The sequence below is a fragment of the Mercenaria mercenaria genome, chromosome 3, assembly GCF_021730395.1.
Source record: "Mercenaria mercenaria strain notata chromosome 3, MADL_Memer_1, whole genome shotgun sequence".
Taxonomy (NCBI): domain Eukaryota; kingdom Metazoa; phylum Mollusca; class Bivalvia; order Venerida; family Veneridae; genus Mercenaria; species Mercenaria mercenaria.
In genome coordinates this window covers 30,845,042-31,109,496 of record NC_069363.1, presented here as the reverse complement: position 1 = coordinate 31,109,496, position 264,455 = coordinate 30,845,042, and the positions used below count along the sequence as shown (strand labels likewise).

Sequence of the window (264,455 nt, the reverse complement as noted above, 5' to 3'; positions counted from 1 at the left end):
TTGCCTGGTTACCTCGCCACTACCTTGTTAAATGGTAATCCAAACAGACAGCATGTCCAAAGTACAACAGTTTGCATTATCGCTATGATTTCCTGCCGTAGTCCTATAGTACCCGTCCTAGAGAAGCTCCATTAGATATCATGTAGATACAGGCTACAATACACTTATGAAATAGAGAAAAGTGGAAACTTCACAGGTCGCTCAACACGACAAAAACGAAAATGTTGCAGGCTCGGTTTGATTGAGCCTGTTCATGGACGGTACTGGAAATGCATGCATTTAGAGACATCAGCAGATGTATTCAAACGGCGGTGAACATGGAACCTTCAACGATACACGTGTGAAGCTCCACATAATATGTGTGATACGTCCCAGCCTATATCAAAGATATTATTGAAGTGAACAGCCAGAAACGTAATATCACAAGGTACACTGTCATAAGTTATGCCAAAGACTAGAGCCGTGATGTATGGCCGTCACGTCTTCTTATTTACTGCACCTAAGCCTCGGAACTCTCTTCTCACAAAGGATGCTAAAGCTGGTATATTGGGTGCTTTAAAATGTATGCTACCAATCCATTTCTGTCTACAAAATACTGCAAACTAACCGATACGTCAACTTATGTTAAGGCATAAAACAGTATTTTGTCCTAAAAGTCATTTATTGTTTGCATTTATGTTTGTTTTGTCTGGGTGTGTGCCTATATTCATGTATAATTTATCTGAAAAGCAGTTTGTTTGTGTGTGTTTTTATTTGTATTCGTAATAGCCTTACTTTTGGAATACATTCTGTAAAGCACGCTTGAATGTGCAAATATGCATGAAAGGCTGTATGTAGTTTGATAATGAAAATCAATAATAATAATAATAATAATAATAATAATAATGCATTGTATGTAAGAAAGCCAATAGAAATGGAACAGAGTATCTTGGCAGTGCATCCAAAATCCTCCAATAAGCAAAGCGTTTACGCAGAACGTTTTTATAACCTCTAACGTCAAGTAATATGCTTACCGCGAGCTTCATGTTTACTAACATCATGTTGTTTACCACTAACATTATGTTTACTAACTTCGTGTTGTTTACCGCGAACTTCAAGTCTATTAACATCATATATTTGACCGCTTAAGTCATGTTTCCTAACGTTATATTGTTTAACGTTAACTTCACGTTTACTTACACCATATTGTTTGCTGCTAAAATCTCGTTTACTAATATGTTGGTTACCGCCAACTTCTGGTTTACCAACACCGTGCTGCTTGCCACTAACACCACATTTTCTTACTTCATGTTGTTTACCGCTTACATCACGAGTAACGTCATATTTATTAACGTTATATAGTTTACCGTTCACTTCACGTTTACTAACAATATGGTAAAACAATTACATTTGTATAGGATGTAACTGATTTACGTAGGAACTTAAAAATCTCCAAAAATGTAATAACGTTAAAAGCATAATACTGGAGTATAGACTAAATATTCTTGCCTACCCAACGGGAAAAGATAAAGTAATTTGGGTAAGACATCACATTATCTTTAGGAAAAAGACAAGCTACACATAGACGTATTGACTTAATAATTTGACGTCATAATGCATTGGCGATTTTTAATTTAACATATCTGTGAAATTGCAATAATATTTAATGATCTAACATGTCTGTCTAAATAAGGCAGGTGTTTACAAAACCCAGTCTTACACTGGCCTCTTATAAGATCCTTACAGAGATATGACATTAAAGGCCAGTAATTTACATGTGTTTCTCAAATAAGTTTGACAAACAGTTATAGTAATTGGAGAGCATGTGACATCAACTGCCATTACACAGACCTATATTATATTACTATGGCAATTTATTAGTAACCTAATAAATTGAAATCAATAATGTTATGATTTTTTTTTCATAAAGATACAATTTAATTTTATACAGTTTACATAATAGTAGCTATTGGATATTTTATAACTTACAGACCATTAAAACATACTATTATGTTTCAAATCCAATGTCTTCTAATTTCTAAATTTCTAATTCTAATTTAGCTGTGTGATTGAACATTAGGTTTGATCGTTCGTCCGTCCGTCCGTCCGGAAAAGTGAATCTTATGACAACATCAGAAATACTCGAAATATCTTCACAAGACTTTGCATGCAGCTAAGGAGATAAGAAAGTCATTATATTTCGTTCAGAAGAAAAACAAGAGGACCAAATGGGCCTAGGTAGCTCACCTTAGAACAGTTAAAACAAGGTACTTCTTTGATTAGACCGGTTGACCTATTTTTTGACCCAAGATGACCCATATTGAACTTGACCTATATTTCATCAAAACAATCGGCAGAATTAAAGTTCATGAATATCCAGTCTTAAGTGCAGCCCCTAACGTTTACACAAGGTACTTCTTTGATTTGACCAGGTGACCTAGTTTTTGATCCAAATGACCCATGTTTCAATCTGACATAGATTTCGCCCAGACAAATAGCCTGACCAAATTTAATGAATATCCAGTCTCAAATACAGCCTCTAATGCATATACACGGTATTTCTTTGATTTGATCGGATGACCTAGTTTGTGATCCAAGATGACCCATATTTGAAACCGCCCTAGATTGCATCAAAAGAAACATTTTGATCAAATTAAATGAATATCCTGCTTAAAATGCGACCCCTTTTGCATAGGCAAGGTATATATTTGATTTGACCAGGTGACCTAGTTTTTGACCCAATATGACCCATATTTAAACACGGCATAGCTTTCATCAAAGCAAGCATTCTTCATTGAACAACGCAGCCCCTATTGCATACACAAGTTTATTCTTTGAATTGACCAGGTGACTTAGTTTTTTACCCATATCTGAACTTGACCTAAATTTCACCAAAGCAAACGTTTACACCAAACTTCATGAACATCCTGCCTAAAATGTAGCCCACATTGCATTCACAAAGTGTTTATTTGATTTTACTGGGTGACCTAGTTCTTGACATAAAGATGAAATAAACACTTTGTGAATGCAATGTAGGCTACATTTTAGGCAGGATATTTGAACTCGACCTAGATTTCGTCAAGACAAACATTCTGATCAAATTTATGAAGATCCAGTGAAAAATGCAGCCCCTATTGCATACACAAAGCTATTTTATAATTGACCAGGTGACCTAGTTTTTGATCCAACATGACCCCTTTTTGAACTTGACTTAGATTTCATCAAAACAAACATTTTGATCAAATTTCATGAACATCCTGTCTAAAATGTAGCCCATATTGCATTCACAAAGTATTTCTTTGATTTTACTGGGTGACCTAGTTTTTAACCCCAGATAAACCCTATTTAAACTCGACCTAGATTTCAACAAGACAAATATTTTGTTCAAATATCGTGAATATCCGGTGTAAAATGCAGTCCCCATTGTATACACAATGTTTTGTTTTATTTGACCAAGCGACCTATTTTTTCCTCCAGATTATCCATATTCGAACTTGACCTAGATTTTATCAAGGCAACTATTCTGACTAAATTTTATGAATATCCAGTGTAAAATGCAGTCCCTATTGCATACACAAGGTATTTCTTTGATTTAACCGGGTGGCCTAGTTTTAAATTCCAGATGGTCCATATTTGGACTTGATCTGAACTTCATCAGGGCAAACATTCTGACCAAATTTTATGAAAATCCGGTGTAAAATGCTTTCCATATTGCATACACAAGGCTTTTCTTTGATTTGATCTAGTGACCTAGTTTTTATTCCCACATGACCCACATTCAAACTTAACCTAGATTTCATCAAGGCAATTATTCTGACTAAATTTCATGAAGATCAATTGAAAAATACAGCCAATGTTGACAGACGGCAGACAAACGACAGACGACGGACATCGAGCGATCACAATAATGCTCAGGTGAGCTTAAATGTATATGCTATATGACAAAGGACAAACCAAAAATGCTACGCTACGATACTTCACTAATAAAAACATCCCGGGGATACCTTAACGAAACCATACGTGTGAGGCAGAGGGCAATAAAGATTTCAATTTATCATATTTCAGCTACGGATGCTTCAAGCTGGGCAATGACAACCCCGTCCCCATTTTCACCCTCGTAAAAGGCAAATAAAGATTGAACAATTCATGGTTGCTGGAGTAACGGCTTTGATCTAACTGTTCTATGCAGTTTTTACTGAGTGGTGTGCGATAGAGCAAATATTTCAGCGCTAGATGCTGTCACCATATGGGTCTAGGTTCAAATTCTAGCTGATACACAAACATATTTCTCTAGTCCCGATTGGTTCATAACGTTGATTATTAGGTAGACGAAAGGTTAGAAGATGGTACTGACAAGTTCTTATGTTGTTTCGAACGGGAAACAAAGATATCCCATTCAAATAAAACAAATATAGGGAATCCTTTTTTTTCAATATATCTTCATGGGTACATTTGAATCATGTGTAATAAATGTATACGATAATAGCTACTTCTTCATTTTTGTTCAGAAAATTAATTTGTTTAATTATACCTTAGATTTACCTTAATGTTGTTTTACTTTATTAATTTGTTATTTTTGCGCTAATGTTAGAGCTTTCTCAGTGGGGATTTTATATACACTGTGTTGTCTAACTTGTTGAAAATAGGGTAAGTTTGGCCTGCCCTAAACGCGTTTAAACCCCCAAGTTTCCTTTATATCAGTTACTGACCGTTCCAAGGCGGTGCCCTATTTTCAACTGGTTTTCTGTCTCTCTTGTATTGTCTGTTGCATATGTTTTTTGTTTGTTGTATGCGTTTTTCCCCTCTTCCTTACTCCCCCTATTGCCCCCCACCTCCTTTCCCCTTGCATTTGCACTACTTTTTGCATCCCCCCTTTACTTTGAGTTAGTTTTCGCGTCTCCCCTTTATTAAGGCTGACGGAATCCTAAGGAGGTACACAATTGTTTTTCTCTTGCTTACATGGGTGCGTTTGTGTGATTGTGAGTCTAAGACGGTGCCCTACTGTTTTCTGTGTTATTTAGTTGGGTATGGTTGTGTGTTTGATTGTGGTACACGAGTGTCTGCGCTTACGCTGTAGTGTGACTGTTATGAAGGAACGTAGCATTCCCTTTGTATTTTCATCCTTGTTCTTCTTTCCTCTTCAGATTCCTCCCCCTCCACCCCACCATTTTACCACTTCCTCACCCTCTATCTATATTTCACATCAAGTAATATGTACTTGTTAAATGTTAGAAGCAACCCGTCTGTAATATTTTTCCATTACAGCTTCTTTTTGTTGTGGGCCTACTTTGCTGATGCGTGGCTCTGAGGCTGTGTTTTAGGTGCTCTGTGCTTCCGAGAAATCTACCCTTACCTATTATCTTTCGGTTCAGCACAATTTTTCAGCAGTATTTTAGACCATTAGCTGCATTTATTTCCTTAACTTCATAAAGAGTAATATTAGCATATTCAAAACTGGTCGAGAGTCTTTCATATAGTTTTATTGAAACATTTTAACATTTCAGGGTTTTATTGTATTTAATACGTATTTAAAACAAATGGGTGGGTGGGATGGAAATTAAGTTTGCTGTACTAGAGGGTGAGTGTCAGAACTTGAAAAATATATGTCGTTTTGAAGCATAAAGTGAAATACACACGGGGGTTCGAGCTTATATACTGCTATTCTCAAAGGAACTGTTACCCGGCTAAATCTACATTGGAATCGGGATGATTTACGATCAATTCCAAAAGTAACTAGCTTAGAATGGCTATAGCAATGGCAATAGTTACGATGTTTACAGCGTTGCTGAACAATTTTTTCTTGAAAAATAAAGAAAATTAGTTTAAGTTCAAAACAATTCCTATTAATTTAATAGGGGACCATACGCCCTTGTTTATGGAACTGCACACTGTGTATTATCGAAGGTTCCATGTACACCGCCATATGAATACATCTTTGCATATCTCACATATTGACTAAAGCGTTACTCAGGTGTGATCACGTTTAAACATATAATTTCAAAACAAATATAACTCCACTGATAGGCCTTTTGTTTCGTTCTTTTTCTTTTCATTTTAGACAGTAACACAGCTTTTAAAGTATCGCAATTGTAAAATAGGTAAATTTGTCGAATGAAACAATAATTTTCCATTTACATTTAGTCAAAAGTCTTCAAAAGTTCCGAAAACCTTCACCCTGTCATATACAATGTCAAAGTAGCATACCATGTCATCAACATCAGCTGAGAAAATGTTGAAATCGACAAATTATCAAAGTATTAGAGTAGTAAAATTATTTTATAAAATATTGTTTTTCTTGAAACAGTTTTGTAGAACTACAAGAGAAACACTATTAATGACCCGATGAAAGACAAATCTTATGGCCAATTCAAAGTTAAGACCACCATGCTATAAAAACAAATTGTTCGAAAACGGAATTCTTTCAGTCGGTCACTAAGCCTCTTAAAAAGACGAGTCCGTAACAAAGAAGCTGCCGTTATGATAGCTAATAAAAGATTAATTTGTACCATCGATACCTTTCTAACGCATCATATAAGCACAGATAGTGCTTGACTCCCTTTTTTGGCGACGCCGTCTAAATTCGTTTTCGTTACCTATGCCACGTGACTTCAGTTTGCAAATCAAACTACTTGATAATGCATTATAGATAATTTATCAAAATGGAAGATTCATGCAACACTCTGCCTGATTGGACGAGAGTGTCAATTTCTTTCACTCTGTTGATTGTGCTACGCTGAGTGAAATGTAGACAAAGCGTTTATCCTAAACGACGCTGTTCAATAATAAATATGATAAAAACCTGTTCAAATACCAACATATATCAAATTAAAGAAATAGCTGAATACGGTCTGCGTATCACATGAATAAGGGTGTGATAAGAGTCTTTTATGTAGAGAAGTGCTCAAAAGATTTTCCTTGTTACAATTGTCGTCTGTATATGAAAAGGTTTCTTGCATTTGTGACTTATTCAGATTGCATATTAAAATGAATACCTGTTTGCTTTGATATATTTGTTATAAATTATTTAACTGATTTATTATATATGAATATTTTTCTTTAGTATGGTATGCAAATATTGAACTCAGTTGAAATCTGTTTTATTATATATATGCTATATAATGACTGAATCTCATTACACTGAAATGAAGGTACGCTGCATACAGTTTATCTATGTGATATGACTACGGTATGAAACAGAAATATGAAATAATTACAGTTGTATGTTTTGCTTGACCTTCCCTTTTTGATAGGTGTGACGTCATTGTCCAAAGATTCATGAATAGCATGAATAGCGAATATGCATTTGTTAAAGCGGGATCAGTTGGCCTATTTTAGAAATAAATAAAAATAATAAATAAAAAATACTTAAATTGATTTGTTTCTCATGTATCCTTATCAAACTTGATTTGAAGCATCTTTATTAGGCCGGCCCGCAGCCAACTTTGTTCAGCTGGGACATTTAACCCCTTTTAGGGGCTGCTAGAGCTAAAACTAGAAATGCCTTTATACAGCGTCTCATGAACAGCTCGGTGGATCTTTGTCATACTCGGTCTGGAGCATCATTATAAGGTCCTCTTCCAAATTAATTTATATAGGAACTTGGGCCCTATTAGGGACCACTATAGCTAAAAAAGATATGCATTTCTTCGCATTAACCACCAAAATGTAATGGATTTTTATCAAACTCGATGTGTAACAATATTGTAAGGTCTCCTGCTATTTTGTTACAAATGGGGATAGGGACCAATTTAGCTAAACATATAAACACGTTTAATGACCTCTTTTCATGAACCGTTTCATGAATCTTCATCAAACTACTGCTGTAATTATTCATTTAAGGATAAACGAAACAAAATTGCAACCCTACGAAACCTTTGCGAAAAATTAAAAGAGAATCATTTAAATTGTTGAAGTGCGGTGTTTAGTTTTGCAATTTGAAAAATGTTAGATGAAAGATGAATGTTAGATGAAAAATTCTTAAACTTCTTTCCTTATTACAATTCGCCGACTATCATTTTTAAAGATATTTCTTGTTTATGATACAATTGCTTTAATTATATATGAATTGCTGTAAATAGTAGGATTTGGGTCATTTATGGACGATTTGGGTGAATTAGTGATAGCTGGATCCCAGCATCACACATTATTTTATAAACAAAGGGACCTAACTATTTGTTTAAGCAAGTACCCTTGTAAAATACTATGTACTAATTTGGACCAATCAGAAACAAGTTCTATATAGCACCAATCAAAGCTCAGGTATAAATAGGTAGATGGAAAACAGAGACTTTATTCTTTATCAAGCAATCGACGTAGAGACATCGAGGATACAACTAATAATTTATCCCAGTCCCTTGATGAGAAAGTTATTGAATACGCTGTCAGGGCGGATGAATTATGTAAAAGAAGACGTTTGACGTTCATAGAATAAAGAAGAGTTTCAGAATGTAACAACGTTTTGAGCAATAGTACCAGCGCATAGGAGTTTTACCTTAAAGGTAGTTGAATGCTATAGACGATAGCAAATATAGGCTGAGCATCGGAAAGCTGACACAGGGACACAGACTTTGGTAATCTACTGAGACAGTAGGAGAGTTCCCAGCTTATAGACGAGGTTCAGTGTTATAGGCGAAGTACAGCTAAAACATTGGACTTATACCTATGTGATAGTTGAATGCTAGATGTGATATCATACAGGCGCTGAGGGCAAACATATTGAGTTGCAGCTTCAATTAAGAGGACATAGGCCGAGCATCTATGCGATATGACTCATATATACATTATGTTGTTGATTCAAAGACATTGTCTGACGGAACTTCAACAAAAAGACCAGTAAGGTATAGTATCTCCAGTCTATAGGGGTTTGAGCTAATTATCATTAGTTGAAGATTGTTAGTTTGAAACATTAAGAAATTTGCCTGATCCCTGAAATTATCTAGCTCATGATCGAACTCATTTACGAATCACTGGTACACGAATCATTTAGGCAAAGTAGCCGGAGAAAATATTTATATGTGAGATATATGGTCTCACCAGCAGTACGTTTTAACAAAAGGCATTCTACACCGTTTGTCAGCTAGTCTAAGACATAGTCACCTTAGCTATTGGACCAATTGCATTGTTCAAGATACTAAAGGCGTAGGCACTTCCCTGGGTCATATAAGTCGCATCCTGACAATAGTTGCGGACTGAGCGTAACTGGATAATACATTTAATCTGTTATGGCCGCCTTTTTTCAGTCCAAAATAACCTTAAAAATCCACTAATAAAACCACTTCCTGTCTATTTCACACCTTAAACGCCTATCAAGTCTGGAGAAAATGACAGGGTGTAACCATGATTTATTACACACGAGAGAAATACGAAATGTTCTGGAAGTGGCAAATACTGTGACTTTTACAGATACGAAACCATTTGTCCAGAGAGTTGCCAAGCTAGTAAAATACTAGAGAAATTGCTGTAATGAAAATAAAGAACTGTCTTGTTTATTTTGATAAAATTATTAAGCATTTATAGAATAGTTGTTTCTCAAATTCAATTCTTGAACAAAAATATTCGGGTACCTTTTAAAAGAAATAAATCTATTTCACTGAAACAAAGCACGTATTGCCCCACCCGTCCGTGTTCACGTGCAAAAGAGCATATTAACTGACTCAACCAAGAAGCATACAGCCACTCGGATATTGTGATATTTGTTAATTATTCATGTTCTTCATAATGTGATGCATAATTGTAATATGTATTTGAAAAACATAGTTTCAGGAGTTTCCCATTAGTATAAAGTCGAGTAATTGGCTTAACCAAATAAGAATTCTGAACATTCTTTATAAAATTAGCAGTCATCGTCTCAGTTAATTAATTAGTAATTAGTTTTAGTCAGAAATAAATGTTCTGTGGGGGAATGAGAAACAGATGAACTTGATCTTTTTCTCTACATAGCAAATTATATAACTGAAAAAGGCTTCTATAAGTAAGAGGACCCTTTTTTAAATTCAGCATATTTGATTTCTCTGATTTAATTATTAATGTCCCACATTATCCATAAATTGTCCCCTTTCCATTTTTTATATTATGTAACGGATAATGACATTTACATAAATGAAGACATATATTTTTTGAAAGATAGAACAAGTTAAAGGAGGAAAAGAAGAGAGAAAGAGGGAATAAATGGGAATTTCAGGGCTGGTAAAAATGTCTTACTTTCGGATATATATGCCTGTACATGAATAAATATAGTCATGCTATCCTGATTAGAGAGGTCTGGGTTTCCAAACAGAACAGTATCCAAGTCAATTATGAAATTCCGCAGATTATTAAGAAGATCGTTTCGACAACGATTAAAAATTATGCATTCAAATAAGAAGTCGAATATAATTTCAATCTGTCCACACTGGCACAATGGTGTGGGAGAAATATGTTTTAGGTAAATATGTTGACTCAGTGCACTGCATTTTGTACATAGTTGTGTATGTAGCACCTGGATTTTTTTCTGTTTCCGGTGTAATAATAGGCTAGGGTACGCTGCTTTTTTGTTTAGATTACTTTTTAAATGATGAAAGTGTTTCAAAGTTACAGATGTCTGGTCTCAATGAATTCCAATCACCTACGACGGAAGGCAAAAACTAACTGAAATATAACGATGTTCTTGCAAGTACACCGTGGATATTTTCCGAGTTTCTTAGGTTGTTGCGGATATCACCCGAGTCCGGAAGTAGAATGGATAGATATGCTGGAATCAAATTAGATTTCATTCTGAAGATTCTGAGAAGTCGATGTTTGTAACGTATGTTGGAAAGTGTTTCCCAGGGTACTTCTTTCTTAAGGTATACCAAGGTAACAAGTTTGGTAGCCGCCCTGGAGACAATTCGTTTAGACTTTTGTCGAGTTGATCCATTCATACTTGGTACAGTTGCCCCTCACTACGTCTGCGTATTGGAGTATTGGCCCTATGACAGAAATGTATAAGGTTTCAAGTGAGCGACGGTCAAGTGAGAATTTCAATTTACGCATTATGTTTACCCTCTTTCATGCATTTTCTACACTGTAGTTGATATGAGAATGCCAGCAACAATCATTTGACAGGAATACACCAAGATGTTTATGTTCGAGTATCTCAGGAATATTCTGGTTAAACATTCAAAGAGGATGATGTAGTTGAGAATGTCTTTTTCTTAGAACTAATTGAGCTTCTGATTTGGAGGGATTAAATGCAACTAGCCATTTTTCTGCCCAAGATGAAATCGTTTGGATATTACATTGGAGACGATCTGCTACAATTTCCGGTAGCTGAACTACTATAGTGAGAATTGTATCATCAGCAAACAGTTTGATGCATGATCTGATTTCATCAACGATGTCATTTATAAAGATAATGAAAAGAAGAGGCCCGAACCCTAAGGAACTCCAGCTTTGACAAATGACCAGTTAGATTGTCTCCTTGCAGTAGAACACGTTGTTGTCTATGTGAGAGATAATCTTGAAACCATATGTGAAGAGAACCTGTAATTCCTGCGTATTTTAATTTTACAAAGAAAACCTTTGTGCCAGACTTTGTCAAAGGCCTTGCTTATCTCGACGAAGACCGCACGAACTTTTAGACCGTTATCGAGAGCTATAGAGAGAGTATCGTAAATGAAAACCAGTTGATTAACTGGAGTCACCCAGAATTTAACCAGACTGTAAGCAGATGGACCCTATTTTGTTTTTAAATTTCGTGTAGGATTAAATTATTTCACCAGGCTTTCGTTTATGTGTTAATCCCTTTCAGATAACAGAAATATTGAAAAGAGCTAAGAAATGGCTTAACGTAAAATATGTGCGTTACAAGACAGGGTTAACTTTTGATTGAGCACCTGACAAAAATGTTTGCTTTATCATTATAATTGCAAATTTTCCCACCTATTTTTCAATTGTCAATTTTCAATACCAGACAGTACAAAAATAAATCTTCTCATCAAATTTGAATTGAAACTACGACCACAGGACAGGAAATAGTCTTGCTAAGGAAATAAATGAACACACGCACATGTTTCGTACTGAAAACATAAAGGGTTCATTGCCAATCTTTCGAATTTTACTGCTTTCTAGCTCAAACACGACGAACAATTAAGAACGCGCAGGGGGTTCATCATGGGATGAAACCAATCAGATCGCTTCAATTCAAATCAATAAGTTGCTAAAGTTATTATGATTGCTTTAGTATATTTGTACAATAGAAGTTAGACTTGACTTTTGTAAGTACGATCTCTACATTACAAACGTTATAAGAAAATAGTTGTTTTGTTAGTTGAAGGATTTAGCCATAATTTATTTCACACATGAGAACTGCGGAATTCTATGGAAATGGCAAATATCGTGACTGTGACAGAGAAAGTAAAGAAAGAATAAAAACAGTTATCAAGGGAGTTGACAAATTGATATAATATTGAAGAAATAATAAGGAAATATTGGACTGCATGATTTTTCTTCGAACTTGTCTAATAATAATAGAGTATTGGAATGCACACAAGTTCTGCTGTTGAACAAAAGTGTTTGACGACTTTACCAGGAATAAATATGTTTAATTTAATCAAAACTAAAACCATGCTGCTCCCGCTGCACCACCGATACACACAAGAACACATATTAATAGACAAGAAACTTTGAAACACTTGAGAATTTATTTACCACCCACATTTTCCCTTTTCTCATTAATATCAGGTCGCGTTATTAGATTGAATAAACATTCTGAGAACTCTTTATCAATTGAACATTACCTGACTAGCTTTGTTACTTAGTAATTTAGTTTTAAATAATATTGAATGTTTTGTAGGGAATAGGAATTTAAGCTGTTTCATTGCTCCATATAAGAAATTGCATCCATAATATTTGAATGTGTTCGTGCCCTACCGGAAGCAAATGTGAGAATTTACGACATTTGCAACAAACTAAATGTGTTTGTGGACAATTGCATTAAACCCTTTCCGGATATTTACTAAATGGTTTAATAATGCCGAAAGAATGAATAAATTACCAAAGGGATGCAACAAAATATTATCGCGTGAAAATGACGCCACAGACGTCAGGACGCTTGTCAGCAATTGCGGGAAAATCAATAGCTTACATCATGAAAGTGCTTGATGTTGAGCGTTTTTAATTTCAACTAACTTTAAACAGTTATTCTTTGCCAAAATATACTTCTTGAGTCTTTCGTTTCGAACAAAGATATTTTGCAGCTCTTAGGTACTTGTATTGAAATGTTTTGCGGAATATTAGAAAATGGTAATCTGGAACAACGGCGGTAGCAGGGCCAATTTTACGGCCATTTTCAAATAAATTGGGCAATTTGATTTATAACACCTGTTTTGCCCTATTTATTGATAATTTGGTATTAATATACTTGTAACTTTGCTTGGAGTGTCTATATTTCAGTAAAATAGAAAAAAAATACGAAAACAAACGGAATACAAAATATCTTAGCATCCCTGTTGTCATGGTTACTTATATTTTTAATATCGATAGGGTATCATGTTCAGTGTATATTATTCTGTTCATAAATGGATCCTTATATTCAATTTAGGTCGTACAAAAAAACGGCACTGAAGCCAGTCTTCAGAAAACTCGTCGTTTAAAAATGAGATAAAATGCGTTATCATAGAACATGACATATACCGTATACCTTTATAGTAGAGCATTATTGCATACACTTATAAATTATCAACTACGAAAGCTTATGCAAAAAAGAGCAGGATTGGAATAAGCTGAACATATATACAAAATAACATCATTGGTCACGTACTTCAACCTTGGATAAAAGTTTAACCTCAATGGATAGAGATACAAACAAAAGTTAGTTTACATATCTACTTAGGGGATAAGGTATACTGCATCCTTAAAACTGAAAAAAAACGTTGAAAGGTAATCAAGCGTTTCTTCAAATCAGAAATTAAAAGCACATATTATTTCCCTACTTTATTTATCATTGCACCACATAATCTTATAAAGAACAAACTAATTGATCAATTAAAATCATTTGCCTGAATAAGCCCTAAAGCTCTGATGTGTTATTTAAACAAAGTTATTTTAGATATGAGCATTGTAGTACATTATATCACGAGTTTGTTTATCCCAATTCTTTATTGAGCGAAGTTTTATGTCAAATCAGATAGAAACTTTTTTGCACTATATGTCGTTAATTTGATTTGAAATAATTATTTTATATTGAGTTTTTTCCAGATACGCGGCCAGGTGTTATTATTGTCCTTTACGTTGTTTTTGATGGCATTAACAGTATTGATAATCTGTTTTATGTCCCTTTATCCCGGAACATCCATTTTAAAGGTGGTACTAAGAATTCAAAAATTGACGTTTGTCAAAATGCTCATCTGATTCAATTTGTCAATACGTTTCTTAACAGTCTTTTATAGATATCGAAGTAAATGTGATGTTAAATGTTACTAAAATTCTTCTTACGGTATATATGTGCAAGTGAAAATAATATTTGAAGATATTTTCATTGTCGATAATGATGTTGAATGTTATGGATGTTTTCGTGTTTAAAGCATCGTAAATGCTTTGTACATACGGATTTCTATGACATTTAGAATCGAAAATGCGTCTGTGTTTATTTCATGGTCATAAAAATATTCCAGAATGCACCTATATATATTTCATGGACACAAGGATATTTTGTGATGCGTATATATGTTTCATGGACACAAGTATATTCTATAATGCGACTATATAAATTTCATGTACACAACTGCAAGCATATTGTATATGCGTATATAGATATACTTCATAGACTAAAGAATATTCTGCAGTACGTCTTTAAAAATTCGTGTACACAATGATATTCTACGACGCGTATGTATATATTTCATGGACACAAGACTATTCTATAATGCATTTTCTTGATATTTATAGGCAGAAAATAATAGCCTTTGTTACTTGAATGTACACTTCTGAATGAACAAACTATAAACTTCAGTACCACGTACAACACTTGTGATTAAAAACCGTGGCTTCAGATTTGTTATATTTTCTGGTCCTTCGGGATTATGAAGTCCATTCAATACATATGTAATAGAGTTCCGCTTAAGCCGGTACTAGTGGGCGTGAGAGGTGTTGCACATTTCATTACCTCTCATGAACAGACTCAATTCCGAGTAGTGACGTTTGCCACTGAATGCCATAGTGCAGTGCTTAAACATTTACTACTGTTGTCCTTGATGTCTCAATATATATTTTGTATACTGCCAAATATGTTAGCTATCTAAACTCTGATGTAGGACTCGTTTTAAGGGTGCTACATTCTCAGAGAAAGGCTATTCCTTTTTACTTGATTTTGCATAAATGACCATTGATACACTGTCTTTCTACACGAATTGTTGCAAAGATGCAGTACCTTTTGTACCTGACTCTTCCAAAGCAGTTTGCAAAGACTATTATACAGATATACATATCCACCAAGAACCACTCACTTATTTCTTCAGATTATTGTTCTGATATCTGATACTTATACAAGACAAGTTATTATGTGAAACCCCGATATGGTATTTTTCCATGACGAACCTATCAATTTCCTTTGCTCTTTTGATTAAATTCATTTATTCTTTATAATGTAAAAAATGGATTTTTGTACGATATAAGACAGATAAGGTTCATTTTATAAAGCGTCAGTTGAATAATGCAATAATACTTACAGTTTTGGCTTAACCCCTTAAAGACAAATACTTTATCTAAAAGAAGGTAACTGCATATTGTGGAGGATATTTGAAGAATATTTAAATGACCAACTCTACTTCTTAAACATTTTCGTACGTGTTGCATTTATTCAGACTAAACTAAGATATTCCGATGGGCAATATTGGAATTTCGTTTGCCCATTACAGATATTCCGCATAGCGGTTTTAAGAGCCTGGTCATGTGAGTTAAATTAATAAGTGACCCGCGGCTGTTGGATAACAAGTGTAATATGATGCTGAAGTTTGTAGTTGTAGTGGCATTCATGAAGTGTGCATTCAAATAACAAACTGTATTAGATACAAGTACAAAAGTTGCTGCAAGATGCAGCAAAAGGAAACTCCGCGCCAAACAAAGCAGTGTATGTAGTACTGATAGAACAGGAGATAATATAACTATACTTGTGCCTTGTTGCAGACCAGACAAACAGACATTCTGATTGGGTTTCATGAATGTTGGAGAAAAAACATTGTCTGTATAGTGTGAGCAGGATTTTTATTGTTGTATTTAGTGACCCTAATATTGACTATAATCATGACTCATATGCGAAATTGACTTCTAATCTTTTGTATATGGAATCAGAAAGGTCTAATACGTATCAATTGTTCCAGATGGAATGAAATGTATTGTATACACAAGGTTGTGCTTTATTATAATAAATTCAGACTTACGTAGTTGTTCATCCGGAGTGACTGAGTTTCAAATTTCTCTCAGATGTTATCAAGACCATTATTCTGATAAATGTCTAATCAGGAATGTGGGCTCTATATGATACTTTGAAGTTAAAACATTAGGAAAGACTAAGATGTACAATGAATGAAACACAACAAACATCATTTTATTCCGCCTATGGGCGTGAAACTCAGAGTTTGATAGGACCAAAAATTATAACACAAGTGTTATATGTTGACGATTACGTTGTTGTATTTTCTTTTATGGTATTGTTGTTGTTGTTGTTTTCTTCACCTCCTCCTTTGGAGAACAGCTTCTGGATACGCAGCAATGAATATTTACTAAACAGTTCGCTACTATAAACACCTTTACCACTTTATACAGTCATTTACTGATCAACTAGTATGTTTGGAAAGACAAACGGTCAATGTTGTGCAATCAGACACCTCTCAAGAAAGACCATTGTTCTAATATTGCTAAAGAACCTACATTGAGATAATAGAGCAAGGATACTTTAAAATGCAAGTCACCTTGGTTCAAAGGCCAGTTTTTGCCTTATTGTTGGATGACATTTGTAAAAGGTTTGATTATTATTACGCATATCAAACATCAAACACATAAATGCTAAATTAAAAAAAAATCAAAGTAAATCTATAAAACTAAAATTCTAATATGCTTTTCTCTGTTAAAGGTGGTCAGTCACATTTAAACAACATTTAATGACATTTTTTACTTTTTGTATATTCTGGTAGAGAATTATTTAAGGAACAAAAAGACCGATTACATAGAGTTAGATTCCTATTTGAAATGTATATTTTATTATTTTTATAAAATTTTGTAATTACTCCCCTTTAATATGAAAGTATATAAAAAGCTAGGTATTGCTTTTTATTTCGATACAATGTCTAGTTTTACATTTGCATGTGATAGACATATCAACTATTGAACAATCTGAACCAAAATGCAAGTTTAAAAGCTGTGTGTAGCTTCTGAATTCATTTATTTCCAATCTTCTTGGTTGCGCAACCAAGATAGGCAAAGGGAGGTAATAATTATTTTTCAAACTTGCGTTTCTAATGAATTCCATCTAAATACATAATTTTTAATGCAAATATTTTACAAATATATTACAATATGTCTAATATTTATACATTTCCTTAGGCAAAGTATGTTTATCAAATTTATACTTATGATAAAATAACTCTATCTTGGTTGGGCAACCAGGATAGGAAAATGAAATTTTAAAAATACCTCCAGTGAAAATCTAATTTGTATTAAGTGTTAAGTGAACATAAATGAGTGTAAATGATCAGATGCTAAAGTTTCGAACAAATCCGTTACATGGCCAAAATCTGATTATCCACCTTTAAAACACACTTACGCTACAATGACGTCACGTTAACGTGCGGTAACGTCAGTGTTTTTGTTGCGACCAAGAAAGAACGCGTCTATATTTTATCTACTGTTTTAGATTAAGGGCATATTAGAATCGAAATAATTTATGGCAAAATCGTGTTTTAGCACTAATTATACACCCGGGCGGTAATACGTCGTACAAATAATTTCACGAGGGCGCAGTCCGCATAACCGCCCATCGTGCATAGATACTGTTAAAACACTCTTTTGCTATATAAATTATTTCTTAGAAATAAGACACTGTTTATGGATGTTTGTGTTCCAAACGTACGTACTGTGTAATAAGGTTGTTGTTGATTACCGAAAGAGTAAATGTAGTATGTTTAAACAAAATAATATCCCTATGAGTAATATGTGCATTTTCCAATCAGATTTCAAATATGATGTGTTAATTAAATGCTGATGATATTAGTAATAACTATATGGTTAAAAATTCTAGTTGATAATAACACACAGTATAAGTTCGATCGCGTGTTTTGAGCCGTGACTAATTTATGCAGGACAGTTAATTCGCCAAAAAGGGTAAGAACATAATTAATGTAATACATTGTAAAGCGGTACAAGTTATCGATGAACGAAATCGAATGCATGGTCCAAAAGGATATTGCGATAGCTTAACAAACTTGCAATCCGAGGTTCGAGCCTTAGGGCTATATTCATAGTCGTCACTCAAACTCACACTTGACTCAAACTTGGGTAAGTATCACTCAAGTGGACCTCGAATAGACCTTGCGGGAGTGTGAGTGAAGTTCGAAAGTCATATTCATAAACTCCACTCAGTCTTAACTTTCGGAAGGACAGCTCGAGTAATGGTTTCAATGTGCACAATGGATTTAGAGGATTATAACGGTTTATATGACAATAACATCAAAGATATGCAAAAGTGCTGATCATTACTTTTGTAGTTGGAACTTGTCATCTTATTGCTAGTCTGTATGTTTATCCGTCCGTTCGTTCGTCTATTTGTTTTATAATACGTCATTCCGTCCGTTCGGCCGTCCATCAGCCAATCCACTAATCTGTATTAGTAGAATTTAATTAATACTTAGAAATATAGCGTTTAACTTTCTCTGAAATTGAATTTTTTTAAATAACTGAATTACTAACTCTGACATTAATTGTTGGTGTTTCCCGAATGCCAGTCCTCGTATTTTTAAGACAATTTCTAAAACTATGAGCGACATGCCAAATAGTTTTTACCAACTGATCCATGATCACCTGCGCGATCCGTCTCATGATCCTCTGTTCGTATAGTCTCTCTAATGCAATTGCGTTACGGACAGCATGGACCTCAGTACAGACGCTATGTTGGTTTTTTATGTCGCGGTATATCTTTTGATAATAATGTCGTGTCATAAACATGATTAATATATATCTTCATGAATTATTGACGGATGTAATCGTTCGATAAAATTACGGATATCTAGGTGTCAAAAACATATATACTACGTCGTATTCATGACTAAGAAAACCCTTGGTAGGTTTCGTAGGTGTATATTTAATTAATCTTATTAATTTTTAGGTCTTTGCGATTAGCATGTTCAAAAATGTCATTAAGTCAAAAACATATTCATTTGTCCAAATCACAAAAAACTTCGCTTGACATGAGCGTATTTATTCAATTAATTTATGAATATTGTCAGAAATAACATTATTAAATCTAGAACCATCAAAGGGTCCCGGTCCAAACAGTCATCATCTTAGTTGATCGAATCACACTTAGAATACAAATAAACCTTTCTGATATGCGTTAGGCAATTTTTTAGATTGTACTCATGATGTGTTGGAGTAATGTACCTATGAAATACTTAGCGAGTTCAAATGGACATCTCTCAAAAATAGCATGTTTCAATAACATCACGAAAATTGTGCGTATCGATGAAGTTGTAATTTTCTATTGAATCTTCTGTAATTTAGTCTTGTAATGGTTCACTATTTAAAATTAGGCCGATTAAAAAATAGAACAAAGGAAAAAAGGTCAACAGTCATATAAAATAAAAATTGTTTCGATAGAGGGTTTTCAATGATTCTTAGTAATAAAATGTTGTTACAGAAATATTACTTGCAGTAAATGTTAGACCAAGTTCGAAATGGTTATCTGGAGTCAAAAACTAGTCACTAGGTCAAATCAAAGAAAAACCTTGTGTATGCAGTAGAGGCTGTATTTTTCAACTGATCTTCATGAAATTTAGCCAGAATGATAACCTTGATAAAATCTAGGCCGTGTTCGAAAATGGGTCATCTCGGATCAAAAACTAGGTCACTAGGTCAAATCGAAGAAAAACATTGTGTATGCAATAGAGGATGTATTTTTCAATTGATCTGTATGAAATTTGGTCAGAATGATCGTCTTGATGAAATCTAGGTCGATTTTGAATATGGGTTATCTGAGGTCAAAAACTAGGTCACTAGGTCAAATTAAAGAAAAATCTTGTGTATGCGATAGAGACTGTTTTTTTCAATTGATTTTTATGAAATTTGGTCAGGTTGATTGCCTTAATGAAATCTAGGTCGAATTTGAATATGGGTCATCTGAGGTCAAAAACTAGGTCACTTGGTCAAATCAAAGAAAAAACTTCTGTATGTGATAGAGGCTGTATTTTTCAGTTGATCTTCATGAATTTTGGTCAGAATGATTGCCTTGATAAAATCTAGGTCGAGTTTGAACATGGGTCATTTTGGGTCAAAAACTAGGTCATATCTAAGAAAATGCTTGTTTTATCGCAAGAGACCAATTTTTTGGTCCAATCTTAATGAAAATTGGTCAGAATATTTGTTTCCTTGAAATCACTAGGTCAAACATGTTTTACACTGTTATGGAGTGTTTCTTAGGTGAGCGACCTAGGGCCATCTTGGCCCTCTTGTTTAAAGTACAATTACTAAAAACATAATTGAGCCGCACCATGAGAAAACCAAAATAGTGCGTTTGCGACCAACATGAATCCAGATCAACCTGCGGCGCACTCTGCTCATGATCCATACTGTTCGCTAATAGTCTCTCTAATTGCAATTGGCGTTGAAAGCGGACAGCATGGATCCTGACCAGACTACAGACGCACTATGTTGGTTTTCTTATGTCGCGGCTCATATCTTTTTGTATAAGTAAATGTTTCCGTTGTCATTTAAACAATGAGATTTAATAATGATAGGTTCTTCATGACATTTAATTTGACGGATTGTATATAGTTCAGTATAAATTAACGGATATCTAGGCTTGTGAAATGTAAATATATATTACTACGTCGTGTATTTCTGGGAGTGACTAATGAGCCCCGTTAGGCTAGGTTTCGTAGGTGTATATTTAAATTAAACAGTCTTTTAATTTGTTAGGCCTCTTTGCGTTTTCATTGTTCTCAACAACATGTATTAAGAAAAGAACATAATATATTTTTCCAAAATACCTTGCACAAATATGAACTTCCGCTTTGACATGACACCGTTATCTTACGTTCAAATTAATTAGATATTGTAAATTTATCATCTAAACTAACATTATTAGATCTTGAGGAACACTCAAGGGTCCCCAGGACCTCCCTCAACAGTCACTCACTCTTGGGAGTTGACTCGACTATCACTCACCTTTATGAATACAAATGAAATCTTTCCTGAGTAAAGACGTGACCGTTAGGCAATTTATTTGAGTGTACTCAATGAGTGGTGTTGGAGTACTGTCTATGAATATAGCCCTTAGGAAGTTCATACTTTTAAAAAAAAATTGTTTCAATAAACATTGCACGAGAAAGTTGTGCAGTTCATTGAATCGATTAGTTAATTATGTGCTAGCTTGTCAAAAATACTTGCCTGTTAATCTTAGTTACCTTGTAATGGCTTCAACACATTACAAATATAGTGATGATTAAAAATATAGAAACAATGGAAAAAAGGTCAAACATTATTATTAAAATATTTAAAATGGTTTTCAAAAAGAGTCTTCAAAGATTCTTGAGTAAAATAAAATAAAAGTAATGTATACTAGAGAAAAACTACGGCAGTAATATGGGCTTGAACTCGCACCTCACGGTTTGTAATCATTGTAAACGCTGTACCAACTGCGCCAGCGATATAATCAAGTCCATTAAAACGAAACATATATATCACACTAATGGGAATTGATTGAAACTTAATACAGTTGTTCATTGTCATGAACTGATATGCATTGTACAGGTTCCGTAGCCCTGTTTTGCAATTTTACAAAATTATGCTCCTTTTTTGACTTTTATATTCATTCATTTGACAAGGCTGTCGAATAGTCGAGCACTGCTGTCCTCCGCCAGCTCTGGTTAACTTTATTTGGTCACAGATAGATTCAAAATTTCCATACAGCATCTTATATTCAAAATTTCCCTACAGCATCTATCTGCAGCTAGTCACAGATGGATTCGCAGTTTCCTCATGCTTTTTAATTTTATGTAAGTAGCCTTTTTAAGTTATGCCAACATGTAAGGATTTTAATAGTTTTATGTCGGTGACTTAGTCATCCTACTAAATATTAGGTTTTAGAATAAGTTAATGTGTCTCTTATATTTCTGTATAGAAAGGCATACGTATTTTTGAAATATTGCAATATTGTAATGTTTTATTATGCGATACGTATGAAGAGACATAAATAAACTATTTGACTTGACTTGACTTGACTATCAACTTACTCTGTAGAGATTTTTCAGTCACGTATGGACTGAATACCAATTTAACCCAATTGAAAAAGTGTGTCATTCCGTCACGGTTCAAAACACGCGATGGAACTATACATTACTAACATTCAATTGTTGTTCAATTCAATTCAATTCGTTTATTTCTCTAAATTCATGATAACATGACATTATGAGGTACAATACAATCTTTGAAATATGTAATTATAACGAGATATTTGCATTGTCAAAACAGCAGGTTGTTAAATAGCGCATTTTAATGTTACAAAATATTAACCCCTTTTCGTTTTACGTTTGTTAAGTTTAATAACGGTCCATCCGCCCAAGCATAGAAATACCATGTAGACTATCTTACCGACTACGGCGAGAGTAGTGGGTTTTATACCAGTAAATCAATACAAAAACACACAGGTCTCCTTGATCTTATTTCTTCCTGTTAATTTTCATTTTCTAACTATAATAATTATATATAACGAAGACCCAAGACTAACATAAATAATAGATACAGCTTTTCAAATAAATAATTCAGATATTTCATTGCTTAATTACCTCTTTTTTTTCCTTTTTTTTTAATAAGAGTTTTCTTGTGGAAATCTACAACTTTCTATAAATAGTGCAGTAGTGCATGTTTTTTTAAAAACTGCCCCAGTCCTGCCTTTTAACCTTAAATTGTCACTGAAAAAGCATGAAAATCCTGAATAAACAGTGACGCCTGTCAAAATAGAGTCTATTTTATATAAAATTCTATGTAAAATACATGTGGTTTTGCGTGCTAAAATGCGGCGCGTGTTACCTATTGTAATCATGGGTCGCATACACACAATAGAATTTAAATAGCCGCGGAGCAGGACTTTAAGTAGAAAGTATGTGCCACAATTATGACGAGTCTACGTCGATTGTATTGCTTAATTAAAAGTCACTTCCGTGATTCCATATAACGTTACTTATGTATTTGTTAGCCCGAATAATTGCTAAATATGCAATGTAAGAATTGTGTATGTGACTTGATAAAGGCCATGGGTCGAAGCGTTGTCGCTATTAGTGATAATGAAAATGAAAATATATATTTCCCAAAGATTTTTATAAACTAGTTTACTTATATACAGTACCAATAAAGATAAGACAATAAAAAAGTTAAAAAATAGCATAAATTAACTTTAAAAAGCAGTAATCCGGACTTTCTTTAGAATAAAAGCTCTATATCTCGTATCATAGATACTTAATGTGGCAAAAACAATATCAACAATATAATAAATCAATATTTAAAATAAAATTGAAAGTAAAATTATTACACACGAAAAAGGAAACCTTCTTTCTGGCGCATTCATCAAACTGAAAACGAAAGGAATTTCCAAAATGATGTCCGGCACAAATTGCTTTCTTTTCTGCACTTTGATTTCTTTTCTGCTTCTTTATTCTTGTAAAACTTATTTTTCTCGTTTGCGTTGCTAAATCTGATTCCATTTATATTGGCCAGAGCAGACATTTAAATAAAGATTTGAAATTTGCAAATCGAAAGGAAAAACTCTTCATTTACGACATACACTGCCACTGCACTTAAATAAAGCCATCACAAATACTCCGCGCCTGTGGGCGCGGAGAATCGAGGAAAGATATTATAAAATGTGCTGTTATTAACATCTAAAGGATCTACTGTTTTGCAGTGCTTACAGAATACAAAATAACTTATCACCTCAACCGGATATCCATGTCAGTGTCATCAATACAGAAAACATATTTACAACACAAATAAAAGTAATACAAAATGCACCAATATTGCCGCTCATAAGTGTTATAAGAGCATTAACACAATAAGCAATTTACATCATAATGTAAGCAAATTTTTGACTGATTTATTTGCTTCAATTGCAGTGCCATTACAAGACATATCAAGACTGCACTTTGACTTCAGTTTGCGTTTCGAACCAAAGACAATGGACCCGGTCAAAACCTGTTCAACATTAGAAAAACATTTACGTGATACTAAAATAGCAGAATCAACAGCATAAAGTAACACTTTGTTTTGGTATATGGCAAAATAAAAACGGTTCGATGTTTGCATGCTACGTAAAATTGTGTTTTCTGAACATCTTTAAGACTTCTTGATTCCCATTCTTTACCATTTCTAGCAAAATTATAATTGCTCCAAATAAAGACCTTTTTATTCAGTCAATCATTAGACATTTTGAACAACCTTTATTCTAAATGTACTACAGATTTCTTAGTTTTACATATCATCAGCTGCCAACCAATATCAACATTTACGACAGCATTCGATGTATATTCACCAACATTAAGAAGAAATAAGCTCCTCTATGCTGAATAGCATTAAAATGTGTCTAAATACTTGCACCATATGTAATAACAAGAACAATAGTTGATTCATACAATGGTATGGAAATCCACCCTCCGGCCGTGCCTTGGCAACAAGTAAACCAGGGACACCTTCGCAACAAATTTAGCCGTTACTGCGTAATCCAAATTGGGCAAAATGAGCTCAAGGTACTTATACAGAGATGCATATTCAGTGAGAAGATTTCCACATATAAACACAAACTGATTTGTATTAACAGACGGATTTCTAAAATATACACAGTGTTTGACCTTATGCTCATTTTGTTTACTATACACCTGGAATCATGTTCATTTAAAAGACACTGTTATTTAACAAATGTGTCTTTTTTAAGACATGTTATTTCAACGTATCCCATAGTTCTATTCTTGATGTTACATCAAATATGGCTTTTCTAACATCTGAAAATATATCAAAAATCCTTTGATATACTGGCGTGCATATTTTTGAATTCTCAGTAGATGAACATAAAATCAGAAGTAAACAGTCTATCATTATCACTGTTTAATAAGATTAAAAATGTGTTTTTCATTTTTCAAGAAGTTTAACTGGATCAGAAATTATATTCCATGTTTCATTTTCTAGTTCACGGGACAGCACTTTGCCTGTTATTTCTTACTCCAAATCTGCCTATGTTTTCCAGAAATCAGGCTTATTATTTTCTACATCAAACATAAGGTCGTAAGTACTGACATTTACATCGCTGTATCATCAACGTAAGATCATTTTAACAAAGTAATTACAGGGTGGACCTTTGTCGTACTATATTGCAACAATAGCTTCTACTAGCATCTTAGTTTACTGCAGACATTGCGCCGCACTAATTAATCCGATATTGCCTTGAGCTGCACTGTATAACTTCTAGACTGTATCGCCTAAAATTATTTACAGGAAGACGTTACGCATATATATGAAATATCAAATTGTCAAATGAAAAATATTTTTTTTATATAAAAAAGGAAGGAAGAAATGTCCAAAGTGATACTTTCTATAATATTAATGTTTTGTTAATACTAAAACAAGTAAAACAGGAGGCAAAGATAATTCGCTGCATGTGTTTATTAGTTAAAGTGTAGCAATAACGATGTAGACGGACACTCGGACACATCCAAATCATTGAACACCGCCTTGTCTACAATAAATGATAAACTGCACTTAAAAATAAAACAGAAGTTTTCTGTAGTTTCTTTCAATATTTTTTTAATTTGTAAACATATAGTGTCTGAAAGATTTTAGTATCCTTGATGATATCACGCTAGCTTCAATATTTTTATCAGACTGGTAACAACTTTATTAACAAATTGAATTCTACGATAACTAGAGCTGCTTTTGAGAAAAGCGCATGTCTCCCACAACTGCCGAATTTTCTAAATAGTAAGTCAGTCTTTATATACTGTTTACTCACTACAAATATACCTTTGAAGATTTAAAAGGTTGATTTTGGGTAATTCAAAGGCCATAATTCTAAATTGCCTGAGGAGATTTAGCTAGTTAATGAACTTAGCCGAGGAGTTATGGTCAAAAACATTTGGTTCAAGTTTGGTAAAGATCGGATGAGAACTGTTCAACTTAGAGCGCGGACAAGAGTGAAAAGGCCGATATTCAGTATTTCAAGGGCCATTATTCTGAAGTGCCTCAGGCGATTTGGCTAGTAATCGAACTTGGTCGAGGACTTATTGGCAAACACATTTTGTTCAAGTTTGGTGAAGATCAAATGAAAACTGTCTGGCTTAGAGAGCGGACAAGAGTAAAAAGGCCGATTTTCGTTAATTCAAGGGTCATAATTCCGAAGTGCCTAAGTCGATTTGACTAGTTATCGCACCTGGCCGTGGATATATAGTCAAACACATTTTGTTCAAGTTTGGTGAAGATCGGATAAGAAATGTTTGACTTAGAGCACGGAAAAGAGTAAAATGGCCCATTTTCGGTATTTCAAAGGCCATAATTCCGAAGTGCCTGAGCCGATTTGGCTAGTTGTCGAAGCTGGCCGAAGACTTATGATCACATTTTGTTTAAGTTTGGTGAAGATCAAATGAGAAATGTTTGACTTAGAGCGCGGACAAAATTTGCGACAGACAGCCACAACATTGACACACACAGACACGGACACACCACACACAGACAGGAGTAAATCAATATGTCTCCAACACCACTGTGTGGTGGGAGATATAATTATAATAACATATTAGACCGAATATATTGACAATACAATGGCGCTTGTATTTGATTAAATAAAATTGAAATACGACGCTCAGTATGGTTCTTTTATATAACCAGATCAGTTTTGTATCGTTTTCTGACAGTTAGGGAGCACATTATTAATTTAATAAATATCAGTTAAATGCCATTGACTGCCTACCTCTGCAGCTGGATCTTGTGAACTGAGAAATCAGACATGAACATGACAGTGTATGCCTAAGTGAAGAATAGTTAAAAGCATTGCTATTTGTACAATGATGAGAACATCGTTTTATATAAAGCATCAATACGTATCAACACAAAGAAAACTTATCAGACTACCTGGCTGTGAGTAAATCGTAAAAAGTAAATTATTTCATTAGTTCGGGTAGATTTATAAAATCTACATTGTTTTCTAATAAAACAACTAAAAAGCTAACAGTTTTTATACGTCCGTTAACAAAAACGGACGTATTATGTGATGGCGCGTGCGTCCATCCGTCTGTCCATCATATTTCAGATCCGAAGCATAACTGAATAAATACTCAAGGTTTTGAGTTTTTAACTTGGGATATAGATAGGTGGCGATGAGACTAAGGGCAGAGCATAAATCAGGTCGGTTGTGATCAAAGGTCAAGGTCATAAATAAAAGGCCAATTCTGTCCCTCATATTACTAGTCAGGAACATTACATAATAACTATTCAAGGTTTGATTGTAAACTTTGCATGTAGGTAGGTTGCGATGAGACAATGTGCAGAGCACATAAACCAGGTAGGTACGTCAAAGTTCAAGGACGCAAATGGTGCTCAAAGATCAAATCCGACCTTCATATTTTGTGTCCGGAGCATAACTTAATAACCAATTAAGGTACTGACTTCAATCTTTGCATGTAAATAGGTGGCGTTGAGACAATGTGCAAATTCAATTAACTAGGTCAGTAGATCAAAGGTCAAGGTCACAGCAAGGAAAAATATGTCCGGCATATCTTGTGTCCAGAGCATGACTTGATAACCATTAAGGTATTGACTTCAAATTTGGCATGTAAAGGTAGCAAACATACGATGTGAGGAGTGCAACAGTACATATTACTCAACCCCCGCCCCCATACCCCAATAAAAATCAATTTTAGTTTCTTGTGCCTTAGTATGCTATAAGCGACGCTGCCCAACCCCCTTCTCTTCCCTATCTCCCCCCCCCCCCTACCCCCACCCCCTCCCCGACACACTCTAAAACAATTTCTTAAAGATTTGCTTCCACCTACTCTGATCTAGAATTTCGTGTGTATTATGGTCGATCTGTTGTTTTAAAACCTCCACCTTTTTATAAAATGCATTAAACATCCTGAGGGAAGGTAAAAATTACGTATTGTACAATTAAGGTAACAGCAACCTATTCAGTATACCTTGTCACCTGGGTAGATTAAAAATAATTGAACTGTAGCAATTCATTATACTTCGTATAATTTAATATTTCAGCTACTAAAAGCCCATATTTGTTTTTCTCTCTTTCCATTCAAGTTTAACTTAAAGTTTAAAGTGCATGACCCTCTCAAGGTATTTTGTATTGAAAGAAGAAGGAACATATGTTCAGCTTACTCCGGTTCGTTCTTATCCGTAGAAGCATGCGTAGTTGATGATTTTATAAGTATATGCAATAACGTTTTACTATTAAGTTAAAAGGTATATGTTGTGTTTCCATGATAACGCAATTTCTCTCATTTTAAAACAAAGAGTTTTCGAAAGGCTGGTTTCAGCACCATTTTCTGTACGACCTAAATTGACTATAAGGGTTAATTTGTTAGCAGAATATTATACACTGAACATGGTACTCTATCGTATCTTAAAATTATAAGTAACATGACAACAGGGATGTTCAAAATATCTCGTATCTCGTCTTTCTTAAAACAATATCAAAAAAGTTTATCTTTTCCGTTTTAGGTTGCCTCAAAACATTTTTTATTCAAAGTAAGTAATGCAATTGTTTTTAACGAATATAAAAGCTAAAAATACCTACATCAGCTTTATATGGAAAAGATCATGTATGCTCTCACAGACAATTTAAAGAGCACTGTGTTCCTTAAATAGGTTAGCGTCGAAACCTTTGAATTCAAAAGTTAGATATATAGGTTAGGTCATACATGTTTACATTAATTTAGTTCATGACATCACTATTTTCTACTGAAATATAGACACTTTAAGCAAAGTTATAAATAAATATAATATCAAATTATCAATTAAAAGGGCAAAACAATTGTTATAAATCAAACTGCCTGATTTATTTGGAAGTGGTCATAGAATTGACCTTGCTACCGCATATCTCCCATCTTCCTAATTATCACTTTCTTACGTTCCGCGTGACATTTCAAAACAACTACCTAAAAACTACAAAACATTGATCTTTGTTCAAAACGATAACCCCAAAAAGAGTATTTTGGCAAAAGATAACTGTTTAAAGTAATTTAAAATATAAAAGCCCAACATCATGTACTTTCAAGATGTAAGCTACTGATTTTTGCGCCGTTACTGACACGTAGCGTCATGACGTCTTAGGCGTTATTTTAACGTTTAATGTTTTGTTACGTTTCTGTGGTAATTCATTCGTTCTTTCCGAATTATTAAACCATTTAGCATCAAATCGGACACTGTGTAATGTAACTGACAATCAGAATGACTGTACAACCATGTACAGTTGTAAATTCTAACATTTGCTTTCAATAGGACATGAGCACATTTAAATGTTATGGTATACCACGTCCTTATGCTATTTCACATGTGGAACAAAAAGACAGCTTAAATTATTCTTGTTCCCTACAAAGCACTCAATGTTATTTAAAACTAAATTACTAATTAACAAAAAAAGTCAGGTAATGTTCATTTGATAAAGAGTTCTCTGAATGTTTATTTAAACCAATTACTCAGCTTGATATTAGTGAGAAAGGGAAATATGTGGGTGGTAAATAAATTGTCAAGTGTTTCAATATTTCGTGTTTGTGTTCGTTAACATGTATTCTAGTGTGTTTCGGTGGCGCGGGGGGACAGTACGTTTGTTCTTGCGTTCAAACAGATCTTTTCTTGTTAAGGTCGTCAGAATACTTTTTTCAAGCAACAGGACTTGTTTGTATTTCAATACTCTATTATCATTAGACAATTTTGTCGAAGATAAGTCATGCAGTCTAATAATCATTTTTCTAATATTTTATCAGTTTGCCAACTCCCTTGATAACTGTTTTCTTTTGTGTATCTGTCAAATTCATGATATTAGCCATTTCCATAAAATTTCGTAGATCTCATGTGTATAATAAAACATGGCTAAATCCTTCAATTAACAAAACAGACGAATGTTTTCCTATAATGCTGTGTAATGTAGAGATCGTACTTACATAAAGTTTGCAACCAAGTTTGGCTTAGAATGAATTTGGCACTGAAAATGATAATGCGGGTGAAAATAAAAGTAAGATATTGGTAAACAAACAAGAAGAATTAATTTTTTGCCATTATTTCAAAAGCCTTTACTACCTTCTGCACAATATTTTTGGCTATGTAAAAGAATATCTCGCAAAAATATGATGTTATAACTTTGTACCACTAGTCACTTACAGAGTACTCACTTCTTAAGGTTTTTTGAGAAAACATATTTTTCGCCTAAAATGTGTTGGTAAGTCCATTTTAAGTCAAATAAAGAGGTCTATATATGGTTTGTTTTCATACGCATATTTAGTGTCCATCATGTTCGAGTTAAAAAGTAGTAAAAGTAGTAAAATTCGAAAAATTGGCAGTTATTGTTTTTGGAACGAATCACTTACGTATGTCCATTTATTTTCTTCGCAAGACTATTTCTTTTCCAATGGTCGTAGTTATCTTTCAAATTTGATGAGAAGTTTTCACTTGCAAAGACTATTAGGGTATGTCACCATGCTCGTTTTTTTAATTAAAGACTGAATGACCGAATAAGAAATTGGCATTCAAATAAGTGAACCAGGAACAGAAGCAAAATATGAATTTAATTGCATGAAATTAAGTAAATTTACTGACAAATGTTTACTTTGGTACATATGATATTACAAAAATTGATACAAATACTGTAACAGATTCCAAAATTTACATGAAATGGCTTTTTAAATCCTTTATTTTCGAGAAAATTTCTCATGTAATATACTTAAAACGTAACAAAAAGTGCACATTTCTATCTGTTTTTCTCTGTGGACAACTTGTTTTTCTTTTTTATTGTATAAAGTGGCTTACCTCATACACAATAGAACGTAATCATAAAGAGCATGGATATTCATGCTTTTTTATCTGAATTACGTAGAAAATAACAAATTTCTGGATAAAATATTTCAACAAACATATATTATTTTGCTTATTTCTGATAGGCTAGTATATTGTTAAATACTAAACATACTAACAGACTTGTTAAATATACCAACCGACATATATATTGAATGCTTTGTCATTTCACTCAGCGCTGCGCAAGTGTAAAAAGTGAAAACTTCCATTCAGTTAGCAAAACTGTTGCATAAATATGTTGTATAGCTGAAATACCTATGATATTTTATCAAGCACTTTAGTCGCATGGCATAGACCATCTAAATCATGAAAACGAGCGGGAGTTGTTGCTGCGCAACGCTGTTACTTACTGATTCTCCTTTTGAGTCATACATGAAGTGGATTAGTTGCGGACGTTATTGGACAAGTCCACTTAATTGAATGAAAATGTTTCAGAAGTTTTTAACATTGAAAAAAAAAACAGTTTATATTTAATGGAAGAAAAAAGCGATTTTTTTAAGTCTGCTTACAAGTAAGAAGACGGAAAAGCAATGCAAATGCAGTATGCCAGTTGTTATTGTTTATTTTTGCAAGATCTATGCATGTTATAATTACACTATATCTATATTTTAAAATCAATATAGTAAGTATGTCTAATAACTACAATGAAATCCCGTTAAAAATGTAATACAGTGAATACACTGCCTGAACCATACTTTTCCGGCGTATCCGTATTAAGCTTGCATTTCTAGGAAGTCGACAAGCTCTCGACAGATAATAAGAACGTTGTTAGAATGACGAGTAAATTGTCAGACTGGGAAACTAACTTTATAAAACATCTTTTGATTATATGATATCGCATGAAAAAGGCTAAAGAAATACTGATATGCTTCAAACTTTCATGAAAAGTGCAATTTACATAAACAGCCTGTCAACACCAACACAATTACATATGCTTGAAAACTGACGTCATCGGTGTATAGAGCAACAAGAGCTCCACCAAGCGGGACAATATACGCCCGAAGGGCTACATCAGAGGATGGGAGCAAAATTTAAAGAACTTGACTGTTGTATCCCAAAGGACTGGAACAACAAAAGAAACACTTCAAAAAACAAAAGTCCACAAAAAATATTCAAAGTCCACGAAAAAATCCTTATCAGGTACAGGTATATACAAATACACCTAAAAATTGGAGGTACCATCCATGTTGTACCACAGAAAAGTGGTCTCGGTTTTTCCCTACGGCCAATAATAAAAAAAGTTTAAAAGTAAGCTATTTATAGTAAATAAAAGGGAAGTAATTCAAAATAAAAAAATACTGTAAGTGAACAAAAAAGAGATCTGCCGTATAAAAACAAGAGCACTGCAATGCAGAGCAATATACACAAAGCAAACTCATATATGACCTTTGACCCTTAAGTGTGACATTGACCTTGAAGCGAGTCATCCGGAACATGCGCTCTGCACGTTGTCTCTATGTGGTGGTGTCAAGTTTCTTTGAAATCCTTCAAGAGGTTCAAGAGTTACAGAGCGGACACGAAACAAATTGATATGACCTTTGACTCCTAAGTGTGACCTTGACATTGAAGCGAGACATCCAAAACATGCGCTCTGCACGTCGTCTTGGTGTGGTGAACATTTGTGTCAAGTTACCTTGAAATCCTTCAAGGGGTTCAAGAGTTACAGAGCGGACACGAAATTGCTAACGGACAGACGGACGGACGGACACCAGCGTCATAACATAATACGTCCCTTCGGGCGTATAATTACGTTTCTTTCTTTCCATGAAACACCGTTACTTTTCTAGTAACATTGCAGAACATTCATGCATTCGTTGGAATGTTGCTTTCTTCATATTCAAAATAAAATGAAACAAATAAATAAAAATAATGAACATATTTTTAAAAAGTAAAGTTTATTATATATTGAAATAGATTCCGCAATTAAAAACTAGTTTGTTTCTTTGGAACTGTTTTAATATCAGATATTGTTTGATTAGTTTAAGCTCCACATAAAATACCATACACCTCGAGAAGTACAATCAGAGGTTAATATACATCAAGTTTTGAAAACGTGTTTATTGATTAACGTAACAGATATTCAAGCTAAAGGGTCGCTATCTCGAATGTACCTTAATTCTTATGGTGTTCGTAAAGCGTACGTAAGGTATTCGTAGCGGCTTTTTCTTACATCTCGAAAGCCTCGTTATTTACGACATTTCTTAAATGTCGCCAACTAGTCCACTCCTCACTGTTCTCTTTGCGTATAAAAGCTTATGTATTTCTACCTATCTGAAAGTGAATCTTTTGTTTCTTATTGTATCATGCTAAAACTATTGAAGTTGTTATTCCGTTCGTTTGTATCAGTTTAGTGTTTAGTTTATTGTTTCCTCTGTTTTTATTAATAAAAACGCACAGCATTTTATTTGTTTCACAGCGAATTGAATTGTTATGACTATGCCTGTGCTTTTGCTAAAACTACGCCGTCGGAATCAATCTATAATGATAATTGATAGTTGGCACCGAGGGTATTTCAATAAGAACTTTAAGATTACAATTAAAGACTTGCTTTTACAATAGTTACTACTGATCTTAATACATGTCTATATTTGCTAGCAGATACTATATATATATATACCAAATAAAAACATGGATGAATATCCAGCAGGAAAAGCCACGTTCTAAAAACGCTGCCTCCCCAAACGTAAACCCAACACGCGATAGTGTAATACCACTATAATAACCAAATCAAGATCGTTACCTTTATTTCTCACGGACATGTAATCTACATTTTTCGTCCAGAATATCTTATCTCACACGGTCTGTACGAGCTGTTCCTGTAGAATGTAGATAATACTTTAAATACTTCTTGTAAGCAGACACCTCTATCGACTAAAAAGCAACGATTTCATTCTGATTTCAGGCAGACGTAAAATCTGCCTATAAAAGTAACAACAATGATATACTAAGGATAGAAATACAGGGGATATCGTTGTAGAAGTAGATCAGCCGAGGCCAGACTGAGCAAAAATGCGTTCGTTATCGTCATCATCTGCTCGTAACGACTAACAGTTAAAATAACCAACACGTGTCCAGCAAGACCAAATAATAATGTCGACCCATATGCTAGAGATACTCTATCGTAGGGCTGTTGTCTATTTCATAATCATAGACTCAGGTTGTCTGCTGTAACTTTTACCGCTACGGTTCTGTAGTCAAGTTTGTCTTAGCCATGAAACTGTTTCCAGGATGCATCTAAATTATGTATCCATTGTATATAGCACATGTTTAAATCATGTTTGATTTCATTGTGATAGGTTGTCTTTAGTCGGATCTACAGATGCTTCTGAACCGTATGTTTACCTGAAAAAATATACAATCGCAAATATGAAACATTAGACTATCATGGCAAATACACAGAAGCTATGAGGTCATTAGACATTCTTGGACATATGAATTTGAGTCCAATATACTATCCAGTTCTTCTGCGTGGTACAACAGAACGACTGCAAATTCCAACAGACCTTCTGCGTCATACAACAGAACGACTGCGAATTCCAACAGACCTTCTGCGTGGTACAACAGAACGACTGCGAATTCCAACAGACCTTCTGCGTGATACAACAGAACGACTGCGAATTCCAGCAGACCTTCTGCGTGATACAACAGAACGACTGCGAATTCCAGCAGACCTTCTGCGTGATACAACAGAACGACTGCGAATTCCAGCAGACCTTCTGCGTGATACAACAGAACGACTGCGAATTCCAGCAGACCTTCTGCGTGATACAACAGAACGACTGCGAATTCCAGCAGACCTTCTGCGTGATACAACAGAAGCTGAATTCCCGCAGACTTCTCGTGTACAACAGAACGATGCGAATTCTAGCAGTCTTCTGCGTGATACAACAGAACGACTGCGAATTCCAACAGACCTTCTGCGTGATACAACAGAACGACTGCGAATTCCAGCAGACCTTCTGCGTGATACAACAGAACGACTGCGAATTCCAACAGACCTTCTGCGTGGATACAACAGAACGACTGCGAATTCCAACAGACCTTCTGCGACTCTGGATACAACAGAACGACTGCGAATTCCAACAGACCTTCTGCGTGATACAACAGAACGACTGCGAATTCCAAACAGACCTTCTGCGTGATACAACAGAACGACTGCGAATTCCACAGACCTTCTGCGTGATACAACAGAACGACTGCGAATTCCAACAGACCTTCTGCGTGATACAACAGAACGACTGCGAATTCCAACAGACCTTCTGCGTGATACAACAGAACGACTGCGAATTCCAACAGACCTTCTGCGTGATACAACAGAACGACTGCGAATTCCAACAGACCTTCTGCGTGATACAACAGAACGACTGCGAATTCCAGCAGACCTTCTGCGTGATACAACAGAACGACTGCGAATTCCAACAGACCTTCTGCGTAATACAACAGAACTAATGCGTAATACAACAGAACTAATGCGTAATACAACAGAAATAAAGGTCAACAGACGCGTCTTACAAATGTTCTGCGTGTTTTTCTCTATTCAGAAAGCACAGTTTTTTTGCATTTTCTTCCCGTGTTTTATTGGAACTCTTAATATCAAACAATGAAAGGACTAATCGTCCTAATTGTACAGAGATCGTTTTGTCATTGATATATCTTATACCGTAATTATATCCATTTTCAATTATGAAGAATAAAGTAGTTTGCTCCTGAGGGAAAGATATGAGAGTATCATCAAGGCAAGATACAATAATTTAATAGTCATTTATATCAGTATCTCTCTTGAATGTGTATCCGATAAAAATTTAATAAGGTGGATACGAAAAATAAAAGAAAATATATTTATCTATCATAACATTGAAGATAAATTTGTTGTTTTCTACATGAATTAGACGGTAAGAAATTAATTTTGAATTTTGACATTGAAATCATATAGTAACAATTTACGTGTCTGCTTACTGCTTTGCTAATAGACACTAACTACAGAAAATGGTGAGATTTTGTAGTAGATATTTTCAGATGTGTACAATTAACGTCGTTATTCGTACAGAATCCACTTTTGATCAAGATATTCGTGCTAGCCTTTACGTGTATTATAAGTAGTCAAAACGATGATAATGCTGGTCTTTTATCAGGTGTTTAATGATAATACACAGCTAAGTGAGATGATTATTATAGCCATTTTGGTAATACATATTGAGAATTGAATCAGTTTATACTGAAATGTATTGAGAAGAAACCATATCAATAGCTAAAACTAATTAAATACCTCCACATATGAAAACGTTCTTTTTTCATTCACCAATAAATCAAGGCATTTGAGTGGTTTGTCGCCTGTATTGTCATAGTTCAGAGTTCAGATGTGCGGAAATTGTACTACAAGGCCGTTTTCTCCAAGTGGTTAATCATCTAAGCATGTAATTGATGAACTGAGGTAAATTAGACGATAATAAAATCTGTAAAAAGATCCCTAGGAAGCATAGAATGCAATCAAAACAGAATCGGTTTGATTGTGTCTGTTCCTGAGTGGTAATAAAATGTGCAACACCTCTCACGCCCCTTAGCACCGGCTTAGGCGGAACTCTATTACACATCTATTGAATGGATTCCATGATCCCAAACGACCAGAAAATATAAATAAACCACATGAAAGCCTTAATTGTTTTCATTGCATGCTCATTGAAATATTTTCATAACAATTATACTGGACTTACTTCACCTGAGTAGTAATGATCCGGACGTCATGCGGCAATATGACGTCATATTTGATGCCATATTGCTCTCCAACTCGTAATCCCATAAACCCTTTCTATATCGCAGAATATTCATAGCTTCATATTCTTCTTTGTTTTACTGGCAGTCAAATCGAGCCATGTTAGAAATAATGTTTTATGTGATAAAATCGGCTATTTGTGGACTACGCCTATGTGTCGTGTCTTCACATGCAAGCAGTGAATAAATAATAGAAATAGCTGGCTTGATAGCCAATGAAAACGTCCTCAAATGGAAGTAGATCATACATAATAGAAATATCTGGCTTGATACGGAACCAAGATATCCTAACATGGCAGCAGTGCAATGATAATAGAAGTGACTGACTTAATAGAGAACCAAGACCTACTCACATGGCAGCTATGCATTTATGATATAATGAGATGACTTCATAGAGAATCAGGACGCTAATACTAATTTAACTGAACGACATATGCCACTTAAGGTAGTGGACCCGTAATAGTAATGTTTACAAAATTGCATTAAAATGTTTACATTGTTTCGCACTGTGTTGCAATTTCTTAAGAACTTTTACCGTGTCGTTTTGTTTTTTAATGTGGAGTAATTTATGATATTTCCTCAAGCTCAAAATAGCTTCGTCTAGCCACGGATAGAAACGTAGTAATCCGTACCTGAGCCGTACATCAAAGTAGTAATCCGTATCAATCCGTACCAACACCTGGTCAAAACGTATTTGAGACTTACCCCAAACTTGCAGGTTTCTCCAACATTTGAACATGCACAAAAGTTTGAGCGATCCGTAGCTATTTGAGCCTGACTTTAGTCCAACTTGGTTGAAACTTATTCATCTGTAGTTAAACATACTAAAACGTAGTTATCTGTACTTATCTGTACTGAAAAGTACCTTGCCATCTTGATCCGTAGCTGAACGTAGTTATCCGAGGCTGTCCATACTTAAGCTTAGTTCAACGTAGCTCACCGCAGACCCGTCCAAGCGCTGGGCAAGTTGCCAGGCGCAATAAAACGTAGTACCTATTCGCGTCCTGTATTTTTTTTTCTTCCCCGTACTAAGACGTACTGCTCCGTACATATCCGTGTCCGCAAACCAAAGACCAATCCCATCCACACAGTACCCCAACGCACGGACATATCCGTATGTGTGACTGTAGCTTAAGACTTACTATTTGCCTAGTCATTCGCCATATTCACTACATTCTATAGCACTCTCCCATGTGCATTAAATCTAACCTAAATCTTTCCATTTACAAACGAGACTATATTTTATCACATTTTTGAAGTTTTTCTTGATATTTATCTTGCCTTGTGTACATAATGGGCCGCAATCTATTTGAGAAGCCAATGCATAAGTGACATTAGGAAACTTATTTCTTCGTTGACAAATTTAAATGCGTGATAAAAAGGACAGAATATAGAAACTATACAAATATCAACAATAAGTATTAAATACTTTTAGTCAGAAATTACCAATTCAAAAAAGTACAGGAAACTTACTGGGAATAAGGTAATCGTTTATCTGAAAATAAGGTAATGTTCATACGTCATGAATTGTCAACAATATAATCAAACCCAACAATTGACTTTTTTCAAAATTGAAACTTTTCACTGCATTTACAGAATTTTATTATACATTTTGACAATATTTTCTACACTTTATGTGTATTGAAAAAAGTTTCAGTAAACGTTCTCCCGCTATGCAAACGATGTAAATAGAAGCTCATATCATTCACTCGGAACCTTAGAATATTAGGTAACTGTCTAATAGATTTAATTTATTAGTCAAGTCATTTTGTTTGTTTTGTGGTTTAAATGTCGTTTTTTCAACAGTAATTTAGTTATGTAACCGCGGGAAGTTAACCAAACCAGTGTTCCTAGAGTCTGCACCAGTACAAACCTGTTCTTCGCAAGTAACTGCCAAATTCATTGTGTGAATTATAACGGTAAGATAATATTTCCCTTGAGGAAATAGCAGCAGATTGCATTCTTACTTTAAGGTAGTTCTGCACGTTTGATATACTGGAAGTCATGATGCAACGACATTTGTCCGTAACAATATAGCCTGGATCATTCGCACGGAAAATAAAACAAACATGTCATGCCTGTTCTATTTATAAAAACGACATCATTACTTTCTATCTAAAGATATAAAAGGATAACAAACATGTTGCCACATTAAATAATTCCAAATAATGCCTTCAGATCTGCTCGAAATTTGTGGATTTCTTTAATTATGGACAATCATCTCACAAATGCGAACACGGTTTACTTTATCATATGATAGACGAGATGTTGATGTACAGTTCTGAAGAGTTTAATTAAAATCTACATTAATTGTAGTGTACTAGATAACTTCCTGTTCACAAAACTATTATTTTTCCCATAGCCTCCTAATACGAAGAAAATTTACATGAGGTTAATCATTTTTGAGGTTAGTACAGCACAAAATTTATCACACGACTCTATCAGATTATCATAGTTCAAGATGAAGCACTAAACGACGTTTATGTCAGACGGAAAATATTTTCATAGAAACTATTTCAATAATATTAAAGTCGCATAGCATATGTTTAAATGTCTACTGTTTGATATACCAATACAGAAATGTTTTCTTTCTTGATTTATCTTTAAATGTAAGGCAATACCTTTGATATAATATATCATTATATGGAATTTCAAGGGTGTTCACAAGCACGTCTAATTTTCAAATGGATAATGAAAGGAAGGAAGAAATGTCTGAAGTGATACTTTCTACAATATTAATATTTTTTGTTTATCGTACAGAATGATTCGCTGCGTGTGTTTATTTAGTAAAATGTAGCACAAACGGTGTAGATAGACACTCGGACACATCCTAAACATTGAACACCGCCTGACCGACAAGAAATGATAAATTACACTTAAATACAAAACAGAAGTTTTCTCCAGTTTCTTCAAATATCTCCTTAATTTGCAAAATTATAGTGTCTGAAAGATTCTAGTATCACGCCGACTTCAATATTTTTATCAGACTGTTAACAACTTTATTAACAAATTGAATCCTATGAGCATTTTGACAATTTTTAGACTGAGTATATTGCCACTTAAATGGCGTTTATATTTAACTAGGGAAATGAATTAGAAGGCAGATAAAATTGAAATGTGGCGCTCAGCATTGTGAGATTTAGAGATTATATATTAACAGGAACCGTTTGTTTCCCGTTGTAGGATAGTTAACGTATAAAACATGTCTGTGCCATTGACTTCCTACTTCTGCAGCTGGATCTAATTAACTAGGAAATTAAATATGAACGTCAGTGTCCGCCCAAAAGATAGAATACTTAAAAGCGTTGCTTTTTATACAAAGTTAAGAAAAATCTTTTTACATTAAGCACACAGTGACAGAAAAAACTAACCAGACTACCTGACTGTCAAGTTACGTTATCTCCTCAGCCGAAAATGATTGCAAAATGAAGTTGATAAACATGCACTTCATTGCGTCACATCGATAAAGATGATGAAACCGCCCTCCATAGCATCACACTGATAATTGATAAACATGCACTTCATTGCGTCACATCGATAAAGATGATGAAACCGCCCTCCATAGCATCACACTGATAATTGATAAACATGCACTTCATTGCGTCACATCGATAAAGATGATGAAACCGCCCTCCATAGCATCACACTGATAATTGATAAACATGCACTTCATTGCGTCACATCGATAAAGATGATGAAACCGCCCTCCATAGCATCACACTGATAGTTGAAAAACATGCTTTTCATTACGTCACATTGATTACAATGTTAAGACAAAACATGGGTCGCAGAGAACAAAACATGTTCGGCAAGACAATCTCTAAAATCCATTGACTATAATTGTAATTTTGCTTCCAATGGATGAAAGAAATCATTTAAAATATCATATATGTCTTACAGTATCGCAACATATAAATGTCGAAGATATAATTTATTTATAGCAATAAATCTGACAATGTCATTTGTACCTACTTAATAACCAGCTCTCACAAAAAAAAAAAAAAAAAACGTTTCTTTTCAACAGCTGAAATCTACGACCTACATGACAATGAGCCACTTAATACGTCACGACTAATGAGATTATTTTTGTAACGTTTTTTCTGTATAATGATGTATTGCATTTCATTAAATTAGTTGCATTATGGTATTTTTTTAATTCTTCGTCTTACAAACACTCTTGCAAAAACGACTTAAAACGAATGTGTTTATGCATTGGAATTGACATTCTGTGTCCAGTCCATTAAATAAAGAAATTGGAAAAGCTGTTGCTTCCTTTAGAGTGTACTGTAAAGAAGAAGATGGAGGTGTAGGATTTACAAGTTGCTTTTTCGGTTTATTCTGTCTCATCACGTTTAGACAGAAAAAAACTTATATGCCCCACATGTACTCTTAAGACCTTTGTTTCTTCAGTACGCTTTTACATGTCATTATTCACTGAAAGCACAAGGAATTTTATTATTGTTATGTCATATGTTAAAAAAGTGTCCTTTTATCAGTCAGTTGCCTGCTACAGAAATTCATGACTAAAAGGTGGTGGCCTAAATCTAGCTTTGACTTCTTACCAATTAATCGTTTCAAGACTTTGAAAATGTTTTCGAAAATTCCACAGTTGGCACCGGCATACATTATGCATAGTAAAATAAAGTATGGTATGATATGTGACCAGACTGAGTCAATCCGAAAAAAGAACACAGATCGTCATAATTTCGAGTAGATAGATAAAATTTACATTGATTTCTAGCGTAAAAAAGTAAAAGTTTACCCGTTTTGAAATCACGGACGTATTATGCGATGTCGCATGCGTCCGTTCGTTTTTCTGTTTGTCTGTTCGTCAAAGTTCTGATCCGGAGCATAACTGGTCACAAATGAGGCTCAATCGTATTTCGTATCCAGTGCATAACTAAATAACCAATCAATATATTGACTTCAATCTTGGCATATAGATTGGTGGCAATGAAACAATGTGCCAAGTGTATAAACCAGGTCTGTAGATCAAAGGTCAAGGTCACTGCAAGGGCATATATAACCGCCATATTTTATGTCAAGATCATAAAGTAATAACCATTCAAACTTGAAATATACAGAGGTTGCAATCAGACAACTTTAGGAGTGCAACACTCTACATTACTCAACCCCACTCCCCCCAAAAAAACAAAGACAAATATCAAACAGGGAATGCCACGTACCAAAATCGCAGCCTCCCCAAAACGAAACCTACAGCACGCAGACGTGCACACCACAAACACACACACACATACACGCGCACACACACAAAGTCAACACACAAGGACAAAACGAACAAACAAAGGAACACAGTGGGGCACCGCCTTTGAACGGTCAGTGGCAAAAACACCACTGGGGAGCTTAAACCGGTTTATGGTGCGCACCCAACCTCACTCTTACCCCCACCATGTTCCAAAGACACGGGACAGTGTAAATAAAAGTAATCCCCTCCAGGTGAATCTCTAAAACACTTAATGGAAACAAAAAGGCATGGCATGTAAAACACAAAAATGCTCGTGTATAAATATATAAAAAGCAAACCTTAAGAACCAAAACGTATGTACTCAATGCCTTTTCAGAAGACAGAGCAACAAGAGAAACACCCTTAAGGGCCCGACGAAACAGGCCAGAAGACAGATATCTAAACAGTTCAGTCCTGGTAGGATTTTAAAACTGCTTATCACAGAGTCATCCCCCTCTTCCGTCAGACACAATCAAAGAGGGAAGCGTAGTGTCCAACTGTGAACGGATTGAACACTAAACATGCGGTATGTCTCAAAACAGTTGGGCCGTAACCTCTTTTAATAAAACGTTTTATAATTTTACCAAGACACACCCAAAAAATATCTTTAAGTTTCTTTGCCTGATTATTCCATAACCGCCGCAGCACAGCCCCATTCTGCCCCTCTCCGACACGCACACACCCTAAAACAATTTCTTTAAATTTTGCTTCCTCTTCCTCTGATGTATATTGCCCCGCTTTGTGGATTTCTTGTTATAAAACCTCACACGTCCCCCCCCTCCCCCGCCGCTTTGTATAAAATCCTTTAAAAATCATGAAACAAGGTACATATTACTTATTGTACAATTACGGCGACAGCAACTGAACGGGTTCCAAAAATGTTCACGTTTTACAGACATTCAACGCATGCAATAATGTCTGTGATTTAATAGTGATACACTTTTAACAGAACTTAAACAACGCTTTTCTTTTAAAACATAAAAGGGCATGGGGATGCAAAATGAATACATTGTTAATTCAGAACAAGATAGGTTTACTGGAATCAATAGCTTTACCGGTATTGCAATCCTGATGGCTAGTGTAGTTTCGGATATTGTTTCAACACCAGCTCGCATGAAATCTCCAATAAATATATATCCGAATGACATTTCACGCAAGATGCTTGACAGAGACGTCTTGGATTGAAGAAGGAAGCATAAACATCGTTTAAAATCATAATTCTAAAATAACACAATAGTAATAGCATATGTTTTTGTGAAATTACGATACGAAATGATGATAAAAAACAAATAGAAAAGTCATGCTGATCTGATCAGATACAATGATTATGTGGAATTATAGAGCTAACTATTATGAGTTACATCAGATTTTATAAAAAGTGAAATAAAACCTTAGTGTTGGAAAACGAACTTATCGAAATTTCATATATACTTATGAGAAAAGCATATTTGGTTTCAACAGCAGAGGAATATATCCTTACTTTTTCGAAAGGCAAGTGGTATTTATGGTAAGGTGAATAAAACGCTTTTGAAATTATAATCATATTGCTCATGTTCGTGTACTTAGCGGTGTACCTTTACCTTTGTGTATAAAAGCCATACAAACTTTTATTTGCACAATTGTTTTTAGAATAATAAAACAAATAACCATATAAAATAGTATCTTATATAATGTTTCTCGTTTAATCGTTTGAGTATTTACTTGCAAAACTTGGGCCTTCAGAGTAGACAATTGGTTACATTTTAGAGCACTTAAGCCTTTCGTGGCCTACACAATTCGGAGATTTTTATCATTACTGAAAAATTTATACATTGTGTGCTACATAAATGTTTGTCTTCTATATCGAATTTAGTATTTTTTTCAAATAGAACTTTTATCTGTTTTTCAAAACATGTAGCTGAATATTGCTGAAACTACATTTTTAAAGAAAATATTTATATTTGTCAGTTTTATGTAATAACAATAAAATAATAGTAGGAATCACAAATTTAACTTAACCATAGGGTTCAACTTTTCTGAATTTTCGATCGTTTTTATTTTTGTCGTCGAGAGTTGTGTCCATTTTGAAAATTTTAGATTTGTATTAATGCTGGTCAAAATTGAAGGTTTCACAGATACTTGTAGTGTTAACTGTTAAAGATGTTTCCATTTACGTCGGATATTTTCTTCAATGCTTAATAAATTACAAACTGTTGTATGTGCTTTGATAAAACAATGGTTCTTGTTGAAAGGAATCTTCATTTACTTGCGATGTCTTTATCACCTTCAGGCATGCTTATTTTCAAGTCGTCGGTACACGGAAAGATGCAAAAATCAGTTTAAAACAGAAATTTATAAAACAATGAATGCAAGGACAAAATATGTATTGTAATAGATACTATTTAAAATAACTTTACTGGGAAACTAATATCGTGTTACAATTTATAAAACAGAATGATATCTATAAACAGTGCACTGGAATATAAAAACAGAAATTATGCAGCCATGTGTTTGACATTGTACAAAGAAGACGATGACACTTCGTTCAAAATGAATAAGATAAATAAAAAAAGATCGATAATTCGTATAGACTAGTATGTTATGAAATACTTCTCTCGTTCGTTCGCGGCGGAATAGTATGTGGCCCCTAAACGTCTTCGCTGCAAAACTCGTACAAATTTCTCAGTACTATTATTATCAGGTGAGTCATTATAATCAGTTTTTAAATACAAATTTAAAAGGCACCTATCTTATGTAAATAGCTCTGTGGTCAAATCCGGTTTATGTATGAAAATGGAGGCCTACATGCATAAATGAATCATGTTTTTTATACAGTAAACAAATGGTATAGTCATTTTTTACATTTCTTCAACAGCCATTTATACAGCGTTTAAAGACGTATAAAAATTGACAGATTCATGCTTTGAAAATAATGCGCTCAGAATGATTCTTTTCACTCATGACAATTAAGTGGTCATTTAGCCTACAGCAGACCTTTGAAGGAAGTAAATCTACATATCAATTTACTCATGCAAACATCAATTTACACATGCAAACACCAGCTTTCGGTTATTTTGAATACGTGCATTGAAATGAAATTTAACAAGGTGTGTTAATGGAACAGAGCAGTATATCTATCCATGCATGTTCTGTGTTATAAGATTGTTAATTATAATGCTTAAATTAAAACATATATTTTTATGTTTTATTTTGTGATGAATGGTGTTATAGTGTTGTTTTAGATCAGCTGAATTCTAGCAATATTTTCAATACAGATATTGTAGTTTGTATTCACAAAAAAGGTGTCATTTTGAATATAAAGCCATTTCTTATAGCGAGAACGCATTTAGCCTTCGTCCTACAACCTATAACATCTTTGTCAATAATGTAGGGTAAGCCTTGGCTTTTTGTAATCTCACTAGTTTTCAAAATACAGTAGTCCTTTTACAGATAGAAGCGTCTTTTTCAAAGAGCCTTACCTTGTATTTATTTTCGACTAGGCTAATTTATGAGAGAGTCACCTTATACTCTCTGTTTTCGAGAGAACAACATGATCCCCTTTTTACTTCGATGGTATGGTGGGATAGAAACAATGATGAATATCCAATCGTTTCCTGAAACCTTATTTTAATACACATAAAATTTAGAAAATATTTGTCAAAATGTATAATAAAATGCTGTAAACGCAGTAAAAATGTTCAGTTTGAAAAAAAAGAAAAAACTCAGTTCTCGGGTTTGTTTTTACCTTGCTGACCAGTCAGAAGGGAAAAAGATCACTTATTTCCAGGTAGACGATTACCTTATTACGAGTAAGTTTCTTTTACGTTTTTTTTTAATTGGTGGTCTCTTACCAAAAGTATTTAATATTTATTGTTGATATTTATATAATTTCAATATTCCATCTCCTTTTATCACGTATCTAACTTTGTCAACGAAGTAATAAGTTTTATAATGTCACATATTCTTGTTTTCTCAAACATATTGCGACCATTTATGTACACAAGGCATAATAAACATCAAGGAAAACATCAAAAGGTGACAAAATGTAGTCTCGTTTGTTAATGGAAGGATTAAGGTTAGATTTTATGCATATGGGAGAGCGCTATAAACTGTAGGGAAAAAGGCAAATAACAGGGCAAATAATAAGCGCAGTTGTACGGTAGCACACTAGAGCACACGAGAGCAAGTTATACGTTGTTGTTTTTTTTGCAGATGAAGTATGGATGAAATAGTACGTGGCATTACTTTAAGTGGCATACGTCGTTCTGTTATATTATATGGTGGCATATTTCTGCCACGAGATAGCTAGGTAGCTATCTCGATAATTGTTAAACTTTCCAGGAACTGTGTGCATTTTTTCTGAAAACATTTCAGCAATAAATAATATTTTCTAGATATTGTTATTTCCTGAAAACGTTTTAGGGTAAAATTTCGCGTTAATGCTTGCAACTGCCACAAGATGCTCGGTGACTATCACGATACCATTTTAAACTTTCAAGCAATTTTCTCGATCTGCTTTTTATTTCCAGGAAACTTAAAAGCTATTGTGATAAATTTGTCAGAAAAGTTAAAAATATCACGATAATTTCTGAAAGTATCGAGAAAGCTAATCTAGCTAATAAATGGCACAGTTGCGGGCACTTACACAAAAGGTATCGAGAAAATAATGTAAATTATCGCAATAATATTTCCAGGAAACCTTCCACTATTGAGATAATTTTTTTTCAGAAAACTTCGCTTTATCAAAATAATTGTTTGACGTATCGCGATAGCTTTCTAGCTATCTCGTGGCAGAAATACGCCACCATGATATTAGTATTAGCGTCCTGATTCTCTATCAAGTCATCTCATTATATCATAAGTGCATGTGAGTAGGTCTGGGTTCTCCATTACGCCAGTCACTTCTGTTATCATTGCACTTAACTTGGTTCCGTATCAAGTCAGATTTTACTATTATGTATGTTCTGCTGCCATTTGAGGACGTTTTCATTCGCTGTCAAGCCATCAATTCAGACATATAGGCGTAGTCCACAAACAACCGATTTTATTAAAACATAAAATTTAACATGGCTCGATTTGACTGCCAGTTAAACAAAGAAGAAAATGAAGCTATGTATATTCTGCGATAAGGAAGGGTTTATGCGCTTTCCAGTAGGAAAGAAATATGACATAACGTCCGGCTCGGATAAACCAAGTCAAACATAATTATTATGAAAATATTTCAATAAACATGCAAAAAAAAACAACAAAAAACAACTAAGGCTTTCATGTGGTGTATCGTCTAATTTACCACAGATGAACATCGATCATGTGCTTAGATTATTAACCACTCGGACAAAACGGCCTTGTGGTTCAATTCCAGATTATCTGAACTCTAAAATGTGATAATTCAAGCGACAAAGGACTTAAAAGCCTTGATTAATTGATGAATAAAATACATGAAATGACAAAAAGTTTTCAACTGTGAAGGTATTTAATCTGTTATACATATTGACGTGTTCATTTGTATAAACTGATTTAATTCGCAATATGTATTACCAAAATGGCTGTAATAATCATCTCACAGTAGTAAAGTCGTTAGCTGTGCAATATTTTTAAACACCTGATAAAAGACCAGCATTATCATCGTTTTGACTACTTATAATTCACGTAAAGGCTAGTACGAAGACCTTTATTAAAAGGTATGATTGTACGAATAAAAACGTTAGTTTTACACTTTTGAAAATGTCAGAAAACAAAATCTCACCATTTTATGTATAGTTACTGTATATTAGCAATGCAGTAAGCAGACGCGTAAAATTATTACTGTATGGTTTCCATATCAAAATTCAAAATTAATTTTCTTACCGTCTTATTCATGTAGAAAACAACAAATTTATCTTCAATGTGGTTAGGATTTATATTTCGTATCCACCTTATTGAATTGTTATATGATACGCATCCAAGAGAGATACTGATTTATATCACTATTAAATTATTGTATCTTGCCTTAGTGATGCTTTCTTATCTTTTCCTATTCCAGCATCATAATTGAAAATGGATATTATTACCGTATAAGATAAATCAATAAAAAACGATCTCTGTACAATTAGAACGATTAAAATTTTCATTGATTGATTTTACGAGTTCCAATAAATCACCGGAAGAAAGCGTAAAAATTCTGCTATTTGAATAAAAAAAAACACACACAGAATATGTATAACACGCGCTTGCTGACCGTACATTTTCTGTTATATTATGCAGAAGAAGTTTTATACCTACATAAAGGATATGTTTTACCCAATTCGTATAATTACTTCATAGTTTCAATGTACTTGCCAAGACAATCTATTGCTTCATATGAGCATTCGTACTTTTTTCAGGTTTCCATAAAGTTCACAGGCATCTGTAGAGCCGACTAAAGAAACCGAACACATTGAAATCAAACATGATTTAAACATGTTCTATATACAATGGACACATGATTCAAATGCATCCTGGAAACAGTTTCATGACTAAAACAAACATGACTACAGAAATGATAACCGGAGCGGTAAATGTTACAGCAGATAATAATATTACTACTACCCCAGTCTACGATTATGAAATAGACAATAGTCCTCCTATAGAGGAACTTGTACCAGTATCTCTGGCATATGGGTCAACATTATTACTTGGTGTTGCTGGAAATGTGCTGGTTATTTTCTCTGTCAGTCGTTACGAGCAGATGATGACGATAACGAATACGTTCCTGCTCAGTCTGGCCTCAGCTGATCTACTCCTTCTACTCGTCTGTGTTCCCGTCAAGGTAAGTCAAACAATATCCCCAGTATTTTATATCCGTAGTATATCACTGCTGTAACAACATCATTATATATGTATAGGCAGATTTTACGTCTGTCTGAAATTCAAAATAAAGTAGATAGGGGTGTCTGCTTATATAAGAGGTATTGTGAAGTATTAGCTCGTGCAGGTCTTGTGGCATACGATATTCTGAACGAAAATGTTAATTACAGGCTATGTGCGTGATATAAGGGTAGCAGTGTTATAGTGGTATCACAGTTTTATTCCGGATAATTATATATAAATATGCCATGGAAACATTTTCTTGCTTAAACGTCAGTCTTGAGAATTAAACATGTATAGATCTTGTTTTTCAGAACCATACTTTTATTATATTTATCTTTTTCCCGACGAAATACTTATTAGTGTACACCTATTAACATAATCATTCCTTTTCGTCTCTTGTCAAACCGGACGTTGCTGCTTTAATTATGTATAATATGTTAAAAAAATCACTTTTACGAGCGTCTAATGCATTATACAGATAAATCTCCTGTTTGATAACATTTGTGTATAATGTAAGTTCTTCTAGTGTTAAGGCGAAACACTCCTTTAAGGTAGGTCGCTACTTTCCACCCAAATATCGACAACATCTCAGATCTTGTGAAACATGGAACGTGAAGATGCCATTATTACATAATATTTGGCGTCATATGTAACGTCTCAAATTAAACAAGTAGTCTCTCAATCGAATACATTTTTCCGTATCCGATTGGAGTTGAATACAGGGTACAGGGTTTCTATTCTCTTTTGAAATACAGACTATTTCGTAAGTATATAATAAACTCAGTTATCACTTGTTAAGTAATAATGTATTTGAAAACAGTCTATGTCGGTAATGATGATATTTAAAACTTGTCTACATTTCTGTCACATCATTTGATTCCTAAAAAGACGATTATATTGCTCAGTTTATGTCTAATTTTTACGTATCCTCAACTATATATTGCACAGTCAAAAGATGCACTTTTTTACAATTGCCAACCAGAATAAATTTTTATATCAGCAAAAATGCAATCTAGATACTAAAAATAAAACAGATCCCAATTACACATGAAAGGAAGGACACTATACATATATTTAAGAAAAACGGATAAAATACTTCATTGAATATATCTGATAGGATATATATTGAGAGAGAAAATGTATTGATTCCTTCGATTGATATTATGAGATATTTTCCTGTCAATTACTATCCTTGTAATACCATAGAACGCAATCGTCCTAACGTTCATGCGTAATAGTTTTCTTGTTTCTCAGGTTATTTCCATGTTGAGCTTTGGTTTGGCCTCCTCCTCTGAAAAATTGATGGATTAACTGCCACCGTCTATTGTATGACATCTTAAGGTGCATTTGATTAATTCTTTGGTGGCGAAGTAGAATGGTATACCAGTTAATATCTACAAGCAAAATAAACGAGAGAAGCTGATGATAGAAAATAACGCTATGTGATGATGTAAAATACCAGTACTGTCCATAATTGTATCAATCCGCTTTCGCAGGCGGTCAGGTTTAAAGAGGCTAATGTTTTTCAAAAACATTTTAATCTGCTTAAAGATTATTCTTCGTACATGCAGTGAATACTTTTCTATTTGCACCATTGTCCTCATTTCGGAAAGGACGAATCTTCATACGATTGCACAATACAAAAATAAACAAACACCACGTATTTACCCTTTTTAAAAGCAACTGTTACCTGTTTATATTGTTATCTAACAAAATATGAAATATGCGAAATTCAGGCGGACACCATTTTCATGTTGATCGACGTTCGTATAAAACTGATAAGCAATCAGTGATTGCCTCGTATTGTTCGTTAGTTTTCTGGAACGTGCGCAAAAAAAATGTACTTTTATCAGAAAAAATTGCCCTAGGACATTCCAAAACTACATCAAAACTTTAATTATTAAAACATCGGTGTATTGCTAATTTAGCTGAAGTTAAAATCTCGGATTAATCAAGGTTCATATGATTTCATGATAGTTGTTAGGTTCTGATAGCTTGTGGAAATATTGAAATCTCCCTTCAGTGGAAACACGAGTGATTTGATATATCGTTCTGTTAGTTGAATCGCTATGAAGTTGTTGTCTTGAAAGAACAATTTTGACATTTTCTTTTGTATGTGTAACGGAACCTGTATTTTTGTAATTGTGCGATGAAGGAAACGACCAAAGCAAAAAACAGCAACAAAAGAACTCACTGAAGCAATAAACTCATCAAACGTCACGTCTGCCATGTAATACAGTGACGAAGCTATGTTTTCATGTAAGCGATAGTGATACTTAAAATATGTTGTGATTTAAGAAGGATAATAATCGCAAAAGAAAGAAAACACTAGTTCCTTGGCAATAACGTGCCAACAAACATTGAAAACATATATGTATATGGCTTTATTTAAACGTAGTTTCCTGCAGTGAGTACAAATTGTAAAAATTCATAAGCTTTCTCTGTTCCAGTTAATTGATATACTTGCTTGAAGGTACAGTTTTAGTGATTAAAGGTTTCATACCTTCTAACTCATGATAAATGAAATATAATATGTTCACTTGAAATTATACCTAATGCGTAGACTACTGTTAAACGAAATCTGTCTTTTGAAAACGTATAAGTATACTTATTTCAAATGTTAGGAACATCACTGTACAGATATACTAGAGCTAAAGTCGTATTTGAAAATAAAAAAAAAACAACAAAACACTTCTGTTCGTGTGTATAGAAAGTATTGTGCGTTTAGAGCGGTCGCAGTGGTCCAGTGGTGATACTGTTAGACTAGGAAACCAGGGGCCGTGTCCCCACTTCTCAAACTGAAATACTTACTAACATCGGATTAAGAGTCCAGTGTATAAGTGCTTTACATTTAACGGTAAAAAACCCAATGAAACTTCTGGAATAGGAGCGTCTTCTGTATATAGCACTATCCTCCCACTAACATCACGAACCGTTTTCTGGAGGAGCCATCTATATGGGTTACCTCTGGCGACTATGATACGCTTAAATTTTACCATGCTATTTCTAATTTTTCAATCAGGGCAGTATCATTTATTACTAGAAAGGGTATTTACTGAAAATATACTGAATGAATAGCAAACAGTGCAGACCATAATAAGCCTGCACGGACGTGCAGGCTGATCTTGGTCTGCTCTGGTCGCAAAGGCAGAATCACTTGCCAGCTAAATACAAACACATACTGTTTGTTGGACATACAATACAGGTACAGCTAATCACAGTATACTTACAGATTGGTTATAAATGATACTTAAAGGCAAAGAAAATCTCCTATATAAGTGACCCCCCCCCCCACCCCCAAATACCAGACTTTTTAATCCCCAATATACAAGATCCTGTCTGGTCCAGTCTGATAGGGGTCCATAAAACCCCTGTAGACTTGACATGTAGCCTAATTATTGTCAGAGACTCATAAATTATATTGCCTACAGGTAAATTGGTTATTTCCTGTGTTTTGCATTTTATTAATTGAAATGCTGTTGTTTTTTTAGTCTTTTTTCAGCATATTCACAAAATTATTTAAATTAATAAGATACTAATTTTGATTGCTCAGTCATGTTGAGTAATGTCCTGGCCAATTAAATTATAACTCTTATAGCAAAGCATTTCTCACTATAAAATAATTATTCAAAACTTAATAAGAGAAATTACAAGTTTGTTTATTCAATGAGTATGATCTTTTTATCAAAAGTAACAAAATAAAAACGAAAAAAAAAAAAAGATAATTGCTGGATTTTATTAGAAATTAAAGAAGCGTTCAGTTGCATTTTAATAGATAAAGAAGGTATATAGACAAAAGGATGTTATATATTAAAAATGCTTAATTCCTCTTGTGTTGTCTAAATAATGTTAACTTTCTTTTATGTATAATAAAATCCAGCAATAAAGATATATCATTGTTCAAAATACACAATAATTTATTAATTCTAAAGGCTATGTGCCTGAATGCATTTTTTATATTTTTGATAATAAAAAACAGCTATAATGAGATGTAATTGTTAACAAACTTACTTTATTAAAAATATGATAAAACACTGTTGTATCTTATCACTTTGTTTAGTTAGCCCTAGTTCAATCAAGCTTTCTAAACTCGTTATAAAGGTGAGAACTGATTTGCTATAAAGGTGAGAAATATCACCTGCAGTTTATTTACTGCACAGTAGCTATACAGTAGCTTATTATGATAAACAGAAGCAAGTCTACCAATGGTCCTGACTTGTGTATTTACCCTTATCGCCAAAACGCAGACCTTATCATCTCCATAGGCCACATACCAGGCATACCAGAATCAGTGTCTTTAACTGAGAATGCTCCTCAAACATTGTTAGTTTATATATTAAGTCAAGTTGTGCAGAATTTTCTGCATTTAAAGTAAGCAGCTAAATACTTTGTATTAGATATCTTTAAAACTGGATACAAGAATCTGTGGACTGAAAGCTAGATTGAATTGTAACAATAATTGTTTTCTAACTACACTCAGAAGAATATACATGTATTAATATAAAAGATACTTTGATAGCAAAGTATTTTTAGAAATAGAAATTGCAAAAATTTACCAAATGTTTTGATTGCAAAATTTAAAAGGTAAGATTCCATGGAAGCATTGAGAACTGCAACCAAAGTCAGAGTCGCACATCGCAAAGTGTAAAATAAAATAAATAAAAATAAAACGAGAAAATGGGATTATTGTTTTATATTTTTCATGGACACCATAGAAAAATGAAAACAATCTAGTTTACACAGCATTCACACTCACAGTTTTGTATCCTAATACCTCAGCATATTATTGCCTTCTGTCTGTGTAGCTTGTATGCATGATGTCGTTTTAGTTTAATTGAAAAAGTAAAATACACCGACAGGATAACGAATTAAATCTTTACATATGTATTATTGTATCCTGTACATGAATTGTGAAATATTATCAAACATCTAAACTTTTTTTCGGATATTCTGTTTATATATAAACCCTTATGAAAGTTTCCTTTAGTAATTTTACAATGTGGTAAAAGCGAACAAACTATATGTTATATTTGTTACGTCATTCCTCGACCCTTGCCCCGATCAATACTAATCACGTCTGCCAAGATCCGCCTTTCTACATAATGTTGTCTCGTAAGTAACAGTCTTTACATCTCTCATTTTGCCCTGATTTCATTATACCACTAGCTTAAATGATAAAATCAGGGTAAGAATGGCAGGTATTCTAATGATTGAAATAGTACGATTTGATTATTGGTCCGTAAAGAACAGGATAATTACATGCTCGCAATTTCTTAGATTAAATGAATGGTAAAGTGTACTAATTAGTAACTTAGTAACAGCAGTTCTCGACGATATACATTTTTCTATACTGATAGAAGTTGTTAACAGATAGAAAAAAATCACTTAAATCCTACACGGTACATTTCAATTGACGTTTCAGCATTTTTTTTGTTTAATTATTAAAGATGTCAAAAGATGTGTTTATTCCCTAGAAATTGTGACAAGCGAACACGTTAATAAATGTTTCATAATTATGTTTTAACATATTCAAGAACAACAGTCTTACAGTCAGTAGGAAAGCACTTTTTAATTACTCTCCAAGCACAATGTATGGGTTTTCTTTGGCTGGCTAACGTTATTTTTCTTGTTTATAATTTTCTTCATTATTAGTGGAAGTAACTCGTTAAGATGGTTTCTATATTGACATTTTATTGTCATTTGATCGCACTATAAGTGAATGATTCAGTAAACAGTCGAAACCGTGCTATTCCAGATGCTTAAAAGTAGTTACAGACTATTTTAAACATATATTTGATATTACCATTTACTCAGCAAACCAGACTACTAGATCGAGGAAATATTCCCTTAAGTAATGAAACAAGACATTTTGATTGAAGTTCATCTCGAGTCTTGAAAAAGACGTCCTGCAAGCTGTTCAACCAGTGATGCCTTAGAGTTATTGATCGACGATATCGAATAATACAGAAATAATGAAAATTCTTAAGACAAAAATTGGGTACCGGTACCAAGATTTTATTTGAATACTTTTTTATATCATGGCTTGCCTAGGATCAGATTTAATCTAAACTTAAGTACGAATCGACTGACACTTTTCTCATAAAATGCTTCGTTGATATCAAAATGTCCATTAACTAAAGTGATGACATTATTCATGTGGTAAATTCATGTTTTGGGCTCAATGTGATAATTCATAAATATAATCATTTCCTTATTCTATACATTGCATCCTTTTGTTTATATATAACCACTTACTGAGCACTTGGGAAATAATCATTGTTACAGGCATATTTGGTCCTATGCCATTTACAGGTGGCCTTGCCGCTCAACTTGACATAGCATTGTGTGTTCTAGATTAGCAATATGTCGTTGTCAAGTCTTTCATCTTGCAAAAACTAAAATCACTAAGTAAAAAGTGCAACTGAAAACCGTTCAAGTGAAAGTAATGTCGCGAGTGTCAATGCATTATCGTAATCCAAGCTTTTCGCTACAGACATTTAATTAAACCTTTTTATATATAATGTCTTGACATTTTCAGTTATATATGTTCAATTGGTCTTTAAAAGTTAGTATTTAGTCTACATTTGTCGTACCAAGTAACTTTGATAAAATCTTACCTATTACTGGTTAATTGCGCGTAAACACCCACGCATCATGTTCGCCTCTCTTTCAAAGTTACAGGAAAGTGTAAATAAAAGTTATCCCCACCCGGTAAATCACTTTTATACGTATTGGTAATATAAGGCACAATATGTAAAAAAAAAACAAAAATGATCGTGGTAAATAAATAAAACGAAAACCTTAAGAACCATTCATGCATGTATACAATGTCTTTGCAAACAGCAGAATGAATAGAGAATCTAAAAACGTGGTTTAGAAAATACCTATCGTGGAGTCTTCCATCGGTCCCGTCAAACGCAATCGAAGACATTTATTATTATTATTATAAAACAGTAGTGTCCAACGTTTAAATGGCTGAACACAGATAAAACATTGAACTTTGTTGTTTTGTGAGTGTTAAAACATTAATTGAAAAGGAATATATTTAAAGCAATTATTATAACGCTCGCTTCTTTTTCTGTAAAATATCAGACGTCATTGACGAGTCAAAATATTGATAATGTTTAAATGTACTATTCTATACCTATTTTATCTATCCAATCGCGAACGTTCGTTTGCAACACGTGACCGTACAATATATTACGGTATTTGGATGCAAGTGTGTACAAAAATCATGTATTTTCTGTATTTGGACGCACGCGCGTACAAAAAATCCTGTATTTTCTGTATTTGGACGGTTCAACAGTCCCATGTTAAACATACGATAAAGTCCGAAACGAGTGAAAATGTTCCGAATGTAAATCGGATGAAGTAGGCGCTCTATGTACAGAGTTTGATTATGCGTCTTGAAATCTGGATTTAATTTTGTTTACAACACACAAAAACGATTCAAGGGTAACAATGCTATCTGATTTAAATATTAAAACGTTCGTTGATAATCAAAAACTTAAAAATACAGAAAAGTCGTTAAAAGAAGCCGTTCCGAACGAAACCTAGAAATTGGTCTCAGCCCTGACTGTCTGAATAGCTAACTTAGCAGTTTTTATTTAACGGTTAAGAAACAAAATGGAGAAGATTATGAATGGCAGCGGACGGGCGGTCAGCATCCAAAACATGTCTGCTCTATAATTCAGTTTTCGTCGGATCTTCACCAAACTTGCTGACAATGTTTGTGGGCATTACATTTCGGCCAATTTCGATAACCAGCCAAATTGTACCAGGCACTCTTTGATTATAGTCCTTGAATTACTCGAAAAACGGGGAATTTAGCCTTGTCCGCTCATTTAAGTCGAACAGTTTTCATCCGATCTTCACCAAACTTGCTGACAATGTTTGTGGGCATAATATCTCAGCCAAGTATTATTATCACCCAAATCGCCAAATGGCTGTTGTAGGGAGGTTGTACCATATACTTTTTTTAATGACGATACGCAGAAAAAAACAACATTCAATGAATTATGTATATTATGTATGAAGTGAAATAAATATAGAATAAAAAGATTATTTAAGGTCTAACATTGTTTTGTATAATATATATTTGCACTCATACCAAGCTGGGAAAAACTAGAAAAGGCAGGAATACAGTATTCAGTGAAATATTCTTCATATAAACTATTATTATAGTAAGATAAAATAGATATAGAATAAAAAGGTTATTTAACATTGTTCTGTACAATACGAGATATATTTGGACTCGTACCCAGCTGAGAAAACCATATTGAACTCGCCTAGCGGCTCGTCCAATATGGTTTTCTCAGCTGGGTACTCGTCCAAATATATCTCCGTATTTTACAGAACAATGTTGAATACTATTATTATAGTAAGATAAAATAGATATAGAATAAAAAGGTTATTTAACATTGTTCTGTACAATACGAGATATATTTGGACTCGTACCCAGCTGCGAAAACCATATTGAACTCGCCTAGCGGCTCGTCCAATATGGTTTTCTCAGCTTGGTACTCGTCCAAATATATCTCCGTATTTTACAGAACAATGTTAAATAACCTAATAGTAGTACCGTAAATATTCAAAGACAAAAGCTCAGAAATTTATTACCAAGTCCTACAAAGCTAAGGTAGAGGAAAAATTTGACTCAGGTGTGAGCCTATTTTCTGTAACAATTGGTTATAAAACAAATATTACCACTAAGTGTTTAGCAGTGTAGATTGAGTAATTTGTTTTGAACAAAATGTCCCAAATATAAACACTGTCAGGCTTTATAGTACATCACAAGAAGGATTTCGGCAATTTGTATTCTGGAACATTTTGATACAAGATTTTTTAATCTTTAGCCTGCAGCCGGCAAGTGAGTATGCCTTTGCGACCAGTGCAGACCAAAATCAGCCTGCAGATGCTGATCATGGTCTGCACTGTTCGCTGTTCAGTCAGTAAATTTTCAGTGAACACTCCTTTCAATGATAAACGGTACTGCCTAAATTGAATGATAGACCACTCCATTCAAAAACTTGAGCAGGGTAAAGGTTAAGATAGACACTTGCTTTTTGTGCTGGCCTTATGGGTTTATTGAATATTCACGTTGGTATTAAGTGATTATTTGAGAGGTACTTATACAAACTGGAACTTGAGTAGAGTATCTCGAATGGTCTCCAAATGCACGCCGCAATGAATCAATCACATAGAGACATTGAGACCATTACTTATCTGTGGTTTGTTACAGGAGTCTTAAATTGACATCAACTCCGCAAAAAAAATCAAATAATGTTTATTTGTTTCGGTAAGAAATGGACATAAACCAGTGTAAGCTATACACATTTTCATGAAACACTGTAAACGAGTGTTTGAAAGAAGAAGCAAGTTAGATTCAGCTTCAAACAGTTAAAAGTCTAGTATAACTCCTGCCTAAACAAAAACTGCAACATTTCACATAGAACACTGTTATTTCTGTGAACTTATAGGAAGTGCATATATAAAAGTGCATAATTTGTAAAACAGATCGTGAAATCTTTCTTAATGAATAAGTGACTTGATTTTATTGATTGTTTATTTATAACATCTTCCGCTCCTCATTGATTGCTAGATTGAAAGATAGGAAATCTTTTAAGATGTAAATTTGTACAAACAGAACTAGACATAGCTCTGGTTGATGAATTAGAGCAAATCGATGAAATAAAATGGCAGTAAAGTGACAAAGATAATTGTACGATCACAAAATCAGACAAAAGTATACTTTAAATAGCCTAGCGTTATAGCAATACATTGTACATTGAAATACATCGGTTATACTGACGTCTTAACATATGATTAAATGTACTTCGCATTACACATACCTTACGCATAAGATAAAAAGCTTTCTCAAGTATTTATAATACAACTGCGCATCATTTTTATGAAAATGTTAACAGAACGGGCGATGTCCAATGTCAACTTTTGGTCTGGTATACATTTAAGCGCCTGATGAAACAGACCAGAAGACATATATCAAAGCAGAGCTATTTCGTCAGATTCTGAGACATCTTAAGGAGGTAGGTTACCTTGTTACAAGGGTAAATTCAAATTAGTTGAACCGCAGCATTTTTTTGTATTTCCAGTAATATGAAGTTTTAACTGTTACAATCTCAGTTTCGTTTGTCTCTGTCTCTTCAAGTTCAGTTTTTATCAAGGTTTGAAGAACATGACCCTCCAAAGGTATTTCATATTGAAAGAAGAAGGAAAATACGGATATTTGACACTTTTCAGTGTATTTTAGTTTCATTGATATCCGTAAAAGTCCGCATAATTGATAATTTTACTAGTATGCACATTAGCTTTCTAATAAAAGCTTAAAATGTATATGTCGCGGGGCTCGTGTTTCCATGGTAACGCATTTTCTCTCATTTTTCAACAATTATGTATGAAAATGGGTTTTTCGACGGCTTCAGTGCCATTCTGTTATTGACCAACATGGAATATTTGGGTAATATGATTAGCAAAATACCAAGAACTTTACATGGTACTATGTTTTTCTTAAAGTTTAGAGTAACCATGGCAACAGAGATGTTTAAAATAGCTTATATGTTGCTTTTTATCGTAATTTCTTATAAAAAAATATTATATAAAATTATCTTTCTTGTTAATGTAGCTTTAAAACATCTTATTTCTAACGTTAGTAATATTTTCGTATGAATTGCAGTTAATTTAACAAATTTCACAGCTTAAAATACTTACAGCAGTGCCTGTCGTCTGACATTTTTATTGAAAAATCGTTCTGCATGGTGCTATTATTCTCATGGATATTGTTGAAATGAAAATAAAAAGCCGAAGCTGTGTTCCTTAAATAGACCAGTGTCAACGCTTTTGAATTTTACAATTAGACATACAGGTCACGGGCTTCGTTTCCATGGTAACATCAATTTAATTCAAGACACCACAATTTTATACTGAAATTTGAACAATTTTAGAGCTTAGTTTTAGTATTTAAGTAACAAATTATCAACGGAAACCGGGAAATAGGTATAACCAATCAAACTGCCCAATTTTTATTTGTAAATGACTGTAATAAGTTACCTTTCAGCCAACTAAATTCTCAATCACATCAGTTACCATCATCCATTTTCTTACATTCCGCAAAACATTTCAATATAATTACATAAAAGAAGCAAAATATTGATCATTTTTCAGAGCAAAAGACTAATAAAAAGTATTTCAGCAAGTAATAGCTGTTTAAAAATAGTTCAAATAAAGAAAAAGCACAGAATAACGTACTTTCAAAATAAAAGCTATTAATTTTGCGCGGTAACTGACACGTAACGTCATGACGTCAATGACGTCATTTTAAGGCAACAATGTTTTGAAGCGTTTCTGCGGCAATGCATTCATTATTTCTGCATTATTAAACCGTTAAACATAAGATCGGAGGCAGGTTCAAGATTTATTTCCAGAAGAATGGATATACAAACACATTTAGTTTGTCGTAAACATCGTCGTAAATCGTCACGTTAGCTTCCGGTTGGACATGCGCACTTACAAATATCAAGGTAACCTACCTCCTTAATTAACATTTAAAAATAAAAGGTTAGAGTAGATTTCCCGGAAGTACAGAGAGCCCAAAACACAGCCAGATAGCCATGCATTGCAAATTAGGCCCGCAACAAAAAGAAACTGTAGTGGAAAGAATGTAAGTCGAGTCGCTTCAAAAACCGAACAGCAAGTACATTTTAGAATGGATAAGAGCGTAGAGTCCCAGAACTGAGTACATACTTGCCTTTCTATGCCATGTTTTTGATTCAGATGAGTTTTCATATCTATCATATTGTTCATCTTTTTTAGGAAATTGAAAGAATCACGAATAAAAAAAATTAGTAAAACCACTGGATAAAAGCTATTTAGTATCCGAAGTTTGTACTTTTATTAGTACTGAGTGTAACACGTACTTGTGTTTGAAATAACATCACTAAGAGCCGTAACACGTCATTTTCAAAATTACCGGTATATTAGAACTAGTAAAATATATATTTCATTGCCAAGCATATTCACAGCAGATGTTATTGCACTTTTGGTAAATGCTTTATTTTGGTGCGTGTCTGCATACATTTATGAAAAGGTTTGGGCATTTAGTAAATATAAACAAATTTCATTTTTAATATTTTCTTATCTGCAGTATTCATATATCTATCACGTACAGAGCACTTACAAAGTATCTTTTTCTTTTGTTTATTGACAAAAATCCTTGTTTGTTCAGTTTTACAAATTGTGCTATTTGCACGGGGTATATATCGGTAACTGCTTAATTGACAAGCTTAATTTCATGGGTCATGCAAAAGTGATTTCTTTTTGATAAAAACAACCACCCTTCACATTTAGTCAAACTTATTTAGGTACATTGGGTTTGTTAGATGAAAAGAACAACATAAAGAGGCAACACAAAATAAAATATGTTCCTTGAATTAAAAAAAATGTAAACGGGTTTTGTTTAATTAGTCGCGGATAACATCATCTATGGGTACATTTTGTCTTGTTTCTTTCTCATCAGTACTAATTTATAACCTGCCTGTTATCACTTTGTTTTGGCATTCTGAAATGAATGTCGCTTTCAATTTTATATGTTTTTACTGAAATAATCCTACCTCTTTTTATACTTTTAAATATATTCTGAGGAATACTTTACTTTCACGAAATTATATACATTGTTTTGAATCATTTTGTAAATATAGAAAATACATCAGCCTTAAATGTGCTTGCAGGGGAATGCTAGTTCACATTTCGGCATGTTTTGTCAACATCATTGTCATTTTCGTAATTGATGTTGCCGTCTTGTCAATAGGAAATAAGACAGTTCATATAACCCGTTTTGCTTAGGTTTAATTTACCTTGTGGCACTCTAAAGGATTAGTTTTAAATCTTTTGAACACTCTGCTATACCACTCTTCCATATCTCTCATAACCATTGCAAAATGTAACTGTTAAAGAAGCTTTTATAGAAATGAATCTCCAGTTTCCGAGCACAAATACAGCATTGCTAGTGATTTAAACAAAACCAAATTTTGTATGAATGATAACCTCGAGAATGTAGACTCATCTTTCAAATTACTACAAAAATAGAACTTGTACAGGTAAATAGAATCACAATGAAAGTAATAACACGGATATCTAAAATTATCCAAACTTATTCATACAGTCTTTTGATAAAGCCTAAAGATAGTGAGGTCGTTAAAATTGCAGTTGCACCATTGAAATCCCATAATTCAAAGTGTCAAAGGTGCAAATCGTTAATAAAATAAATAATCACTGATATAATTAATCTTTGAAAAGCAAATTATTCCGTTGCAAAAATATTTTTAGGCAGTTTGGCACTTATCAGAACTTCCAGCTGTGTGTTTATATGTGAGAGAACTTTGCCTTCGCGACTGACAAGACGATTCTGTTCTACTGAACAGAAGATATTCGTATCATTTTATCTAAAAATTAGATCGACGAACGATTTGTAAGACAGTCGGCTTAGATAGCATCTTTGCTGCCGGCCAAAAACTATATCACATCTATTAACATCATGCTGCTTTGGAATAATTTGTCTCACGTCGTGTAATTGACACATATTTGAAGAATAATGGATGATTTACGAGGAAGACACAACGTTGCTTTACGCGTCTACGAACAGGACATTTAGCCATAAGTATCGTATCAATGGCTGTAGAAACATGACATTGGTAACGTAAAATTGTATTAATCACATCATTAATACAAGTTTAGACACACTAATACTACAAGCACATTGGTTATGCAGATAAATTTATATTTTACAGTGTTTCGTTTTTGAAATAATTGTATATTATACTTGTGATTTTCACTGTTTTAAATAGATTTTCAAAGTGATAATTACTTTTATGGAACAAAACATGAATGACCGATTTATGCTTGGAGATGACAAAGATGAACGTATATACCAGCATATAACAAACACACATCACATGAAAATGCACAAAAAATATATTCATATTGTCACGGTATAGGACTTGAATATTATAGATTTAAGATTTTCCACCTTACGGATCGAACGTGACGTTGTACGGGAAACATGTACAACTCAGAACGAGGAAAAATATATAAAACGAAAAGAAAATGTTCTTTAAATATTTTTCATTTGTTTAAAAAATAAAGATCTTAAATCATATCATATCTGGCGTTCACTCGGTGGGAAATATTTCAGTCGGACGCTGTTACAAATAACTAAACTCTTTCTTGTTATTGTTATAGGTCATAGTTTATATAGAGGCCTCAATAAGAAAGGGAACTTTGTATATAATCAATAGCATTTGTGTCTCCGATGATGCAACATAATGTCATTTCATACAGCTGTCTCTCAGGCTGTATTTGTTTCACTGCACTCTTGTTGAGTTTGATCATGAGCTAAACTTTTACGTATGTCGCACTAACTAACATTTAGACTAACAATTAGAACAACGTTCATAGATCATGCCATATACCCAAGTTTTATCACATGTCTATAGGATAGATTGTCAATCTCTTTGATACATTGATTTTTCGGCGACGCCGTCTAAATTCGTTTTCGTTACCTATGCCATGTGACTTCAGTTTGCAAATCAAACTACTTGATAACGCATTATAGATAATTTATCAAAATGGAAGAGTTATGCAACGCTCTGCCTGATTGGATGAGAGTGTCAATTTCTTTCACTCTGTTGATTGTGCTACGCTGAGTGAAATGTAGACAAAGCGTTTATCCGAAACGATGCTGTTCACAGTTTTAAAGCTATCTTTGGCTCAGTATATTTAGCAAGAATATTGATATATCTCAAAATGATAAGTAAGTTTAATAAATATGATAAAAACCTGTTCAAATACCAACATATATCAAATTAAAGAAAGAGCTGAATACGGTCTGCGTATCACATGAATAAGGGTGTGATAAGAGTCTTTTTATGTAGAGAAGTGCTTTTTAAAAGATTTTCCTTTTTACAACTGTCGTCTGTATATGAAAAGGTTTCTTGCTTATGTGACTTATTCAGATTGCATATTAAAATAAGTACTTGTTTGCTTTGATATATTTGTTATAAATTATTTAACTGATTTATTATATATGAATATTTTTCTTTAGTATGGTATGCAAATATTGAACTCAGTTGAAATCTGTTTTATTATATATATGCTATATAATGACTGAATCTCGTTACACTGAAATGAAGGTACGCTGCATACAGTTTATCTATGTGATATGACTACGGTCTAACTTTGCTTATGAAACAGAAATATTGAAATAATTACAATTGTATGTTTTGCTTGACCTTCATTTTTTTATAGGTGTGACGTCATTGTCCAATAGCGAATATGCATTTGTTAAAGCGGGATCAATTGGCCTATTTTAGAAATAAATAAAAATAATAAAAAAAATCCTTTATTTGATTTTTTCTCATGTATTCTAATCAAACTTGATTTGTAGCATCTTTATTAGGCCCGCAGCCAACTTTGTTCAGCTGAGATAACCCCTTTTAGGGGCTGCTAGAGCTAAAACTAGAAATGCCTTTATACAGCGTCTCATGAACAGCTTAGTGGATCTTTGTCATACTTGGTCTGGAGCATCATTATAAGGTCCTCTTCCAAATTTATTTATATAGGAACTTGGGCCCTATTAGGGACCACTATAGCTAAAAGTAGATATGCCTTTCTTCGCATTAACCACTAAAATGTAATGGATTTTTATCAAACTCGATGTGCAACAATATCGTAAAGTCTCCTGCTATTTTGTTACAAATGGGGATAGGGACCAATTTAGCTAAAAATATAAACACGTTTAATGACCTCTTCTCATGAACCGCTTCATGAATCTTCATCAAACTACTGTTGTAATTATTCGTCTAAGGATAAACGAAACAAAATTGCAACCCTACGAAACCTTTGCGAAAAATTAAAAGAGAACCATTTAAATTGTTAAAGTGCGGTGTTTAGTTTTGCAATTTGAAAAATGTTGATGAAAGATGAATGTTAGATGAAAAATTCATAAACTTCTTTCCTTATTACAATTCGCCGACCTTCATTTTTAAAGATATTTCTTGTTTATGATGAAATTAAAATAGACTACTTGCCCATTTGTTCTTCGAAAACGATAACGCATTTGAGGATTTACATTGAGACCAAGGCTTTTTTGTCAGTAGTTCTGCATATTTATTTTAATAGTTTTTTCATGTAAATGAGGGATATTTGAATAATTAGTTGGACTTTTAGTTTTGCAAAGTTTTCAATTCTGTCATGTCTTGACGAAGTTTTCCTGCTCACTCCTGAAAAGTGGAGAGTAATTTGAAAGCCTAAATTTGCTATACTCGTCTTATGTTCTCAGAGTTATTTTCACTAACCAAACGCGACTTTCAGAATTTATCTAATATAGTGTGCAACCTACTTTTTTGACCAATCAGAGTGAGTTATTTTTCAAAAAATGTGGCTTCTTATTCCGGAAGACCAATGTGACTGTAAGAATAATTTTCGAAGAACGGCTATACACACTGAAGAGCGTCGACTGAATGTGTCTGATTGGTCAAACGTAGATTTCACACTATGTCAGATAAAGTCCATTAAGAGAATTCTTCGCGAAAAAAAAAGCTTCGGTCGGTCACTCCGCTACGCGCCGTTTCCCTCCCTATCGGGTTTCTTTTTCACGAAGAATTCACTTCATAAACTCTATCTATAACGTAGACTTCGCAAAACAATTTTAACCTGATAAACTAACCTATTTCATATCATTGTCATAGGAAGTTTATCGCAATAACGGCGCCCGGTTCTTACATTGCAAGCGGTTGTTCATCGCAATAACGACGCTGGTTCCCATCATTGTAAGCTATAGTTTATCGCAATAACGGCACCGACACCTATTATCCCCTGTGGTGGTTTATCGCAATAACGGCGCCGGCTCCTATCATCGCCAGTGGTGGTTTATCGGCATGATGACGCTGGTTCCCATCATTGTGAGCGATAGTTTATCGCATTAACGACTTTTGATGTCATTGTCTAAATTGAATTTAAATCAATAAGGATTACAGCAAAATTTCTGTTGTTCATAAAGCCATTTTGTCTAATGTTTGCTTTATGTTTGCTCAATAAAATGTACGAAACTTTAAAATAATTCGTGTTGAGCGACCAGTGAAGTTTCCACTTTTTCTATTTCATTAAAGGGGAATATTCAACATTTGACAGTGCCTGTATTTGGAAAGAATTTAATGAAAAATATATAACCTGCGAAAAAAAATATGAAACTCGGACTACAAACAAAAAAGATATGGCAATTTGAATATTATCAATTTAATGAAATGACAGCCACTTTGGGCACGGTGACGACATTGATGTTTCCTTTTATAGACATTACCAAATATGGTATTTATTGCAAAATTATGTTAAATATAATTAAATATGGAGTTAAATTTAAGGAATACATTTTTTTTCACACAAACCAAGGCTCATATTATATTACGGACCACAAAATATGATTCTCTTAGTTGTTATTTATTGATTTACCATATAAAATATTGCCCATATAAAGAAAGAATGATGATGTCACTGTGCCGAAAATGGCTGCCATTTCGTTACATAGATGGTATTCAAATGACCATATATTTTTTGTTTGTAGTCCCATTTTGATATTTTTTCTCCACTGCTAATGTTTTACCTAGTCCTTTGTAATAAGAAATGTTGCCAAATGTTGCATATTTAAAGTTAAGACCCTTGAGGACTGAAATCGGTGTATTATTTTCTCATGTTTTACTTTTGTTGCTTTGTGAATTAATTGCTTTCACTCTCATCTGTACTTGCATTTTTTGCGTTATTGTATTAAATAAAACTGACTTTAACTCTCCCATGACATATTTATACACATGAATTTTATGCGGGAGAAATGACCTCTTTATGATATACATTTGTATTTATTTCTTTGCATCAGAAGTGTTTCAATTTATTATTATGTAAATGACTGCGTTGCTAGGTGGATTGATCCAGATGAAATTAATTCAACAATAATTGAGAATGATAATTTTGTTTCATCTCTAAGATTAATCTTTGTCATTCCTCGTTATTACATATTTCAATATATTTTACATGATGTGAAGTACAGACAAAAATGTTATTAAACTACAACAATTCATCAGAACATGTTGAAATAGAGCTTTTTCATGTTTATATAAACTCATTTTGATCTGTCATGTATGTTCGTTCTACTCTCCATGTAATATCCAAAGGTTTTGGCGATAACGTAGTTTGATACTTGGAAATTGCATGTTACTTTTAATAACAATGATATTGCAGAACCGGTGTCGTTTCCTTTTGATAATTTTTATTTTACATTCATTAATAAATGACATAGAACTCAACAAATTTGAAAGCATTAATAGGGACATTCAATGCCTTGGAATCAGACATTGCCTACAGAAATAACTTAATAGTGATCTAATGTTTTAATGTTCAGAAAAAACGTTCTAGTCTCCTCAACTATTAAATGTTTATGTCATTTATGCCTTCATATCTTTAGTTCAACCCTTCTCTTTACCTTCCATTTAAGTATGCATTCAATATGCCATTCAGAGCTTTTAAATACAGCTTGAAACTTCTGTAAATATAAGTGTATATACTTCCACGCACTTCTGCAGTCGAGAAATCCATGAGGTGAACGTAGAGTAGAGAAGTATCCCGTTGGTATTTCTTAAGAAACTGAACATACCACTCCCAAGTGCCTTATTCGATAAATATGTACGCTAAGCCAGCACTTTTTTCAGCCTTGGAAAGAGGTAAAAGTCACAAGGACTTAGATCTGGTTAATTAGCGGTATGATTGATTTGTACCACTTTTTCATCTCTCAGACACTTTTGAAAGATAGCTTTTTTGTGATCCGAAGCGTTGTCATGAATCAACTTGGGCCCACGAAGACCAGTCCTTGGACGATTTGTTTTGTATTTTCATTTAAAAGCTTTCAGTACTTTGTCTCGTGACTGACTTTCCTGACGGTGTAGGAATTCGTACAACACTGCCCCATACAAAACCTTTTGACCCTAAGTTCCTGCTGCGATCACCTTTTTGCAGCCACTGTCTATTGTCAACGCGACGCTATGACTCATTAAAGTATATCCAGGTCTCGTCTCCTGTTAGGAACTGTGACATTGTGCGATCATCTCAACTGAGTTCTTTTCAGCGTTTCCTTAGCACATTTGATCCTATTGACCTTTTGCTCCTCGGTTAACAAGTGAGGCACCCCTCGGGCCAAAAAAACTTTCTTGGTGAGAACCTCATGAATTCTCTCCGCTGACATGCCAAGAAAAGAAGCTATCTCGGACACCGTGTACCTGGCGTCTTCATCAATTAGACGTCTTACAGTATCAACGTTCTATGACGCCACTGCTGTTTTGGGCCTGCGTGGACGAACCCCTTCCTTAAGGACTGCCTGTCCTTATTACCCGCCGCCAGGAGGTGGTGGGTTTATTGGTATGCTAAAAAAATTTCGCGTGTGGGACACGGAGCAAGTCACGTGACAGGTTTTCGATCCTGTACAGATTCTTTTTGTTCGTAGATGTGTGATACACTAATACTTTATTTAAATGATAAACATCGAAAAAAAACTTGGGTGACGTGACACGTTTCGACCATCTTCGTAACACACCGTAAGTTACAACCATCTCGGATGACCGTGACCTTATTCACACGATCCCTTTGTTTACACTTTTATTTCTACAATTTTCGCCTTTCATGTGGTACATTTGACTTAGATACAAGAATTTTATAATTTGGTTGTGATGTACGATTACCACGATTATCGGAGATTGTGGAATTATGCTTTTTCTTAGTTTAAACAATATTTATTTATTTAAGCAACATACACATAACATGTACAACAAAATTTTACAGGTCAAATACATGGATTGGAAAACAAGCTGATAGCTTATGTAAATTCCTTTCCAAAATGCTTTTTCTTAATATTAAATTGTAAAAACAGGTTGTGTATGACGCCATCAGTATCCGCGTACATGACATGTAAACAAATAATCAGCTGTTCAGTGAGATGATAACCTTTGATAGAGATGAGTGAATGGAAATGTGTTTACAGTACTTCTGTTAGGATTCTGGTTAGGAAAGTGTGGTTAGTTTGCATAAACTATAGATATCAGATTAGATTTTTTAGGATATAATTTAATATATTTAGATTGCCATGACCTGCAGATGACCCCAATTATTTTTGAGATCATTAAAAGGACATTCATTATTACTGGTCTGAATATACATTTCTGGCGGCGGAAAAAACTTTTGACTTGTTTAGATTTACATACGAAGTTTTCTCTGATACTGCAGACTTCCCATATGAAGAATGCAATTCCCTGGGTATCTTCCTTGCAGGTATATTTGAAGAACAATAGGTACTTTAATGTACGCTCTAATTTCAATTTTTTGTTCGCTTTTCACAGCTACATGTATTTTGCCAACTGTATATGATTCACCTAATACAAAACTAAATATTTCCGAAACGGTACAATAAAGCTTAGAAGGATTATAAAGGAATTATTCATGTATCATCCATGTAAAATACAATTTTCTACGAAAGCGTGCGATTGTCATTACCTTAAAAATGGCCCTCGTATTTAACTGTGATAATACGAATTTTGCATGTTGTGTAAACGATGTCATTGACATCTGTACGATATATTTCTCTGTTAAAATGACACATATTCAATTTAACAATTATATGAACTAAAGAGACTAAAGAACTAATAGATGGTATTCAAATGACCATATATTTTTTGTTTGTAGTCCCATTTTGATATTTTTTCGCCACTGCTAATGTTTTACCTAGTCCTTTGTAATAAGAAATGTTGCCAAATGTTGCATATTTAAAGTTAAGACCCTTGAGGACTGAAATCGGTGTTTTATTTTCTCATGTTTTACTTTTGTTGCTTTGTGAATTAATTGCTTTTACTCTTATCTGTACTTGCATTTTTTGCGTTATTGTCTTAAATAAAACTGACTTTAACTCTCCCGTGACATATTTATACACATGAATTTTATGCGGGAGAAATGACCTCTTTATGATATACATTTGTATTTATTTCTTTGCATCAGAAGTGTTTCAATTTATTATTATGTAAATGACTGCGTTGCTAGGTGGATTGATCCAGATGAAATTAATTCAACAATAATTGTAGAGATAGTACCTAAGTTTTTCAAATCATAGGTTTGAAGTTAAAAAGCTTTGAAATGAAGACAAATGTCCATATATTTCTCAAAAACAGAAATATAGACAATATTTTAACCAGAAGTGCGGAGTTATGAGCATTTAATATTTTCATGATAACGAAAATTTTGTGATCAAGGACATGTAACTCTTCTTGAACATGGAGAGCATAAACATCAAAGGGACATAATATAGTCAATATTTTCTAATTGGGTGCATTTGATTTAACATTCAACTTTGATCTGGATTGCTAAATACTGATCCATGATACTGTGTGCTAAAAATTTAGAACATCTGGAACAGTCTATTAACAGAAAAACTATGCTTTAGCAGAATCTAAATAGTTAAGATCTAACTGGGACTCGAACCCAGGACTTCTCACACCTAAGGCAGACACTCTACCACTTCCCTATAACAGCAGTAGCTAATAGCTATGCAGTTTAATTGCTGGATTACATTGCGTGAACTGGAACAATAATCGGTGAACTCCGGATTATTGGCGTATTCGCTTTGTTACCTAACGGCATTTTTTGTGTAAAGAAAAAACATAATCTAATGCTGCCAACGTCATAATTGGTCAAATCTGCCCAAATTTCTCTGACGTGTTGTTCAGAGTATGACCTTACTAACTGGCAGTACCAGTGAAATATTACTTACACTGAATATTTTATATTTGCCCTTTTTGCAGCTGCCGAACGGCAAAGACGATAAGATTTGTCCAAATATAAGTAATTATTTTACCAGTTTTGAGAGAATTTCAATTAATGGGAAATTACAGTTACAAACTAAATACCTTTCTGCAACACATGGAGTCATTAGCATTCACTGTCAATCAGTATTATGACTAAGATCGACTGTCATTCATTCATTTCAAAGTTTTCATAGACAGAGTCCGTTGTTTACATTTTTATCGTAACCGGTGCACTTGTAAAAATCACTTTAGTTTGAAAAATCAAAGTATGCGAAGAGCTATGGTACGGTCTCTAATAATTGAGAATGATAATTTTGTTTCATCTCTAAGATTAATCTTTGTCATTCCCCGTTATTACATATTTCAATAAATTTTACATGATGTGAAGTACAGACAAAAATGTTATAAAACTACAACAATTCATCAGAACATGTTGAAATAGAGCTTTTTCATGTTTATATAAACTCATTTTGATCTGTCATGTATGTTCGTTCTATGTAATATCCAAAGGTTTTGGCGATAACGTAGTTTGATACTTGGAAATTGCATGTTACTTTTAATAACAATGATATTGCAGAACCGGTGTCGTTTCCTCTTGATAATTTTTATTTTAGATTCATTAATAAATGACATAGAACTCAACAAATTTGAAAGCATTAATAGGGACATTCAATGCCTTGGAATCAGACATTGCCTACAGAAATAACTTAATAGTGATCTAATGTTTTAATGTTCAGAAAAAACGTTCTAGTCTCCTCAACTATTAAATGTTTATGTCATTTATGCCTTCATATCTTTAGTTCAACCCTTCTCTTTACCTTCCATTTAAGTATGCATTCAATATGCCATTCAGAGCTTTTAAATACAGCTTGAAACTTCTGTAAATATAAGTGTATACACTTCCACGCACTTCCGCAGTCGAGAAATCCATGAGGTGAACGTAGAGTAGAGAAGTATCCCGTTGGTATTTCTTAAGAAACTGAACATACCACTCTCAAGTGCCTTATTCGATAAATATGTACGCTAAGCCAGCACTTTTTTCAGCCTTGGAAAGAGGGAAAAGTCACAAGGACTTAAATCTGGTTAATTAGCGGTATGATTGATTTGTACCACTTTTTCATCTCTCAGACACTTTTGAAAGATAGCTTTTTTGTGATCCGAAGCGTTGTCATGAATCAACTTGGGCCCACGAAGACCAGTCCTTGGACGATTTGCTTTGTATTTTCATTTAAAAGCTTTCAGTACTTTGTCTCGTGACTGACTTTCCTGACGGTGTAGGAATTCGTACAACACTGTCCCATACAAAACCTTTTGACCCTAAGTTCCTGCTGCGATCACCTTTTTGCAGCCACTGTCTATTGTCGACGCGACGCTATGACTCATTAAAGTATATCCAGGTCTCGTCTCCTGTTAGGAACTGTGACATTGTGCGATCATCTCAACTGAGTTCTTTTCAGCGTTTCCTTAGCACATTTGATCCTATTGACCTTTTGCTCCTCGGTGAGGCACCCCTCGGGCCAAAAAAACTTTCTTGGTGAGAACCTCATGAATTCTCTCCGCTGACATGCCAAGAAAAGAAGCTATCGCAGACACCGTGTACCTGGCGTCTTCATCAATTAGACGTCTTACAGTATCAACGTTCTATGACGCCACTGCTGTTTTGGGCCTGCGTGGACGAACCCCTTCCTTAAGGACTGCCTGTCCTTATTACCCGCCGCCAGGAGGTGGTGGGTTTATTGGTATGCTAAAAAAATTTCGCGTGTGGGACACGGAGCAAGTCACGTGACAGGTTTTCGATCCTGTACAGATTCTTTTTGTTCGTAGATGTGTGATACACTAATACTTTATTTAAATGATAAACATCGAAAAAAAAACTTGGGTGACGTGACACGTTTCGACCATCTTCGTAACACACCGTAAGTTACAACCATCTCGGATGACCGTGACCTTATTCACACGATCCCTTTGTTTACACTTTTATTTCTACAATTTTCGCCTTTCATGTGGTACATTTGACTTAGATACAAGAATTTTATAATTTGGTGGTGATGTACGATTACCACGATTATCGGAGATTGTGAAATTATGCTTTTTCTTAGTTTAAACAATATTTATTTATTTAAGCAACATACACATAACATGTACAACAAAATTTTACAGGTCAAATACATAGATTGGAAAACAAGCTGATAGCTTATGTAAATTCCTTTCCAAAATGCTTTTTCTTAATATTAAATTGTAAAAACAGGTTGTGTATGACGCCATCAATATCCGCGTACATGACATGTAAACAAATAATCAGCTGTTCAGTGAGCTGATAACCTTTGATAGAGATGAGTAAATGGAAATGTGTTTACAGTACTTCTGTTAGGATTCTGGTTAGGAAAGTGTGGTTAGTTTGCATAAACTATAGATATCAGATTAGATTTTTTAGGATATAATTTAATATATTTAGATTGCCATGACCTGCAGATGACCCCAAATATTTTTGAGATCATTAAAAGGACATTCATTATTACTGGTCTGAATATACATTTCTGGCGGCGGAAAAACTTTTGACTTGTTTAGATTTACATACGAAGTTTTCTCTGATACTGCAGACTTCCCATATGAAGAATGCAATTCCCTGGGTATCTTCCTTGCAGGTATATTTGAAGAACAATAGGTACTTTAATGTACGCTCTAATTTCAATTTTTTGTTCGCTTTTCACAGCTACATGTATTTTGCCAAGTGTATATGATTCACCTAATACAAAACTAAATATTTCCGAAACGGCACTATAAAGCTTAGAAGGATTATAAAGAAATTATTCATGTATCATCCATGTAAAATACAATTTTCTATGAAAGCGTGCGATTGTCATTACCTTAAAAATGGCCCTCGTATTTAACTGTGATAATACGAATTTTGCATGTTCTGTAAACGATGTCATTGACATCTGTACGATATATTTCTCTGTTAAAATGCCACATATTCAATTTAACAATTATATGAACTAAAGAGGACTAACAGACACCTTCAGGAGCTTCGGCGACCGAGTGATTAAGGTCGTTGACTTCAAATCACTTACCCCTCACCGATGTGGGTTTGAGCCTTACTCAAGGCGTTGAAATCTTCATGAGAGTAAGCCATCCAGCTTGCTTACGGAAGGTCGGTGGTTCTACCTACGGTAAAAAAATGCACGGGGGAGGGGTGGGCATCTGGGGCTTTCCTCCACCATCAAAGCTTGAAAGTCGCCACATGGCCTAAAATTGTGTCGGTGCGACGTTAAACCCCAACAAAAAAGACATGTTCAAATAAATAGCATCCTCAAAACAAAACCTTGTAGCAGTGTATGTATAGATGTGTAGACGACAGGAATAAAACAAACAGAAAAAAGATGATACAAACACAAACGGTGGCGTACGAGTTTGGACTAGTCAGTGAAAACATCTACTACAGGGGAGTTTAAACCGGTTACTTACTTTCATTCCACCCCGCGTTCCAAAGTATAACGACATTATGAAAGTTTATCTCCACCCGGTGAAACCCTTGTACGTAATGGTACCAAAGGCACGATGTTGAAAACTCAACGATTCTCATGTAAACACGTATCAACATGAAACCTGAAGAATCATTTAAATCTGTTTTCACTTTTTGCAGAAAATAGATCAGGAACGGAACACTATTCAGAGCTCAAAAACGAAACAGCCAAGAATCAGTTGGCTTAAACAACCCTTGAATTGACTCTTCCACCTGACCTGTACCGGCAGACACAATGGAACGGGAGAGCCTAACGTCCAACTGTATTATGTAACAGCTTAATAGGAAACATGTGATGTTTTTGAGATAGTTGGGTCATATCATTTTTAATAATCAAAAACTTTTAAAATTTCATCACAAAATTGGTTCGAAACTGATCTCTTGTTAGTCACTACTGTTTTAAATATGTTCAAATTATTTAGTTTAAGGTAGACGTAATATTGTTTTTGTTTTCTCTGCTTGTTATTGCATGTAATAACGATTAATCAACTATTCACTGATTAATTCAGAAGTACTTAGAACAAAGGAACGCGTGCGGCGCAAAAAGAGATTTTTTTGCTTATTGATTAGCCTTACGATACGTCAGATAGGGAGGTCAAGATGTATCTGGTGTTTGTTACAGCGTTCTTAAATTGACATCGAATTCCCAAAAGATTAAATTACGCAAAGATTACACATGTACATATTTGGTTAGATCCAAAGAAAGAGTTATATATATATTCATTCCAATGCATTTAAAGATTTGAAATACAAACTCTTTATATATGAAGGCTGTGTTTTTTTTATTTCATTCAGGATATCTGCTATTTTGAAAAATGTTTCTTTGATTTTTCTTTCTAACAAAACTTATGCCGGCAATAAATGCTAAATGCTAAATCATCAAAATATGGCTAATAATGTATCATTTAAAAATTTAAGCGTTTTTGTGAGTCATTAAAGCAGCAACATATTTTTAACATTTTAATAACATAATTCTTTTTGTAGATGTATGTTTTTCCATTAAAAAATGAATGGGGTAATTATGACACCATTTTAAAATGAAAGAGATTTATTAGTGAAATTTATGCTTAAATAATACTGATATCAACATGTATTGATAGTAACCTGTAAGATCTGAAATCCCTATAACATAACGTGGGATATCATATGTTTGATAAAGTATCCCTATTTTTTCAATTTTACTTAATTTCAGAAACGCGTAACCAGTGGGTGAAAACAATGTCCTAAAAAAATAAGAACGAGTGCGGTAACCTGTGCTTTTTTGCTCTTATTTGTCGTAGAAACTTATATTCTTCAAGCTTAAACTTTGATAACTTTATACGGTAAAAGTAAGTAAATATTCTTTTATAGTGACATGTGTAAAAAGATCAACAATCATATCTTAATGATTGATTTAACACGATGTTATAAGTCAGCTAATATACAATATTATATACCCTTCTCAAAAGCGCTCATTTGATTGGTCGAAAGGGGTGCGAGCGCGGGTCCGCGAAAAGTGATACTGACCCGCAAAAGTGATAATGACTCTTGTGATATCACTTTTTCTTACATGTATGGAATATGGGCCAGTCAAATGAGTGCATTTGAGAAGTGCATATAAAATAACAATTATAGACTTATGTTGAGGTCAAATAAATAAATAAATAAATAAATAAATAAATAAATAAATAAATAAATTAAACTCTCGAATGGATATGCAACACATTGATACACCTTGCTGTATACCGTCAAGTAAATTTATGTGAAAAGCGTGCTCACAATTGCGATTACTTCATTTTCAAATTAAAATGGAAGCAATTTGTCACTCTTCAATTTTAAAACAAAAAATACCCAGACAATGTTCAGACAATGGAGAATACTTCACGAGGTTATAAAATAATGTCATTTTGATAGAAAATAGTTTTATAGCCTTTTAAAACCTGACAAATACGATATTTTCCACATTTTTATATAGAAATACATAGAAACCATAGTCATCAACTTCAAACAAAAATGGAAGCAATAAGTTTTTGTACCACATCGATAAAAAATACATTGAAATAAATGGCAAAAAATGAAGATTACTTCACGAGGTTATAAAATTTCCTTAAATAACGATAAAAATACGTTTTTAATGGTTGAAATATATTTTCCTGTACAAATTTATAGTAAAACTGTTTATCGATAATCGTTATCGGGTCCGCGATCCGTGTATATTCAAGGGAAACTACTTTTGCCGAAACTACTGGTCAATGTATTGGAATGTTGGCCATGATGTGTTTTTACGGACCTGTAAAAATGATATTGACGTCGGACTGCTCGGACTGCGTCCTCGGTCAATATCATTTTTACAGGTCACTAATAACACATATTGACCTCAACATAAGTCAATAACTGTATAATATTAACAATATGATATCACATGAAATTAAAACTAAACTATATACAATTTTAATTCTACTCAAAATTGCACATCATTTTGTAAATATAAGTCAAAATAAGCATCCAGACGATTTTAGCTACTTTTCTTTATCTTAACTGATTAGTAGATTATTGTAAAGATAAACTCCATCTTTATCTACTTTTTAAGATGATTTTATAAAGCAGAAATATTATGTAATCAAGGAATGATGTCTACGTTGTGATTCTAACAAAATGAATACTGTTTCTTTTATTAAAACAAGGAAGAATATCCAACAGGGAAAACCACGTTCTAAAAACGCATTAAGACCAGAAAAGAGAAATCAGGACGAAACTTGTATTACAGGTTTGCCTTTGGGAGCAACATCACCTTGGATTAGAGTGTTATTAATCATAAACTCCAAATCAACTTAAGTACACTATCCTCATACTGATATACACGCGTGTACACGGATCGAGCACATGTTTACAGCAAACAGACACAAACAAACATGCAGAAGGAACATGTTATGGTATCGACTTCTAATGGTCAGTGGCAAAACCACCTATGTAGAGTTTAAACTAGTTTACTACTGCCAAACTAGACTCCCTTACATCCCAACCTGTTCCTATCGTGTATATAAATTTACTTCCCGATAAATAATCCCGTACACATGAAACAGTTATCAGAGGAACATATTCCAAAACACAAAAACGCTCATATATAGATATGAAATTCTGAGCAAGTTAAACCGTAAACTTATGTCCTCAGTGACATGACATAAGTCAGAGCACCAATGACTAGCACCATTAAGGGCATGTCGAAGAAAGAAATGGGACAATGGCAAAGCCAGACTGTGGGATTTATGAGTTAACCTAGCTGTCACGGCATAGCACAATCTCATCGTCATTTACCTATATGTAAAGTTTAAAACCATTACCTTGAGAAGTTTCGCGCCGGATACAAACTATGACAGAAGCACAGACAGATACGCCACACATAGTACGTACCATTTTCTCCTGAACTGGCGTGTAAAAGTCATACTATCACCTACTTGTAAAGCTCATATCGGAATAAAATTGTAATTCACGAAAAGTCCTCAGCATGACTACAAGCCCTGAGAGACAGCATTATATCCGAGTACCCGACAATTTATCTCACATACGAAATGGAAATAGAACGCATGGTATGTAAAACACTAACAAATGCTCTTGTAAATTTATATAAAAAGCATGAACATAAATGTATATACGTATAGCCTTTTCATAGGACAAGAGAAACACCATTAAGGACCCGACGAAACAGGCCAGAAGACGTACGATAATCTCCGTTTCCCTTAATGGCATCAGGTGAGAACAAGTACGTATAAAAAAGAGATATCTTTGATATAAACACTGCTTCAGGGTCTGTAAAACACTTTCCATTTAAATAATGTTCATCCAAATGCAGAGAAAATTTTAAAGTAATCGAAAAATGCTTACAATCCCTACAAATGAATCTATTGTTTTGATCATTAGGTATAATGAGAAAAAAACCCATAAGGAAAACCTATCAAGAAAATGAAGGCTGATAGCATTGTCAGTTATATATCGACAGTTTAATTTCTGTTGTATTCCAATATCTCCTTATTGGATAATTCATTATTTTTTCTAAATTAGTCTGTCATTATAAAAACTTTTGAGAAATCTAACGGTTTTCCATTTTGTTAAAACTGTATTTAAGAAAATTACGAGTCATTTGAACGATTACAATCTTTTGGTAAATATACAAAGGATGCTTGTTCGTTTCACTGAAGAAATAAATTGTGTTCGTTCAGTGAATATTTGTATATTAAATTATATAGGCAGTTTACAGTGTGTTGAGACTGAATATCTTCCTCGTACTTTATACAGTTCAATGTATGTTCCCGCGTTCTTTATACAGTTCAATGCATATTCCCGCGTTCTTTATACAGTTCAGTGTATATTCTCTCATTCTTTATACAGTTCAGTGTATATTCCCGCGTTCTTTATACAGTTCAAAGTATATTCTCGCGTTCTTATACAGTTCAGTGTATATTCTCACGCTCTTTATACAGTTTAATGTATATTTCCGCGTTCTGTATATAGTTCAATGTATATTCCCCCGTTCTTTATACAGTTTAATGTATATTTCCGCGTTCTTTATACAGTTCAGTGTATATTATCTCATTCTTTATACAGATCAATGTATATTTCCGCGTTCTTTATGCAGTTCAATGTATATTATCTCTTTCTTTATACAGTTCAATATATATTCACGCGTTCTGTATACAGTTCAATGTATATTCTCTCGTTCTTTATACAGTTCAATGTATATTCACCCGTTCGTAATACAGTTCAGTATATATTCCCGCGTTCTTTATACAGTTCATTGCATATTCTCTCATTTTTTATACAGTTCAGTGTATATTCCCGCGTTCTTCATACAGTTCAATGTATATTCTCCCGCTCTTTACACAGTTTAATGTATATCCCCACGCTCTTTATACAGTTTAATGTATATTCCCGCGTTCTTTATACAGTTCAATGTATATTCTCTCGTTCTTTATACAGTTCAATGTATATTCCCGCGTTCTTTATACAGTTCAGTATATGTTCCCGCGTTCTTTATACAGGTCAATGTATATTCTCTCGTTCTTTATACAGTTCAGTGTATATTCCCGCGTTCTTTATACAGTTCAATGTGTATTCCCGCGTTCTTTATGCAGTTCAATGTATATTATATGCAGATGGTAACTACATATTATACGCAGATGGCAACTACATATTATATGCAGATGGTAACTATATATTATATGCAGATGGTAACTACATGTACATATTATATGCAGATGGTAACTACATATTATTACATACTCATTTAAAAACTGCGTTAGGTTTCAAGGGAACATGAAACGTCAATATTTTTCCATATTGACGTTCAAATTTCATATCGGGTGTGTGACGTTATTTGTGACATCAGTTTCATGTATGCCGTTGCGTTTAAAATTTCTTTAACGACGAAATTTTCAACTTCACTCAGGCTTAAAGGTCCATTACTAAGGGAAAGTGAGTTGGCATTTTTTTTCATAGCCAGTGCATAGACTTCTGCAAGACACTAAATAATGAAGATTGGCAGGTCAAAATTTACAGAAGGTCTTTGGAACTCAAAGAAATGTATGTGTATTATGTTGAAATTTCAATGAATCGACAGAATGACCCCCCAGGTCTTTTTAACTTTCTTCATACTTCATAGAAAAAATATTGTACATATACTGCGATTTATTTCGAATTTCTACATACCAACTTTCATTTTCCAATAAAATGAAATAGTTTCTGTGCTTTTTAAAAGAAATTAAAATGTTCACTTTCCTTAGTATTGGACCTTTAACAGCAAATTTTAATCATTTATATAATAATTTTAAGTGTAGATGTGTATGTAATAAAAATATTATTAGATTTGTATCGAGAAATATGCACTCGTTCTTTCGCGGAATAATAGAAATCTATTGCGCTCCTAAAGTCGCGCAATATTTCCACTGTATAACTTGTGCATATTTCACGATATAAGTCTATTAACCTATAATTATATACAGATGGTAACTACATATTATATGCAGGTGGTAACTACATGTTATATGCAGATGGTAAATACATAACTACATAACTACACTTCTTATATTTACAGTTTTGTTTTGTTCTTCTGTTCACATTAGTTTTTGTTTATGCTATATTTAAGACTGTAAAGAAATACATATCTGAAACAATGAAATATTGGAAACGTCGCATTAAAACGCTTTCTTTTGACAACTTTAGGGAAACATGTTTTTCTCATTGTAAACAATCGTTGTCAGTCAACCGGTGTGGCCTCTGGAATATTTCACTTTTGAAATCATTGTATTCAGTTGTTATTACATATTCATTTACAAACCCCGCTATCTACATTGACGTTCAAATTTCATATCGGGTGCGTGACGTCATTTGTGACGCCAGTTTCATGTAAGTCGTCACGTTTGAAAAATTCTTTTACGACGATGTTTTTAATTTTACTCAGGCTTAAGTACAAATTTATATCATTTATATAACAATTATAAGTGTAGTGCGTGTATGTGATAAAAAGATTACTAGATTTGCATCGAGAGATATGTACTCCTTCTTCGCGGAATAAAGTCGCGCAATATTTCTCGATACAAATCTAATAACCTATAAGTAGACATTTGCGAATTAAGTCTACGTGGACTGTGGACACCTAAGACGATCGATTTTGCAAGGGGACGGTTTCAACATAATTTGATTATATAAATAGTTTATAACGGCACTAGGGTTTGGGTTACTATATCATCACTATGCGGTAGGTGATATAAATTTGGATGTCCCTTTTTTTAGCTTGACTTTTCGAAGAGAAAGTAGAGCTATTGCACTCGCTCCGGCGTCGGTGTCGCCGTCGCCGTCGCCGTTGGTTAAAGTTTTTAAAAAGTCAAATATCTCTGTTACTATTACAGCTATTGACTTGAAACTTAAAATAGTTATTTGCTATAAACGTTAACACCAAGAGAAACAATCCATATAACTCTGATTGAATTTTGACAGAATTATGCCCCTTTTTAACTTAAAATTTTTGGTTAAAGTTCTTGATAAAGTCAAATATCTCTACCAAAGCTATTGACTTGAAACTAAAAATACTTATTTACTATCAAAGTCTACACCGGGATAAACAATCCCATAACTCTGATTTGAATTTTGACAGAACAATGCCCCCTTTTAAATAAGAATTTTTGGTTACAATTTTTGATAAAGTCAAATATCACTGTTACTATCGAAGCTATTGACTTGAAACTTAAATTAGTTATTTACTATTGAAGTCTACACCAGGAAAAACAATCTTCGTAACTAACTCTGATTTGATTTTTGACAGAATTATGTCCCTTTTTAACTTAGAATGCTTGGTTAAAGTTTTTGATAAAGTTAAATATCAGAGGATGGGGGCAAAATTTAAAGAACTTTACTGTTGAAGCCCTATGGAAATGGACAATAAAGGGAAAAAATTCCCCCGAAAAACTCTAAGTCCACTTAAAATCATTACCAGGTACAGATATGTCAAAATACACCTTAACTTTGCAGGTATCATACATGTTGTACCAAAGAAAAGTGGTCCCGGTTTCAACATAAACACAAACTAAAGTCATGTGACCTTGAACCTCTAGGTGTGAGCTTTACCTTGAAGCGAGTCATGTGCTCTGCACGTCGTCTCAATGTGGTGAACAGTTTTTTTCTCTTAAATCCTTAAAGCAGTTCAAGAGTTATACATCGCACTCGAAACAAAGTTATATGGCATTTGACCACTAAGTGTGACATTAATCTTGTAGCCAGCCATCCAAAACATGTGCTCTGGTGGACATTTGTGCAATGTTTCTGTAAAATCCTTCAAACAGATCAAGAGTTACAGAGCGGACACGAAATAAAGTCATATGATCTTGACCCGTAAGTGTAACCTTCACCTGAAGGCGAGCCACCTGATACAGGCGCTCTGCACGTTGTCCTGATCATATGTATCAAGTTTGTTTAAAATCATGCAAGGGGTTCACGAGTTACAGAGCGGAGTAGACACAAATTGTTAACGGACAGACGAACACACAAACAGACAGACGGTCAGATGAACACCTGGGGTATCCTAAAATACATTCCTTCGGGCGTATAATAACAACAAAGGAATGAAGACGCAAGATATTACGTTTTCTACAGTTTTCACAATGTTTTACCTGCTAACCTACATTTTGATCCCAGCTGACCCAGTTTAGGTATTTTTTTTTCATTTCGGACGACGACGACGATGGAACGCGGATACATTGTGATTAAATTAGCTCATCTTTTCAACTTTGTCGCAGATGCGCAACTTATGATATTGAAGAACATTTCAGGAAAGTGTTATGACGCTAGATCAAATACTTTTTGCGATATGCATAAAAACACTTCTCTTGCGAACAGACGGACGGACAGACAAATCCAAATCTTATCCTGTTCGGTGACATGATAAGCCAGACCTTACCATCATTATAGGAATGTTTTCCTACCAAACATAAATTAAAATTATCATGTTGAGACGGTCCCTTTGACAAATCGATCGTCTTAGGTGTTCACAGTCCACGTAGACTTAATTCGTAAAGGTCTAGTATTACTATTACTGTCGCAAACGAGTTCACTTTCATTGGGGGTAGGTGGTCTACGAATGTGCACATCGCAAACTATATATAAAAATGTTTGTGACAGTCTTAAGTTTCCAAAACCAGTTGATGCCAGAATCCAAGTGGTGGGCAAAGTGCTCAAATTCAAGATGGCTGCCAATATGGCCGCCGAAAATTGAAAATTATACTACACACTAACTTGACAGTATGTTTCAATTTTATAAGCATGATCCTAATTCTATACAAGTTTCTGTTGAAAATTAGATTAAAACATGGTATATTTTATCTTCAAGTAAATTGAAAAATATTCTTACAAAATATGGAGGATATTGCATGCAAAATTATAAGAAAAAATACTGTTTCAGATACATTCCTTTAATAATTCTTTCACTTTTAATTGCTTGATAATATTTTACAAATTTTGTTATGTTCAGAAATTTCATAAACTATATCATCAGTATTTTACATGACAGCTTTTAATTGATTTATTATCTATCAATCCAACAATCAAGGACTAAGTAAACAGGTAAGTGGGTGGGGTAAATGTACGTACACTTACATAATAGTGTAATACTTTAAAATCCATGTTAAGTAATGGTGTAGTTCTTTAATGTCCAAACTGTTTCTTTTGGACAAAACAAAAACGTGAAAAAGAATTATTACATGATTAAAATTTGGTATACCGACATTAGTAAAACTAAGTTAAATAATGGCTGTGGTTAATCTGCAAATGATGAAAATATATTATTTTCACATTATGACAAGGTGCGATGTTTAAGTAAACATATGTGTTTAATTACTCTTTCTATAATGTAATTAAAACAGACTGAAATGTTAATTCGAAAATTAAAGCCACATTTTCTAGAAAATTTTGTAGCAATTACATAAGATGCTGATTTAATTACTCAGGTCATTTTCTTGTAAAAAGAGAATGTAAAAATGATTCAAATACAACATTTGTAATAATGTCTTCCACATTTTAAGTTTACTTGTAAGCTTGTGAGATATTATAACATCAGCGAAAGATGGAATACTGCTCTGCAATGACATATTTTTAAAATATGTATAAATAACCTTTAGAATGTTAATTCTAAATTACAAAACAACATACATTGAACAAATGTTGATTGATACAAACTGGCATAATATGATTTTAGTAACCTAAGTCACTAGCATACACGTTGTGTATTTTGTGTACATTTTTACAAATTTCAGTGTCTTATCTCCAGTACATCGGAAAAACCTAAATTTTAATTTTATATATTTGTTATTTAAGGAAACAGGTTTCTACATATTATACTGCTATAATTACCTCATACTACAAAAGTATGGGGTAATTATAGCAGTACAAAATGTAGAAAATCCTTAGGTTGAAAAAGGCCATTGAGAACATATGTAGGAAGCTATCAGGAAACTTTTTAATAGGGTATCTATGTATATGTCAAATACACACAATCAAGCATAATATATATTTGCAATTTAAAGTATACTTGTAAAACAGAAGTTGTTTCTGTAGAAATTAAATACATGTACTGCTCTGCAGTAACTTATATCTATATTAACAAGTTGCAACATGTCCAGAACACGGCGGCTCGCGTCATCACTAAGACGCCCCGTCACAATCATATAACACCGATTCCGAAGGAGTTCAGTTCGTTGCCAGTGAAATACAGGGTACAGTGCAAGGTTCTGACCCACACTTTTAAGGCTTTACACAATCAGTCCCCTGATATGATAGAAGTGTATAAACCAGTCAGAAACCTAAGATCACAAGACACGCTGTCACTGGTTATGCCAACAACTAAAACCATGATGTATGGCAATCGCACCTTTTCATTCGGTGCTCCAAAGCTTTGGAACTCCAATCCAGTCAAGATCAGGACAAATGCTACATCAGTCCTCATTTCCTATGATAGAAAGATGTATTTGATAAAATATGATACTGCCTGAAAACATATAAATGGGGCGATGCTGAAAATCTTTTGATGGAGGATTTGTACAAAATGCATGCCAAGAACACACATAGGCGATATTGTATTAGTCTGTTTACTTGTAAGCCGTTGTTACTTCTGTTTATGTAGAAAACATTTCTGCATATTCAAATCAAAAATGAGAAAAGTTGATTCTTTCAAAGAAGTAACATACACCTGAATGAATGTGAACTGTAACAATCAGGTGTAATATCAGTTAAGTTATCAGTACGAATACCATGGTCTATGCTCCTGTATTGCAATCACAAAAGCTCTGGAGCAGCTACTGGCTGTATTATCAGTTTATGTATTAAGTATCTATTCTCCCCATTGTAATCATAACCGAAGTCTTTTTCTCGTTAGTGTCCCTGTACATATACATTTTTAGATGTGTGTATGTCACCTCTTTTCATTCTGGTGATATGATATGTATCTACACATCTTGACTTTACCAATATATGTTCAAGGAATATATTTGCCATATCCTTGACGACTGTGGGTTACAAAGCTGGTGCCCCAAGCATTTAAAAAACTGCCATACCGCCAATAAAATGCAGTCGGCACTTTCAAGAGACGTAACATGGTTACCTTGTAGAGTTTTCAACTTTACCATACAGTCAGACTTCTTCTTTCTTTCCTCTCTAAGATGAGTATTGAAATCTGTATCAAACATTATACTTGTGATCCAACTTTCTGTGCGATTGCTTCAAAAACAAATAAGACTATGTAAAATAAGGGACCACCCGGGAGTGTCCTATATTGATCCCAGGGTCACGATTTGAACAGTCTTGGTAGAGAACGACTAGAGCATGCCAGATACCAAATATCTAAGCTCTGGGACTTATGGCTTCAAAAAAGATTTTTAAAGGGTTTTCCCTATATAAGTCAAAGTAAAAACAGTTGACTCCGGAGTGTAGTCAATTTTGACCCCAGAGTCATGATTTGAAAAAAACGTGATAGGTAGTAGACAATACCAGACACAAACTGGCTTTATGGTTTTGGACAAGAAGATTTTTTCCATATCAATGAAATACAAGTGACCCCCTGGACGTTGCATATATTGACCCCAGGGTCATGATTTGAACAATCTTGGTAGAGAACCACAAGAGCATGCCACATACTAAATATCTTTGCTCTAGTCCGTATGGTTTAAGACAATATTTTTTTAAAGGTTTTTCTCTATAGAAGTCTTTTTATACCATATGATCCCAGGGCTGGGCCAGTTTTAACCCCAAGTGTATAATTTGAACAATCTTGGTAAAGGACTACTACACAATGCTACATAACTAATACCAAAGCTCTAGGCCATGTGATTTTGTACCAAAAGATTTTCAAAGTTTTCCCTAAACAAGTCTATATAAACCATGTGACACCCAGGGTGGGGCCATAGGAGATAATTTGAACAATAGTGTTAGAAGACCACTAGATGATGCTTTATACAAAATATCAAAGCCCAAGGCCCTGTGGTTTTGTACATGAAGATTTACATAGTTTTACCTAAAAGTCTGTATGAACCATGTGACCCCGGGGACATGTTTGACCCTAGTGATATAATTGAATAATCTTGATAGAAGCCCACTAGATGATACTACATACTAAATATCAAAACCTTATACCCTGCGGTTTTGGACAATACGATTTTCAAAGTTTGTCCTCTATATAAGTCTATATCAACCATGTGACCCCAAGGGTGGGGCCATATTTGATTTTATGGATATAATTTGAACAATCTTGGTAGAGAACCATTAGATAATGCTACGTACCAAATATCAAAGCCCTAGGCCATGTAATTTTGTACCAAAAGATTTTCAAAGTTTCCCCTAAACAAGTCTATATTAACCATGTGACACCCAGGGCGGGGCCATATTTGACCCCTGGAGATGATTTGAACAATATTGTTAGAAGACCACTAGATGATGCTTAATACAAAATATCAAAGCCCAAGGCCCTGTTGTTTTGTACACGAACCTTTACACAGTTTTCTCTCTATAAGGCTATATAAACCATGTGATCCCAAGGGCGGGGCTATATTTGATTCTATGGATATAATTTGAACAATCTTGGTAGAGAACCACCAGGTTACGCTACATATTAAATAACAAAGCCCAGGGCCCTTTGGTTTTGGACAAGAAGATTTTAAAAGTTTTCCCCATATACGTCCAATTGGCCCTAGGGCGGGGCCATATTTGACCATATGGGGTTAATTTGAACAATCTTGGTAGAAGATCACTAGATAATGCTATATACTAGATATCAAAGCTCTAAGACCTGTGGTTTTGGACGAGAAGATCTTTAAAGTTTTTCCTTTCGGTTGCCATGCAAACAAAACTTCTGTATGAAATTTAATTCGTTAAACAATTTTAAAGAATGCTATCCAAGGAACATCCCTATGAAGATTCATCAAAATTGGCACGGTGGTTTAGGAGGAGATGTTGTATATAGGAAAGTGTGGACAGACAGACGCCGCCATGGAGCGATCACAATCACTTTGTGCTCAGTTGAGCTAACATGATAACATGCTACTGTTAATAATTAACTATTCATTAGATATGTATAAAAATATTTACATTTACAACCTATATCTGGTATGCATGTATACACCATTATGTTTTTTCATTTATTTTTATAAATGTCAAAAAATATTACAATTTACTCTGTAAATCACAATGCATTTGAATAATCAACTTATGTACGACTGGTATAACGTAAATGAATCAACAAGCTGAAGCATATTCTTCAAAGTTGTTGCAAGTATATAATATTAGTCAGATCAAAAACATTGTGGCAGCCATCTTAGCGGCCATTTTTTAAAATAAACTGGATAGCTTTACATTTTCGTCTAAATATGTATTTCGTACGTTACATTGTTTTGACAATGATAATATATAGTAGGATGTATACATTACAAAAGATGATTATCAATTTGTTTCTGATTTCACCTATCATTAAATATATTTTTATTGACTTACTCCACCCACTAAAATATATATGTTTTCAATAATTAAGATGTACCCTTTAATAAAATATAAATGCTATTACAATTTATTATCACTTTATCAACTCGGGATTGCATAACCAAAGGTACAACAGTAAATGGAAGTACACAAACAAAGTATATTGAAGAAAATAGTATTTATCACATTTTAGTCCATATAAAATTGGTATAAAATGTGTCAAAAAGTTTTATTTCAAATCGATTTATGCATATAATTTTGTAGATTTATACTTTTAAGAATGTTATGATAATTCCAAATGAATTTACAGCATAAAAATGCTTTTATTTTGCAATTCTATATATTGGATATCATTTTCATGTATCAGCGGCCATCTTGGCGGCCATCTTGAATTTGAGGACTTTGCCCAGTGACTAGAAACTGGCATCATACAGTTCTGAAAGCTACAGATTCTGACGAACATTTTGGTATGCAGAAGTTGTGCACATTCATCGACCACCTACTACCAGTTTTAAGCTACTTATCTGGCCATATTTGCAGTATGATATTGGTATGCATTAGCTATAACTAGATTCATCTAGGGAAATGCATTTGGACTGTAAAATATTTCTAAATTGAAGAAAAAATATAAGATACAAAATGCACAGGAGTGGCACATTTATATTTAAATCACAAATGTAAATCCATCAATTTGAATTAACTTGCCTGGAAACTTAAAAAGCATATAAATGCATTCAATGTTACAATCCTCCTTATTTATAGACAACCACTGATTTACAGTTTTCACACATAACAACAGATTCCTGTTATTTATTGATTAAAGTAAACAAGTGACGATGTGTGAATATCTTCACAAAATTTATGCGTTATATTTTGGAAGGACAATTAAATTATTTGAGTAGATTAAAGTTGTACTATCACCCGAAGACCATTAATTGTGTAAACTGTCTCTTGTAGAAAACAAATTGTTTCTGCATGGATTCTAACTGATATCTGTAATTCATGACAAAGATAAACCAAAACATACATTATTAAATAGACTCTACAATGTTGAGACATGATAACATCGAACATTAATTTCCCTGTTGTGCTTTTCTCATCGGAAATATACGTATAGAACAACCCAAGGTAAAGGGCTGCAGGGACATTTAAATCTATTTTATCAGTTAATACTTTACGACATTACTTTACGAGATTAGTATCAGTCTGGAACGTAAACAGAATATTCCTAAATGACATAGTGCTTCCGACAGTAAAGGAAGTTTTTTATTCGGCTGTTTTTTTTTTGTGATTGCAATTAATAATTTTTGGTTAAGATAAATTGCTTTATCTCTCCGAGTGTTGTATTGAAATTCGTACATATAAAGCTGCACTTTTATATACGTCAAAAATACAGCGCCTCATTTTCCATAAAAAAAGACAAAGACATAAAAAAATAAAATAAAAGCCACTGTGGATGCACGCATATACAGTTATATAGAAATAAAAACACCTGAACAACAAAACATTCTTGATTTTCTTAAAAAAAGGTAAAGATAAAGTTTCTTGTTTAACGTGGGAAGTCAACGAAAGTCACCATCTGGAATGGATGGAACAATTTATTTCCAGCCGAGCCCACGGCAGGTGTCATATTTACCTCCCCAGCATCGAGTCTAAGCCGATACTGCTGGAAACAGTACAAATTTAAGTATATCACCCGGCACTGAACACTAGTCGGGATATCAGCCGCGACAGGGAATCGAACCCGGACCGCTGGCGTTGTAGTCCAACCTGCTAACCACTGCGCCACTGACTCTTCAAACGATATCTTCGAATGTAGGATTTGTGTGTGTATATATATATATATATATATATATATATATATATATATATATACTTGACAATGAAAAGACTCGGCACAAGATAGAAGTCTATAAATCAAATAAATAAAATGACTTCACATGCCTTTCCAACAGTATTTAATTATAAAAATACAAACTAGTTTCGCCTATCGGTTCATCAGTGTACATACAATGTAACGTCATTTTATTTATTTGAGATATATATATATATATATATATATATATATATATATATATATATATATATATATTGTGAATATTAATACAATAATTTAACATGGGAAAACACATTTTGGCAATATATTTGACATAATCAAAGATAAACTTAAAGAATGCTGTATAGTTTATATCTCTTTCAACTTAAAGCTGCAGTTCACGAAATATACAGAAACGGTAAGGTGGATCGAACTGTCCAGGGTCTTCTTATTTAAAATTTGATTAACATTCCAGTACTTTCAAATTTAAAAAATAATGAAGCGAATATTAAATGATGTAAATAAACCCTTATCACCGTTTTATGTGAGATATTTAATTCTGTGATATATTTAAGTCAAGAAAAGAAATTGCCTCTGGTTTCAAACACACCGTTATGTTTGGCTATGATAGCACTGCCAATATTGGGTGCACAAACTTGACATTATGCTCTTAAAGGGGACATACTTATAGTACACTTTAGAAACAATATGATTAAAATATTTTTTCTCGTATCTGCCTGATTAATTTTGGATCAGTCGCCGTATTTATGGTTTAAGAAACCACTTTCTGTACCGAAACTTACTGAATAATTGAAAAGGTTTACATCTTTGATCACAAGTATATAAGGTGTCTTCATTAAAATATCACAGAAAGGTGTAACATGACTTTTAGGAAATACATTATAACGAGTATTACAAGGAAATCACAGTGTTAATGATTTCCTACTAAAACTGTTTGTGATGATCTGTACATTCAAACTTGATTGGCAGGTATAAGATCAGCATCTCTGTCTTAATTCATGCCGGGATACAAAGCATGAGCCGAGCGTATGGCATGACTTGCCGAGCGTATGACATGACTTGCCGAGCATATGGCATGACTTGCCGAGCGTATGGCATGACTTGCCAAGCTAGAATTTCATTTAAAACCATAACAAGAGTGCCAGAATGTCACAATATACGCCCGTCATAGCAAATTTCTTTACTCTAGCACCTGTATTTGCAAATGGAATTTTAATTTTTGTAAGTCATTTGTTTTTCTAATTCCAAAAAAAACTCCTTACCAGGTAGAGATACCTTAAAATACATCTAAAATTTGAAAGTAACATCTATGTTGTACCACAGAAAAGTGGTCTTGTTTTTTCCCTACGGTCAGTTATAAAAAATGTAACAATATAAGTTATTTATAGTAACAACTAAGGGAAGATAATCTTAAAAAAAAAAATCCAAAAAAAATTGTAAGTCCACACAAAAATCTTTACCAGGTAGAGATTCAACAAAATACACCTCATAATTGGATGTAGCATGCATGTTGTACTACAGAAAAGTGGTCTCTATTTTTCCCTCAGACTAGTAATGAAAAAGTTACAATATAAGCTATTTATAGTAACAACAAAGGGAAGTAATTCTAAAGAAGGGAATTGCGCATGACACTTCGTCTCATGATGGTGTATAATTGTGCCAAGTTACATCAAAATCCCTCCATGCATGAAGAAGAAATGCTTTGGACAAAGTCATTATTGTATCTGACCTTTGGCCTCTAAGTGTGACCTTGACCTTTGACCTAGGGACCTGGTTCTTGCGCATGACACTCCGCCTTGTGGTGGTGAACATTTGTGCAAAGTTATATCAAAATCCCTCTATGCATGAAGAAGAAATGCTCCGGACAAGGTTTTCATTCTTGTATCCTTTGACCTCTAAGTGTGACCTTGACCTTAGACCTAGGGACCTGGTTCTTGCGCATGACACTCCGCCTTGTGGTGATGAACATTTGTGCCAAGTTATATCAAAATCCCTCCATGCATGAAGAAGATATGCTCCGGACAAATTCTCTTTCTTGTATCCTTTGACCTCTAAGTGTGACCTTGACCTTAGAGCTAGGGACCTGGTTTTTACGCATGACACTCCGTCTCATGATGATGAACAGTTGTGCCAACTTTTATCAAAATCCCTCCATGCATGAAGAAGATATGCTCCGGACAAAGTCATTCTTGAATTTGACCTTTGACCTCTAAGCGTGACCTTGACCTTAGACCTAGGGACCTGGTTTTTGCGCATGACACTCTGTCTCATGATGGTGAACAACTGTGCCAAGTTTCATCAAAATCCCTTCATGCATGTAGAAGATATGCTCCGGACAAAGTCTGTGGACGCCGCCCGCCCGCCAGGGGCGTTCCCATAATACGTCCCGTTTTTCAAACGGGCGTATAAAAAGGGAAACCGTTTGACTTCTTATCATATGCCATTTATTTAATGATTATAGAATGATGTCTTTGCCAAAATATGAAAGTAAACATCTGCATTTATGAATGTTACAGTTAACAATGCACAAATAGAACATAGAATATAAACAATTGCCGTCTACAGTAGTGAATAACATATTAATGAGAAGCATAAGTTTATGAAGTTGTTCTTAAAAGATAGTTGTATGATTCTACGTATGAACATTGATTTAGAAGTTATTGTTCTTTCGCTCTTACAAATATTCATTTAGTCTTTTTTAATTTCTGTGCCCTGGAATGCTGATTCCATCTATTGAAAAACTTCGACTTTGATTCAAACCGACAAAATTGATAATTCACCATTTCATAATTAATTTCCCAACAAATTCATAACATTATAAAATCCTATTAATCTCCAAGGCGTGCTGTCAATATTATTACAAACATTCTGTATCAGGTGTTCATAGATTTGTGTGGTATTAATAATACACCAAGGTAAATATTAAGAGAAAGAATAACTAGAAATTGTACCCGGCGGGCAGTGAAGGCATTATCAAGAATAATGTTCTCATAAACCGTATTTATGAATAGTCATTAAGACTGATCTGGAATATCATAGCTCCTGTTCTACTGTTTATATATATTTCGTTTTAACCCTTACCCTGTTAAATGTCTATAATAAACGTCATTTTTTTCAATTTGGATAGCACCAGGGGTGCTTTCCAAAAGAGCAACGGTTACTACTATTTTTTGCAACTTTTCAAGCATTCTTTGATACTTAAATTGACATTATGAGTTAAGAAATATTCCACTTATCGTTTCGTATGTGATAATGGTATATTTTGACCTAAGATTTACTAACAAGCAGTATGCTTTATGTTGAGAACCATGACATATGTTCCGGATAGTTTAATAATTACATTTGTCTATACAGAAATGTCATTTCATATCACGATTTGGAGGTCATTCAGCACGGGAAAATAATAAATTCAAATTAAAGAAATGTTGATGATATATCACTATGAACATTAGGTTACAAGTTGTGTCAAAAACATTCACTTTAGGTTTTGTTTATTCGGTTGAAAATTCATTTTTTTTTAAATATTAGATTGCGTGCTTTTGTATTCGTAATTTGAACTTATATTTATACCGTGTATTCAGATTAGCTGACAAAATATTCATTTATTCATTGTTTCATTTTCTGTGACCTAAAATTCTGATTGCAATGGTATCATCCGCCTAATAAAACGTCATGACACTTCAGTATATCTCAGACACACAAAGAATTAGCCAGATGATGTTCTAAGCTTAAAATCAGTTTTATTATACGGAACTTTCAAACGTCGATAGAACTGAGGTATATCTGCATTAATTGTGCAAGATTCTAGGAACTGCGGCTGTAGAGCGATTGAAAGAGTGGCTGGAAGTGTTACAGTTAATAACCGTAGAGCCTTCCTGAAGTTTCCTCAACTGTTTCATAATATAACAGAGGTTATAGAATGTCTTGCGCAATGGCAATGCAGGTTTCCTGTCTCAAGATGGAGTAAATGATTTATACAAGGCGTTTCAAAAAAGTCTATACAACTGTAAAAAAGAAACTAGAAGTAAAAGATTCTATACTCTAATAACTAAGTATCATTATATTACAAATGATGAGAAAATTCACAAATTTGATATTAAAAAAGTTGTGTGGTGATCGTAAATTTTATTGACAATTTTAGATCACTTCTTTTAGGCTTTACCCGAAATATTTTGAGTGATATGAGAAAAGATAACACTTCAGTAAAAGGAAATGCACTTTGAAAACTTCCATTTAATTGTTAGACTTAATACATTGCTTACTGTTTATTATTATTTAAATAAAATTATGCTGTAAAAGTACATTATTAGATTATCTTACAAAGTATTCATTTATTCATGGTTTTCTTTTTCTGTACAGTATAATGCTGACTGGTGTGGCTTATTTCACCTAATATCATGAATATTGACACTTCAATATGTCTTCCCCACACAAACGATTAGTCAGATGCCGGTCTTCTACAAGACTTAATTATAAATATTTGCCATAATTTCTGTGATGAAATGACAATGACACGTACAACAGCATCAATGGGCAACTTTTGTACTAGGGAATATATCTGTACCGTTGTTGGATATATCATTGATATCGATCCACAGTCTTACTTTATTCTGAAACGTGATAGAATACTAGTCATCTTGTCAATTCAACTGTCTCCAATAGAAATATATGTTGTTTCATGCATTTGCATTGGCGGGCATACATAAGTATAATGTTATTTTCATGATTGATAGGCGTACTTCGCGCTTATGAGCATAAGCTGGTTGTGAATATGTTTCAGTCGTATTAAGCGAACTGATCGGTTTCTATCTTACGGTGTTCCGTTTGGACAATCGTGACTTTTTATTTAAAACTTAACCGCGATGCACGATGGTACGATGACGAAAACGCGATGGCGCGATGGCACGATGATGAAACAACGATGGTACGATGGTGAAAACGCGATGGCACGATGATGAAATCGCGATGGTGCGATGGTACGATGGTAAAATGTCGATGTAATATCGCGTTTTCATCATCGTACCATCGCGTTTTCACCATCGCACCATCGTGCCATCGCGTCTTCATTATCGTATCATCGTGCCATCGCGTTTTTATCATCGTACCATCGCGTTTTCACCATCGTGCCATCGCGTTATCACCATCGTACCGTCGCGTTTTCACCATCGTGCCATCGCGTTATCACCATCGTACCATCGCGTTTTCACCATCGTGCCATCGCGTTATCACCATCTTACCTTCGCGGTTTCACCATGGTACCATCGCGTTTTCACCATCGTACCATCGTGCCATCGCGTTTTCATCATCGTACCACCGCGTTTTCACCATCGTACTATCGCGTTTTCACCATCGTGCCATCGCGTTATCACCATCGTACCATCGCGGTTTCACCATCGTACCATCGCGTTTTCACCATCGTACCATCGCGTTTTCACCATCGTACCATCGCCTTCCGGTTAGAAAGGCGTAGTTCCGTGGACTTGAATTTTTGTCAACAATAGATGAATGTATCTCAATGTATTTTGTGAGAAGAAATTTACGATTTAGATTCTGCTGTTTTGTAAAATGTTTTTCCAAATGTTCAGTGCTCAATTCATTAAAACTGTGTAAAATCTTCAAAGCCACGTCCTTTGTATTTATGTATGCATGAAAGTAAATAAAAAGATGGATGTAATAGTTATTCTTGTTAGGATGTAGAAGGTACATCGTGCAATGTGAAAATGAGATTTATTACTGACTCATATACTGTACCACTGCGCATGACCACCTGAAGGCGATGGTACGATGGTGATAATGCGATGGTACGATGGTGAAAACGCGATGGTACGATGGTGAAAACGCGATGGTACGATGGTGATAACGCGATGGCACGATGGTGAAAACGCGATGGTACGATGGTGATAATGCGATGGTACGATGATGAAAACGCGATGGTACGATGGTGAAAACGCGATGGTACGATGATGAAAACGCGATGGTACGATGATACGATGGTGAAAACGCGATGGTACGATGATGAAAACGCGATATTACGTCGACATTTCACCATCGTACCATCGCATCATCGCAATTTCATCATCGTGTCATCGCGTTTTCTCCATCGTACCATCGTTGTTTCATCATCGTGCCTTCGCACCATCGCGTTTTCGTCATCGTACCATCGTACATCGCGGTTTAGGATTCAATAAAATGTCACGAATGTCCAAACGGAACACCGTACTATCTAAAGGAAAGGCAAACAAGATGTCTGTTTACAAGTAAGACAACGGAAAGTAAAGAAAATGTTGCTTTGGGTAGTGTAGCAACAAATAAATACAACTGCAGTCAAATTATTGTTCATGTACAAGCATTTTTCAATGTGATCACTGTTTACAGTATTAGCCCTTATCATGCTGGACCCGATTTATTCTGCCTTTGTGATCAGTGCAGATCATGATCAGCCTGCACATCCGTGCAGCCTGATCATGACATGCACTGGTTGCTATTCCAGTCAGTATCTTTTTGGCAAGACCCCTTTCAACAGTTAATGGTACTCTCCAAATTGAAAGATTATAGAAATTTAGCTGGGTAAGGGTTAGAGTTAGCTTATACCTCCATAATGAATGATCACATGAAAACAACAATCTAAGCCTGTTAGACAATTAGTAAGAATCAGTGCACATTTGCTAGTGAGCTCTTACAGTCTCTCCCAGTATTTGTATGACGTTAATCAATTATTCAGCGACGACAATACAAAATAACATCTTTAAAAACTAAGCTCATCTGGATTATTGTGGAAAAAATTTAAGTATAAAGTTACGAGCAGTTCATGACATAGACATTAGTCAAAAATGACAGATCTTGCTGAATAGTTAATGATAATATTCAGAAAATGTTTTATTTCGTTCAGTGATCGATACAGTAAAATGTACATTTCGTATCAACACGGCATTATTACAGAGAGTCTGCTGCATTCAGTAAATGCAGTCTATAAGTTACTAGGAAAAAGAAAATATTATTGTGTTTTTTTAGTTGATGTAGTTTTCAAGTATATTTTTCCTGTTCTTTAGTGAAACCCTAGTTGCCCCTCCTGGTACTTTTTTTAAGAACGGACCAGCACTTTGGTAGAACAACCAACCTTTCGCCAGCAAGCAGGATGACTTCATCACATAAAATACTTCTACACCACAGACGAGATTTCAGATCCACCGTGGTGATTCGGAGGTAGTGGATTTAACCATTCCGTCCCGCTTTAAAGTATATGTTCCTTTAACTTTTACTTACATTTGCGGAGGTGAAACAGTCGATCTTGGCTAAGACGTAGGCATGTACATTGAATTTTAATTTGAGCATTCATTGTACAATACTTTTTTTACTGTATATTGACAATATCGTGGGCACAGACATCCTCATACTTTCTGTCGCTGACCATCTTTGATCTTGATATTGTTCAGCCACTAGTACAAGCTTGGAATTGATGACAGTCTTATAGAACACATGAAATAATTATCTTATATATTGTTTGAACATGTGTCTCCACTCTGTTTCTAACCCATTTTATATTCTTTCTTATTATTTTGGGTTTTTTCTTTTCTTTCTTTTTCATTTGACGTCAAAGTCCATGTACTGGTGAGAGTTTTGACTAACTGGAAGATAGAGAGACAGATATATTTGATAAAAAGAAACTCATTTAGTTCGAAATCCCGAATCATTTCATGTGCATGCAAATCGATGGTGGTTCTACCCAAGTGCCCGTCCTTGCTTGAATAATACACAAACCGGCACACTGGCGTTCCTAAAAAGTCGTAACTGAACACAGTTATGAAGATGTGAATTTAACAGTACTAACAAACATTTTAAAGAAGACTTCCATTCATATAAAGGTTCAAACTGTCTTGCATTATTTAACTTGCAATTATTTCAACCAATGTTTGATTTATGCAGAAACTAGAATATATTATATGTCTTCACTGAACTATAGAAACATAATCTGGAAACGGAGAAATATGTTAAATAATTTGATTTTCCAATATATGGACCACAAAATTTGTGAAATTTTTGTTTACCCCCATTGAAAAGACAAATATTTGTTTGATCATAATTTCTTTTACTTTTACATTTTCATATTGCATCTGATCTGACACTTTCTTGATATATAAAAGGTTTTGTACCAACCTCAATGGTATATAAAAGGTTTTGTACCAACCTCAATGATATATAAAAGGTTTTGTACCACCCTCAATGATATATAATCCGGTACTTGCACTGCTTATAATTTCAGTGAAAATATTTTTGCTTAGGTTGGCTGATTATAAACAGTTGATGTTAGACAGAATACTGTAATCACCTAATATTATTTTTCTTTACTTCATATTGTAATTAGCTTTAATACCTTTACAAAAAGACATTTATTAGTTGCATTATCTTAGATTATGCAAAAGACATTTCGTGACCAATCATATAAGATTTATTACTTTTCCATTATAGCCATTATAATATTGATTCGTGAGTTGTTTTTAACATCTAAAAGTATGATAATGTCAGAGTCCTCATTTGACTGGTCAATATTGGGAGCTCATTTATATCAGCTGCTTCTTTGCTTCCGGAATTTGGAATCCGGTAACACGTGTAGCATTCAGTTGACTGTGCATGTTTTCAGGTAATCCTTTAAACATTGATGACGACATATTTAAGTAAGGCAAATATATATGAAATGTTATCGCAATTTAGGAGGTAGGTTACCTTAAATTTTGTATGTTTGCATGTCCAACCGGAAGCTAACGTGACGTTTTACGACGACGTTTACGACAAACTAAATGTGTTTGTTCATCCATTCTTCTAAAAATAATCATGAACCTGTCTCCGATCTGATGCTTAATGGTTAAATAATGCAGAAATAATGAATAAATTGCCGCAAAAACGCTTCAAAACATTGTTGCCTTAAGGAGGTAGGTTACCTTCATATTTGTATGTGCGCATGTCCAACCGGAAGCTAACGTGACGATTTACGACGACGTTTACGACAAATTAAATGTGTTTGTATATTCATTCTTCTGAAAACAAATCATGAACCTGCCTCCGATCTGATACTTTATGGTTTAATAATGCAGAAATAATGAATCAATTGCCGCAGAAACGCTTCAAAACAATGTTGCCTTAAAATGACGTCACTGACGTCATGACGTTACGTGTCAGTTACCGCGTAAAATTAATATCTTTTATCTTGAAAGTACGTAATTCTGTGCATTTTCTTTATTTTAACTATCTTCAAATAACAAATATTTGCTGAAAATTTTGTTATGAATCTTTTGCTCTGAATAATCATCAATATTTTGCTTCTTTTATGTAGTTATATTGAAACGTTATGCGGATTGTAGGAAAATGGATGATGGTAACCAATGTTATTTGGAATATAGTTGGATGAAAGGTTACTTGTAACGGCCATTTTCAAATAAAAAATCTAGCAGTTTGATTTGTAATACCTATTTTTCAGGTTCCGTTGATAATTTGTTACTTATATACTAAAACTAAGATCTAAAATTGTTCAAATTTCAGTAGAAAAATGTGGTTCCTTAAATTTAGTTGATGTTACCATGGAAACGAAGCCCGTGACCTATGTATCTAAATGTAAAATTCAAAGGCGTTGACACTGGTCTATTTATGAAACACAGCTTCGGCTTCTTATTTTCATTTCAACAATATCCATGAGAACAATAGCAGCATGCTGAACGATTTTTCCATGAAAAATGCCAGACCAGGGGTACTGCCGTATGTATTCTAAGCTGTGAAATTTGTTTGAATCAATGCAAATAACAAGAAAATATAACTTACGTTAGAAATAATATGTTTTAATGCTACATTAACTAGAAAGATAATCTTATTCAATATTTTTTATAAGAAATTACGACAAAAAGCAAGATATAAGCTATTTTAAACATCTCTGTTGCCATGGTTACTGTAAACTTTAAGAAAAATAGGGTACCATGTAAAGTGCATGGTATTTTGCTTATAATATTTCCCAAATATTCCATGTTAGTCATTAACAGAATGCCACTTAAGCCGTCGAAAACCCCTATTTTTATACATAGTTGTTTAAAAATGAGAGAAAATGCGTTACCATAGAAACACGAGCCCCGCGACATATACATTTAAAGCTTATATTAGAAAGCTAACGTGCATACTAGTAAAATTATCAATTATGCAGACTTTTACGGATATCAATGAAACTAAAATACGCTGAAAGGTGTTAAATATCCGTATTTTCCTTCTTCTTTCAATATAAAATACCTTTGGAGGGTCATGTTCTTCAAACCTGGATAAAAAGTGAATTAGAAGGGACAGAGACGAACGAAATTGAGATTGTAGCAGGTAAAACTTTATATTACACGAAATCCAAACAAATGCTGCGGTTAATCTAACTTGAATTTACCCTTGTAACAAGGTAACCTACCTCCTTAAAATGACGTCATTAACGTCATGATGTTACGTGTCAGTTACTGCGCAAAATTAATAGGTTTTATTTTGAAAGTACGTAATTCTGTGCATTTTCTTTATTTGAACTATTTTAAACAGCCATTATTTGCTGAAATATTTTTATGAGTCTTTCGCTCTGAATAATGATCAATATTTTGCTCCTTTTATGTAGTTATATTTAAATGTAATGCGGAATGTAAGAAAATGGATGATGGTATCTGATGTTATTGGGATTATAACTGGGTGAAAGGTAACTTATTACGGCCATTTTCAAATAAATATTAGGCAGTTTGATTTGTAGTACCTGTTTTCCAGTTTCCGTTCATAATTTGTTGCTTATATACAAAAACTAAGTTCTAAAATTGTTCAAATTTCAGTAGAAAATTATGGTTTCTTGAATTAAATTGATATTACCATGGAAACGAAGCCCGTGACCTATATATCTAAATGTAAAATTCAAAAGCGTTGATACTGGTCTACCTAAGGAACACAGCTTCGTCTTTTTATTTTGCATTTCAACAATATCCATGAGATTAATAGCAGCATGCAGAACGATTTTTCCCATAAAAAAATGTCAGACGAGGGGTACTGCTGTAAGTATTTTAAACTGTGAAATTTGTTTAGATAAATGCAAATAACACACAAAAAAATTACTTACGTTAGAAATAAGATGTTTTAAAGCAACATTAACAAGAAAGATTATTCTGTTCAATAGTTTTTATACGAAAGTACGTTAAAAAGCAAGATATAAGCTATTTTAAACATCTCTGTTGCCATGGTTACTTTAAAGGTTAAGAAAAATAGGGTACCAGGTACAGTGCTTGGTATTTTTTGCTTATTATATTACCCAAATATTCCATGTTGGTCATTAACAGAATGGCACTGAAGCCGTCGAAAAACCTGTTTTCCTCCATAGTTTTTAAAAATGAGAGAAAATGCGTTACCATGGGAACACAAGCCCCGCGACATATACTTTTTAAGTTTATATCAGACAGTTAACGCGCATACTAGTAAAATTACCAATTATGCAGACTTCTACGGATAGCAATGAATCCAGAATACACTGAATTTTCCTTCTTCTTTCAATATAAAATACCTTTGGAGGGTCATGTACTTCAATCCTGGATAAAACTTGTACTTGAACAGACAGAGATAAACGGAATTGAGAGTGTAGCAGTTAAAACATTAAATTACACGAAATACAAAAAAAAAAAATGCTGCGGTGCAACGAATTTACCCTAGTAACAAGGTAACCTACCTCCTTAAGACATGTTTTTCATTTCTAAATCATTCTAAATAAAACATTATAACAATTAAAAGCAATCTAGACAGTAATTTATATTTTCTTTTTTTTGTAAATCTGCTTTTTATTCTAAGAAAAAAAAAGAATTTGTGTATAATATCTATATTTGTCCTGTGTTTTATGATATATTATCTCTAAATGTGAGAAACTGTCTTAGATAAATGCATAAAAGCAATGTTAAGCACGTCTTCCAATATTTTATATGAGATTGTACGTGTTTTAATACATATATTTAATTGCAACAGCTTCTTTTGTTTAGATTTTTATGCTTACGCTCCCCTAAAAGAAAACCTGTGCTTAATTATTTTTTAATCCAATGAGATTTAGCGCAGATACTGCTTATGAAAATTACAAAAAAAAGTCAATGATAAAATCAAAGGAAGGACCAAGTTACTTCTCGGACATAATCATGGGAAGTAACTGACTTATGTTCCAGAGTGCTTCATACAGGATACACATGCTAGAAGAATATTCACTTCAGGTCACAATGTGATATTATATTATAAGTATACCTGGTTATATCATCAGTTCCTTTATTTATTAATATGAATACTTTAGACTCTTACAGGAAACATTTCTTACTTCCCTTTATATTATTGTAATAAAACATTTGTTTTAAATGATGATAGATTGTTTATTTTAGAAATTGTCTCGTTAAATCCATAAGTGCGCCGTGTAATCTTACACTGTTTTATTATGTAATTGGGAAACACTGGTGAGACATCAATAAATAAGGTCTGTCCAATGTGTTGTTCACATAGTATAAATTTGATGTAATTTACAAGGGATCGAAGCGACATGTACATCATATCACATACATAATGTATAAACTAAATATTTATTTATTAATTTCAGTCTCTTCATATACAAAACATATACATATAGACAACAAAGCATTAAAACCGTAAGTAAATGGTCATTCAATTTTAGGATTTTAAGAGACATATAGAACGCTAAAAATAAGAATACATGCAACAAAAAAAAAAACAGATTACTTAAAACACAGACATGAGTAGTGGGTTATTGAAAAGTGTGTGAAGTTCAGGTGGATGTGTGAATAGGGGTGTGTGAATTTTTATACTTAACTGTTGTTACTTTCAACTTAAATTCTTTTGACTAATATGACCATGCCTCTGAAAATCTTGATCGAACATATTTAACGTTGTGGGAGTGAAGACATTACAAGAAGATGCTTGTCAAATTGCTTCTATCTATAATAGGTAAAAGAAACAAAAAGAAGACATTTCGATGTTTCATCTTACAAAATCTAACGTGTGCTAAAATTATATCAACTAGTGAATTTATTACGGGAGTTAAATAAAAAAATATATAATTCTCGGGAGATCCACGCATTTATTCAATCTGTTTAATGATTCAATATGAAAAGACAGTCGGCTAATATCCTGGATAAGCTATTGCTGAGAAAGAAATATATGATTGCTGAAAAATAACTATCTGCATTTGATATATTTCTCGAAGAATAAACTTGTTCTATATATATTATTTTTGTAGATCGAGGACCTACGACGATACAATCATGCAGACCATCCATGTTATATATAGAATCATGAGTGCATTATAACACCAATTATGTACAGGCATCTGCAGTCATTATTTGTTTTTAAAAATCGGTCTTTACATTTTCAGAATATAATGTTTCGTCTTCAGTTTCTTTTTGCCTTTGTTTGAGACATGAGTGTGTCTATTCTGTCAAATATGATTTCGTCATGTCATCATCTTATCAATGGTTTTACATGCTGTTATCTCAAGCAATGTGAATTTACGCTGTAAAATACCATTTTTAGAAGGTCATTCAATTAGAAAAACTGTCTGAGTTTGCATGTTTAAGATATTAACAAAAATTATTCAATTAATTTACATATTTTTTGTCAATCCTTTGTAGGACAACTTGTTGTTTCATTGTTGTGATAGCTTTCACCGTTTAAACACTAGATTTAAATACATTTTGATGATTATGAGTAAAAGGTAATTGTAGTTTCATATTTTATTTTAGTCTCATCAATGAACAATATATATATAGAATAAAACCATGTTATACGTAGAATTTACATATAACTAACGTACATTCATTCATAAATGAATTACAAGAGACTTTTAATAACTACTTATTGACATCTACTAGCTGTGAGCATTGTTATTAAAACATATCCTAAAAACTAGATTGTTATTGCTAATCCAAGGTTTAAAAACTGCAGTATATTGCTTAGAATAAGACACTGAGAATAGAAAACGGGCGCAAATGCGCACTGTCAAAAAGTGGTGTAAAAACTACGTTATATGTTAAACAGAAAATATACTTACCCATATAATATCTTGAGTAATAGTACCAATTTTAGACGTAAAACGTCATGGCGTTAGATTGTTTGTATTGCCATACATGAAATATATAGCTTTCTTTTGTATTTTCATATTAATGGAGCGTATATATAAGCACGTTGTTTTCTAAAGTTATTACATATTTGTCAATAGCAAACGTATTAGAAATATTGTTGACCCTTTCACCTTTTTACGCTTTATACACACTGAAAGAAATAATGAAACAGTGAGATTATACTGTAAAGACCTATTTTAACCTTTTCAACACATAGACCAAGTTACAAAGCATTGAAATGTACGAAAATGTGTATATAATTCTAAAGAACAAATATAATATTTATAATACTTTTAGCACACAGACACATAGTGTTTAGGATTTTATATTTCGGTATGAAAGAAAATATGTCATCAAAGAAAATACAGCTCTGCTTAGACCTCTCCTGCAACATAACATATTGATATGCGTTGTATTTTAGTTTATTTCCTTTGGCATTCAACAGTCTTTCGGACTGCGAAACATTGATCCAATTAAGCTAAACCTAGAAAAATACACAGATTTATCAGTCGTAAATAAGTATGCGAATGTGAACGATTTTGTGACAAGACCATGCTCTGATATCTTGGTGTATTGCCTTAATTACGACAACGGCATTTTTCTGATACAATATTCTTAGATTTTCCAGCATGTTTTCATCGGTCAATTGAACCCACATTTCCTTTAAATGGACTTACTAACTAACACAGTATGTAGCTTTTAATCTATACTTGTGTTAATTCCAAAAATGCAGTTGAACGGCGAGCGTTAACCCAAACATTTAACAATATTTTATTTGATTTCAATCGTTAGACTATAATGAAATAGTTACATACACTATTTACATAAAAAAAGTATGGACCTTGCTTTCATTCGTTCATTTGCACATATATTATACTATTATACGGTCCATTATTAGTGCACGCATGAAACAAGATTAAGTTATATACTAGACTTGGAACTGTCTCTGTTTCATTGTAATCCTAACAAAAAACACCATTATACTGCTAAGACTATTGAAGCCTTACGGGATAGGGATAGACCTTGGACAAATTAATAAATTGAAAATTATCTTTCGTACCAGATGTTATTAATAGTAATGACTTCATACGAAATTATTGTAAACTTGAAGTCTGGAAACAATGTTGGAAAACTCATGAAAACACCGAGATCTACTTGAATCAAATATTATCTGAGAAAGCGTTTTAAATCGTAATTTCAATATTAAAATGATGCATATATTTTACTTCAAGTCAGACAACATAATGCACTTTTTATGCCCCCGAAGGGAGGTATATTAGTTTTCAACTGTCCGTCCGTTCGTTAGTTTGTTAGTTAGCTCGTCACAACGTTAACTTTTTGCATGAAGGCACTTTACTCGCGAACCACTGCACCCAGGACCTTCAAACTTCAAATGCTGATAGTACTTATTGAGTACACTACCCCTACTGACTTTGGGGTCACCAGGTCAAAGGTCAAGGTCACAGGGGCCGACGTTAACTTTTTGCATGAAGGCACTTTACTCGCGCACCACTGCACCCAGGACCTTCAAACTTCACATGCTGATAGTACTTATTGAGTACACTATCCCTACTGACTTTGGGGTCACCAGGTCAAAGGTCAAGGCCAACGTAAACTTTTTGTGTGAAGGCACTTTACTCGCGAACCACTTCACCAAGGACCTTCAATCTTCACACGCTTATAGTACTTATTGAGTACACCACCCCTACTGACTTTGGGGTCACCAGGTCAAAGGTCAAGGTGCTGCGGGGGCATTTGTCACCATTAGTGACAGCTCTTGTTTCAATACTAGACAATTAACATAGTTAATAGTGCCTGTTGTACATCTTTAGCATATTTTTACTACATATAGGTTTATTAAGACGGTATTTCTCCACTGATCTTGCTGTTCCTTGCTTAAAAGAGTGTATGTGCGTACTTAAGTTGAAACCATAACAAAAATAAGAGACAGATATATCCACTTTGTATAATTTAGTCAATTTCCTTTGCAATTTGCAATCTACAAAACAAGATGAAATTTTAGATAACATTTCTTTGTTTTGCTTTGGATCGCAGTCAGCGAAATAAATTTGCTTTTCAGATTCAGATAAAAGTAAGATGAAAACAAAGTAGTTTTCAACTACACACAAGTACTTTTCAACATATGAAGTACAAACATAAAATATAAAAAATATTCCTGTCGGAGAATTGACTAGATTATCTTGATATTGCAAAACACTACATGCAATGTTTGCTTTGCTTGCTTGTTTGTCATTTACATGTATACGATAACGGATCCTTGCAACATATATACTATATAAAGGGTTCTGTTTTAATTGTAGAATTGCATGTATTGCTAGTTAATTCTTGCCTTGCAATAAATAAAAGATTCTCCTCTACATTGCAAACATTATTTAATCTGATCTTATGTGTGCAGCAAAGTGAAATAATCGAACATGGAACAAATACGCTTTTAAGACTGAAATTGAACATTCAGTAGAACTGTGGAAATTAATTTCCGATATATACGTCATGTGTATTGTTATTATAGCACAGTTGTACCATTTTCATTGTATATGTGTTTTGATTAATAGTTTATACAGCTTCAAAGACGGACGTTAATAATTGAAATGCCAGATAGAATCTGTGTAAGCCATAAAATAAATGAGACGATGACAGTCAGTACCTTATATTGAAATGAAACAATCATTTTTTCATGTCTTCAAAAGACAATATGTATTCAAAATTCAAATACAAATTATATATGTCAGCTTCGAAGAGTATAAACAAAGACACCACACATGAAGTGCTCCTGCAAAATTCCAACAGATACATGTTTATGTTTCAGTTATAAGTGGGAAGTCCGATTCTGAATATAATAATGTGCGTCAAATGAAAAAAAAAAAAATATGTTTTCACCACCGGAAAAAAAGTATTTTTGTCATTTAGATACGTTACTTGTTAATGATCTTGTAATCGCAGAATACATTCGCTTATCTGTAAATTGACAAGTAAACTAGAGCTGCTTTTGAGAAAAGCGCATGTCTCCCACAATCGCCTAATCATCTAAATAGTAAGTCACTCTTTATATACTGTTTACTCACTACAAATATACCTTTGAAGAGTAAAAAGGTCGATTTTCGGTAATTCAAGGGCCATTATTATGAAGTGCCTAAACCGATTTGGCTAGTTATCGAACTTGGCCGAGGACTTATAGTCAAACACATTTTGTTCAAGTTTGGTGAAGATCGGACGAGCAATGTTCGATTTAGATCGCGGACAAGAGTAAAAAGGCAGCAATTTTCGGTAATTCAAAATTTACCTCTAAAACGTGTCTTCCAAGGCGGTGTCCCACTGTGTTCCTTTTTGTTTTGTCCTTGTGTGTGCGTGTGTGCGTATGTGTGTGAGCGCGCGCGCGTGTGTGTGTGTGTGTGTTGGGTTTACGTTTGGGGAGGCTGCGCTTTTAGAACGTGGCTTACCCTGTTGGATATTCATCCATGTTTTTTCAGTATTATGTAAAATTCCTAAAATAAGGAACAGTTTTGCTATACTTGTTGATAAGTATAAATATTGTCAATTCTAGTTACAATGACTGTGCCGGAGCATTACTGAGTCTTACTTTGTTATTTCACTCTATTCTCTAATTCACTGCCGTTTAACTTCACTAGATTTCTAAAGAATGTGACTGTCCTACTGAATGAATACACAGTTATATGTGAATAATTTACTACATGCATTACGAACTTGAAACCATTTAAGCAAGAATAGCAAGGGAAATATCTTTCTACTCTGAGACAACCTATTTTCTAACATAGATTTTAATAATAAACTCACAGAATATTACATTTTATAGCTTAGAAATGTAAAAGTTCTATTTTTGACAATGTAATTGGTCATGTGGTACAATTAACAAGGTACCTCAATGGTCAAGTGGATAAGGTTTTGGTATCATATCACTTGACCATTGTCTCTGTGAGTCCAAGCCCTGCTCAGGTCGTCATGTTAGCCTTCTAGCTGGTTTGCGGAAGGTGTTCTACCTGACGGCAATCCATGCCTGAAATAATTCCCGGAGGGGCATCATTAGTATTCCACAACAATCAAAGCTAGACGTTGTCATATGTCCAGAACTGTGTCGATATGAAGTAAAACTTTAAACATTCATGTACAACATAAAATTGTCTTCAAGTAGTGGGCCGCGAGGTTCTTATTTGTAAGGTCAGACCAGCACAAGTTAGATATATTCCAACTTTCCATTTTCTAACGATAAAGGAAGGCCCCATGTAGAGATAGTACCAAAGTTTTTCAAATCATAGATTTGAAGTTAAAAAGCTTTGAAATGAAGACAAATGTCTATATATTTCTCAAAAACAGAAATATAGACAATATTTTAACCAGACGTGCGGAGTTATGAGCATTTAATATTTTCATGTTAACGAAAATTTTGTGATCAAGGAAATGTAACTCTTCTTGAACATGGAGAGCATACACATCAAAGGGACATAATATAGTCAATATTTTCTAATTGGGTGAATTTGATTAAACGTTCAACTTTGGTCTGGATTGCTAAATAATGATCCATGATACTGTGTGCTAAAAATTTAGAACATCTGGAACAGTCTATTAACAGCAAAACTATGCTTTAGCAGAATCTAAATAGTTAAGCTCTAACTGGGACTCGAACCCAGGACCTCTCACATCTAAGGCAGACACTCTACCACTTCCCTATAACAGCAGTAGGTAATAGCTATGCAGTTTAATTGCTGGATTACATTGCGTGAACTGGAACAATAATCAGTGAACTCCGGATTATCGGCGTATTCGCTTTGTTACCTAACGGCAATTTTTGTGTAAAGAAAAAATATAATCTAATGCTGCCAACGTCATAATCGGTCAAATCTGCCCAAATTTCTCTGACGTGTTGTTCAGAGTATGAACTTACTAACTGGTAGTACCAGTGAAATATTACTTACACTGAATCTTTTATATTTACCCTTTTTGCAGCTGTCGAACGGCAAAGACGGCGAGTTTTGTCCAAATATAAGTAATTATTTTACCAGTTTTGAGAGGATTTCCATTGATGGGAAATTACAGTTACAAACAAAATACCTTTCTGCAACACATGGAGTCATTAGCATTCACTGTCAATCAGTATTATGACTAAGATCGACTGTCATTCATTCATTTCAAAGTTTCATAGACAGAGTCCGTTGTTTACATTTTTATCGTAACCGGTGCACTTGCAAAAATCACTTTAGTTTGAAAAATCAAAGTATGCGAAGAGCTGTGGTACGGTCTCTACCCCATGTGCCCCTCCGGGCATTATTTTAGGCATGGACAGGTGCCTGGGTGGAACCAGTAATATTCGGGAAACCAGCTGCAATATTACCTCACACAAAGAATTCTACGTCACTTGAAGGGTTTCAACCCCTCGAATGTGACGTGAAACTGATTCGAAAGTCACTCAGTCATGTAGTGTTCTTAGATTGCCGCCATTGAATAAAAGTATAACATCATAAAATGAACAAAACATTGACAACGTTAACCACTATATAACTATCTTAAATTACGTTCCTGTATTCACTATTTTCATTTTTAAGTTAAAGTGTTAGAATAAAGCATTATGTATAACACATCTGCAGTTGGTTTACGTGGCTCAAAAACGGAGATAAAAGGTACAATGTTAATGTTCATTCAGAAATATCTGGATATGTCTCTCCCTTTTTATCAAATCCAAAAGATTAATACTGTTAACAACTCACAAAGTTTATTTTAATTTATTCTAAATAGTTTTATTTTTGAAATTTGATAGACAAGAAAATGGAAAATAAGATAATCTGAGGTTGCCATTTTGAAATCAAGATATCCGCCATAATAATGACGATATAAATTGTGACCAATGGATTATGGCAGACTAGACGTTCAAACTTTCAAGAAAAAGAAAAAAAAACAAGAGCTGTCTCCATAGAATGACACATGCCCCCGATGGCACTTTAAATGAATAGTTATGGCCGATGTTAGAGTCTAGGACCTTTGACCTACGGAGCAGGGTCTTGCGCGCGACACGTCGTCTTACTGTGTCACACATTTATGCGTAGTTATTTTAAAATCCATGCATGAATGACAAAGATATGGACCGGACACGCCCATCAATGCACTGTCATGAAAAATGACCTTTAACGTCTAAGTGTGACCTTGACCTTTGAGGTACGGACCTGGGTCTTGCGCGCGACACGTTGTCTTACTGTGGTACACATTCATGCCAAGTTATTTGAAAATCCATCCATCGATGACAAAGATATGGACCGGACACGTCCATCAATGCACTATCCCTTAATGTCTAAGTGTGACCTTGACCTTTGAGCTACGGACCTGGGTCTTGCGCGCGACACGTCGCCTTAATGTGGTTCACATTCATGCCAAGTTATTTGAAAATCCATCCATCGATGACAAAGATATGGACCGAACACGCCCATCAATGCACTATCCCTTAATATCTAAGTGTGACCTTGACCTTTGAGCAACGGACCTGGGTCTTGCGCGCGACACGTCGTCTTAATGTGGTACATATTCATGCCAAGTTATTTGAAAATCCATCCATCGATGACAAAGATATGGACCGGACACGCCCATCAATGCACTATTCCTTAATGTCTAAGTGTGACCTTGACCTTTGAGGTACGGATCTGGGTCTTGCGCGCGACACGTCGTCTTACTGTGGTACATATTCATGCCAAGTTATTTGAAAATCCATCCATCGATGACAAAGATATGAACCGGACACGAAAAATGAGGACAGACCGACAGACCGACAGACAGATGGTTCAAAAACTATATGCCTCCCTTCGGGGGCATTAAAAGAAAATATTGCAAAAAAATAACAATTCAAATTTTCGGACAATTAGCCACATACTAAATGTATTTAACAGCAGGCAACCTAAATGTAATTGATTATTCATAATTAGGTCAATTTTCACGGGAAAATACCTATTGCAATAGTATTTTTGCACAAAATTCACGCTTATAGTGAGGATTATGAATGACATTTTCAATAACCCTATTAGGATAAGTGTGTCAATTTTTTTCTTTGGGTATGTCAATAAAATGAAACAAATAATTGATATATTATATGGGAATATGTCAAAAAGAAAAGCGCGTGCTTATTCTTTGAATTTATTATTCTAAATTTCGATTACATGTAGAGGTTATAATAGACGTTTAATTGTTCTTACCTATCTGCGTAGAATAACACGTACAAATAACGTTATTTGTCTTAGGAAAGGTAAGTTTCCCTTTTGAATATCCATCCTTGTTCCACTTCCCCCTTCTACCCTTACCTATTATTTTTTCTACTGACAGCAATTCCTTAATTTTGAAAGTATTCGGTCTTCTCTAATATATGTACGTGGAATATAACGCTTCCTTCGGATGCAAAAATGACCATAAAATAAGATATTGAAACTATTCACGTACTTCATTTAAACATTTACTGGCTTCATGTAGAAGGTATGAGATACGCTGCTGATCTAGGCGTTCGGAATTCCATTCACCTTGCGAAAATGTAGTTACGTACACTACTGTAAGTTTTTACTAATTCACTCAACTGTGATGAAAGCTTCGAGCTTATCTGAACAAGGGTTAGGCATCCAACGCCTTTACGACTAGACTACCGCTCCCCTTGAATATTACTGTTAAACAGTTTTTAGCGTTAGTTAAATGTTGTTGTTATTACCGAAAATGTAGCCTTTGATGCAATATTTACATTTTAACTGTACATGGTATTATTTAGTACTAATTGTGTTGGTATATTTTCAACAATTCCCATGCATTTGATTCATCTCTGTGCTGTGCTAAATATGTATATGGTATATTGGTTCACGTATGAATACTTTAGCAGGTACAAATGGTAGATGGCATTTGATTGTAATGTAGATATAACCACATTACATATTTCAGTCCCTTTTGTAACCACATTTTGTATCCCTAGCTCATATTGCTCTACATTTCAAACTAAAATTTTCAAATCAAATTTGATATTTTTAATTTTACTTGGAGCAATTGTAGCATAATATGATTCTTGAGAAACTATTTTCTCTGTCTCTTACTTAGCTTAAGATCTTCAGCGCTCTCGGTTTATATACTGGATTTGGACGGGAGCGCTGAAGTGTACTCCGTAGGGAAATCATACCAATAATTGTGCCAGAAATCTGACACGCTCGCGTTTGTACATTTTAAACGAAATCGGCAGCAGCACTTTCTGATCAGTTAATATGTAGTAAAATCTACCATTGTGCCAAATTTTACGGATTAAAACCCATAATTGATGACAGAACTACCTGACAATTTCGAACTGGTCTGAAATGTTTACTCTACGCCGCCATCTTGCTCCTTTGAAATACGAGACTGACCTTTCACCCGCGCGAACCGCTAAGAGAGCATTTACATGTGCCGCTTCGCGTTTGAAGTTGCATCAGCATCCCGGTGGCAAAAAAACTTGGGAAAATGGTTATTTTTTATTGAAATTGATTTGAATTATTACTTTCATAGATAAATCCTTAAGAAAACTTGTATGTATAAACCATTTCTTTTGTTTACAAGGTGCTCTACATGTATATTTTTAGCGGCTCGCGGGGTTACATCATGCGAGAATCACGTTGTAGCTATTCAACAATGGCCGCCGAAATGATGCTGATCTAACAGTGACTTGGAAAAATCGCCGATTTTATTGTAAGATTTGCTTGCAGAATTTAATAAATGGTGTTAACTGATGTAGAAGTGATTACTTTATCAAGATACCCATACGTCTTCGTTCAAAATTTCAGTTGGCTACGTTTGCGACGAAAAGTTGGACAACTTTTTATTTTGGTATGGTTTCATAGTAGGCCTGGTCCAAAACTCTAAATCCGCAACTATGAAAAAAAATTATAAAAAAGCGGCATTTAGAGTTTTGGAAGCCAGGACTATCTCTTACTTTACCTTCTTGTTTTATGAGAGGGATAGTTTCAAGTTATAGAGAGGTATTCTCTGTAAATATCGGTAACATTATATGGTAATAACAAGATCGATGGCATCTGTTATATTAATAACAAGTAAAATTAATTACTATAATATCCGTTTACACAGGCAGTAATGTCTCTTATAGGGTTTAAGGGTAACAAACGAAACCTTAATCAAACTAAACCGTAGACAGTAAACAAAATAAATTATAGAATTATTAAATGAAGCTTTTATTTGAAACATTACAAGTAATTATAAATGCAAACAAAAATGCATATTTTAAGCATCGTATTTTGCATTTCGTGTTGTTAAATTCGACAAAGAAAGCAAAGTAAGCGTGTTATTCTGTTCTTAATTGTGGGCGAATGTCAGTATCGTTCAATTCCTATATCATAAAGGAAATACACAATTTTGGGTCATTTAGCATTCTAAGAGCGATAGAAATATACTCTTGATAGCTTGTTACAGCGGGGGAAATGGGAAGTATGCTTGACTTTTGCACAAATGTGCTGTCTTTTTTACATTTTTTTAATACAAACAAAAACATTACAATTCGATATCTGTTCTGCAATATTGTACAGCATGCGAATTCACGACCAGGTGATAGGCTGCCACATATTCAACCAGAAAAGAAATTTAGCATTCAACAGGAAAGTCGAAAATACTTGCATATAAATAATAAATGCATGATAATATACATAGGCTCAAACACATTTTACAGGGGAGGGATTAAACACCGCTTTCCAACAGTATTTCAGTTATAATATAAGGGCGAGCAGTTAACTTAATCAGCGTTCTTAGATTATGTAACTCATGTTTTCCGCAAGAAACGTCCATTTTTATCCACATGAATTGGAGGCGGGGGACGAATGATTTCAGACGTACTGGCTTTTATCAAATCGTCATGGAGAATATTCCCCGCCCCGGGATGGAACTCAAGATCTGCGATCCGTATATCTGCACTCTTCTTATTGAACTAAGCTATTCAAGCACTCCACTAATTGTTAATAACTGCTAATAAGTACATAGACAGCTCGATAACATATTTTGTGTTCACTAAGTGTTATACAAAGCAAACAACTTCATATCGTTGAATTATGTCACTCAGTGCTTTAGATTTGTGTTTTACCAATACTAGTTAACTAACTGGCTAATTTTCCGACCCAACGAATCGACAGGCCGACCGACCAATCAGCTACTAAATCTATCAAAAGAAACAAACTGACTAAACAACAAGCCAAATAACTAACGAGCCAACTTCATAAATGACCTCAGAAAATATTCTGTAATACCTTTAAGTACTCTTTGTCACGTTGAATACCATACAATTTATCCGTAAGAATATATCCGTATAGCCATTGAATACTGTACAATTTACCCGTAAGAATATATCCGTACAGCCATTGAATACTATACAATTTATCCATAAGAATATAGCCGTACAGCCATTCTGAGGTATTTTTCACTGTCGTATAACAGACATTAATAGATTAGAAGTTGTTAATGTCGTTGATACTGACAATAATAATATATCACAGAAGGAAATTAGAAATAGACTCATAAATGTCCACATTATGTCCACATTATCGTCTTCATATTACAAAATAGAAGTATTAGATAAATCAATAAAGGAAATTATCAGCTGGATATAGGAGGCAATTTCCATCGGTTGTCTATAAATATATTATTTATACTTTCTACAGGAAAAGTCACATTCAAAGAATGTCGCCTCCGTACTGCACGTGAAAATATGAGAATGTTTAAATATATACGCTATTTAGCACAATCATGTATTCATGCATTGTATAAACAAAATAATTTTATAGTAAATAAAAAGCAATCTACCATTTCGTTTTAAAACTTGGGCATACTTTTGATACATATCTCCACTCCCCGCTTCATTTAAATGATAGAATAAATGGATATTCAATATCATGTAGCTCTGCAAAGCTCAAAGACATGTTGGGCGAAAGACAAAAATAAATGTTTAGCAGAACAGCGTTGGTGATACAATTTAATTATTGAGGAAAACAAGAAAAGAAATGTACTAACAAGTCAACTAGGCTTGGTACTAAGCAGTCCTTGTTCAACTAAAAAGTGTTTCATTTACTTACAAACGAGGTTAGTAAGAAATAGGATCAATGCATTCAGTCAATGCGAAGCATACATATTAAATGTTGTTTAACGTGTATATATATACCCGACTACCTTCCATAACAGTTTTAAGCTCGAGTATTCAAGAATATTATTGGACTTACGAGTGCGTCGCCATCCGCGCCCGCGCCGTTGTCCTTACTTAATTAATTTTTTGTATGTGAGCTGGAATCTCAGTAACCATTTGTGGAAATGGATTGAAACTTCATACACTTTTCACTGTGATAAACTTACTTTCAAGGTTTCATAACTCTTTTTGGCCTTTTTTACAAACTATGACCCTTTTTCAACTTAGCAATTTTGGTTCAGTTTTTGTATGTAAGCAAATATCTTAGTGCCAACTGATGGGAATAGATTGAAAATTCACACACTTGTTCGCTGTGTTGATCTGACATGCAGTACAAAAGTTCAATAAGTCTTCTTTGCATTTTTACAAAATTTTACCCCTTCTTTCCCCTTCTTTGCAAGTTTTGGTTAAGTTTTTGTATTAAAGCTGGTATGTATCTTAGTACCCACTAATTTGAATGGATTGAAACTTCAAACATTTGTCTATTGTGATGACCCAACATGCATTATACCGGTTCCATAACTCAATTTGCATTTTTGCAAAATAATGCCCTTTTATGTCTTTAATATTCGTCCCATTGACAAGGCTGTTGAGTAATCGAGCGTTGCTGCCCTCCGATAGTTCTGTTTTCTTACTTTCTCTTCAAAATCATGTTACACACCATTTTAAAGAACACCGATGGCGGCTATAGGAACGTTCTAAATTGTAAAATTATCTTTTAGTTTTAAATTCCTCGTCAAAAATATTTTGATGGGATATATTTCATTTGAATTCAACAAAAAAAATTAAAATTTCAATTTTACTTCTTAAAAGACATGTCTTCAATTTACGTCTTACTGGGTAGGCCATTTCTCCTTTAGAATAGCACATCCAGCTTGAAGTCTAATGGATTCCATGTCTCCTCTAGAGGGCCGTTACATCGTTTTTGTGCACCAATAAATCCTGTTTTATAAGTCAATCTGTCTTGGTCTCTTTTTCATTTTGAAATGTTTGTTATTTACGAGAGACAGTTTCCCAAGTTAAGACGTTTTGTATTTCGTGGGAAATTAACAAGTCTTATTTTTAGTGATCCAATGATATTTACGCGTTATTTTTGTGCCACTGGTACTTTTTTTCTGTTCAAAAATATAAACAGTCGGTCGCAAACAGTCTATTTTCGTCTAAATAAAAAGACAGTTTCCGCACAATAACTTTAGGTAGGAATGACCGGCTATTATGAAACTTGATGTATTGATAGCTTGCTTGGGGACAAACTTTTGCATCGCATATTGGGTCACTGGTGTCAAGGTCACTATGACTAAACGTAAAGAAACAGTTTCCTCTCGGTAATTTGAGTTTGGAGAAGACACACCGTATATTTCATTTCATCCCTTTTTCTATATCACGCTACACTTTCCGCTGTCCTGACTAACGTGATAAGTGATTATATGTCAATGGTAGGGGATCTTAAAACTCACTGAGACTGAGCTCTTACGCACTGTTTTGACGGGGGCCCTTAATATTTTTTGTCTTGTTAATCCCTCTTCTGCAATGTCATTATATATATATACATGAACTCATGTAGTATACTGAACAGGCGTTTTTTATTAGTTCCCAACTGGTAGAAAACCAGTTTCGGGGACTAAAGGATTGCATTTTTCTGTGCGTCCACAGTTTCGTGGCCGGTCCATACTTCTTTTATCAAGGGATTATAATATTACTTGGCACAAATGTTCCCCATAATAAGACGACGTGTCCTGCGCAAAACCCGTACCCCTAGCTCTAAGGTCAAGGTCACACATTGAGATCAGATGTCAATATGTTTATTTTCCTGTTACGTCTATAGGTCCGTCATCCATCAAATGATTTTTATTATTACTTGGCACAAATGTTCTACATAATAAGACAACCTGCCCTGTGCAATTCATAGAATCCTAGCTTAAAAGTCAAGGTCACACTTTGAGGTCAAACGTCAATAGTATTTTTTCCTGTCAAAGGATTTTAATTAACTTGGCACAACTGCTCCCTGAATGAGACAACATGTCATGCGCATTACACAGACCTTTAGCTGAAAGCTCAAGGTCACACTCCGATGTATAGTTTCAGTAGGAGCTTTTGTCTTGTTGGGTCAATTACTCTATCATCCATTAAAAGGATTTTACTAATACTTGACACAAATGTTCCCAAGAATGGGATGATATATCATGCACAACATCCAGATCTCTCGCTCAAAAGTCAAGGTCACAATTAGAGGTCAAAGTTCAACATTGATCTTTTCCTGTCCAGTCGGTAAAATATTTATGTCTTTTTAGCTCCCCTCGATGTCCGGCGTGAGGCTGTATTTTTCAATTGATCTTCATGAATTTTAGTCAGAATGATTACCTTGATGTAATATATGCCGAGTTTTAAAATGGGTCATCTGAGGTCAAAAACTAGGTCACTAGGTCAAATCAAAGAAAAACCTTGTGTATGCGATAGAGGCTGTATTTTTCATAAATCTTCATGAATTTTGGTCAGAATAATTGCCTTGATAAAGTCTAGGTCAGATTCGAATATGGGTCATCTGGGGTCAAAAGGTAGGTCACTAGGTCAAATCAAAGAAAAACCTTATGGATGCAATAGAGGCTTTATTTTTCAAATGATCTTCATGAAATTTAGTCAGAATGATTGCCTTGAGGAAAACTAGGTCAAATTTGAATATGGATCATCTGGGGTCAAAAAGTAGGTCACTAGGTCAAATCAAAGGAAAACCTTGTGTATGCGATAGAGGCTGTTTTTTTAATTGATCTTCCTGAAAATAAGTCAGAATGATTGCCTTGATGAAATCTAGGTAGAATTTGAATATGGGTTATCTGTAGTCAAAAAGTAGGTCACTAGGTCAAATCAAAGAAAAACCTCATGTATGTGATAGAGGCTGTATTTTTCAACTGATCTTCATGAAATTTTGTCAGAATGATAGCCTTGATAAAATCTAGGTCAAGTTCGAATATGGGTCATCTGGGTTTAAAAACTAGGTCACTAGGTCAAATAAAAAAAAACCTTTGTTTGCGAAAGAGGCTATATTTTTCAATTGATCTTCATGAAATTTGGTCAGAATGATAGCCTTGATGAAATCTAGGTCAAGTTCGAATATGGATTATCTGGGTTCAAAACGTAGGTCACTTGGTCAAATCAAAGAAAATACTTGTTTTTGCTCCAATTTTAATGATAATTGGTCAGAATATTTTTCCATGAAATCGCTGGATCAAACATGTTTACACTGTTATGGTGTATTATGGTTTGTTTCTCAGGTGAGCGACATAGGGCCATCTTGGCCCTCTTGTTTTTCTTGTCTTGTCTGAAGCGTTTTCTTCCTTGAATAAATATTTGTTTTACTTTGTACGAAAACATCAATTCGTACACAGCTGTGGGCTTTCATTTTAAAAGGTTTTTTTTATATATTGTAACAATAGCTAAAATGGTACTAGCATTGCATTATAAATTCAGAAAGAAAATGAAATAAAAAGGGGTTTGAAAGTTACTTATTTCAGCAATATCATTGGTAGAAGTTTTATAAAGGTTATAGCTGGAGAAATCCATTATAAATACTGGCATTGTCAATTGTTACATGCTTTATGATGGGTATTGTTTTAATGTAATAACTAAAATGTGTCTGAAGGACACAGGGTGTGCCACCCACTGGTACATTTGTCACAAATAAGCGGCAATAATTCAAATGTTTGCAGTCTTAATAGGGTATAGCCTCAACAAACATTTTATGAAAAGGATTCATTATTCTAGGCCCTATACCTTTTGAGCTATGAGCACAAACAAACAATCCACTATTTTTGGCTATTTCAAGGGCCATAACTCTGTAATAAGAGCTAAGATTCTCAAGAAGAATGCCAAGTGTGCAAGGTCACATCACGTTAAAGACTCCAGCAAGGTTTCATGAATTTACATCTAATACTTTTTGAGCTAGGCACATAATTAGGTGAAAAAGTGCATTTTTTTACTATTTCAGGGGCCATAACTTTAAAAATAGGAGGTGGAGCCAGCAAAAAAATTAGAGGTGTGCACGTTTATATCATGATAAAGACTTATGCAAGTTTTCAACCATTTATATTTAATACGTTTTGAGCTAGGTGCGTCACAAGGTGAAAATGCACATTTTTGACTATTTCAGGGGCCATAACTCTAAAGATAGGGGGCAGACGCAAACGAAAAATAGAGGTGGGCAAGTTCGTATCATGATTAAGACTCATGCAAGGTTTCATGAATCTATATCAAACACTTTTTGAGCTAGGCATGTCACAAGGTGAAAATGTGCATTTTTGACTATTTCAGGGGCCATAACGCTGAAAATAGGGGGCGGAGCCAGACGAAAAATAGGAGGTGCGCAAGTTCATATCATGATTAAGACTCATGCAAGGTTTCATGAATCTATATCAAAGACTTTTTGAGCTAGGCATGTCACAAGGTGAAAATGTGCAATTTTGACTATTTCAGGGGCCATAACTCTGAAAATAGGGGCGGAGCCAGATGAAAAAAAATAAGAGATGCGCAAGTTCATATCATGATTATGACTGTTGCAAGGTTTCATGAATCTATATCAAATACTTTTTGAGCTAGGCATGTCACAGGGTGAAAATGTGCATTTTTGACGATTTCAGAGGCCATAACTCTGAAAACAGGGGCGGAGCCAGACGAAAATAGGAGGTGCGCAAGATCATATCATGATTAAGACTGTTGCAAGGTTTCATGAATCTATATCAAATACTTTTTGAGCTAGGCATGTCACAGGGTGAAAATGTGCATTTTTGACGATTTCAGAGGCCAAAACTCTGAAAACAGGGGCGGAGCCAGACGAAAAATAGGAGGTGCGCAAGATCACATCATGATTAAGACTCATGCAAGGTTTCATGAATCTATATCAAACACTTTTGAGCTAGGCATGTCACAGGTGAAAATGTGCAATTTTTGACTATTTCAGGGGCCATAACGCTGAAAATAGGGGGCGGGCCAGACGAAAAAGAAGTTCATATCATGATTAAGACTTGCAAGGTTTCATGAATCTATATCAAATACTTTTTGAGCTAGGCATGTCACGAGGTGAAAATGTGCAATTTTGACTATTTCAGGGGCCAAAACTCTGAAAATAGGGGGCGGGGCCAGATGAAAAAGTTCATATCATGATTAAGACTGTTGCAAGGTTTCATGAATCTATATCAAATACTTTTTGAGCTAGGCATGTCACAAGGTGAAAATGTGCATTTTTGACGATCTCAGAGGCCATAACTCTGAAAATAGGGGGCGGAGCCAGACGAAAAATAGGAGGTGCGCAAGTTCATATCATGATTAAGACTCATGCAAGGTTTCATGAATCTATATGAAATACTTTTTGAGCTAGGCGTGTCACAAGGTAAAAATGTGCATTTTTGACTATTTCAGGGGCCATAACTCTGAAAATAGGGGGCAGAGCCAGCTGAAAAATAGGAGGTGCGCAAGGTCATATCATGATAAAGACTCATGCAAGGTTTCATCAATTTATATCAAATGCTTTTCGAGCTAGGCGCGTCATGAACTTTGGACGGACGCACGCACGCACGCACGCACGCACGCAAGCACGCACGTACGCACGGATGCACGGACAAGACCAAATCTATATGCCCCCACCACTCATTTCGGGGCACAAAAATATTTCCACATGAGATAAAAGCAATGTCTAAATGACAGCTTTGTGCGCTAAGCCGCCAGTTGTCACTGATATAAATTTTAAAGAATTTTAGTAACAATCGCTATTAATTAACTTTTCATTATGTAGATATTCTAACTATATACCTGTAAACAATTCGAACAAAGCAAATTAACTAAAATAAGCACAGCTTCTACAAACTTAACATATATATCACTAAAGGCACATGCCGTCTTATTTATTTCTATAACAATTCAAGAATTAGTACTACACTAAATTTAGCTTCGCACTGATATACGGTACTTTGGATATACAATGTATGTCTTGTGTCTGGAATTACTGTACTGAAGATTCATCCAGAGGTTAAACGTGACACCTCATACCTCTAATGACATTAATTGGCAATTAAATTCACCTATTTGTCGGTATCTTCAAAGCCGGAAAAAGTAACAGGAAACCCTAAGAATGAAGCAGTCTTTATTTTCTCAAAGTAAGACAGAAGTTCTCTGAAACAACTTATACGGTTTAAGGAGGTAGTTTACCTTAATATTTGTATGTGCGCATGTCCAACCGGAAGCTAACGTGACGATTTACGACGACGTTTACGACAAACTAAATGTGTTTGTATATCCATTCTTCTGAAAACAAATCATGAACCTGTCTCCGATCTGATGCCTAATGGTTTAATAATGCAGAAGTAATGAATAAATTGCCGCAGAAACGCTTCAAAGCAAAGTTGCCTTAAAATGACGTCATTGACGTCACGACGTTACGTGTCAGTTACCGCGCAAAATTAATAGGTTTTATTTTTAAAGTACGTAATTCTGTGCATTTTCCTTATTTGAACTATTTTCAAACAGCCATTATTTGCTGAAATATTTTTTATGAGTCTTTTGCTCTGAATAATAATCAATATTTTGCTTCTTTTTTGTAGTTATATTAAAAAGGTTATGCGGAATGTAAGAAAATAGGTGATGGTAACCAATGTTATTTGGAATATAGTCGGGTGAAAGGTTACTTGTTACGGCCATTTTCAAATAAAAAATACTTGCAGTTTGATTTGTAATACCTATTTTTCAGTTTTCTTCGATATTTTGTTACTTATATACTAAAACAAAGCTCTAAAATTGTTCAAATTTCAGTAGAAAATTGTGGTTTCTTGAATTGAATTGATGTTACCATGGAAACGAAGCCCGTAACCTATATATCTAAATGTAAAATTCAAAAGCGTTGACACTGGTCTATCTAAGGAACACAGCTTCGGCTTTTTATTTTCATTTCAACAGTATCCATGAGAATAATAGCAGCATGCTGAACGATTTTTCCATGAAAAATGCAAGACGAAGGGTACTACTGTAAGTATTTTAAGAAGTGAAATTTGTTTGAATAAATGCAAATAACACGAAAATATAACTTACGTTAGAAATAATTTGTTTTAAAGCTACATTAACAAGAAAGATAATTTTATTCAATATTTTTTATAAGAAATTACGACAAAAAGCAAGATATAAGCTATTTTAAGCATCTCTGTTGCCATGGTTACTTTAAACTTTACGAAAAATAGGGTTTCATGTAAAATGCTTGGTATTTTTCTTATAATATTACCCAAATATTCCATGTTGGTCATTAACATAATGGCACTGAAGCCGTCAAAAACCCCGTTTTTATACATAGTTGTTTAAAAAATGAGATAAAATGCGTTCCCATGGAAACACGAGCCCCGCGACATATACATTTTAAGCTTATAGAAAGCTAACGCGCATACTAGTAAAATTGTCAATTATGCAGACTTCTACGGATATCGGTGAAACTAAAATACTCTGAAAAGTGTTAAATATCCGTATTTTCCTTCTTCTTTCAATATAAAATACCTTTGGAGGGTCATGTTCCTCAAACCTGGATACAAATTTAACTTGAAGGGACAGAGATAAACGAAATTGAGATTGCAGCAGTCAAAACATCATATTACACGAAATACAAAACAAGAAATATCTTTAAAAAAGATGGTCGACGTGATGTAACTGAAGCACAAGTTATATATGGGCAGAAATCTGTATTTTAAAACTTTTGGCAATGTTGGAAGGGGCATCTGTGAAGTTTTGTATAAATAAGGACAGTAGTTCCGAAGAAGACTGCGTTTAGAAATTGTGGAGGGACACACGATGGACACCAAACAGTCACAAAAGCTCACTTTGAGCCATTGGTGCTTAAAAGATGGTAACAGTAAGCAAACAATATTGAAATACGTTCTATACTTTATTTCTGGAATTGTTGGAAACAACATGAACCCTTACCCTACTTCAGCTTATTATCAAATTTGTCTATCATTCAGAATATGGACAGTACTGTTTTCACGGGAAAGATTAATTTAAAATTTATAGTCTAAAATTTAACAGTATCGGACATGTTGTTGCAGGTTAGTAATGATTTGCACTGGTTAGAAAGTGTTGCTGTAATGCAGGGTAAGAGTTAATGACTGACTGTATAAAACAAATAACCTTTTTGTAAAAACAAAACTTAAGGAAAGGAAACTTAACAAAACAGAAATAACTTAACAAGAAAACTTAACAAAACAGAAATATGTCCGATGAGCAGATGAATATTTGGCTACGCACACCTGTTCAAGTGGTACGTATACAACCCGATGGTGCTGTACTTACAGAGGTTATAGATGACGAACGCGTTGTCATTTCACTCAGTGTCACACATGACTCAGAGTGAAGCATTTTCAGCCTTTCCTCCAATCAGCGCCACTCTTACTAAATCTCTCATTATGGCTGAAAATACCGAGAATACCTTACCAAGCAATCCGATTGGTACATTATTCTGGCGGCATAAGGTCATACAAGGTCATAAAATCGTGCTTAATACGGCACGCCGAAAAATTGCTGCGGTTCAACTAATTTGAATTTACCCTTGTAACAAGGTAACCTACCTCCTTAAGTAAATTCTATAGTACATCTTTTGGTTTTATGAGCTGATATATTGCAATTGTATTTGAATAACACAGCAACGAATCTTCTTCTCAAATGATATGGCATATCCATTATTTATTTAACAAAAGAAATAACGTTATGTCAACAGAAAACGTTATATACAGCCATCGTGCAGTATCTAAAGGTACCTAAATTTTACTGACAGTTGTAGCCGAAAATTGTTTCTGATTTATTATATCCCTAATGGATATCATTGTATCTCAAAAGGCTTCCCCTGTTAAAAGAAGCACAAGTAAGCAATATTGTTTTAGCTTAATGTATTATCCAAATGTAGTCGTATTTGCCATGTACACTCCCAAAAGGTCTTATTTCTCAATATTTATCTCTAGATTTACAGTTTCAGATGTAATATTGTACTGAAACAGCTAATAATGATGTCACAAACAACTTTTTAACACCCTATTACATTGGTGTAAACTATTCCATAAATTGTGGCGTATTTCATTATATGTAGAAAATAATTTACAGTTTTTGAAAGCTCCTTTAAAGCTACTCACCCACAGTTTTATATTATATATTATATGTTCATTTCCACAAAGTTTAGCAAAGGAAGTATATATGACACTGATTTAGGTTTAAAACGTGAGTAAAGAAGGCTCCTTATACATACTTAAAATGACTAGATAATAAGAATAATATTACATTATTAATACTGATCAACGAAGATAACATCACATTCAGTAATACAGAAATGGATCTTCAGACTCTCTCTTGTGCATTTCTTGTAAATGAGATTTAACAGATTTCTTAAAGTCAGAAATGTTCTTCAAGGATTTACTACTTTCAAGAAGTGCGTTCCATTCTTTAAAGCCATTAAAATAAAAAGTTTGTTTAATTAAAGAATTACAATGAGGTACAACAAAGTTATAACCACTGGAGCGAATGTTAGCCTCATTACAAAAAGTGAAATTTTTTCTTAGATAGACAGGACTTTACTTTAGTAAATGTCTAACTCTATCTCCTACATTCAAATAATTAACATCCTGGAACTCTTTAAAAATAATGGGAGTTCTAGAGTCATAGCCTTTAAGGAACCAAATTACTTTGTTTTGTGTTGTTTGCAGCTTCTTTTTCAGATTCTTTTGCAGACCTTCAAACCAAAATGAAGACGAATAGTCAAAGTTGCATTGTACAAGAGCAGAGCATAACAATTTCTTAGTATTAAAATCTAAGCAATTATTGTACCTATATATAGAGATAGGCCCTAAAATTTTCAATGATAGAATTACATTAAATAAAGTCTAGAAATTAATTTCCAAGTCCTTGAAATAACCAAAAATGATTTCACAAATGTGAAGTTTATGATAGCTTTGTTAATATCAATAACAGAAGTTTTAATTTTTAATTTAAAGTTGTGATCCACAAAGAATGACAACTCTTGCCTTGGGCTAGTTCTTATAAGTAGAGATCTATTAGTTTACTTCCCTTGCAATTACACAATTTAGTGGAAAATGAAAACTGTTTAAGACACAATATCATACTTTTTTGCACAACAAAATCATTAAGGATTTATTCATTTGTGTTTGATTTATCCCTCAAGACATGGTTCCTATGATTCTGTCAACTTACATATGGTAAAAAATTAACTTTTAACAAGCCAATAATAAAACATAGTACCAGTAGGTAAATAATAGTGCAGATAATACAGTTTTGCTTGTATCAAAATGTCACAATAGATCCACTTTTGTAATACAGAACACCTGGTAGGATTAGTAAAGGTGCAATTATATTGATCTCTATTTCCTATGCCTACTATATAAAAATCTAAGTTAACCATTAACCTTTGAAATGACATTATTAACCATTGTATAACCAGACAGGAAATTATCAATATGGAGAACTATGACCAACTTTGTGCTTTTGATCATATGACCGTTACACGAGATTGTGAATTCTTCGGTTTACGTAACATTGTCTTTGGCCAAAAAAGCATACATTCTGTCTTCCCCAGATGCAAAGAAAGCTTATTATCAACCAGCCAATCAGAACACATTTCTAAGACCATACCAAGTTTTTGTGAGATGAAATCGGGATCTTTATGAGTAAAAAGAATTGTACTGTCGTCAGCATAAAGTATAAATTTACAATCATTATCGGTACTGGTGACCATGTCATTCACATAGCAAAGAACGAGCAAAGGTTCTAAAATACTTCCTTGGGGCACGCCACAGGACAGTATTATGTTTAGAATGAGTTTTACCTAGGCTGACAATTTGGCTTCTTTAGGATAAATATGACCTAAACCAAGCGACAGATTTTACACCCATGAGACTAAGTTTACCACAAAGTATCTCGTGTTCTACTGTGTTGAATGCTTTCTGATAAATACGTGTAGCATGTAATAAATGCAGATATTTATATGTTATTAGCTTTGTATCGGGAAATATGCACGGGTTCTGCAGCAGAAATATTGCGCGACTTTAGGAGCGCAATATTCTTCCGCTAAGGAACGAGTGCATATTTCCCGACCTATTTTTTACATACGTATCTACACGTATAAATGTACTGTAAATATTATGAATTTATTCAATAGCCCGAATAAGATTGCCAATAAAGAACTAAATAAAAGAATTAATGCAACGACATTCATTAGGTTACGTCACGCACCCGATATGAAATTCAACCGTCAGTGTACGAAAAATATTGACGTTTCCGGTTTCATTGTTACTTAACGGGAATTGAAACAAGTATAATAATAGAGTTTATTGGTTTAGACTACATTTTTTGTAGAATATTGTTCAAATTTCTCTCATTACACCATAGACATATTGTAAAAAAAATACCCATTGCTATTATTTATTTATTTATTTTGTTGGATTTAACGTCGCACCGACACATGATAGGTCATATGGCGACTTTCCAGCTTTAATGGTGGAGGAAGACCCCAGGTGCCCCTCCGTGCATTATTTCATCACGAGCGGGCAGCTGGGTAGAACCACCGACCTTCCGTAAGCCAGCTGGATGGCTTCCTCACATGAAGAATTCAACGCCCCGAGTGAGGCTCGAACCCGCATCGATGAGGGGCAAATGGTTTGAAGTCAGCGACCTTAACCACTCGGCCACGGAGGCCCCACCCCCACACCCCCCATTGCTATTAATATCTTATCTGTGAACAATTACAGATTAAAGAAAACGAAAATTTATCTTAAAAATTTAAACAAGAACATAACGCTTTTTAACCTCCGTGTGACAGGATGGACGTACCGGGAACAATAACTATCAGAACAAATCAACACCCTTTACAATTTTTACAAATTTATTTACAAAAAATGATTATTAACAATGAATAAATGATAAATGAAAAAAAAATCTGATTATAAGAAAGAAAGAAAGAAAGAAAATCTGAGCTCAGTATCTCTAGATATAAAGTTCTAACACTGACAATTTCGTTTTAACGTGACGTGGCACAGTTGTTTCCGTTAATTTCGAACTTTAAGTAGCACAAAAATACAACATATCTTCACGTAAAGTCCCTTTAAATCGTGAATACGTTGACTCCGGTTTGGCTCCCTATGATGGTAGATGATGATTGGATCCCTGAGCTGACTTCAGTGGATCACAAAAGTCATCGTTTTGCGGTTTACGGCACAACTATGGGACGAAAGTTCTGCGCTTGGAAAATCACATCCATGCGAGTGAAGACAAGTGAACCTCGGGTATTGTACTTCCGGGTTGTGACATCATCACCAGGTAAAAGTCGTCTGGTGGAAGAAGCTAAAATATATAACATATGGTAAGCACCATAGCAAAACAAATAAGTCAGGGCATAAAACTGCTCCTTTGGGTACACCATACCTCCGTAGGCTCCCATAAATAATACGTGCTACTTATACAAAATATATGTGCTACTAAGTTCATACGTCACGTGATTAAAATACGTCACTGATTACTTCCATTATTACTAAAATTACTTACAAGTCTAAAGTTTAAGTATGGAAAAGTTATGATGAAAAATTATAGATAAGGAAATGATAAACTGCAGCTATTATTTACAACTACAAATTAGCACAATGCAATGCGAAATAAACGTTATTCAAAAGCTAGCATAAATACAATATCAAATGTCATACAACAAAACGGACACTGTTTAGATAAGCTTTAGACTGGCACACAATAATTTCAAATTATTATAACATATTACATACATGATACTAGACTTGCCACATAAATGTATACATTACAATGCAATGCAGTAATGGCGTTCCATAATTAACAACGAAATGTTTGACATATGTTTATGACAAAGAGTACTTTACAATTATCATGTTACCAATTTCAGTACAAATCTTACAGCTTATATAAACGAAACATTTTAGATTTCTCTTTCGAAATAATTTACTAAAGCCTGAAAAAATAATAAATAATCCGGACATACCGAAACTAGCCAAAATCACATGCCGAAAAGTAAATGTTACAGAATTCTGTATGCGCTAGGCATATCTAGCCTAGTCTGTTTGTAGGGTAATGTCCAGCCAAATACTAAATTTCATGGGACTCACGGCTTATGCGTGAACTCTAACTATTTGCTTCCACGGGAATCACGATATAGCCGGGAAATCTGACTACTTTGGTGCGGATTGAAATTGACAATTTGAGGCCCGTTATAGTGGTTTTGGGGATAGAAACATAAATTACTGAAGTTTATAAAATATTAACTTTCTTATTACTGAACCGATTTAAATAAAATTTTCATGGAAATATAAGTTATGAAATACAGAAAAACATTAGAGGCATTTTATGCGTAAAATCAGACATTTACCTCAATAACTCAAAAATTTACAGAAAGATGATGCAATACTTGCATTTACACTACAGATACAACGAGGCCCGTATGTCAGTTTGTGACACTCCGATTTTGAAGTTCTAATTAAGTACGTTTCGTTTATTTCACTTGAGCATGTTGTATTCACGGTGAGCTTTAACGATCATTGTCCGCCTTCTACAAAGGCTTTAAGCGATATATCCTCCTGAAAACAAGGAATAATATCCAACAGGGAAAGCCACGTTCTAAACACGCAGCATCCCCAAACGCAAACCCAGCACGCGGATGCGCGCGCGCATACACACAAACGCTTACACACACAAAGCAAACACACAAGGACAAAACAAAAAAATAAAGGAACACAGTGGGGCACCGCCTTGGAACAGTCAGTGGCAAAACCAACACTGGGGAACTTAAACTGGTTTATGGTCCACCTAACCTCACTCTTACCCGCACCATGTTCAAAAGTCACAGGACAGTGAAAAAAAAAGTTATCCCCGCCAGGTGAAACCCTAACATACGCAAAGGCAACAGAAGGCTTTTAATGTAAAACACAAAAATGCCTTTGCAGAAGACAGAGCAACAAGTGAAACACCCTTAAGGTATAGGTCCATATTTCGGAGAAAAAAGTTCGAACGTCATCAAATCATAGAAAGAAAGCATTGTTTTACTTGAAAATTTAACAGCGTATAAAACATTTATTTTATTCTACAAAACCATTGTCAATTTACTGATATATGTATTGAATTCCGGAAAGGGACTGCATGAAGGGGCCACACTTCTGGACAGTTCAGCGCCTTTAAAAACTCACCATTTTTTAAAAGCTGTTACACGTCTTCGTTTTGATGCATTTGCAACATCGTGTGAGTGTTTAAACTTTACATAACTAGGTAAAACATCGTTTTTGACAATTGTTTACATTTATTTCCTTACAAATGGCATTCTTATTTAAAGGGGGACAACTCATTTAGAATATTTTAAGCATCCAACTCTGTGGGACAGAACAGTAAAACATATATTGGACAGATAAGTTTTGTGTCAAGATGCTGTTCATTCGTTAAAAAAATCTGTTGTTTTGTGATATACTGCTAAACCTTAATTAAGGGCCCGACGAAACAGGCCAGAAGACGGAAATCAAAATAGTTCAGTCCTGGTGGGATTAAAGAACTACTTATCATAGAGTCCTCCACCTGTTCCGTCAGACACACTCAAAGAGAAAAGCGCAGCGTCCAACTGTAAAAGGGCTGAACACCAATCATGCGGTCTGTCTCAAAACAGTTGGGTCAAAACCTCTTTTAATAAAACGTTTAATGACTTTACTAAATACAATTGGAAAATTGCCATGACCCAAAATCTTATGAAGTTTTGAAACCACAGCCCCATAAAAATCGGGTTTTGATATACCTTCTTGCAGAAATGTCTTTAAATTACTATTGTATTTCAAAACCAAATCTGAATAACGATAGTAAAATTTAGCAAAGTATTTACGTAATTTGTAATAACGGTAGCCCTGTTGAAGAAGCTTATTTGTAATATATTGTTTACGTTCATTGAAATCCTCAACATGACTACACGCTCTTGCAAACCGAATTATCTGAGAGATATAATCCCATAAGCTGTAGCCAGGGGTACATCCCATCAAAATGGGGAAAATTTACAATACTAAAATTAAAATCGTCCCTCTTGTCATAAATTTTGGTATGTATAAAATTGTCGTAAATAGAGGTAATTCTAGAAACGAAGCAGTAGTATCCGAGTTGTTAGTTTTATTTAACTGCAGCTCCCGAGGATGAATAATATCCACCAACTGAGCAAAAAACGGATTATCCATATTAAGTATATCATCTAGATAGCGTGATGTACTATTTAATTCAGTAATAATGTCTGCCTGTGTATCTGGAGAAAGGCCCAACATAAAATCGCTTTCATAACAATATAAAAACAAATCTGTGACAAGGGTGCACATTTTTTCCCATGGGAATACAAATTACTTGTCTGAAAACTGCATTCCCAAACCTTACGTAAATACGAAATTTCAAGCGAGAAAAGTAGCATTTCCCTGGCAATAGTCTTTTGAATTAGGGCAGTTAATAGGCTAATTTCAACCGAACCTCACAAGAATGTTCCTCTATTAAAATCGTTCAAAGAATTACATTTCTTGCAGAATATTGGTCGCCATAGCAACAGTATTGGAAAGCTTCTTCTCCAAACCAGCAAGACCCAGAGCTTAGATGTTTATATGTGCCATCTTGTTCAAGAGATTCCTTTGAGGGTCAACAGTAGCTCTGAAACCAGGTTTAAGATTAAATACTTACTATGCTATAGTGTAGTGGTGCTCTATGATACACGGTACAATATTGACCCTGCTGTGATTCGTTTTTTTTTTTTTTTTTCAATTTTTTGACACAGAAATATGTAGCAAACATTTGTTGAAAAAATGGCCGGATTTAAGATATTTTGCATGTAGCATAGTGGTATTCTATTAATTTTGTTCGAATCATTCCTCTATGGTTAAGATTTTCCCTACTTATGGGGTTTACTTGCTTTATATAGACATACTTAAGAAAAACTTTCAAAATCTTCTTGTCTGAAGATTGCTTAGACATTGGTATGTAACATCGTCTTTTGGTCCTCTACCAAGATTAGTCAAATCGGGCTCTTTGCGTCAAAATTGGCCTCACCCATATGGGAGTCACTTGTTTTATATAGGCTTATAAAAGGATATCTTCATGTCTACAGTTTGTAAGACTAGAATTCAAATATATGTCAAACAGCATTTTGTAGATGTCCTTTACCAAGAACTCATTTATCCATTTACGTCAGGTGAGTGATATAAGACCATCATCGTCCTGACTGCATTTTCATAGAAGACGATTAAAGTGCAATGATTTAAGCTGCGATAAGGCGATAAAATGCATATCTGAGAAAACATTCAAAGAGGCAGATAATGTCTATTTTAGCGTGAAAATGCAATGAAAATTAATTTTGTTTATAGCTTGTTATGAGAAATTGGAGGAGATGAATTAGTTACTTTTAAAGGGAAATATCAGTTACATATATCAGGACAAGCTCGTAAACATGCCATTACTCCGTTATTAAATTCTCTATGAAAACGTTATGAAATTAGAATGCCTTTATCATATCCGGCTATGATCTTCTGTTTGAGAAGTAGGCAATATTTGATCATTTTAGTTTTGTTGAGTTTTCGATCCAAAATTAGCAGACGAATTTTTTTCTATATCATTACGTTTAAATGTACTTACTTATTTCTTTTTAAATGAGTCCTATTGGCGGATATTTAAAACACTTCCGCTGTTATATAATTACACAAACCAATCCGCATAAAGAATTAATTATCTGGGCGTGACCATTAATGATGGCCGGAGGTTGAGAAATCATATTGTTACTAAAGACAGTTGCAATTTCCACTATATGGAAGAAACCTTATCCACAATGGTCAGACCTCCCCACTCCATGGAAAGTAGTATATGGGATTCGGTTACAGCTGCAAAAACTCATAACCTGGAACATGTCCACAGGACAGCTAGAAAGTTATTATGCCTCCGTCAGCATACTCAAGCACTCGTGCTGCTGCCGGCAATATTCACCAATTACCACTCCCTTAGAACTGTTAGAGCAGAAGCCGACGTTGTATGTTCTATATTATTAATGTAAATAACTAAAAGGACAACACAGTTTTTATGATCGGGTAAAAGACATTCCGGTAGGAGTTCTACCTTAAAATGGAAAAGTCCCTGGTTGCGTTTGTGTGACCAGTGCTTCCAATTTCATCCACTTTAATTTTGCTAAATGTATGCTTTATCGAAGGTTGAAACTTCAAAATAATATACGGCATCAGATGCACATGGATCAAAATACATCACACATATAAACAAAATATATAATAGAATAACACGTTTTCTAGAATGCATTGCAAAAGCAGCGGGTTATTTTTCGGGGTCGTTGGAAGTCTTTGTCACATTAAACAATAACAGCGACCAGATGTACAATATAATGACGCTTAAATATATAGTTGTTATTCACAGACGTTTGAAAGTTATATTCTCTAACGGAAACTATAAGTGTCAGTTATTTAAGAAATAATAAGTTTCCAAGCGTAGTTTATCGTAGAATAACCCGTGTTTTGAGTTCTTATGCGTAAGAATATATGACGAAGGCTGTAGGTATATTGTTTCGCATAAGAACGAAAAACTCTGGTTATTCTACGATAAATGACACTTGGGAACTTGTTATTTCGATTCTAACACGACATACTAGTATCAACAGTGTTTGAAAAAATAGTAACTACTTTTTACGACATGAACTACACTTCGTGCTACGCACCTGGATCATTCTATACTTAGTGGATGATGTCACTACTTTGCACGCGCATGGGTTATTGCAAAATAACCATTGATTGATTTTCTCCTATGTGTATATAGCTTATTTGCTGGTCTTGTTAGAATATCAGTTAAACTTGTGGTTAACATGCATTTGACATTTTTATTTATTTGTTACGATATTAAACTCACTAAATTGATAACGTGTCTTTTTTAGTAGCAGACAACTTCACTTTTGACAAGAAGTGAATTTGAAAAAAGTCTTCGGAGAGTAATAAATTAAGTTATAGAGAATTTTTTAAATCTTTTTTAATCGAATAGATTGGTCATGGATTGATGGCTAATCACACTGTTCTAGCTGTTTTTCAATGCACATACTGTCATGAAAGTCACTCAAAAGATGTTAGCATTTGTACAATTGAATAGAATTTGTAGTTCACGATACTTGAGCTAGTTTTCTTGATAATTTAGTTTGGTTGTGTAATGTATCTAGCTTAAGCCAATATAAGATGAATGAAAGCTGCTGCACACTTCAGTGTTGTCTTAGCGCTTCCTATGTAACAGGATCCCATAAACAATCTATTAAGAGGCCATTTGTAATATTTTCCAATCACCATACTGCATAGTATAACAGTTTAACCTTTCTTTAACTTTTGACTAAATGAGCAATAGCTTATTTTCTCTGCAAATATGCATTACATATTTCTATAAATTCTGTTATATACTAAACATTAAGTACCGTATACCCTGACATTACTAAGGCTATATTATTCATAAAAATGCAGATAATTTTCAAAATTCGAAAAGTAAAGAAAAAATAATAGCATTTCACACTGTTGTTTATGAAACAATATAAACATGCTGAAAATTGTAAATATTACTATAAAAACTTCGAAAATATTGTCTTTAGAAAATTTCATAACAAATGTTCGAAAGCATATTTTATTTAAAAGTCGTTATGATGTTGAAGTAAATTGTATATAAACATAATTATCAGAAGGTAATTGAACAAATTAGATGTTTGGTAAGACTACTCGCAAAGTTTTTTCAAGATCGTCACATTTTAAAAGGACCATTTCAGATTGCCTATCCAATTAAGGAAAAAGTGGCATAGGGCTAGACTTCTGAAATTGCATAGTAACGATAGTTGAAGACCATTTCTTGGTAAATGCGACTTCATTTTACAAGTTTATGAACTAAAAAGAAGACTTTGTAGACATTTATCACCCTCTTTTCTATTAAAATATGAACATAAATCATTTCCACGTTTTAAACATCTTTCCCCCCATTGACGCAACAAAATATTTCTCATGCCTTTGTAAATAATTATTATATACATATGCTGCAAAAATGGTACTTGGTCATAGGGGGGAAAGTGTTTAAAATTGGAGAAAAAAAACCACGTACAGGGTGTCTGCAAATGAATTTTACATATTAATTTGCCACTTATTGCATGTGTTTTCTAAACCTTACATATCTACAGCTCTATTCATTTTTGTAAATATTGCAAGCATAGAAAACACGAAACTAAATAAATAGCGGACATAGAATGTCAAGCTAGAAAGCAGACTGATCCTTATAAGTTTATCTTATGAATTTTTCAATCAGATCTGTTACCTCTTGACAGTCTAAGTCCGCCGATTGAGTGTCATCAGGATTGAGACAACTGCGTCTGTCGTAAGTCAAGAACCAAGCAAGCTGCTTAGACATATTACTTATATGTGTCTTCAACGTAAACATGACAAAGAGATATAGACGAACTTCTTTGGGAATAGTGCCACTTTGGTGCAAATTTTTTACCTTTTGAAGGACACAATTGAAGCGAACCTAGAATGCATTTTAAGAACAGCATTTGCTTTTATTCGATCCAGCATCCTGTACCCTAACAAACTGCACCAGACACCAACTCCTTAACTAACCCAGTTGCTTCCAGAACTAACACTGACGCCCGTAGAACTAGTACTGACTCGCCCAGAACTAACACTGACACCCCCAGAATTTACATCAATTCGCTCACATGTCTAAAACGTATTTTGAAGCCAACCGAAATACTAGTAAGGACTTCAAAGTACTAACACAAACACCCAAAGAATATCTACATAAATGTTGATACTAGCTAGTGAGGGTCTGTTCCACTGATATAAAATGCTAAAAGTAAGGCACCCCTGAACCCACAGCGGAATATGCAGTCTCCTGTACCCCTCCGCTTCAACTGATAAAGGCAAACTACGCCAATGTATGGCCAGCTACACCACTGCGTGTATTCAATAATAATCCTCCACATAATGCCCGGTCAGTATTATACATGTGCAAATACAGCAATAGATGTATAGAAAACAAACAATAGGCTATGATCAGTGCATCAGTTATCATAGGCACTCGGGTGGAAATAACTAAAGTACAGTTACGGGAACAAAAGTTTAGTTCCACTTTTATTATTTCCTTTTCGTTTATTTTTAAAAATGTCAATTAAACTGATAATCTGCATGGTATAAGTTTATTTATTGTGTTCAAGTATTTCATAGTAGACATACCTTAAATGCCAATGCTTATTTTAACTAGAAATACACATTTTTATTTTTTCAAAAATATGACCCTTAGTTACAAACTGTTAGAATTTCAGGTAGACGAATATGAAATAAAATTTTATTTTGTGACAGTTTGATATGAAAATAACTTATTTATCAGTATTTGAAGCCATTATATAACACTATCAGCTACTGAAGTCAAGAAATAACATTTAACTTAGGGCAAAATCCCTAGCAAAATGTCCGATGTCCTTTGTTTACTGCTGTTTACAGTTAGGGTGTATATTTTATTTTAGAGGACTATACACTCTTGAATTTCCTCTGCATTTTACTTTGTACTTAATTTGGTATTTCAAGAACACAAGCATAACTAAGCCAGCGCTGACCTAAATCATGCTTGTCAGTGAATATAGCAATGGTTCTGTTCGCTGCATGTTGTATTTAATTTAAAAAAAGAAATAAACTTTGGAAACTAATTACTATATTCTATTTGCTCAAACAAGAAATTAACAATATTATTGTGCAATATTTCATGGATGAAAACGTTTTTGATTCATCTGCCAAGTCACTTATTGCGGAAATTCTGTCTGATCTGAAATTAAATGAAATGAAGTTAAAGTTGGACAATCAAGACAAAGTGAAGAAAGTATGCGGATATTGGAGAAAAGGTAAGAAAGGGAGAGAGAAGAAAATGAAAGGGAAAGATAGAAAAAAGAAAGGGAGAGTGGGAGAGACGAACACGAATACAACATGAATTAGAGATGAAAAATTTAGGACTGGCAAGTAGAAGAACAGAACCTTCTCCAAGTTCTTCTCACTTTGATGTTACCAAACATAATTAGGTTCCTTTTTAAGAAAAAATAAGTTGTTAAATATTTCATGCGTTTTATTGGAAAATCTTAAAAGGCCCATGGAAAATTAGACATATATTTTTTTGATTATTACATAATATCCACCAACATTTGACTGTGTTTTGTCGTATTCGTAATGTGCTGCTATGACTTTTGATGCTATGGCGTTTTTAAATTGACGATGATCTGGCAGTGCCATTATATCGCATGGCATCCTTCTTTGTTTAATAGAAAAACAAAACGGGCTAAGTTACAATATATTATCGAGTAGCATGTCTCACCACACTTGTGTATGATCGATGCAAATCCGTGACACACTGAGGTCATACTGTGTCCACGTGCTTAGTATTTCCGTTTTCCCAATTTATCAACAGAATATTAAACTACTTATAGAAAACAATTGTTCTTATTTGTCATCCTTTTTGTTATATAATTTTGTTATGTTAAGAAACTTGATTCAACGCTAAATTTGCACATTTAACTGATCAGTCGTAATATTCTTAACATTTTAATTTGTTTACAAGCCAAATATGTTTGTAACTGTTCTTAGTAATTACAATTCTTTATATTATCTTGTATCTACTTTGCGTTAAATTACGTCACATACTGTCATGGAAAATTCCATATCAATTCATATCATAATTATAAACAAAGATATTTAAGGTATCCGATCCACAAATCGGTAAATTTTGATGCCTGGTGACCTCATGTTTTCTGATATCATTTGAAAGAGCTGTGTCTGCTGAACAATGATTAGTAAATAAGATGACCATAAATAATATCAAGCATAATTTCAGTCATGTTTTTTTCACTGCGAAATGATAAATCTTACACTCTAATAACTGGATTTCTGTTGAAGTATCATTGAAAATTATGTAAAAAATATTTTTTTCTATAACATATTTTTGTCATGTAATATATTTTCTTTTAGAGTAGACAATACACTTTCAAATGATACCAAAATTATATGAGCTTACCAGGCATCAATATTTGATATATTTAAATAGCACTATTATACAGAACTTGCTTATTTTGGACCGGATACCTTAAGAAATATTACACGACATGGCAATGACATACCTTGTAGTGTTTAAATTCTTTTCTCATAACTCAACGTTATGACGTCTTGTTATAGTGCTATGTTATGTTACGTACCCTTATGCAAAGTTACTAAAGTTTGCACTCTATGTCATGGAATGATATCATTTCATTTGTTATCATTATTATTCATCTTTATTTTGCAGCTGATATATTGTAGTTTATGACTGAATCTCGAAACTTTCAAAAGATCAAAACATCACAAACTATTACTTATTTATCTTGTTATTGGTGAGATCGTTATTACACGGGCTGTAAACACTGGCTCCCACTCTTTATGGAGGTGAGTTGAAAAAAGAGCCAGTGATACTTTCGAGGCGGCACTAATGACCGGAACTACACGAGACATGTAAACAAAGACAGAGGGTGGGTTTCTTTCATACTTTCTATAACAAATTTAAGTCCTTATTTCAAAAAAAGGGCAATGTTATTCCACTCATAATTGGTTAAACTTCTTATGTTTGCAGGTCGATCTGCAATGCGAAGGCATTTCTTGACGTGAGAACTTTTAAAAGTTGAGAAATAGGACCGGATTAAACCGGTAGTGGACATATGTCTATGTATTTCGCCCTAATTTACACAAGACAGAGATTTCAAAGTCATCGTTCGGATGTTGTTGAAAAGAATGTCTTACTTTTGTATTATCTACGTGTGCTACCGTCTATGTGTATTTTTGGCCAAGAGGAGGAACCAGCAACACAGAGGATGCGCTTAGAACCAGAGTGGGAGCAAATGCACATTTAATATCAGGGTGTTAAACGGTTTTAAGTTATTGGCAAACGATCTGCTTTCCTTAAACTGCCCTTAGATATATATCTTCATCTTGTCTCTATTGTTACATGTCTAATGGCTCTCAAACATAGCGTCATTAGTTGTATACATTTGATATTTGCAATGTAAGGAGACTTTCCCATACGACAACAGTCTTCATTACCAACGAACTTTAGAATTTAATTGAGTAGTAAAAACTTTTTCACAATCGATATGATTACAAATTTTGTTTATTCTCGGAATCACACTTTTATTTTCAATATTGCTGTGTTTTTAGTCACGCTTTTAAACTTAAAGGTTTTACTGAAAGTATTACTGATGGAATTGTGAAAAGCCTTGTTTTGATAAGAAAATATGAAACAACATCACTAAATTTTACAGCTAAAAGTTATTATCCCACATATTCGAAAGGTAACAAACAAATTTAAAACAGCATGTTTTGGAAATATTTATTCCCCGATTCAAATCGAAGGAATTTCGTTTTGTCATTCTCCGTATCCGTTCGTCTGTCGTTCTGAAGCCATAGCTGTGTATTCGAAAGTCATATTGCGTTACAAATGTAGAACGACAGAGAAATGTACACGGACAATGTCATAACAATATCCCTCCAATTCTAACGGGGAATAAATACCTCAAAAACAGGACATTTTCGATTTGATTGTTATCTTTTAGAACATGTGTGATGCTAATTTCAGCTGTAACCTTTTGTAATCTATTTTCATATGTCTTTAGTCAAATTGTACTTGACTACAGTAATGAACATGTCCACCCATAAGACTATCAGTAAAACTTATACGTGACTTAACACACAGCAAAGCAAATATTTAAAATAAAAAGGATTATTTCAACCATTGCGACACATCTTACACCACTGAGTTCAATTTCAAAAGTCATTGGCCATGGAAACTGTTAACGAATGAGAAATTCCCTTTACATTGAAAATATCATATACAACTAATGACCCTATGTTCGAGAGCCATTACACATGTAACAAAAGAGACAAGAGGGAGATAAATATCTATATTGCTATTAACTTAAAAGCGTTTAACACCCTGATATTAAATGTGCATTGGCTCCCACTCTGGTTCTAAGCGTCTCCTCTGTGTCGCTGGCTCCTCCTCTTGGCCAAAAATACACATAGACGGTAGTAATCTGCAAACAAATCACGTATATTATACAATAATAAGACATTCTTTTCAACAACATCTAAACGGTAACTTTGAAATCTCTGACCTGTGTAAATTAGGGCGAAATACATGGGCATATGTCCACTTTCGGTTTAATTCGGTCCTATTTCACAACTTTTAAAAGTTCTCACGTCAAGAAATGCCTTCGCATTGCAGATCGACCTGCATACATAAGAAGTTTAACCAATAATGAGTGGAATAACATTGCCACTTTTTGTAATAAGAATTAAATTTATTACAGAAAGTAAAACATAAACTCACCCTCTGTCTTTGTTTACATTTCTCGTGTAGTTCCGGCCATTAGCGCCGCCTCGGAAGTATCACTGGCTCTTTTTTCAACTCACCTCCATAAAGAGTGGGAGCCAGTGTTTATAGCCCGTGTATTAACAGACAGCTCGAATACCTTCGCCAGAACAGAAAAATGTTAAGTTGTTGTACGTATAAAGTTAAGGCAAACAGATACGTAATATTGGTAGAAAACATATTGATCGAATATAAACAAAACATTCCTTGGTTAAAGAAATATTTATGACACCCTACCTCCATTTCGAAGAAGAGGGGCATATTATTTTGCTTGTATTGTTCGGTTTATCTGTTTGCCGGTTGGTAATTACAGACTTCAAATTCCTTGTTTATGAGAGGTTGTTAATACAAAGGATTTCTGTCAGTAAAGCTGAACTGATTTGGATTTAGTACTTTAAAGAACAAAGACAAGCGACCTTGAACCTCGAAAAGCTTTTTTCAATCAAAAACCTTACTAACGCTTAAGAATGTCCGACCTTGACACTTCGCAGGATAATTAGTTGCATGAAATCCGTTCAGATAACATGTATAATTTAAGGGCTAGAAAGGTAAAAGGTCACATTCTTCTTGGGGCTTAAAAGTATTTAATGTCAGGAACAGTGACATTTATTGTCGGTGGATTACTTTTGCTATGGGCCAGCAAGCTGAAGGTCAAGACCACTGCAAAATCAGCTCTGAATACTACATTCCCAGTTACTTCCGACAGGTTATCATCTGTGTTTAATTATCAATTATCAATTAGTTATCAAATACAGAAACAAGTATATCAGTATCATGCAATAGTATAGACGCACACATATGTAAGTCTACATGATGTGTATCAATACTGTCTTGCTGTTTATATATTATGTATCTATATTTATGACAATGAACTACAGACTGTATTAGCTCTACCATTTCAAGAATAAGGAGGACTATTGTATAGGATGGTTTTAGGTTAAGCTCTTGTAACAGAGTTTTAATCTCATTTTTGTTTTCATAAGGTAGCTATACACGTTTGTTACGCAAAAGTCATATCATCATTAATAAGGATAATCTAGAACAGAAAATACTAGTCACACATATGTACACGTATTATTGCCTCGAACAAAAACAAAAAAAAAGTTTGATCGCAAAACAACACATTTCATGAAATCTGCTTCAAGTATAGTGATAGATTTTATTTGGTAAAAGTGTACACAAATCAAGCATAAAACATGGCAATAAAACAGATGCATGATATATAACAACAATATGGTGGCAATCAGACTAATTACAATCATACATATAGTCTAAACCATGAAATGAACACCAATACCAGAGATAAAGAGAAACATAGTTCCCCTTATTTCTACTACGGTCCCTGTTATTGGAGGCATGACACAGAAAGCCATGTATTTGTTTTGTTTTGACTATAAAATTGCACATTAAGTCTTGAAATCAAGTGTATCACAGATAATTTAGTTTTATGTATTATCGCAGTATTTGATGTCACATATTACTATCACAGTATTAAGTATTAGACACCTAGAAGTCATTATGAAAATCACAGAAATATATCATGCACAACATAAAAGTTGACTAGATAAAACGAAAATAAGAAAGTATATGAAAGCTAACTAGCCATTTATTGAATTTTGATGGCGTGTTTGAACTTTGAAGGACAAGTAATATATATAAGATCCTGGGGTACAAATTTATCATTTAGGTACTCAGGGGCTTTACCCATCTTAATTTTATGTACATGACATAGAGTTAACTGTTCAACCCTTCTAACCCACTTGTAACCAAATCAAGAACCTACACTAATCAAGAAAAACATTGAGACATACTATCAAGACCAAGGCCAAACCGAATAAGCTTGTTTTAGGTATCTGAAGCCTGTTCTTCTAGTATTTAGTCAATCTGAAATACCAGAAAGAACAAACATAATCAAAGTGGCACTGAATTAGAGCCATGACCAACTTGTTCTTGGTATGAAGAGTCAGAAATTTACTCTTACGATACAAAACTTTCAGACGGGCATTTGTTTTAGTAGCCACAGATCTTGCAATTTCATCACAAGATAGATTCTGGTGCAAGACTGCACCAAGGTACTTCATTGAATTGGTAGCTTTAATACTTGTACCATTACATGTAATATTTAAACTGGATTGAGACCTTAACAAGGGATTGATCAACAAGCCATTCACTTACAAGGATAAAACAGTTTCAATCTGTGAGATGTCTTTTCCACAGGCAAGAATACCTGAGTCATCAGCATGTAATAAAAGTTTGTTATAAACAATAACTGACATGTTATTTACATAAACTAAGAACAAAATGTGCCCAAGGTTGGACCCTTGGGGAACCCCACACGTAACTGGAGATTGTCTGGAATGAACACCAGATATATCTACTAATTGCTGTCTATCAGAGAGGTAAGACTATAACCACCTTATTGCATCAGAACTTAGACCTATGGCATTCAGTTTCATTAACAGGATACTATGGTTGACAGTGTCAAACGCTTTTTGTAAATCCAGTAATACCATGTCTAGCATGTTACCTTGATCCATCTGAAATTTTATGAAATCCGACAAAAGGAGAAGACAGGTGTCTGTAGAAAAACCACGCCTAAAGCCAGACTGCAAATTACACAGAAGTTTCTTATCATTCATATAACCTTCCATTTGGTCGTAGATAACACTTTCAAAAGTCTTAGAAAGAATGCATAAAATGGACACAGACCAATAATTACCAACATCTGTTTTGTCATTTTGCTTGTACATAGGAATAACCCTTGCAGATTTCAGGTCATCTGGGACCTGGCCCTGAATAATGGACAGATTTACAATGTGGGTCAAAGGACGGGCTATAATGGAAGCACAATCCTTAATAAATCTACAGGGAATACCATCTAGTCCAACTGAGTTTATTTATGTATGAGGCTCATGTTAGTTATAGGCAAACATCTCATAATGAAGAACACATACCAATATATTTTATTTTTGAAAGTAAATTTACAGGTTTCGTTAAAATCTAAATTGAAGCAGTTTCCTTTACGTTAACATGTCATCACGTTTTACTTTTCGCATACTATCAAAATTTCTGCTTGTCTGCTTGTGGCTCTACCATTTTTTAATGAGGTTCCTTTGTATATAATCAGGATTTACATAATAAAAGTTTAAACAGAATCTACGATAAAATTATTTTATTCCACACTTCCCGAACTAGCAATATATCCCCAAATAAAAGTAAGTTTTACTTTTTTCTTTATTTATTTCATTATTTCTTGTGTTGTGTCACTGCATATTGTCTCTTAGTTCCCTCATATACTCAAATCCCATGTAAGAAAGTGAAACACGAACGCGCTGTCATTTCTATACATCTATATATCTTTATTTGTTGTCGTAAAGAAGACATTAACAGATATAAGAAGTTGTTAATACCGTTGATACTGTTAATAACACTACATCGCAGAATCATCTCATAAATTTAGACAGTATCGTCTCCGAATTCCCATACAAAAACTTAAGACAAATCTTTAGAGGAAAATATCAGTTGGATGTACAAAATAAATCCCATAAATTGTCTTGTATCCGTTGATTAGAAATATATTTAGAGTTTAATGTTAGCTCACAATGTCAAACAATGGTTTCCTCTTCGTTATTTTTGTTTCTCATGGCATGATAAAACGACCGAATACGATATAACCATAGAAAGTGATAAATATAGTGGTCACAGTATTCTTAAGAAAACGATTCATGTAAAAAGTGGGTTAGCGTCTGAAATTTTGTCTTCTTCCGCCCTATGGTTAACCATTTGCTAGTTTACTTATTCATCGTCATAATATTTCATGGGGTTTGGATGCCCTTGTCGTCTGGCATACAAGATGTTATAGGGAAACGTTGAGGTGCATTTTATAGCGGATTCAGATTGTTAAGTAACTACTGTTATTATTGCAATCACTTGCATATTGATCAGTAGGGGAAACTTCCCTTCAGGAAAACAACCTATACGTTTACCTCTACTTCCTGAACTCAAAAGGTGTTACTAAATATCTCAATTTATGGCTTATTTCATTGGAAAGGCATATTGCATTAAAATGTGTATAGTACCATTAATTCTAATATGACTAGCAATGCTTAAATCATCACAAAGATATTATGTTGACATCAGGTCAACGTGATATTTAGCGTCGTGTATCATCGAGAAATATTTTACTTAAAACATGTTTAAAACAAAATGTGACAACTTTCTTGATGTGTAAAATGTGTAAAATAATTCGACATCATTTGCCTTTATCGCAAGACGTATTACCATTTCCGGTCCATGAGTGTACAAACAGGGTGTCGAAATACCATCTGGCGCCATACGCGAAGAAACAGTTTTATCATATTTGATCTAAATTTTACAAGGAATAAAACATATAAGAATCGAAATAACTTATAGCAAAACTGTTTTTGAACACTATTTATACACTCCGGCGGTTATACGTCGTACAAAATAATTTTAAATTATTGTGCTCGACTTATACCCGCCAATCGTGTATAATTAGTGTCAGAAAATTTCTACCGTTCAAAATATTTTTAAATATCTGATAGAAGATTTATTTAAATTAATTAAGTTCAAATTTTTCCGAATTGGAACTTCTCAGTCGGAAAACTCATTTCTAGCATAAAACTGCTATTCTAACACGACCCGATTCATTTTCCTATTAAACAAAGAAGACTGTAAACAGTGAATTATTATACGACAATTCAATGTTCTGACGTCTCAATATTACGTCATAACGTTAAACGGCATATAGCGGCGCGCTGGAAAAGAAACCAATTGAAAACGGACAAATATTTAATAAATGCCGTCAAGGATGTACTTTAAAGTCCTTGGTAACGTGTTAGATTCGAAATAGTATATCTCATTTAGTGATTTGCTCTTGAATAAATCATTGTTTGTCGTTCAGATGCGTATTATTATATCACGAGGGTTACGCCCTCGTGATATAATTCCTTCGCATCTGACCTCCAAACAATGATTTATTCAACGACAAATCACTGGATGAGATATATTATTTCTTAATTCATGTCACTTTTCGGGGTTGTTTTAACAGGAGAGAAAACGTGTTTTAACAGAGAGGTTCTCGCGCTCACGAGCTATTATAACATCTTCACATCCTATAAACGACTGTAGCCCCCCTCTTCCTCTTGCAAGTGATCGGAACAATAAACAGACACGCGAAAGGTAAGAATCGTCTTAAAATTCATTATTTTGCTTTACACTATATGTGTATTAAAGTTTAACGATATCTCTAACATAAATATGTGTATATGGTGATATAATAGATGAAACTGACAGGTAATGTTTACAAAATATTGACTGATCACACTCATTGCATGAGAATTCACTCGACCAAGTCATGAAACTGATGAATATCACGCCAAATTGATTTGTAATCCAATTATCCATGATGCTTTCTGTAATATGTATGCATACTCCATAAATATATATAAATAAGATGTTTCGTATTTATTGCGTTTTTGAATGAAACTGATTTTTATCTAATCTGTGTAAAAACATCAACTGTATGCCGACTTGCCAATTTTGATATTTGATCAGAACGCGTATTTGCGAGTGATACTGTATTCCATCTTGCGAGTACAGTAGGTGATTTATGTCCTTTAAAGGCGTAAATGAAATTTTAAAAAATGCATACAAAATTGTCTCGTTTGATCAGTCGTCATGTTTATAATGTCATTTAATGCCGAACCCCTCGTGCGATGCTTGTACTAATCTATTTGGGGTGGGGATGGAGTTTGTGTGACTCGCTATCCTACTTAATTAAATAATTAATTGAATGCTTCAGCGTCGTTTACATGCAAGTATTCAGTGTTGGTTTTACACACATATGTCACAAACTGACATACGGGCCTCAATGTATCTGTAGTGTAAATACAGGTATTGCATCATCTTTTTGTAAATTTTTGAGTTATTGAGGTAAATGTCAGATTTTACGCATAAAATACCTCTCATGTTTTTCTGTATTTCATAAGTTAAATTTCCATGTAAATTTTATTAAATTCGGTTCAGTAACAAGAAAGTTGGTATTTTATACACTTCAGTAACCACTATAACGGGCCTTAAATTGTAATTTCAATCCGCGCCAAAGTAGTCAGATTTTCCGGCTATATCGTGGTTCCCGTGAAAATGCAAGTAGTCAGAGTACACGCATAAGCCGCGAGTCCCATGAAATTTAGTATTTGGCGGGACATTACCCTACAAATAGACTGGACTAGATATGCCTAGTGCACACCACTTTCGACATTAGACGAATTTACGTCAAATTGTTATAATATTCATGCTAGCTTTTGTATTACGTTTATTTCGCATTGCATCGTATTAATTTGTGATTGTAAATAATGGCTGCAATTTATCATTTCCTTATCTATAATTTTCATCATAAACTTTTCATGCTTTAACTTTAGACTTGTTAGTAATTTTAGAAATAATGTAAGTAATAAGTGACGTATTTTAATCACGTGACGTATGAACTTAGTAGCACATACATTTTGTATAAGTAGCACGTATTATTTATGGGTGCCTACGGAGGTATGGTTTACCCAAAGGAGCAGTTTTATGCCCTGACTTATTTGTTTTGCTATGGTGCTTACCATATGTTATATATTTTAGCTTCTTCCACCAGACGACTTTTACCTTGTGATGCTGTCACGACCCGGAAGTACAATACCCGAGGTTCATTTGTCTTCACTCGCCTGTATGTGATTTTCCCAGCGCAGAGCTTTTGTCCCATGGTTGTGCCGTAAACCGCAAAGACGACGATTTTTGTGATCCACTGAAGTCAGCTCAGGGATGCCAAACCGGAGTCAACGTATTCACGGTTTAAAGGGACTTTTCTTGAAGATATGTTGTATTTTTGTGCTACTTAAAGTTCAAAGTTAACGGAAACATCTGTGTCAACGAACAGTCAGTGTTAGAACTTTATACTTCATAAAAGAGTTACTGAGCTCAGATTTTTTCTTTCTTTCTTATAATAAGATTTTTTTTTTTCACGTTTCATTTATTCATTGTAAATAATCATTTTCTGTAAATAAATTTGTAAATATTGTAATGGGTGTTGATTTGTTCTGATAGTTATTGTCCCCGGTACGTCTATCCTGTCACAACATATACTATCATAAAATACGAATTAGAAACTGAAAGTATAAACAGGGTCCCCACTATTTCATGCAAGAAATTAACCGTCGATTCCCTACGGAAATCACGGTTACCTGACGATTTTAAAATGAATATGATATGAGACAGGAGGGGACTATAGGTTGACCCCCGTCTGTCTGTCCGTCTGCAACAAAATGATCCTCTGATTTTTTTAAAAAAAATATTTCACCCGCAAGTATCCTGCGAATAAACGTATAAATAGAAAAGGATAACGAACACATTACCGGAAAAGTCGATTAAGTCCTTATTAGTAATTCAGAGTTTACTTCATGGTAAACCAGTCAACGTACAATTATTTTGTCACGAATGGCCTAATGGTTTAACTGCCCCATTCCCCCTACCTCAATAATAACATAAACATGTTATCGTTACAAATATCGTGCGCGAGTAGTACAGCCGTCGTGATTACTACCTGTCAAGATTTACTGCTATTTCTCAGGTTAGAAATAATTTACATTTGATAGTGATAATACGTCAGGAATCTGTCCTTGCGGATTGGACCTGGTGACCTAGTTTTTGAGCCCAGATGACCCATTATCAAACTCGTCCAAAATTCTATTAATGGTAACATTATGACCAAGTTTCATTAAGACTGGAACAAAAGTGTGACCTTTCAATGTTAACAGTCAAATTGTTGACGACGGACGAGGACGAGGGACGACGGACACAGGGTGTTCACAAAAGCTCACCTTGAGCACTTCTTGCTCAGGTGAGGTAATAAACCCTCATTTTTTCCTCTGATGGCACTTCTGCTTGTAAAATGGGAACTTATTTCATTCGCAGAATGTATGTTCAGTAAAATAAGACAAGTTTCATGTTAAAGTTCGTGTGTTTATGGCAAATACAAAGACAAAACTAAAATAATGCTGTTTACTGTGCGACGCTGTCAAGAAAGCGATCCACAAAGGATTAGTTGATTCAGTCTGGCGCCGTTTCACTCCAAATCACCCGATTCACTGTTCATATTTTCACACCTTATTAATAGTAGTTGCGTTTATATACTGGTTTCAATGGTTTGAAATTCTAGGAAGTATAGAATTGTATGCGACACATCGTCTAATTATGGTCTAATGATGGTGAACATTTGTGCCAAGTTATTTCAAAATCCCTTAATGCATAAAGAAGTTACGACACTGACACAAAAAAAGCAGACCATGTTTCACCTTTAAGTGTTACTTTAAAAAGAAAAAGGAAAATAATAACATGGACATTAAGTACACATTGCCGATGTTTGTACGTAATCTTTGAGAGAGGTAGGTGTAATAGCATTGAAGTAATTGCACAACCAAATATATGAGGACACATATATAAACAGACCAAACAGACAAACCGCATGCTGACTGCTATATTCCACCCTCCTTCTAACTTTGTTTGCGGGTTACATGTATAACTATGAAGAAGTACTAAAGGAGCATAGGAAACGCCGATATTTTATAAAGAAGTCACTCACAAACAGGCATACAGTCTTTTTACGAAACTCGCAAGGACTTGTACAGTATGTAAGCAAGCATGCATACAATCAGTAAATAACACCGAATCTTCTTTCATTGACGGTTATAAACAAATTGGAGAATTTATCAATGATTTTATTTTATTTTACCAAACTAGTATTGTTTCTTTATCCATGAAACAGTGAAATTTACATGTAGGTCATTCTTCAAGCAAGAAAATAAGTACTTTTCACGCCGACAATGTACAATTCTGGGCAAAATCAGTGATCAATCGAGTTTTTTGCTATTTTTCCACCTGTCATCAGTTTAACACATTATATACAGAAACAAATCATGTTCAGCTTCCAATAAAATGTAAATATACATACCTTCAATGCAAATCAGTCACTTTAAAATGTTATTTTTTAACTTTTAGCTGTCAGTTTATTGTTTTGATCACTCGGAAGAGGAAGAGGGGACTACAGTCGTTTATAGGGTGTGATCTTTTTATAAAAGTTTAAACATATTATGGCCACAAAACGGATGATTCAAAATGAAATGACGTGAACGTTAAAAAGCAACGTAGACATTCCCGCGCATTTTATGGAAATTTACTGACATTGTGGGACAATATATGCTAGAATAGCGTTAGCGCCTGTTCTCTTCGTGTTATAACATCTCGGGATTCTTCAGATGTTATATCACGAAAAAAAAACATGCGTTATCCCTACAATATAGAACTGTACTTAACTGCATAAATTTTAAAGAGTACTTCATTTACACAAAGGGTATAGTAAAATATTTAACATTTTCCCGATCACAAAGACAAAACAATTAATATTTGCAGATGCTTCAACAATTTTTTCTGAAAAAAATATCAAAGGACTTTTGATTATGTTTATATTCTTACATATGCGTATTTTGTTTTAAATGTTGTTTTGCTTAATAGACAGCATACCCAAAATCAGTTAACGCAATTGTATGCTTTGGTGTGAACTTAATCAAGAAATATATTTTCTGAGTGGTAAAGGGGTCATAATGCAAACAGAGGTATGCGTAACCTACTTACTCAACAAAAAGTGTCAAGGCTCACCTTTTATGAGATTTTGATTAAATTTTGAAGGAATTATCAATACCACGTTTCATCTATTGCCAGAATGCTTCTATCGATTTGACTTAATTAAATCGATTTGACTCGGTTTGATTCAAGCAAACCAAGTCTACTATTATTTTGCTTGGTTTCATTGTATGCCTCCAAAGGATCTTCATATAGATTATCTGAGGAGGAGTTATGACACAGTAATATATACAAGTCTTTTCATTCTTGATAGTTCCCAACAAACATGCTTTTGAACATTTCTTTCAGCTTTGTTAAAAACTTATCACTGCTTGATCAGTTCTGCATAACATATGACGATACTTATGTTGACTGACTTTCCCACAATTCTAAAAATAACTCTTGTAAATACAGTATAGAGATGGTACCTAAAAAATTCAAATTCATCTTTACAGATTTTTTTCAGAGTGAAATGATAGTTAACTGCACCTATTTACCAAATATATATATGGTTTTCCTCTTCCCCATGTAAAATAGAAATATTTGATATCTAAAAAATGACTTTCTCAAAATATCTGAAGCAAAATGGACAACTCTTGTATTGACCGTTTTTCAATGATTTTAGGATTTCCCCAATTATAGTCTATATCAAAAGTTTCCACAGCTAAATAAATTCAATAGAGTATATTGTAAGTTTACTCTACTTTCAAAATTTTGAAAAAGCCTATACTGAACTTCCTTTTGTCTTTTAATAAAGTCAAATTCCAAGACTAGCCAAGAGTCTGAACCGCTTGAAAAAGTTCTGAGTGAAAGAGAATGACATGCTCTTTATAATAAGCTTACCAAAACCATACAAAAATTTACCTGAAAGAAGTTATTAAAGATTTTATAATGTAAACAAACCCCTACACCATTTTGCCATCAATATTTTCCACCCGTGAATGCACTCAGTTCAGGTTATAATTGCTGATATAATTGTAAATGAGAGGCCCCAACAAAAACCTTTTTTTCAAGTTGTGTAAACCGTTTAAGTTGTAAATTAATGTTGGTTGATATCTGAAGTTACCCGATTACTTTGTTTACAATAATATATAAAACACCTTATAGTTTGTTAAAGGTAGTTGACCTGTAACGAAAATCATCAAATAAACTAATCTCCATATGCTTTTTCGGCATTTATATGTTTTTCAAGGAAAGCAAATGATCGTACTAGTTCCATCCAGAGAATGTTGAATTGCTTAAAATATATTACATATAGTCATTACCTATCAGCTACCTTAAAATGTTGCAATTACAACCACTACCTTAAGACATTGTAATTCAATTTGATGACAATGAATTTTTTATGTTACATAATTTGAAGCAGAGAACTCCTGAATAGTAAGAGAAATTCTTCAAAATGACTAAAGCATGGGAAACATGTTCAAAATGTTTCATTGAATTGATAAATATATGCAATCTAGCTACTTTGTTACACACACGTTAAACCAGTTTACCTTTTTTCTTTAGTTCTCATTGTTGGATATATACATTTAATATATAAATGTTGTGTAAACCAATGTATTACCATTGAGAACAATATATAGCTTTGGCTAAAAGATCAAAACTCAATAATGTTTCTTAAAGTCGTAAATGTTCTTTAAAGGAAATTATGCATTATTCTATATTATCTTCGTGCATTACTTTAAACTTTCTATCAGGGCCTCATTACAACTTACAGATTAACTGTCAGTGTAAGTCATGAGAAAAGCGTGCATATTGTATACTGAATACAAAGGGATTTAAAAAATGTAGGTCATATTTTGTCTGCCTGTTAAATTGTTGGAAAAGGGACCTATCTGATTTTTCTTTCACTTTTGACCAATGTTTTATGTTGGCTTCAGTTTTTGGTCAATTCAGAGTTGTCCCCTTTTGCTTTTCTTGGGTAGGTACCGTCTCTAAAATACATATCTTGGTTTGCCTATTTTGAAGTTAAATATCGTATTCGGAAAGTTTTGAAATACTGGAAGTAGTATAGTAATTGTTTGTTTTTTGCATTTTAAACCCCCCACTTAACCTTTTGACCCCCGGTCCAGACGACCAATGCCGGACAATTTAAAATCCACAGGTTTAAAAACCCAAATTTAAAAGTTTTAAATTTAAAATTTTAAATACATATGATATAGATGATTTTTACAAAAAAAAATATATTGTTTGAAAGAAAGAAGATTTACTGATAATGTAAACCCCACTTGTTACAGCAAAAAACGGGAGGCTAATGATAAAGCAAAATGTAATCTTGCGGAAAAAACGAAATCAAAATTCGTTAAAAACAAAACTGGAGGTAAATTAGATACCATAAAGCAATGTTACCTTTGTTACCTAAGAAAGGTTTAAACACTTCCAGATATAATTATTGTGGGCCAGGAAATCCCCTAGATAATGGGACCCCCTGTAAAATGAACTGGATGCAGAGTATGGACCATGATTTTTGCTATAACATGATGTAAAAAGGTACATGTGATAAACAAATGCTTTCCAATTTAAAAAAACTAAATCAAAAAAAATTTTGGAGAAAAGATTGCAAAACATTTAGTTGTAAAACCTATAATTAAAACAAAATACACACTTGGTCTTGGACAAAAACAAAAGTCAAAAAACGGAAAAGGGGGGTAGAGTATACCCCCGAAAATCACTGCAACAAGCAACCGCTGGAGCGATGAATTAGCAGAAGAATTACACAAACCAATTAAAAGAAAATTTAGGAACGAAGAGTGATAGTTAATGATATTGATGATACTTGGTCAGCTAAATTTAGTTGACATGCAAGCTTTTTCCAAAAATAAAAAAGGGAGTAAAGTACTTTTTTAACCGTTTTTGATATATTTAGTAAATATGCTTGGTTATCCATTAAAGAATAAAACGGGAGAATCTGTTACTGAAGCATTTGAAAAAATAATTTCTGAAGATAGAATTCGGGGAAAAAAGTCCCCGAAGACTGAAAAGGATTCCAAAAAAATTTTATGGGTAGATGAAGGAAAAGAATTTTATAATAAAAAGTTTGAAATCATTTTTGAATAAAAATAAAATTAATATGTATCATACATATAATGAAGGAAAGGCTGTAGTAATAGAAAGATTAAAGAAGTTTAAAAGAATAATGTGGAAATATTTTACAGCAAATAATACTTATACTTATTTGATAATTTGCAGGATATGGTTGATAAATATAAAAAAAAACAAAACATTCTAGTATAAAAATGAACCAACCAACCGAAGCTAGTAAAAACTTAAATAAAGTACTGTTTACTTTAATTTATATGGGGATTTAAAGATACCAAAGAGCAAAGCAAAATTTTAAAAAATTTGGGGATCGAGTTCGCTTTAAACAAACTTAAAAGACATTTTTAAAAAGGATATACACCAAACTGGACAGAGGAAATATTTATAATTTATAAAATTAATAATACAAATCCCAGAACATACATTATTAAAGATTTAAATGATGAAATAATTCCAAAGGGTTCATTTTATGAACAAGAACTTTTACCCACTACAAAAAGAAGTTTTAGAATAGAAAAAGTTATAGACGAGACTATAAGAAAAAACAAGCTTTAGTAAAATGGAAAGGTTATAGTGAAAAATTTAATAGTTGGGTACCATTTAGCGATCTTGAACAAATTTAATTTAGAAATAAAAAGTTTAATTATATAAATGAGCAATAAAAATCTAATTCTAATAAATAATGGAATAGAAACAATAGATCAATTAATTATTCACTTAACTAAAATAGCTGCTGCTTACAGAAAAAGTTATAAATTTTGTGGGAGGAGTAAATACTGGATTATATATTACAGCAGGATTTTTGGTTGCTCAGCTTTCATTAGTACTTGTTCCAGCTATTCCTATAAATTTTTAGCAGTTGCTGGCGCTGTTCCATCAGTAATTACCATATTTAATAACAGACTAAAACTTGACGACAAGAAATTTATTTTAAAATCACATCATCACAAAATAAACAACTTATAACAAAAGCACGGATTGGAAAAGTAAATAAAGAAGACCAAAAAAAGTTATTCAGGATATTTTTACAATACTATTAGAAATGCAGAAAAAAAAAAATATTTAACACCTCTTGAAATGCACATGAAGGGAAATTTAAACTTAACGGATATAAAAGTAAAAAAAAAAGAAGAGGGTGTATTAAATTTTACATGCTTTTTTTGAATTTTTTCTATAAGTAAAAATATAGATGGTTAATAGAAAAGGGAGATAGAATGATTATACCAAAATTATCTAGCACTTTAGGAGAAATAATGAATCCAGACAAAAATTTATAAAAAAAGTTCTTAAAAGAAGAAATGTTAAAAAAATCAAAACTTAATCAAATAGTTAGCGATGAATATAAAAAATCATGTCATTGATAAATTACAAAAAGTTGTAGATCCTTATCTTTTAAAAAATAATTTATTTGAATGGAACTGCGGTTGTTCCCAATTAACTGGGAAAAAGAAAATGCTGAAAGATTATGTGATTGTCCAGACCAAAATAAAATTCGAAACAATCCTAAAAAAAATTATTGCAACCGATTGGGGACACTAATGAAGAAAAAACATATAAAAGCACTTATGCAGCATCCAAAGAACCTTAATATTAATTTTAGGGTTAATAACAATGTGCTGCAAAGGAAAAACCAAGTAAAAGTGGATATCAAAAACAGCGGAAAAAGATATAAATTTAAATATTTTAATTCATCTTAAAAATAATTTAAAACTTTATTTATTTTATTATTTTTAATTATTTTTTTTTAATTATTTTTTTAATCCTTTTTTTTCCCTTTGTGATTTTTTTTTAAATATAATATATAGATGGGAAATTTGAGAGATCTACAAAACAATATTATAAGAAATTTGAAATTAAAATTACATAAACAAGATCCAAAGAATCAATTATATTTAACTTAAACGACCCCTTATGAAATACTTAAATCTGAACTTAAAACTTTAAAAGGTAATAAAAATAAACGTTGTTTTTAAAAAAAACTTTTGCAAAAATGGGTAAAACTGATACAATAATATAAATCACTTATTTTCAATCAAAGGCTTTAGAAATTATAACACAAACGAAATAAAAAAAACTTTACATCAAAACTTTTGATGAAATAATAAATAGAATTGGTAATGGATTTCTGAAGGAAGTGGTTGGAGAATAGAGTCAGTGATGCTCATTATAAAAATAGATATAAGTATAGTCCATTGGCGCTTCAAGTTATTTAGAATTAAACCAAAACCAATTACAACATCCAATGAAAGGATTAATAAATATAAAGAATGATGATAACAAATGTTTTAGATGGTGTCATTTTGCTTACAAATTTCCTGTGAAAAAAATCCTCAAAATATTTCAAAATATAAAAAACATAAACGATCTTGATTATACTGGAATTAAATTTCCTGTTACATTAAATCAAATACCTAAAAAGAAGTTTTAAATGAAATATCATTTAATATATTTGGTTATGAAGAAAAAAGTATTTATCCATTGTACATATCAAAATATCAATACGAAGAACACTGTGACATGTTGCTAATTACTAATGATAAAATAAATGATAAAATAAATGATAAAATAACTGATGATGACTGTAAACCCTCAAGAACTGTAGTCCAACATTATGTTTGGATAAAAGACTTTAATAGATTAATGAATAACAAAACAAAAAATACAAACAAGAAACATTTTTGTAAAAGTTGCTTACAACATTTTACTCAAGAAAGAATATTAAATGAACATATTCCAAATTGTTTAGCTATTAATGGTACCCAAGGTGTAAAAATGCCAAAAGAGGGAAGTAAAGTACAATTTAAAAATTATCATAAAGGTTTAGCAGTACCTTTTGTAATTTATGCTGATTTGAATCAATAACTAAAAAAGTTTTAACTGCTTTACCATCAACTGAATCTTCATTTACTGAACCATATCAAAATCATATAGATTGTGGTTACGGCTATAAAGTTGTTTGTTGTTATGGCGATAAATATACTAAACCAACCCAGATTTATAGAGGTCCTAATGCAGTTTATAAGTTTATTGAAAAAATGCTTGAGGAAGAGGAATAATGTAAAGAAATATTTAGTGTTAACTTTAACAAAGAACTAAGAATGTCTAAAAAAGATGAAAGTGAATTTAAAAAACAAAAGTTTTGTCATATCTGTGAAAAAGAATATATAGAAGATTCAATCAAAGTAAGAGATCATTGTCATATAACAGGAAAATTCAGAGGAAGTGCTCACTCAGAATGTAATATTAATTTTAAACTAACACATAAAATTCCTGTTATTTATCATAATTTAAGAGGTTATGACGGTCATTTATTATAGCAACAAATAGGGAAATTTAAAAAAGAAATTAATGTTATTCCTAACAATATTGAAAGATATATGGCATTATGATTCTGACTTGGTCTTTATTGATTCATTTCAATTTATGTCTCAATCATTGGATAACCTTAGTAAAAATATTCCAGAATTTAAATATTTATCTCAAGAATTTGATTGTGAAAGCATTAATTTATTAAAAACAAAAGGTGTTTATCCATATGATTACATGGATTCATTTAAAAAATTCAAAGAAACAGAATTACCTTCTAAAGAAGAGTTTTATTCAATTTTAAATGAAACACACATATCTGACAACGAATATGAACATGCTAAAAATATCTGGAATAAATTTAAAATTAAAACAATGGGAGAATATCATAATCTATATTTAAAAACTGACGTATTACTTTTAGCTGATGTATTCGAAAATTTTAGAAAATTATGTTTAGAGTACTACAATTAGATCCTTGTCATTATTTTAGTAGTCCTGTTTAGCTTGGGATCAATGTTAAAAATGACTGGAATTAAGTTAGATTTAATAACTGATATGATATGTATCTTTTTATTGAAAAGGGACTGAGAGGAGGAATAAGTTATATTTCAAACAGATACAGTAAAGCAAACATAAATATATGAAGGATTATAATTCAAAAGAAGAAAGCAAATACATTATGTACCTCGACGCCAATAACCTTTACGGTTGGGCTATGTGTCAACCTTTACCCTCTGGAAACTTTAAATTTATATCCGAAAAAACAATTTAAAGAAATTTAATTGCAAAAGGTAAAACTAACTTTATGTTGAATGTGATCTTGAATATCCAAAAGAATTACATAAAACCCACAATGATTATCCTTTAGCTCCTGAAAAAATTAAAATACCAGATCAATGGCTTTCTGATTATAGTAAAAATATTAAAACAGAATTTGAAATAGGAAAAAGTAATGTAAAGAAGTTGGTTCCAACTTTAATGAAAAAACAAAATTATGTAGTTCAATTATAAAAATCTTGAACTATATACACAATTAGGGTTAAAAGTAACAAAAATACATAAAATATTAACTTTTGAACGAAAGTCCTTGGTTAAAAAAGTATATTGATTTTAATACTCAAAAAAGATCTAAAGCAAAAAATTCATTTGAAAAGGACTTTTTTAAGTTAATGAACAACTCTGTATTCGGTAAGACGATGGAGAATTTACGCAAGAGGGTTAATATTAAATTAACTCATGAAGAAATATTTTATTAAAATACATAGCCAAACCTTCATTTGTTAGTTCAACGATGTTTAACTCTAACCTATTTGGTATTCATAGAATAAAAGAAAGTTTGTTATTAAACAGACCTTGTTATGTTGGAATGTGCATTCTAGATTTATCAAAATATTTAATGTATGATTTTCATTATAATTACATTAAAGAAAAGTACGAAGGTAATTGTAAATTATTGTTTACTGACACTGATTCATTATGTTATGAAATTAAAACCAAAGATGCATATGAGGATTTTTATAAGGACAAAGATTTATTTGATAATAGTGATTACGATAACAACTCAAAATTTTATTTTGATAATAATAAAAAAGTAATTGGAAAATTTAAAGATGAAGCTGCCGGCATTCCCATTGTTGAATTTGTCGGATTAAGAAGTAAAATGTATTCTTATTATAAAAAACGAAGTTAACATTAAAAAAATGTAAAGGAATTAAAAAACTGTTGTTAAGAAAACAATAGTTCATAAAAATTATAAAGATACTTTGTTTAATTCAACCCAAAGTAATCACTACTTTAAAGTTATTCGTTCTGATAAACACAACTCTTCCAGTTATGTTATAAATAAAACATCTTTATCATGTTATGATGATAAAAGATATATTCTTGATAATGGTATTGATACATTAGCTTATTCTTAAATTAATTAAAGTTTTTATTAAAGTTTTTATTAAAGTTTTTATTAAAGTTTTTATTAAATTATAGAACCATAAATTGTTAACTGAATATTTTTAACGTTTAAAGAATTAATATAAATAACATCATTTATTTTAAATTTATAGCATAATTAATAGAAATAATTCATTTTTTCTGTTATTTTTTACATGATAACTTTGAAGAATTACTTTTCTTTATTTTTTAATTGTAATTTAGCTTCTCCTTTATCTAATTTATTGCATCAACAAGAATAATAAAATGCAATTAAAATTAATTGTTACATTATTACCATTTGAACTAAACCAGGACTAGCATTTACAGTTTTCCATTGAAATAATCCACCATCGGTATCTTGGGTATAACATGTTAAAAACAATGGAGGTTTTCTTATTATTTGTTTTTCTATTTGTTTTTCTATTTTATTTACTTTTTCATTTATATTATTGAATATTCCCATTATATTAATTATTCCAGTTAAATAAATGTCCTTTTTTATTAAAATAATTTATAATAGTTTGTTCATTTACTCTTTGATTATGAATTTTTAGTATTTTATACAATAAATCATACAACGGTACTTTATCTTGTAACATTTTAATAAAAAATAAACAATAATATCCACAAAGCATACTTGTTTTGTCTTGATATTGAACATTGTTGTATTTTACATTTGGTATATACTTAATTACTTCTTTTGGTGGAGGAAGTCCAAATGGATCAAAGTACATATTATTTAAATAACAAACCCAATGTGTTCCAGGTCCAAAAGAGGCATCTAAATTGATTATTCCACACTCATCATTTATTTTTAATTTTAGTAAATTATTTCTACTAAATACACCCCTAAAGTTTTTAATTTTTAATTGTTTTACCCATTGTTCTATTTCAAAGTTAGATATTGGTTTTTTTATAAATTTTATTTTTTTTTTTTACTATAGGAATTCTTCTGTAAGGTCTCCGTTGTGAATCAATCTGTAATCCTTTTCCACTCAACAAAGATGTAATCAAAGGTATTCCTAGACTAGCAGCCAACATACCTAAAAACCCACCGTCTTGTTTTTGTTTTTGTGTTAATTTAATCACTCCAGATCCTACTAATTGTTTCCTTTGATTAGGTGTAAGATATGGTGATATCATATTTCTCTTATCATTAGCTACTGAAATCATACCATTTCCAAGTATTTTACTAACACCAGTACTGGCCAGCCCAGACAAAGCGCCGATGCCTAGAGGGGCTAATATTTTGGAGCTATTTTTGCTGCCATTGGAAGAATTGTTTTTCCTAACAAACCACCAAAGCTCCTAAAATCCACCATTTTGACCTTGACTGGACATTTGTTTCTTGAAATTGTAATTTCTAATCCTTCTTTATTTGCAACAGCTTTTTTAATTGATTAATTTGTGTTTTTGTTAAAAGTAAAGGAAGTTTCCATGTAATTGTTCATGTTTTAATCTAAAAGTATGTGGAATTTTATATTATAAGCTTGTGCTAATTTTTCTTTTGTCCATCTGTAAGGTTAATTTTATATTCAATATAATTGATGACATTTTTATACTTTATATTTTATTTTAATTATATTTATTTTATTTAAACAATAGCAAGTTCATTTCCAATAGTATTTATTTCAACTGTTTCCTCATATAATACAAATGCGTAAACACGAATATTAGCTGCTGGTGGAATATTTAATTTAGCTGTTAATGTAATATGCTTAGGATCTTCTGTAGTTACTTCCTTTTTATATTCCAAGTTAAAATGAATAAATCCAAACAAACTTTGAAAATTTGATCTATTAAGAGACTTCCATAGTTTTGTTATTTTGTTTATAATAATAATTAATTACATCAATCATATATTCTTGATATACTTGTGTATTCTGTTTCTGGATAAAAAAACACCATTACCAACTCAAGACGACAAGAGCTCAAAGTGCAATTTCATTTGCTGCATTAATTTTAAATGTATCTAATAAATGTGGATTATGTTCTTGTGAATTACTTTTATCAGGTCGTTGTAAATAAACAAATACATGTTGTGGTTTTGTTACACCAGCCGTTATTCTAAAGGTTATATTAGTTTGTTGTGTGTCAGTTGATTGCGTCACCATTTCCCGTAGGTATGACCATCTTGCTTTTGTAAATCTTTCAGTAGTAATTAGATCAAACCCAAATTCATTGAAAATTAAACGTGGAACCATAGAATTAATTTTGTTACAATTACTCTACCTGATCAGCAGCATTAGCTCTAAAAATTAATTCATCATCATCTGTCAGCTGCAGTGTTATTTGAATTTGACTTGGAGGTAAAATATTAGTTTCTAAACCCTGAAAAAATGAATAATTATTTAATGGAATTTTAGCATTTACCCCATTACCACCCTGGATTAATAACTTCCTAGAAGCAAACCCCGAATTATATCCAGTTTCTGAGTTCAGTGCTAGCGTTAGTATCTAAATAAATAAACTCATTTGTTCCAGTTGATTTTGCATAATCCTCAGATAGTTCAACCAAACTCTTTACATTTATTACTTTGTATAAATTATTACAATCATATACAATTTTTCCATTTTGTTTAACCACTAACTGATCAATTAATGAAGCTGCATTATTAATTAGAGCAATTTGATCTCCAACATCATAATTAATTACCATTAGCAAGTTTATTTACGTAAAACTTACTTCAAAATAACCATTAAACCAATCAAAATATGAACTTCTATCATTAATTGTAAAGTGATATCCGTTTTTTTGTTGTTTAACATTATTTCCCAGGACAGATATTAATGCTGTATCTAATTGAATAGGAGTTAATTCATATCTTTCGCAATATTCTTTTGTTCTAAACATGTATATATTATATATTATTTTATTTTTTTATTCTAGTTTTTATTTTAGTTTTTATTTTATTTTTTATTTTATTTTTTATAAATTAATCTGTTAATACGTTTTTGTTGAGCTGAAGTTCCAGCACGAGCTAAAGTCCCAGATCCTGACAATATTCTATTTATTCTCATATGAATATTCTCCTCATTATCATTATTTTTATTATTATTTTTATTATTATTTTTACTGTTATTCTTTTCTTGTAATTCCTTAGCAATTAAATTACCAACTGCCGGAGCAGGTTTCTTTTTAAGTTTTTCAACAATTTTAGCTGCAGCTAAATTTCCAACTTCTGTTCCAACCTTTTTTGTTCCACTTTCAAGTGCTGCTTTTCCTGCTGTTTCCAAAGCTTTTTTTCCAGCTGTGCTAATTGAAGATGCAACTCCGCTTGAAAGCAATTTCGTTAAAGTGTCAAAGATACCTGTCCCGTGTATGATTTCTTCTCCTGTGTGAGCATCAACATAAATAAATATTCCTTTATTTTTGTCATAAACTTTTTTGTACATTATATAAAACTAAAATTTATAATTTCAAATTTCTTTTAAAATTAGTGTAAAACTTGTTTCAACCTCATTAAATTAATTATTCTAACCAAATACATCTGTAATATATATTCTAATTGAATTTATAATATATTTATTAATTTCAGAATATCCAACCTTTGTGGTTCTTTTGTAAATGGATAAGCTCTTGTTAAATCTGCAGTACTTAAAGCATAGATAATATCACTGAAATTAACCATCAACAAGTGAATTTCAATAAGATCACAATGAATGTAAATTGTATCCACAGAGTTAGTTATATTTGGTGTTTTAGTTCCCCATTCAGTTTTGTCTAATTTTTTTCTCAAATCCAAGCAATGTATGAAAATTTGATATGTCCAAATCCAACTTAAAATTATCTGTAATTGAAATCAAAATCTTAAAACTACTTAAATCAAATTCCAAACTTATTGGAGCAATTTCTGATTTATCAAATCATAATCATCATTACTTATTAATGTTTCTCTAATATAATTATTAATATCTGTGTAACTGTAAGAACCATTTGTAAATATAATATCTTTCCAATCCTTACCATTATGATAACGAATTCTTTTATTGTCATATTCATCACTAATATTATGCCAAGAGTAGGTCAAAGTGTTAATACTATCCAGACCAACAACATAAGTTTTATTTTTATCTAAAATTAAAGAACGACTAAATCTGATTGTAAAATCACTCGGAGTATTTTTATTATCTTTAACTGTTTTCAGAACTTAATACTATTTTTTGTTCCATTATATATAATTAAAAACTAAAGTTTTAAAACTTTAACTAAAACTAAATTCAAGAAAAATAATTTTTATAAAACATTTCATGTTGTTCTGGTAACAATGTTTTCATTTTTAATAGTTCATCAATTATTCTAATACCTTCATTTTTTAGTTCTTCGTTATTATTTCCAGCATTAATTGAACCACAAATTAACTCCAAGTCATTAACCAATTCTTTTGGATTACATGGACAAACGTCATAACCTTGTCCCCTAATTACTTTTTTAAATTTCATAGATCTTTTATTGATAGGTAATCCTGACTTTTCTGTTAATTCTTTAAATATTTTTCTTGAATGAATTGAATGCTTTTTATTATTGTTATATCTTTTATTAATTAAATCAATTAAATCATCATCAACTTTAGTGTTAATTACTTCCTTTCCAGTTATTTTATCCTTAGCAATTAATTTGTTTTGACTATAAAGTTTATTTAAGTTAATAATTAAATTACCATATTGTCCATTCGGTGAAACTTTATATGGGTTATGATATCTTATTCCTTTTCCTGTATATTTTTTTGTTTCTAGAATATAGTTGATTGCGTTTCTATATTTTTTATAATTTTCCTTCTTGGCTATAATTGCTTCCTTTTGCTTTAAATCAAGATCTGTTTTGTTTGTTTTTCTAGTTATTGCACCAGATTCATTACCCAATTTTTTTATTTCATCCGATACTTGTTCTATAATATCCTCTACTTCTTTCTTAGTCATTTTTTCATCAGGATTTTTAGATTCAGTGTGAAAAAAAATCAAACACTTCTTGCGGTGTATAATATTGTTTTTCATCTAAAGACCTAAATCAATATATTTATTAAAATTAACTGTAATTCTTTGGTCTTGCCTCCCAATTCTTCTGATTCTTCAATGTATCTTTAGTTGTATCATCAGTTGTTTCAGTTATTCCCATCTTTTTTCTTCCATAATCTTCTAATCTTTTAAGTTCATCTTGAGAAACCCGTCCAACAGATTCATCTCCCCAATCTATTGGTGAAGCCGATTTTAAAGCTTGTTCTCTTTCATAATCTTTCAGTACTTTTTTAATTTCTTTTTCAGTAGGTTCTTTGTTTATTTCCCTGTATTTTTTATATTCCCTCGCCACATCTTCAGGAGACCATGTAATTGACGGTTCTTGGAATAGTTGTGGTACACCCTGGTATGTTTGTATGTCTTTCATTTCATCACCTAGTAACACTAATTGTTGTTTTATTCCAGGTAATGCTTTTAACTGACTTGATAATTGTTCTTTTTGACTTTCTATTTTTTCAGTAATTGGCTTATAAATTTCAGTATACATATCCCGATTTGTAGCTTTTCTTATTTTTTTCTCTCATTATTTCTTCTCTAAGATCTCTCATCTTTTGCCCGACTAATTTTTTTCTTATTATCATTTCATTAAGTTTTGATTGCATTTATAAATAATGTAAGATAATGTAAAATAATGTAAAATAATGTAAAATAATGTAAGATAATGTAAGATATTGTAAAATAATGTAAAATAATGTAATATTAATATAAATGGAAATTCCAATTATGATACAAAAAAATGATAAATCCAATAACTTTAAAACAATTTATCCTTTATGCCAGATTCATGTTTTAGAATGTTAATATGTGGATCTTCTGGATCTGGAAAAACAAATACATTAATGCATATACTTCGAAAACCTCTTATATATTATGATAAATTATACTTGTATGCTAAAAACTTAGAACAATCTAAATATCAAGATTTAATTAACAACTTAAGTCAAATTGCAAAAATAATTAAAGTAGATCCAAATGAAATACTTGAATATTCAGCTGATCCCAACCAAATTGAACCTGTGAGAATCTTGAATCAGAAAAACAAAAATAGTAAAATTGATGATTTTGTATGTGAAGATAAAAAAGTTCAAAATGAAATAACAAATACTTTATTCAAGGACGTCACAAAACTGTTGTGTTATTTATTTAAGTCAGTCTTACTATAAAACACCAAAAGATATTCGAATTAACTGTTCACATTATATTTTATTTAAATATCCAGATAAAATGAAAATAATAGGATTTGTAATGAACAAAATATAGATCTTGATACTTTTGCTAATGTAACAAATCAAAAACATGATTTCTTATATATTGACAAACCAAGGAAGTTTTTTAAAAAAAACTTTACTGGTAATATATAATAATTATATAATGGGAGTTTTTAATGACGTAAAACAAATAAGTGAACCTGACAGTATAAGTAAAGTTAAATTTGATATTGATTAAGTGATTATGCTACTCAAAAAACAATTCAAAAAGCTTAAAAAGGAAACGGAATCGTATCTTCACAGAAATAAGGAACTTGATAACACAATGAACAGAGCATTAGATATGGGAGGTAATGAAATATCAACCTAGGAAATCCAGATAAACCCAACGATGCAGTTTCAAGACGATTTATGTTTAAAAAAAGTTCAAAGTGTATAGATGACTATAATCTTGAAGACATCAAATCTATAAAACAGACATTAGAAGAAGAAGTAAAGAATATGAAGAATTAACAGATTTTAAAAAGAATTCATTATTAATTAATCAATTACAAGGTAAAATTGAAGAAGAAATGAAAGCTATGGTTGATTCTATTAAAGAACTTGAAGAGAAATCTGATTTGACAGATGACAACATAAAGAAGTATTTCGAGTTAATTTAAACATTTTATCACCCAAATTCAAGAATTAAAAGATAGTATGATTAAACATGAAGAACTAAAAGACAAGATTATGAAGCTGAGAAAAAGTTACAAAATAGTATCAGTTAGAAATCAGAACAGAAATAAATAAACTAAATACTGAAACTGAAAATAAGCATAAAGATTTATTAGAATTAATTTCAAATAAACTTGCAGAATATAAATCTGAACTGGAAAAGGCAGCTTCACAAAGAGGTGATGACCATGATACGGCATTAGAGGACTTTAAAAAAGAAATTAATTCTAAAATAGATGACTTTAAAAAACAAATTCGAAATTGGATTAGTATTGTTGACAACCGTCATAATTTAAAGTAAGCAGACTTAAGTAATATAACAAAAAAATTACAAGATGATATTAATGAATTTAATGCTAAAGTTGAAGAACATAAAAATGAACTGGACTTTGTAGTTGAAAAATCAGTTAAACAAGGAGAGTTAATTACTGCTAATACTGAAGCAATTAACATAATTAATAATCAGCTAGAAAATTTGAGAAAACAACTTGTAAACATGATTAATAATGTCGATGCACATCACAATATAAAGTACGAAGAGTTAAGTAAACTTAAAGGTTTATTACAAAAAGATATTAATGAATTTAATGATGAATTTAATGATCAAATTAAAAAAATAACAAATGATTTAGACTCTGTAGTTAAAATATCGGATAAACAAGAGAATCAATCACTGCTAATACCCAAGTAATTACTGCTAATACTAAAGCAAAACCGCTAATGTCGGAGAAATTACCCACTAATACCCAAGAAATTACAAAAGTAAAAAATGTTTTCTTAAAACAAGAAACACAATTAGCTAGAACAAAGAATACTGTTGACAATTTATCTGCTTCTGAAGTTGCCACAACAAAACGACTTGATGATTTAGCTGAAATAATTCTTAAACTTAAAAAGAACGACAAAAAAATAAAAGAAGAATTGGAAAAAGAATTGGAAAAAGAAATAGAAAAAGTGAGACATGAAGTGTTTCTCTTTGAATACTATAATAAAAGTTTTTATGATTACATAAAAATGAAAAAGTATTTTAACCGTGGTGGTGCCTGGATATATTCAACATATGAAATATGACCGGTCTGAACTATTTAAATGCATTTCAATTTAGACCTGGACTTATTGTAGATTATAAAGATTTTATAAAAAACAAACCAAGAATATAAATTAATTGCACAAGATGTGCTTTTGAAGGGTGTGTTTATAGTCGAAAAAACTGGAATTTATATAATAGATATTAATATTTTATTAACGGGGGCCAGGCCCATAGGTGAACCGGATAAACCGATTAAAAGCCCAATATCACATTTTATATTTAGGTGGTTGAGTATTATTCCAACTTTTATTTTATTGAATATATCTGATAATGTAAATATCACAGCCGAGGACTTTGACACTGATCAGTTAATATCTATGTATAAGAAAAAAATTAAAATTTATCTAAAACAAGGGACAGTGATTGATATTCATCCTTATGACGATTCAAAATCTACAGAAGTAACATTTTCGCTTTTGACGGATAGTTACATCAAATTCTACATATCGGATGAACCTGTATCTTATGATGGAAACAAACTTTTGGATTAAAAGCTTAATTAAAGTTTTAATTACTATGTGTACCCTAATAATATACTTACTAATTGAAAATAAGATCAAATACATTACATTTTATTAATAAATATAATCTGCCAAAGTTTTGCCAAAGTTTTGCCAAAAGTTTGCCAAGTTGGCAGACACTGTCACATTGCTGCCACTTGGCAGAAAAATGGCAGGCTTTTGATTGGTTGAATTTGTGTTTGCCAACGTTCTGCCAAAAGTTTGTCAAGTTGGCAGCGACTGCCACATTGCTGCCACTTGGCAGGATTTTGGCAAATATTTGGTGGAAGTGTTTAATCATATTTTACTATAGGTTTTCATAAAGTACTATGAAAATTTGTTTTAAATTTGTTGAAATTGGTCAGCATTGGTCGGTTTAGGTCAAGGGTTAAAATTAAGTTGGGTCAAAAGTGTGCCAAAACAAACAATTACTATACTACTACTGGACAATTACAATAAAAGTTGAATAAAATTTTTGATTAGGACATTAACTGAAAGTTTCTCCTCTTGGTGTAGAAGGGGGAACATATTACTTATTTACCAGTAAGAATATTTTTATTGGAGTTCTAGTTTTAGAACTATGGGCATGCATTTTTATATGTATATCTTTGAGACTTTCATTTACCTTAAGTTTATGCTAGTTAGAAAAAAATGATGAGAAATAAACTAGTTTATATTTATGGACAGTGCTTTTAATAATTCCCAGGGGGCGCGAGCGAGTTTGTTAATCCGTTAAATGAATATAAATCCACTAAAGACTGTTATCATGGCGGTACCCGGTTATTTTATTAGTATGGGTATTTGTATGTTCTTTCATTGTAATTCTTTATGGTTCCTTTGTAATTTGTGCTTCGCTTCGGAAGGTCGACTTCAGTGCAAGTGGTGTTTTGTTCATTCTATTCTTAAGGTACAATAGTCATTATTGTTTTTGCTTAAAATAAAAGAAATTTAGTAAATGCATGTCATTTTAAAGAAGTAGGAACATTTTGAATATAACTAAAGTGCTTTTGATTTTTACGTATTTGGTACATGACAGTGTTTTTAAGTTATACAAGGATCAAAATTACAATTAATAAAAATGGCTGAAATTAACAATGAAAGATACAATCATTCAGTGGATTTTAATGGCAACTTCTGAGCTAACTGAGACTTATGACTGTTCAAAGAAATTATAAAGAAGACAAACATATCCCCTCTTAGAACATGTGAATCAAATCAAATGGCCTCTGTTATTTCGATTATTATAAGCTTTCTCTATTTCTCAGCTAGTTTGTTGCTATTTAATAGTTGTCAATAGTCAATTTAATACTTGTGTTTTGTTTTCAGACGAATGTATTGTCGATTAATGATGTAAAAGCGTGCTGTATACGTTGTTATTGATAACGGCTCTTATTTGAATGTGTTGTGGACAGAAAAAGCCCATGTCTTTCTGGAATTAAACAAGCAGACATGTAGCCCAGCTAGAAGTTTCGTTTTCGTTTCCAATATTGGACACAATAAAAAAGAAACAACAAAATTTTATGGCTTACTGTGATGAAACCATAATTATTTGCTAACAAGCCTTTTCCGTGCAGCCAATGTGTACAATTTCATGTTAATTTCACTTAATTTCCGTAATAAACTCATCCGAGACGAAATGGCATCTATCAGCACGATGACATTATGGAGAGATATAAAATGTCTTTGACACCTGATAAAATGGATAGGTCTGGTCAATGTAAACAGTTTTGATGTAATGTTAAATGATAACGCTTTCATTTATCCGCAAAATTATTTAAATTAAGGGGTATCCAGGTGTATATTACGTAATTAGTAAACCCAAATTTAAAGCAAGTCATTTGGGCTGATTCAGTATCAGTACTGTTTAAGAGAACACAATGTATCCAGTTTTGTTATGAAAGTGGGGAAAAAGCGCAATGAAAATAATAAAAGAGAACAGTAATTCACAGAATCATAACAATCAACAAGTCATTCTAAATATAACAAAATAGTAGTTAACACTTCATACGACTTCTCAAACATTTCTTAGTCACCGTTTGTATAAAACGCAACTGTTTTACTCCTGAAAAATGTAGACTTTTAGTATCAAACGAAAGTAATGGTGTTTTCTTCCTTTTGGATATGCCATTCTCTCTTACTTAACATGCAGTATTACATCGTCAACGATTCAGAATCCTTGTTTATGTACCTGTCTTAAAGAAATTGTAACAAATTTTCATCAGTTATTTGTGAATAGAGAATCACAGGTCCATGATTTATCTTCATATACTTTTATGTTTTTTTTAAAGGTACATAACATTGTGTATACTTTCAGCTGGCAGCCTTCTTCTCCTATATCTGGCGTTTTGGGGAGTTTTTGTGTAAAGCGATCCACTACATCCAGAATGTTTCAGCAATATGCTCAGTAGCAACACTCACCTTTATGAGTCTTGAAAGGTAAGTTATGCATGGTTTAACATGATTTAAAACATATAATGATTTTTACAGGGGCTAACTTTTTCTCCAAGTGGAATCCAAACTAAACACATGTTGGTATAAACTGCCAGCCACGATTTTTTCATTGGCGAATGTGATTGTAGACGGTTGTTGCTTAATAAGTGAATAGATGCCAAACGTAAGGGAGGATTATTCCACGTAAAATTGGTTTACATAACAAAGGTGTTACTCACCTGATAAAGGACTCCACAAAAGCGTGAAGATAAAATGTGTGGTTGAAAATGAAATTTCAAAGGAACGATTTGATTACTTCTTGGCTCATGAAAAACAAAGCAAATGCTAAGGTGTAAATTAGTCAGCAAAATATTATTAAATCTTAAAATAAGCAGATTATGGCACCAATAATTGTATGTCAATCCTTCTGTAAGCGATCAAAAATAATTACATTGTATTAACTAAATGATATAATGAACTTGTCATTTTCGCAACATGTTGCAAATGGAAAACTTCAAACTCACATTGAATGACATATATTCATATGGAGTTGTACAGTATCATAGATAGTCTTTTGGTGATAAATAATGACCTTTCGTGTATTTTACGGTCATTCTAACGAACAGATTTAAGCGGTACAGCCGCAGTATCAAACTCGACATAAATGCATATTAATTTTATCATACGGGAACCATATCTTATCAGAAGGTCACATGTTATCATGTTATAGCAGCGCTTTTTATTTAATATAGAAGGGATGTTGAAATGTATCAGGTATCATAATGAAACTTAAGTTTCCAAAAAGAATTTTACGCCGATGTTCATATAGCTTAATACCTCTATCTAATACCTACGCAATGATAGTTTTATGTATCCAATGCATAAGCTGTTTGCAAAGATTTTGTAATTTTAGTTTAGACAATTGTTGGCACCTTCGGCAAAATGGTTGGAAAATGAATAGCCGATGTTGAAGAAATTCGGATTTACATAAAAATTTGCAATAAGCTTGTGTTTTTTCCGATTAACTCGTGTTTAAGACGGTTTGTAATTGATTTTGGGGTAGTCTGTAGAAAATGCAGCAAAATTAGATAGGCTGAAGACAGCACCGTGGCATGGTTCCTATTTCTCTACTTCCATTAGTTGTATATTCGTGAATAAATCGTTTTATATGACCCCCGCTTAGAAACGTTTCAGGAATGATTTATTCTTTTTCCCCTGAAAGCAAAGAATAACATGTCATAAACGCACTGGAATCATAAGTGAAAGTTGAGGAACCAGGCATAAAGATAGTTATGTACTGGATAATTCATTTGACATTATGTTCACAGGGTCTGGAATCTTGGAATCAGTCTGATCTTGAAACTTATAACAGATTTGTAATAACTTTGCCTTTGAATTTAGGACGCTTTTAAAATTGTCAGTTAGACGTATTTTATGAGTATTAAGTGAGTCAAGAAAAAGTTTTTGCATATGTGCGTTGCTGTAGAAAGGATCTAAGTTCTTTAATATAAAGCATTGTGTCACGGTAGTTGGGGTTGTATTGCCTATACATAGCAAAATATTTTGAAAAGTTGTTGCATAAACGGTGACCTTGTATTTCATTTGGTTTCTGAAACTCTTGTCGTCATTGTTGGAATCAGGACAAATTATTGCCATAGGAACCGTGAGAATAAATTCAATTTTAGCGATAATCACAATAATAGGCCGAGGCTGTTTAAACGCGAATTCATGTATGCATATCATCAAAGGCCCCTTATCATGAACAAGGTTTATAACTTGTAATTGTAACGTCTTAGGGTTACTTAAACTGTTAAAGATAACAGAAAAACAAACCAGCAACTATTTATTATGAAAAGTAACAATTCAAATACCTTGAAAACGTAAACTAGCAATAAAGTCTTATTGTTATATGCAAGAATAGTACAAATCCCGCTATGGTCAAATTTAAATCCAGTCAGTATTAATTCCAAATTTCTCACACAATCCAAACTGAATTTAGTGCATTCAAAGTATATAACATAACTTTTAGTACATTCAAAGTATATAACATAACTTTTAGTACATTCAAAGTATATAACATAACTTTTAGTACATTCAAAGTATATAACATAACATAACATAACATTTTTAAATTCACAATGTTAATGTGTATCAATCAAATGTTAAATGCGCAAACTGGTAATAACTTGTTATTAAGAAATGCAATAACAGACTCTTCTTGATAGTAGTATAGTAGAAACATTTTTCATTGTTCGAAAATTCAATGTGTTACAGGTTAGTTATATATGGATGCAAAGAAATTTGTAATTACTCGTACGTAAGACTTACTGACTCACCATAGGAGTTATCATGTCACAGGCAGGATTTATTAAGTCCTGCATAGGAGCTGTATATGTCATATGTGGAAGTTACTAAATCGTACATATTATGAGTAAGTAAGTCGTACGTATATATAAATATGTCATACACATGAGCTAGTAAGCCGTAGAAGTTACTAAGTCATACACAGAGAGCACGGATTCTAGAACGTAGCGTAAGACTTGATTTTAAGACTTGTCGTAATTGTTTGAACAATGTAGGATAAATAACTTGTCGATGTAGTGTACAGATTTAAAAAAAAAGGTCAGTACATAAATTAATTAACTAATCAATCAATAAATTAACTAATGGCATGTTTTTGCAGCAAAAATTTATTCTATAACTAGGGCATTTGGAACAGCAATGGTTTCTTTCCATTAGAGCTTTTAAATATTTAATAGGAAAAACGTATGAAGACATCAAATATTGATTTTATTATATAGCCGTTAATGATACATTGCAATATTGTCGCGTAAATGAGCGAGCAGCTTTTAAAAGCAATAATAATTTGATTTTAGAGATATAGTATACACCGACAGCAAATTAAACAGATGTATATTCTTTATATACAATCTTTCACCTATACTGATTAAATATCAATACAGAATGATACAATGTACATGTAGTTTGAATACAAAAGTACTTCTTTTACAAGCATGAAAACGAATTTCTCATGTTATGCGTAAAAATTATTAATAATTTAAGAAAATATGAACATTCCTTTCGAAATGTGAACAATTCCAAAGTCTAAGTGAAGTTGCGCATTTCGTCAGCACTAGGATATATTTGGACATATCCTGCTTTTATCAAATTCATTCTATTTCACGTAGTATAGACTTCCCGGCTGTTTTTTTATAGTTCAGTCCTGGGTAAATAGTGTGATGGGTACACGCTTTATGCTTGCGAGGTCAATATGATATCTGCTTTGAGCTCAACTAGAATTAATTTGTTCCGTCTGTTCTAGATAGGGACTTTTTAGATAGCGACAGAGAAACATTTACAATTACTAATTATAGTTTCATGGTTTTATATTCTATCAAACCTGAACTTCATAGAGCAACTCGATCGTATGTTGAAGTCAGAACTTTTCTTGACTTTTACTTAAATGTACAATTTTCCTTTCGTGTCTATTACGGAATAAAATACTAATATATTTTAACAATATTAAACAAGAAATATCTTTAAAAAAGATGGTCGGCGTGATGTAACTGAAGCACAAGTTATATATGGGCAGAAACCTGTATTTTAAATCTTTTGGCAATGTTGAAAGGGGCCTCATTTTCAGCCTTACCTCCAATCAGCGCCACTCTTACAAAATCTCTCATTATAGCTGAAAAATACCGAGAATACCTTACCAAGCAATCCGACTGGTACATTATTCAGGCGGCATAAGGTCATACGAGGTCATAAAATCGTGCTTAATACGGCACGCCGAAAAAGAAACAAATTTAAAAACGCGTTAACAGGATTTTAACAGTAAAATGTATTCAAGCGTCTTATCGATAATACATCAAACTTTTTAATAGCTTTTAGCAGTCAACTTAAAGTCCAAAATGATATTTGTCATAAATTACCTGTAGCTTTTAAAAATGTCAAAGATCATTTAATGATACCTGACATTATCATGATATCAATACACTTTGAACGATGTGTAGTGCCAAGGACTCCTAGCCGTACTGATAAGTGAAATAAATTCCTTTTTCGTAAATTCAACATTTCCAGACCTTAATTTTGAAACCTTCCGCGATAATACCTATCTATTCCTCGTAGTTTTTATGATACTCGATGCGTTTGGTCAAATACGAATAAGGTCAGTAATTCGGCTGAAAATGTGCTTCCGTCGAAAGAAGTCCATAATAAATGGATCCTGATTTTCCCATTTTTTGCACAAATTCGTGTAGAACGAGTGCTTTAATCACCATTTTTCACTACTAGAATACATTCTGCATGAAATGAGACGGTTTTCATGTTCATACACCCCACATGGCAAGTTTTGCAAAACGAAACCGGAAGTAGGTGTTTATTGCGCGGACGAGAGCAAATATGCGCCATTTTTAGGGTAGCAGACCACAACTGACTGGCATTTCACTAGGAACTACATAACCCCCTATTTATGTCTCCCACCACACAGTGGTGTGGGAGACATATTGATTTACTCCAGTCTGTGTCTGTGTGTGTCTGTGTGTGTGTCTTTCACAAAGCTTGTCCGCACTCTAAGTCGAACATTTCTCATCCGATTTTCACCAAACTTAAACAAAATTTGTTTGACCATAAGACCTCGGCCAAGTTCGATAAATAGCCAAATCGGTCTAGGCGTCTTGGAGTTATGGCCCTTGAATTACCAAAAATCGGCCTTTTTACTCTTGTCCGCACTCTAATTCAAACATTTCTCATCTAATCTTCACCAAACTTGAACAAAATGTGTTTGACCATGAGACCTCAGCCAAGTTCAATAACTAGGCAAATTGGTTGAGGCATTTTGGAGTAACGGCCCTTGAATTACCGAAAAATCAGCCTTTTTACTCTTGTCCGCACTCTAAGTCGAACATTTCTCATCCGATCTTCACCAAACTTAAACAAAATTTGTTTGACCATCAGACCTCGGCCAAGTTTGATAACTAGCCAAATCGGTCAAGGCATTTTGGAATTACGGCCCTTGAATTACCGAAAAATCTGCCTTTTTACTCTTGTCGAACTTTTCTCATCCGATCTTCACCAAACTTTAACAAAATGTGTTTGGCCATAAGACCTTAGCAAAATTCGCTAACTAGCCAAATCCGCCCAGGTACTTTTGATTTATTGCCCTTGAATTATTGATTGGATCCGCTCATCCAGACCATCTAATTGGATCCACTTGTCTAAACCATCTAGAGAAACTAGACATTTTTCATAGGGGCAGTTGTGGGAGACATGCGCTTTTCTCAAAAGCATCTCTAGGCTGGTCTGGATCCATGCTGGTCGCAAAACCACTATGTTGGTTTTCTCCTGGCACGGCTCATATGTGATTTTTCCCTTCAGATACTACGCAATAGTACATCCACTTAGATCGAAATATGTGTGTACAACCAGTAGAGCTAGAAGGGCCATTACGTGTCTTTGGGTAGCTTCATTTGTTTTAGCAATCCCTATCTTAATCGGAAGGGTAAGTAGCATGCACTGTTTTTACATATAAGGTAAGTAAGAAAAAGAGTAAGTAATGTGTGTATCTATCACGATAGAAACAGTAAAATCAGGCGTTTATTGGTAAAATATTATGACGTTTCATGTACAACAACAAACAGCTAATGTTCTTTTGGTTTTAAAACTGCCAAGGATATTCAGAAGAGAAGGTTTTGAAGTTTTCCACAGACCTATACAGGGAACACTAGCAGCCTACCCAGCACCCTGTCATACCCCGAGGGCCATGTGATCATGTGGCTAAAAATTAGGCACGTGTTTTAATAACACAGAATGTGCTTTTATTTCAGTATTCCATCATAAAATATATATAATAAGAAATATATTTTTATTTACTATACCATATTAACCATCTTTCAGGTGCATCTAACAGTTGGAATTCATCAGAACGCCACCTGGTGTGTAAAATGGTTTAAAATTAAACTAGTTGGACAGTTGTATGAGGTCTACATGTTTTGTTTGATACTGGTTATACCTGTCATCGTTATGTCTTTTGCCTACTATCGTATATGTCGGGAACTCTGGTTTATGTCACGACACCGATGTGAGCTTAGAGCACCATCGTAAGTACAAGAGAAATAGTTTCAGTCTGACGACATAGTGATTTGCGAGTTTGAATATCGCATATTCGTAGATATCTATTATACACTTATTGAATAGATTGCCGCTAAATAGGCAAAACTACTGGCCCTCGCGGCCGGTCCTCCATACTTCGGGCAATAGTTCTGACTATTAAAAGGCAAGTCATTCAAATGTGTTTTTACATGGCATGAGAAATTTGTTTAAAAATGTTTTCAAATTGTTGACTGAGTAGCCCAGCAAAGATGTGTTAAATATAGACCCGCTGGGACCGGCGATTGATATAAAGAGTCGTGCAGTTATAATTGTACTTATTAATGCCTGCTGATAATGTCATGAAAGACATTAATTCAGCACCTTGCTTCTCACAGATGTACATGGTGTTATTCTTGCAAACCAGACAGGAGTAACTACCGGTGTTTTAACCAGTGCTGGAATATTCCATCTTACAATGAAATCATAAAACATTTATTTTATGAATTAGATTCGTCTGTTATGACGTCATTTCCTATGACGTCATTTCCATTTACGGACGTTCATTGCTTGCGCTTTGGTAAAATGCGCTACTTTACGAATATAGTGTTGCAGAAAGGCAATCGTTTTATCTAGTATATTGAATTACTAGTATGTTCTTCATAAGGTATGTGAGAATCTCGGGTGTAGATATAGATCTATATATATTTGCGCCAACTCATCTAAACAGTTATCCTCGGACCTGACATTCCTAGCCGCTCATGGATTTGAGTGCTTAAGTTTTTCTTACTGACATCGGCATTTAATCTAAATTTCTCCGCCCCGCCGGTGAAATAAGTGAAGATAAACAGTATCAGAAAAGAGTTCATAATTTTTTAGATTGGTTCAGTTTTAATTGAAACTTTGTTTGAATTGGGCGAAAAATCGTATTAAATACTTTATGAATACTGACCCCAACTGCACGAAAAAAAACTTAAGTAATTGCTTTGCTAAGTCTGTTATTTCAAATGCTTATTTTTGCTCTTTATGCGTCTTCAATTTTGACTTTTTCATCTATATTAGAACCATAATTATATGACTATTTAATAGGACAAAACACAATAGTTCTGACTTTTACAAAAAAAAAAAAACGAAGTATAGAAATAAGAAATATACTTAAGCAAATATTTAAGTTCGTTATATCGTGCTTAAATAGAAATATCATATTTGCGCGACTGAAGTAAGTACTGAACACAAATACTACTAACCATAGTATAATTTACCTATAAATACATTGTTATATAAAAATGAAATAATGTTCGGGTAAATGGGTGTAATAGTCTGTAAAAAAGACACAGTTTCTCAGTTGTATTATTATGTTGATCAATGTACGTAATATGTTATACCAGTCACCCACAGGGATAAAACATGTTCGTGTTTCTATTAGTTCCGGAAAGGAACCAAGTATTTTGTTATAATTACATGTATGTAAATAAATGCCCCTATATACATCTTTTGCGTAAGGGTTACTCTCTAGTTACATGCTAAGGAGCACTACTTTCATGTTGTCAGAATAATGTGAGCTGATATATATTGAAATGGTACATTAAAACAGGTAGTTCAAAATTGTTTCCTTTCTATCTTACATGTACAGTGGTATATAATTTCATGAAATAAGTCATTTTCGTACTTATTATACGTTTCGGCTAAAATAGAGAAAATATTAGTTACCATAAAATTTGAATATGCACATGTCAAACCAGAAACAGATATATTACACATTCTTAATTACACCAACAAGCATGCTGTTAGATTTATCTAATACCTGCGTCTTTAATAGACGACTATTTAATTCTGAAGCTTAAACTTTCACAGCTATCAAAACAGTGAAATGTTTTAATATTTTACAATATGTGACATTTCTCTCGTTACTGATATTGTTGATATTGTGAAACTGGAAGAAAGTGTTTCATATCTGTAGAACTGTTTCTTTAATCTCAGACACATGAGATATATAGGTTTGTACATAGAATTGTTGCTTTCAGGCAGAAAAATGATTTTGTGTAATTGTCGAAACTGTGAATGTCTGCAGACAGTGTACTTCTCCGTCGTGGCAGAAGTTATCGAATGTCATGAATGTATTCTAGAATTTATTTACGTTGTATATATTATTACTTACAGTGTATCCAAAGCCTCTCAGAGTCAAAGCAGAAACTCGCCTTACGGCACACCTTTGCGTTTTACAGCCAGCGAAAACACACCTGTACTTAAAGTTAAATTTTCCGAAGATGATAACACAAAGAAACAGGTAGGTAATTAAAGAAAGTAGATAAATGAGTTTAAGAGTGTATAAGGTTCTTTCACTGGTTATAGGTACAGATGGGAATATCCGGCGTAACTGTTAAGGCGGTAACGATGCTCTGTCGATTTAGCGCGTAAACAATACCCGAAGTCCGGATATCCCTATCTGCAAAAGCAACCAGTGATAGTATCGTTTTCTTGCAAGTAATAGTAAAAATAGAATCAAATAAATTACTTTCTTTTAGCAAGTTTTCTTACAGTGGCGTACTAACAAAGCGGGGAACATTACGTCCGTAAACAGGGGAATACGTCATGATGTTGCAAAGACCAAAACAACGTAATAGTCCCGGTTTAGATTTTTCTTCTGCAGTAAAACGTGTGCGTTTCCGTTAAATAACTTTTCTGAACCGAGAAATTTCTATACAACAATACAATTACTCTAATAGTGTAATTACCCATAATAGTGTATTAAATACTGTTTAAACGTATCAACAACTGATGAGTTTCCCTAAAATTTAGAATATCTTAAAACATAATTTCCGGAGAAAATTATTATAGTTGAAATTGATACTTTTAAACAATTATTTTGGGGTGAAACATGTATTCGCTTAGTTTCTAAGTTGAATGTAGTATTCTGTAGAAAAGCTTTGGTTTAACCATTGCTAATCTTAACATTAGTTATCATCTTATACAAATAGTAACACGTTTCTTTATTCACTTCTCTGTATGATTTGAAAATATGTATAGCTTGTTTTACACCTGCAACAATACTGTAGTAGACAAGGGTTAGTTTTGCAGCTGTGGACGTCAGGGAAGGAACTTGATAAATTATTTGCTTTGAAGTGCAAACCAAACTGGGCTAGTGTTGTTTCTTTTCAAATTGATACCACCATAACACATGATGTTTTAGCTAAGTTTCTATTGTGGAAAACATGTTAAACACAGGGGCATTCACATTTCGGGGTACATCAGAGGGGTAGTCCGTCCGCTTAACCTGTCAGGGAGGGTGCAGATCTCTACCTTGCATAATGATACAATACTCATCTTAATCTTTTCATATTTCTGAACGTTCGAAACAAAGACCACGTCTTTACTGTATACAGTGTATATTGCAAAGACAGAAACTGAGGCCAGTCTTCCCAGCAACTGAGGCGGGTTAAATGAAAATTTATGCAAGAGGTGGTTGTATAGCAAAAGTAAAAGAAGTCCTCTGTTTTTGTGTTTTTGTCAAAATCTGTCATAAACTTGCACCCAACATACCAGATTTCAACAAACTGTTGCAACCAGATTGTTGATTTGTATGTTCACAGGAAAGTAATCTATTAGTTTAAGAAAAAAGAAAACAACTTACCAAAATTACAAAAACGACGAGCATTGTTTTTATATTTAATAACACAACTTGACAGTGAACAACTTCTTTTCATTTGTTCTGTAGTTTAGAAACTTGGCAGTAAATCCTCGCGACCGAAGCGTGTAAATAGTTTAGGAGCAAATAACCATTATAACAGTGAGGAAAATCATCTAAATGATGTGACGAAAGTATTAAGGATTTCAAATACCATTAATGTAGGCTATAGGCATATAACTGTCTACAAGCTGTCTGACTGACCCTTGTAATAAATCGATCTCTGCTTGACCAAAATGACAGGATATGATTTTTATGCGGATTCTATAATTTTTTGTTTAAGCTAAAGGGTAGCCTCACCTCAGTTTTTGATCTCCATGGTTTCCAAATTTTTAACACCGAAGTGAATGAGACGAAAAGGGTGAGTAACTATTCAGATACCCAAGGGGAGTTTTTGGTCCTTTCGGAAAGAGAAACAAAATATTTGAACACATGATTTAACCGATTATTTTAAAATAAAATTTATCATATTCTGTCACGCTCGTATTTAAACTTTTCATTTATAGATCTAGAGCTAGCATAATTTTAAAAAGAGAAATTTCTTTTGATACATAACTGGCATTTCTGTTCATTTTTCATTAGTTTTCTTACTTCACTATTTTCTAATCACATGTTGAGCAAAATTTTTACATTTTTTGATATTTAAGAAATAATATATCTCATTTTGTGATTTGTCGTTGAATGAAATCATTGTTTGGAATTCAGATGCGAAGGAATTGTATAATAGTTCGCATCTGAACGACAAACAATGATTTTATTCGAGAGCAAATCAGTAAATGAGATATATTATTTCGATTCTAACACGTTACCAAGGATTTTTAAGTACATCCTTGACGACATCCATCAAATATTTGCCTGTTTTTTGTTGGTTTCTTTTCTCCCGCACCGCCGTGCCCTGGCGTTGCCCTTTAATGCTATGACGTAATAATTGCGACGTTAGAAAAAACGAATTGTTTAAGAAATAATATATCTCATCCAGTGATTTGTCGTTGAATAAATCATTGTTTGGAGTTCAGATGCGAAGGAATTATATCACGAGGGCGCAGCCCGAGTGATATAATAATACGCAATCTGAACGACAAACAATGATTTACTAAATGAAGATATATTATTCCGATTCTAACACGTTACCAAAGATTTTTAAGTACATCCTTGAAGACATTCATTAAATATTTGCCCGTTTTCAATCGGTTTCTTTTCCAGCGCGCCGCTGTGCCGTTTGACGCTATGACGTAGTAATTGTGACGTCAGAACAGTGATTTGTTGTATAATAATTCACTGTTTTCTGCCTTCTTTGTTTAATAGGAAAATGAATCGGATCGTGTTAGAATGTACAATAACACACACTTTTTTAGCCTTCTTTGTTTAATAGGAAAATGAATCGGGCCGTGTTAGAATAGATAATAAAACAGTAAAACTGCTATCTAACTAAAAATGATTGATTAGTATCTCTTTTAAAGACATGTTAAAAGCATGGAACTTTTGTGTTTAGAAATATTGGTCCAAAAACACCCAAAATTTATTGTCAATCCTAAACTGAACGCGAACAAATGAAATTGCATGTAACTTAAAATCGAATGTTGTAAATGTTAGTTTATTGTTAGTTTTGCATACTTGCATTTCTTTGATTTCTAGACATACTTCAGTATCTGATCTGCCAAAATATCTGACAGGAAATTCATCCTGCTGTGTGAAGACATGACCTTGAACCCGACGGAGTTGAGTGCATTTTGGGTAGAAATTCGAATTAATAATAAAAAGTTTCTTTATGGAACGTTCTATCGTCCTCCAAATTCCTCTCCTCTTGTCTTGTCTAGTATAGAAAACGCAATCGGACTTGCCTTTGACACAGACATAAACAATATTGTCATCGCAGGGACTTCAATCTAGACATGAGAAAACTCCATACACAAAAAAGATCAGTGACATCGCGACAAAATATAATATGACGCAAGTGTTTTCTGAACCTACTCATTACACTGAATCTTCTAACTCTCTCATTGATCTTTTTCTTGTCTCTTCTTCGTGTAGTGTTTACACATCTGGAGTTGGTGATCCCTTCCTTGATCAACATGTTAGATTTCACTGTCCTATATTCTGTTGTCTGAGCTGCTCTAAACCTAAATCTCGGTCTTATAAGCGAATGGTATGGAAATTTGACCAGGGTGACTATGGCAGTCTGAGACAAGAGGCTGCATCTACTGACACAATCTGACTGAACACATACTATCTATTTCAAAAAAGCATATACCTAACAAAATAGCCACAATAAGACAAACAGATCCGCCATGGATGCACAACGACATACGCAAATACATCAGAAAAAGAAAAAGGGCATATGACAAAGCAAAACAAACGCAAAATGAACAACACTGGCACAAGTACAAACAACTACGTAATAAAACAACCCAGATACTCAGAAACGTAAAATCACAGCTCTCACAAAAACTGTCAGATCAACTAAAAAATGAAAACCTTAAAACAACAGACTACTGGAAAATCTTTAAAAAATTCATCCTTGATCAACATGTTAGATTTCACTGTCCTATATTCTGTTGTCTGAGCTGCTCTAAACCTAAATCTCGGTCTTATAAGCGAATGGTATGGAAATTTGACCAGGGTGACTATGGCAGTCTGAGACAAGAGGCTGCATCTACTGACACAATCTGACTGAACACATACTATCTATTTAAAAAAAGCATATACCTAACAAAATAGCCACAATAAGACAAACAGATCCACCATGGATGCACAACGACATACGCAAATACATCAGAAAAAGAAAAAGGGCATATGACAAAGCAAAACAAACGCAAAATGAACAACACTGACACAAGTACAAACAACTACGTAATAAAACAACCCAGATACTCAGAAACGCAAAATCACAGCTCTCACAAAAACTGTCAGATCAACTAAAAAATGAAAACCTTAAAACAACAGACTACTGGAAAATCTTTAAAAATTCATTGCACCAACAACGCCAAATATAAACGTACAAACTCTGAACCACAATGGTAATCTAATCACCTCTGACACAGAAAAGGCTAACATATTAAATAACTTCTTCCAATCACAAACTATCTTAAATCACACTAACAAAGCACTGCCACACATACATAACGTATCAAATCATCCGCAACTCAGATCAATCACAATAACAGAAGATGAAATAACTACTACATTAAATTCATTATCAATTGGAAATGCTTCTGGACCGGACAATGTAAATAATAGAATTCTAAAGGAATTATCGCACCAACTGTCACAACCACTTTGCAAACTTTTCAACAAATCACTAAGCAACGGCAGAGTATCATCACAATGGAAACTAGCACATGTCAGCGCTGTTTTCAAAAAGAATGACCCTCAATTAGTTTCAAATTACAGACCAATATCATTACTGAGCACAATTAGCAAGGCACTAGAAAAAAATTATTCATAAGCGAGTATTCAATTTCTTCTTACAGAAGAACACAATTTCTTCTCTTCAGTCTGGATTTGTACCTAATGATTCTACAAACCAATTAGTATCCATATACAATACATTCTGTCAAGCTCTAGACGAAGGGAAAGAAGTCCGTGCAGTCTTTTGCGATATCTCCAAAGCTTTTGATCGTGTTTGGCATAGAGGTTTTCTCGATAAGCTCGAGACTACAAGAATTTCTGGAAGTCTCCTGGAATAGTTTCGAGACTATCTATCAAATAGAAGTCAGAAAGTGGTTCTTTCTGGTGGCTCTTCCGACACAGCTGCTATTTCTGCTGGTGTCCCTCAAGGTTCTATTCTTGGTCCTCTTCTCTTCACCGTTTTCATCAACGACATTGTCAAGGACATTAATTCTACTATCAAACTGTTTGCTGACGACACAAGTCTATACATCATTGTTGATAATCCAACTACAGCTGCAGATATTCTTAACTCTGATCTTCTGAAAATCGCCAACTGGGCGAATGATTGGTTGGTCGATTTCAATTCAAGAAAAACAGAGACTCTTCTCACATCACGTAAACATAACAAACCTATCCATCCTCCTCTCTCTATGAATGGTTTCCAAATAAACGAAATTGATTCCCATAAGCATCTTGGAGTTACGTTATCGAACGACGGAAGCTGGCACGAACATATAGAAAACATAAAAGAGAAGGCCTGGAAACGAATAAACGTCATGAGATCCCTAAAATTCATTTTAGATAGAAAATCACTTGAAACTATTTATCTATCATTCATAAGGCCACTTCTGGAGTATTGGACGTTGTGTGGAGCAATATAACCCAACAACAAGAGACAGAACTTGAGAAAATTCAGTTAGAAGCCTGTCGAGTTATCTCCGGTGCAACCAAGCTAGTCTCATTTGAAAATCTCTACACAGACACTGGATTCGAGCTCCTTAAAACCAGAAGACAAAAACACAAACTCATTCTATTCTATAAAATGTATAATCTTCTATCTCCGCAGTATCTCTCTACACTAGTTCCTCGCACTGTTGGACAGGCCTCTGCATACAATCTTAGAAATGCCAGCAACACCAGAAAGTGTCAATGTAATACTCAACTTTTTGCTAACTCTTTTCTTCCATCAACTATAACTGATTGGAACCAATTACCAACTGACATTCGAAACTCTCCAACTTTTGTCAACCTTCAAAAGAAGACTCTTTGCTGATATACACAAACCTCCTTGTCATTACTATATTGGAGATCGCAAATCAAATATTGCACTGTAGGCTTCGAACTCACTGTAGCTCTCTTAACGAACACCTCTTTTCCAAAAATATTGTTAACAGTCCTCTATGCTCATGCGGTGAAGTTGAAAACACCTATCAATATTTCTTTCTTTGTCCAAAATATATCATAGAACGCACTGAACTCTTCAACAATATCAGACCACTAACAACTGTTACTTTACACACACTGCATTATGGTGACACCTCCATTACAAACACACACAACAGCTCAATATTCACGTACATACAAAAGTACATACAAAAAACAAGGAGATTCGAAACATAATTACTATGCATAACATACTAACCCACATATATTTACACACGGTATACAGACAAAGTTCAAATCCAAGCTAGTCTCTGAAGCGACCACTCAACTCATTTCTTCTCTAATTTCCTACTTTTCGTCTCCTACCTCCTTTCTTTGCCACATAGACATACACATTTTAGAACAACTAATATATTGACAACCTATGACTTTAATGTTATACTATTTCCTATTTTGTTTTTGCGTTCATACGCGTATCGTGGTTATAACCTTAAAACCTATAATAAGAACAAAACAAATGAAGATGAATAAACTGCAAGCAATTTATATTATCAATCACTTTATAAGCTACCGTGATTTAACATGCTAAAGGTAAATATTTAAGGAGAGAGTTTCAAATAAGCTTTCAGCTTCCTACTTAATCCTGTATGCTTTTTTTGATATATATGTATATATATATATACATTTTGTAAATGAATTGTGATTAATAAAATATTGTTTAAACCAACTGAGGAGCAGTATTTGATACGTTTTCACATATTTCACTCTCCTCCTTTCTTTTCTTTACTCTTCTCTTTTATTTTTATTAGAGGATGATCTGCAAACAGTCTTTCCATTTCATATATACAGGACCGTTTACTGATGTTGTAGATAACTCATGGCCCAATCCATTTGTAAATGTTTTATAATGTATTATTATGTGTTGAGTGTATGCATTTACCAATAGAATAATATTAAACTAAGCTAAACCAGAAAACTTTGGCTATTCATTAGGAGATCTTTTATGTGTGCAAAATTCAGATGTCACTTGTCACTTTCATAGCTCCCACATTTTATCGATTTTAGGGAGAAATAAAATTCATCTTAAAAGTGCGAACGATTGAATTTAGTGATTTTTAAACTCAAAAGGTAATCAAATATTTAGATAATGGAGCTACAATGGAAATGAAAGGAAAACTTTATTCGTACTGATGCTATCATTTATTTCTACTTGCAACTCTACCCCTATTACATGCCATACCGGGAACTAACCAAGATTCAAATTTTACTAAAGTGAACATTTAAAGAAATCCAATGACCATGTTTCACTCATAATTTATCTTTATATATCTACTTTAAATGGAAAAATCCTCATCAAATGTATTTACCTTTACCAGTCTTATAAACTAATTGTTAAGATGGTACAAATGTACCACAAATTTATACTGTCTTTTGTGTACATATACTGTTTGTTTTTCAGGTTGTAAAGATGCTGGTTGCCGTTGTTGTTGTGTTTATTTTATGCTGGGCACCAATCCTTACAAACAATATTTTAGTCTCATTCGGTGTTCTTCCTGAGCTGCATATTCCTCCGTATAAATACATGAGGGAAGCTTTTCACCTGATGTCGTACGCAAACAGCTGCGTTAATCCTATAGTATATGGATTTATGTCACGAAATTTTAGACAAACATTTAAACGCGCGTTATGTAGCTGCCTCAGAGGACGACAATATATACGGAAAATGACATTTAAGAATCAAAGATGGGCGGTAAATGAAAAATGGCATGCCAACAGCATGACCAGACAATCGGAACTCGTGAGTACAGACATGGTTGAAATGACGGAAGTGAATGCAGAACAAACACAAGCATGTCTGCGAGAGAATGGAAAGGTCATGTTATGATTTAGTGCTACTCTTTCACTAATTGTTTGAGATTGATTTAGTGCTACTCTTTCACTAATTGTTTGAGATTGATAAGTCATTAACTGCATTTTATTAAAGCAACTTCTTTGGACATACCATGTATAATACTGGTCCAAATTTTAAAAGGCTTGCCTTCTGCAAAAGCATTCGCATGTATAACCTACTGATTTTTGTTTTGTTATATCTAACAACAATAATTGTTTATATACAATAAAATGTCCTACTGCGAGTATTAGTATACTAAATACTGCACAACACCTGTGATTGAATAGCTTAAAACAGATTTATTATACAAGGGCATTTGTATATTTGTAAATGGTAACATTTATAGAACATTGGTCTTAAAAATATTTGTAATGTTTTGACATTTATCTTGTAAATAGATCCTAAAATCCATAAACGTAGCGCAAGCAAGAGTTAATACGTCATGTTAACTGTTATTTTCAGCCTAGATCCCTGCTTCCGAATATAATTTATGTCATATTTAACGTCAAACAATTGAAATCAAAAGTAGATCGGTGTTAGAAATTTGAGATAACTCTATCTATATTCGTTCATGAAAGTGCTTTGCTCTACGTATCACTTACACTTTTAAATATTTTAGGTCTCATGAGTGTTATCCAAGCAATGTGTTCAATGTGTGTGTCTAAAAAATCAGAGATCGTAGTTGCTCCTATATCAACTTAATGCATTTATTTTCATTTCGTAGACAGTTTTGTAAATATTATTTGAGAGTTGAATTAAATATTTACGATATCTTGATATTGTCAACATTGTATAAATGCAACCAAGATGGGTTCAAAGGTGTATGAAAAAAGAACCATTATATTCCCTGAAAATACCATTGACTTACCTTTCTAACTGAAAAGGTTTTTCTTAACGCCCTTTTAAAAGTAATTTCAACCAGTGTGAATAGGGAACAAGTTGTGAGTAGTTAATATTATTCAGTCAGTGGTGAATGAAAAATGATTTCATAACTATTGAATTTTGTGCGGGCGTTCGTCTCTTTAGATCTTTCTCGATGGATTTATGTTTTACTAAACAAGTTGGGAAGTTGTAAGAAACCGATCTATATCAGCTGTCAGAAAGTTAACTATACCAGCTGTCAGAAATTTACCAGCTGTCAGAAATTTAGCTATACCATTTTAGTAAGCTCTGAAATGTACGACTACTGACATAAACGGTATTTCTTGAGTTTTCGTTTAAAACATCTGGAGACTGTTAACTATAGAGTGGGACATAACATGAAGAGCTTGTTTCAGATTATTTGTACTTATTAGGTTGTAAATTTGATTTCAAATTCATGATGAATACGAAATAAAATGTTTCAAATAACTGTTTTCGCAGTATTTACAGACAGACTGACTGACAAACAAACATACATATACTATATTATCCATACCAGGTTATACACATGACATTACAATTACATGGTGTAACAACAGCATGATCAAATAAAAAAAAAGGAATACAACATATCGTCGGTGGGTTAAACATAATTATTGTGATACAAATGCGTAAAAATATTCATTGTTTATCATAAACGGAATGCAGAGGAAAAAAGAATTGAACAAATATATTTGAAAAGATTATACCAATTATATATGAAATAGGGAACAATTCATGACATATAAGTAAAATACATTATTTCCACTGGCAAAACAAATCTTGCACATAAACATCTATTGATGAAAATAATGACCACTAAAGCGACATAATATAATTGCGAATGGGACTTAGAGTACAGGTTCACTTTGGATAATCATCAATTTCTCCGAATGGCTAGAAATAATTGTTAACAGCTTTTTTTCTTTCACCGGTTTTAGTATACATATAAATTTTATATATCAATTTCTCTCGAATGGCTAGAAAAAAATGTGAACAGATTTTGTCCTTCGCCGGTTTCACTATACATACTATATGTAACGTTTACCGAGCGGAATATATAAATCACACGACTTGAAACACTTATTAACTTAACTTTCTGTCTATAGTCGAACTCACACGAGCTAGACTTTATACGTTCTTATATCAAATTTTCCTTTGGGCTTCCTGGCCTATAATTTTAGTCAAATGATTCGTAAATGATTTAGATTGATCACATATAAAATAAACAATTATAGTTAAATCACTGTTAATTATTTGTTAATGTGTTCAACTAACACGAACCCTTGGTATTATAAATTGTATTGGTTGTATGTCTTATGTGTTTTATATCTCCAACTAACACAAGCCTATACAAAACAAAGACAAAAAGACAAATATCAAACAGGGAATGCCACGTACCAAAAACGCAGCCTCCCTAAAACGAAACCCACAGCACGTAGACGTGCACATCACACACACACACACACACACACACGCACAAACCAAACACACGAGGACAAAACGAACGAACAAACCCTCTATGTTCTAATTACCTATAGATCTCAACTAGGACCCGGTATTTTACTATCCTATGTTAACTAATTTATCCTCTCCAAGGTAGCAGAGCTTTCAAGGAGAACACGGATAATACGTTAAGATATAATAATTATTTTTCTGCATCGACCTTTCTTCGACGCCTGGGAACCGTTTGATTTCTCAAGCAGTTCTGTCGTATTTAAATGACTCACATCACGTGACAATCCTCATTCTATTTTCTTATTGGTTAACTGTATCAACACTATTCTAATTAAGCGTTTGATGACCGCTTCGTATTTCAATGAGCGTTCTCTCAAAGTACAGTGATTTGCACTACTCGTTTATTACGACAGCTCTATACATTTTAATGTATGAATTTACACTACAAAACGTTATTATTTTGGTAGAAGAAGGTAGTTTATAAAGTATACAAACCTTAATGAAATCTTGTTGGTTTACTCGAACTACAAGTGGCGAGAAATAAATCAAGGGAAGTAATTCTTACTATCCGGGTTACATATGCAAGAAAGTGGTATGTTTTTGATTTACTTAACAATCTAATGAAAAGCAAATCCGATGAAGGAATGTGTTTGTGGTAAAGAATGGCAAATAAATATATCCGGCAAAAAGTTAAGGATGTTAACATGTACTATGAACTTAATAGAACATATGTCCTTAAGAGAGCGCAGTCAAGTAAGAAATCTGGAACGTAGATGGTGGCGGAGGGGGAGGGGGGGGAGTTAAACTTCACATGCGTGTTGATAAATATTCATGGAAGGTTTGAAAACTTTAGTGAGGGTACAAAGCTTCACATGTTGATAATAAATATTGATGTAAAATAAAAGAAAAAATAATGTTTTGTTGCGGGGGAAATGCGCGAGGTGGGGGAGGGTACAACTTTGCATGTTGATAAATATTCATGGAAGGTTTGAGTTACAAAAAATTTAAAAAATATTTGTGGGGTGGTGGTGGGGAGGGGGAGGTGAATGGCCAGGGCGGTGGGGGTGACCGGGTGTGGGTACACAACTTCACATGGAAAAGAATGAAAGAAGTTTAATGAAATTCTACCAATTATTTAGTGTGTTACGTACAAAGATGTAGATATTTAAACAATTAAAGGGCAATAACTCTGAAGTTACTTAAGAGATCCTAACGAAATTGTGTATGCAGTACCAAATTATGGTGATCTAAAGTCAGTTTAAGTTTCTTAGTTCTAGGTCAAATATGTCACAAGTTATTAAGCAGAAAGTGTCATACTTATAGTATAGTAATCTATATTAATTGTCAACACTAAAAACTACTAAGGGCCATAACTCTGGTGTTACATGGGCAATCTGACTGAAATTTGACGAGCCGCATTTTCCTACAGTGATGTATATGTATATGAAGTTTTATTTAAATCTTCCAAACCACTTCCTAGATGTGGCTCCGGACAGACGGAAGGACAACGGCAAAACTATATCCCTCCGCCTTCAGCGGGGGATAATAACCAAGTGTGTAACGTTTCAAAGAGATAGCTCTGATGGTATCTATGAAATGTCGTTTAAAATACAACCAAAACATTCAAGTGAAAATAAAGGGGGGACATTTCAAACAAAATGCATATCAGGTTTATGCTTCATGACCTAAATGACCTACATACACATCTGATGATGGTTAACAAGTATTCAAAATTTCAAATTTGATGCTCTTTTAGTATTCAAATAAACTTGATCTAAACACAGATTTTAACCAACATATCCTTACCTTCTTAGTAAAAAAACGGGCCAAAAGTCTAACAAAATGCAAGCGGAAGTCATGATTCTTGGCCAACAAGAAATGACTAATGACCATAAACAACTCTGCAAAGATTCAAGCTATAGTTCTTACAGTATTCGATAAAAATGGACCAAAATAAAACTTTTTACCATGATCTTCAAATTTTCCAAGTACAGAAGGACTATAATCATTCTGAAAAAAATGCATACTTATGCATGTTATGGTTCTCGGCCTACACATTCACCTAATAATGATATACAAGTGTGCAAATTTTCAAAACAATAGTCCTTACAGCTTTTGTGAAAAATTGGGCAAACAACGCCGACCCCGACGATAAACTAAAGACAATACCTCAGTTTTTTTTTTCAAAAATCAGACGAGTTTTAAAACGAACGAACTATTTTTAATATTTAAACGTCCATACTTACCGGAGTTTATATACCTGTTTTATTAAAAGATGTGTCTGTGGTAAACCTTCATCGGAATCCGAGAGAAGTTTAGAACTTCAAACATCTATACATGTAATAATTTACTTACCCAGTCCGATATAGTAACAGGCCGTCAGTGTTTACACAAGTGGAACATTTAATGAAAAACAAACAAGAGAATTTCCTTTTTTTTTGCTGTTGTATCGTACATACACAACACTGAGAATATTACTTCCCCAGGAGCCTAAGCAACATAATAACACATTACCGTTCCAAACATCCAAGATATTGCGTCCTTTGAATAAGCCAGTTATTGTCATCAAAATTTGCAATTCTTCTGTAAAAATTCGCAGTTTAGCTGTGAAGACAAGCACTAATTAGCATAGATATTTTGCAAATGAATGCGAGATCCATGTAGAAGTCTTTCAATTGAGGAAACCATCAACCTGGCTTACTGAAGGGCGGTGGTTCTAAAATAAAACCCAGCTGGGCACCTGAGGCATTCTTCTAACGGCAGAAGCTGGAAAGTCGCAATGATACCTACAGTTGTGTCGAAGCTAATTTAAACCCAGATTTTGGAGAGGAGTTGGTGGGAAATGTGAAACATTAATCTTTATTACCTTATCACAGAATGTTGATATCTGTATTTAACTTCAAGTCCATTTTGGACTTATATGTGCAGTGATAGAAAGTTATACCTCCTGAACTGTACAAATTTAGTCATAAAATATTATTCCGCAACATCTGTGACACGGTTCCTACTTGCAGGGAACAGTTTGTGAAATTCAGTAAAATTTTAGTGTATGTCGGGATAACCCTTACTGTAAATATAATCTGAAAAGTAGAGCCCTCGGAAGCACCGAAAACAAGGGAAACAGTGAAAATTGCAGACTCGGTTTGATTGAGTCTGTTCATGAGCAGTAATTGAAAATGTAACACTGCACACGCCCCCTAGCACCGGCTTAAGCAGTATTCAATCTTCAAATCTAAAGCCTTCACTAAATCTTAAATACGGTTTAAAAATTAAAAAGACCTCTTTTCAAAATATGTATAGATTCGTTTTTTTACCACATTCGTGGTAGAATTTTAATACTTGGCTTCACTTTACTTTTACTTCATAACAAAAGCCACACCAAGTTTGAAATTATATAGTGTTCGTTTACGTTCATCACTGGCATTGGACACATATTTCAAATTAAGTTCATCATTTATTTTCACTTCTTAAGAGACGTTTCCACTTTGTGGTATAGGTGGGTCCCTGATAGTTACATTTAGGGCAACATCGTCTGATAGGTTTTCGAACGGGTTACCACTAGACCACTGGGCCACCTATCTTTGTAACAAGAATGTTAAACTGACACTGACTCTGCAAAAAAATGGATATTTTGATAGAGGCCAACTTTAACCCGAACAATAATTACTGTGTAAGATTTATACTTTAACATGAGTTTAAAGATCCTAAATGCAATCTGTTTAAGTATTAACAGACAATATAAAGAGCATTACTTTCCAGATTAGATTTTATCTCTTGATTGATTGGAAGTTCTCATGGGCTCGTAAGTATCTATGAAATCTTTGTACATTGTGATTAAATTTATAAAGTGTGTTCTAAAAGTATTATTCCATTAACTAAGTAGACTAAAATGTTTCGTCTGGTTTTGCAAATGATTTAGATGCTATTTGGATAAATATCTGTAACGTTGTGATCGGTATATGCCCGTTGAAAACAATATATTGTTATGTTCATTAATTTAATTCTAAATGAACAGATTTTTTTTTCTTCAAAGGTAAGCCCCATTATTAAATGTGTATTTCCTATACCATTTCTGTAATTACAAAACGGTAATAAACCGTACGTGTAGAAGTATACCCACGTGTCTGTCATGTCGAGTAGTGATAGTAAACCAGCTAGATACCTAGTGATGATTTCATACTTATTCAAGGGCAAAATAAAGGATCGTATTTACAGGTACAGTATTAAATGAAAACGCTTGGTAGCTAAAACAATAAACGTGGCAATGCCAGGAAACCGGGTTTTCAACGACTGACATCTGACAATCTGACATGACTACAAATGTACGTAAAAAAAAACAAAGACAAATATCAAACAGGGAATGCCACGTACCAAAAAACGCAGCCTCCCCAAAACGAAACCCACAGCACGCAGACGTGCACACCACAAACACACACACACACGCAAACTCGCACACAGGACAAAACGAACAAACAAAGGAACACAGTGGGGCACCGCCTTGAAACGGTCAGTCGCAAAAACTCCACTGGGGAGCTTAAACCGGTTTATGGTGCGCACCCAACCTCACACTTACCCCCAACATGTTCCAAAGATACGGGACAGTGTAAATAAAAGTAATCCCCTCCATGTGAATCTTTAACACACATAATGGAAACAAAAAGGCATGGCATGTAAAACAAAAAAATGCTCGTGTATAAATATATAAAAAGCAAACCTTAAGAATCAAAAACGTATGTACTTAATGCCTTTTCAGAAGACAGAGCAACAAAAGAAACACCCTTAAGGGCCCGACAAAACAGGCCAGAAGACAGATATCAAATGCAAACTACCTCACAGTTGTAATGTATATCACAATTCTGATGACTAAATGAAGTTTACAACACTGTCCAACCTATGTTTCAATAAAAACTATATACACACCTCATTTGGTGAAAATAGATCTACCTAACCTTAAGATACTGAACGGGAAACATTTCTATTTTAATAACAATCATCCTAGACCCAGTGTTCCCAGATGCTGCCTATAAAGCAATATTCACCAATTTATCTCATTTCTAAATAAAGATATTGAGCAGATACCGTTTTCTATTTTTAGGTACAGTAACCATGGCCTTGCTCAGACTGACCCCAAATACATGCCCGACCTTTGTCTCGATAAAATCTTTTTTACGCACGAAGATTGGTGATTTGGTGACAAAACTGAAATTATTGAGCAGAAAAGTTTCTCTTCATTTTGTAACAGTGACATTGACTCACACGATCCCAACTATACACTCTTCCTAAGCTACCTACAAACCTTGTTTTACCACTATATCTCATTCCTAATTTAAGTTATTGACTGGAACCGTTTTCAATTTTTAGAAACAGTGACCTTGACTTAAGTTAGCCCTAATGCAACTCCAGTCGTTGTCTCTACAAAAGCTGTCTTCAGACCAAGCTTAGTGGTGGCAGTAGATCCACCTAAACTACAGACATTTTGTGGAAACAATTTATGTATTCATATTAACAAAGTCCTTGACCACAGCGGCCCAGAATCAGTCCCAACTGACCTCTCAATGTAAGATACATAAAAACCAAGTACAGTCGAATACCGTTACCTCGATATTCAAGGGACTGTAAAAATTGCATCAACGTATCCGAAGTTCGACGTAACGATATCGACTGTCTGGTACTACTTTGTACTTGTGTCGGACGTCTATATTGTCATAATATCCAATGCATTTTCAAAGGGTTTGAAAGGGGAATGAAATAATATAAAACATAAATACGATTTTAATTTTATTGTCAAATAAAACACCCTATTTAAATAGTACATACATACATACATACATACATACATACAACTTTTTAATTTTTCAAAAAATACGTGTAGACATTCGGATTTTTATTCCTTCCTTAAACAAGTCTGAATGTAGCGGTAATGTTCCTAGATGAGTAGTCATTATGACTGTGCTTCGATAAAGAAAATTTGCCAGTTAAATACGCATATTATTACTCAAACCTAAACGGCAGATTTTTACTCCGTCTGACAGAAAAAAATATTTCATCCAAATTAGTTGTTATATTGGAAAACAGCTTGCCCGCTTGCACGCTGTTTTATAAGACTAATTATTGGGAATTAAATGCAAACTTCCTGACATTTAGATTTTATTGAACGATTAAATAACAAACACACAAACTAACTTGATTATGATTTATGATTATGATCGCCGGACAACAATAGGTTGATTTTCACACCTTACACATAACATGAATATTTTTTGACAAGCTGTGATATCGACGAAACCAGGTGTAAAAGCAGTACAGGTAAGTTGACGGGACTGGAAAATTTCATCGAGCTAAACGAAATATCGAGCTAATCATATCGAGGTAATGATAAATAATTACATTGAAATATATAGGGGAAAATCGGGACCGACTAAAACACATCGTGCTAACCGGAGTATCGAGCTAACCGATATCGAGGTAACGATATTCAACTGTATCACTTCATTCCATAGAAAAAATCTAATTAACCTTGTTTTTTGGGGATTTTTTTTCTTGAAAAAGATATTTCTTTAAAAGCTCGTCCTAACACCTTTGATTTGTGTTGGTATACATGGTATTATCTTGCCTCCTACAAGTTTCTTGCATTTCTATTGGTCAATAGATTACACGTGGAGACAGGATATATTCCATATCCTGCTAGCACATTTCAGATATGAATTTTGATTTTAAAAAAGTGGCTGCCGCTTTGTTAATTTACAAAATATTAGATTATTGCATGTAAGTAAAGGGTAGTCGGCTTCGCTCTCGCCTGATATGGATTTCCTCGACAGTGTATATCCCGTATCCTGTCGCCAACAAGCAGTGTAACTAATATTGTTGCTATTGTCTCACATATATAAAGAAATCAAGAAAAAACTTGTAACAGGATAGGTGAATCATAACGAAGGTAGATTTTTCACATTCTGTCTTACATACAAGCATATTCTTGAAAACAAAGGCATCGTCATTGGTTTGTCACCGTTAACTGCGGCGTTGGACATATTTCCTAATGCAAACGCCACATTTATCCTAATTTCGACTTGACAGACTGGAATTACAGTACATATCTCCCCTGCGATGTGCACATTAATATAATCAAGCTGGCTGAGACTATATGTGCGTGTGTACGCAAGAAAAAACGAACACAAAATAAAAATAATGTAGACAACGAATATTCCTCCTCGTTAAATTCAAAATGAACGTAATCTTGTTTTGATCTGCTGTAATGTTTTAACAAATACATGGCCTAGTTTCCAAATATCATCCGCCTTTATATATGTGATTTTTTTCCTGAAACGTTTTCAGAATTCACACCAGATTAAATTGGTAAATTAGTCTCTTGCCGATCGCCAAAGTCGTAAAATACGTACAATTCTAAGAAGTTGTGACATTCACGCTATTCAGAAAGAATTTATGTAAGCTGTCTCGCACAAAATGTGTGCAAATTAAGAAAGGTCTAGAAATCATAATCAGTCACTCCTAAGGCATGTCTGTCTGTAGCTGCTGATTTCTGCATTGTTGAGTCGTTATGTTCACGGGGCGAAAGCATGAAATATTTAACACAAAATAACGAAAACTAAACGTGGTCAACGTACCATTTTTTTTTGTCTAGCTTTTGTATCAGTGGGTACTAAAATTTCGTTCCGGTGCCATTCATTTGTCATGTTTGCGACAGCGAGAATGAACTACACTTCCTGTAGTTGTGAAGATGTTGTGCTGGCGTGTGTTGGTAGACGTGCAGATAATAATAATCTCTCTGTCTCTACATTTTCATATTCCCACGCAGCAAATCTAGTTTTAGATTTTAATAATCTGGCACTACTGAAAACTTTGTGTATAAGACAACTAACGGTTTCATCCTAAAACTTTTGCGATGCAGATTTAACGTTAAATACATAGAAATAATATGTAAGATGTAAATTTTATTTTAAATTGCATTAGAATAGTAAGAAAAAAATCTGCATCAGGGGACAGCCCTCATACTCTTTCTCCTACAATAAACCAAAAACGCACGCAGCTGGATCAGTTGAGACAGACAGAATCAATTGCTTGAATTGTTTCACATAAATATTTAAATATGTATTTCTTTTTCAAATAAAATAAAATAAAATTGTATAAACTAAATAATACCTTGTAATTCAATATATATGCCATAGGTCTACACGTTTCATAAAAAACAGATAACAGAAAAAATAACCATTTATAATTGTGCAGAAAGGATATACATTTTTTGTAATTATTTATTTGTAGCTACTTCACGTGTGTAGCTCGGCATTAGTGCATTGATTAAAGGACGCGTTGCACAGTAGATAGATAAGACCACTACAGGTTTGAAAATTGCATGTCTATGGCCCTCTTTAATAAGTATAAATATTACAATCATGTATTTAAGACAATTTTAAACATATATCATGATTTGGCATATCCAATTCAGTCTGTACATCTCAGATGAACTGGAAACACCACTCCTTGTATTCAAATAAAAGTCTCCCTAGAGGGTTTATAACTACTTTTTCAACAACGTTAATGTAGCATTTGTCGTCTGAGGTAAATTTCAAACACAATATATTAAATATCACAAGCAAAATACAAAAACATATACAAAAAGCAAACCAATCATGATGTAAATTTAGTCCCTCAAATGTTAGTTTTACATTCAACCCTGGTCTGAATCTTTTGTGTGTCAACATTGTTCTTCAAATCTCCTTATTATTGATAACAGAAGTAACCTGAAGGAAGTGCAATATGTTCTTAATTGTAGAATTTTTCTCAAACTAAGAAAATTTAGCAGGTAAATATGGTAGGGCATTGAGTTTGATTGTTTCCTAGTTAAATTGAAAAAGTCTATGGGTAAATTACAATTTTGTTGACATTTTTTGCAAACAGATATTTTTCTGCAATGTAGATTTTAATACTAATTCTAAATTCCTAAAAATAGATATATTGTCTATTATATGGTGAAATAAAATTTGCTTATATTATAACAAATCTGCAAATATCAAGCTGATTTTAAGACAATATTTTGACATATTTCATGAATCAAGATTATTTTTTCATATTTTACCTCTAGGGTCGGCTTTTTTTTAAGATATTCACAGGTTGCCATTAATTCATGTGTTTTTCATGCACGCCAGTTTTGTATGGCAATCTGTCAATATTTTTTTTAACAAGAGGACCATGATGGTCCTGAATCGCTCATCTCTTCCCACATGACCCAGTTTTGAGTATCACGTCGTTTTTTCAATTATTTGACATAGTGACCTAGTTTCTGAGCTCATGTGACCCACTTTTGAACTTGACCTAGATATTATCAAGATAGAAATTCTGATCAATTTTCATGAAGATCCATTGAAAAATATGGTCTCTAGAGAGGTCACAAGGTTTTTCTATTATTTGACTTATTGACCTAGTTTTCGAAGGTACGTGACCCTGTTTTGAACTTTACCTAGATATCATCAAGGTGAATATTCTCAATAATTTTTATGAAGATCTCATGAAAAATATGGCCTCTAGAGAGGTCCCAAGGTTTTTCTATTTTTTTACCTACTGACCTAGTTTTTGACCGCACGTGACCCAGTTTCGAAACCTGACCTAGATATCAAGGTGAACATTCAGATCAATTTTCATGAAGGTCCATTCAAAAATATGGCCTCTAGAGAGGTCAAAAGATTTTAATAATTTTAGACCTACTGACCTAGTTTTTGATCGCAGTTGACCCAGTTTCAAACCTGACCTAGATATCATCAAGATGAACATTCAGACTAACTTTCATACAGATCCAATAAAAAGTATGGCCTCTAGAGAGGTCACAAGGTTTTTTTTAATATTTGACCTACTGACCTAGTTTTTAAAGGCACGTGACCCAGTTTCAAACCTGATTTAGATATCATCAAGGTAAACATTCTGACCAATTTTCATGAAGATCCATTCAAGGGTATGGCCTCTAGAGAGGTCACAACGTTTTTTCATTATTTGACCTACTGACCTACTTTTTGAAGGCACGTAACCCACTTTCAAACTTGACCTAGATATCATCAAGATGAACATTCTGACCAATTTTTATGGAGATACATTCACAAGTATGGCCTCTAGAGAGGTCACAAGGTTTTCTATTTTTAGACCTACTGACCTAGTTTTTGACTGCACATGACCCTGTTTCGAACTTGACCTAGATATCATCAAGATGAACATTCAGACCAAATTTCATACAGATCCCATGAAAAATATGGCCTTTAGAGAGGTCACAAGGTTTTTCTATTATTTGACCTACTGACCTAGTTTTAGATGGCACATGACCCATTTTCGAATTTGACCTAGATATCATCAAGATGAACATTCAGACCAACTTTCATACAGATCCCATGAAAAATAGTCACAAAGTTTTTCTATTATTTGACCTACTGACCTAGTTTTTGACGGCACGTGACGCACTTTTTAACTTGACCTAGATATCATCAAGGTGAACATTCTGACTAGTTTTCATGAAGATCTCATGAAATATATGGCCTCTAGAGAGGTCACAAAGTTTTTCTATTTTTAGACCTACTGACCTAGTTTTTGACCGCACGTAACCCAGTTTCGAACTTGACCTAGATATCATCAAGATGAACATTCAGACCAACTTCCATACAGATCCCATAAAAAATATGGCCTTTAGAGAGGTCACAAGGTTTTTCTATTATTTGACCTACTGACCTAGTTTTTGAAGGCACGTGACCCAGTTTCGAACTTGACCTAGATATCATCAAGATAAACATTCTGACTAATTTTCATGAAGATCTTTGAAATATATGGCCTCTAGAGAGGTCACAAGGTTTTCCTATTTTTAGACCTACTGACCTAGTTTTTGAAGGCACGTGACCCAGTTTCGAACTTCACCTAGATATCATCAAGGTGAACATTCTGACTAATTTTCATGAAGATCTTTTGAAATATATGGCCTCTAGAGAGGTCACAAGGTTTTTCTATTTTTAGACCTACTGACCTAGTTTTTGAAGGTACGTAACCCAGTTTCGAAGCTGACCTAGATATCATCAAGATGAACATTCAGACCAACTTTCATACAGATCCCATAAAAAATATGGCCTTTAGAGAGGTCACAAGGTTTTTCTATTATTTGACCTACTGACCTAGTTTTTGAAGGCACGTGACCCAGTTTCGAACTTGACCTAGATATCATCAAGATAAACATTCTGACTAATTTTCATGAAGATCTTTGAAATATATGGCCTCTAGAGAGGTCACAAGGTTTTCCTATTTTTAGACCTACTGACCTAGTTTTGAAGGCACGTGACCCAGTTTCGAACTTCACCTAGATATCATCAAGGTGAACATTCTGACTAATTTTCATGAAGATCTTTTGAAATATATGGCCTCTAGAGAGGTCACAAGGTTTTTCTATTTTTAGACCTACTGACCTAGTTTTTGAAGGTACGTAACCCAGTTTCGAAGTTGACCTAGATATCATCAAGATAAACATTCTGACCAACTTTCATAAAGATCCCACAAAAAAATGTGACCTGTAGAGTGGTCACAAGCAAAAGTTTACGGACGGACGCACGTAGCACGCACGCACGGACGACGGACGCTGCGTGATCACAAAAGCTCACCTTGTCACTATGTGACAGGTGAGCTAAAAATCACAGGTTGCCATTAATTCATGTAAATTTTTGTATGCGCTATTCAGGTTTTTTACTTCGTTATCCGGATTACTGACAAAACGACATTTCGTCCGGTTTATCAAAAGTGCAGTAAATCATACTAAATGCATCAAAACGAAGATATTCAACAGTTCTTTGAAAATGCTTGGTTCTCTTATGACGGTGGTCATAGTAAACAGCCAAAGTTCATCATCTAGCACGGACCAATTGCACGACTGATATTGAGACAGTTTCCGTCTGAGAAAGCCAACTAGTTGTATATCGTTTAGCAGCTAACCTAATTGTTAGTACATATTGAATAAGATCAGCGGCAATATGTGGCTTTTTCATAATCATTATTTGAATAACTACAAACAAGGCATCTGTCCAAAATATTTATGGATGTAATTTCTTTTGCATTCTGCTCATCTGCTACAGAAAAATTACCTTCTATAATTTTTAAAGATTGAGATTTTTTACTATCTGTATCAAATATTTGTTCCTTAATTTTGTGTGGCATGTGCATGGTCGTATTAGAACATACAGATTGCAAACTAAACATATTACCTTCTTTGAGAAGAAGTGGGACGGCTGATTGTGGTGGGCAGACATCCTGGATCACTACAAGGAGGGTAGAGTACTGGTGGAATGGCCCAGTCGGTTCGTGCGCCTGTGAGGGTGAAACATGGTCGTCTTGAAAAGCTGTTCCATATTGTGGAGAAGTTTGTTGGATGATAACACTAAGATAGAGCTCTCCACAAGCCCCGGCGGTCGGCGATTTCGCCGGCTACTAACGGGCTTACCGCCGGCTGCTTTTCTCAAACTGAACAAAAAAACCTTCAAAATATAAAACAATAACCCGAAATAAATTGTCGCATGAAAACATTCCAACATACAGACTGCGTTTATTTGTATGCTGACGTCATGTGGTTGTTGGTTTCCCAATCAGTGAATTGCGCAATACCTTCACGCATCTATCACGAATCGTATAGCAATATGAGCGGGTACCGGTTGGTATTCCCTCACGCATCTATTTTAATCACTCTCACCACGTGACGAGCACTGACGAATCGTATGGCGGGCACCGGTGGGTATTCCATTTTCTTTATTTATCCGATCCAATGCAGTTACGCTATTATATTGGTGATTTTCCGTTCATTTCCGCTATCCAATGATATCGCAGGACATCGATGGAAACGCATGATTTAAGATTCATCATAACATGACCTTCACGTGTGTATCGGGTGAGGAAAAAAGTAAAATGATGCGGAGTCCCCCGAAAAAAAAGCTAGACAGCAAACACTTTCCCAGCTATGGGGAAATGGTAATGTAGTTCTAACTGTTGTAGGACAATTGTCTATTGCCTCAATGTTCGTAGTCTCTGACTGACAAATCTAATATGAAAACCGAGACTGAATCTCTTTGACATTTGTTAAACAGTCTGGCACAGTCATACGATTCTTCAGAATTTTTATTCATGTTGAGGCCTTTTCATTCAATTTAGCATTCCTGAAATTTACAATGCAATATTTGCAATACACAGTGATTGTACTGTCTTTCTGTCCGTCCGTTCGTCCGTTAAAAACTTGTTTGCTCAATAACTTCTAATGGATTTTTATATCTATAGACTGAATTTATTTTTGGAACACTGCTAGATATCTATAAGGTGCAGGTCAAGTTCAGTTTTTGCTTTGGTATAATAATTTTTGACTGAGTTATGGCCCCTTTCTGACAAAAAATTCCATGTCCGCTCAGTAACTTATGGGGGGGGGGCGCATTTGTTATCTACTGTGACATTTTTTGTTTTCCATAACTTATGGGAGGTTACAGACCTAAGGGAGGAGGCTAGTGACCCTACTCAACCAAGGGAGGCTACAAAGCCTATTCATCCAAAGGAGGTTACAGACCCTACCCACCCTAGTGAGACTTCAAAACCTACACACCCTAGGGAGGCTACAGACCCTACCAACCTTATGGAGGCTATAGAACCAACCCACCCTAGGAAAGCTACAGATCCTATCTACTCTGGGGAGGCTACAGACCAGGGGAGGCTACAGTCAGGTAAACAGGCAGAGGAGCCCTCTAAAGTTTTAGAGTATACACCACCCCAAACATCTTGCCAAAAGCATGCCCTGCAAACAAAAGAGCCATCAGCATCAGCAACCATGAAGACAATGTCCTGTTCCTACAAGGATATCAGTATCCCTGTCTCTGAGGCCAGAGTGCTGTTAGCAGAATATTTTACATCAAGCCATAAAATACATAGCTTTTACACATGTGAGAATAGCTGTCAAGATCTGCCTGAGTCTGAAAAACAGAGGTTACGTAATGAAAAAGTCATTAAACAAAAAGAGGACAAAGAAAACAAAAAAAGTAGGTCTGAAATATTTCGTCATCAGTGGCTAATGGACAAAAACACTTCCTTTTGTGAAAACACTGGGGTATGGTGGCTGCTGTATATAGAAAATGAGGGAATGTACTGCCTTCTTTGCAGAATTCATAGTACAAAAGATAAATTTAACAAACAGAGCACATTCAATCTATCTCAAGCCACAAATTTCAAGCGCAGTGCTATTATGGATCATCGGGATAAGAATTCCAGACATAAAAGTACCATTATCTGCGAATTAGAGCGAAGAATTTCAAGTCTAGCAACACAAGGAAGCTACTGAGACTAGAGATATGGTAACATACAATGCATTCCAAGCTTGCTACTGGTTAGGGAAGGAGGAGGTTGCCAACCGAAAACTTCTGTCCTTGATTGATTTGCAAAACAGGGCCGGTGTCAAGGAAATGAAATACTTCAGACAAACTAGTGAACGAAGTCAGAAGGATATGAGGCTACTCATTGGGCAACTGATTAAAAGTAATCTTTTGAACCAGGTACATGAGGCAAAATGGTTCAGCATTCTAGTAGATGAAATGACTGATTGCTCTACAGTTGAACAGTTGCTAATGTCTGTTGTATACGTTGGCTTAAATGGAGAATGTCATTTCCAGTTTCTTGACTGTGTAGATGTGCTAGCAGAGTCCAACTCTCCTGATTCTGCAACAATAACCAGATGCATCTTAGATGAACTTGAGTCCAACAAATTGAACACGGACAACCTATGTGGATTCGGATCAGATGGCGCCAGTGTTATGAACGGGAAGAACAATAGTGTCGGGATCAGACTGCAACAGATTGCAAAATCCATGTTAAGAACACATTGTATTAGCCATCGTTTGGCACTGGCTTGTGGTGATGCCAATGACAGTGTCAAATACATCCCCATTGTTGAAACCATCTTAATACAATTATGGAAATGGCTTGAGTACCCAAAACGGTCGTCAGCTTTTGTAAAGGTTTGCAAATACCTGCACAAAATTGATCAAAACGACAATCCTAACCAACAGAAGAGACTGTCAACAAAGGTCCAAAAATCCTGTAGAACTAGATGACTGTCTACCGGGCAGAGCATCAGTAGCGTCTGCAAAAACTTTGTAGCCCTGATGCAGACAGTTAGGCTATTTAAGGACAGCGATTCTACAGCTCATGGACTGCTCTCACGTATGAGCAATGTCAAGTTTGTTGGCACCATACGCCTGTTGAACGCCATACTGCCACATCGCAATGCTCTTAGCAAGCTCTTTCAAAAGGATCATACATGCTACGCATCTATCAAACCAGCACTGGAATGTACAAAATCAACCCTGAAAAGAATTCGGGAAGATCTGGACATTGTTTCAGAACTATAACAAAAGATCCAGCTAGGTGGTGCCTATGAAGAGCTTGAGCTAGCAATGGCAGATAATGACCCAACAAGAGTGTTCTTAACAGGCCTAAAGAAAAGCTACACATATGCTTTGGAAGAGAACATTGACCGAAGATTCACTGATGCATCTCCAATTTTAAAGGCATTCGGTGTATTTGATCCAACAATTCTTCCAACGAAAGAAACTGAAAGAAATAGAACTACTGAGCAACCAATTCAACTTTGATGCTGAAGAAACTATTGCTGAATGGCAAAACTTCAAGTACCAGATGTGTGACATCCAAATACCAGACCAAGTACTGAAAGGCAAATATATATCTCCAACTCACTACGTCTTGAAGAAGCTAGTGCGGGAGCAATCATCCTACAGAATAGGGTTCAGCAACACAGTTGAATTTGCTCAGATATGCCTCACTCAGCCCCTGTCGAATGCTGTGGTAGAGCGGGGAGTAAGTGCTGTGAAGCGAGTGAAGACACGACTACGAGGTTCAATGAAGAACAGCATGCTGTCCACTCTGCTCCATATTACAATCAATGGTCCACAACAGGTAAAAATACAAGTAAATGTATATATATACAAAAATGTTTAAGTTACTGTTATAAAAATTCTTTAAGACAATATCACATTTATAAAGTAAAATATCACAGACAATGTATATTTTGTTTCATTCAGAAGTAAAGATCACAGATATCTATCACAGTTAAATATCACAGGCAGTTTACTTCCTTTCATTCAGTAAAATATCACAGGCTGTATAATAAAAATGAGCTGCAGTGACTGCAGTGATGACGAACTAGGCTGTAATGGCCTGTATATCCTGCATTCTTATCCCAAGTTTTGGTATTTTCAGAAGTCTGAAGATGCCAGCAACCTGCTTGCTGAGGCCACTGCTATTTGGCGTAAGTCCCATATTCGTAACCTGCCACGGCTTCCTAGGAACACACTACCTAAAGTGTGTGGTTCAGACCACAGCCAGCCCATCATCCTGCCAACAACTGAATCTGGTGTACAGACAGACCCACGATGTATAAGTCCCTGCTGGCAAAACTTTGATATCTGGTTGTTTAATAGAAGAAAAAATGCATAAAATTTTGAAATGATAGGCCATTTAAATGAGTAAAAACAGTTCTTTTTTATTTAAATATGAACTTAATCTTTCATTAGATGATGACACATGCAACATATCAAGGCTCTATGCCTTAAGGTTTTTAACAAGAAGATTTTAAAAGTTTTTTGTTGTTTTTTTTACTTTAACTTTCTTAAATTAACCATGAAACTGTTATTTACAGCACAAGCCATTGCAGTAGATGAAGACATAGAGCACCAGATTGTGAATGAAGACTGCGATGCTGCACAGTCCTTGACAGATTTTTTTGATGAAAATGACTCTGGTTTAGACTCTGGTTTAGAGTCAAAGTATGACTCTGATTTTTGATGTGATCATTGTGATGTCACAAATACATTTTTAAGAGATTTTATGTCTTTTTGTATAAAAATAAAGGTAAACAAAGCAAAGAAAAAAACCCCTAAAATGCACCAGATTGCACCATTTTAAATCTTCAGTTTTACAATTTTCAGGGGAGGACCCCCGGACCCCCCGCAAAAGATCCGCTGACTACTTTTATTTCATCATTGACTACTTCAAAATTTATGGAGAGCCCTGCTAAGACTGGTACTGGTCTGCGCAGGGATACTCTCCGTACTGACCAGAGCAGAGTTGTTCTCTGTGTTGACCTGAGCAGGGTTGCTCTCCGTGTTGACCTGAGCAGGGTTGCTCTCCATACTGACCAGAGCAGGGGTGCTCTCCGTACTGACCAGAGCAGGGTTGCTCTCCGTACTGACCAGAGCAGGGTTGCTCTCCGTACTGACCAGAGCAGGGTTGCTCTCCGTGTTGACCTGAGCAGGGCTGCTCTCCGTACTGACCAGAGCAGGGTTGCTCTCCGTACTGACCAGAGCAGGGTTGCTCTCCGTACTGACCAGAGCAGGGTTGCTTTCCGTGTTGACCTGAGCAGGGTTGCTCTCCGTACTGACCAGAGCAGAGTTGCTCTCCGTACTGACCAGAGCAGAATTGCTCTCCGTGTTGACCTGAGCAGGGTTGCTCTCCGTAATGACCAGAGCAGAGTTGCTCTCCGTACTGACCAGAGTAGGGTTGATCTCCGCGTTGACCTGAGCAGGGTTGCTCTCCGTACTGACCAGAGCAGGGTTGCTCTCCGTACTGACCAAAGCAGGGTTGCTCTCCGTGTTGCCCTGAGCAGGGTTGCTCTCCGTACTGACCAGAACAGGGTTGCTCTCCGTGTTGACCTGTGCAGAGTTGATCTCCGTACTGACCAGAGCAGGGTTGCTCTCCGTGTTGCAGGGTATCCGAAATAATTGTTGTGAAAGACCATTTCCCTGCAGATTACATGGAACACTAGAAACTCAAGTGTTAGTAAAGTTACTGATCCAGAATTATCCTTGAACTTTTCAAGTTAATGGATGAAAGGCATGTTGTCCTTGTGAATTGTGAGGAATATCTATTAGTATTAGTACTAGAAGAAGCGTTAGTGTTCTGAAGTTGTCCCGGATAAGTTGAAAGGTGCCAAAAGCAGTATATGTACTACTACGTGGAGAAACGTGAGTGTTCATGTGCTGATATTGTCTTGCTAGAAAGGAACCAATGGCGGCGAAATTAGTAGCATTATAAGCGTTGAAACTTTCCGAAGCGTGAATTTAAACTTTCCTGGAAAGGTATACGCAGTGTAAATACTCAAGTGAGAATAAGTGATTTCGTTGTAAACTGTCGTGACCGGCTGACTCTGAGATGTTAATTGGTTTGAGGGTGTCCGCCCCTATATTGTCTCCTCGGCATTTCCATATGTATGTAAATTAATTGGATGAACGTATTAATTAAAACATTAAGCGAAAGTATGAAAATATGTATACCACGTGCTCTTGTCTTTAACGCCGAAATGCAGAAAGACAAATATCTAGTTTATATTTTCAAACAGAGGTTCTAAATCTATATAGATCTTAAATGTTTAGAATTCCTTAATAAATGAAGAGTATAACATGAACAGCTCGTAAAAGAAGTCTATTTCAACAATATTAAAAAGATAATAACCAAGACAACTATTTTCTGACCTGTTTTCCTTGTTGAAATCTTCGAAAGAGAACGCTGTGACGTACGTGATTCATGACGTCATCAAGGGATAATCGCTGCTTTTATCTTTACTAGACACGGCCGCTCGAATTGTCTTCCACTCCTAACAATGACACACATTTCAAGACAGACTTTAGATATATCTGAGTAAATAGACAATTGTATAGAGTAATATACATGTTTTATATGCTATTCGATTTCCATGTAAAACAACCCTTTCTACCTATCATCTGGTGTTGTTTGATTTTTTTGCTCAAAGTATAGGGCTAACCGTTAACACACTAGACCGGTAGCATTGACGTTTGAGCTACGCGTGTCTGGGACATTCAACCGTCACACCGTCACCTTCTGAAAAAAACAAACAATATTTATGCTAAAACTTCTAGACACGTGGTATACTTTTAACTTAAAGCGACTGACCACCAAGTATGAATTTGTCTTTCCGATAGGTCTATTATCAAGGTTTATTTTGTACGTTGTGTTTTATCACCGCTGCTAATTATACTGTTACATACAATAAATGTGTACGAAAACCATTCCATCATGAGCTTAATTATATTTTCCCCGAAACTCTTGTTTATATAATGTTGTCGGTGCGCTACGTTAGTGGGTAAAGAGGTGAAACTGTACTATCGTGTAATCCATTTCCAAGAACTAATAGTATATCTAACAATTTTATATAGCGCGAGTACTTCCGAAATTGGTTCATTTAACACAATATTACCCAATAATGTCTTTTATTTCTACGGTGCCCCTAAAGTGACATGTTACGCACTTTTTTTTCCATTTAGGTAATGCGATACTTTTTTTATTTCGTTTGAACGAAATCATTTCGTTTTAACGAAATAACTATTTCGTTTAAACGAAATCATTTCGTTTAAACGAAATAACTAATTCGTTTAAACGAAATAACTAATTCGTTTAAACGAAATGATTTCGTTTAAACGAAATAACATTTCGTAAAAACGAAATAACATCTCGTAAAAACGAAATCATTTCGTTTAAACGAAATAAAAAAAAGTCTCACATTACCTAAGTGGAAAAAATGTGTGTAACATGTCACTTTAGGGGCACCGTATATTTCCTATCTACTAGGTCAAAATGAAGCAGTCGGACTTTATTTTCTTGGAAGAATGTGCTGTCTTTGTGCCATATATAGTATGTTATATCTTTCCATTAATTTGTGTTTGAATATAATTGTAAATCTTTATAATTAAGGTAATTGTCTACAGACTTCAGTAATTTAAAATGAGTCTTTTTCTATCTGATCACTATTTACATTTCTACATGTATATAACACATTCTACTCTAATATAGAATAATATCGCTGTTTTCTTATAATATCTGAGATGCTCTTGAGTGTCTCCCACCCAACTTAGAGGCCTGAACTGGTTCTTCCCATGAAAGACGGCTTCGCGTGTATCGGTGCTATACATCGGGCACGTTAAAGAACCAGACTGTCTATTCGCAAAGAGCTAGGCTAAGTTAGCCGGACAAGTCTGTATCTAAAAAGGATTCTCTCTGTGTGTTCTGGGGGCTTAATCTACTCTGTCCATGTGGTCAGATCGCTCTGTGTCTGTACTAATAGAGGATGAATTTGGCGCCCTGTGTGGCTGCGTTTGCTATATGTAAAGCACCTTTTAAACGTGTTTATCATGAAAAGGGCGCTATTTAAATCTCTATTATAATAATAATAATAATAACTTTTCCGCCGAAACAATGGTGTAATCTAGTTACTTTCTTAATATTTCAGCAAAGTGTGCGTTGTATCTCATATCTCTCATTCGGAGTTAAATGATTTTGTCTGATCAGAAATAATTTCATTATACTCTGTGACAATCTTTCTATTCTTAATTGTAATGTGTAAATAAGACTCAACAAACAATTCATTTAGAAACTTACATGACAATATGCTTATATTCATATCTTTGACCTTTGTCGTATTAACTTGGTCTTATTTAGTATATTGAGTACTAACTCTCTCTGTAAGTTTCAATTGCCATTTCAATACCGTTATGGTATTGCGCCAGGTGTAGGCTGCATATTTCTGAGCTCCTGAATTTTGATTGTTTTCAAGTGTTTCTGCTTTATGTAGAATATTGAAATTTGGAAGTTGTGAGCAGAAAATAGTTGGGATTGTGTTTTTGTGTTTACTTCTTAGATTCATTGTGTGCTTTTTGAGAAATTTGAATTTTAAAAGCAAAAGTTGTATATATTGTGACATTTTATACAAGTGTATTTTACGTACAGCAATGATTAGTGAACACGTATCAATACGGATTAAATATGAAAGATCAACTTTATACAATATTGGAAAATCAGTGACTGCCCAGGGTAGTCGACTTAATCCTATTGTCATAGAACAAACCGAGCAATTACGCATTCAGAAATACAAAAGAGGAAAAAGAGGTGGTCAAAATCGTGTGAGAAGGACATGGGATATTAATCAAAGAGTGAATGAAAATAATTTGCAAATTTTACCACAAGAAATTCCCGCTGTGATTCAAACAAGACGTTTCTCAAATAGGAATAATAATAAATATAATATGAATAATATTACAAAGATAAAATTTGAATCTCTAAACATAACAAAAGGTCAGAAAACAATAAAAGTATGTTTTATAAACCTAAGATCTGTTAAAAACAAAACAATACCTCTTTGCGATTTTATCCTTTCGAACTTCTTCTTCTTCTTCTTCTTGTCGTTCGCAATCCTTTCGAACGATTTCGACGTTGTTGCCATCACAGAGACATGGCTTGACAATAACGTGGAAAAAACATGCAGTAGTGAGCTTGTTCCTGACAGGTATCGCATGAAGCAAGTCCCTCGTCCTGGGAAAATGCGCGGAGGTGGAGTCGCTATTATTTATAAGTCAAATATAGAATTTAAAATGCTGATATCTTCCGGTGATGGACACTTCTCAACATTTGAGCACATTGACTGTAACAATTTTACAAATAAGAACTCCTTGCGACTTTCAGTCGTATACAGACCACCACCATCACAAAAGAACGGTTTCAGTACTAATGAATTCCTTAAGGACGAATGGCCTCTGTTTCTTTCAAAATATGCAACCATTGACAAGCCAATAGTTATTGTTGACGACTTAAACTTTCATCTAGACATACCTACGGATCGTGACGCTTCCAAGTTCAACAGCGGTCTAGAAACATTTGGTATAAAACAACATGTTCGAGAACCAACACATGTTGCAGGACATACTTTGGATGTTCTTATCACAAGAGACACTGAAAATATTATATCAAATATAGAAGTTACGGACCCAGGACTATCTGATTCTGATGGGAAGATATCTCGTGACCATTTCGATGTGATATTTCATATTCAAGCAGAAAAACCTGCTCCAATAAGGACCTTCCGAAAGTTGAGATCCATCAACATTGAATCTTTTAAAAACGAAATAAAATCTTTGGAGATTATTGACACGAACACGTTAATTTCTGATGTTGACAAGCACGTGGAATCATTAAACAACAGTTTGTTATCACTCGTCGACCAGCACGCCCCTTTGCTTACTAAAACAATAGTGCTTAGACCGACTTGTCCATGGTATAATGAAGAACTACACGAAGTCAAACATTTGAAACGAAAACTTGAACGCAAATGGAGAAAAACAAATATGACAGTAGATCATGGGATATACAGAAACCACTGTGCTTCAGTGAATAAATTGCTGAAACAAACACGTGTTAACTTCTATTCTGAAAAGATAGAGTCCTGCGGACGTGATCAGAAAACTTTATTCAATGTGACAAAGAATCTTCTTGGTAGAGACAAAGAGACCGTGCTGCCAACATCTTCCTCTTCTAAAGAACTAGCGCAAAATTTCAGCGATTTCTTCATCGATAAAATTGATGGAATAAGAAATAAAATAAGGTCAAAAACAGAATTACAAACCAGTGCGATTACCGCCGAGGAAATTATGAACACGCAAATAGATAAACTTGTTGAATTTACTCCAGTCTCACAGGATGAAGTGAAAAAAGTTATTTCAAAATCTGCAAGTAAATCGTATGAGCTAGATCCACTTCCAACATGGCTTTTGAAAGAATGCTTAGAAGAACTGCTACCATCTCTCACTAAAATAATCTATTATTCTTTGGAGAAAGCGTATGTACCGAAATCCTTCAAAATTTCGTTGATCAGACCACTTATCAAAAAGTCAGATCTAGATGCAAATGTTCTGAAGAACTATAGACCTGTCTCTAATTTACCGTACGTATCTAAAATACTTGAAAAGGTAGTCGATGCTCGTTTGGAAAGCCACTTGTTTTTGAACAGTCTCCATGAAGAGCACCAGTCTGCATACAGAAAATTTCATTCCACTGAGACGGCATTACTGAAGGTTCAAAATGACATTCTCAATACCCTTGACCAAAATGATGTAACAATGTTAGTGATGCTTGACTTATCAGCTGCTTTCGATAGCATCGACCACAAGACACTATTGCACCGCCTCCGTGACCACTTTGGTATCGCCGGGAAACCACTCGAATGGATAACTTCATATCTGAGCGACCGCTACCAAACTGTGACCATAGATAGTGAATTGTCAAAACCAGTGTAAATGACATACAGTGTCCCACAGAGATCCGTTCTCGGACCAAAATTTTTCACAATGTACACTAAACCAGTTGGTACAATATGCAAGAAACATGGACTAAATCACCATTTTTACGCCGACGATGGACAGCTTTATTTATCTTTCAAACCAACAAATCCGGTCTCTCAGAAGGATGCTTTACGCTGTGTTGAAAATTGTCTCGTAGAAATTGTATCTTGGATGAACAGCAACATGTTGAAAATAAATACCGATAAAACGGAAGTGATTGTATTTACCTCTCAAACAAACGAAAAACATATTGAATCGGTTTCTGTAAAAATTGGAGAAGAGAACATTAAACCATCTAAGTGTGTAAGGAATCTTGGTGCTTTTCTAGACTCCAAAATGAGCATGGAAAAAACATATCAGCTTAGTTTGTAGATCAGAATACGGACAGCTACGTCAAATAAGTCACATCAGGAAATATCTAAATACAGATGCTACAAAATCGCTAGTAAATTCACTCGTCACTTCACGCCTTGATTATTGCAATGCGCTCTTGTATGGTGTTCCGAAGGCCTTGCTGAATAGACTTCAAAATCTTCAGAACTCTGCAGCTCGAATCATAACGAGAATATTGGTTATGATCACATTACACCGGTATTAAAAGAACTGCATTGGACACTAGTTACTCACAGAGTGGATTTTAAGATTCTAGTTCACACATACAAAGCATTGCATAACCAATCACTGATCTATGTTAAAGACTTGCTAGAACTCTATCAGCCAGCAAGAAATTTGAGATCCAAGAACAACTCAAAACAACTAGTTGTTCCAAAAAGCAAAACTGTGAGGTACGGTGTTCGTAGATTTTCATCAGTTGCACCGAAGTTATGGAATGCTCTTCCGGCTACCATTAGAGACGCTAAAAGCTTGGATGCTTTCAAAAGATCATTAAAAACACATATTTTCTTAACTTTGCACTTGAAACCAAGCTGTATATGACTTTGCAATAGAAACTATTTACTGTTGTGTATTATTCTTTATAATATCTAGTTTAAATGTAGAGTAAAATCTGATTCAGGCTAAATACCTTTTATTGTTGATATATTTTGTGTGTTGTATTGTATGTCCATATCATTCTGTGATATGTAGTTTGTACAGCGCTTTTGAACGTTTATTTTATGGATGAAAAGAGCGCTATAAAAATCTGGTAAATAATAATAATAATGTCTTTTCTTTGAAATAATTAATATTTAATAAATGTTAAAAGGCATTTGAGTGATTTTTCGTCTAATATATCAGAGTTCAGATGCGCATGATTTGTGAACCATGAGGGCGTTAAAGCATCTGAACGACTAACCGTGGTAAACTAGATAAAATTTTAATGAAAATTATGCTCGGTTTCGTTTTTCTTGCACACCGGACTGGCGTTTCCGGTGATTTAACCCATGCCGGCAAAACCCATCTGGCATCCCATGCAAGATGACTCTCGTGCTGTTAATGACAACTAGCGATCCATGCATTGATATATTGTTTATATGAAAAAATCAGGTAACTTGATAGTTTCTCTCCGTTCCTTATAGTATATTTCATAGGCGTAGTTACCGGGGGTGGGGTATTGCATTTGGCCTTTCCTTGTATTCTGACTTGTCTCTTTCCGTAAAGTGAGTATTGAAACCTCGTATGCGCCGAGGATTGTTTGATTATATTTTATAAAAAGAATATAATATTGAGCGCATCACTACAGTTCCGGTTTGAGCGTCTGCAAAAACGATGTAAGTATTTAGCCTGTTTACGCATGTAAACGTTATGTATTTACGTTTTTCATTGTCTATTCATGGGAAATAATATTTCCACAACTTTATATCACAATTAGACAAATGCAGCCGAAGACTGTAAAAAAATGGCACGCTTGATTAGAACAATACATATTTTGACCGATTAAGTTACACTGCAGACAGTTCAGCGCATAGTCGTATGCCTATCATCAGTATAACTGAATGACCGCTAAAACACAAGGCTTGAGGGAACCTACGGCCCATTTGGCCCCTGGACAAGGCTTTGTCATGCATGCACCGGGGATCCCTTGCCAGTCCCCGGGCCTCCCCGTCTAAAACGTTTGCAACCTCACTCCCCCCCCCCACACACACACACACCAAGTTAAACTCGCTCCTAGTGACGCACAATAACAAAGTTCCCCTTTAGTTTTATCGTTTGTAGCGTAACGGTATGTTCTTACCATAAAATAACGTATTTTGAATCGAGAAATATACTATAAGGAATGGAGAGAAAGTATCAAGGTACCTGATTTTTTTCGTATTTTACATTAAACAATATATAATCAGTGCATGAATCGCAAATTGTCATTAACAGCACGAGAGTCATCTGGCATGGGGGCGCCAGATGGGTTTTGCCGGCATGGGTAAAAACACCGGAACCGCCAGTCCGGTGTGCAAGGCTAGCCTCGTTACCGCCCAATGCGCAGGTGCCCTCGGGACGGATATTTCTATCCGGCTCGTAAAAATATGACAGATATTATAAATCCAAGTAGCAATGAACTGGACGTCAAGCGGCAATTTGACCTAAAGTCATATTGCTCTCTTACCGGTCCGCGCAATAACCTGGCTTTCTTCTTTGTTTAACTGACAATCAAACCGAGCCATGTTAGAATATTGATAATATAATATGTGAACTTTTTGCGATGGTGTTTACTTTACTGTATAGTAAGTGTACCATATGTCGCGTTTATGGATAACAAGTTACCTTTTTCGTGCAATAGTTGATAATGTTTTTGGTTTCGACAAGACCATTATATGATTACGTTGCTAACAAAACCAGTTTAATATATCAATCATTTATATACATATTACATATATTTGTTTCTGTAACAAAGTGCATGTACTTGCAAAAATACACTTCATACAAAATTGCCTTAAGATTTGTCACACGATGTATTGTGGTTTGTAAAACGCCTGGAATTGTAATTCAATACTATTTATTTTGTTAGTCATTAATATAATCACGCATTATGCAATATACAAATATATTCTAAACCATTTCCGCACATGAAGGTACATTGTATGCATATGTTCTACACTGTCTTACCATGTATTTATGTCCTCATGGGCTGTTGAACTAATAGTTTAAACTTATTTATTGCATGAATTCCACAAATAACAATAGTACAGTAACCATTTTGCATGCAAAGAATATTGACGAAAGCACATTGTACTTATAAGATCAATCTTCTATTATAAAATATTCACCAAAAACATGGCTTAAATTTACAAAACAAAATAATGTTTCTTGTGCAATACATCCAATTTTAGAAGAAAATATACGATAAGAGATGTTTCTGAAAATCGTAGACACTTAACATATAAGGCTCATTTATTCCTCTAATTCCCAAGAACAAAACAAAATATTGACAGCCTGTTCGTACATATTTCAGAAGTCACAAATAAGTTAAGTGCTAGTAAGAAAAGTAAAGAATTTCAAATCGTGATAGTTATAAGAAAATAATATGTAGAGAAAGAAAGGATTAAATCAGTAAATGAAAATAAATGAAAAATAATGAAAATAGAAATAATCCACCTGCAGATGAACTACTTAAAACGTAGAAGGATGTCAGGTGTTATCAAGATATAACAGCACATGCCACAATGGAAGTCAATGTTAATTATTAGTGAACCTTCCACTGTCAAGAATATACTTCTGAACAGCTGCAAATAGTTCTGTGTTATCTTCATCAGATAAATGAGTCGTCACCAAAGAGCAGGGTAGTTTCACAAATATTTCTAGTGATAGGGAAAAGATTCGACAGAAGTGAGGTGCGACAGTTGTCATAAGCTCTACATACAAATAGGAAGTGGTGACTGTTTTCTACTTCACCGCACTGACAGAGAGGGGATTCAACAATATTACGTAGAAACAAGTGATAATTCAAGCTACTGCACTTCATCCGAAGTCTTGCGTGAAGGACCTGGGCTCTTCTATTGCCAGTGTAATAGAATTTTGGAGTTTTGTTAACGTCATTTTTCATAATATTCTTGAAGCTAGTCGAGGTTGGCGCATTTCGGGTTTCAGTGGACAAATTGTTCCAATCATGTATAGTAGCAGGTAAGAATGAGTTGAAGTACTGTGAAGTGCGCGAGTATACCGGTCTTATAAAATCGGGATTGCGAAGATTGTATTGGGTTGAAGCTCCTGCTGACGGAGGAATTAATAGATACTCCGGGGTCAGTCCTTTTCTCATTTTATAAAATAAAATCAATCTGTGGTCTATTCTCCTGTTTTCAAGTGATTTCCAATGGGTTACACGTTGGAGATTTTCTAAGGATACTAGTCTAGTTGCTCCTGTCACAATTCGCGCACATTCATTCTGAATCTTGTTCAACTGATCCTTTTCAAAAGCTGTACAGTTATTCCAGATAACGTCGGCATACTTTAAAATAGGGCGAACGAAAGAAGTATATATCGTTTCAAGGGATTTCCTGTCGAGATTCATTTTCAATTTACGCATAATGTGCACTCGTGTCCAAGCTTTTTCAGTGATGTAGTTGACATGTTCATGCCAAGAACAGTCATTAGTGAGTATGAGTCCAAGGTGTTTATGATGTGACACTTCCGGAATCACTTGGCCATACATAGTCAGAGCAGGATGAAGCAACTGTGTTGTTTTTCTGGATATAAGAAGTGATTCTGACTTTGAAGGATTGAAATCTACAAGCCAATGATCAGCCCATGACATGATTTTCAGAATGTCCGATTGCAGAAGCTCCACAGCTGGGACCAGAAAGTCAACAATGATGTAAAGACTAGTGTCATCTGCAAAAAGGCGGATATGACTACCAAGATCAAGGACGATATCATTTATAAATATTAAGAACAAAAGGGGACCCAATATCGATCCCTGGGGAACACCAGCAGCAATATATGCCCAGGATGAAGAAATACCAGGAAGAACAACACGTTGACGTCGTCCAGACAGATAGTTGGTGAACCATTTTAAAAGATTCCCTGAGACACCGGCATTTTGGAGTTTTATTAAGAGGCCCTGATGCCACACCCTGTCAAAGGCTTTGCTGATATCGAAAAAGATGTTGAACTAATGAAATTTTGAAATAAACTATCAAAAACCGCGTACACATTTGGTACATATTTGGCATATTTAGCACAAACAAAGGTTTAAACCGGTAGTAGTTTTAAGTCATGGCTAAACCTTGCATTCTAATGGAATTTTGCTAAAGCTCTGCTTGTATATTTGCAGTGTATTAGCTAAGCATCCGACACAATACGGACAATTAAATTATATGGTGTACCATTTGCGTCGAAAGACTGCTTTTCGTGCACGCATATTTCAAAATATACGTGCACGTATGAACGTATGTATGCACGCATAAATATATACGTCCACGTCTTTATTTTTATAAGTGCACGCGTAAATATATAGGTGCACGCTTATAATGTTATATGGACGTGTGCGTGTATATACACGTGCACTTGTAATTACGCGTGCATGTATAAATTTACGCATGCACGTCCATATATGCGTGCACCTACATATTTACGTGTGCACGTATAAAAATATACACGCGGACGTATATATTTACGACCGCACGCGAATTCTAGCCGCACCTAAATATACGCGTGCACCAATATATTTACATGTGTACGTGTTACTAAAATATATAATATGCGGACGTATAATTTTACGCGCTTAATTCTGGATGTTCGTATATATGCGCGTGTGCGTACAAATATGAACGTGCACGCGTAAAGTTTTACGTTCACGTGCAATTACAAGTGGACATATATATTAGATAAACGCACACATCCATATAAGCGCGCACCTACATATTTATGCGTGCACGTGTAAAAATATACACGTGGACGTATATATTTACGCGTGCACACATTTTTTATACATGCACGTATATTTTGAAATGTGCGCGCACGCAAAGCAGACTTTCGACCCAAATGATACACCATACAATCAATGCATTCAGTGAAGCGTCTGGCCGCTGTATTACATGTACACACAGTTTGATATTTTGCATTAAATTGTATAAGATACATCTAACTTTGAAACATTTATGCCCACTACCACCTGCGGAACGGGGCGACATACAGTAATCGGACCATTCGTCTGTTCATCTGTCCGCTTGGTTTCCAGTTGAAAACTAAGGAACGCGTTAACACAGGAACCTCAAACTTGATAAATGTGTTTGTCGGCAACGGCAAATTGCCCTTACTGATTTGAGGCTGGTTGCCCAAAGTTCTAAGTCGCGGTGACCTTGAGTTGAAATTCGGTTGCCACTTTGACCTACAGTCGTAGGACGATAGTCTGTGACCAGTAGATGACCCTATTGGTGTTCGGAGTCCGTAGGTCAAAGGGCAATGTCATAGTGACATCGGGGCTAAAAATGGGACAAGCCATCAAATGTAAATCTGCTATAGTTCTTATTCCCATAATCTACTACTGTCTCAAGCAGTCCTACCGGCCTTCGTCTCATGTTGAATAAGAAACTTAAAACTGAGAGTAATCAATCGTTATCCTCTTAGAGAGACTCGAACGGAAATGTAAACAAAGAGGGTGGATTAATTTTTTGCTTTCTGTAACAAATTTAAGACATTATTTCAACAAACGGGCAATGCAGTTCCACTCAGAAATAATTATACTTTTTATTTATGCTGGTCGATTTGTAAAGAAAAAGCATTTCTAAACTTTTGAAAAGTGTGAAATAGGACCGGTCCAAACCAAAAGAGGACATCTGTTTAGCATGAAAATAATAAGGCGTGTGGTCAAGGGAACAGTACAAAAATACGTCTGGGGCTTAGGAGAGTCATGACGTCGCATTGCTATTACCATCTTGTTGCACTGTCACAATCGTATTATTCACCCTGTCGTATGATGTTGTTAAAGCGGTACCATTTATTGAATGCATTGTAAATTTACGCTCTTTAGGCCAGTTGTCACAATCCAAACACTTCACAATCAGCTTATGAGTTCTCCCTCTGTATTGACTGGCATTATTACGCTATTTCCCGGTTTCTGGAACAATTTCCCAAACCTTCGGCATATTGACAAGAAATATCAACGCATAGATGTATGAAGATGTATTAAATACGGCTATAAACTTAATCATTGCCAAAACTGCCATAATTTAAACTAATACCTTTACAAAATTGTAAGTCGTGTCTGGAATCTTTATTTATTATATGATTAGACAAGTCAGATGATTTTACAGGTTATTGGTATAGCACTCTAGATTTATATAAATTAAAATAACATATGAAGATTTCCAAAGTATTTACCAGTCCTTAGACAAACAAGAATCCTGTGCCGAGCATCGCTGGTTATCTAATATATGGAGTCATCGATAGTTTCGGTCTAGGTTATTTGATGGTTTACTTAACCTTAGATATTGCTAAACCATGCAAAAAGAAAAAAGAAAAATAATTTTCCTTGCTGCACTTATGAGACAGGTTGGAAATTGGTTTGACGAGCAGCTCGCTACAAGTGCTATATTGATTGAACAGCTAACACCTCTTTAATGGTTCTAAAATAGTTGGGGAAAATATCTGACAAATATTCGTCTAGACAAAGTCCCGAAACGACAGTAAGCATAAATCTTTCTCAGATGAAAATGCAGCAAATAATTAATTCTCCGTATGAATAAGTAATAGTTCTGGTCATGATAATTGGAGATTGATGAACATAGAGTCTTGATACAATCCAAAAATTATAATATTGCATTTTTTAAAAATATGGTACCTAAAATAAAAGCCCGGTTCGTATCTTTTGAAAGATGTCTGGGTACTGGTGGTAGTACATTTTTGTAATGTTTGAATATGAATTCTATTAAGGCTGAATTTAATTATCAGTTAAACTAAGAAGAAGGTCAAGGTTTGTATATTATATAAAAATTGCATTCCTGAGAGAGTGATATGAAAAATGTTCACCGCGAGATATATGGGTAAAACACGATTTTGCTATACATTATTTCGATTTTATTATGCCCTTAATCTAAAATAGTGGATAAAATATAGTAGCGCTCTTCTTGGTCGCTACAAAAACATTGACGTCATCGCACGTTAACGTGACGTCATTTTAGCGTAGGGCCTAAGCATGTTTTAACAGAAACAAGCATATCAGAATTGTTTTTAAGACAAACAAGAGAAGAAAAAGCACAGATCACCGAACTTGTTTTAATTTTATAGGGCATTTTCTTCACCCATTGTTTAAGCATTTCTGAAATTTTGTAAAATTGAAAATAATGGTGGTACTTTATAAAACCTATGATATCCCACTAAATGTTATAGGGATTTCAGGTCTTACCGGTAACTATGAATAGAAGGTGATATCAGTATCATATGTGACCATGACTGAGAAAATGGGTCCAGATGAGGAAATTTGACATTTTCAGGTTTTTGCATATTTAGAAAGTATAATCATTCAGAAATAAATCCTGAAAATTTCAGATGAAAATCTTCAAAATTGTCAATTTTATGACAGATTTTGTAACATAGATATTAAAAATGAAAACAGTACATTTCAGTTATCCTTTTTTTCTAGTTTATTTCTCACATACTGGTAATGGCTAACAATTCTGAAATAAATATATCTTTTGTTACAACTGCATGATATAAATAAGATCCCTTCTTAATACACAAATGATAATCAATTAAAATCTACAACAATTTCTATAAAAATATTTCTAAAATTGTGTTACCATGGCAACAAATATACTAAAATCCCTTTTCTATGATAAAACTTTAAAAAAAAACATGTTCGCTTGAAATAAGGATTTTAAAAAGCAAAATATTTTAAGGCACATGTATCTACAAAAATAAACTGAAAATTTCCCATGAAAATATTAAGAATGTATGGTTTTATGTTAGTTTTTGTAACATGGGTAATAACAACAAGAATAAGATAGATTTGTCATTGTTTCTTCATAACTTGTCTTTTACATGCTGGTAATAAATGACTACCTTGGAAAAAAAAGAACCTTCTATTACTATGAAATTTTATTTTTGTGATGCTTACTTAAAACAGAAAATACAGCTAATTTAAATCTTTCATATTTTCTATGAAAACATTATTCAAATTGCGTTACCATGGCAACATATGTAATAAATTGCTTTTTCTACAATAGTACTTAAAAATAAAAGCTTAATTTAAAATAATGTTTCTTATAAGTTGAATATTTAGAGGTTTATGTATTCAAAAGTAAAATTTGAAAATTTTATGTGAAAAGATCAAAAATGTTTGGTTTTATGACAGATTTCATAACAAGGGAAAATAACCACAAGAATAAACTATTTCAGTCGTTGTTTCTTCAGTTTGTGTTTTCACTTATTGGTAATCACTGGCTATTTTTAAATAAATGAATCTTCTTTTACAAAGAATATTTAGATATTCACTTAAAGTGCAAACATCTAGCTGGCTAAAGTCCTTCACATTTTCTATAAAAACATTATTAAATTATGTTACCATGGCAACATATGCATTTGATTCTGTTTTCTACAATAATACTTTAAAAACGAGCTAAGTTTGGAAAAGTGTTTCAGATAACTTGAATATTATAAAGTGGTATGTATTCAAAAATATTATCTCAAAATTCCATGTTCAAAAAAATAAAATCTTTTGTTTTATGACAGTGTTTGTAACATGAGTAATAACTATAAGAATAAGACATTTCTGTCATTGTTTCTTCATAACTTGCCTTTTACCTGCTGGTAATAAATTACTATTTTGAAATAAATGAAACATATATTACTATTGATTTTTTATTGTTTATACTTATCTAGAATACTAGAAAGTACAGCTAATTAAAAATTTTCCATATTTTGTTATAGTCTAAGAAAATTGTGTTACCATGGCGACATATGTTTTAAATTCCCTTTTCCTACAATAATGCTTAAAAACAAGAGCTTATTTTAAAAAGTATTTCTAATAAGTTATACATTTGAAAGTACAAGTATTCAGGAAAGAAATCTGAAAATTTCACATAAAAACTTTAAAACAGTCCTGTTCTGTAACAAAAGTAGTTATCATAAGAATAAACATTTCAGTCATCCCTTTCCTCATAATCTGTTTTTTCACTGGCTAGTTATAACTGACAATACTGAAGAAAGTGAACATTCTTTTACCATTACATTATATACTGTAGATCCCTTATTGAAATACAAATCTATAATTTCAATGAAATATAATTTGAATTATGTTACCATGGCAACATACATACTAAATTCCTTTTTCTAAAAATACTTTAATAATTAACACAACAGCTTAACTTTTGATGAAGGTTACACTGCTACAAGCTCTGGTGAAAAGTAAATATTTATTTCCAGCCAATACTTTAATGTAGGTAACTGAAACTACATTCTCATATACCTTAGAGTAACCTTAACAGCTAAACACATCTATATGAACAGCAAAACAGGCTAAAGTGTTGTATATCAAAACGTTTGAATTCATCAACAATTTCTATCTTTTGTATTCACTTTCTTTTTTCAGTTCTCAGAAAAATCCTCATCAATCCAATTTCAGTTCAAGTGGTTTGGGACAAACAGAATCCTTTGACTTTTCAGACAAATACTATTCTCTTATGAGTTCATACAGGTACCATTGTCAGGCTTGTGTCATTCCATGTCAATAATGTTCGTTTGGCAAGGGGGAGTAGATTTTAGTAAGTTAACTGTACTGTCACTTTTAAGACTAACAATCCAGGTGTTTCTGCAAACATGATAAAGTGGTAATATTTGGTTATCTTCTTCAAAAGTTTAAATATTGTGATAAGATATTTCTCCACTGGTAGAATGTGACAGGATTTAAATCTTTGTTGACCAACTGTGTTGTTATGATATTTCTTTGATGACTGACACACTGTGTCAGCAATATCATGTATTATTAAAGGTCTCAGCATTCACCCTCCTCCACAGATTCTTCTAAATTCAAAAGTGCAAGTCAGATTCAAACTTTGCATGGTCTGTGATCATTGTTGAATATTCAATCGATCTGTGATATCCTGTAACAAATAAGTAAAACATTTTATTTTAAATAATTAACCTGGGAGTCACTTTATTTAATAAAAGCAGGGTTATCACTATTTGATAATAGATGATTCTTACAACCAATGCTCTAAAATATTGACAAACAGACTGACAACAGCGTGCTGTCAGTATATAAAATGTACTTTGTTTGTAGATTTGGTTACTGCAAATAGGATGTTCTAAAACACATTTTTTTGCATTTATTTTGTTAACCCTTAACCTGCTAAATTTGTAAAATGGACTACTCCATCTTTAAATAGAGACAGTACCATTAATAGCTTATAGGGGGTTCTAATAGAAAATTTGCTGACTAAGTATCAAACACTGCAGATCATGATCAGACTGCACAGATATGCAGGTTGATCTTGATCTGCACTGGTTGCAAAGGCAGACATAGCTGCCTCATGCAGCCTAAGGGTTAAAAGTATACACTGTTTTAACAGCTATCAAAAATGGTTGTTACCTAGTAAAACTCTCCACAGACCATACCACAGCAAGATGTTATTTCTTTTCTAGCTAGCAGCATTGTCAAAATGGAATACCAATACAGGTAGTGATGTACCATGCTCACAAGTTGTCTGCCCCTTAACCAACTGAGTTGCTTTCATAAACAAGAGGAAACACCCTGCCTTCCTGAAAAAAAAATTAAAAGTCTTTGGTAAAAGTATCTGTTATCTTCATGTATCTCAGGAACCTTTACAGTCTTCATTCTAATCCATATTCTTGGTGCAATAAAACTGGTAAAAAAATCAATCACATAACAATGTCTATGTCAAGAATGGGTTAATTAAATCTGAAAATAATCATATTACAATTAAACTAAATTACAATTAATTGATTTACTTCAAATAATAAATTAAAATTCCTATTATTTAGAACTATTCTACAACTTAATGAGATATCAACTTATACACATGTACATGTAGTGTTAAGCATTCAAATTATCCATGTACTTATTGAGTGCCACAAACTTTTCCCAGGCTAATAGCTAATGTAATGAAAACTTTACACCAACTGATCCTCCTCAAAACCAGATTGTTGAAATTAAATTTCAGTAATGCCAGTTTTGTCAGTTTTTAAAAGCCATTCAATAGTCATAGTACATGTACATACATTGTACAAATCATAAGTGTAGAAGTAGACTTATTTTGTATTGGCTCCAAACAAAACCTTGACAGAGGTATAAATAAATAATATATTGCATTAAAACTATAATAAGAGCCTTTAGCTGCATGTTACTTACCTGATTCCTCAAAGCACATCCAAAATATGTTACATTTTCTTGAGATCTTAAAGTTAACAGACCAATTTCCTGGCTGTTGTAGGGTATATGAACTAGCTGTAGTGGAATGAACCATCAAAGGAACAAGGAATATTATCTGAAAGAAGATACATTACATGTACCGTAAACATCACTAAAAATCAAAAACTCACTACTAAATTAATAATGTGATTTTGAAAGGTTTCATTAACTTACCACAAAATACTTTAAAAGTTATTATACTATGAGTATGAATCTATTTTTTAAAGGATCATAAATTGTTTTACACACAGCAAGGCTCCAAAATTTCAAAAATAAAAAGATTTTCATTATATGGCATTAATTCCCACTATCCATATACAATCATCCTGTTACAAAACATTCTGAATCAACAATAATGGAAAGAGAGTAGTCACCAGACAGAAATAACATGACTTATGAGACCCACAGCAAAAACAGTTACCATTTTATAAACGGAAGTGTCTAGACATCCGGTAACCAGAAACCTAGCCAGTGTTCTAGCCGACCGGTAACAGGATGCCTAGCCTATCCTATCCTATAGGGGTTTTCTAGGCGTCCGGTAATCAATTTTAAAATATTGTATATGCCTTACAGGTGAATATTCAGACTTATGCAAAAAAAATATGATACAATAAATTTATTCATTACAGTATTCATATGTAAAAAGATCGCCAAACAGCTAGAAAACATTAGCGGAGATGCTAGTTGTCTTGTTGCCGGACAGCTAGAATGCAGGGTAGGCGTCCGGTTACTGGACATCTACATATTTCCTTTTAAAATACCTTGGCTACTACTGTGAGAGGGGAATTTTCGAGAAATCATCTGACATAGGCAGGCATCGATAAGTCTGCATCAAATTTATTATTTATCATAGCTACATGTATATTGACTTTTTATTATTGTTTTTTTCCATAAATAATGCTTACTAGTCTATGGACAATGAAATAATTTGATGAATCCTGGTCACCTTGAGTAAGAAGCTGCCTTCCTTCAATAATCTTTGTGATAACCCAACTGGCCATTTTGTATTAAATACACAGGCATAGTGAAATCATCTGTGTTTAGTGGCCACAAGATAAATTTCATAAATTAATTTCCCTCTTTATGTTTTGGATTCACTTCCGGGTAAAAGACAGACTTATTTCAGTGAAAGTTTCAAATATATTAGAGAATCTACATTAACAACTGTTTATAAACGGTACTTACCAAATCACTAAACAGTATAATTTACAAGTCTCAGATTCCTCCATCGTTGAACAAAAGGTAGATAAACAAAAGTAAACTTCACACGCTTCCCTGATAAAATCCGAAACCGGAAACATATTGAAGGGGAAACAACTGATTTTGAACGAAATATTTTGCCTCAGGCGAAATACCACTATTTTTTTTACAGGTCTGATGTCTAAATATTCTTTCTCTAGTTGGCTGTTATCAATCATGTAACAAGCAGTCGTACTTTAACGGTCAAACTTTTGCGAATTAAAACATGTGTAAGAAAGCTGCGCGCGTAAACTTGGCGCAACTTTAAACGTCGTTTCTCGATATTACGTCATGCCGCATCTGGACCGGTTTTCAAAGACGACGTCACATATAAGCATAATGTCAAATCTCTTTCATTTTTACATGGTGACATAATTACCCCACCATTTTATTTTCAACGGAATAAACTTATTTTAATCTACAAATACAATCTGACGTTAAGATTTTAAAAATATTTTGCAGCTTTAATGACACGCAAAAGTGCTTCAAAATGGAAAGAAAGAACTTGGTGTCACGTGCATCTAAGAGATGCAGTTTTAAAACTGGTGAGTTTTTTTCATTTATATTTTTTAGTTCTTTTTGTTTTGAAATATATTTCCTGGAAAATATAAAGTAGTATGTTGACAACTTTTATTTCAGTTGTAGCTTATCATTATATATATCAGTCAGAAAAATATCAGAACCATACATGATCTACTTTCATAGATGAAATTACCGACCCCTACCCCATTGTAGGTGAATCCATTAGTTTTACCGATATTTTCTTGTTTATATTTTTTCAGCGGATATTGTGGCGACATCGTACATCAATTTTAGGCAAATGCCAGCCAAAATAAAGGGTGAAAAAAATCGCAACAAGTATAATCTGTTTGGTAAAATGGTACATTATTAGCCATATCTTTTATCATTTAGCATTTTTTTGACAAAAATTTTGTTAGAAGGAAACATTCGAAGAAACATTTTTTTAAATGGCGGATATCCTGGGGGGAAAAAGCTCGTACATCCTTAACTTTTAACTTTATCCTTAATTTTACTAATGGTAGCATGAATGAATGGAGTGAGTCGAGGTTCTTTATCGTGTCAAAAGCAAATAACTAGCACACAATTAGAAGATGAAATAAGGATTAAATGGAACGCCCAGTGTCGGGATAATTTTCGTTCTGGTCTTATTTCCAGATTACCGGACTTAAACCATTTAACAAGTTCTATAGATATTACTCAAAGATCGTCAATAAATAACACTGTTAACCGTTTTACAAACATTTTAAGAGATGTTGCAGATCCTATGTTTTTAAAACATATTAAACGTAACACACATAGTTCCTTTTGTGATACGCCCTTGGGTAAAAAGGCTGAATGGTTTGATACAGATTGTCAGAATACAAGGGCACGTTATTTAGAATCTTTGCGATTATTTAATAATTGTAAATCCCCTTCAAATAGACAGTGTTTTTGTTCACGTAAAGAAGAATATAAGGCAATTTCTCGCAAGAAAAAGAAGTGTTTCGAAGCGAGGAAATTAAAGGAGATCGAACAATTAAAGCATTGTCAGCCTAAGCAGTTTTGGAAATATTTTAGTAAGAAATAGAAATGGAGCACAGATAGTGGGACTCCCTTAGAAGAGTTTTATGATTATTTTTCAAATTTAGAAAATGATTTATTTCAATGTAAAAATGAGGAGGCGGAAGATTTTTGTTCCACGCATAATTTTAATAATACTGATTGTCCCTTTGAAGAATTAGATTGTGAAATCACAGTTAATGAAGTTGTAAATGTTGTTAAACAACTTAAAAGAGATAAAGCCATAGGTAGTGATCAACTGATGAACGAATATTTTATGGAGAGTATAGATATTATTGCCTCTCATTTATGTGATATATTCAACGCTGTATTAAATTCTGGTATTTTTTCTGAAATATGGTTCGATGGTGTTATTATACCGCTGCATAAAAGTGGTGACAGTGGAGATGTCAATAATTATCGCGGTATAACGTTAGTAAGCTGCTTGTCAAAATTTTTTACTGCGATACTTAATAATAGAATTGTTGCATAAATAAATAAATAAATTCTGTGATAACAATAATATAATATCTGACGCACAGTTCGGCTTTAGAAAAGGTCGTTCAACAATCGATGCTATTTTTGTTTTAATGTCTACCGTGCAACATTTCTTAAATAATAATACACGACTTTATGCAGCATTTATTGATCTAAAAAAGTGTTTTGATAGTATCTACAGAAACGCATTATGGTTGAAACTATATAGAAACGGAATACAGTGGAAACTGTTACGGATAATTAGGAGTATGTATGACAATGTTAAGTCGTGTGTAAAGAAATGTAACTCGTACTCTGATTATTTTTATGCGTCAAGGGGAGGTAATGTCTCCTCTGCTCTTTGCAATGTTTGTTGAGGATTTAGAATTGCAATTACAGCCACCCGAAAACCACGGCCTATGTATAGATGATATAGCGTTGATTTTACTTCTCTTTGCCGATGATATGGTCATTTTAGGGAAGACCCCATCTGAATTGCAGTCAAATTTAGACCTTTTATACTTATATTGCAATAAATGGGGGTTGGAGGTTAACTCAGATAAAACAAAAATCATAGTGTTTAGAAAGCGAGGACGTGTATTATCAAATGAGTGTTGGGCCTACAATGGCCATAACATTGAAAATGTAAATGACTTTAATTATCTGGGAACAGTGTTTAACTATGCTGGTAAGTTTGCATTGAATCAAGAGCATTTGTCAGGGAAAGCCTTAAAAGCCTTAAATGTACTCTTAATAAAATGTAATAAGTTAAAGTTAAAACCTAGAATTTTATGCCAGCTATTTGATGCTTTTGTTGATGCTATACTAAACTACTCGTCAGAAATATGGGGTTATACAAAATCGAAAGTAATTGAAAGAATCCATCTAAAATTTTGTAAACGTATTTTAAATGTTAGAACTTCATGCAGCGTGGGTGTTTACGGCGAGCCTGGGAGATATCCTCTATATATAACAAGATATGTAAGAATAATCAAATACTGGTGTAAATTATTACACTCAGATAATATCATATTGCAAAAAACATATGAACAAGGTTTAAGAGATTGTAAAAATGGCCATACTAACTGGGTTTCAAATGTAAAAATGTTACTTAGTGAATTTGGATTTGCAGATGTATTTTTAAACTCTAATATAGTAGATGTAAGACTGTTTCCAAGTATCTTTAAGCAACGTGTCATTGACTGTTATACTCAAGAATGGAATGCTTCTGTAGCCAACAGTGCAGTACTTGATCATTACAAATATTTTAAGCAAGATTTATCTTATGAACCATATTTGGATATATTACCCTTTGATCTTAGAATGTACTACACACGATTACGGTTATCTGCACATTCTCTTAGAATACAGACTGGTCGTTATTCACGTAACAGAATACCTAGAAATGAAAGATACTGCTAACACTGTAATTTGATAGATTTAGAGGACGAGTTTCACTTTTTATTTAAATGCCCGTCTTATGAAAACTTAAGGAAGAAATATATTAAAAGATATTTTTACCAAAGGCCTAGTATGTTTAAAATGATACAATTGTTTACAAACACTAAACATGCTGTTATAAAAAACTTAGCAAAATATGTTAAAGCTGCTATGTCTGTAAGACTTTCACTGTTAAATAATTGATACTGTTGTTCATCCTCTATTCTTTGTACCTTTAACTTTGTTTTACTGTATAAAAATGTTTTGTGTGTGTGTTTTTTTGCAACAACCACATCATCACGTGATACAAAATATTCATATTTATGAACTATTTGTATGACGATGTACTATGTACAAGTCTTAAATAAAATTTCTGTTCTGTTCCTTAAACTTTGAGGTGTGTCACTTTTTCTGCAGTTATGGTTATTAATTGAATGAATAGTTTGAACAATTCATGTACCTTTTCAAAAATTTTACACAGCGAATTTCCCATCGGAATTACATTATAAAAATTCAACAAATTGTCAAAATTCAATAAGTTACCACTACACCTCCGAATTATGTACATACTGACGAATACAAAATATAAGTTATCTGCGAAGACACTATTTAGACTTTGCGAATGAAAAAAAAATTTCATAATACCAAAATCTTTCTTATTTAGTAAACTGAAATTTATTCATTTGTATATATTTTTTTATAAAATTACGCCGTATCACATATCGCAGTTACCTTTTAAAAAAAGTTACCAAAATTGTATATTTTAAATGAAAACACACATTCTTTATCTTTTGTTAGAATCAAAAGGTATGAAGTGTTTGACACTTTTTCAAAGGTTGGTCTAGATATTTGCCCTATGGCCTGTTATAGCACCTTCTGTCAAAATGGTTCAATCATTTCGCGCCGATTAATTTCTCTTTTATCTCAGATTGAGATCAATATTCCTTTATTTTTTTATACGTAAATTAAACAACAATATAGACGGGAAACCAGGTTGACATTTATTGCTTTGTGTCGGTTTCAAATAGGGTTTAACATATTGACAGGTTTATTCGCGTTGACTTGCATGGATATTTAAAGAAAATATAATACGGAATTAAAATATATTTAAGAGTCATGCACTTGTTATATCAGGTATGTCAGTTTTATTATTATTATTATTATTATTATACCACATTTATATAGCACTCTTTTCATGCACTTGTACACGTTCAAAAGTGCTTTACAGAATAAATTGCAAAAATACAAACAAATACGTATACAAAGATAATGCATTCCACATTAACAAAAATCATGAATGAAAACAAGTATAATTTAAAAAAAAAAAAAAAACAAGATAAAAAAAAATAAATGTATCGGCCAGTTAACAAAATATTGTACAAAAAAGTGGGTTTTGAGCAGGCTTTTGAAAGCAGCTAGCGTGTCAGCTTCCCTGATTTTGACAGGAAGAGAGTTCCAAAGCTTTGGAGCAGTGCACGAAAAGCTGCGATTGCCATACATCATGGTATTAGATTTTGGCATAACCAGTGACAGCGTGTCTTGCGATCTTAGGGTCCTGACCGGTTTATACACTTCTAGCATATCCCTAATATAGGCAGGGGACTGATTGTGTAACGCCTTAAAGGTGTGGGTCAGAACCTTGTACTGCACCCTGTATTTCACTGGCAACCAGTGAAGCTCCTTCAGAACCGGTGTTATATGATTGCGACGGGGCGTCTTAGTGATTACGCGAGCTGCAGTGTTCTGGACATGTTGCAACTTGTTAAGTGTGCTGTTTGGTATACCACTTAACAAGGCATTACAGTAGTCTAACCGTGAAGTAACCAGGCTGTTTATAAGGGTTTTTGTGGCATCACTGGTAAGATACCGTCTGATGTGACCTATTCTGCGAAGTTGTGCATATCCAGCCCGGCACACCGAGTTGACTTGTTGTTCCATATCCATACCGCTGTCAAATACTGCTCCAAGATTCCTAACACATTTCGTGGATTTTATCACAGAATCACCGACCTTCACAGAAACGTCATCAATGTACTTCTCTGTAAAAAAAAACTAATCTCGATTTTTTATTCTTGCCAAGTTCTTATCATATTACTGTATGTGGCCGAAAAAGAGATTATTCGGATTTTAATGTTTAAACAGGCACACCTATTAAAACATTTCGATTTTGCCGTGTTTAAAACCTTATATGAAAAATAAAGTATCTATCTTTCTGATAGTTGTATACCAGAGTTATTGTATAAGTATACCTATACATAAATGTAAACATTGCAAAATTCCACCCAGACATGGAAAACTCGTGAACTGAAAACGTTTCTAAATGAATCCAATTTCTCTGCAAAACGGTAGAAAAAACGTGAAAATCTAATATAATGTAAAAATCTAATATAATGTAACGGAGAAAGGGCGGTTGAAAGAACTAATAAAATGTATAACTTGGCAAGGTTAAGTAAAAATGTTCTGTTCTGTTCAAGTAACTTTATAATTATGTCTCGTATAATCAAAATTCTATATATGAAGTCTAATTTGTTTACAGCATAATAAATCGTTAAATATATTGCTATTGCGAAAATCATGCACGTGGATTAGCATATTTGTATCAAATCGAATAAAAAAGTCTAAAATATTTATTATACATGCTCACAGCTGACTGACCTGCAGTGTGTTACACTATAACTATCGGACGAATCATACTTGGATGTGTCACAGATCACGGCCAAGCTTCTATTTTATGCAAATATTTACAAAAAGGTTTTTGACAAATTGAAAAGGTATACAATATTATACATAGTATAATTATCATTTAAATACAGCACTTGTTTTTTTTTCAGTATGCAGAGTAGTTTTAAGTAAAAACATAGATAGATATTTACACGGGTCACTATTATTAGCTGACCCATGTGTTCGGCCCAGTGGCTTAGGGCTATTGATAATGCCGTATAACAATGACCGACATCTGCTGTTTCCCTTTCTTTCAAACGTACACGTGACCATGTACCGACCAACCCACGACCGTGTGGTTATCGGTGGGTTTAACACGATGCGATAAAGCGAAACACGATGCCAAAAATATCGCGATTTCGGGCTATTATTTTCGTGTTTTCGCTTTTCGCCCTCGATCTCCCATCGTGTTTTCATGTTTTCGCCTTCGCTGTGAGTAGGACGAAAACGCGAAAACACGATACTAAGAGCTCGAAAACGCGATATTTTTCGCATAGTGTTTTCGCCCTGTTGACCGCGAAAGCGAAAACACGATGGGAGATCGAATGCGAAAACACGATAACACGATGTTTTAATATCACACTCAATGATAAACTTTAATTAGGAAATTAGGAATTTTAGTTCATTAAATCTGCAAACCGGATCTTGTTTGTCTTTTGTCTAGGAATCACCTGATTAAGGTCAGACATCGAATATATTCTCCTCCTGTATTTGACTGGACTTAATTCCAGGATATGGGATCACGTGATTAAAATACACTGAGGTATAAGTCGTATATTTGTTGCTTGCGTATTTTTTTCAGACATGTCCCAGTCTGGAGCTATTTTATGCTGTTCCTGACAATATATCTCTTTTTGGCTAAAACTTTCTACTTCGTCCAAATACTTCAAAAAATGAACACTGTAGTCATCGCCTCTACATTATTTGAGGTGATTGGACTTAGTAGGACGTTTAAGCTAAAAAGCGATATACCTAAAGAAACAGCATAAAACAGCTCCAGATTTCGGTTTATCTGAAAGAATAAATGCCAAGCAATAAATAAATAAGAGGATCAACTGGTTCTGCGCTCACCTGAGTATATGATTACTGCATTTAAATAATAAGAAGACAAGTTTTCACATGCATAAATTAAGGCATGTACGGTGTTCCGTTAGGGCCATCGTGGTTTCGCGTTGTCGTCCTAAGGGCGAAATCGCGAAAACACGATGCATTGACGCGAAAACACGATGTGAAAAATATCGCGTTTTCGCGCTAATAACATTGTGTTTTCGCCCTACTCAGGCGAAAACACAATGGGAGAGTGAGGACGAAAACGCGAAAACACGATCTTAATAGCGCGAAAACGCGATATTTTTAGCATCGTGCTTTCGCTTTATCGCATCGTGTTTTCGCTTTATCATATCGTGTTTTCGCGTCATTGCATCGTGTTTTTCCGATTTTGTCCTTAGGACGACAGCGCGAAACCACAATGGCCCTAAGGGAACACCGTAAATGCCTGAATTTATGCATGTGAAACTGAAAAAATGAGAATGTTAAAGATAAGTTATATTTTTTAAAAATAATGCTTCATGAGCAAGGACTTTTGTGTCAGGTTAGAAATATTCATAGTGTTTTACGTAGTGTCCCTTTGGTTCTATCATTCTGACTTCAGTTGACAATACGTGGCCTGCGGTCATTAATATGTACTGTACTCTTGTTCTGTCCCTTTTTGAAAATAAGTCCCTTATTTGACTGTTTAATTGCTCGTGGCATTATAGTGAATGTATTAAAACGGAGATATGTTACAGCTCTTGAAATTACTGAGTCTTCTAAAGGCGTTGCACTGTTCTGAAGTGTAGCCCCTTTATGCAGTCCTTTATGCAGGAATTCAGGGTGTGTTTCAGTAACTTTGAAAACGTTCAGTAGATTAATATACATGTTTTATGTGCTGTTCAGTTTTCATGTAGGAGCCTCCGAGGCCGGGTGGCAAAGATCGCCGACTTCAGATAACTTGCCCCATCATCGATGTGGCTTCGAACCTCATTTGGGACATAAGAAAGCAACCAGCTGGCTTTCGAAGGGCGGTTGTTCTACCAAGGTGCTCAAACAAAATTAAATAATACACGGAGGGGCATACGAAGTCTTCCTCCACCATGAAAAGGTGGAAAATCGTCACATGACCTATAATCATGTCGGTGTGATGTTTAACCGAACGAAAACAAACAAAAAAAACCCTCGAAATATTTTTTTTTTTAAACACTCTTTCTTTCTATGATTTGATGATGTTTAAATTTCTTGTTAAATGTCCATATAAAATGTTTACTTTCCATTTTAGTGAAGATACGGCATTCATGAGAAAATGGGAAATTCACAATCAGGTATAGTATTCCCTTACCTACCTTTATATTTCCTGTTCGGAAGACATGTTTTATCAAATAAGTTGAATCATAAATTTCGGTGTTTTTCGAACTCGTTTAATTCTATTAGACCCATTTGACGGTCTACCTTTATGCCCTGCTTCGTTTCCCGGGATTTCAATTGCAATAGCAGTCCAAAACCATTTCGCATGATGATCTCTCATCAAAACTGATATCACGTATTTAAACCAAAACATCCGGGAAATAGCATAGCAACCGATCGCGTCGTAAAATGGTCTATTGGCCATATGCTAACAGATCTGCAATTTACATTTGATACTTTTTGAAACTTTCATATAACAAAAACCAGTAGCACTATATAATAAATTATATTCAAAAGCAAAAGGCAAGTTACTGTATATAAAACAGATGAAATGTTAACCTGAAATCATTTCTTTTTCAGAGAGTTTAAAGTCAACAGAACATGGGAGGGAGCCTGAGAGTATTCTCTCCAGAGTAAGAAAATGTTATTTCATATTGTCATTATTATTATGACTATACCAGATTTATACAGTAATCTTTGTGACACTGTTTTAGAGTTTAAGTACTATAGTTTTATTTTATTACATGTTTATCAGTGAAATATCGAAATGTTAGAGTGAAATATATCTGGTACTTTCATAGTGAAAAATATCAAAAATATTTTTTCTTACTAGTAAAAAAACTATAAAATGGGAATTTATTTGTTTTACATGTAAGTTAAAAATACCTTTTACTCATGAGCACAATATCTTATATGTTTTTACTGTGAAATATATATCGATCTTACATATGAAAATCTTGCGTTGGAAGACCGTTTATGCCCATTCTGTAATATCATAGATAGCGAGTCTCATGTGCTTTTATAATACAAAATGTATGATGATTATCGTTCTGTTTTATTTGAAAGAGCCATTGAAAAGGACCATTGTTTTATGCTTATGAGTATGTCAGACAAACTCAAATTTATACTATGTGAAAATTCGATGTGAAAAGTTACAACCAAAACCTGTCCCTGTATTTTACAAAGACGTAATATGTATTTATGTAAATAATACGTCATTTTAGTCATTGCATTATAAATATGATAAGCTTTACATTATGGTATAAGGCCAAGGTATCACACAAATAGTTTTATTTTTAGGTTACACCTGTTTTCACTATAGTTTTTCTTCTTATAGATGAAACAGGAGAGGCATTGTCATTAATTGGTTTCGGTACATATAGAACTAGTCGGGCATTTTCATTTTTATAGATCATGCAATTAACATTTACCATACATACTCTAGCCTTCACACACATTTGTTACTACCAGACACTATGCAAACAACAAATCACACACCAGTACGCATACACCACTATATATAGCAACTTTTTATGTGTTTTACATTAAGTATTGATTTTACATACTCCTGGTAATATTATGTTTGAAGGTGATGTATAGTTTTTAGTATCATGTACTTTAAAAGTCTCTTGTAATTCTTTTATGAATGGTCATTTACATGTTTTATTTGTGTATTATATGCTGTTATATTTTATGTTTTGTAAATGGATGAGACTCTAATAAAATAATAAATCTAAATCTGAAACAAACAAATATCCTCTATTTCTTGCAGAAGTTCAGTAACTATTCTGTGCACGTTAGTTTGTATTTCAACAGTATTTGCAACGAATGGTTTCAGGTACATATGTATGAAAATTGTCATTAACTTACTTTCTCTTTTTAAGATGAGATCAAAGCTGAGTAGACAACAAAGAAGATCTACTACGAACGGGACAGGCGAACAAGATGGTGGCGCCAACCTTTTATCCGACGCAGACGATGCGGTACAAGCAGCCAATACAGATTCACAAAGTATAGAAAACAAACAAAATGGACTACCGCAGCAAGTATGAACTTAAAATTACAGACATCCCCAACTTTGAGCGTGAAATATACGAGAACCGCAACTCTTGTCGGTATTGATTTTTGCCTTGTGCGCCGTTGTAGTTGTTTCCCTTTACACTAAAATATCGATAAACCTGCTGTTGGCATATATACTCACTAATATAGATAAACTCGGCTCTACATTTTTGAGCAACGCATCTTGGTTAGATAGAATTATTGAAGTATGCAAATTAAAGCAGAATATAACACATCTTAGAAAGAAACAGAGGATATTTGTTTTTTGGCAGAATAAGATCGAAATATATTTTTGCTCCCCTTGGTGTATCATAATTGTACGCCTCGCTTACGTTAGGCAATGCGCAACGTTATGTCGTCATAGTGTGTATGTTAAATAGTGAATGATTTTCGTTCTAGTGATATTTTTCATTGAGAACAGTGGAAATACCAAATAAACCTTTTTAGTTTGCTATTTCAATCTACTGCGAACATGAAATGCACGTCTGCGGTGTGTCGTCTGGCCATTATGGCAGAACTAGAATAATAATGGCCCGATGACTTTAGCCCGAGCGCCATTGTGGCCAAAAGGTATATCCCAGCCGGTCATTGACCTTTTTTATATATACATTGCTATATAACGTCGGCGTCAGAACGCTCGGACGTTCTGAAGGAAGCTGCAAGTATGCCAGTAACATAGTCTATATATGACTGTACATTACAATTCGTTTATATAGTACAAATGTACGGCTTATTTATATACATGTATTTGTAGACTATTCATTGAGCAAAACATACTATATTGCCGACATTGCTTTAAATTACAGCCAGTAGAAGAGGTAAAAGAGCTATCAGAAATTGAGAAACTTTTCAAGTTGTCTGAGCAAGAGGTGTGTATCACGTTTTGTTGAGTTCTGCTATAGACGTGTTTTATTTGAAGCAACTATTTATTTAATACAATACGCGATATTAACCGAAACTATAGGTGAAAAAAGTTGAATTTATAAAAGTCTCTAACTGTATTGCCCTTTTCATCTTCTAAGATACCAGAGATCATTAACAATGTTATTTTTTAAGAGTTAAACTATCAACGAACTGAAACGAAACCAGTAAATGGAATTAAACATGCATAATTCAATAATCACTTAATCTAATGGTATTTTTAAATCTTTTCAAGGTACTAGAAACAATTAACACTGTAATTCATAAGGGTAAAAATCCCAACACACTAGCCAGAGACAGGAGAGGGTATAGTGTACTTCATTTGGCCGCTGAAAGGAACTTTTTGCATGTGGCGGAGAAGTTACTTGATTATGGTGGAGACCCACTGGCATGTGATCCTCAAGGAAACATTCCATTGCAAGTGGCCTTCGAAAAGAATTTTGACGCCATGGCAGCCTTGATTATATCTAAAACAAAATACTCAATGTAAGTTTTCAGCGCTTGTTTTCTGAAATTAGCATCAGGATCTATTATTACTTATTGACTTTTTCACAGAATTACATTCAAGGTTTTTTATTTTTAATAGACCAGAATGACACCATGGAGTTTTGAACGAACATTAATTCTTAAGTATGCTATCAGTTAGTAAACAGAAAAAAAACATACTCCATTCTTATGCCAGTTGCCGGGAACTTTTCCTGTTTCCAGGACTTATTGAAAAGTTAAGTCTTTACGAAACTGCACTTTTATCATAGAAATTAACACCAGCTTAAATATAGCAATAGTGTCCATTTAAAAATATTTCTTTTCTAATTCAATTCTACGGATATATTTATGCATATTATCATAACATATCAGGTTACAAATTATATGAAAACAAGATACATTTCAGTTAGGCACTTTTGGTCATATTACTTGAAGTAAATCAATTACTTCGAAAATCTGTTTAGGAACTTGGTATAAAAAATTAGGTTGGTAAATTTCTTTATAATCTCTGTTCTCCATAGTATAATGTTGTATCTCACTTTTTTACTTACTTTAGTACTGAAGGCGTGCGTGCGTGCGCGCGTGCGTGCGTGCGTGCGTGCGTTTAATGTAAGTTGCTTAAGCATTTTCTTGAAACACGTAGAGTAAGGCGGCTATTTGGAGACGACAGTTCGGCTCATGGTAAAGATGACACCACCATTGCAAACAAAGGCACCGCGAACAGTATAGAAATGAGCCCTGTAGGTAACGCTAGTAACAAAGACGAAACTACAAACAGTGATGCACAATCTGAGACTGAAGAAAATCAGGAAAGACAGTTTTATAAGGAAGAAGATAATCTGGATATGTTCGATATCAAATCCCACTTGATTGATCGGGACTTAACTGTAAGAAAAATTAAAACAATAATTAAAATTGATTCTTTTTATGCCACTGGTGCCGAAGATCTAGGAGGCATAGTGTTTGAACTGTCCGTTCGTCATTCTATCCGTCCGTCACGCTTTCTTATGTTCTCAACACCTCGTACTTAACTCCTACAGTTTTCATCCAATTCAAATGGACCGACATATCCTTCATCAACATGAAGTAAACTTGGACATACTGTTGGGAATTTCATATCAGATTTTGTGCGGAGTTCGCAACTTGTTGACAGTATATGTTATTCTGTCGAGTATTTCCGCGAGTACGTACCAGTATTTTGATGACATTCTTTTTAAGGCACATTTTCTATCAGCTCAACATGTTTCGGAGGTAATAGAGAGAGTTGTAAAACTTTATTTTAGAGTTAAATCATTGCACGTGCCGTTATTAGGACAAATTGATTAATTAGCCAATTTATACAATGGTTGACCAGAATCTGAATCAGGCCGGGAACTATTTTTTTCAAAATTCATGCATAAAAATTCAGAAACGTTATTATAATTATATCAAAAAACTATTATTTTTCCGCTACAGCTGTCACTTGCTGCCGTATTAGACAGTTTGGCCGAGAAAAATGATAATGGCCTGTATACAGTGTATGTTAAACTGCTGGAAGAAGACAATAGAGGCCAGGAACCAGGGAATGAAGAGTTTGAAACTAAAGATCACACTGTCTTCCATACTATTGCAGCAGAATCAAGGGTAAGGGATGTATAGCGATCTTTAACATGATAATATTGTATGAATATCTTTTTTAGCTCAATTGATTTTTTGAAAAAAAATGATGAGTTATTATTATCACTTGATCGGTGTCGGCGTCGGCGTCGGCGTCGGTGTCGGCGTCTGCGTCGTCGTTGCCTGTTTAAGTTTTATGTTTAGGTCTGCTTTTCTCCTAAACTGTCAAAGCTATTGCTTTGAAACTTGGAACACTTGTTCACCATCATAAGCTGACCCTGTACAGCAAGAAACATAACTCCATCCTGCTTTTTGCAAGATTGATGGCCCCTTTTAGACTTAGAAAATATCAGATTTCTTGGTTAAGTGTTATGTTTAGGTCAGCTTTTCTCCTAAACTATCAAAGCTATTGCTTTAAAACTTGAAACACTTGTTCACCATCATAAGCTGACCCTGTACAGCAAGAAACATAACTCCATCCTGCTTTTTGCAAGATTTATGGCCCCTTTTGGACTTAGAAAATATCAGATTTCTTGGTTAAGTTTTATGTTTAGGTCAATTTTTTCTCTTAAACTATCAAAGCTATTGCTTTGAAACTTGCAACACTTGTTCACCATCATAAGCTGACCCTGTACAGCAAGGAACATAACTCCATCCTGCTTTTTGCAATAATTATTGCCCCTTTTGGACTTAGAAAATCAGTTTTCATGGTTGAGTATTATGTTTAAGTCAGCTTTTCTGCTAAACTATCAAAGCTATTGCTTTAAAACATGCAATAGTTTTTCACCATCATAAGCGGACGCTGTACATCAAGAAACATAACTCTATCCTGCTTTTTGCAAGAATGATTGCCCTTTTTAGATGGGTAGAACAATATTTCTATTATACAAAAAAATCAGATGAGCGTCAGCACCCGCAAGGCGGTGCTCTTGTTTATATAATCCAACACTTTCAACCAGTAATTCAAATTTAGGCCATTTATGGACGGAGAGCCTGTTTGTTATTAAATTAGTTAACAGACCTATTTCTTTCGCTCATTGAGGCTGAAATCAAAACAGTTGTTATATGTATAGAAAGCGACCTACAAATCTCCATCAACATGTAACTGATTTTTTGTTTTGTTTTTTTTGGAACCACGTTTAAAGCCCGTTTATTTATCACAATATATTTACATTACATGTTAATGTACAACAAACATTTTGTTCTATTTTTAACATGTAAATATAGTAGTTTTGGTCATTTCTAATTATAATTGATTAATGTAAACTTATTTTCCACATGAAACATACAACTTACTCACATAGTTCAGAGGTGGAACAAGAATAACTTTATAGAAATGCAGTTGGTGAGCATCCATATAGATAATTTATCCAGTGATCTCGACGTCGTTCCCTATAGGGGGACGACTGTCAGTTTGTAGAAAGATAAAACGCTTGACCCTCCCCGCTGTTGGTTCGAACCCTACTCTGGTCGCCGTGTTAGGAAACCATCCAGCTGACCCTGCTCTGGTCGCCGTGTGAGGAAACCATTCAGCTGACACTGCTCTGGTCGCCGTGTGAGGAAACCATCCAGCTGACCCTGCTCTGGTCGTAGTGTGAGGAAAGCATCCAGCTGACCCTGCTCTGGTCGTCGTGTGAGGAAACAATCCAACAGACATGCGGACTCTGCCTTGGTCGCCGTGTGAAGAAACCATCCAGCTGACCCTGCTCTGGCCGCCGTGTGAGGAAACCATTTAGCTGACCCTGCTCTGGTCGTGTGAGGAAACCATCCAGCTGACCTTGCTCTGGTCGTCGTGTGAGGAAAGCATCCAGCTGACCCTGCTCTGGTCGCCGTGTGAGGAAACCATCCAGCTGACCTTGTTCTGGTCGTCGTGTGTGGAAAGCATCCATCTGACCCTGCTCTGGTCGTCGTGTGAGGAAACAATCCAACAGACATGCGGACTCTGCCTTGGTCGCCGTGTGAAGAAACCATCCAGCTGACCCTGCTCTGGTCGCCGTGTGAGGAAACCATTTAGCTGACCCTGCTCTGGTCGCCGTGTGAAGAAACCATCCAGCTGACCCTGCTCTGGTCGCCGTGTGAAGAAACCACCCAGCTGACACAGCTCTGGTCGTCGTGTGAAGAAACCTTTCAACAGACTTACGGACTCTGCCTTGGTCGCTGTGTGAGGAAACTATCCAGCTGACACTGCTCTGGTCGCCGTGTGAGGAAACCATTCAGCTGACCCTGCTCTGGTCGTCGTGTGAGGAAACCATCCAGCTGACACTGCTCTGGTCGCCGTGTGAGGAAACCATCCAGCTGACCTTGCTCTGGTCGCCGTGTGAGGAAACCATCCAACAGACATGCGGACTCTGCCTTGGTCGCCGTGTGAAGAAACCATCCAGCTGACCCTGCTCTGGTCGCGGTGTGAGGAAACCATCCAGCTGACCCTGCTCTGGTCGTCGTGTGAGGAAACAATCCAACAGACTTGTGGACTCTGCCTTGGTCGCCGTGTGAGGAAACCATCCAGCTGACCCTGCTCTGGTCGCCGTGTGAAGAAACCATCCAGCTGACCCTGCTCTGGTCGCCGTGTGAGGAAACAATCCGACAGACTTGTGGACTCTGCCTTGGTCGCCGTGTGAGGAAACCATCCAGCTGACCCTGCTCTGGTCGTCGTGTGAGGAAACAATCCAACAGACTTGTGGACTCTGCCTTGGTCGCCGTGTGAGGAAACCATCCAGCTGACCGTGCTCTGGTCGCCGTGTGAAGAAACCATCCAGCTGACCCTGCTCTGGTCGCCGTGTGAAGAAACCACCCAGCTGACACAGCTCTGGTCGTCGTGTGAAGAAACCTTTCAACAGACTTACGGACTCTGCCTTGGTCGCTGTGTGAGGAAACTATCCAGCTGACACTGCTCTGGTCGCCGTGTGAGGAAACCATTCAGCTGACCCTGCTCTGGTCGCCGTGTGAGGAAACCATTTAGCTGACCCTGCTCTGGTCGCCGTGTGAGGAAACCATCCAGCTGACCCTGCTCTGGTCGCCGTGTGAAGAAACCACCCAGCTGACACAGCTCTGGTCGTCGTGTGAAGAAACCTTCCAACAGACTTACGGACTCTGCCTTGGTCGCCGTGTGAGGAAACTATCCAGCTGACACTGCTCTGGTCGCCGTGTGAGGAAACCATTCAGCTGACCCTGCTCTGGTCGCCGTGTGAAGAAACCACCCAGCTGACACTGCTGTGGTCGTCATGTGAGGAAACAATCCAACAGACTTGCGCACTCTGCCTTGGTCGCTGTGTGAGGAAACTATCCAGCTGACACTGCTCTAGTCGCCGTGTGAGGAAACCATCAAGCTGACCCTGCTCTAGTCACCGTGTGAGGAAATCATTCAGCTGATCCTGTTCTGGTCGAGGAAAGCATCCAGCTGACTTGCGAACCCTGCTCTGGTCGCCGTGTGAGGAAACCACCCAGCTGACTTGCGGACCCTGCTCTGGTCGCAGTGTGAGGAAACCATCCAGCTGACTTGTGGACACTGCTCTGGTCGCCGTGTGAGGAAACCCTGCTCTGGTCGCCGTGTGAGGAAATCATACAGCTGACTTGCGGACCCTGCTCTGGTCGCCGTGCGAGGAAACAATCCAGTTAGCCATCCAGCTGACTTGCGGACCCTGCTCTGATCGCCGTGTGATGAAGCCATCCAGCTTACTTGCGTACCCTGCTCTGGTCGCCGTGTGAGGAAGCCATCCAGCTGACTTGCGGACTCTGCTCTGGTCGCCATGTGAGGAAACCATCCAGCTGACTTGCGGACCCTGCTCTGGTCGCCGTGTGAGCAAACCATCCAGCTGACTTGCGGACCCTGCTTTGGTCGCCGTGTGAGAAAACCCTGCTCTGGTCGCCGTGTGAGGAAACCATCCAGCTGACTTGCGGATCCTGCTCTGGTCGCCGTGTGAGGAAACCCTGCTCTGGTCGCCGTGTGAGGAAATTATCCAGCCGACTTGCGGACCCTGCTCTGGCCGCCGTGTGAGGAAACCATCCAGCTGACTTGCGGATCCTGCTCTGGTCGCCGTGTGAGGAAACCCTGCTCTGGTCGCCGTGTGAGGAAATTATCCAGCTGACTTGCGGACCCTGCTCTGGTCGCCGTGTGAGGAAACCATCCAGCTGACTTGCGGATCCTGCTCTGGTCGCCGTGTGAGGAAACCCTGCTCTGGTCGCCGTGTGAGGAAACCATCCAGCTGACTTGCGGACCCTGCTCTGGCCGCCGTGTGAGGAAATTATCCAGCTGACTTGCGGACCCTGCTCTGGCCGCCGTGTGAGGAAACCATCCAGCTGACTTGAGGACCCTGCTCTGATCGCCGTATGAGGAAGCCATCCAGCTGACTTTCGGACCCTGCTCTGGTCGCCGTGTGAGGAAACCATCCAGCTGACTTGCAGAATATTGGTATTTATATCAGGTGCTCTCTCGTGTCTGACACAATGCCCGGAGGGTTACCTGTGTTCTCAATCCTCCAATAAAGCCTAAACGTCATTCTGTGACCACAACTGTGTCTGTATTACTTAAACTACAACAAAAGAAAGATTTAATAAGTTGTGTAAGATTTATTGCATATAATGTGTAAAAACTAAAAACTAACATTTTTATTTCAGGAGATTTCTAACCATCCAGTTATGCAACTGCTTATAGAACGTAAGTGGAGATCGTGGTGCCGTAGACAATTTGTGTAAGTATTCAATGTTGTGTGACAGTGTCTAATAATAATAATAATAACAACAAAAAATTAATGATAAATTAATAATAATAATAATGATAATAAAATACTGCGCTCATATCTATATCTATGTGTATTTGCAGTGGATTTGGAATATACGGTAGAAAACATCTATACTTTGATATAAATCTAAGGAAATTAATTTAGCATTTTCTGTATGTGTTCTAGATTTATTAGTTTGATATTCTATTTTTTCTGTTTCAGTCAAAATTCGTGTCTGTACTTGTTGAGCTTATTTGCCTTCACATTTTCCGTTGCTGTCGGGGCGTCTGCCAGATCAGTCACAGTGTATGATTCTAGGCTAGACCATGCCAGGGCATTCTTTGAAGTTGTTATATACATTTTTGCACTGTATACACTCTCCGTTGAAGTACGACAAATATGCAGGTGGGTTCAAGATTTCATTGTATATATGCTGTTAGAGTAATTGGTATTGAGGCAGTATTCCTTCTGCCTTACCCTGGATAATTAGGGTGAATTTATTCCTTATTTTTAGGTACCTCTACATATATACTGAAATCTATCCTGCTCGCCTCGGATTAGGCGTCGGCGTTGGCGGGCATATTTTATTTATTCTTCTTTTTTCATTACTTTACTTGCAGACTTGAACTTACTTCAGACTTAAAGTAGTTGTACCTCATTAGCATTTTCGTTGTATGACACGATGTCTATATACTTCTTGCACGAATATTTCATGAACAATGCCCTCTTTTTCACATTTAAATTAAAACTTCTGAAAACATATCATTTCCCATCCTCTAAATGACAAGGTCCGTAGCTATTGCATTAATATTTCACGAATTATGCCCCTTTTGTGGTTAGGTTCGATTCATAACCAATTTTCTTCTTTGTCCGTCGCATCATATATATGACAAGGTCAATTACACTGACACCAATATTGCACGAGTTACTTATCATATTTTTCAGTTTAGGCTTATGCACTTTTAATATTGAATTAACTTGATTTATGCGCTTCAAAGTTACAACATGTTCCTCATCATCGCCATTATCATACTTCATACATATAACATAATAAACAACTCCAGCATAAATGAATTTTGATAGAGTTATGCCCCTTTTAACTTAGACTTTTTTGTGAAAGTTTTTGATAAAGTCAAATATCTCTGTTACTATCAAAGCTTTTGACTTGAAACTTAAAACAGTTCTTTATTATCAAAGTCTACACAAGGAGAAACATCCCCATAACTCTGATTGAACTTTGACAGAGTCATGCGGCTTTTTAACTTGAATTTTTGGTAAAAGTTTTTGATAAAGTCAAATATCTCTGTTACTAACAAGAATTTTGACTTGAAACTTAAAATAGTTATTTACTATCAAAGTCTACACCAGGAGAAACAATGATTTGAATTTTGACAGAGTTATGCTCCTTTTAACTTAGAATTGTTTGGTTAAAGTTTTATAAAGTTTTTACTGGCAAAGCTCTAATTCAGAGTCAGACGCTGAGAAAAGTCGAGCGTGCTGTCTTACGGACAGCTCTTGTTGTTATCATTATTATCATTATTATTACCATTAGTAGTAGTTGTAATATTATTATTATTGATATATTTCAGACATGTTCTTGAATATTGGAAGCAATTGTTCAATTGGTTGGAACTTACAGCGTCATTTCTCATATTCTTCTCTCTGCTATTACGTTACACGCACGAGCAAGCGCACTGGTTTATATTGGCTGTAGCATATCTACTGTGGGTAGTGAGGATATTTAAGTATGCGGCAGTATTCGGGTAAGTTTGGAAACATCATGATGATATTTGGTGTAAAATGTCGTTCTGTCGCTTTTTATTTGTTAAGCTACAGTATTGACAGCACGACACTTTCTGTATATATCGGGTTGGTAGGGTGAAGATTTTACAGGAAATAACAAATATGAAGGTCGCCAACTCTACAGAATTTTAAATCTGTGTGTTTCGGGTATAAGATTGTAACTCTGGTGGCCTTTACTTGTCCGTCAGTCATATTGTCGTGCTTCGACGCGCCGATACGGCAGCACAGCAGAATGACACTTATGTAGTAGATGTGTCTTTGCCGCAACAACACGATAACTCGACATGGCGGAAATCACAATATCTTATTTGTGAAGCACGTTTGTAACAATAGCATTTAAAATTGTTCTTTGTGAAAAATATGGAATATATACTATGTGAGATGTTCTCACATGCCATAGTCTTTACTAAAAGGTCGACGTTGGTTCCATAACTCAAGGTTAGACATGCAGAAGAGTGTTAGCATCTGGTCTTACTGATTTTCAGTATGTATAACTGAAATGGTTGTTAAATTTCAAACCTGTAAAATTTACTTTCAAATTTCTTTCAGTCAAACTGGAGCATACGCTGAATCCCTGTTTAGAATCCTTACGAGAGATTTTACACAGTTCAGTCTATTATTTCTTGTGATAAATCTGGCATTTGGAGGAACATTCTTACTTATCCTGAAAGGGGAAGACAGTTTACAGACACATGATGAATCAAGGTCAGTACATGCACTCAAAGTGTTCTTTTGCAGTCTTGACACGCTTGAATAGCAAACAAATTCCAAATATTTATTTTCATATATTCTCAGTTTGCATATATATATAAAGACTTGAGACCAATATATTTATAAACTTAGTTTATGCAAAGAAACACATGCTTTCTCAAAAACTGAAATTTGATTCCTTAATATTGCATTGTATACCATTAATAAAAGTTATGAGCTTCATTTTGAACCATTTGGCTTATTTTCAAATGTTATACATTTGTATTTATCAACTTAAAACAAATCTACTCCCCAGGGATGTAAACTCACTTCCAGCCTTGAACAGTTCCAGGCTGGCTTGTAACCTCACTATGAACGTTTTTTCCATTCTCAAATGGTCGGTAATACAATAGGGGTTTTGAAAAGACCGAAGCTTTCGAATTCCATGGATGTTTTTTACCTTGTTTTCTATGCAAATTATTGCAAATACATCGGCAAGCCGAGAACCAGCTTTTGCAATGTATAAACCTAAACAGTCTCTTTCTAAGTGAAAGTGGTTTCATTTTTGCGTAAATGGTCGGTGGTATACCAGTATATGTTCTTCACAAATCGTTCAGTCTCAGCTGTGATGAACATTAGCATAATACACGGGCCACTGGCTAACTTTTACAAAAAGCACACCATGTATAGACTTATATTGGCAAATAGATTTTACACTTCTGCCACATCATTATCTTTTCAGCTCCTACTGGAATATTTGGCTTCTTGGGCTGAGGATTATGGTAGAATCAGCGCCAATTGTAGAGTATGTCGGCTCATCTGGTTACAGGTATGCTGGAGTTTAGTTGTGCCTCATTTTTATTCATACAAAATTGAAACATTATGTTAAGCTCGAACCTAGAAAATTTTTTATCATACTTCTGGTCTGCAGAAACATTCCTCAACAAAATTACCGTTGTCAGAAAGAGTCTCCGACAACAAAGGTCCTCTCTTTTTCTAAGTTTCATACCAGAAAATAGCCTCGTTTTCAGAAAATGATAATCACTGTACTATTTAATGAATTTAGAGCAACCGAAGTGAAGTAATTTCTGTCTTCAGTTTGATTATAAACTACAATGCATTCACAGTAGTTACGTACGCACCTGTCTGGCGCTTCTTGCGATCATAGCATGCTGAATTATAGTTAACAATCGTTATTACTTTTCGCTAAAGGGTTCGTTTCTCTTTGCGTTGACCACCATACCGTCAGTAGAGGACATAAATGCAGGCATGTATTACCATTTTCAGGACTATCGGGTCGATAATGTTTACAGTGTTTACATTTGTAACGATTGTTGTGCTCATGAACATGCTTATTGCCCAGCTGAGCAACACGTACACTGACATCCAGGTTGAGGCTGTGAAGACAGTGAGGGCGAATCGTGCATGGATCATAACACGTGCAGAAAGAAATGAATGGAAATGCTGTAGAAATCAGGTAATATCTTTAGTTCAGTTGTCAGGGTTAAAAAAGAACTACCGAGTTGATAAGAAAGTCTACTGTTTTGGCAGATAATTTTTTTTTTTTTTGGTATCAGAATATATTAATATTTTTATGCATTTAAGGTATATAATTTTATGTATTAAGTTTATTGTTTATTTAAACCCTTAAATAAGTACAAAACTATGACAAGCTTTTCACGTGTGTGGTTTTACTTAAGGTATCCGATCCACAAATACATAATATTTCGATGCCTGGTGACCCCATGTTTATTTGGTATCATTAGAAAGAACTGTGTCTGCTGAATAAGAATTAGTAAATAAGATGACCATAAATAATATGTAAGAGTCATTACAGTCATGTTTTTTGACTGTGAAATGATAATTCTTACCCAGTAATAACTGGAGTTCTGTCGAAGTATCATTGAACACTAGAAAGTAAAAAAAAAATAAAAATCCTATAACATATTTTGTCATTTAATTTATATTTTCTTTTTTAGTAGACCATACCCTTTCAAATAATACCAAAATTATATGAGCTTATACCAGACATCAGTATTTGATATATTTTGATAGGACTGTTGTATAGAACTTGCTTATTTGTGGATCGGATACCTTAAGTATTTTCTCAATTAAACCTTTACTTGTAAAATAATCCTTTGAAAATGACTACTTGTCTGCTTGTACAAAATGGATAGGAAAGAGTTTTGACAATAAAAACAGATTCTGAAAGTTCAACACTCGACTGAAGCAGTAATTTTCGCTACGGATTACAAATTACGTAGCGTTCTAACTTGTGTAATCTCTTTCGCAAGAAAAAGTTTTGTTAGTGTTTTAAGCGGAAATACATCCCATAATGCTTTTAGACAGATGCGTGTAAATATCTTCGAACTAATACGTACATATATTAATGTCAAAATATTTGTTTTCAGTTAAGGAGAGTGCGATACTACAAACGGGTGTATACAGACATTGACATGAGGAGTCTGAAAAGGAAAGATGAAACACAACTGGATCATATAAGTAAAGCAATCAAAAAGATTGAGAAAAAACAGGTTAAAGACGCTCTTCAAACTCTTACTGTAAAATTCAGACTCAGTAATTTCACAAATGAAATTATTCATGAAGTAAATCGCTCACATTCCAGTCTCCGGAAACAGGCAGACGACACTGGTGCAGATATCAAAAGCAGAGTGACACACTTGGAAACCAAAGTTGATAACATTGAAAACAAAATAGACACTGTTACACAGCAGATTAATGAAATGCGAAAGCTATTTGATACACTGTTATTACAGAAGTCCTCACCAGAATAAAGGATACGTGATATCAACTAGTGCAAAGGATTTCAAGCTTATGAGACAAAATTATCACATTTAACTTTTTCGATATTCTGGAAAAATTATTTTAATTATTTTTAGATATGTTATTAATGCAACATTTATATATCAAAGTAAAACGTTGTCTTAGTGTGATTTTAATTCGTCTGCAGTTGAACAGACAGTATGTATAGTTTTAAGGGCTGTAGGCGACTAAATATTCTTTTAAAACATAATGTCTTCTAAGAACGTTTTATACATGTATTATATTTTTACTTTTTTGAATGACGGGGTAAAAAACGTCGTTTTTGGCAAAGGTTTGTTTATAAACTACGATTTTACACATATCTTTAAAATTATATATATATTTTTTATGTTGTTCAAGTACAGAACTTGTCAAGTTTTTAAACGTTGTATAAATTGAACTGTTTTATAAATGTATTATATCATGTCAGATATTAAAGAAGTTATATTCATTAACAAACTATTATACTTGATGAATATTTTTTACATATAATGCACAAGACTCGTCATGAAAAAATGGCTAATATGAAAAAAGAATTAAACTTTTGGAAGTCCATATTTGCCAGTCGCATTCAGCTAGTGACACGAGAGCTGGCCACACCGATTGTACTTATAATTATGGATAGTGGAATTGTCGTTATGATTGATACGTTGAGTTTAGGTATAGGAAGGAATAATATATTTCCATTGACCCTCTATAACAATTTGAGTAAAAACGAAGCTCAAGACGAATGTTACCTATATTCAACTAGTAACAGCCTCTATAACTTTCGTAAGGATAGCAAAGCTCTAGGACCACATTAGCTTCGTTATCAAAAGCAGTGAGCAACTCATTATTCTAGTTAGCAGCACCAGATATTTCTTTAATTAGCAAAGGGAAATTTAGAGCATTCATCCAGTCAGCACTGATTGTTGAAGAACTGTCTGTTTGGAATCATATGAATTTTAATATCGAAATATAATCTTCGATGTTGAAAACATTTGTCTGTTTTCTAGAAATGGCGTATTAATCTGTGAGCTGCTGAACTGTCTGTCATTGGTAGGCTTGATTTATAAAAACAGAAGTGTACCTCTGCTATTCTCCCAATAACTGCTCCCAATAATTGTACAATTTATCATTTGTCACACTCTCAACAGGTCAGGAATCAATGACAGAAAAACCGCCATGAATTTAGAGAACGCTGCCATAGTGTAGTATATTTTGTTATTTACCATAAAATGGCTCATAATACGACAGAAAGTGAAGGTGTATTAAACAAGTTAAAGCATAGCAAAAGTTCCTTCTAGGGCACATCTATATAATTATAAAATGATCATCTTGTAAAATTTTGGTTGCAATGTCTGTTTATACTGCCAAACAATATCAGGTAAGTATTTACGCTAGTTATTTAACACAAATTGTTAAATCCAACATCAAATTAAATCTGTTACCTCTTTCAGTAGAGTAAATACGGCAATAAGACATTGACCTGGTCAATCTATTATGATTCGATGTGTGAAGTGAATTCGTTGCAAATAATTAGAGGGTCGCAATGGGGTTTGTTTTCATATATTAACCATGCGTTTGAAGGTAACGATAATATTTGGTTGTTTACATTTAAAGGTCCAGAAAGTGAGTTTGCAATTTTTTTCATAGCCAGTGCACAGACTTCTGCAAGACACTAAATAATGAAGATTGGCAGGTCAAAATTTACAGAAGGTCTTTGGAACTCAAAGAAATGTATGTGTATTATGTTGAAATTTCAATGAATCGACAGAATGACCCCCCAGGTCTTTTTAACTTTCTTCATACTTCATAGAAAAATAATTGTACATATACTGCCATTTATTTCGAATTTCTACATACCAACTTTCATTTTCCAATAAAATGAAATAGTTTCTGTGCTTTTTAAAAGAAATTAAAATGTTCACTTTCCTTAGTATTGGACCTTTAAATTTGCTGATATATGTCTATCTGGTCGACTGAATGTACATATGTTATGTTCTTCAAGAATGGAGGAAATAAGAGAATCAATTAATCATCCTCGGGTTTAGTATTGTGTTATCCATGGAGTCGCCTCAATTGAGAAAGAATAGTTTAACGTCAGAGGTTATTTCTAAGGTCACGGAGTTTTATTGGCCAGCTTGTAATTACAACAGCTTTCGACATCAGTAGCTCAGTCAAGTGTGACTTATTGAATTAAGATATTCCTTCTCAAGAGAAGGAATAATAAGCCAGTAAGTCATGTCGTATCATACTTTTCCTCAAAATATGAAACTACTGTTGCAAGATATATATTGTTAATAAAGTATTAATGCAATAACTTAACATTGAATCTAAATTGTTTTTAGAAATATTTGACAGACTTACGTACCACTCTTGTTCTTATCTGAATTTTCTAGATGATACTAAGAAATAACAGTTTAAAGTCTGAAACTTTGACCGGTCATCTAATAACTTTGCTGTAAATTCGTGTACAAAAAAATTATATGGTGTTTATTTGCAGGACTGTCTGTAACTGTACACATTCCTGCAAAATTTTATTATAATCTGTGCTAACTGTACAAAGACAGAGGAAAAGTATAACTAGCATGTTAAAGTCTTAAGTCTTAATTTCAAACTTGATGGATACGGACCCTTTAGACAGCTTGTTATACGCCCGAAGGGACGTATTATGTTATATTTCCGGTGTCCGTCTGTCTGTTCGTCCTTTAGCAGTGTCGTGTCCGCTCTGTAACGCTTGAACCCCTTAGAGGATTTCGAAGAACCTTGACACAAATGTTCACCACATCGAGACGACCTGGAGGGCGCATGTTTTTGATGGATCACTTCAAGGTAAAGGTTACACATAGGGGTCAAAGGTCATATCAGTTTGTTTCGTGTCCGCTCTATAACTCTTGAATTGCTGGAAGGATTTTAACCTTTAGCCTGCTGACGGCAAGTGATTCTGCCTTTGCGGCCAGTGCAGACCAGATCAACCGGCACATCAGTGCATGCTGATCATGGTCTGCACTGTTTGCTTTTCACTAAGCAGATTTTCAGTAAACACACCTTCAGATAATAAATGGCACTGCCGAAATTGAAAGATGGACCAGTCCATTTTAGAATTTTAGCAGAGTAAAGGTTAAAGAAACCTGGCACAAATGTTTACCACATCGAGACGACATGCAGAGGGCATGTTTCGGATGACTCGTTTCAAGGTCAAGGTCACATTTAGGGGTCAAAGTTCATATGAGTTTGTTTCGTGTCCGCTCTGTTACTCTTGAACTGCTTGAAGAATTTCAAAGATACTTGGCACAAATGTTCACCACACCGAGACGACGTGCAAAGCGCATGTTTCGGATGGCTTGCTTCAAGGTCATTGTCACATTTAGGGGTCAAAGGTCATATGACTTTGTTTCGTGTGTATATTGCTCTGCATTGCGGTGCTCTTGTTTTTATTTGGCAGATCCCGGTTTTGTTCACTTACAATAATATTTTTGAATTACTTCCCTTTTATGTTACTATGAATAGCTTATTTTGTAACTTTTTAAATACTGGCCGTAGGGAAAACCCGAGACCACTTTTCTGTGGTACAACATGTAAGGTACCTCCAATATTTAGGTGTATTTTGACATATCTGTACCTGGTAAGGATTTTTTTGTGGGTTTCAGAATATTTTCTTTGAATGTCTTCCCTTTTGTGGTTCCTATCCTTTGAGCTTCAACAGTAAAGTTCTTTAAATATTGCTCCCATCCTCCTCGGGCATATACTAGTATTGCCCAGCTTGGCGGAGCTCTTGTATAATTTGTGATGAATTAGAGACTATAAGATTTTTGGCATTTGTGCCACTCTTGTATTCAAATATTGACTCATCAAATTATAAATTAATCACCCCTCCCGCCATCTAGCACCGGCTTTAGCGGAATCTTGATATATAGACACTTGATTGAGTGCATGATCTCATATTGCCGTGACTCAAAAAACCCGTAACAACATTCTAGTACGGGGAGACTTTGTACAACCACCACATGGTACCTAAACATTGCAATTGTTATAGTAACAATCATATAAGAATATCCATAGGAAGCATAGAACGTGTCCCAGCAAAAAGATAGTAGACTAATTTTGGTTGAGTTTTTTCTTTTCTAAGAGGTAATACCGGTAGTATACTGATTCTTGGGTTTGTTAGTGACCCTGGGGTCAGTATGATAAATGTGGGCGAGGCTTTAAACATATTTCGAAGGAGGGCCATTAACAAACCGTATATTTGATTTGAGTTATCGACCACTCATTTATAGCCTATAACGAAATGAAAAACTACTGACCCTCCACAGAAATACTGGGAGTCACCACATGACCACCGTTTAACCAATGAAAATACTACAATCTTATGGGAGGTAAAACAATGTACAGTAGCACACCTCACGCCACACCTAACGTCAGCACTCCTCACGGCACACCTAACGTTAGCACACCTCATAGCACACCTAACGTCAGCACACATCATAGCACACCTCACAGCACACCTCACGGCAGCACACCTCACAGCACACCTAACGTCAGCACACCTAACGTCAGCACACCTCATAGCACACCTCACAGCACACCTCATGGCAGCACACCTCATAGCACACCTCACAGCACACCTCACGGCAGCACACCTCACAGCACACCTCACAGCACACCTCACGGCAGCACACCTCACGTCAGCACACCTCATAGCACACCTCACGGCAGCACACCTCACGTCAGCACTCCTCACGTCAGCACTATTCACAGCACACCTAATGTCAGCACACCTCATAGAGCACACCTCACGGCAATGGCATCGCCTTGATTCCATGTCTTATCATTCAAGCGAAAATATTCATGAATTCTATCTATCAGAGGTTCGACATATTCTTGAGACGAGTTCTTGCACACTCAGATTGACTTGGTCTATCAGTTGGAGGTAATAAAATGTGAAACCCTGACAGATGAATTCAGATGTACGCATACACTGAATGGACATCATGATCCGAAACGACGAGAAAGTATTACAACACGTTACCTAAGTACCTGGGATATTTTTGCGGCCGCTAAACGGCACGTCAAATCTGCTGTAACTGTGATAACTTACCAAAACTGTAAGAAGTCTCTTCGAAGCAAAGACTGCAGTCAAGGAATCGAGGGAAATAATAGCAATGTCAAATTAATTGAGTATGTTCACCAGCGAAATGAAATGAAATGTACAACATAATGTCATCCTAAGCGGAATAACATTGTACACAATTGTATACATATATTTAAATTGATCAGAAAGGACCTGAAAATAAATGACAACAATAAATCCAGATACTAGTAAAGCAACTGAATTCAATACATGTACATGCTTTTTTCATATCTTATTGCGGTGATATAGATTCTACCTACCCTTCAAAAGACATTAAATTCAGAAATATACCGGAAATTCTCTGAAAACAAAATCACGCGCTAGTTCGTTTTTCACCTCAGCCATAATTTGACATCATCTTCTTAATTTCTTGAATCAAAGTGTACTCTACATCTGTCATGTTGGATGAAGGCTTATCCTTAACATTAGTTGCCAAAATCGTCTCAAAATAATTACAAGAATGTAAAGAATGTGAAAATGTATGAATGGCCATAGAAAATACCAGATTATGTATAAATACATAAAAAGTAATAGAACGTTTTTCCTTCTCATCCCAATTCACCATAAGATAAAATTATGTCTCCCCATTTCGTTGGAGACATACTTACGATATTTCATGGGCGTACATATATTTACACCACTCCCTGCGCTGTATGGAGAGTCTGGTTGGAAGCCAATGTTGTACCGTAGGTGGATATATATTATCCGGCACTGGAACAGTCTGCTGAGAATGGATAACGAATACTTGCTAAATAAGTTTTTAGTTTTGACTAAAACACGTGTACTAACATGATGTTAAGGAATTTTTTACAAATCTACCTAACTACAGCAAACTCCTTGATAGCTCAACATTATATAGACAAGTGGTCAGGTGCCCAAATAAAGAACATATAGAACATTCATAACTCTCGTTACTGTGTCAGTTTAGGACAGAAATATTTCCTTTACAAATAACAAACAGGAAGATACGTTGGTGAGACTCTTGAGAGGCGAACTTGTAGGTTCTGTGATCTGGGTTGTTTAGAGGATGAGACACATTTTGCTTGTATGTGATCTTTACAACATATCATGACTTCTGTTTGATGATGTTTTACAGCAACACGACTTTACTAGTATCCGTTTAAGTACTGAACAAACAAGAGCTGTACGTAAGACAGTCAATGCTCGACTGTTCAAATTGTTGTCCCAGAAGCAGGAATATTAGCCTAAATATTAAACTTTCTATAGAGTTTCAATCCAGTATCTGCATTAGTTTTGGAGATATTAACTTGTATGCAAAACTATAACCAGGATTTTCTAAGTCCAAAAGGGGGCATAATTTGACCAAAATAAATGTCATAAATGTCAGTTATGGAAATTGTATAACCCCGAAGACAGATGAAAAGTTTCAATTCAATATCTGCATTAGTTTTGGAGATAGTAACTTGCATGCGAAATTCTTAGTCCAAAATGTGGCATAATTTGCCAAAAATACATGTCAGAATTATTGGAACTGATCCTATGAGGTTGGCTATTGACTGAGAAAAAGAAAACAATAATCAAGTTTCAAAGCTATATGCCTTTAAATGATAGCTACTCGTACTTGCATGCCAAACTTTAACCGAGGCCGACGCCTCGGCGACGCCAGGATGAGTACAATAGCTCGGACTTTACTTCGAATAGTCTAGTTATAATGTATCACTTATTAAATGTCTGTCGGAGGAAGTCGGCACAATTTATTGTTTAAGCTTATACCAGTAGGCGGTTCGTTATGTATTCACAGTAAAATGTATACTGTTAAACTTCATCTTCTCAATTATGTTATTATTGCTATCTCTATAGTAAACTACAACAAACTGTTGTGAGGATTGATCAGCATCTGTAGCATCTGAAGCTGTTTTAATTTGATATTACACGCCATTTACCATTAGATCATTAATTATGTTGTTACATTATTTACTTTTACGCAAATTTATTATTTTAATGGTTGGGGTGACATAGGTCCAATTGGCCGGGTGCTCGAACGAGTTGTCTTTGTACATAACTATTTGTCTGAAATATATGATATGCACATGCCACTATAATAAACTACTTGCTTTGCTTTGCTTTGCTTTGCTTTGCCTTGCCTTGCCTTGCCTTGCTTTGCTTTGCCTTGCCTTGCCTTGCCTTGCCTTGCCTTGCCTTTACTTTACTGCCGGATTGGAATGAAACTTTACACGGGTTATTTATTGTGGTGTTTATGCCCATTAAAGGCCACTTTGACTACAATTTCCTCGGAAAACTTCTTTTAACTTGAATAAACTTCATAGGAATGATCAGTAGCACGCAGAATTGCGCATATTTAACTGTGAAATAAAATTTTACCGCATTGCTTAAGTTAAAGCATACCATTTGCAGAAGTCAACATGTCTAGTTTTTGACAGGTAAATGTATTCATTGCAAGACATAGTGGCATTATAATGTATCAAAATGATATTGGTATTTCATATTTATCAATTTTCATCATTATCAGCAGACGATCACAACTTCAAATGGAGACATTAATGGATCAAGAGCGTCTGAGTCTGATAATTACTATTTATATCTTTTAAATCAAAATGTCTGATGTTTTCTATATTTTTCATTATCGTTACGTCAGAAACAATAATACAGAACGAATAATTTCTGATTTTACTGTAGACATTAACCTTTATGACATTCGTTATCTTTTATATAGGATCCTATTACGGGAAACGTTTTTTTCCTGTTTGCAGTTAAACAAACAAAAAAGTTATATGTGACAAAAGCTATGAGAAAGTAAGTACTAGTATATATTGGTGTATAGGCTGTACTGCTGTAGATGATGAGAATAACTCCTAATATAGAAATTCTAAAGGAAGGTTTGACAATGATTCTCAACTTTTTATCAAATCAGGCGAAAATTATTAAAAGGACGATGTCCAAATTAAGTCTAGCTAATCAGTGTGATTTTGTCTCCAGCTGGTGTTGTTTAGCGAGCTTTCGCTCGGCGACCCCGCCGTTTTATGTCTTTGATCTCGACTTTCGTCCCGCGCTCTTTCCAACTGCTGAACAGTCACAAGAAATATTCAAATGTATCTAAATAGATGTTTTCTTTCTGGACTCCCATACTAGTGTGCTAATTTTGTCTTTACTATTAGTTTCACAAGAAAATAGTAATAAGAAAAAGAAGAAATGAAGAAGGTGAAGGAGAAGAAGAAAAAATAAAAAAGATGCGGATATCTATAACGTTTATTCAAACTGTTTACATAGCAACCTCTTTTGATTAGTACTTATCATAATATATCAACTATCCATGTCGTATGTATACCACTTTTAAAAAACGGGGTCGCCAGTGAGCCATTTTAATGTTATAATCCATTGTTCCAGATATATATTTGTAAGATGCTTTCATAGTTTCAACAGTAAGACAAACCTTGCTGCAACCTCTGTAGACCAGGTTCAGTTATCTGCCGTTTACAATAAACTTAACATGACTGGTCCATTGCGGACTTTACACTGTGTCAACAATGACAAAATATTGCAGAAACTTCTTTGAACATCGAGTTTACAGGTCCTCTTAAATACCTTAATTATGAAGTAAGTCTGTATTTCATGCTATATAAATGCGTAGGCATCTTAATATATGATATATGCAAGGTTCTGCTATCAACAGAGAACATTTTTCAGACTTAGCTGGTCTACGGAGGATCCAGTTTTACTGATATTGAAAAGGCATAACAAAACGTGTTTTGAGCACTAAACTCACTGGTCCATACCCAACATGTTAGGCCTATAATGTGTTTGAAAATCTTTGCAGTCCGAACTATTGAGAAATCAATGATATCTTACAGACTGGATTGTACTATATCTCCCTGCTCATGATTATAACTAATAATAACTAACTCACTAAATGAATAAATGAAACATGCTGTGAACAAAATGAATTGTAATGCTCTTTTGAAAGTGTATATTGTGTTTACAAAAAGAACATAAAATGCAGCTGCATTCCCTTGTGAGCACACTTGTTAAGCAATTAGTGATGCTTTACTGTTCATTATGTATGAACCTAAGTACATGTAGTGAAATAAAAGTTGAAAGCTGTAAGAAACTGGGATAGAGCTAATTTGGTAAATAGAGAAAAAATGTTATATCAAGACTTTAAAAAAGATATGTCTATATCGGCTTCTGTCTGCTTTCTTGTGGGTTTACTCGGAGAATTTGCACTGTATCTCAAGTTGTTTTATGGAGTTAACGTCGCACTGACACAATTATAGGCCATATGGCGACTTTCAAGTTTTTATGATGGTACCCGTCCGCATTATTTCATCATGAGCGGGCACCTGGGTAGAACTATTGACATTCCGTAAGCCAGCTGGATGGCTTCCTCACATGAAGAATTCAACGCCCCGAGTGAGGCTGGAACCCGCATCGGTGAGGGATTAGTGATTCAAAGTCAATGACCTTAACCACTTGGCCACGGAGGCCCAACTACCGTGAGGAACGAATTACATTAAATAAGAACTGCCAAGAACTACTTTCGCAGTAGGGTTTATCAACAAATCTGAATAGATTGAGAATGTTCGGGATCTTTATAGAGAATTTAAAACTATAGGAAACTCTATTGATTAGAGTCTGTCCCCCAAAGGATCAAAACTAATACCAATATTTAATTCAGTTTTATGACCACTAGATAAATGTTAAAGACTGTTTTTGTGAAGATTGATATTATTTAAGATATGTTTTTCAACTGGTTACTTGTGTAAATATATATCACAATTCAAGCATCAACACGTAGTATTGCAGTATTGTAAGATTTGCAAAATATCACTGGTTCGTTAGAAGTTTTTACGGTGGCATAGAGGGGACATAGGAAATATTTCATTTATCACATGCGCACGTGTTAGCTATATAAATAACTTTTAGAATTGCGCCTGAAATAATTTGTCTCGTTTGTCGCGTAATTTTGTGTTTCATTTCCTTTCCATTATATAAATGTTCTAGTAAACAACTGAAAGGATATTACTTGTATTCATATCTGATAGACATTTCTGGCTCATTTAGTGTCCTGAGCAGTTTTTTTTTCACGTTGGAAACGCTTAAATAGATAGATAGCGGCCAAATGATACGGAATATTTAGTAAGATGTTTATGGGTGAAAGATATTTTGATCTTACATGTAAAACAAACAAATTTTATTTTTATTTTATGTTTTGACTAAATTTACCCATTCTATAGCTTCTTATCAGTGAAAAATATATTTTAAATTTAATCTCTAATATTTCTATTATTCTTTGTAAAACTTACAATAAATTGATATTAGACTTCAGGGAATTTTCTGGAATTCTATTGATCGGTATGATCAAGAGACTTACCCTACAGGGGATATATAGAGAGAAATTGTTGAGAGAACACCGTTTGTCAATCATAATTCCGTCTATGTTATACCAATGCAATGGAAAAGTAAGCTATCTATGTTACCTGCTATACAGGATAACACAGTCATACATCTATCAGTCCTGAAAATGTTTTCTTTGATTTTCTCATATTTCTGGATATTTTCCCATACTTTGACGCATATATATTGGTAGCAGAGATTGTTTTCTTTCCAGCAATAGCTTTCTCAATATATTTTACCTTGTGACATTCTGTGGGTTTTAACTTTAAAAAAAAATATCGTCTGTTTGTGACAAATTTCAGCACAAAAATGTTACAATTTTCCTAGTACATTAACATATTTGATCTTAACATATTTTTCTTTTCAAAGTGCTGAGGCCATACCAAATTGATATGTCGTTCGTCGGAACTACCGCATCAATAATTTCATTCCCGAGAAAAAAAAAAATAAAAATTACCCATCCGCACGTACATAAAAATCTCCGAAAAAAATATTTTTTTTTCGATTACGCGGTCCGGAATAATAACGGTAAAACAGGTTTTATCGCTGTTTTAATGCGTCAAATTGATATTGATCGGATTTCATGCGTCCGTAATACCACAGGTGGCAGTAACGTTCCTAGGATACAGTATGGGTCCATGGGCCATATGCACTTAAATTTATTACAATTATAATGTTTTCTTAGGAAAAAAATGACAAAAAGCCATTTTGAAAAAAATTTTGCTCCTGTGACAATGAGCCATCTACAAGGTAAGTATGAACAGTTTCACACGTGCATTGCTACCAGGTCCGTATTTTTTTTTCAAAACAATATTTCCTTATCAATGATTGGCCGCCTTTTCGGCAAGAGATTAATCTTTCAGAAAAACCTTACTTCAAAACCCAGTTCCAAACCGTTTACGCATCACGAGCGAGCAACGGCGTACAAAACGATAGTGATTTCTCCACCCGAAAAAATCCCACACATTTTTCGCACCGAAGTCTCCCCCCTAAAACACATCAAGTACTCCGTCCAGTTAAAAATAACGTTACAACCGGTCAGAATTGGCCAAATGCAAACTAGCAAGACCGAACATCAGGTTTAACTCTTCGTAATTACTTACAAATTTGCAATTTAACTTTTTCGCTTTCGAAAATTACTTTCGCCTGCCATGATTACCGTTGACAAAACGGTGGTTGTAAAGAACGTTTTCATTGGCGGAGACAGTTTACGTATTTCAAACGTAGCGATAAAATCCAAAGAGTACCCGAATATAAACAAGCAGCGATGGCTCACGAAGATTATTTACCAAATTCAAATAAATAACAACTGGTAAGTAATAAAGTAGAATTGAACCTTACTTTTAGTCTTGTTAGTTTACATTTAGCATATTCTGACTGCTTGTAGCGCAACTTTTAACTGACAAGGTGTACTTGATTTGTTTTAGGGGGGAGACTTCGGTGCGAAAAATGTGTGGGATTTTTTCGGGTGGAGAAATCACTATCGTTTTGTACGCCGTTGCTCGCTCGTGATGCGTAAACGGTTTGGAACTGGGTTTTGAAGTAAGGTTTTTCTGAAAGATTAATCTCTTGCCGAAAAGGCGGCCAATCATTGATAAGGAAATATTGTTTTGAAAAAAAAATACGGACTGGTAGCAATGCACGTGTGAAACTGTTCATACTTACCTTGTAGATGGCTCATTGTCACAGGAGCAAAATTTTTTTCGAAATGGCTTTTTGTCATTTTTTTCCTAAGAAAACATTATAATTGTAATAAATGTAAGTGCATATGGCCCATGGACCTATACTGTATCCTAGGTACGTTACTGCCACCTGTGCGTAATACATGTTGCTGATGATCCAAACTCAAAAAGTCAGGAATTATGGTGTTGTTCATTATTTGTTTTAAATCTGGAGTGTCTTTGTTAGTGCCACACATGGCCTTCGATGTGCCGGTAGGTAATGAAATAGGCACATTCTACTTTTGTTCAATACAGTGAAAAGAACGAAGCCCGACTTGCAGGGTTTTTTCACCCTATCTCACGGGGCCGATATTCGGCCCCATTCCCAATGCCAAATATGCTCAATTTTACCCAATCTGGAGCAAAAAATTCCCAATCCAATGAAAAATTTCCCAACTGAAATCAGTTACTTTCTGTTTTTCAATAATAATTCTTTCACAATTAGTTTTGTTTGCCAAGTAAATCAAACAAAATGTTGGAAAAACCAACTCGTTTCTATTTTTAGTAACATGACCGTCTGCAACCTCGGCAAAAAATAATTACAAGATTTTGCTGTGGAAATGTATGATTTGTATGCAAAAACCTCTCAAAATGCATAAAAACACAAATATTAATTGAATAAAGTACCCAAAACATGTTGACAGGTAGTTCTTATACCATTAAAATCAATTGTCACATATTTTCGCGACCCAGTTTTTACACTCGAAAATACAGGCACTTTGCATTTCTACTTTTTGGATAATTTCAGTTATAACTTTGGTGAAATCAAACTGTAAACAAAAATTTTAGCATGACAAATAAAGAGTTAGTATTTTCAGGCAATACTGGAACACAATCCTGAAAAAAAAAATTCTCAAAATTTCACAAGGGGATAGATCCACTACCAGTAAAATTTGAAACTGAAAATTTAAACTAATATATATTAATTAAAAACTCACTTAATTTGTCAGTATATTTTCCCAAATTTGACAATTTACCACGTTAAAAATTCCCAATATGACCAGGGGCCTTTTTCCCAAAACCCGCTGAAAAAGCCCTGACTTGTAAGACGTGCACGGGGATGCAGTTAAAATATTTGGAAATATTGTTCAGATATAAAGTTTTCAAACCATTTGTTATCAGTTGTTTAATTCAGCATGTTAGATCTAGAGCCCAAAGCTGAGGCCAACTACTATCTTGAAAAAATATTTGTTCACAGATCCTGACCGACCTATCACATTGTCTTGGCCCAAATCTTTTTGAACGTAACTTCTTTAGTACAGCAGTCAGATATTCTTTCAAAACGCATTTAATCAATTTAAAAATTGTTTAGCTTTTCAAATAAGTAGTGTTGATATGAAAATAATTCCAAACAAAATCTGTCCTTTTGTAACCCCAGTTTTGCCTGTTTGTACACATGACGCCAGGATATATCTAAAATTGGCTGTAAATTGATTGAACGAAAGAAACTGAAAAAAACAGACTTCCCCAACTCTAAATTTCAAGTTCAGTCAAAGCACAACAAACAACACTTTTAAGGGTGGCCATATTGGGATCATTCTTTGTCCGTCTGTTATTATTTTTGCCTGAAATGAATCTCTACCACTAAAGCTTAAGCTAGCCTGATCATGATCTGTTAAGAAATTATTCTAAAGGGATTCGAGCAATGTTGAAGCATCTGTATGCCCAACTCCGTTTGGTCTCCGTTTGGTCAAGTGGTTTATTACTTCCCCTGTCACCTCTATGGGTTGGAGTTCCACTAGGGGCACAAATTTGTTCATGTGTGAAAGCCATCTAACTGTGTTTCAGAAGAAATGTTATTCCACACAATCATGTGCCTGTTTTGTCTTAAATATTCCTCATCCTTTGCCATTAAATAGGCACGTCTTCAGATTAATGTAGAAAAATCAAAATTAAAAATAAGACACTCATTTCTTAGTAATTAAAATTACAAAATAAAAAAAATAAAGTGATTCAGTGAGTTTTGGCAAGAATTTATTTGCAAAAGCATTCATGTAGTCTTTAAAACATATAGAAAAGCTATATACTGTGTTACCCACACTGTAAATGTTTGATTTCTGTGTTATTTCTAAAGAAATGTTATCTTTATGTATAATCATAACCGCCTCTTCAAGGGTTCAAGCTGGGAAAAAAAAATAAAAAAAGCCCGCTCGCTCCATGTAAAATCTACCCGCCTCAGAAAAAATCAAAATTGAGAAAAAAAAAAATAAAATAAAAATTTCGCTCGCCCGCTCCTATTTTTTTGAAAATTTTCCGAAGAACTATTAATCAATTTGGTATGGCCTGACCGTTGCAGTAACTGAGCATGTTTTTTTTTTCATGCCTAGAGGTAAAAAGTGCATGGTGTGCATGAGATACTATGTGTTGTGAAGTGAAAAATCAGAAATATCGTTAAAAATCAGATAACACAAAAATGTAAATTTAACATAGAAACTACAGTAAGAATAAATTATTCAAAAAGTTTATGTTGCTAAAATTTTAAATAACGAAAATTCTTTTTATGTTTTCATGACACTTGTCAAAACTTTATTGTTGTCTCAACTTTGACACATTTATGCACTTTGATCTTTGATAGTCCAGAATGTGCTAAAAGGCTTCTAAATCTATTTTCGATAGGGTCGATTGTGACTGACTTGATAACCGTGTAAAAACTTTTAGTTGTTAACTGTAAACTGTGTGGTTTTCCACGGAAGAAAATAAAGTAGATAATCTGGAACAGTGTTTTATTATTTGGACATAATAAGTAATGATCTTAGTGCCATTATATTTTATAACAATTCCATCACAAATTTTACGGCATTACATATGCACAAAGTCACCTAAGCGTACAATACGGTTTTCCCTTTCTCCAAATATTTTATTACCCAGGATCTTTTTTCTTCAGCTCAAATAACTCTTTTTCACAGAATGATATTTTAAATATTTGTTTAATAACTAATGACTTTGATGCAGTTAGCTATACATTTATCTAAAATAGATAGTGCTTACTTGAAGTTTGTATTTTAGTTCCAGTGCCTACGTTATTGTTTTGATCGAATGCTACCCGTCAAAAGTTTGTTTTTTTTTCAACAATACAAAATGTCCTCTACAAGGGTGACCAATTGTATTTCAACACTACAAGTGGGTGTTTTGTTTACTGTTTTGATAAATATAGCAAATTAATCTACAAGGACAAGGATCACTTAAGCCTTATATGGCCTACACTATTTGGAAAATTTTTAAGTTGTTGATAGTTGAAAAATATACATTATTTGCTACAAGTACGATTACGGTTATCTTTTGTACTGAATTTAGTTTTCTTGAAACAAAATTATTATTTTGTTCAAAACATGTCACTGAATATTATTAAATCACAGATTTTTGAGAAAATGAGCATTTTTTTGTCATACATTTTTTGTATTTAGGCCACGAAGGAATGCTTTTAGTAGTAAGTACAGTCAAGGACCACAAAAATAATTTGACCATTAGCTCCAGCTTCTTTCACTGAATTTACTGTCATTTTGTCGTATGCAATTTTTAATGATAAGTAGCATCATTATTTGAGGAACTATCTCTGGTTTACCTTAGTGGGCCAAGTAAACTGAGTAAAAGCTACTTTCAGACGACATTCCGAAAGTGTACCAGTATCCGGATAGTACATTTTGGATACATTTTTATAGAGTGTTATAGCACTTTCTGTTATTAAATGAAATATTGAAGAAAAACCTAATCAAAATAACATGAATTTTGATAAATATGGCGCCATAAATATTAGTTTTTCAATATGAGATTATATGACCTGAAACAGACATTTTTATTATGCTGTAACATGATCTTGGTTTTATTGTTTTATTAGCTAGAGATCTATATATTACTATATAAAACAATATAGCCAATTATATCGACGTGTTGGGACAGGACTCCTGTATTTTGGAAAAGGACCCTTCAAAATTTGGACCCAAGGGTCCTGGGACTCTTGGGTTTTCAGGTCTAGTGGAACCCCTGATTTTTTGTTTGTGGGTTGAAAATTTCCGATATTTTACAAAACTTTAGCGAAAGACTGTACGTTTCCAATACCCATAATGTTAAAAATGTTTTCATTGACATCAGAAATTTTCTTCACTAGTGCAAAAAAGGAGTAAAATATTGCATGCATTTTGATAAAACAATACTGCTTGATGAAAGAAAACTCAGAATGTACTCCATTTAGAGACATTCAGTTTTTATGCCATTTTGGAGCTAAAGAGAACTTTTTACTTACAGTTATTTCGTTGACTTATCTCAAGTGTAGCGACAAATAAAACTATGTTATAAATAATAGCTAGTTTTGTTTAGTTTATTACGAAGTACTTAATTTATTTTCTGTATTGATTCTCTCACTAAAAAGATTTTCTTCCCCACTGAGTGCTTTGCTTTGAACATTGTTTCTCTATTGAAATATTTATTTTTATTTTTATTTCAGTGTTTTATCCCGACTTATCCTTAGACAGTATTTTTTTCAACGCCAGATTGGCCTCCATTTGATACACTGTTTTGTAATATATTGTTCACCTTATTTTTGAGGTACACATTTACTTTGTTAATTAATTACTTAATCGTCGTATATTCCTTTTCCAGTTCTGTTTTTGACAGCTCAAATGTAGAAATATTTAT

General features: G+C 34.1%; 3 protein-coding genes and 1 long non-coding RNA gene across 4 annotated transcripts; 3 read left to right on the top strand and 1 right to left on the bottom strand.

Annotated features, from left to right (window-relative positions):
* Positions 1–48,066: 48,066 nt before the first annotated feature.
* Positions 48,067–186,296, top strand: LOC123525173 (allatostatin-A receptor-like). The gene is made up of 6 exons (XM_045304013.2): positions 48,067–49,037; positions 168,462–168,583; positions 173,954–174,077; positions 174,473–174,675; positions 176,825–176,951; positions 184,582–186,296. Exons 1-6 carry the CDS (start codon positions 48,711–48,713, stop codon positions 185,005–185,007), a joined length of 1,329 nt encoding a protein of 442 aa, XP_045159948.1. The 5' UTR covers positions 48,067–48,710; the 3' UTR covers positions 185,008–186,296.
* Positions 186,297–219,061: 32,765 nt separating this feature from the next.
* Positions 219,062–224,290, bottom strand: LOC128555537 (uncharacterized). The gene is made up of 4 exons (XR_008370133.1): positions 224,050–224,290; positions 222,805–222,940; positions 222,025–222,194; positions 219,062–221,536 (listed from the first exon to the last, which is right to left on the bottom strand). It is a non-coding gene; the product is annotated as an uncharacterized LOC128555537 (long non-coding RNA).
* Positions 224,291–232,639: 8,349 nt separating this feature from the next.
* LOC123525848 (uncharacterized) lies at positions 232,640–237,624 on the top strand. The gene is made up of 7 exons (XM_053539648.1): positions 232,640–232,658; positions 233,101–233,153; positions 234,405–234,566; positions 235,386–235,448; positions 235,736–235,986; positions 236,630–236,873; positions 237,442–237,624. Exons 1-7 carry the CDS (start codon positions 232,640–232,642, stop codon positions 237,622–237,624), a joined length of 975 nt encoding a protein of 324 aa, XP_053395623.1.
* Positions 237,625–245,539: 7,915 nt separating this feature from the next.
* LOC128556019 (uncharacterized) lies at positions 245,540–248,007 on the top strand. The gene is made up of 3 exons (XM_053539914.1): positions 245,540–245,622; positions 246,081–246,270; positions 247,205–248,007. Exons 1-3 carry the CDS (start codon positions 245,573–245,575, stop codon positions 247,586–247,588), a joined length of 624 nt encoding a protein of 207 aa, XP_053395889.1. The 5' UTR covers positions 245,540–245,572; the 3' UTR covers positions 247,589–248,007.
* The last annotated feature ends 16,448 nt before the right edge of the window (positions 248,008–264,455 follow it).

Excerpts from the sequence above, each read along its gene's own strand:
- LOC123525173 (XM_045304013.2), top strand. The coding sequence starts at position 48,711 with ATGATTCAAATGCATCCTGGAAACAGTTTCATGACTAAAACAAACATG. Across the intron at positions 174,676-176,824 it reads TGTGAGCTTAGAGCACCATC|TGTATCCAAAGCCTCTCAGA; the intron begins GTAAGTACAAGA and ends TATTACTTACAG. Across the intron at positions 176,952-184,581 it reads ATGATAACACAAAGAAACAG|GTTGTAAAGATGCTGGTTGC; the intron begins GTAGGTAATTAA and ends TTTGTTTTTCAG.
- LOC123525848 (XM_053539648.1), top strand. Across the intron at positions 235,449-235,735 it reads TCAAGTTGTCTGAGCAAGAG|GTACTAGAAACAATTAACAC; the intron begins GTGTGTATCACG and ends AATCTTTTCAAG. Across the intron at positions 235,987-236,629 it reads TCTAAAACAAAATACTCAAT|AGTAAGGCGGCTATTTGGAG; the intron begins GTAAGTTTTCAG and ends TGAAACACGTAG.
- LOC128556019 (XM_053539914.1), top strand. The coding sequence starts at position 245,573 with ATGGTAGAATCAGCGCCAATTGTAGAGTATGTCGGCTCATCTGGTTAC. Across the intron at positions 245,623-246,080 it reads GTCGGCTCATCTGGTTACAG|GACTATCGGGTCGATAATGT; the intron begins GTATGCTGGAGT and ends TACCATTTTCAG. Across the intron at positions 246,271-247,204 it reads GGAAATGCTGTAGAAATCAG|TTAAGGAGAGTGCGATACTA; the intron begins GTAATATCTTTA and ends ATTTGTTTTCAG.